At 41.7% G+C, this 227,372-nt stretch overlaps 4 protein-coding genes and 2 non-coding genes across 12 annotated transcripts; 5 read left to right on the forward strand and 1 right to left on the reverse strand.

Annotated features, from left to right (window-relative positions):
• Positions 1–10,209: 10,209 nt before the first annotated feature.
• Positions 10,210–10,282, forward strand: TRNAG-UCC. The gene has a single exon. It is a non-coding gene; the product is annotated as a tRNA-Gly (tRNA).
• A 24,372-nt stretch (positions 10,283–34,654) lies between these two features.
• On the forward strand, positions 34,655–49,072 carry PLIN2 (perilipin 2). 5 transcript variants are annotated; one of them, XM_044939805.1, is made up of 10 exons: positions 34,659–34,777; positions 35,739–35,793; positions 35,886–36,081; positions 37,718–37,789; positions 37,902–37,984; positions 38,788–39,073; positions 40,028–40,209; positions 41,350–41,484; positions 42,727–43,017; positions 48,675–49,072. In XM_044939805.1, exons 2-10 carry the CDS (start codon positions 35,764–35,766, stop codon positions 48,813–48,815), a joined length of 1,416 nt encoding a protein of 471 aa, XP_044795740.1. In that variant the 5' UTR covers positions 34,659–34,777; positions 35,739–35,763; the 3' UTR covers positions 48,816–49,072. The 5 variants fall into 5 exon arrangements, with proteins under 5 accessions (XP_044795742.1, XP_044795740.1, XP_044795739.1 ...); XM_044939804.1 differs by lacking the exon at positions 48,675–49,072 and having other exon boundaries at positions 34,661–34,777; positions 42,727–43,576; XM_044939806.1 differs by lacking the exon at positions 37,718–37,789 and having other exon boundaries at positions 34,663–34,777.
• Positions 49,073–55,826: 6,754 nt separating this feature from the next.
• Positions 55,827–95,116, forward strand: HAUS6 (HAUS augmin like complex subunit 6). 3 transcript variants are annotated; one of them, XM_044939808.1, is made up of 17 exons: positions 55,835–56,320; positions 60,392–60,487; positions 63,318–63,396; positions 63,906–64,038; positions 66,916–67,063; positions 68,069–68,134; positions 68,440–68,488; positions 71,506–71,676; positions 73,466–73,659; positions 74,454–74,580; positions 75,047–75,149; positions 81,784–81,865; positions 88,322–88,388; positions 88,699–88,884; positions 90,767–90,902; positions 92,473–93,516; positions 94,971–95,116. In XM_044939808.1, the coding sequence occupies exons 1-17, from the start codon at positions 56,193–56,195 to the stop codon at positions 95,030–95,032; spliced, it is 2,871 nt and encodes a 956-aa protein (XP_044795743.1). In that variant the 5' UTR covers positions 55,835–56,192; the 3' UTR covers positions 95,033–95,116. The 3 variants fall into 3 exon arrangements, with proteins under 3 accessions (XP_044795745.1, XP_044795743.1, XP_044795744.1); XM_044939809.1 differs by lacking the exon at positions 55,835–56,320 and adding an exon at positions 59,036–59,455; XM_044939810.2 differs by lacking the exon at positions 94,971–95,116 and having other exon boundaries at positions 55,827–56,320; positions 92,988–93,244.
• LOC112584120 lies at positions 88,107–88,240 on the forward strand. The gene has a single exon (XR_003108466.1). It is a non-coding gene; the product is annotated as a small Cajal body-specific RNA 8 (non-coding RNA).
• Positions 95,117–101,610: 6,494 nt separating the features above from the next.
• RRAGA (Ras related GTP binding A) lies at positions 101,611–103,286 on the reverse strand. The gene has a single exon (XM_025281473.2). The coding sequence runs from the start codon at positions 102,976–102,978 to the stop codon at positions 102,037–102,039; it is 942 nt and encodes a 313-aa protein (XP_025137258.1). The 5' UTR covers positions 102,979–103,286; the 3' UTR covers positions 101,611–102,036.
• An 11,071-nt stretch (positions 103,287–114,357) lies between these two features.
• SAXO1 (stabilizer of axonemal microtubules 1) lies at positions 114,358–224,917 on the forward strand. The gene is made up of 4 exons (XM_025279017.3): positions 114,358–114,743; positions 196,092–196,271; positions 210,834–211,036; positions 223,524–224,917. The coding sequence occupies exons 1-4, from the start codon at positions 114,373–114,375 to the stop codon at positions 224,525–224,527; spliced, it is 1,758 nt and encodes a 585-aa protein (XP_025134802.3). The 5' UTR covers positions 114,358–114,372; the 3' UTR covers positions 224,528–224,917.
• Positions 224,918–227,372: the final 2,455 nt, after the last annotated feature.

Raw genomic sequence — 227,372 nt, forward strand, 5'->3', positions numbered from 1 at the left:
TATTGTTATGAATTTCTCCATCTTTAAGCTGCCTTTTACTTAACTCAGATCAACAGATTGGAGAAGTGAGTTTGCTGTGACTTGTTCTTTGCTCTACAGAGTGTTGTGTTCCTCAGAATCTCTATGATGGTGGCCCCACACAAGGGGTCAATAAATGTTTAGAGATTGACTGATTGTATGTTGTGGATTGATCCTCATTTCCTCACTCAACTTTGCCTGTCTTCATGCTATTTGTTTGTTTGTTTTTCCTTTTTGGCCACACCCCGCAGCATGGGGGGATCCTAGATCCCTAGCCAGGGATTGAACCTGCACCCCCTACATTGGAAGCATGGAATTCTAACCACTGGACCCCTAGGAGAGTCCCTAGAGGTCAAATTTTTACTTGGATTTTTTGAAATATAGTCTGGCATCCATAGGAACTTGCCTATTTTTGATCTAAAAAAAATGGTCTGAAAAATCAAATACCTCATTCTAATGACCAATAACTGACTACTTCATTATCTCAAATGTTACAGATAGCACTAAATCCCACACATGCCCACACTATGGATTAGTAGGTGTTAGTGTAATGAAAAGTGTTTGTCTTTTTCATCTTATGCTTTGCAAATGGATTGGTAGATATTCACTATTATTCACTTTGTTGTACCCAAATCATAACTATATTAGAGCACCAATAACTCACTAGCTGCATAGCTTTGGGCAAATAATTTCTTTCTGGAAGTAAATTTCCTCATTGATAAAATGGAAGCCTTGAATTCAGGTCTAAGATGTCTTCTAATTCTAATGTCTTTCCCTCCACACCCAGTATCATTTGGTGCCATATCAAACAGCACAATATCAAACAAATTAATTTTTGTTCATCTTCCCCCTCTGTTCAAAGGGAGAAATAAGACTTTGTCTTTCCATAAATCTGGAAGTAAAGTGTTTTGTTTGTTTTTTCGTTATGCTCATGTTACTAAAAAGGATTTTTTCTTGAAAATAAAATACCGAAAATAGACTTTTTTCTATTTGGCCATTAGGTGTCGCTCAACATGCAGGAAGTATAAGAAACCAGCTGTGAGTTATAAAGCTCCCGTTTGGAACTCCAGGGCCTGCCACGTCTGACTGACTGATTCTGTGGTTTGCTTAGTCATGTACTGGTATTTGTGCGCCAGTTCTCTTGCCGTATGTCGTCAGAAATCTCAGCTATCCAAAACATGTATTCTGCAAATGTCCTAATTTTGCCAATTAAGTCAACATGCAGTAGTTGAGCCTTTTGTTTCTGATGTACCAGGATCAAAGCACTCAGATGGCAGAATTCCCATTCATCCTTCAAGGCCTCCTTCAAATGCCACTCCTCTGTGGAGCTTTATCTGACCCTCTTCCTTAACCCGGAGCATTGTAGGCAAATCTCTGTCACGATACTTTTGCATCTTGTTGTTAACAAGTGTTTCCCCAGATTCTAGAAAAGATTCAGAATCTTCTTAATAAAAGTAATGCACACTAAAGCTACAAAGAAAGCTATTTTTGTGTAGGAGATTAGCAGATATCCACAAATTTGATAATAGGCTCAGGGTAGTAGGCATTCTTATACATTCTTATTGGAAGTGTACACTTGATTATACTTCCTGGAAAGACAGTTTGGCAATCTGTCAAATTTTAAACACAGCAGTTATTCTCCTAGACATTTTTCCTGAAGATGTATAATACTTGCAGCTTTCATATTAGTTGCTCAGTCATGTCCAACTCTTTGCAACCCCATGGACTGTAGCCTACCAGGCTCCTCTGTCCATGGAATTCTCCAGGCAAGAATACTGGAGTGGGTTGCCATGCCTCCTCATCCTCCAGGAGATCTTCCCAACCTAGGGATCGAACCCAGGTCTCCCACATTGCAGGCGGTTCTTTACTGTCTGAGCCATCAGGGAAGCCCAAGAATACTGGAGTGGGTAGCCTATCCCTTCTCCAGGGGATCTTCCTGACCCAGGGATTGAACCTGGGTCTCCTGCATAGCAGGCAGATTCTTTACTGTCTAGAATACTGGAGGGAATTGCCATTGGGATATACATATAGGTGCCATATTTCTTAAAGGTAGGGTGTGTATAGGCACCACATGGGTTTCATAACAGCCTGGCAGCAGTGGCTGCCTCTGGCAGGAGAATTGAGGGCCAGTGGTTCAAAGCGTGAAGGTGTTACCAAAAGAGTTTGTGAGGTCCAGCTGCTCACTGCCCAAAGGCCAATAAACAGGCCAGGTTGGTGGAAAGGAAGGTTTGGTTTATTTCAGATGCTGGCAACTGGGGGAAGGGTGGACGTCTGTCCAAAGGCCGACTCCTGGCCCAGCAACCAGTGGGGCAAGAGCTTGTACAGACAGAAGGAGTGGGCTACAGGCAGAAACCACACAGTTCGCTCTGACAGCCATCTTCAAATTGATCATTGGTGGTCTGACCAGCATCATCTTGGTTATTTTAGGTATAGTTAATCTTTAGTTCTAGGATCCTTTTGTTCCCATTTCTTTGAAGCCAGTTCTTAGAATTGTGGCAGCTTATGCCTTGGGTACAGTCTGGTCATCATGGAGTTAACTTCTTCACCCTGGTATTTTAGTAACTATAAGACTGCTCACAGGATATGGCTCAGAATATTATCTATAGCCCTTGAGAAAGAACTAAAGGTCCTTGACCATGCTTAATGATTACATTATTATTATTTGGTCTCCTTTGACTGTTTTCCTTTGTTTTTTTTATATTCTCATTTATCTGATTAAACTTATTCTTTGACTAAAGTTTTCCACAGACAAAAGGCAGGTAGAGGACTCTGGAGGGGGGTGGGGAGGGGGCAAAGACCATAGGATCCTGCTCCATTTGAAAAGGGAGAGTTTTTTTTTTCCCATTCTACACAAGCGGTTCTCAGCCTTGGTTGAATATTAGAATCGCCTGGAGAACTCTTAAAAATACTGTTCCCTGTGCCCATTTTAACATCAAGTGGGTGAGAAACTGAGAGAAGGGCCCTGGCGCTGACATTGTTGTCAAAACTTCCCAGGTGATTCAAATGAGAAGTTGGCATTAAGAACCACTCTCAAAACCCTTTTTTAACAATAACAAGTGTTACTTTAAAAAGAATTTCACAAGGGAGCATTGTGTCTTCTGACACAGGTCTCAGGAGAACATAGTTTCCTAGTTGACACATTATTTTATTGTGTTAAAAATTCTTTCTCTAAATATATGAGACTGGTTAATTTAGCAAAAACAAAACATATAGTTTTAGGGAGTTCTCTGGTGGCCTAGTGGTTAGGATTCCAGGCTTTCACCGCTGTGGCCCAGGTTCAATCCCTGTTTGGGAAACTGAGATCCTACAAGCTGTGTGACATGACCAAAATAAAAGCCATATAGTTTTTACCAAAACCCATAATATGTACATGTATATTGACAAATTAGCTATGACCTGATATAATCTTTATGTGAGTTTATTTTCCGGTTGTTTAGTTGCTCAGTTGTGTCTGACTCTTTGTGACCCCGTGGACTGCAGCATGCCAGGCTTCCCTGCCCATCACCAACTTCCAGAGCTTGCTCAAACTCATGTCCATTGAGTCAGTGATGCCATCCAACCATCTCATCCTCTGTTGTCCCCTGCTTCTCCTCCTGCCTTCTGTCTTTGCCAGCATCGGGGTCTTATAATAATACAAAAAATGTCCTGGCCTCATATCACCTTAATACACTGTAGATTCGTCAGCTATATCTGTTTCTTGCTAAGAAAGTGGCCAACAAAATTATTTAAATATATTTTATTTTTATGTTCCTGACATTTTCATTCCTCCCTCCTTCATCATATCTCTTCTTCACATCTCTGTGATGTCATAGTACAAAGAGCTGATAACTCTGAGAAGTTAGCAGTTCATACACAAGGCACTTTCAGAAATGATTTACATTCATCACTAACAATTCTGTGTTATTGATATACAACAGCTAAAGACGGGCTTTCCAGAAAACTCCACCGAAAGCTTTACTAGGGGTGGCATAGGAAACACACCCAAATACCCAAGGGAAGAAAAGTTCTTGTCCGATCAATGATTAATAGGTCATAAGTTAACAAACTGTTAAGATTTTGAAGGAGGAGGAGTAACAGTGGCATGGTGCATTTTTGGCTGACTTGAATAGGGGGAAGGGAAACACTGGCCTGAGAGGATGGGCAGTGCTAAGTACGACAGCGGGCAGGTGGGTGATCAAAGGCCCACTTACATGCCTGAGACCCGCGGGTGGTTCCCCCCATCCCCACAGCAGGTGAGCAGGTGACTTCTTAAGCATTATATTGGCATCCTCTGTCACATTTGTTTCTCCCCTTGGGAAAAAAAAAGTCCTGGCATTCACCACCCCCAGTTCCTATCTTTCTTGAGAAATGCTTTAGTTTTTTTTTTGGCTCCGCCATGAAGCTTGTCAGGTTCTTATTTCCCCACCAGGGATTGAATCCAGTCCTGGCAGCGAAAGCACCAAGTCCTAACCACTGGACAACCAGGGAATTCCCAAGAACTGCTTTGAAATCACTTTTCATTGGTTGTGTATTTCACAACCAGCACAGGGGAACTGAGGCACAGTCCGAGCCTTAACTATGAAATAAGCGTTCTGGCCTAATGCCACAATTCAACACAGAACCTTGTGTATAATCCTGGTTTCACAGTGAACTTTGGTTTCATCAGATGAAGAATGAATTTCCACACTGCAATTTTTGTTTAACCACTATGGATTACTTAACCCTCTTAATATTTGTTCTCATTTTTGCACATTAAAAAAGTCCTTCAGTAAAAGGCTCTCATTTGCCTCTCATATGATCATTGCCAGAAAATGAGAAACTCAATCACATCCTGAAATTCCTTGCTGCTAGACCTAGAACAATAGACCTAGAACAGTAGTGGGCTAAAATAAAATAGAATTATGAAAAAAATGCAATGTGAATTTAGCTCAAAATACCTGCAACAGATTTTTTTTTATATGTCATCAGAGTAGCTGGATATTTATTTAAGAAACAGTTACTGGGGCGGGGGTGGGGAGGGGGGGGAAGAAGGAAACGTTGAATATCTGGCCTTTAGTTTCCCTTTTCTCTTTTGGCCACCCTGGGCAGCTTGCAGGATTTTATTTCCTGACCACCAGAGATTGAACCTGTGCCCCTTCCCGTGGTAGCAGAGACATCCAGGGAATTCTCTCATTTAATTTTCCTCTTGCTTTCTAGTTAATAAATATATTTGGATACTATGCGCCCTTTGTGCCAGGCACTATTGTAGGCAGTCTATATCACCTCATTAAGCTTTCATTTCAAGTGGCTTCCCATTCTTCCTGCCTTTTTCCTTCCTGCAGCCCACATTTTGCCTGACCCCACTCCTTCTCTCTAGTATTTATTCTGCTGCTATTATTTTTCTCCCTGTTATCACACTCTATCCTTGGAAGACCTGCTATTTTTTCCTGTGGCTCCCCCATCATCATTTTCCTTTCTACTGGTCTTTTGTACATGTTGATCAATGTGAAGAACATTCAGAGGAAACACACAAATAGGTTTCCTTAAATACTTTAAAGTTCTGATTACCACCAACTGATGCCAAAATCTTGGCTCTCTGTGCACTGATGCAGGACAGAAATACAGAGGCAGAGTTATGGAGGAGAAAGAAAGAATAGCTTCATTTCTTTGCCAGGCAAGGAGGGAACAGGTTCAATCTCTGGTGGTCAGGAAATAAAATCCTGCAAGCTGCCCAGGGTGGCCAAAAGAGAAAAGGCCAGATATTCAACGTTTCCTTCTGATGACAGATTCTAGAAAAAGGGAATAATAAACTCAGAGCACTTGAAACATTTTTCCTTTCCTTGTTGGTTTAAGCTAAACATACTTGGGGAAGTAGCCCAGAGAGTAAAAGTATCTAGGGCAAATGGAAAATCTTTTCTAAAGTGAGAGGATGATCTGACTCTTGCCAAGACTGCACACAAGTATCTTGAGCAGTATATCATCATATCCTGTGTGACACTCAACATGCAGCATTTTTGCCTGGCACCTTTCATTATTCATGGGATGAACTTTGTTCTAGATTTGAGTCATCTTCTGTTCAACTTTATGTCCACTTTGTGGTGCTAAAAGTTTTACTGGTAGTGTGATAAGATGAATCAAAAGCTTTGCAACTGTAGCTCTGAACTTTGGTCTAGTTTGTGTTGCAACAAAACATATTCCTCTGTGAACTTTCACCTAGACACCTGATGCCCTGAAATCATTACTAGTATTGCAGTGAGCCTAATAATTCTTTTTAATGTATTGATATTTGAGATCTCTAAATACATCAAAATAGTAACACATACATTTAAAGTTAAAGCCATTCTTCCATCTCAGCCTTAGAAAATGGCCCTTTGCCTATTTTTTTCATCCTGTGGTAATAATGATAATACTAATCGAACCCTTACTACATGCTAGGTATTATTATCAGCCCTTTGATGGTTTAGTTGCTAAGTCATATCCGACTCTTGCAACTCTCTGGAATGTAGCCTTCCAGGCTCCTCTGTTCACGTGGGATTTCCCAGGCAAGAATAGTGGAGTGGGTTGCCATTTCCTTTTCCACTGATGATCAAAGCATCCATGCTGGGGTGTTGACTCCTACCCCAGGTTCAGATCATATCCCTTGATGCTGCTGCTGCTGCTACTGCTAAGTCACTTCAGTCGTGTCTGACTGTGCGACCCCATGGACTGCAGCCCACCAGGCTCCCCCGTCCCTGGGATTCTCCAGGCAGGAACACTGGAGTGGGTTGCCATTTCCTTCTCCAATGCATGAAAGTGAAAAGAGAAAGTGAAGTCGCTCAGTCGTGTCCGACTCTTTGCGACCCCATGGACTGCAGCCTACCAGGCTCCTCCGTCCATGGGATTTTCCAAGCAACAGTACTGGAGTAAGGTGCCATTGCCTTCTCTGCCCTTGATGCTAAGCCTCCTTTATATTCACCTAGTCATTCATGTTGAGGAACAATTACTCAGATTTCATGAACAGACTCAGAGGTATGTCAATGGAGAAATACTTTATAAGCTACACATTTTATCACTTATACCCAATTATCACACAAGCATTGCACATGTGTTTTTAACAGCAGACTTAAAGCAAGCAGAGTCTCACTTCATGAGTATACTCTGTGGCAATTTCTCTAGATCCAAACACAGCCAAATCAAGACTCATTTGTTTGCAAAACAGGTCTGTCAGTTGACTGTATAGGTTCCTCCAAACTGGCTAAGGGGGAACTCTGCAGAATGAGTCCAGAATGATCTCCCAACAGGTTCCTCGGGGCCAGGAAAGTTGTGCCCAAGGCCTGCTATCAGGCTTTGCCTGAGTGGATTTCTTAGTCCCTCAGATACCGAGATCCTGGCCCATGCCAGAAGAGAGTCTTTCCCATTCATCTGAAAGTCTGCTCAACCTAAGAGACCTCAATTTCTGGAAGGACCAGGCAGTAAGAAAAGAAAAATGTTTTAATTCTACAGATGTAGTTTATCAAATTGTTGTAAATCAATACCAACTTAAAAAAAATAAATAAATCATAACCAACTTAAGGAGAAGGGCTTCCCTCTATCTGGAGAATAGAGATAAAAATCAGTAATATTCCAGACAAAACCCATGCCAATTATAACTATATTCACCAGTTCACTCAGTAGCCAATCCTTCTGTTACCTTTTTATGAAACCATCAGGTTATCTTTTTATGAAACCATCAGGTTTTCTGTTTAGTTCAGTTCAGTTCAGTTGCTCAGTTGTGTCCAACTCTTTGTGGCCCCATGGACTGCAGCACGCCAGGCTTCCCTGTCCATCAACAACTCCTGGAGCTTGCTCAAACTTATGTCCATTGAGTCAGTGATGCCATCCAACCATATCATCTTCTGTCGTCCCCTTCTCCTCCTGCCTTCAATCTTTCTCAGCATCAAGGTCTTTTCCAATGAGTCAGTTCTTTGCATCAGGTGGCCAAAGTATTGGAGTTTCAGCTTCAGCATCAGTCCTTCCAATGAATATTCAGGACTGATTTCCTTTAGGATTGACTAGTTTGATCTCCTCGCAGTCCAAGGGACTCTCAAGAGTCTTCTCCAACACCACAATTCAAAAGCATCAATTCTCTGTCACTCAGCTTTCTTTATAGTCCAACTCTCACATCCATACATGACTACTGGAAAAACCATAGCTGTGACTAGATGGACCTTTATTGGCAAAGTAATGTCTCTGCTTTCTAACAGGCTGTCTAAGTTGGTCATAGCTTTTCTTCCAAGAAGCAAACATCTTTTAATTTCATGGCTGCCGTCACCATCTGCAGTGATTTTGGAGCTCCAAAAAATAAAGTCTCTCACTGTTTCCATTGTTTCCCCATCCCTATCCCCAACGGTTTTCCATTGCTGCTGCTGCTGCTAAGTCACTTCAGTCGTGTCCGACTCTTAGCAACCCCATGGACTGCAGCCCACCAGGCTCCTCCGTCCACGGGATTCTCCAGGCAAGAGTGCTGGAGTGGGGTGCCATTGCCTTCTCCAACGGTTTTCTATTAGGATTCCTTTATTTTTTACCCTGTTCAGCAGTATAATCTGAAATTTATCAGGGACCTGTCACTGTCCAAAGGTTATTCCTGCTAATCTTCTTGAAGATGAAGCACTTTTGCAAAAGCATCAGAGTACAACAAAAATTGCCTATAAATGACAAAAGACTTAAAAAGTCATGGTTAAGCACCTGATTACAATGTAGTCAATAAAGAAACTTGGTTACAATAACTAGAGTTATGACTGATTATAACTTTAAACCTTAAAAACCTTAATCTCTGGTAAAAACTAAGAAGCAAGTAATTGTGCATTTGCTGATTGGAAACTTATGCTTTAGCCTTCCTCTCCTAAGAAGGCAAGGGTAGGTTAACTTACATCCATCCAGCAATTAAAGTTCCAGTATTTTATCCTATTTGAAATCACCCAGATAGTCAATGAATTCTCTTCATTTGACTTCATTTAATTTCAGTTACCAAAAACTGGAGAAACTAACTTATTTCTGTAAGAAAGAGTTTACCTAAAAGTTCTTTTTTCTCAATTTGTTGTTGCTCAGTTGCTCAGTTGTGTCTGACTCTTTGTGACCCCAAGGACTGCAGCACACTAGGCTTCCCTGTCCATCACCATTTCCTGAAGTTTGCTCAAACTCATTTCAATTGAGTCTGTGATGCCATGCAGCCATTTCATCCTCTGTTGCCCCCTTCTCCTCCTGCCTTCAGTCTTTCTCAGCATCAGGGTCTTTTCCAGTGAGTTGGCTCTTCCAATCAGGTTGCCAAATTATTGTGCTGGAGAAGACTCTTGAGAGTTCCTTGGACAGCATGGAGCTCAAACCAGTCAGTCTTAATGGAAATCAACCCTGAATATTCATTGGAAGGACTGATGCTGAAGCTGAGGCTCCAATACTCTGGTGAAGAGCTGACTCATTGGAAAAGACCCCGATGTTGGGAAAGATTGAGAGCAGGAGGAGAAGGGGAGGCAGCGGGTGAGATGGTTGGATGGCATCACCAACTCAATGGACTTGAGTTTGAGTGAACTCCAGGAGATAGTGATATATTTATATATGTATATATTTGTTAAAAAAGCTATTCTTGTGAGACATTAGAATAACACTGATAATAACATCATCTTGAAGACTATTTGTTAATGCTTTACCTTTGGAATGTTTAACATTTGGGCAGTGATTCAGTGATAGAGAAAGAAGCAAGAAGCATTTAGTAAAACATGTTAGAAAATTGCTTTGAGGAAGAACTTAGGAATCAGAATGCGTATCTTAAAGCAACAATTGTTAAAAGTAGATCTTCCTAGGCCTTTTCCAAAATATATAGAGTCAAAAACAAATGAAGATATACAAAATAAAATACATATTTATTTTTAATCTTAGAAAATTGGTCCCACCAAAAGACCAGCTCTTATTTCAGTTCATCATCTTGACTCTTCAAAAAAAAAAATCTCTCAATCAAGAGGTAAAATGAGTCCAAAAAGCAATTCCAGAGGTGCACTCGGACAAAATGATTTCTTATAAACCAGTAACACAGGCAACTCTGGATTTCCAGTTCGCTCTGAGCTCTTTCTGTCTGTCATGCACAGACCCTGAAGGAAAAAAGAAAGAGATTGTCTGCAGATAGGCATATAAAAACTGGGATTGTAAAAGTGTGGTCATTCCTTGAGTTGGATGGAAGATTTCCTGTCATGTATGTCAAGTAAAAAAGTAGGATACGGAGACTTCCTGGTGGTCCAGTGGTTAGGACTCTGCGCTTCCACTGCTGGGGGCCCAGGTTCAATTCCTGGTTGGGAAACTGGGATCCTGCAACCCTGTAAAACATGCAGCCTGCCTACCCTCCCCCCTCAAAAAAGTAAGATATGCCTTTTAATGAGAGAAGGAATTGACCATATGCTTCCAGACACCTGATAAACACATCATATACATTTCTTCTAAGAGAGGAGTCTGCATTTTAAGAATAAATAGTAATGGCCTCAAACACTGCTTGCAAAAAGGCAAAGAGGGATTTCTATAGGGACACTGTGTACAGTGAGAAGCAAGACAATATATATCCTGGATTGCTAAGATGTGAACTTTTTAAGGTATTTGAAGGAGAGTAGAATACTTCAGGGGCTTCCCTGGTGGCTCAGATGGTAAAGAATCCACCTGCAATGCTGGAGACCTGGGTTTGATCCCTGGGTTGGGAAGATGCCCCTGGAGGGGAGGCATGGCAACCCACTTCATTTTTCTTGCCTGGAGAATCCCCATGGACAGAGGAGCCTGGTGGGCTATTGTCCATGGGGTCACAAAGAGTCGGACACGACTGAGCGACTAAGCTGTGCTGAGTGACAGCACAGCACAGAATATTTCAGGCTTTTCATCAGTGATTTCTCTTGACTTGGCCTGCTCCCTGAATCTTGGTATTCCTTAAAAGTTTTCTCAGATCCTCCTTTCTTTTCCTTATGGTCTTTCTCCCTTAGACCCCAGCCATATCACACAAACTCCGATTATTCCCTCCACAGGAATGACTTCTGAGTCAGCCTTCCCCACCCGAGCTCCCTGCATATGTGGGACAGTGTGTGCAGGCCTACGCAGCTGGTCTAAGGAACATAGATGAGGTATCAAGGCTCTAGATGAGGAGTCGGCAAACCTTTTCTGTGCCATGCCAGATAGTCTCTGTCCCAGTTACTCAACTCTGTCACTGCAGCATGGAAGCAGCCATGGACAACACGTAACCCAACAGGCATGGCTGTGTTCCAGCAGGGCTTTATTTTCAAAAACAAGAGGCAGGCAGGATTTGGTTATTGGTTCTGATCCTTGTTAATCACAGATTTTTAAGCAAGAAGCCCCTTCACAGTCCACTTGGAGAGAAAGAAGGGGATGAGAGGGAGGGAGAAACTGAGTGCCCTCCTCCCAGTCGCTCCAGTCAGAAGAGCTTTAACTTTCATCCATTTTGTTTACATTGTTGAGTGAGATCTCATTTGCACAAAGGGTTTCATGGTCAGAATGTTTGAAGGCCAGTTATCTACATGTGGGGCTTCCCTTGTGGCTTAGCTGGTAAAGAATCCACCTGCAGTGTGGGAGACCGGGGTTGGGAAGATCCCCTGGAGGAAGGCATAGCAACCTACTCCAGTATTCTTGCCTGGAGAATCCCATGGAAAGAGGAGCCAGGCAGGCTACAGTCCTTAGGGTTGCAAAGAGTCAGGTATGACTGAAGTGACTTAGCACGCACACGTCTCCATGTTCTCTGAGGTTCATTCTCAGTATCAATCTGTCACCTCGCTCACCCTAGTCACTGTCTCCTCTGATCCATCTTCTTTGCAAAACAGTAATACAAGTGCCCACTTCAGACATAATCACTTCTCAGAATTCAGTGATTCCTGTTCCCAACCTGCCTCCTTAATCTCTCCACTACCGGCTTCAAATATACCTTCTAGATTAGCCACACAGGACTCTATGTATGACATTCCCCAAAGATGCTTTTCCTTCTGTCCTTCTGCATTTTCTCCCCTTGCCTGGATGCCCTCTCCCTCTCACCCTCCCACTGGGTTATCTGCAAATGCTACTTGCTCTGACGAATCACCTGTAACTTCATCACCCAGAAGCAGTCTTGTCTATGTCCCGATGTATGTTGTTCATGGGGCTTTTGTGTTCTGGCCCCAGCTCCCCTGCTGGAATGTTCCTTAAGGGCAGGAAGTCACATTTTAGGGATCTTTCTAGCCCACACAGGCACAGCCATCCGTAGGAACCTTTTGATCTCTTTATTTGGATTAAAATAGGGCATGCCCTGGCAGAGTGCACCCTACCTGCCCAAACGCTTCTTCACTGGCCTCCCGTCCTCTCCCTTCTCCCTCCCCCATTGCCTGCGGAAGACCACAGTTAACCACGCACAGGTGACTCCCATCATTCTTAGATGATAAGAGGACCTGACTGCTACTTGGGAGCTGAGAGAACAAGATCCAGAAAAACAATCAGTGAAAGGACATAAGGATGAGATTGAGAGGAGGAAACAAGTCCAGAAGCCCGGGTGACAGGCAAACCTAAGACCTCTGGCCCAGGTGGGCAAGGTCTGGGCTGAGGCATCTGCTGGGGTTTTGAGAGACAGTGTCATGAAGTGGGAAGAGGGCAGCGGGCCTTGGAAAGGAATGCATTTATGTTTCAAATGTACAACCATTTAACTTTGGGTAAATTTCTAACCTTCTAAGCCTCATATATATGTTAAGAATAAAAATATTTTTTGAAGTTTAGAAATAATGTCTCTGGCACAGAATAAGGGCTCAGCAAGTGGTATAGGTTATGAAGAAGGGGGAGTGAAGAGGCAAAAAAAAACCCCAAAAAACAAAAAACCAAGAGGGGAACTTCACTGGCAGTCTAGTGGTTAAGATTCCATGCTCCCAGTGCAAGGGGGACCTGTTTGCATCCCTGCTCTGGGAACTAGATCCCACACACCACAACGGAGATTCCACATGCCGCAACTAAGACCTGGCTCGGCCAAATAAATTTAGAAACAAACAAACAAAAACCCAGGAAAATGTAGTTCTTAGGATAAATGTCTTTTAATTGCTATTTTTTTTCCACCTGGAATTTATCCTGCACTTCACATCGGCCTTGCTTTTAACAATATTGGCCTGTGCATAGGAATCACCTGGGGACCCAGTAAAATGCAAGCTTTCATTCGCTGGGTCTGGGCAGGCCTGAGATGGGACATTTATGATGTCATGCTGCCGGTCTGTGAGGGTGGTACTGATGTTCCTGGTCCCTGAACCATGCTGTGAGTAGCAAGGTGGTTATCCAAGGCTATTTTGATAAAGAAGGATGAATGGGTCTGCTAGGCTGCCTGCTCAGCTTCCCTCACATGTCTAAAAAGTCCTGAACTTTTGAGAAGAATGAGGTCAGCTAAGAGAGGTTAAAGTCTGTTAGGGAAAGCAGCACCACATTGGATGAGAGGGCCAAAGGGGGTAGGGAGATTACAAGTGACAAAGAGGACGTCTATTCTCTGTGGCTTTTCTGCAGATCATATTCAGACACAAGAAATTGGATTTAAATTTTTTTTCAGGGAACTTGAATCTCTTTCAATCTTGCTTGAAATGCTGGAATAGAATAGAAGTGAATGAAGGGCAAGACAGCACATGGGGCCTTTGCAACAAACTATTAATACCTTTATCCCCTAGTGATGTAGTGCAGGTGGCTTCGACGGGCGCGCCAAGCGCAGCTCAGAGGAGCCACCCCACGTCCGAGGTCAGGGGCAGAAGCCGGGAGGACCCCATGCCCGAAGGGCGGTGGCCAAGAGGAGTTACCCCACGTCCGAGGTCAGGGGGCACGGCCCAGAGGAGATACCCTGCGTCCGAGGTCAGGGGTGGCGACCAGAGGAGTTACCCTGCATCCGGGGTCAGGGGCGGTGGCCGGGAGGACCAACCCCATGTCCAAGGAGCCGTGGCTGCCTGGGCGCAGGAGGGCCTAGAGGAGCTATCCCACATTGAAGGTCAGAAAGGGTGTTGGTGAGGAGATACCCCTTGTCCAAGGTAAGGAGCAATGGCTGCGCTTTGCTGGAGCGGCCCCCAGGCCCAAGATAAGAGAAACCCAAGTAAGACGGTAAGTGTTGCAAGAGGGCATCAGAGGGCAAGCACACTGAAACCATACTCACAGAAAATTAGTCAATCTAATCACACTAGGACCACAGCCTTGTCTAACTCAATGAAACTAAGCCATGCCCATGGGGCAACCCAAGATGGGCGGGTCATGGTGGAGAGATTTGACAGAATGTGGTCCACTGGAGAAGGGAATGGCAAACCACTTCAGTATTCTTGCCTTGAGAACCCCATGAACAGTATGAAAAGGCAAAATGATAGGATACTGAAAGAGAAACTCCCCAGGTCAGTAGGTGCCCAATATGCAACTGGAGATCAGTGGAGAAATAACTCCAGAAAGAATGAAGGGATGGAGCCAAAGCAAAAACAATACCCAGCTGTGGATATGACTGGTGATAGAAGCAAAGTCTGATGTGGTAAAGAGCAATATTGCATAGGGACCTGGAATGTCAGGTCCATGAATCAAGGCAAATTGGAAGTGATCAAACAGGAGATGGCAAGAGTGAATGTCAACATTCTAGGAATCAGCAAACTGAAATAGACTGAAATGGGTGAATTTAAGTCAGATGACCATTATATCTACTACTGCGGGCAGGAATCCCTCAGAAGAAATGGAGTGGCCATCGTGGTCAACAAAAGAGTCCTAAATGCAGTACTTGGATGCAATCTCAAAAACGACAGAATGATCTCTGTTCGTTTCCAAGGCAAACCATTCAATATCACAGTAATCCAAGTCTATGCCCCAACCAGTAATGCTGAAGAAGCTGAAGTTGAACAGTTCTATGAAGACCTACAAGACCTTTTAGAACTAACACCCAAAAAAGATGTCCTTTTCATTATAGGGGACTGGACTGCAAAAGTAGGAAGTCAAGAAACACCTGGAGTAACAGGCAAATTTGGCCTTGGAATACAGAATGAAGCAGGGCAAAGACTAATAGAGTTTTGCCAAGAAAATGCACTGGTCATAACAAACCCCCTCTTCCAACAACACAAGAGAAGACTCTACATATGGACATCACCAGATGGTCAACACCGAAATCAGATTGATTATATTCTTTGCAGCCAAAGATGGAGAAGCTCTATACAGTCAGCAAAAACAAGACCAGGAGCTGACTGTGGCTCAGACCATGAACTCCTTATTGCCAAATTCAGACTTAAATGGAAGAAAGTAGGGAAAACCACTAGACCATTCAGGTATGACCTAAATCAAATCCCTTATGATTATACAGTGGAAGTGAGAAATAGATTTAAGGGCCTAGATCTGATAGATAGAGTGCCTGATGAACTATGGAATGAGGCTCGTGACATTGTACAGGAGACAGGGATCAAGACCATTCCCATAGAAAAGAAATGCAAAAAAGCAAAATGGCTGTCTGGGGAGGCCTTACAAATACCTGTGAAAAGAGAGAAGCGAAAAGCAAAGGAGAAAAGGAAAGATATAAACATCTGAATGTAGAGTTCCAAAGAATAGCAAGAAGAGATAAGAAAGCCTTCTTCAGCGATCAATGCAAAGAAATAGAGGAAAACAACAGAATGGGAAAGACTAGGGATCTCTTCAAGAAAATCAGAGATACCAAAGGAACATTTCATGCAAAGATGAGCTCGATAAAGGACAGAAATGGTATGGACCTAACAGAAGCAGAAGATATTAAGAAGAGATGGCAAGGATACACAGAAGAACTGTACAAAAAAGATCTTCACGACCCAGATAATCACGATGGTGTGATCACTGACCTAGAGCCAGACATCCTGGAATGTGAAGTCAAGTGGGCCTTAGGAAGCATCACTACAAACAAAGCTAGTGGAGGCGATGGAATTCCAGTGGAGCTATTCCAAATCCTGAAAGATGATGCTGTGAAAGTGCTGCACTCAATATGCCAGCAAATTTGGAAAACTCAGCAGTGGCCACAGGCCTGGAAAAGGTCAGTTTTCATTCCAATCCCAAAGAAAGGCAATGCCAAAGAATGCTCAAACTACCACACAATTGCACTCATCTCACACGTTAGTAAAGTAATGCTCAAAATTCTCCAAGCCAGGCTTCAGCAATATGTGAACCATGAACTTCCTGATGTTCAAGCTGGTTTTAGAAAAGGCAGAGGAACCAGAGATCAAATTGTCAACATCCGCTGGATCATGGAAAAAGCAAGAGAGTTCCAGAAAAACATCTATTTCTGCTTTATTGTCTATGCCAAAGCCTTTGACTGTGTGGATCACAATAAACTGTGGAAAATTCTGAAAGAGATGGGAATACCAGACCACCTGATCTGCCTCTTGAGAAATGTGTATGCAGGTCAGGAAGCAACAGTTAGAACTGGACATGGAACAACAGACTGGTTCCAAATAGGAAAAGGAGTTCGTTAAGGCTGTATATTGTCACCCTGCTTATTTAACTTATATGCAGAGTACATCATGAGAAACGCTGGACTGGAAGAAACGCAAGCTGGAATCAAGATTGCTGGGAGAAATATCAATAACCTCAGATATGCAGATGACACCACCCTTATGGCAGAAAGTGAAGAGGAACTAAAAAGCCTCTTGATGAAAGTGAAAGTGGAGAGTGAAAAAGTTGGCTTAAAGCTCAACATTCAGAAAACGAAGGTCATGGCATCCGGTCCCACCACTTCATGGGAAATAGATGGGGAAACAGTGGAAACAGTGTCAGACTTTATTTTTCTGGGCTCCAAACTCACTACAGATGGTGACTGCAGCCATGAAATTAAAAGACGCTTAGTCCTTGGAAGGAGAGTTATGACCAACCTAGATAGCATATTGAAAAGCAGAGACATTACTTTGCCAACAAAGGTTCGTCTAGTCAAGGCTATGGTTTTTCCTGTGGTCATGTATGGATGTGAGAGTTGGGCTGTGAAGAAGGCTGAGCACCAAAGAATTGATGCTTTTGAACTGTGGAGTTGGAGAAGACTCTTGAGAGTCCCTTGGACTGCAAGGAGATCCCACCAGTCCATTCTGAAGGAGATCAGCCCTGGGATTTCTTTGGAAGGAATGATGCTAAAGCTGAAACTCCAGTACTTTGGCCACCTCATGTGAAGAGTTGACTCATTGGAAAAGACTCTGATGCTGGGAGGGATTGTGGGCAGGAGGAGAAGGGGACGACAGAGGATGAGATGGCTGGATGGCATCACTGACTCGATGGACGTGAGTCTGAGTGAACTCCGGGAATTGGTGATGGACAGGGAGGCCTGGAGTGCTGCGTTTCATGGGGTCGCAAAGAGTCGGACACAACTGAGCGACTGATCTGATCTGATCTGATGTAGTGTGATGAGTTGGAAAAAGCACCAATACACAGTGTCACCTGAGTGACTAAAGTACCTATACCATCTGACACAGTTTCCTGGCAATATAATGGGAATAATAACTACAGCAAATATAGCAAATTATTCATGGTAGAATTTAGGTGGTGGGTATTCACTGAACAACTCTTTCAACTTCCTGATCTGTTTGAAAATCTTCCTAATAAAATGTTGAAAATGTTGGTGGGCCACTGGTTAGGATTCTAGGCTTTCCCTGTATGGCCCAGATTCATCCCTAGTCAGAGAACTGAGATTCCACAAGCCACTATGACACAGCCAAAAAAAAAAAGTTGAAAAGCCCTTTGCTTCCTACCTCTCAGAGTTTCCAAAATGTAGAAATGGGACAATTAGAATACAGTAGATATAGCTAAATAACATTAGCCTAGTCTGAACCATCCCTCTCTGAGAGAGTTTCTCTTAACAGAGTTGGAAATTATTTTATAAGCATAACTATTCATAAAATATCTCTGGAAGCATACACCAGGAAATAATAGCATTTCCTCCAAAGAGGGGAAACTTTGTGGCTAGAGGACAAGAAGAATAGAAGGGAGACTTTCTTAAATTCTCTTTTTTAAGTTTTGAATATCAGATTGAATGTATGTAATACCTATACTTTGGCCACCTGATGCAAAGAGCTGACTCATTGGAAAAGACTCCGATGCTGGGAAAGATTGAGGGCAGGAGAAGAGGATGGATGACAGAGGATAAGATGGTTAGATGGCATCACTGACTCAATGGACATGAGTTTGAGCAAGCTCTGGGAGATGGTGAAGGACAGGGAAGCCTGGCATGCTGCAGTCCATGGGGTCACGGACACAACTGAGAGACTGAACAACGAAAACAATACCTATTCAAAGATAAATTAAAAATATAAAGCTCTCAGAGTCTAATAGTTTGCCTTTTTTCAAAGTAATAGAATAAATGTAAAATAAACACAACTTGCTGTGTATGGCTCTTGGTTAGCAAATCAATGTCCAGCTTCATGAAGTGGGCTAGACCAGTCCAACAGCAACCAGAGGGCTCTGTCTGAGGACATTTTTAGCTTTGAGTCAAAGGACTGCCTTTTCCATTCCTCCTTCCCAGATGGGTCTGAGCTGAGGAAGTAACTTGGTTAGGTAGCTCAGAAGAAGGAGGGATTCAGAGGCAGACTGGAGGGTCGGTGGACCCCACTGCTGCAGGAGTGAAGAATTACAACTGATGACGGGGCATAGTCCTGTGTAAATAACTGTTTGCATATTCCATACTTTACAAAGTGTTCATGAACATCACTTCCTCTGAGCTACACAACTCCCCTACAGGATGAGTAGGCATGGATTTTAGCCTATTTTAACTGAAGAGGAAACTAAGTACAGCGGCCATAAGATTCACCTCTCAGGTATCTTTCCAACTGCAAGAAGTAACAGACCAAGGGCCCCCTCTTGGGTTCTGAAATTTATCCGCATGTTTGAGTTGAACCCATGCTTTCCATGGGCTGCTCCCAGCCAGTAGTAAGTGCAGCAGTGATATCAAGGCAGGCTCATTCTTTGGGACTCTGATGGCTTGAGTGGACCCAGCAGCCTTACCGAACTTTCCTTTTAGGACATGGCAATCGAACATGTTTTGGGGCAGCCTTTCTTCCCCCTCTTCTTCACTCCTGGGCAGGCCTGCATGGCTGGCAGGCCTGAGGCCTGGCAGGCTCATGGCTCTCCCAGCGTCTCCTAGCTCCCTCCCATTTTCTCTTAGAGGCATTTCCTGAAAGTTTAGTGCTGTTTTGGCATCAAACATGGATCTGGGTGATTCCAGGCTGTGCCTCTAATCAGTGCACTACGTTGTCTTTCTTTTCATGAAATTTATTTCAATTTGAGTCACTAAATGGGCACATCCTTCTTCCTATCAATTTGCTGTCATATTTCATACTTTTATTATTAAAATATTTATATATGTATGATTATCTGGCATATTACATAGGCTGTAAATGAACAAAACTTTCTGATTGGTTTATATGCAGATTTTGAGGTTTCTTTGGGGTTCCCCAGCGGCTCAGCAGTGAAGAATCTGCTTGCTCTGCAGGAGATGCAGGAGTCTCAGATTTGATCCCTAGGTGGGGAAGGTCCCCTAAAGGAGGGCACAGCAACCCACTTCAGTATTCTTGTCTGGAGAATCCCATGGACAGAATAGGATGGTGGGCTATGGTCCATAGGGTCACAAAGGGTCAGACACAACTGAAGTGACATCACACATGCACGCATGAGGTTTCTTTAGTTGTTGTTCTTTTTGAAATGATTTGTCTTCTACCATTCTCTATCTCCACTTCTTGTTGCCCTTTATTAACACTCTGAGGTTTGTTTATGATGGCCAGCTTAGAAATTCTCAGAATTTCTGCAGGCCTGAAGAACTACCTACAATTTGTTGGCTGCCCTTATGGCTTGGCAGGGAATATAATAAACACATAGATGCTAGTCTAAGGAGGAAGCTGTTTAAGTCTCTTGAAATGGTGTCACCAGGAGAATGGGGACATTGTAAGGTGTGGGCGGGAGGTCATTTAACATGGAAGGGGAAGGAATGAGGAGGCAGAGGAACTGGCAGACTCTTTCTTGGTTCTTCCTGGAATTGACTGGCAGGAGTCTGGCTAGCTGTTTGCACAAGTTTCCAGGACTTCATCAAGAGTTTATTCTGAATGCACAGAATCTTTTGTTAGAATAATTAGGGCCTCCTTTTGTGTGTGCTTGACTAGGAAAGAAAGAAGGAACACCTCAGGGGCCAATATTCTTGGAGTGGTTGACCCTGGCATGATGCACAGAAGGGCTACAGAGTAAGGATGGTGGAGAGGATTCTGAAGAAGCTGGGAAAAACTGAGTTTGATGGAAGCAACCCCAGGAGGCAGAAGACTGGAGCATTGTTAATGCTCACCTCCTGCTCACGTGCCCCTGTGGAGACAGGAAGTGTGGCTGGAGAGGAGGAGGATGCCAAACTCAGAAAGGCAAAAAGAGAGAGTTTGAGCATCAGTACTTGATTTGGTGAAGAAATGAAGAATGTTGTTAAGGAACTGTGTGTGTTTGTAAGCAGACTGGTGGCCAACAGGAATCGGTACCCTATGTGTACGAGTGCTCAGAGGGAGAGAGAATGAAAGAAACAGAAGGAATGACATTACCTTGCCCCTTTCCAACAGTCAGAATCCTCAGACATGAACTATTTAGGTTTCTTCAAGAACAGGAGGCATGAATTTTCCCTCTGTTATGTCTGTTGCATGGCAGGACCTCCTTGAATACAGTGTATTGTACTTTGGGCATCATGGGAAATGGATTCTTGGCTTCCTGGCAGTGTGCACGGGGCTAAATGATTTGCATATCTAAAAGCACAAAAGTTCCTCACCTCACTTCCGGCATTCTTCATCCACACATTTTGAGAGGGCCAGGAAGATCCCCTGGAAAAGGAAACGGCAACCCACTCCAGTATTTTTGCCTGAGAAATCCCATAGACAGAGGAGCCTGGTGGGCTATAGTCCATGTGGTTGCAAAGAGTCAGACATGACTGAGCATGAACACACTATACCACTTATACTTAAAATATTGACTGTATTTCCTGTGTTGTACAATAATATATCCTTGTGGTTTATTTTATACATAATAGTTTGTAGCTTTTAATCCCCTATCCCAATATTACATCTCCCCGCTTCACTGTGGTAACCACCAATTTGTTCTCTGTATCTTTGAGTCTGTTTCATTTTTCTAACATTCACTAGTTTCTTGTATTTTTTAGGTTTCACATGTATGTGATATCATACAGAATTTATCTTTCCCTGACAGATTGTGTCTTAATACACAATGTCTCTGACCATCACCCCCGCTCCCCCCACCAAATTGCACCCACTATAAACTGAGATTCCTGGGGTATATGTAACCAGACTGTGTATGTTTGTATGTGAAAGAGAGAGACAGCCAACCAGAATAAATGTGATGAAATCGGCCCTGCTCCATTTCTGGGAAATGCTCTTTAGTTATTGATTTTTATCTTTCATAGGAAACTGTGTTATGAATTAGGACTTTCCAGGTGGCACTTGTGAAGAACCCACCTGGACAGGGACAGGGACAGGGGAACCTGGCATGCTGCAGGCCATGGTGTTGAAAACTTAGCAACTGAACAACAATCATTTATTTAACATGAATACGTTAAAATTTAGTTCAGTCACAGAATGCTTCAATCAGAATTATCTCCAAAATATGAAGGAATGAATGGAATAGTTATGAGCTATGATAAGTGCTTACCTGTTGGAGAGCTATCAAGAACATGGTGGCTTAGATGTGATTTTTACCCAAGGACACCTGAAGTTCTTAGGAGCACATAAAGGAAGGGGCTGTATCCTAGATGCTTAGCAAATACATCCTGGAATGATGGCTTGAGAAGAAGTCCTTTTGTAAATGATTGTTTAGGAACCTGCAGTTTTAACTTGGATGCCTTCATGGACATGAAAGCATGGACCTTTAGGAATGCACCATCCACCAAGAAGTTCCAGAAACTGATGCTGGGTAACTGGGGATACATGTTGCTTGGAAAAGGTAGGTTTAAAGGCCTAAGGCTCCTCTAGGAAGGGGTCCTGTGATCCTGTGGCTGTGTTCCCACATCCACACCTGTGCTTTTCCAGAACATTTCAGAGAATATGTTGTAATTTTGAAACTCCTTAACTGGCCATCTCCAAGGAGCTGTGGGAGTTTCTGACTCATCTATGAGTATAAAAGCTCACAGCTGGATTTTCTGGAACAAGTAAGTTGTACTCAATTATTAGGTTTCTGTAATCCAGTTGCTAGGTAAAATTTAGCCATCATTAATGACTCTTCTGGCTAATTGTTTTGTTTTTGATCATTAAGTATAGCCTGATGAAAAACTTAATACAAAAAGCTTTTTCTGCCACAAGTAATATTCATTTGAGAGAATACAGAGCAATACAAGAAAAGATGAGCTATAATCCTCCTATAAATGATACACATAATTAACATTTTGGCGTGTGTTTGTGTGCCCAGGTTGCTCAGTAGTGTCTGACTCTTTCCAACCCCATGGACTGTAGCCTGCCAGTCTCCTCTGTCCATGGGATTTCCCAGGCAAGAATACTGGAGCAGGTTGCCATTTCCTTTTCCAGGGCATCTTCCCCACCCAGGGATCAAACCCAAGTCTCCTGCAAAGCCTGCATTGGCAGGCAGGCATATTTTCCTCTTAAATCCTCTTACTTTAATAAACTTTCATTACATACATATCATATAGTTGTATGAGAAAGGTTTCCTTTCTCCTTTTATTTCAACTTAGCGCTAGCTATGATGTTTTTCTTTTTTCTTCACAGAAATACTCTATCATCTGTGTTTTTCAAAAACATTTGACCATGAATTATTTTTATTCAGTCTTGTTGGCAAGCTTGAGGGTTTTAGATATCTGTAGTCCTTATCTTCTGTATAAATAGACATAGAGCTATGAGGTTTCTTTATGAAAATATATTCTGTTAACTACAGATTGAGGAGATAATAAATTAGTTTGCTTTGCTTATTTAAATGCACATTCTGTCAAATGGTATTCTTTTTTACTTACATTTTTTGAGGTAATTTGAGTGGGAAGAGGAATAAAAAAAGCCAACATGTCTTATATGTATGACATTCAGTTTATTTAAAAAAATAGCTCTGTATTACCTATGTACATATATTTCCAAGATTATATATTATGACCTGTAAAGCAAGCCTGAAGCTCCTTAACCTAGGGAGTTGGGACAGTTTTTGAGTCCATATTCCATTACCTTCCTTTTAAAGCTAATCAAAATCTAAGAGATCAGTGTAAGAGTTTAGGGTGGGTGGTGGTAGCTAGCTGATCTGTATTTCAGTTTCAGAAAAATGGCCTTCCGTTTCTTCTCTTGGTCTTCCCTGGTGGCTCAGCTGGTGAAGAATCTGCCTGCAATGTGGGAGACCTGGGTTTGATCCCTAGGTTTGGAAGATCCCCTGGAGAAGGGAATGGCTACCCACTCAAGTATTCTGGCCTGGAGAATTCCACAGACTATTCTATGGGATTGAAAAGAGTTGGACACGACTGAGCAACTTTCACTTTGACTTCTCCTTGGACTAGAGTGATTTCAGTTTGCTAAAAGCCAGAAATGAAAATTGCTAGAGTATTGGAAAAGTGATGTTGCTACCACAGATGCGATTCTCATCAGCATAACTTTGGGTTACATGTCTATTTTCCTTTTCTTTTTTTTTAATTTCAGTATTCTAACATATAAAGACCATCAAAGACAGATTGCTTTATTATTTTGTTTTTACAAATCTGTTAAAATAATATCAGGACTATTCCTATCAGTGTGGTTTTAAATTTTCGAAGATCATTTCTGAATCCTTGATGGACTTTGTAACATTTATAGTAATGTAGCTGTGCATGTCGTCTGAACTGTGGATCATGATATATCCTGTCTTTACTCAGTGAAGTTTTTTGAGTTTTTCTGTAAAGAAATATTAAATGAAATGCAGAACTTTGATTAATTGGCTCAGCTAAAAGAAATGACTCGTACTTGGCTGACAAAATGGATCCTGATCTTACGGGTTTCATTCTGCAGCTCAGAGAGTGTCAGGATTCTGGAAATGGCAGTGGCCCTGGCTGGTAAAGCCATGTTTCCCACAATTTCTTCAGTTGTTTGTTGAGTCATTAAGGACTGCTCATGTTGGCTCTGTCAAAAGCCAACCTAGGAAAAACATCTTTGCCAAATCTAATTCTAGAACTGGAATTTGGAGGTTGACCCTAAATATAATAGCTGTCGCTCCCAAACTTTTGGCTCAGTCATCTTTCCAAAATTAGCATATGTAAACAAAACACAAAACCACTCCTTTCCTGCCCTTACTTCCCTCCTTGCTCTCAACCAATAGAGAACTCAAAGAAATGGAAGGATCAGGCATCTTTACAAAGATGAATCCAGGCCCAAAGCACCACTTTCAAGGGGAACTGGCCCCATACCTTTTGCCTCCAACAAAACTGATGAAGGAGCCACCCCAGGGGAAGGTGCTTGGTTGAAGACCTGTACCCCAAGCTATTACACATAGACCCACTGGATTAGATAATCAGTAGAATCTCTTCCTACACTAAAGTTCTAGGGTTGGGACTTCCCTGGTGGTCCAGTGGTTAAGACTCTGGGCTTCCACTGCAGGGAGTGCAGGTTCAGTCCCTGGTTAGGGAACTAAGATCCTACCTCTAGTGCAGTGAAGCCAAACAATATAAATGAATAAATAAAAAACATTCTAAAGTTATTTTAAAAATTAAAAAAAATAAAATTCTAGGTTTATCATCTGGACTTGATGATCCAAAGTTAAAATGGCCTATGACTCTTAATTCCTGAGAAAGAGCAAAAGAGAAATAAACATTTTATCCACAGGCTTGATGTTCTTTGGGAACTGCTCAAGCCTGAGGACTGACACATAGATAGTATATGGAAGTGTGTGTATGTGTATTGGGGGCAGACTTTCATAATTTCACATAGCCTGCTCCCCCATTTACCAAGAGCAATTCCTTTCTAGTCCCTTAAAGAAATGCCCCTGATCTCTCTTTCATTTTTCTTTTCCTTCTTTCTTTCTTACTATCTCATTCCCTCTTGTTCTTTATTTTAATATTCATTCAACAAACACTGGAGACCTTTACACATTTAACCTTCAGAGATAGCATGATATAGCCACAAGGTTGTAGACAGGATCTATGACTTAATTCTATTGCTTACAAACTGAGTAACCTTGGACAAGTGACTCTGAGTCAGAGCACAGAATAGGAACAGCATGACCTTCCTACTTTACATGAGAACAAATTTTGTAAATTGTTTAAAAAATAGATTTTTACTAACTTGTAAATGCCCCTAGGAGAGGGCACTAAATAAGTTAGTCTTTAGCATTTAGATTTGAATACATTTACAAAATGCATTTGAGGGAACTTCCCTGGTGGTCCAGTGGCTAAGACTCCACACTCCCAATGCAGTGGGCCTGGGTTTGATCCCGGGTCAGAACTAGATCTCATGTGCTGCAATTAAGATTTCATGTGCTGCAACTAAAGATCCTGCATGCTGCAATGAAGATCAAAGATCCCTTGGGTTGCAATGAAGACCCCAAGCAGCCAAATAAATAAATAATAAATAAATACAAACTTAAAAAAAAAATAAAATGTATTTGAATTTTAGTTGAGAGCATAGGCTTGTTAGGATTGGAGTGTATGTTGGGGAGGATACTACAGAAGGGTGACTCCAAGCACCCAAGGAAAGGAGGATTTTTTAAGGAAGAGAAAAGGGTTTCAAAGAGTAGGCAGGGGGGCCCACAGAAAATAATTTGTCTGCTTTTATTTTCCTGTGGTCAAGCTCTGACTATTCCTAACCTGAATACACTGCAGATCATGGCCTCCAAGCAGAGCTACTTAGGTTAACAAGGACAGAGGGCACTCATCCTGTAAAGCAAACTGCCATGCTTTTGAAACTCCCAAATTGTATGTTCTTGGGGTTATTAGGCCTTGAGCTTGGGAACTGATTTTCTTTGACTGAGAAAGTTGAGTGACTTTCTCAGTGACTTAGCATGTATACATATATATATATATTTGTTGTTGTTTAGCTGCTCAATCATGTCTGACTCTTTGTGACCCCTGGACTGTAGCCTGCCAGGCTTCTCTGTCCATCACCAATTCCCAGAGGTTACTCAAACTCATGTCCATTGAATCAGTGATGCCATCCAACCATCTCATCCTCTGTCATCCCCTTCTCCTCCCACCTTCAATCCTTCCCAGCATCAGGGTCTTTTCAGATGAGTCAGTTCTTTGCATCATGTGGCCAAAGTATTGGAGTTTCAGCTTCAGCATCAGTCCTACCAATGAATATTCAGGACTGATTTCCTTTAGGATTGACTAGTTTGATCTCCTCGCAGTCCAAGGGACTCTCAAGAGTCTTCTCCAACACCACAGTTCAAAAGCATCAATTCTTTAGTGCTCAGCTTTCCTTATAGGCAGCTAAGGGAGAAGTAAAACAAGAGTGAGTCTTCTGAGTATTCTGATTCTTAAAAATAATCAGGCCCCCCCCTCCAAAAAAAATCAGCCTAAATCAGTCCTCATGCCAAATAAACACGTTTTGGTGTGGCAAATTTTGCTCTCCTACTATAGATTTTTTAAGTTCTTAGGACTTCCTGGTGGTCCAGTGGTTAAGATTCTGCACTTCTGCAGAGTGCAGGGGTTCCATCACTGGTCTGATCAGGCAACTCAGATCCCACATGCTGTGAGGTGAAACAAACAAAAAAAATTCTCAATGCAGAAATTCTAACTGCATGAGGTGAGGGATATATTAACTAACCTTACTGTGGTAATTCTTTTTCAGTATATACATATATAAAATTGCTACATTGTATACTTTAAGCTTAAACAATGTTATACGTTTATAGTATCTCAGTAAAGCTGAAAACAAAAAAGTTGGGATTCTGAATTCAATGTTTTTTCCCCAGGGTATCATGCTGTATACAAAAGAGCTTATTGTAACTGAGAAGCTCCAATCAGATCAGATCAGTTGCTCAGTCGTGTCCGACTCATTGCAACCCCATGAATCGCAGCCCGTCGGGCCTCCCTGTCCATCACCAACTCCCAGAGTTCACTCAGACTCACGTCCATTGAGTCAGTGATGCCATCCAGCCATCTCATCCTCTGTCGTCCCCTTCTCCTCTTGCCTCCAATCCCTCCCAGCATCAGAGTCTTTTCCAATGAGTCAACTCTTCGCATGAGGTGGCCAAAGTACTGGAGTTTCAGCTTTAGCATCATTCCTTCCAAAGAAATCCCAGGGCTGATCTCCTTCAGAATGGACTGGTTGGATCTCCTTGCAGTCCAAGGGACTCTCAAGAGTCTTCTCCAACTCCACAGTTCAAAAGCATCAATTCTTCGGCGCTCAGCCTTCTTCACAGTCCAACTCTCACATCCATACATGACCACAGGAAAAACCATAGCCTTGACTAGACGAACCTTTGTTGGCAAAGTAATGTCTCTGCTTTTGAATATGCTATCTAGGTTGGTCATAACTTTCCTTCCAAGGAGTAAGCGCCTTTTAATTTCATGGCTGCTGTCACCATCTGCGGTGATTTTGGAACCCAGAAAAATAAAGTCTGACAGTTTCCACTGTTTCCCCATCTATTTCCCATGAAGTGGTGGGACTGTATGCCATGATCTTTGTTTTCTGAATGTTGAGCTTTAAGCAAACTTTTTCACTCTCCTCTTTCACTTTCATCAAGAGGCTTTTTAGTTCCTCTTCACTTTCTGCCATAAGGGTGGTGTCATCTGCATATCTGAGGTTATTGATATTTCTCCTGGCAATCTTGATTCCAGCTTGTGTTTCTTCCAGTACAGTGTTTCTCATGATGTACTCTGCATATAAGTTAAATGAACAGGGTGACAATATACAGCCTTGACATACTCCTTTTCCTATTTGAAACCAGTCTGTTGTTCCATGTCCAGTTCTAACTGTTGCTTCCTGACCTGCATACAAATTTCTCAAGAGGCAGATCAGGTGGTCTGGTATTCCCATCTCTTTCAGAATTTTCCACAGTTTATTGTGATCCACACAAAGGCTTTGGCATAGTCAATAAAGCAGAAATAGATGTTTTTCTGGAACTCTCTTGCTTTTTCCATGATCCAGCGGATGTTGGCAATTTGATCTCTGGTTCCTCTGCCTTTTCTAAAACTAGCTTGAACATCAGGAAGTTCACGGTTCACATATTGCTGAAGCCTGGCTTGGAGAATTTTGAGCATTACTTCACTAGCGTGTGAGATGAGTACAATTGTGCGGTAGTTTGAGCATTCTTTGGGATTGGAATGAAAACTGACCTTAAAGTCCTGTGGCCACTGCTGAGTTTTCCAAATTTGCTGGCATATCGAGGTCAGCACTTTCACAGCATCATCTTTCAGGATTTGGAATAGCTCAACTGGAATTCTATCACCTCCATAGCTTTGTTCGTAGTGATACTTTCTAAGGCCCACTTGACTTCACATTCCAGGATGTCTGGCTCTAGGTCAGTGATCACACCATTGTGATTATCTGGGTCGTGAAGATCTTTTTTGTACAGTTCTTCTGTGTATTCTTGCCATCTCTTCTTAATATCTTCTGCTTCTGTTAGGTCCATACCATTTCTGGCACCTTATCCCCATACAACAGATTACTGTCTTAGAAACCATTTCTTCATTTGTGGGGAATCACTGAGTTTGTCCTAATATAAGCATTAATTACCTGATATAATGATAAAATAAAAGCAAGAAGCTTCATCGTAATTTATTTGCATTATTTTTTTTTACTTATTTAAAATGTATTCTTTCTGTATTTTATGCAATTTGTAAGGCAATTTATGTCCTTTGTGTGTGGTGGGGAGTAAACTGCATATAAATACAAAACAGAAAGTAAGCTATATTCTAAATTAACTTAATTAATTATATTCACTTAAAGAGAATAAGAATGCATGAAATTGTGACATCCCAGGATAATTTTCATTTATAAAATCTCAAACCTATAAGAAGATACAAGATGGAGGGGGAAATAAATAAGTTAGATGAGAAATAGACTTGAAATTTGATCAACCTTCTTGCTTCTTCTTGAGTTACCTATTTAAGAGAGAAAAGGGAAGGGACCCTGGCAGGCTAAAAGATGTGAAGTTCACTTGGGCAGGAGGAGGAGGGTAGTCTGTTTGGAAACCAACTGAAGATGAAGTCCATGTGAAAAAGGAATTGCGTTTTCCACCCAAAGGTACTTGGAGGAGAATAAAAGATGGTGGAGTATCAAGTTCAGGGGTGAGTAAGAAGGTAGATTAATTGGGTCATCCAAGTAACTCTTCCTGCTGGTGACCCGATTGCATGGAGTTTGAACTGTTCAAAATAGAAATCATCTGGCTTCATGACTCATTACTTGTGACCCACTATCTTTGTCTCTGGGCTATGAGAAAGGTTTGCTTAGTCGCTGAGTCATGTCTGACTCTTTGGGACCCCATGGACTGTAGCCTGCCAGGCTCCTCTGTTCATGGGGATTCTCCAGGCAATAATACTGGAGTGGGTTTCCATTCCTTTCTCCAGGGGATTGTCCCAACCCAGGGATCTAACCCAGGTCTCCTGCATTGTAAGTGGCTGTCTGAGCCACCAGGGAAGCCACAATGAGAACGGTAGTTTTATCTAATTTCAAGCTCAAGTATAAAGAAGAAATGAACAGAGTAATATTTCCCTTGTGTTTGGATGAGGCTGCCTTGTGACAAGGGAATAGGAAAGAGCACCTGTCTGGGTTGAGATGTTTATTGAAGGACATTATAAAGCTATAAACGAGGTAAGGGATTGTTAGTTTTTGGACAGCTGAAAGGAACCCTAGATGTCATCTAAGTCCTACATGTTACAGGCATTAAGGGTCAAGTGTATTTACTGCCTAAGCACACACATCAAGTAATGATAAAGTGTCAGTTCTACAGTCAGACATACCTGGTTTGAGACCCGTTCTACTGCTCACTAGTTAATAATCTTGGGGCTGAGGAGGGCCTCACAGTTGTAAAGAGCTGAGTGGTACAGAGAAGTAGAGCTTGCCAGACGGGCAACCACTCCAGGCAGAGGGAACAAGGGTTTGTCCAGAGAAAGAGGGGTGAGGGAGAGAGTGCAGCATGGAGTGGAGGATACAGGTGGCTGCAAGAGCATACAGCGCCTTTGAGGGAGGGAAGAAAAACCATAAGCGTGGGGAAGGAGGCAGTTGCCCCACTTCTGGAAAAGGAAACTTCAAGGCAGATTTCTTTTTTCTTCTTCTTCTTTTTTTTTTTTTTTTTTTACTATTATTTTGTATCATTGATACACCCAGGTTGAGTTGCTACAAACTCTAAGAAATGTGTCTCCTTCAGCGAAGTCTCTCCTAGTCTAGGGAAAAAAAAAAAGATTAGGTGGGACCTGGGATATTGCTGGTTTCCTAGAGCCCCTTCAGCCTCCTCTGTGAGCAAAGCTTTGTTGGGCAGAGAGGCTTTGGGTGGGTTAGAAAACAGTAATAACAACTGCCATTTCCATGTACCTGGCATTATTCTGTTGAATGCATCAATTCATGTAATACTCACAAAAATCTTATGAAGTAAGCACCACTACTTTTTTCTTTTCTCAACTTTTCAAAACTTTAAAAAATAGAAGTATAGCATTTTAAAAATAAAATATACAGTAAATGAATTTTCACAAGAAGAGCAGACACAAGTAACTAGTACCCAGAACAAGAAAATTACCTGCACATCAAAGGCCCCCCAAAGCCCCATCCAGTCACTAGCCCTCCCAACTCCCCAAAGCAACTACCAGCCTTACTGCTGACAACTTAATTTGTTTTGTATAGTATTATTTGTATGCAGCTTCTGTCACTCACATGGCATGTAGTTACAGGCCTGTTTATTTTCTTAAATTGCTGGATAATATTTATTTTATAAATGAAGGAACTAAGGCAAAGAGCAATTAGGTAACTAGCTCAGATTACGTCCCTGGGATCTAGTCTTACTTACCTTGCTACGTAGTCATGACTGTGGGCAAAATCAGGTAACTTTTCCGAGACTCTTCCTCATTATTAAAATGGAAGTAATTATCCCCATTGCACTGAGTTGCTGGATTGTTGTGAGGCTCAAGCAATAAGGAACATATGAAAGCACTTTGTGAAGTATAAAGTGGTGTTACTAAAAAAAAGTATTTTTAAAAATATAGACTCCTGGGCCTCCCCACTGTAGCTCCTAATTCAACAGGCCTTGTGTAGGTGATAGAACGTTTAACAAGCACCCTAGGTGATTCTGATGCACTAGTCTGAGACCAACTATGAAAACCACTTCTGTAAAACAAAGGTTCTCAAACTTCCAGAGACTATCAGAATTACCTGGAGGACCTGGGTGTTATTGCCCATAGCTCCATGTTCTCCCAGACTCATGAAGATGAAAGAGTAGCAGGTGCAGAATTTGGTGTGCTTTATCCTCTGGGAACTTGAAGAGTCTTGCCCCCAGGATTAGTCTCTCGAGCCCTCTCCGTCTCAGGTACAGAAAAGCAGAGGGAAGCCTGCTTATCCTTAAAGAGGGCAAGTGACTCCCAGGTTTAAAACAGACAGACAGGGTGGGAAGTGGGAGGGAGGGGACATATGTATACCTATAGCTCATTCATGTTGATGTATGGCAGAAACCAACACAATATTGTAAAGCAATTATCCTTCAATTAAAAATAAAAAAAAGATGGAGGCAATGTAGGTGAAAGGGCGAAAGTCTTCTGTTGCAAAATAACAGCTCAGACTAGTAAGAAGTTAAAAAACAAACAGAAAAAAACACCTCACCATCATCACACAGATTTCTGCTGTTTTTACATTAGGATGGGGATAGATTAACAAGAGGAACACTAAACATCTGCTTAGCGCACCAACAAAAAAGGAACAGCAGAAAGAAAAGAAAAAGATAAGTTGAGTGCTTAGAGCAGTGACAGAGGAAAGTGAAAAAGTTGGCTTAAAACTCAATATTCAGAAAACTAAGATCATGGCATCCGGTCCCATCACTTCATAGCAAATAGATGGGGAAACAGTGGGAACAGTGAGAGACTTGATTTTTGGGGGCTCCAAAATCACTGCAGATGGTGATTGCAGCCATGAAATTGAAAGACGCTTGCTCCTTGGAAGAAAAGTTATGACCAACCTAGACAGCATATTAAAAAGCAGAGACATTACTTTGCCAACAAAGGCCCATCAAGTCAAGGCTATGGTTTTTCCAGTGGTCATGTATGGATGTGACAGTTGGACTATAAAGAAAGTAGAGCACCAAAGAATTGATGCTGTGGTGTTGGAGAAGACTCTTGAGAGTCCCTTGGACTGCAAGGAGATCCAACCAGTGCATCCTAAAGGAAATCAGTCCTGAATATTCATTGGAAGGACTGATGCTAAAGCTGAAACTCCAATCCTTTGGCCACCTGATTCGAAGAACTGACTCACTGGAAAAGACCCTGATGCTGGGAAAGATTGAAGGCAGGAGGAGAAGGGGACAACAGAGGACGAGATGGTTGGATGGCATCACCGACTCAATGGACATGAGTTTAAGTAAACTCCAGGAGTTGGTGATGGACAGGGAGGCCTGGCGTGCTGCAGTCCATGAGGTCGCAAAGAGTCGGACAAGACTGAGTGACTGAACTGAACTGAACTGAACTGACTGAAGCATTGAAAATGTCAGTGGAGGGAGGCGGGGAGGAGGGGGACATAAAAATTTTGGACTTCCTAACAGTTATTTTATGGTAGTACTGTATTTTGTTTTGAATGATCTGGTGTGTGTAGGAGGGGAAAGAAGACAATATTCAGTTTTTCTAGCTGGGGGCCTCTAGATGTCTTCAGTCCTGTATGAGGGATACATTTTTTCCACGGGTCGGTTTGGAACTTTAAACATGCACAGTATCTCTGTACCTGCGACCTCAGTTAAGTAATTAAGGTAAATGCCTTTGAGTGTTTCCCACAGTTGAAACTCTGGAGCTTGACAAACACAGCCTGCCTCCAGGCTCCTGAGTACTCACCAGCTGCCTCCTCTTGCTCTAGATTCCAGAAGCCGAGGCCTGGCCCCAGCCCTCCCTCGAACCTCCCACCTCTCCTTTCTCCTTTATCTTCCCTGGGAAAGAGCTGGGAGGCTGAGGCCTCCGCGATGTCATCAGATAACCAGCCCACCCACTCCGGGAAAGGTCCAGAGAACCCCCTACCGGGCTTGGGGCAGTTGCGCACTCACATCATGATTCAAGTCCTTCCCTTTTACACAAGAAAACACCAGGACTCAGACGCTGAAGATTTGTTTCTTAAAAAAAAAGGCAAAGTACTCCCCCAAACAAAAACAACAACAAAAACAAAAAAGAGCCCCTATCTCTCAACTTAAAAAAAAAGCCATTTCGGGGAGTGAGGTTCAAGAGGGAGAGGGCTTGTGTGTACCTATGGCTGATTCTGTGAGAGTTGGACTGTGAAGAAAGCTGAGTGCCGAAGAATTGATGCTTTTGAACTGTGGTGTTGGAGAAGACTCTTGAGAGTCCCTTGGACTGCAAGGAGATCCAACCAGTCCATTCTAAAGGAGATCACTCCTGGGTGTTCTTTGGAAGGAGTGATGCTAAAGCTGAAACTCCAGTACTTTGGCCACCTCATGCAAAGAGTTGACTCATTGGAAAAGACTCTGATGCTGGGAGTGATTGGGGGCAGGAGGAGAAGGGGACGACAGAGAGTGAGATGGCTGGATGGCATCACCGACTAGATGGACATGAGTTTGAATAAACTCCAGGAGTTGGTGATGGACAGGGAGGCCTGGTGTGCTGCGATTCATGTGATCGCAAAGAGTTGGACACGACTGAGCGACTGAACTGAACTGAACTAATGGCCGATTCATGTTGATGTAGGGCAGAAACCAGCCCAATATTGTAAAGCAATTATCCTTTAATTAAAAACAAACAAAAAGCTATTTTGCATAGTAAACTTAGGCAGCTATCAGACCGCAGTGATTTGGGTTTTAGTCTTGCTGGAAGAGTATATTCTCAAGGCCTTTTTTGGAAATTCCAATTAAACTTTAAATTAGACAGATGTTGAAGAAACTGACTTTAAAGTAAAAAGAGCAACACAATAGCCCTCCCAACAGGTCCTTCATCCTTTAGAATTTCACAAAACTTTGGAAGTTATTTGTTTGCTATAAATAGCAGTCCAAACGCCATTGTTTCCATTTTTAAAGACAATTCTATTCCAAGAACTGGTGGAAATTAACAGGTTAGTTACGGCAACTCCTCCGCTGCCTTTTGGTGGCTGAGTCGTTCAGTTGTGTCAGACTCTTTGTGACACCATAGACTGTAGCCCGCCAGGTTTCTCTGTCCATGGGATTCTCCAGGCAAGAACACTGGAGTGGGTTGCCATTTCCTTCTCCAGGGCATCTTCCCGACCCAGGGATTGAACCCTCATCTTCTGAATTAGAGGCAGATTCTTTTTTTTTTAATTTTTATTTTATTTTTAAACTTTACATAACTGTATTAGTTTTGCCAAATATCAAAATGAATCCGCCACAGGTATACATGTGTCCCCCATCCTGAACCCTCCTCCCTCCTCCCTCCCCATTCCATCCTTCTGGGTCGTCCCAGTGCACCAGCCCCAAGCATCCAGTATCGTGCATCGAACCTGGACTGGCAACTCGTTTCATACATGATATCTGAGCCACCGGGGCCCCACTTCCTTTTGAGAAACTACAAAGCCAGCGTGGGCACCCGCCGCATTTTTGCACTGGGATCCCCAGCACTCTTGATCCACGCAGAGCCGCTCCCTACGCCCGGGCAGAGGGCCGGGGGTCACGTGGCACGGGGGCGGGCGGGGGCGGGGCGGGTATATATTCCGGCGCGCCGGTCGGTGAGCTGTGAACGCCGCACAGACTCACTGAACCTTCGCGCTTGGGCGTCTGCTGGCTGGTGGGTGCGCGCCCCTTTGCGGTCCCTGTGGCTCGGCCAACGCGGGTTTCGGGCCGGACGCTCGCGGCCTCGCGGCGGTTTCGGGGCCCCGGCTGGGAAGGGGCGGTGTCTGGGGCCTGCGTTTCCACCCTCGCTTTTGTTCCTTGATCGAGGCTTGCTTTTCTGCTCGCTGCCTTGCTGCGTTTGTAGCTTCTTGTTGGGTTGGGGCTAGCAGTTTCCAATCGACCCCAGAGGACATTAGTTAAAATAAAACGCGTGAGAAAATCGTCTTAAAACTGAATTTTGTGGGGTACGCGGACGGGCTATTGATAACTGGCGCCTGATTTCCGCCTTCGGCGTGGTTCTCATTTCTTGTAAAATTGGGACCCTCGGCCGCAGAGTGGCTCCGAAGGGGTTGGTTCTTGCCTTCCCAGCCCTGCTGCTTCCCAGTGAGGCTGTTTTGTGTAGGTGTGGGCCGTTGGGGGCACTAAAGTGACATTTTAAAACTCCCTGAAAAGTTTCTCGATCCTCGGAGCACCTCCTTACCCCCTGTGCTTAATGTCCCTTGAACTAGTTTCGGTTCTTTGACAAGAAAAGTTTGACTCCCCCTGCCCCCACCCCAAAGTGCTCCATCTTGATCGGCCTGACTGCCCAAGATATCTTCTTGAAATATCTCTAGTTTTTACATGGATGTTACCTGGTTAGCATTTTTGTGGATAGATCTTTTTCTTCAAAAGATGTCTCTAATGTCCCGGTGGGGAAAGCATTGAATTGAACACTTCAAGTTGGTGTATTGTACCCGTGAGCTCTGAAGCCTTCTTTCAGGACCTGTTTGCCCAGGGGAGACCTCTGAGAGTCAGAGGGTGGGAGCAGTGCAGACTCCACTGACTGTATCTTGAATTTTGCTCACTTGAAACCTGGGGTTGGAGAATTAATCTGCGAATCTTGTCCCAGTGTTCTGAAATAAGCTTCTCTTCTGCAGATTTCTTCTTTCTCCAGCAAGAAGGATGGCATCTGTTACAGTTGAACCACAACTGGTATGATTTATAAATAGACGGATGATTCTTGATTCCTTTCCCCACCAGCCCTGTTTTGTAGACGTTAACTCCTCCCTCCCTCTTGGTTGCAGAGTGTGGTGACCAGGGTGGCCAACCTCCCCTTGGTGAGCTCCACGTATGATCTGGTCTCCTCGGCTTACATCAGTACAAAGGATCAGTATCCTTACTTGAAGTCTCTGTGTGAGATGGCAGAGAAGGGCATGAAGACCATCACTTCTGTGGCTGTGACCAGTGCGCTGCCAATCATCCAAAAGTTAGAGCCACAAAGTGAGTTTCCATTTTGGCCTCAAAATTTAGTCCCATATAGTCATTGAGAGTGAGCCCAAAGCTGGTTTGAATAATGAAGGCTAGCCTTACGCCCTGAGCTTTCATCAGTCAGGGAATCCTCAGCCTTTCCTGAGACACATACTGCCTTTTCTGAGAACTGCCAGGTGATGCTCATTGTTATAGAAGGCCTGCTTCAGAGCAATGGCAAATATGATATTAAAAAAAAGAAGAAATTCCCCAGACATGTTTCTGTGTTGGCAAGTGAGATCAAACGGGGAATCAGTGAGTAAACTGAAATAACTGACTTCCTTAGGACTACACAGTGTACATGAACTGCTTTAAAAAGAAATCAATATACAAATTGCCCACTTAAAGTGTACCATTCAGTGGCTTTTAGTATATTCACAGTGTTGTTCAGGCATCACCGTGATCAATTTTAGAACACTGTCATCTCTCCAGAAAGAAACCTCATACCACTTTCTGTTTGGGATGAGGAAGAAGTCCTGGAAATGAGAGCGGTAATGGTTGCACAATATTATGAATGAACAATATTGTGAGTCCCAGTGAATTGTACACCTAAAAATAGTTAAAATGGTGAAGTTTGTTTTGTATATTTTACCATATTTTTATAAAAAAGAAACCTTATACTCATTCTCAATCACTCCACCCTCCCACCCCCACCTCCCCAACCTTAGGCAACTACTAATCTATTTTCTCTATAGATTTGCATATCCTGGACATGTAATATAAATGGAATCATAAAACATGTGGTCTTTTGTGACTGGCTAGTTTTCACTTAGCATAATGTTTCCAAATTTCATTCAAATTGAGGTATCATCCCAGTATTTCATTTCTTTTTAATATGGAATAATTTAATATTCTGTTGTGTGGATATATCATTTTCATGTATCAGTTGATGTTCGGGTTGCTTCTAACTTTTGCCTATCATGAGCAATGAATGCTAATGCGAACACTTGAATCCAGGTTTTTGTGTGGACATATGTTCTTTCATATATATACTTAGGAGTGGAATTTTCAGTTTCTCCACATTTATTATCTGCTTTGGAATAAGGGATTAAATCATTCTGTCAAATTTTTACATCATGGACTTTTAGGATTATGGGAAGCCTTTTAGAAATAAGCTTTCCAACTCTGCTACTCCCCAAATGTTGGGAGTTGGTGGGGGAGCTTGGACTAAAATCTGGGTCTTGTTAGGGAGATCCAGGGTGCTGTTAGCACACTGTTTCCTGGTGATAACCCCAAATATACTGCCACCTACTGAATCAAGTGTAGGTAGAGACTAGACTCTGGCAACCCACTCCAGCGTTCTTGCCTGGAGAATCCCAGGGACTGGGGAGCCTGGTGGGCTGCCATCTATGGGGTCGCACAGAGTTGGACATGACTGAAGTGACTTAGCAGCAGCAGCAATTAGACTAGCATGGAAATGCTAATTTTGAGGGTTTTCAGATACCTCATTCCCTGAATGAGGATTTGGGTGAAGCCTGGCTTCTCTTAACCTTAGGGGACAACTGATGAGGAAGAGGCTTCCTGGCCACCTTCCTTCTTGGCTTGTCACTGCCTCAGCTTGCTGCTCCCCCACCCCCACCACACACACACATCCTTATTTCCCTGTCAGTGGAAGGAAGCTGCTGGAAACCTGGCAAGGATCTCCTTTCTGAACTAGAGAAACCAGACAAAGCATTATGTGGTAAATTAAAATAAATATTTTTTGCTGTTTTTCCATAGTAAGAATAAAGTTTCAAGTTATGTGTTCACTCTTACCAGACTATTAACATTTTCACCATTTGTGATTCTTCTAGTTGCTGTTGCCAATACCTATGCCTGTAAGGGGCTAGACAGGATTGAGGAGAAGCTGCCTATTCTGAATCAGCCAACAAACCAGGTGAGCTTGGGACAAGAGTGCTGAGGCTTGCCACCTCACATTTTTTAAGTTTTATTTGTTTAATACAGACTGTTGCAGGGCACAAACAGGCAGTACTTATTTGTTCCAACCTTGAATATATTTTTGAAAGAGTAATGACCACTCTTTTACTTCCTGAACTGTTGTTAGGTTGTCTTAAGAAGCAGAGACGAGCTATCCACCTTTGGGCCAGACTTTAGTCTGATCTCTGTTAAATTTGTGGCTTCATCTCTGCAGGTGAAATTGCTTCCTTAAATCACTGAGTCCTGTGTGGTATTGGATAAATGCAGAGGTGGTGAATAGAACCTTTTCTTACTTGGTATCTGAGAGCACAGCCAGTAGAATGGAGAACTGGTACATCTGCCTGTGTGTCGGCCTGGGGTAGTGTGCCTGGTACCTGTGTCTCTGCTTACAGGCATGTATGAGGGGCTCAGTAGAAGCATGTCAATGGAAAATGCCATTTTTCTCTAGAGTCCCACTTGTGCCTCACTACAGGTTCATCTAGTTTAAAACAAAGAAAGAAAAAACCTCGACAAGTTTTTTAACCATTTCCCTCTTTTGGTCTTCCGACAACCTTTGAGTGGTGGCAGGTAGGGCATTTATACCTGTTAAGGAAATTGAGGCTCATCCACTCTCAGTTACTTGTCCAAGACCCACAACTAGAAAGTAAAAGGGCCAGATTCATCCTTTAACTCTTCAGCTGTGCTGCCTTAGTGAAGACCTTTCTATAGGTATCTGTGCCCATGTTTCTCACCAGCCAGATGGCCTGCTTTTTTTCCCCATAGGTTGTGGCCAATGCCAAAGGGGCTATGACTGGGGCAAAAGATGCTGTGACGACTACTGTGACCGGGGCCAAGGATTCTGTGGCCAGCACAATCACTGGGGTGGTGGACAGGACCAAGGGAGCTGTGACTGGTAGTGTGGAGAAGACTAAGTCCATGGTCAGTGGCAGCATTAACACAGTCCTAGGAAGTCGGGTGATGCAGCTGATGAGCAGTGGAGTAGAAAATGCACTCACCAAATCAGAGCTGCTGGTAGACCAGTACCTCCCTCTTACCAAGGATGAACTAGGTAATTGGATTTTTGCCTTGAAATAATGTTTTGTTTCTTTCCTTTGCCATGCCATGTAGCTTATGGGATTTCAGTTCCCTGACCAAGAATTGAACCCGGGCCATGGCAGTGTAAGTCCAGAACCCTGACTACTAGGCCACCAAGGAACTTCTTCCAGTGTTTTATATCTTAAAGCAATTTTTCTAAACAGCTTCACTGAGATATACGTTTATATACCAAAAAAATTCACCTGTTTTCCTCCTACATGTTTGGTTGCATGAGCCTCACCACAATCCAGTTGTAGAATATTTTTATCACCCCCAAAGATAAAAGTTCTGTCACCCCCAAAGAGTAAAGCTCATGATCTTTCACGCCTGTTGACAGTCAGTCTCCATTCACCCATCCCACCCCTGCTGTCCGCATGTGTGGGTTCTCAGTTACTCAGTTGTGTCCAATGCTTTGTGACCCCATGGGCTGTAGCCCATTAGGCTCCTCTGTTGATGGGATTCTCCAGGCAAGAATACTGGAATGGGTTGCCCTTCCCTTCTCCAGGGGATCTTCCCAACCCAGGGATCAAACCCGGGTCTCTTGCATTGCAGGCGGATTCTTTTGTACATAGTAACTTTTGAAACTTCCAGAGAAATTAACCTAAAGAAATACTTTATACAAATGAATTGCCCTTTGTGGGCTACTATATGGGATTATTAAATATTCAGTGCTTACTGTGTGCCAGGGAAGACACTCTGGTGGGAAGAGACCTGTGTCGATGACGTGTCACAGTGATGTATTCTGGGTTGCCAAGCCCAACAGCAGATAGGAGCCATCTTGGGCAAAGGGGTGCATAATTACCAGATGGGTGGGTGGAATCAACAAAGACAAGATCCAAGTTAAGAGTTTAGGCCTTGTCACTTAGAGCACTTAGAGCTGTGATCCCTAAGGCTTCCTTTTTTTTTTCCCCCTTCTTTATAACTTCAGAAAAAGAAGCCAAAAAAGTGGAAGGATTCGATATGGTTCAGAAGCCGAGTTACTATGTTAGACTGGGATCTCTGTCCACCAAGCTGCGCTCACGGGCCTACCAGCAGGCCCTTTGCAGGGTTGAAGAAGCTAAGCAAAAAGGCCAGGAGACCATTTCTCAGCTCCATTCCGCCGTCAACCTGGTGAGTACAACTTCATTTAAAGGTAGTGGAAGTGAGTTCATTTATCTCCAGGATTAGGATAAATGTAATCGTAAAATCCAAGAATTTTAATCTTACCTTATGAACAATCCAGTAGAAAAATGGGCCAAGAGCACATAGAAAACTCATAGAAAAGGAAGTATATAATTAGCTGAATACATGAAGCGGTGTTAATCTTACTCTGAGTGGTCAGATTACTGATTTCCTTTCCTGTCTGGTGGCGTTTGCAAAGCTAGATTCTGTGGGCGGTGGTGTAGAGGAGAGGTATACTTGTGTTTTTGCACTTCTGGAGGATTCAAGGGAAAGAGGAAAGTTAGAGACACACCTGTGCGTGGAGCAGCTTTTCTTCTAGAAATGTATATTCATTCAGAGTTGCAAAAGAGTATAAACAATGCATATTAACTAATAGACTGATTACATTGACACATCACAAAAGACTACTGAGTAGCCTTGAAGGATTGCCAAGTTACAGAACAGTATGCATTGTTCAGCCATTAGAAACCAGTTTACTCTTGGAAGGGGAAGTAGGTGGCTGGCAACAGGGAAGAGGAAGTTTAAGTTCCTTTCTCTTTCATAATTGTATATTATACACACGTTAAATTTCAGTTGCTGTACCTGTGTTAAACTGGAGGGAAATTGGAGATAGTGGTTTAATAAATAAGAGGCAGTCAAGTCCTATGGCTGCTTGGCTGACTTATACATATTGATAACAAGTAACAATGCTCTTGGGCTTCTCTGGTGGCTCAGATGGAAAAGAATCTGTTTGCAATGCAGGAAACCCAGGTTCAATCCCTGGGTTGGGAATATCCCCCGGAGTAGGGAATGGCAACCCACTCTAGTATTCTTGCCTGGAGAATCCCATGGACAGAGGAACCTAGTAGGCTACAGTCCACTGGGTCCAAATAATCCAACATGATTGAGCAACTTACACAGGGCAGAACAGAACAGTGCTATCTCTGATACGCTATCAGAGATAGCCACAATGCTATCAGAGATATCTCCTTAAATACCAAGAACTTCTGTAAGTATTGATGATGGCTGGTTTACATCATAGACCTGAGAACAGGCTAATATGAATATCTATTAATAGTTGGTTCTTTGTCTTCTTCCAACATGTTCTAGATTGAACTTGCCAGGAAGAATGTGCATAATGCCAACCAGAAAATTCAGGATGCTCAGGATAAGCTCTATCTGTCCTGGCTGGAGTGGAAGAGAAGCATTGGCTATGATGATACAGATGAATCCCACTGTGCTGAGGTGAGACATCTGGGACAGGGTCATCCACTACAGAGTGTGTCGAAATTCTTACCAGGCATCTCAGCGTTCTTATTATTCCTCTTAGAATATTCTTCTCTACCAAAAGTTGAACAATACAGGATACATACATTGCTTGTTATGTGATAGAAGCAAAAATGTGCAGTAACTAACAACTTACAGATAGGTATATGGCCCCAATCAGGACACAACTACCTGAGAAACAGGCATTTCCCTCATAAAAGGTACAAGCTAAGTGAATACAGGTATCTTTACTGCCATAGTGTGTTGTTTTTTTGTTTTTTTTTGAGAATGCTTTGTAGGAAGGGTACTGACTCAACCTTGGAGTGAGAATGGGTGAATCAGATGGTTTGCTGGAAGAGATGAGTGGCCAGTTGAGACCTAAGGGGTGAATAAACTAGGTGAAAGGGCATTAAAGGGGTGAATGTTCCAGACAGAAGAAATATCATATTGTATAGTCCTAGAAAGTGGTTCTTTATCTTCCAAAAGCTAATATACACTTGCCCTTGAAAGTAACATTAATCATTTGTTTATATCATATCTCACCGGAAGAAAGAACATTCCAGGTGCCCTACTAATGTGGAGGGTATTTTCCTTCTGTCTGGTCTCCCCTGTTACGTTTCTTCTGCTTAAGACCATGAACTTCGAAGACTCAGGCAGTAGTTCAAATCCCAACTCAGCCATTTCCCAGCTGTTATCTGGGGCATAGCTTTGTTCTACCTGTGCTGTATCTAGTCACTCAGTCGTGTCCAACTCTGCGACCCCATGGACTGTAGCCCACCAGGCTCCTCTGTCCATGGGCATTCTCCAGGCAAGAATACTGGAGTTGCCATGCCCTCCTCCAGGGGATCTTTCCAACTCAGGGATCGAACCCAGGTCTCCCGCATTGCCGGCGGATTCTTTACCGACTGAACCACAAGGGAAGCCCAAGAATACTAGAGTGGGTAGCCTATCCCTTCTCCAGGGGATCTTCCCCACCCAGGAATTGAACCAGAGTCTCCTGCATTGCAGGCAGATTCTTTACCAGCTGAGCTACCTGGGAAGCTCTATGTTCTGCCTATGAAATGTGAAATAATACTGCCACGCTCAGGGATGTTGTGAGAATTTTAAAAAGCTAAAGAATCCACATGTGTGGTGGACATATCCCAGCTGAATGTACGTGAACTAAGTCACACATACCACTGTTGAATCCACTGCTCATTCTTAAACTTGTCTTACTTTCAGCACATTGAGTCACGTACTCTTGCTATTGCCCGGAACCTGACTCAGCAGCTCCAGACCACGTGCCACACCCTCCTGTCCAGCATCCAGGGGTTACCACAGAACATTCAAGATCGGGCCAACCACTTGGGGGTGATGGCTGGTGACATCTACTCAGTGTTTCGCAATGCTGCCTCCTTTAAAGAAGTGTCTGATGGCCTCCTCGCTTCCAGCAAGGGGCAGCTGCAGAAAATGAAGGAGTCTTTAGATGATGTGATGGATTATCTTGTTAACAACACACCCCTCAACTGGCTGGTAGGTCCCTTTTATCCCCAGGTGACCGAGTCTGAGAGTGCTCAGGCCCCAGGTACAGCCAGGAGGCCTGGCAGGTGGAGTAGAAAACACCCTAAACCCGTCCCTGTCAGCAATGCAGAGGGCAGCCAGCCAGATGACAGGTCCTCTTGAGCTGACCACCTGCTAGACAGGTCTGAAGTAGGCAGGCAGCTAGTGAGGCAAAAAGGTCTCCACTTCAGTCATTTCCAACTGGCATAAGAGCTATAAGGTTTCTGCATTAGTGCATAAGTTCTGTTACTTACCTGGCTAGAAAGAAAAGAATAATAGAATGGTCAGAGCCTGTCCAGAACTCGCACATGTTTCAGGGCGTTTATGGCCTCATTCTTTTGCTACTTACTATTGCTGTCTGTTTGTACTGAATAAAAACACCTTCATGTACGCTGTTGTATGAATTGGGGTCTGCTCTGAGCAGGCCTCAACTCTGGTTTGTCTCACAATGCATGCTTGTGTACCCTGGGTTTTTTATCTTTTCATAAAGAAGTGCCTCCTTTGAATTCAATAAAATTCACTGCAGAATAGATCTGTTTTATGCTATGTGTTACATGTGCTTTTTGTGTGGCTTTCTTGGAACTGCTTCGCCTCCTTGACAGGGTTTTTAATACATATGAATTCAAATGGCCTGAGGGCAGGGGGCAGTTGATATAAACATTGGAATACTGATGTTAAAAATGGAATGTTTGATAACAAAAGCTAATGTTCCTTTAAGAATGGTATTAGGGGGTGGTGGTGGTTCCTTTCATTTAATGACTGTTTACTGGACCCCTGAAAGCATGTTTTTAAACCAGTAGAAGGAGGTACATTAGTACGTAAGTACCTGACTGCTTTGCTGAAAAGAAATCAGCCGAGAGGAAGCACATGAGTGACTGTTTGCATCAGTCTCATGTAAAAGTAGCATCATTTCTTGCTAAGGGGCCATCTCACATGTATGGAATGAGATTGTTCAGTGTCCAGTCCTAGCTGGACTTAATGTACCATGTTGTCACTTTGGTAGAAAGGCACTAACCTCAGTGGTGGGTGAGGTACCTTTAGAAGACTACATGAAGATAATTAGAAAAAGGAAGACTTTGAACCCCCTGTAGAAAGGAGTTCCTATTACCTCCTGCCTAGGGTGTTCAGGCTCTGACCCTTAGTGTGGGTTGATTATGTAGGAAATATAGACCTCCTCATAACAAAGCTGCAGTATGCCAAACCTTTTCAAAAAAAGCCAATCTTAGAACTTGTGAAATAGAGCTAAATACTGAAGGCCTGACCTGCCCTTCAGCAGAACCGAAGTCTAAGTCAAAATTTGTCTTTTTTTACCCTGCTTCACCCTTGTCTCCCCATGAAGACAAGGAAGCAGCATACAGCTTTACGTGCACTTACATGAATGAGCTATCAAACCTTACTAAGTTAGAGAACTAATTTTTTTCCCCTGAGGTAACTCCAGGAGTCAGTAGACATGAGCTCAGTTGGAAGGACTCCCTGAGATACTTGAAGTGAAGGAGCTTCTGGTTTCTGAAAAAGTGGACTGTCATGATTGATGGGCTTCCAGGGTGGAGCCTATCCATGCTCTCGCCTGCCTGTCCCTAGTGAGTGGCTTTTCTAGAGACTCTTCCTCTTAAAATTTTTTTTCTTTTTTAGTACAAATTGTACAGGACCCTGCTATCATTTGCCTGGAACTTCAAGGGTGGTATTTTATGGCTGATTGTGATTGGTCGGAAAGTTCATATATTGGAAAGTTCATATACTACAGCTGTACACAGGCTTCCTTATACGGAACGTAAACTTTCTGGTTCCCCTTCGTAAGAGTAATAGTACCTACTGAATTGCATGTGAAAAGGAGACAGATCTCAAAGCTGTTCTAAGTGAGCAAGACAGAATATAAAGCAGACTTCTCGTAGCTCCTGGAAGAACACCACTGACTTTGCTTTTACCACAAGTACACTGTCATGGTTTTGTCTGTCTGACTTTGTGTCTCAAGTTTGTGCCTACATGCATGTCATTTTGTTGTCTACATGTCTCAAAATGCATGGTGTCCTTGCTTTATTGTTGGATAAACTAACAGTTTTAGTTTAACAGACTTTTCCCCAAGGAGGACAATTATTTTGAGGGGAAAAAAACTGTCTAAGCCTAGATGGTAAAGAAAAACCCGAATGAACGTTTTGGCCAACACAGTATCTTCTCCCATTCAACAGGTTGCTTTTTAATTTTGTTGAAAGTTTCCTTCACTGTGCAAAAGCTTTTTAGTTTGATTTGGTCCCATTTGTTTACTTTTGCTTTTGTTGTCATTGCCTAAAGAGACAGATCAAAGAAAGTAATACTAAAACTGATGTCAAGGAAACACAGGCATGTGTGTGAGTCACGCAGTCGTGTCTGACTCCTTGTGACCCACGGAGGCTCCTCCATCCATGGAATTCTCCAGACAAGAATACTGGAGTGGGTTGCCATTTTCTTCTTCAGGGGACCTTCCCTACCCAGGGGTCGAACCTGGGTCTCCTGCATTGCAAGCAGACTCTTTACATCTGAGCCACAATTATTTTCTATTTTAAAATCAGTCTGTTTTCCTGACTCTGTGTCATGTTTATGAGCATTGCATGTACATACACATTTCCTGGCAAGTAAAATTCCCCCAGATGCTGTTTTTATTTCTGTAGTAGCCCCACCTACAGTGCCACCTTCTGGAAAATTATCTTAGTAAATATAGAAATCAAGGAGGTTTATGAGTGAGTGGTGCCTTCTTATGGTTGTATGGTGAACAACCTGCAAAAATGATATAAGTCCCAGGAACCCTGGCACAGGCACTTGGTTTTCTTGAATGTCTTTGCAGGGAGGGACTGTTATTATCTCATTTGTTTTATAGTAAGCATATTATTCTGAGTTTGGCCTCTGAATGCCAGATGGGCAAGAGTGTCCTCATACTCCTTCCAAACTATAGTTTTTTATGTCAGTGAAAAGCAATTTATTTTATAAATCTGCAAAGTAATTTCTCTTGTGCCACATTTCTGAAAACCCTATGAAGATGGTCAAGCACAATCACTACATTCTTTTTTTTCTTAATTAAAAAAAAAATTTTTGCGCGCTCCATGTGTCATGTGGGAACTTAGTTCCCTGACTAGGAATCAAACCTGAGCCCCCTGCATTGGAAGCAGTGTCTTAGCCACTGGACCACCAGGGCAGTCCCAACCACCACATTTTCAATTAAACTCACCAAATAAACTTGATAGACTATGGCTACCTCTTTACTGCCCCACCCTTTTCTTTCCCAAGCCCACCAAATAGGTTTTGGTGATGGTCAAAAATAATGAAAATTAGATTCTCTGACTCATTCTAGATATATGGAAGGTGAATTATTCATATGGTTCTCCCAAAACATCTCACGGACTACAGCCCCTGTTTTTGGTGGTGGTGGAGGCTTTTTTTCTAACCCAGAAGTGTGGAATCTCCAATCTTCTGCAAAGAACTCTACCTTAGGCCAGTAGTTCCTGATCTGTAGGTGACTTTGGAGGTTTATGTGTGTGACAGGGTGGTATTTAAGAAACTAAAGAGAATTAAAGCTACTCTTTATTGAGTATCTTTTACAAGCTAGGCCCATACAATCTTTACTTACTCCTCACTTGGCAACACAATCAATTAGGAATTTTCCTCACTTGACTGGTGAGAAAACTGAGGTTGAAAAGAGACAAGTGGCAGAGTAGGGATTTAGTCCAATGTGTTACTGATGTCAAAGTGCTTGTTTTTTCAATTCTAGCAGTCTAGCCTCTGATAGGAGAAAACTCCTGCTTGCTTAAGGACTCAAAAAATCCCTCTCTATTTTCTTGTGTTGTAGCTTCCTGTTCTATTCTACATTTATTAAAACTACTGATAGTGGGTATTAAAATATACATTTAATAGATTGGAAGAGAGAGCTGAGCAAGGTCCATCTTTTAACCTGAAAAGAATAAAATTGCAATTGCCGGCTTGCCTGGCTGATGCCCTGCATCAATTTATCAGTGTTGTCATTAGTGTATCAGTGTTGTTGGCTTTTGTGGGTGTCAGGCTGGGTATAATCTTTGCGAAGTGAAAATTCATGAAGATCTGGAGTGTAGTTTGATCTCCCCAAACAGCCTCAGGAATAAATAGTGGAAGTGTTTATACCTCAGTCTGGACTGTCCTCTGAGCACCTGGGTTTTTTGGGAAAAGTGCAGTAAGGGCCACAGACAGGCAGGTAAGAGACCCAATAAAAAGAAAGATTCTCTCTTCATGTATTTTTAAAAACTATTTTAAAAAATATTGTGGCAAAATATACAAAACATAGGCCTTCCCAGGTGGTGCTAGTGGTAAAGAACCTGCCCGCCAACACACAAGACATAAGAGACTTGAGTTCAATTGATGGGTCAGGAAGATCCCCTGGAAGAGGGCACGACAACCCACTCCAGTATTCTTGCCTGCAGAATTCCATGGACAGAGGACCCTGGTGGGCTAAAGGGTCTATTGGGTTGCAGAGTCAGATACAACCGAAGTGACTTAGCACACATGCATACATACCATCAAGTTGACCATCTTAGCTATTCTAAAGTGTACAGTTCATTGGTATTGAGTACATTTGCAGTGTTCTGCAGCCATCACCACTGTGCATTTCTGGAGCTATATCATTATCCCAAGCATAAAGGTTGTGCCTATTAGGTGCTAACTCCTCATTCTCCCTTCCATCTGTTTTTTGATGGGTTTTTGTTGTTAGTTATTTTGTCTCCATTAGGTAATCAGCTAGTTTTTTTCCCTCTGCTATCAAGATTTAGCCTTTAGTAACTTATTATACACCCACTCCAGTGTTCTTGCCTGGAGAATCCCAGGGACAGGGGAGCCTGGTGGGCTGCCGTCTATGGGGTCGCACAGAGTCGGACACGACTGAAGCGACTTAGCAGCAGCAGCAGCAGCAGCAGCAACTTATTATACCTTTTCTGCTTCTAGTCATCTGTTAGTTAAGAAATACTACTTTGCTTATCATAATTGTATGTAAAGTAAGAGTTAATCAAACTTCTTATCCCTAAAAGCCTTCTCTATGCAGACAAGAGCTAGGGCTTTGTGATGGCTATTTCAACTATTCAAAACCTTTTGCTTCTTCAGTTGCTAGACATTTTCCAAACTGTTTATAGTATTGGAAATCAGAACATGGAAAAGTGGAGTATTATTGTTTTTAAGAGAAAAATAGATGAATAACCAGAAATGCTTCATAGCTTGTAATTTCAAAAGCTTTCATTTCATATGTTCTACCATATGTTGGTTTCCTTTTAAAGAGACGTTTCTTAGTTATCAGATCAGATCAGATCAGTCGCTCAGTCGTGTCCGACTCTTGGCGACCCCATGAATCGCAGCACGCCAGGCCTCCTTGTCCATCACCAACTCCTGGAGTTCACTGAGACTCACGTCCATCGAGTCAGTGATGCCATCCAGCCATCTCATCCTCTGTCATCCCCTTCTCCTCCTGCCCCCAATCCCTCCCAGCATGAATTGTGGGGATAAGACTATAAACATCTTCAAGAAAGCATAGTTACCGAGAAAGTGAAGTTCATGTATTAATTTGTGTTTCTAAGAGCTCAGCTGGAATTGACCACTCATTTCTTTAGTGTTTGGTTTAATATCCAAGATTTTTTTTTTTACAGGCACTTGATTTCAGTATCATAGACTTCACATCTGAGACTGATGAAATTCCAGATATTATAGCTTTGGAAGAGGAGGATGGACCAAATCATTCTCATGCTAATGGCCCTGAGCCTTCTCAGGGCAAAATGTTGAATAACTAACAAGAAAAATCTCCATTTGCTGAATACACAGTTTGTGTCACATTAAACTTCATGTTTGCTTGTGTTCATTCCTGTGGCTTTAGGGATTAATTGTTAGGGGTTAATTTCTTTTTTTGACTACTTGGTCTTAATTGTAATGAAACCCTGATTGATCCAATCTTTTGTAACAGATTCTAGTTCTGCATTATATATTATTTTATATAATTCTTCAAAGTTTAATCATCAAAATGCCTATAATAAAAAATGGGCTCTTGAAACAGTGTTTTTTTTTTCAAACTGATATATTGAACTGTTTTCTTTTCCTTCTTGGATTCATTCCTGTTTCATCTGGTAACAGCACCTTTGTGTCTTTTGGTAGGGGGAGAAGGGGTTATCTCAGTGGGTCTGTTAGTCAAGGATTTTTTTGTTTTCCCCTGGCCTGGGGGTAGGCATATGACTAAAAACAGGTCAAATGATAGGAAGCATATCATGATGGGTAAAGGCTCAGACTCTGGGTTCTAATCTTGGCCCTGTCACTTATTAGCTATATGACCTTAAACTTAGTTTTTCTGTACCTCAAGTTCCTCATCTATAAGGATAATAGTAAGGATAATTGTAGGTTTATTATGAAGCATAAACATTTGGAAAATCTTAGAGCAATGTCTGGCACAGAACAGCATTACATAAGTATTATTTAAGAAAATTGTACAAACAATGGTTAGCCCATTGAGGAACATCCCTACTATCTAGATTGTAATTCTGAAATACCTTTTCCCATTAAGAGAAAGCAGTGTGTCTTGGAGAAATGGCTGATTCCAGGTCTGGGGCAGGAAATGTACAAAATGAGCCTTGAACTTCTTGCTATTTCAGGTAGAAAAGAAGCTGATTTGAAGAAGTTCCCATTGACTAAAGATGGAACAATCTGAACTTCAATAAGAATAATTGCAGTAGATTAAATATTTGATGGTGTTCACATTTGATGGGATTCAAAGATATCATTATATACACACACACACAACCTAATAACCTAATTGGTCACTTTCGGGGGATGATAGCAAACCAACTCATTATCTTTAAAACTGGTAAATAAAATGAAAGAATCAAGAATTTATCCTTCTTTATGTCTTCGCTCCTAGGTAAACAAATAGTAAATGAGGGAAAAATCTCTCATAAAAGTATTCCTATTCCCAGCAACCAAAGATGGAGAAGCTCTATACAGTCAGCAAAAACAAGACCAGGAGCTGACTATGGCTCAGACCATGAACTCCTTATTGCCAAATTCAGACTTAAATTGAAGGAAATAGGGAAAACCACTAGACCAGTCAGATATGACCTAAATCAAATCCCTTATGATTATACAGTGGAAGTGAGAAATAGATTTAAGGGACTAGATCTGATAGATAGAGTGCATGATGAACTATGGAATGAGGTTCGTGACATTGTACAGGAGACAGGGATCAAGAGCATTCCCATGGAAAAGAAATGCAAAAAAGCAAAATGGCTGTCTGGAGAGGCCTTACAAATAGCTGTGAAAAGAAGAGAAGCGAAAAGCAAAGGAGAAAAGGAAAGATACAAGCATCTGAATGCAGAGTTCCAAAGAATAGCAAGAAGAGATAAGAAAGCCTTCTTCAGCGATGAATGCAAAGAAATAGAGGAAAACAACAGAATGGGAAAGACTAGGGATCTCTTCAAGAAAATCAGAGATACCAAAGGAACATTTCATGCAAAGATGGGCTTGATAAAGGACAGAAATGGTATGGACCTAACAGAAGCAGAAGATATTAAGAAGAGATGGCAAGAATACACAGAAGAACTGTACAAAAAAGATCTTTATGACCCAGATAATCACAATGATGTGATCACTGACCTAGACCCAGACATCCTGGAATGTGAAGTCAAGTGGGCCTTAGAAAGCATCACTACGAACAAAGCTAGTGGAGGTGATGGAAATCCAGTTGAGCTATTCCAAATGCTGAAAGATGATGCTGTTAAAGTGCTGACCTCAATACGCCAGCAAATTTGGAAAACTCAGCAGTGGCCACAGGCCTGGAAAAGGTCAGTTTTCATTCCAATCCCAAAGAAAGGCAATGCCAAAGAATGCTCAAACTACTGCACAATTGCACTCATCTCACACGCTAGTAGAGTAATGCTCAAAATTCTCCAAGCCAGGCTTCAACAGCATGTGAACCATGAACTTCCAGATGTCCAAGCTGGATTTAGAAAAGGCAGAGGAACCAGAGATCAAATTGCCAACATCCACTGGATCATGGAAAAAGCAAGAGAGTTCCAGAAAAGCATCTATTTCTGCTTTATTGACTATGCCAAAGCCTTTGACTGTGTGGGTCACAATAAACTGTGGAAAATTCTGAAAGAGATGGGCATACCAGACCACCTGACCTGCCTGTTGAGAAATTTGTATGCAGGTCAGGAAGCAACAGTTAGAACTGGACATGGAACAACAGACTGGTTCCAAATAGGAAAAGGAGTACATCAAGGCTGTATATTGTCACCCTGTTTATTTAACTTATATGCAGAGTACATCATGAGAAACGCTGTACTGGAAGAAACACAAGCTGGAATCAAGATTGCCGGGAGAAATATCAATAACCTCAGATATGCAGATGACACCACCCTTATGGCAGAAAGTGAAGAGGAACTAAAAAGCCTCTTGATGAAAGTGAAAGTGGAGAGTGAAAAAGTTGGCTTAAAGCTCAACATTCAGAAAATGAAGATCATGGCATCCGGTCCCATCATTTCATGGGAAATAGATGGGGAAACAGTGGAAACAGTGTCAGACTTTATTTTTCTGGGCTCCAAAATCACTACAGATGGTGACTGCAGCCATGAAATTAAAAGACACTTACTCCTTGGAAGGAAAGTTACGACCAACCTAGATAGCATATTGAAAAGCAGAGACATTACTTTGCCAACAAAGGTTCATCTAGTCAAGGCTATGGTTTTTCCAGTGGTCATGTATGGATGTGAGAGTTGGACCGTGAAGAAGGCTGAGCGCCGAAGAATTGATGCTTTTGAATTGTGGAGTTGGAGAAAACTCTTGAGAGTCCCTTGGACTGCAAGGAGATCCAACCAGTCCATTCTGAAGGAGATCAGCCCTGGGATTTCTTTGGAAGGAATGATGCTGAAGCTGAAACTCCAGTACTTTGGCCACCTCATGCGAAGAGTTGACTCATTGGAAAAGACTCCGATGCTGGGAGGGATTGGGAGCAAGAGGAGAAATGGACGACAGAGGATGAGATGGCTGGATGGCATCACTGACTCAATGGACGTGAGTCTGAGTGAACTCTGGGAGTTGGTGATGGACAGGGAGGCCTGGCATGCTGCGATTCATGGGGTCGCAAAGAGTCAGACACCACTGAGCGACTGATCTGATCTGATCTGATTCCCTCTGACAAATGAAAAAGAAATTGGTATCTTAGTTGGGAGTGTTATTACAAATAACCTTAGACTGAGTGGTTGAAACAACAAACATTTTATTTCCCACAGTTCTGGAGCCTGGAAGTCTGAGATCAGGGTGCAGCAGAGTCAGGTTTTGGTGAAGGCCCTTCTGGGTTGCAGAAAGTTGGCTTCTTGGTGTATCATCATGTAGTGGGAAGAGCAGAGACAGGAAGCAAACCCTCTTGTAGTTCCATTCATGAGGGCTTTACCCTTAAAACTGCATCTAATCCTAATTACATCCCAAAGACCCAACCTTCTAATACTATCACATTGAGCAACAGGGTTTCAACATACAAATTTTTGGCAGGGGGACACAAACATTCAGCCCATAACGGTAAATTAGAATTTCAACATTTTGCAATCATCTGTGAATTATGGATCTAGGCACTTAGCATTAATGCCTGTCAATGGTATAAACAGATATTGCATACTTCCTGATGAAGACGCCTACTCCAACCATCATCTAGTCTTACCAAAGGCATCATATATGAGTCTGGTCAATCCTCTGGAGCCAGGTGTCAATTTGAAGGAAATACAGAGGACAGGGACAGTGGGACATGCTGAACTGTATCATGAGGATGCAATCAGTGAAATCCAGACCAGGAAAAGTTATTCAGGTCAAGTAGCCCTGGTTCTTCAACAGATTACTTGTAAGAAAAAGGGGAGGGGAAATAAAAAACCCTGCAATTATATTATTAAAAACAGGGATTTTCCTGGATGTTCAGTGGCTAGGACTCCATGCTTCCCAATGCAGGGAGCCTGGGTTCTATTCCTGGTCAGGGAACTAGATCTCACATGCTGCAACTGAGACCAGGTGCAGCCAAAGAATTAAAAATAAAAGGACTTGCAAAATTAAAAAAAATTGTATTATTAAAAACAAACCAAAAGATACATGCATCCCAACTTTCAGTAGCCAGAACATGGAGGCAACCTAAAAGTCCATTTACAGGGGAATGGATAAAGAAGATGTAGTACATATATACAATGGAATATTACTCAGCCATAAAAAAGAACAATATAATGCCATTTGCAGCAACATGGATGGACCTAGAGATTGTCATATTAAGTAAGTCAGATGCAGACAAATACCATATGATATCACTTATATATGGAATCTAAAAAAAAGAGTACAAGAGTACAAATGACCTTATTTACAGAAGTAGACTCACAGATGTAGAAAACAAACATAGTTACCAGGGGATAAGGGAGCAGAGGAATAAACTGGGAGATTGGGATTGAAATATAGACACTATTATATACAAAATTAAGTGAACAGTGACAGTGAAAGTTTGTCACTAAGTCGTGTCTGACTCTTTGTGACCTCATAGTCTGTAGCCCACTAGGCTCCTCTGTCCATGGGATTTCCTAGGCAAGAAAATGAGTGGGTTGCCATTTCCTTCTCCAGGGGATCTTCTGGACCCATGGATCAAACCTGCATCTCCTGCTTGAGCCACAGGGAAGCCCTTATATATAAAATAGGTATCTAATAAAAACCTGTTGTATAGCAGAGGGAACTCTATTCAATACTCTGTAATAGCCTATGAGAAAAGAATCTAAGAAAAACAATGGATATATGTATATGTATAATTGAATCACTTAGCTGAATATCTGAAACTAACACAACAATGTAAATCAACTATAATCCAATAAAAATTTAAAACAAACAAATCCCGGAAAAAAGGCAAGACAAATTTAAAAAAGGAAGACTAAATTATAGTGTCTAGGGAAGGATGCACGGTCAAACTATAAGAAAATGCTGCTGCTGCTGCTAAGTCGCATCAGTCTTGTCCAATTCTCTGCGACCCCGTAGACGGCAGCCCACCAGGCTCCACCGTCCCTGGGATTCTCCAGGCAAGAACACTGGAGTGGGTTGCCATTGCCTTCTCCATAAGAAATTGCTAGGAAGTTATTATTTAAAAAATGAGGATAGTGGTTACTTTTTAGGAAAGGAGAAGTTTCTGGAATAGATGGAAAACTTTTATTTCTCATTTGATTTATGAGGAAGTTCACCTATAAAAACACATTAAACTATTTTTAAAAAGTAAATTGGACTGCCTGGGATATAAATCTTGAGTGAAGTGGCACATGGGCCTGCCATTTTCTGAGCCTTATTAATATTTGGCCTTTCCATTCTTTATATATGCTATTCAATATCCCCCCAATAAAATCCCTTCAGAGTCATTTTTGCTGCCTGCAACAAAAGAACAAGCATAATTGATTCAAGTGGCTTTGTCAAGTTACCACTAGTAGTGAGGTGCATATAGGTAACTTTCTGGAGAAATTTCACTGATAAGAAATGGACTGGCAGCTTGAAAGCCACTGAGGTCAAAGGAATTTTTTTTTTTTAATGATGGAAGATATTAACAGCATGTTTATATACTGAGGGGAGAACTGATGATGCAGGAGAGAGTAGAGGACAAATACTGGAGCAAATTCCTTGAGTGTGAGAAAAGGAATACAGTATATCAAATGAGTGAGAGGCTTGGTCTTAGGTAGCTACACCGTGAATCACCCAGATTAACGAGACAAGGAAGACTATATGGGCATAGATATAGGCTGACTGGTAAACTGTTGATGGAGGTTCTTTTTGGGAAACACGTATCAACTAAGAACAAAGTTTATCACTGAGAGTGAGGAGGAAGAAGGTACTGGAAGATTAAGAGAGGGAAGAATATATGTATAATTGTACGGAGAGTGAGATTTGGGGAAAATAGTAGGGTGGAGAGGGCAGGCCTAAGGGTCTACTTTAGTTGTCATGAATTTTGGATGACACCAGGCATCATGATTGCATTTAACTGCTAAACTTCAGGTATGGAGTAGGCAGAGAACTGATTCAATAGCGATTTGTTTTCTGCCAGATAAATCTGGCAAAGAGAAGGGGGCTAGGGTGCTGAGAAGAGGTCAAGAAACTGAGAGGCCAGGGCATTGGAAAGGTCACCTACATGGACACTGCAATCATCAAAAATTATTACAGGAGTAACGTTGGAGAGACAGAGAATTAAATGCAAAATTTCAGAACGAGGTCCAGCAACCTGGAGATCTTATACTTGACCTCCACAAGGAAGAGCTGTGGGTGACAGCATACATTTCAAATATGCTGGTGGCTTTAGTGAGGCAATAATGCCTAAACGGGTGATGAGATATGTTAGGATACCCACCCCATTTCCAGGTCTGGTTGTATTGATATACGGCATGTAGAGGCGAAAGCAATCATCAATTGACAGGGGTGCAGGGGAAAGGTATATGCGTAGATTTCTTAGAGCAAGGAGCTGAAAGGAACATTCAGCACTTTAGGGCATAGACGATTTTATTAATAATAGACCCGACACTCAGAAATGAGGCGACATGTTCAGGGTTACACATACACTGAGAATAGCTGAGAATGCCTTTTGTGGTACACTGAATAACGGCCTGTGGTTTTTATCTGACGTAGTAGGCATATACGAGCTAAAGGAAACACAGATCAGACAAAAAGAGTCAGAAAGCGCGAAGCAAAAGAATGCTGTGCTAAAGCCTGCAAGCGCGAAAAAGTTCCTCAGCCGCGCAAAGCCTTGTGGGTCTTGTTGTTCCCCGCCGGTCTTGCGCGGAAAAGACCGAGGGGAGGGCGCATTGCATGGCGGGAGATATAATCCTCCCAGGAAGGCCGTCTTCCCTCGGCACCTAGGCGGCGTCTACCGGAAGCGCGGGACGCTCGGTTTGTGGTGTCTTCGCTCTGGCCGTTGTGCGGTACTACAGTTAGAGGTTCTATTTTCCTGAAACTTTAGAATTTCAGGACACTTGAGGCCATTTGAGGCGAAATGGCTCCGAACGAGAGAGGATCAAGAGGTGGCAGTTGAGGGGCCGCCGCCACCTTAGGCTGCCCTTAGGGAAGAAGTCTGAGGGGCCCTCTCAGTCCTTGGAGCCTGTGCTTTCTTCATTTGCCGGGCCCTGCCTACCGCGAAGATGAGCTCGGCCTGGGTCACTTCTTTCGAAAAGGCGCGTCTGTGGATGTACCTGCAGGCGCTCGGCTTCGAGCCTTGTCTGGCGACCATAGCCTGTGGAAATACCATGTCACACACGCAGTTCGGAGTGTAAGGAGGATTGGGCTGGCGGCGGGGGTGTCTGAGACTGGTTACGTTGGTGCAGCCCGCCCTGGTGCGGACCGGCGGGTTGATAAGTAGTCGGTTACTGTGGTCCGGCGCTGGCTACAAAGCCTTGGCTCCTAGCGGCAGCTGACCTGGTGGCAGACACTGTCCGTTATGGAACCTAGCCGGGAGCGCTTTGTAGGGAGTAGAGTCTGCAGCTGGGGCGAAACTGGAGGGGGGGTTTAGTCCTGGTTTGGTCGTGAAGCTGGTTGGTCTGTGAAGTCGAGGGAGGTGGCGATTTGATAACGGAGAGCCACCGCCTTCCATTGTATAGAATCGCCGTTAGGACTCAAGGAGGCCTTTTAAAGTAGTTGCTAATCTTTAGTTTATACTTTTTACTTCTTGGATTAGACTGAAGCATGCCACAGAATGATGCTAAAGCTGAAATTCCAGTACTTTGGCCACCTCATGCGAAGAGTTGACTCACTGGAAAAGACTCTGATGCTGGGAGGGATTGGGGGCGGGAGGAGAAGGGGACAACGGAGGGTGAGATGGCTGGATGGCATCACCGACTCGATGGACCTGAGTTCGAGTGAACTCTGGGAGTTGGTGATGGACAGGGAGGCCTGGTGTGCTGCGATTCATGGGGTCGCAAAGAGTCGGACACGACTGAGCGACTGAACTGAACTGAACTGATGCCACAGTTAGCAAAAAACCAGTGGAGAGTGGTTCTAAGATGAAAAGTAAAAGCTCCTTCCTACTCTCCTACAAATGTTACAGTCTCATTATAAAAATAAACTTTGTTTATATTTCTGTGTCTTAGCAGCTTTACACAGTATTATCTTTCCCACTGAAGGCCAAGGAAAATTTGGGATACTAGTCTATTTCCTGTTCTCAATCTTCTTGACTTTTGTAATTACGTTATTTCCATCCTTCTTGTGACAGTATTTAAATAATGTGCTTAGTCTTCTGTGTCTTGATGTATTAATTTTAAAAGTATCTCTTGATTTCCTGCTAAGTAATTTCACAATGAAGGTAGCTTTTTCTTTATATGAAAATTAGTTCACCTACACTTACCTACCCTCTTTTGCCTTCTCCCTTTTCTTGACTTTTTCAGCTGTATTAAAATTGTTTTACTGTCAAGGTTTAGAGACTAACGCAATGGCACCCCACTCCAGTACTCTTGCCTGGAAAATCCCATGGACGGAGGAGCCAGGAAGGCTGCAGTCCATGGGGTCGCTGAGTTGGACACAACTGAGTGACTTCACTTTCACTTTTCACTTTCATGCATTGAAGAGGGAAATGGCAACCCATTCTAGTGTTCTTGCCTAGAGAATCCCAGGGACAGGGGAGCCTGGGGGGCTGCCGTCTATGGGGTCACACAGAGTTGGACACGACTGAAGTGACTTAGTGGCAGCAGCAGTAACCTCTCTGTGCCTTAGTTTCCTCATCAGTAAAATGGGTGTAGGGCTTCCCTGGTGGCTCAGTGGTAAAGAATCTGCCTGCCAATGTAAGAGACACTGGTTGGAACCCTGGGTGGGAAAGATCCCCTGGAGAAGGAAATGGCAACCTACTCCAGCCTTCTTGCCTGGAGAATCCCATGGATAGAGGAGCCTCGCAGGGCTCCAGTTGGTGGGACACAAGTGAGCACCTGCTGTCAAGGGTTAGAGCTGTAATTATAAGTTTTGCTTAGGAACTATTTGTTTAGCAGTTACTACTATTTATATATAGAAATGCTTTGTCTAGCCTAAAAATTGACAACCAATGGGTAGCATTTATCAAGTTATAATTCTGTATTAATAAATGTTCCATTTATCTCACATGATTTGATGCCCCGAAGTATGGCAGAGAAGTTTACATCTTGAGGCCTCCACTGAGAATGATTCCCATTGTCAGTATATCCTCTCTGTTGTTTTGGCAATCTTAGTTTTTTCTCTGCTCTGGTTTATGCAATTGCAGTCTGCTTTCTGCCTTTGAAAATTAACTAAAATCAGTCAAGTTTTGGTTCAGTGATCTTTTTTTTTTTTTTTTTTTTTACAACATTGTCGTAGATTTCCACCCCCCCACCTCCCCCACCATGTCTTTAGAGTCATCTCAGTTGGTTAGTGGAAGGGATCTACTCTTTTGAAACAGACATCTCCTTTAAAATTCTTTAAGCATGAATATGGCATCAAATTTGCTTTAAAATTAAAAAAAAATTGATTCACTTATTTGTTTCTCACACACACACGCACACATCGGTTCAGTCTAGTCACTCAGTCGTGTTCAACTCTTTGTGACCCCATGGACTGTAGCATGCCAGGCTCTCCCTATCTGTCACCAACTCCTGGAGCTTGCTCAAACTCATGTCCATTGAGTCGGTGAGGCCATCCAGCCATCTCATCCTCTGTTGTTCCCTTCTCGTCCTGCCTTCAATCTTTCCCAGCGTCAGGGTCAGGGTCAGATCTTCGCATCAGGTGGCCAGAGTATTGGAGTTTCAGCTTTAGCATCAGTCCTTTCAATGAATATTCAGGACTGATTTCCTTTAGGATTGACTGGTTTGATCTCCATGCCATCCAAGGGACTCTCAAGAGTCTTCTCCAACACCACAGTTCAAAAGCATCAATTCTTTGCTGCTTAGCTTTCTTTATAGTCCAACTCTCACATTCATACATGACTACTGGAAAAACCTGTAGCTTTGACTAGACAGAACTTTGTTGGCAAAATAATGTATTTGCTTTTTAATATGCATGTGTGCACATATACACACATATATATAGAGGCTGTGCTGTGTGTATCATGCAGCATGCAGGGATCTTAGTTTCCTGGCCAGGGATTGAACTCAAACCCTGTGCAGTGGGGTGTAGAGTCATAACCACTGGACCATCAGGGAAGTCCCAGATTCACTTATATATGTTGGTGCAAAATTTTATTATGTTTCTAGTTTCTGTGAGCATGTAATTGCATAGTTACTTTGCTTGTAAAGTTAAATGTACACTTAACATATCATCAAGTAATTCCATTCCTAGATATTTGCCCCAGAGATTTGCATTTTGGAAAAATCATGCTGGTTGCATTACAGAGAATGGATTAGAGGGAGAATCAAGGCTTTGCAGTTAGGTGGACCTAAACTACAGAAGGCAGTGGGAATGGAAAGAAAAGGTGATTCATTCACTTGTTTACTCAACAGATATTAATTGAACACAGTGTTGGACCTGGGTATACAGTGGTGAACAGAGCAAACATAAACTTTTCCCTTATAAAATTTTAGTCTAGTGGGTGAACAAACCTTTCTTTAAAAGTTATCTTTTTAAAAATGAGAAGTGTTGAAGAGAACAGGGTACTATGTGAAAAAAAAACAAACAAACCAACCAGATTTGAGAGATGATAAGGCGGTAGGAACTTTATTTGTATTTTTTTTTGAGGAATAGAAACATTCCAAGGATAAGAGTTGTTTGACAAAAAGTTAAGCGTGCGAATTTTAATGTTAGTGTTTTTGCAACTGAAAAAGTTTATTTCAGGAAAACAGCTTTATGTGTTCACAGAGGTACTTAGATCTATTTGTCATGTCATCTGTATTATGAGGAAAATCAAACTAGTTTCTAATGTTGAGATTAAATAAAATACTTCATGTTAAAGTTGCAACTTTACTAACTTCATATGACTGGTGGAGATCAGCTGAGTTACTGCTTGTAAAGCTAAGTTAAAATAATACCTGACTAATAAAGTCAATAAATTTTAAGTCTTTTATTGTCAGAAAATGTTGGTTGGTATCACATTTTCACTTATCTTAGTTTTCACTTATCTTGGTTTTCTCTTTGCCTAATTAGACTTTCCTTTTCTTTTTGTAGAATGTGTTCATTGAAATAAAGTTCTACCAGTTTTCTTCTATTTGGTCTATATTTTCAGAACCAAAATATAAAAACTTGCATGTGTTTCTTAATTGGTTATAAATGTATACATGAAATAGAAAATTTGTTTCGACCTCTTGAACAGAGTGAAAACTACTAATTTGTGTCAAACTCTTACACAGCTTTTTGTGATACTGTTTTATTAACCTTTTCTTTTTTCCTGTCTTTATTTCCTTTTAAACCATAGGAACATGTTTGACAAGCTGAACCGTGATGCCTTTCACATAGTTTCTTATTTTTTGTTTCAAACACTTGACAAGTCTCTCACCAAAGAAGTTTTCAAGTGAGTAAAAGTTATTTAATTTTTGTAAGGGACTTAAAAAAGGGATTATGACTTGATATAGTGAGAATTTCAACTTTGGCTTTCAACTATTATTTTGAATGTATGTTATAAAAATTAGGTTTGGGTCTTACAGATTTAGTACTTAACCTTTATTAATCTGAGTCCTTTTTTTCAGTACTTGAATTCATGGTAGAGTTCATAAGTAATATGGATTTTATTTTATACATATGTAATTCCTAACTTCTTCATAGTCTTATTTATTAGAATAATTAATTGATACTAATCTAGCCATGCACTTAATTTTGTTGTGATTTTTGTTGTTAATTTCCCCTTTACTCCTTTTTCTTACAGGCAATATTGTTTGTTTTGTCTGTTTTTATTTCCTAAAATTTCTGTAAATCATTATTTTTGTCATAATATATAGAAGTGTCAAGTGCTATAGACAAAGATCATTCCTGTTAAGTTTAGCCTATTGTCCTATACTGTTGTATATTAAATAGTATAAGAAGAGATAAAAATGTGAATAATCACTAACCTTGATTCCAAGTTATTTTGTAGGTTATTTGGGTTTCATCTGTCATAAAAAAAATGTTCAAATTTGTTTTAATATTTATGTTGTGTCATCATTCTCTTAAATAGTAAGTCCATTGTTTTTATTTATGATAATTTAATAGTCTTGCCTTCAGTTAAAGTTTTGAGTGACCAAGAGAACAAGTATATTTGAAGCATATTTTGGAAATCCCTATCACTATATTATGGGGTTCCCTGGTGGTTCAACAGTAAATAATCTGACTGTAATACAGGAGACGGGGATTCAATCCCTGGGTTGAGAAGATCCCCTGGAAGAGGGCATGGCAGCCCACTCCCGTATTCTTGCCTGGAGAATCCATGGACAGAGGAGCCTGGCAGGCTATAGTCCAGAGGGTTGTAAAGAGTCAGACACAACTGAAGCAACTTAGCAGGCATTCAGACATCACTAAGTTATAGGGCTTCCCTTGCTCAGATAAAAATAGATTTTTGGATTTTTTTCCTCATTATAAACAAAATAGAGTTTATTTAAAGCACTTCAGCAAATACAGAAAAAGCTAAAGAAGTAAAAATCATTCTTAAACCCAACTAGAGAATATCACTGTTGTTATTCCAGCCTTTTAAACTTTTTTTATGCATACTTAATTTTTTTTCTGTGAATACACAAGGTATGTTATGCTATAGAAATATGAAAAATAACGGGCCCTCAGTAAATAATTATGCATCAGAATAAAAATTTAGATAAAACTGATTATCAGTGGGAAGCAATAGGCAAATTTTAAAATCCTTTATTTACTAAAACTGAATTTTTAATAATTTTATATCTTGTTTGTCCACAGAACAGTAGCACCTACTGACTGTGATATGGATTATCCCTAGGGGTCATGATCTCTTAGGCCATTCTTCTTGTGCTTTTCATGTGTAACCATTTATGTTTCTCTCTTTTGCCCCAGGCTTAACATACTAATTTATTTACACCATCTTTTTGTGTTAGCTTAGTAAATTCATTGAGCATGTTGTCTTCTTTAACCGATTTTCAGTAATTTTAATAGTGATTCATTCCTATATTCATCACTATGTATTCATTGATTACTCACACTAAACAGAGTTTAACCCTATAGATGTTTATAAAGAAAAAGACCTAATTTCTTACAGGTTGGTCTCTCTTTAGTTGAAATTTATGAATGTTAGCCTTCAGTTCAATTCAGTCACGCAATCGTGTCTGACTCTTTATGACCCCATGGACTACAGCATGCCAGGCTACCCTGTCCATCACCAACTCCCGGAGCCTGCTCAAACTCATGTCCATTGAGTCAGTAATGCCATCCAACCATCTTGTCCTCTGTCGTCCCCTTCTCCTCTTGGCTTCAATCTTTCTCAGCATCAGGGTCTTTTCCAATGAGTCAGTTCTTTGCATCAGGTGGCCAAAGTATAGGAGTTTCAGCTTCAGCATCAGTCCTCCCGATGAATATTCAGGACTGATTTCCTTTAGGATTGACTGGTTTGATCTCCTTGCAGTCCAAGGGACGGACTCTCAAGAGTCTTCTCCAGCACCACAGTTCAAAAGCATCAATTCTTTGGTACTCAACTTTCTTTATAGTCCAACTCTCACATCATACATGACTACTGGAAAAACCATAGCTTTGACTGGATGGCTGTTTGTTGGCAAAGTAATGTCTCTGCTTTTTAATATGCTGTCTAGGTTGGTCATAGCTTTTCTTTCAAGGAGCAGTATCTTTTAATTTCACGGCTGTAGTAACTATCTGCAGTGATTTTGGAGCCCAAGAAAATAAAGTCTGTCACTGTTTCCATTGTTTACCCATCTATTTGCTATGAAGTGAGGGGACCGGATGCCATGATCTTTGTTTTCTGAATGTTGAGTTTTTGCCAACAATGTTAGCCTTGATTTAGCAATAATGTTTCTAGTGAGTGAAAGTCACTCAGTCCTGTCTAACTCTTTGTAACCCATGGACTGTAGTCCATGGAGTTCTCCAGGCAAGAATACTGAAATGGGTAGCCATTCCCTTCTCCAGGGGATCTTCCCAATCCAAGGATCAAACCCAGGTCTCCCACTTTGCAGGTGGATTCTTGACCAGCTGAGCCACCAAGGAAGCCCAAGAATACTGGAGTGGATAGCCTATCCCTTTTTCAGCAGATCTTCCTGAACCAGGAATCAAACCAGGGTCTCCTGCATTGCAGGCAGATTCCTTATCAGCTGAGCTAGGAGATAAATTTGATATTTTAAAGTTTTGCTGAGTTTGTTTTTTTGTTCATAATTCTAATTTTTATTTTTGTTTTAAAGACATTGTTGGCCTCCATTTGATCAAAAACGTGACGTTGAATTCCGAAAACTTTTCTGTGAATGGTTAAAAAAGATTTCTGTAAGTATTCTCTTTCTAAAAGATGCAAATTTTGAGCAGTTGAAAACTGCAATTTTTTTGTCTGGCTTTATTGAGGTACATTAATTTTTTTAAAGGTGAAATCTTCTTAATGCTTTTATGCTAACAGTATAAATAAGAAATATCAGAATAATACTTTCTGGTGGTTTTGATTGGGACTCTGTTTCTGGGAAACCAGTTTTTTTACTAAGTGCCTTGGAAATAGGTTTTTGAGTTCCTAGGAATTTATATAACAGTTTTTGTTTAAGGAAATAATTTTGACTATAGATTATTTTAGCTTTTGTCCCCAAATTGTATCAATAATTGTGACTTTAAATTTTAATTACTTTTTGTGACTGAGTCTACCAAGAGCTTAGAAAGATTCAAAATTTTAACGTGGTTCAGATGGAATAATTCTGATAAATCCTGTTGTGCTTTAAAAACAGTATGATGTAAATATAAAGGTTATCATTGATAATGTCTTCAAATTGTCTTATTTCTTTTTATCATAGGCCGAATGCGGAAGTAGCTTTCCTCAAGTTGTTGGTTCACTATTTCTATTTCCAGTTGGTCCTAAGTTTATTCATATAATGTATCACTTTGCAAGATTTGTTGCAGTAAAATATATAAAAACCCATTCTAAAAGTAAGTTAAGCTTATGGTAAGATTTTTTGTTTCCGCTTTGATTCTTGGTTTTTATTATTTCTTATAATTTGTAAATCATCAAGAGAGTTTAATAAAATAAGGTAAGATAAAGATATTACTTTATCTCAAAAGGCAAATAGTTAATATTTTATTGGAACTGCAGTTTGAAATCCTGTCATAATGAACATAAGTAGCAATGCAGGTTATTATGTTCTAATACAGGGTTGGGGAACATTTTCTATGTGAGGTCTGACAGTGAATATTTTACGCTTTGTGGACCACATAAGAGTCTTTGTCACATACACCTTTCTGTGAATTAAAAAAAAATCTTTTTGTAATACAACTCCTTAAAAATGTAAAAAGCAGGCCTAGTTTGCTGACCTCACAAAAATGGGCCAGGTTAGACCTACAGGTTCGGAGAAGGCAATGGCACCCCACTCCAGTACTCTTGCCTGGAAAATCCCATGGACAGAGGAGCCTGGAAGGCTGCAGTCCATGGGGTCTCAAAGAGTTGGACACGACTGAAGTGACTTAGCGGTGGCAGCAGCAGCAGCAGACCTACAGGTTATAGTTTGCCTATAATACATTGTATTAAATGTTGTATTGAATTTGTTAGAGATTTAGTTTGGCTACTGGCAATATGTTGGAATATTTTGGTGTGAAATTGTGTTTTAAAGGGATTTGATCTAATTGCTAAATCTTAGAAACAAAATAATGGGTTTTTACTCTAAGACTTAATGCCATTTGTAGCTTATTAAATATGCTGCTCTGTTTAATTGCGTTATGCTCATAAAACATGGGAGGAAAAAGATGAAAACGTTGGTGCAGTACAATCCCATCTTCCAGTTTCTAGAGATAACCACTGCTGACATTTTGATTTCTTTTAGGTGTTTTGTTGTTGTTGATTTTTGTTTTTTTAGTGTCATATTGTACATTTTAATTATTTTGAGTAATACATTCTTATGATTCAAAATTTAGAAAGTGAAAAGTGTCTTCCACTTCTGACTGTCTAGTGATATCTATAGAGGTGCTATCTATAATCTAGGTTACCTGGATTCCCTTTTCAGAAGCAGCCATTGGAATCAGTAATTCTGGCAAATATGTATATATTCTTTTTAAACCCTAAATGGTGACAATTTTCAGTCTTGTGTTTTTTATGTAACAGTGTATATTGGAGATCATTACATATCAGTTCATAGATCTTATTCTTTTTCTGTCTTTGGAACTGGGTATTTGAATGGGTGTGTCATAGTGTATTTAATCACACATTTGTTCTGACAGACATTTGGCTTTTTTTTTCCCCTAATATTTTGCTATAAAAACAATGGTACAATGACAAACTTTATACATATATCATTTTGTGTGTGTTCAAAGTATATATTGTGTTTGTGCGTATATGTATTTGTGTATATATATATGTACAGTACCTTTTTTCTAGTTTATCTTCTCTGCATGGTTTTTTAAAACATGTACATGTGATCTTATTTTATAAGTATTTGCATATTTTAAATTTAATGTGGCATGAGCACTTTACCAGTTTTTCTATTAGATGATCCATTTTAGTTACATGTAACCCAAACTGTTTTACATGAATCATGTGTATTTGGATTTGGCAAGAGTTTATTGTACATAAAGCTTTTAGGCATGGGTTATCCGATTTCTTATTTAAAGCAGTTTCATTTACCATATTCAGTTTATGGATGATTTCTATATCCAATAAACTCATCTCCTGTTAAATATTTAGAATTTTTGATTTATTTTTTTGTGGGTGATCTAGCACCTGGATTTGTCATGTTAAGTATAGTGTGAGGCCATTGTTTTCCAGCATATCTATCTTTATTGTATTAGCCATCTTAAAGTAGGATTTATTACATGTTATTGCATGTGAAAACCCGAACTCTAAAATCATTGGATGGATTTTTCTCAGGGTCTGCTTTGATCATTAGTAACATAGCCAAGAATTACTTGAGAAATGGAGATTGGTTTTATTTGGTTGTCTTACCCTGTTGGTCTTACTGGGAAGAGTAGGCTGATGGCAGCAATGAAGGTGATGTGATCTCACCTCATCCCTTTTAATTTTCTTCCTTTGTTGTTAAAAGGTGTGTTAAGAAGTTGCTTATGTGTAACAGCGTATTTGTTTATGGATGTTTTGTGCTGTGATAATAAGAATTATTTTGGGCAGATGGATTCTAAAAATTTTTAGTTATGTAAAATAACTCAACTTCAGATAATCCTTTTTTGTGTATGTTCAGGTGTTTAGTTATGTCACACTCTTTGCGACTCCATGGACCATAGTCTGCTAGGCTCTTTCTCTCCATGGAATTTTCCAGGCAAGAATACTGGAGTGGGTTGCCATTTCCTACACCAGGTGATCTTCCTGACCCAGGGATCGAATCCTTCTCTCTTTTATCTTGTGCATTGGCAGGCGGATTCTTTACCACTGTACCATCTGGGAAGTCCCCAATCCTTTTTTAGTTGCCTTCTTCAAAAAACAGGTCATCCTTGCTTTTATTGAAATGAGTTGTATATTTGTGTGTATTGTCATACCAGCTTTTAAGGAGTTGTTAGTTAAGTGAGGTTGTTAATTTCTCAACAGTCTCACATTTTTTATATTTATTAGCTTGTAAATCTAAGTTTGGGCTTTCCTTGTGGCTCAGACGGTGAAGAATCTGCCTGTAATGTTGGAGACCTGGGTTCGATCCCTGGGTTGGGAAGATCCCCTGGAGGAAGGCATGGCAACCCTCTTGAGTATTCTTGCATGGAAAATCCCCATGGACAGAGGAGCTACAGTCCATGGGTTACAGAGTCGGACATGACTGAGCAACTAAGCACAGCACAGCACAAGTCTAAGTTTTCTATATTTTATCTTCCATGTAGATTCTTCTATACGTTTTACAGAGACATTTAATGTTAAACCACAAGATTTGCAAATATGCCTTGCCAGATGCCATGTAGCACGTAATAGATTTTTACAAGTTTTGCAAAGAGAAGATTGTGTTACCCGAAAATATCAAGAAAATGCACAGTAAGTAATACTTTGATGGTTAGAAAATGAAAATTCCTTTCTTTATGAACAAATGTCATCAGTATCCCTTCGGTGGCAGTAATTCATGAATACCTCAAAACCCCTTGGCAATTATCTTTTATCTTTCCATTTTAAAGCCTGATCACTTCTGAATAAAGTACTTTAAAACTTTAGGCATGCTGTAAATAAAAGTTTAGAGAAAAGGAGGATATCATTTTTGTTAAAAAAATTCAGTTTCTTCAGGTGTTTTTACTTTTAAAGATAAAAATAAAATTTTAAGCTGTAATTATAGTGCTCATTCTATTTTGTATCCTTTTTTCTCTTGATATTTTATTCTATAAGTTTTTCCATATTGCTTTAATGTATTACTTTTAATGTCTACTTAGCATCTGTTGAGAAGGTATACTGGTTTCTTTAGCCATTTTATATTGCCTTATATTTATTTACGTTCATCTATTCAGTACATTTTTTTTTATTTGTACCTCTGTGTGCCAGATATTGGTTACACACTGGTCCTACAGCATTAAACAAAGAGGCAAGGTTCTTACTCCCAAGACATAGAATATGTCCAATTTTTAATAATTATAAACAACTATAGTAAGATAGCTTTTTTCATGCTGTCTTATCTATTATGAAAGCTACAAAATCCTTTGAAATCTCCTGAAAACTGCAATGTTGCCTGCCTCAGGTAACATTTGAATATATCCCCTAAGAATGTGAGGTAAGGATAAGAGAGCAGGGTAGTCTGACCTCCAGCATTTTTACCTGAAGTCAGAGTTTATGAACCAAGAAGTTCTGGTTTATCTCAATAGTCCTGCCTATATGTTACATCACTCTTGTAATTCTTAAAGGGAGTCTAGAGTCCCTTTAAGACTAGCTACTGGTATATTTGGAAGAGTAGCCCTTAGAGGCCTTGAGTAAAGATATGAAATGGGGGGAAATATCAAAGTGGCCTATACTGTTGTAGTAGAATTATAGCTGTCATTTTGTATGTTTTTGTTGCAGATTGTCAGTTAAACAGGTACGAAATTTGAGATCAGAATGTATGGGACTGCAAAACCAAATAAAAAAGTAAGTGACTTCTAGAGCTGAAAGTTGCCTGAAGTATTAGTTTAACTTCCTGCATGTTATAGGTTAAAAAACAAACAATGAGATTAGTTAAAATAACATTTCAATACCTAGTTGATAATATGACAAAAACATAGATTCCTAGTCCAGTTCTTCTAATAAATTATGATAGCTTTGAGGTTGAGTTTTTTTTTTGCTTTTAATAGGAATGGTTGTTAGTGGGTGGGTTTACAGATTAATTAGCTCTTTGGATGGTAAGTTATCATTTTTTTTTAATTGACTAATGAGATTATTTAATTTTTAACTAGAATGGAACCCTGTGATGACCAAAGTAATATACAAGAGAAAATTCAAAAGGTGAGACAACTTTTGAAGGGAAAAATTTAATCTTTGTTTTGTGATATGCAGTGTTTACTTACTTAACTGAACTCAGGTATGTCTCTTTTTGTAACAGTGTCATACATTTTTTTAACTCATAAGTTGTATGGACATAAAAGTATCAACAGGTGCCTTTCAGACAGTTGAATATAATGGAAAAAATTAGCTTATAATCAATCAGACTAAACATATACAACACAGTTTTAAATTTAGTTAATTTAAAATCTTTCACTCTAGCAAGAAAAGTTCAGTTTGATTGTAGCTTAATCAGTAATATTTATCTAAGCAAAAAAATACATGATTTGAAGGAGGATAGTGGTAAGTTTGGAAGAAAAATGAGAAGTCACATTGAGACTGGCATGAGGAATCTGGCAGTTATAGATGATCTGAGGCTTTCAGAGGTTGGCTTTAACAAATGTGGGGTAGGAGAGTTTTCTTAGGTCTTTGTATTTGGATGAAATCTCTCTCAGGCTCTGTATTCTTATTCTATGGTCACCAGGCTGCTTTGGAGTATTGATTTGACTTTTTAGGCAGTTTGTCATTGGAAAAGGTGAGTGCCGTCCTCAGGATCATGAATCTGGCCCCATCACTTCGTGGCAAATAGAAGGGGGGAAAGTGGAAGCAGTGTCAGATTTTATTTTCTTGGGCTCCAAAATCACTGCAGATGGTGACTGCAGCCATGAAATTAAAAGACACTTGCTCCTTGGAAGGAAAAGCTATGATAAACCTAGACAGTGTATTAAAAAGCAGAGACTTTGCCAACACAGGTGTGGATAGTCAAAGCTATGGTTTTTCCAGTAGTCATGTATGGATGTGAGAGTTGGAGTATAAAGAAGGCTGAGTGCTGAAGAATTGATGCTTTTGAACTGTGGTGTTGGAGAAGACAGTTGCGAGTCCCTTGGACTGCAAGGAGATCAAGTTAGTCAATCCTAAGGGAAATCAACTCTGAATATTCATTCAAAGGACTGAAGCTGAAGCTCCAGTAATTTGACCCCCTAATGCAAAGAGCCAACTCATTGGAAAAGACCCTGATGCTGGTAAAGATTGATGGCAAAAGGAGAATGGGGTGGCATCTCTGACTCAATGGACATGAATCCGAGGAAACTCCAGTCGATAGTGAAAGACAGGGAAGCCCGGCGTGCTGCCGTCCATGGAATTGCAGAGTCAGACACAACTTAGTGACTAAACAACAACAGGAAATAATTATTCATTAATTCAGTGACTATTTATTGATCATTTGCTAGACATTCTTCTAGATATTGTGGGCTAGAGCACTGAAGAAAACAAGCAGAGTCACTTCCTTTATGGAGCTTCTAGTTCAGCGAATATGAATATTCCTGTTGTTGAATATAGTATCTTTGATTGTAAGCTTAATACGTTAGGTTGGTATGAAATCCAATAAGAGTTTTCATAGCAAAAAAATTTATATATTTATTTGTCTTAGTTGTGGAATGTAAAATCTTTAGTTGTGGCTTATGATATCTAGCTCCCTGACCAGGGATCGAACCTGGGCCTCCTATGTTGAGAGTGCAGAGTCTTAGCCATGGGACCACAAGAAAAGTTCATAGCTATCTCTCTCGCTGCTGCTGCTAAGTCTGCTAAGTCGCTTCAGTCATGTCCGACTCTGTGTGACCCCATAGACGGCAGCCCACCAGGCTCCCCGTCCCTGGGATTCTCCGGGCAAGAACGCTGGAGTGGGTTGCCATTTCCTTCTCCAATGCACGAAAGTGAAGTGAAAGTGAAGTCGCTCAGTCGTGTCTGACTCTTTGTGACCCCATGGACTGCAGCCCACCAGGCTCCTCCATCCATGGGATTTTCCAGACAAGAGTACTGGAGTGGGGTGCCATTGCCTTCTCCGTATCTCTCTTAAGTTTAGGTAATATTTAGTTTCCCTGAGTCAACTTTGAGCCATTGACAAGATAAAATTTCTAGACTTGAAAAATCTGAGACCCAGATCCTGGATCTTTGTACATTCACCAAGGAGATGCCATCCTGTGAGATCTCTAGATGGCCAGTCAATGAGACTTCCTTTGTGGAACAACTTTTCTTTGTGCTGTGAGAAGACACAGACACTAATACAAATATAATTATTATATTTTCCCTCCTCCTCTCTACTTTTGTAAATTCTTTTGAGGCATAATAACATACGTGCGAAAACGTGCAAAAATCGTATGTAGCTTGACAAAATTTCACAAAGTGAACACATCCATGTAACCAGCATTTAACTTAAGGAATAGAATGTTACCATCACCCCAGGAGCATTGAAACCCCTTTCATTCACGGCTGTTTCCTTCCAAGAATAAACACTATCCTCACTTCTTACACTAAAGATTAGTTTTGCCTGTTTGACCCATAAATGGGCATGTATAACATATATTCTTTTGTATTCAGCTTCTTTCACTTAATGCTGTTTTATCCTTGCTGTTGTATGTGTTCATTCTCATTGCTGTCTAATATTCTATTTTATGAGTATAGCAAAATATACTCTTTTTACTCAAGGTAATTCTTTGGGTTCATTACAGTTTTTGACTATTACAAATGAGTGCTATGAACATTCTTATAATTAATTTAATAAACATAGATTAATACATAGTTTTTGACATTTTAACTCTTTGAAACTTGAATGACTCTTAAAAGTTGATATATGGTTTTTTCTTTTTTCTCCTGAAAAGCTTTTATTCTTCTTGAAAAATCTCCTTTAGATTGATGGCATATCAGAATATAGGAAATGCTAATTGCATCTTGATAATGTAAGGTTTCTTAGGTATGTTTTGCAAATCATAATGGTCTAGATTCTCCTGAGAAATTCTTTAAAGTGCTGTTGAAAGTAGTATCAGTGCTTTTAGACTGTTAAAATAGTTAATTTTGTTATCGAAGCCATTCCAGGAATATTTCATTTGTTCCTGGGAAAGAGCATATATTTGTGTTGTACATTTCTTTAATGTATATATAGACTGATTATATGTAGACTTTAATATTTGTTTGTGTTTTCAAAGGTTCGGTCTTTGTGGACTAACGTGAATGAAACACTTATGTTTTTGGAAAAAGAGAGAGAAGTTGTTAGTTCAGTCCTTAGTCTTGATAACAATTATACTTTAGATGGAACTGACATTGCTATCAATATTCCAAGCCTCTTACTTGATAAAATTGAGAAACAAATGTGTCAGGTAAGGAAGCTTTTGAGAAAACTCCTTTCATTTAATTATTTTATGTATTGTATATTGTTTTTCTTACAATCTTTTTCTACTGTCTTCAGAATTTACTTTTGTGCATGTATCTGGTGAATCTGTCATAACGAGGGGTACTGTTAAGGGTGTATATATTTATATCTATCAACTTTTATTAATTGTTCATACCTTTTATGGTGCTACATCATACAGTGTAGAGAGTAGGAGGTACTTAATAGGAAGATGATATGGTACCTAATTCTTTATAAATTCTCAAAGAGAACAATAATGATCTCTGATAGCTAAATTTCTTTTTAAAAACTCTCCATTTTGTTTTCCTTTGATCTTGATTCAATTAAAGTCTTTTCTTTTAGCTTTTGTGACCTCAGTGTCTTTGCCCTCCTGTGGCGTTTCCATTTTTCCGTTGGTTCCTTTTTCTCTGACTTTTAAGTGAATGTGTTCCCTATTATTCCTTTAATGCTCTCGTTTCTTCCTCATGTTATAAATTCATATGTAATTTCTTATCCAGTTCCATGGTCTCATCAGCCTCCTGTACAATAATATTACCAAATTTTTATTTCCAGTCTCTCCCCTTCAATGCAAACTGTATCAAATTTTTCCACTTGCTTATAGGACATTTACATCTGAATCACTACTTTTTTTTTTTTCTTAGTAAATTAAAATTTTTTAAGCATTGACTTTATTGTCATGTAGGGGATATAAAGGCTTCCCAGGTGACTCAGAGGTAAAGAACTCTCCTGCCAATGCAGAAGACTTGGGTTCGATCCCTGGATTGGGAAGATCCCCTGGAAAAGGAAATGGCAACCCACTCCAATATTCTTGCCTGGGAAATCCCCTCAACAGAGGAGCCTTGCAGGCTACAGTCCATGGGGTTGCAAAGAGTTGGGCATAACTTAGTGATTAAACAACAACAATAAGGGGATATAAAGATAAAATATTGTGACCCTGAAGAACTTTAATGGGTAACATGTCAGGCACTTCAAATTCAGAGTACATAAAAAATTAGGATCTGTAAACACAGATACCTATAGGAGCTAGGCAGGTAATATATAAATTAAGTATACTAATTGTGTGTAGCAATAGGGATAAAGTAAAAAATGTTGTTGTACAGTTGCTAAATCATGTCTGGCTCTTTTGCAACTCCATGGACTGTAGCCTACCAGGCAACTCTGTCCATGGGGGTTCTCCAGGCAATTGTACCAGAGTGGGTTGCCATTTCCTTCTCCAGGGGATCTTCCCAACCCAGGGATCAAACCCGTGTCTCTTGCATTGGCAAGCGGATTCTTAACCACTGAGCCACCAGGGAAGCACCAGGAAATGATGAAATTAAAAAAAAAAAAATATTGGTAACTAATTCAAATGATTTTAAAACTTTGGAACTGTACAGGCCAAATAAAAATGTCTAAGTTTGGAATCAGTCTTTAGGGGCCCTTCAGTTTGCAACTTTTGTTAAAACATGAACTCATGATCTTTATCTAAGCCTGATCTTTCTCCTCAATCTTTATTTTGCTTTCCATTTCTTTGCATTTCTTTTATTCTAGTTTTCAACTTTTTTTGCATGATACAAAAATGTAGCATGGTGTGTTAATTCTTCCACAGTAGTCTTCTTTGGATCAGAATTATTTACATAATTTTATTTTTGTGTAGCTTTTTTTTCCACTCTTGTAGCCTTTTTATATATTAGTGAAAGACATAAATATGTTCTTATAGCATTTTATTATCTTAAGAATCTATAGTTCACCACTTTTTTTCCTTTCTGAATCCTTAGTTGCACACAGGAAATATTTATGAGGCTGGAAAATTGAACATCTTAACAGTTTTTTGGTTATTAAATGAAGTTTTGAAAGTAATGAAATGTGAATGTTGTCAAACTGACCAAGCAAGACTGACAATAGACCTTCACTTCCTTGAAAAAGAGACCAGATTTCAGAAAGAAAGACTGTCAGATCTGAAGCATATGAGGTACACTATAAAGATCCTCTGTTATTTCATTTGGGGAAGAGTAGGGTGGGCTGCCGTCTATGGTATCCCACAGAGTCGGACACGACTGAAGTGACTTAGCAGCAGCAGCAGCAGCAGGGTGGTTTTGATAATTTCTCAGCACAACTCTAGTTAACACCTCTGTAGCTTTGGCAAACAAATGTGAAAATTTTACTGGTACTCAAAAACCATATGTCATCAACTTCTAGACAGACACATGAAATAGAAAGGAAAATTAATGTAGTTTTCTTTTGTCTGGTGTATATTACTTGCCCTGAGTGATAATTCTTAATGAAATAATTTAAGCTTTTCTCTAGCTTTCTTTTGTGGTGGTGGTGTGGTATTTAGTCACTAAGTTGTGTCCAACTCTTTTGCCATCCCATGGACTGTAGCCCGCCAGGCTCCTCTGTCCTTGGGATTTCCCAGACAAGATTAGTGGAGCAGGTTGCCATTTCTTACTCCCCGGGATCATCCCGACCCAGGGATCAAACCTGTGTCTCTTGTGCCTCTTGCATTATCAGGTGGATTCTTTATCACTGTGTCATCTGGAATGCCCCATTGTATTCTTTTTTATTTTTGTTCATTTTTTTCAGTTTTTTAAATTGGCTGTTAAATTTTTTAAATTGAGGTTTTTAAAGAAGAATTTAAGATTCACAGCAAAACTGAGAAGTTACAGAGGTTTCCCACATATACCACAAATTCTTATTTTGGTACTTTTTCTTAGTCCTTTTTATATATTCATGTTTTGAATGAAGTTATTTTTTATTCCATCATAGGTATAAAATAACAGAAGCTCTCAAAACTATAAGACATTCTATTGTTGAAAAACAAGAAGAATGGCATAAAAAGTGGAAAGAGTTTCTTGGCTTGTCTCCTTTCAGTATAATTAAGGGTTCTACTCCAGTAAGTAATATTGACTTGCCTTTTGGAGAATAGTTTAATCTCTTGTAATCTCTTGATTTATCATGTAACAAGTGACTTAGAAATGCTATATGTGTATATGCTTGTCATCTTTGCATCTGAGCCTACATTTCAAATATTTTGGTTTCTAAATACACATTAGAATGCTCATCAAGGTGTTATGATATGGTTAATATTTTTAGATTCAATGGATTGTGTTAAAAAGAAAATGAGACATTTCTCTTTATGTTAAGTTCTGTTACATTTGAGGCATAATTGGAGGACAAAGTAGTCTTCCTACTCCAAATATTGTATTCTTTAGTTTAAAACAGTTATATAATTTGTATGTTTGGCAATTCTATCTATATTATGGAAAAAAGAAATCATCCTTTCATAGGTTAATTTAGTATTGTTATTATGGTACTGAGTAAAGTATGTATATTTCAAAATAATAAATTCTTTGTTTGAGGCTGTGGATCTTTTACCGCCTATGTCTCCACTTTCGTTTGATCCTGCCTCAGAAGAAGCATATGCGAGGAGCATTCTTTTACAGTATCCTGCTTCACTTCCAGGTTGGTTTTTTACTTTTTTTTTCTTTTAAACTTGCCTCTCATTAATATTTCTCACTATAATAATAGTTCTTACATATTCTTTCATGTTTTTTTCCCAGTTATATTTTGTGGTGAAATGTATATACCATTTTGGTCACTGCAAAGTGTCCAACTCAGTGGCATTTAGTAAATTTGCAAAGGTGTGCAACCATTACCACTAGCTAATTCTGCGTATTTTTATTACCTTAAAAGAAAACTTGGTACCTATTGTGCAATTACTCCTCATTTCCCCTTCTCCCAGACCCTGACAAAGACTAATATACTTCCAGTCTCTGTGAATTTGCCTATTCTGGATATTTCATGTAAAGAACATCATATAATAGGCTTATTGTGTCTCCTTTCTTTACTTGCACAGTTTTTACTTTGCACAATCTTTGTATTGTTTCCACCATTTGGCTACTATGAGTAATGCTGCTATTAATATCCATTTATAAGTTTTTGTGTAGAAGCCCACAATTTTTTAACATGAAAGAAGGATACCTAACCATTGCCTGTTTCTGCAGTTGAGATTTTTGCTTTAAATGTGTAGTTTTCTTTGCTGAACCATTTGAAATGTTAACACTTTACTCTTAAGTGTTTCAGCATGCACTCCCATGAAAATAAGGACTTTTTCCTGTTTAATTGCCATTAATTTTATACTTAAAGTTAATAATAGTTCTATAATATCTCATCCAGTTTCCTCAAACATCATACCATTGTCACACCTCAAAGTTAATTTCTCTGCAGTATCTAATAGCCATTTCATACTTAGTCTCCCCAATTGTCTGCTGCTTGTGTACAAGAAATTGTTAACTGGGTTCAGTAAATGTAAGGTAGATAGGTAGAGGAATAAGTGAATAAAAAATATTGGAATATGTAGCCAGTGAGGAGTAGGTCACAGTGGAGTTCAGGCAGGTATTTGATCATGGCAGCAGTCAGCACAGGACTTAGGAAGAAAAGGTTAACCACAACTAGCATAGGTGATTTGTTTTGAGAGTCAGATGTATGTGAGGAGGACACTAACTGGGAAACATCATAGACCAGAGAGCACGGGTCAAGGATAAGAGCCAGCAGAAGTGTAGACAGAAAAGACTGCATAGTTTGATGAATGAAGACTTTCAGATTCAGAGCGTTATTTATGATGACAGAATTACTTTGATAGTTCTTGACATATTTGGTTGGCATTATGTTCTCACTTCAGCTTGGAAGGGGCCTTTTTACTCTTGGCATATTTAGTTTGAGTGAAAGTTGCACAGTCGTGTCCAACTTTTTGCGACCCCATGAACTATAGCATGCCAGGCTTCCCTGTCCATCACCAACTCCCAGAGCTTGCTCAGACTCATGTCCATTGAGTCTGTGATGCCATCCAACCATCTCATCCTCTGTCGTCCCTTTCCTGCCTTCAATCTTTCCCAGCATCAGGATCTTTTCCAGTCAGTCAGGTCTTTGCATCAGGTGGGCAAAGTTTTGGAGCTTCAGCTTCAGCATCAGTCCTTCCAGTGAATATTCAGGACACATTTCCTTTAGGATTGGTGGTTTAATCTCCTTGCAGTCCAAGGGACGCTCAAGAGTCTTCTCCAGCACCACAGTTCAAAATAATTAATTCTTAGGCACTTGGCTTTCTTTATGGTCCAGCTCTCACATCCATACTTGACTATTGGAAAAACCATAGCTTTGACTAGACAGACCTTTGTTGGCAAAGTAATGTCTCTGCTTTTTAATATGCTGTCTAGGAGCGTCATAGCTTTTCTTACAAGGAGCAAGCGTCTTTTCATTTCATGGCTGTAGTTACCATCTGCAGAGATTTTGGAACCCAAGAAAATAAAGTCTGTCACTGTTTCATTGTTACCCTACCTATTTGCCATGCAGTGATGGGACTGGATGCCATGATCTTTGTTTTTTGAATGTTGAATTTTAAGCCAGCTTTTTCACTCTCCTCTTTCACTTTCATCAAGAGGCTCTTTAGTTCTTCGCTTTCTGCCGTAAGGGTGGTATCATCTGCATATCTGAGGTTATTGATATTTCTCCTAGCAATCTTGATTCCAGCTTGTGTTTCATCCATACTGACTTTTCACATGATGTACTCTGCATATAAATTACATAAGCAGGGTGAAAATATACAGCCTTGACATACTTCTTTCGCAATTTTGAACCAGTCTGTTGTTTCATGTCCTGTTCTAACTTTTGCTTCTTGACCTGCATACAGATTTCTCAGGAGGCAGGTCAGGTGGTCTGATATTCCCATCTGTTTAAGAATTTTCTACAGTTTGTTGTGATCCACACAGTCAAAGCCTTTGGTGTAGTCAATAAAGCAGAAATAGATGTTTTTCTGGAACTCTCTTGCTTTTTCTGTGATTCAGCAGATGTTGGCAATTTGATCTCTGGTTCCCCTGCCTTTTCTAAGTCCAGCTTGAACATCTGGAAGTTCACGGTTAACATACTCTTGAGGCCTGGCTTGGAGAATTTTGAGCCTTACTTTGCTAGTGTGTGAGATGAAAGCAATTGTGCAGTAGTTTGAGCATTCTTTGGCATTGCCTTTCTTTGGGATTGGAAGGAAAACTGACCTTTTCCAGTCCTGTGGCCACTGCTGAGTTTACCAACTTTGCTGGCATATTGAATGCATCACTTTAACATCATCATCTTTCAGGATTTGAAATAGCTCAACTGGAATTCCATCACCTCCACAAGCTTTGTTCGTAGTGTTGCTTCCTAAGGCCCACTTGACTTCACATTCCAGGATGTCTGGCTGTAGGTGAGTGATCACACCATCGTGGTTATCTGGGTCATGAAGATCTTTTTTGTACAGTTCTTCTGTGTATTCTTGGCACCTCTTAATATCTTCTGCTTCTGTTAGGTCCATACCATTTTTGTCCTTTATTGAGCCCATCTTTGCATGAAATGTTCCCTTGGTATCTCTAATTTTCTTGACAAAATGTCTAGTCTTTCCCATTCTATTGTTTTCCTCTATTTCTTTGCATTGATCCCTGAGGAAGACTTTCTTATCTCTCCTTGCTATTCTTTGAAACTGTGCATTCAGATGGGTATATCTTTACTTTTCTCCTTTGCCTTTAGCTTTTCTTCTTTTCTCAGCTATTTGTAAGGCCTCCTCAGACAACCATTTTCCCTTATTGCATTTCTTTTTCTTGGGAATGGTCTTTATCACTGCCTCCTGTACAATGTCACAAACATCTATCCTTAGTTCTTCAGATACTCTATCAGATCTAATCCCTTGAATCTATTTGTCATTTCCACTGTATAATCGTAAGGGATTTGATTTAGGTCATAAGGAGCTCATGATATGAACTACAGTCAGCTCCCAGTCTTGTTTTTGCTGACTGTATAGAGTTTCTCCATCTTTGGCTGCAAAGAATATGATCAGTTTGATTTCGGTATTGACCATCTGGTGATGTCCATGTGTAGAGTTCTCTCTTGTGTTGTTGGAAGAGGGTGTTTGCTGTGACTAGTGTGTTCTCTTGGCAAATCTCTGTTAGCCTTTGCCCTGCTTCATTTTGTACTCTAAGGCCAAATTTGCCTGTTATTCCAGGTATCTCTTGACTTACTAATTTTGCATTCCAGTCCCTATAATGAAAAGAACATCTGTTTTGGGTGTTAGTTCTAGAAGGTCTTGTAGGTCTTCATAGAACTGTTCAATTTCAGCTTCTTCAGCATTACTGGTTGGGGCATAGACTTGGATTAATGTGACATTGAATGGTTTGCCTTGGAAATGAACAGAGATCATTCTGTGGTTTTTGAGAGTGCACCCAAGGACTGCATTTTGGACACTTTTATTGACTATGATGGCTACTCCATTTCTTCTAAGGGATTCTTGCCCACAGTAATAGATATAATGGTCATCTAAGTTAAATTCGCCCATTCCAGTCCATTTTAGTTCTCTGATTTCTAAAATGTTGATGTTTACTCTTGCCATCTTCTGTTTGACCATTTCCAATTTACCTTGATTCATGGACCTAACGTTCCAGGTTCCTATGCAATATTGTTTTTTACAGCATTGGACTTTTCTTCCATCACCAGTCACATCCACAACTGGGCGTTGTTTTTGCTTTGGCTCCGTCTCTTCATTGTTTCTGGTGTTATTCTCCACTCTTCTGTGGGCGCCTACTGATCTGGAGAGTTCATCCTTCAGTGTCGTATCTTTTTGCCTTTTCATACTATTCATGAGGTTCTCAAGGCAAGAGTACTGAAGTGATTTGCATTCTCTTCTCCAGTGGACCACGTTTTGTCAGAACTCTCCACCATGAGCCATCTGTCTTGGGTGGCCCTACACGGCATGGCTCATAGTTTCATTGAGTTAGACAAAATTTCCATTACTTTTTAGAAATCACATATAAGTGAACCATATAGTATTTGTCTGTCTCTGACTAATTTCACTAAACCTAATATTCTTTAGGTCCATCCATGTTGTGAAAATGGCAATGTTTTACTCTTTTATGGCTCAGAAATATTCATATAAATATCCATTATGTCTGCATGGGTGCTGTGTTGCTTCAGTTGTGCCCGACTCTTTGTGATGCTATGGATTGTAGCCTGCCAGGCTCCTCTGTCCATGGGATTCTCCAGGCAAGAATATTGGAGTGGGTTGCCACGCCCTCCTCCAGGGGATCTTCCCCACCCAGGGTGTGAACCTGAGTCTCCTGCAGCTCTTGCATTGCAGGTGGATTCTTTACTGCTGGGCCACTGGGGAAGCCCCAAATACCCTTTATATATATATGTGTATACACACACACACACACACAGACATATATATATACACACATATATATGCACATTTATACCACTTCTTCAGCCAGTAATCTGTTGATGGAGACTTGGTTTGCTTCCATGTCTTAACTATTATAAATAGTGCTGCTATGAACATTGAGGTGCATGTGTCTTTTCAAATTAGAGTTTTTGTTTTTTCTGCATATATATCCAGGAATGGAGTTGCTGGATCAAATGGTAGTTTTGCTTTTAGATTTGTAAGGAATCTCCATATGTTTTCTATAGTCGCTGCACCAGTTTACATTCCCCTGTGTAGGAGAGTTCCCTTGTGTCCACATCCTCTCCAGCATTTATTATTTGTAGATTTTTTTATGGTAGCCATTCTAACCAGTGTGAGGTTGATATTGTGGTGTTGATTTGCATTTCTCTAATAATTAGCAATGTTGAGCATCTTTTCGTGTGTCTATTGACTATCTGTATGTCTTCTTTGGAGAAATGTCTTCTTTACTTAATGAATGATAGATTGGTTATAGGATTCAAGATCAAGACTAAATTTTTCCTTGAGACTTTGATAATATGCCGTCATTACTTTCTGCCTTCTTTTTGAAACATTTGCTGTCAGTCTAATTGTCATTCCTTTGTAGGTAATTTTTGATCTCTGGTTGCTTTTAAGACTTCCATTTATTTATTTTTTAAAAGAGTTTTCTATCTATCTATTTATTTATTTATGGCTGCGTTTGGTCTTTGTTGCTGTGTTGGCTTTCTCCAGTTGGAGTGAACAGGGGCTACTCTGTTGCGTAGCACAGGCTGTAGGGCACGTGGGTTTCAGTGGCTGTAGCACATTGTCTCAGCAGTTGTGGCTTACGGGCTCTAGAGGGTGGGCTTAGTAGTTGTGGCACACAGGCTTAGTTACCTCACGACATGTGGGATCTTCCTGGACCAGGGATCAAACCAATGTCCCCTGCATTGGAAGGCAGATTGTTAACCGCTGAACCACCAGGGAAGCCCTGGAATGTTTTATAAATAACAGAAACTACATCATCATTAGTAGGTTATCGAAAATGTTAAAAGGTGGCATTATGATGAATTAAAAGAAAACTTTACAATACACATTGGTTTCTTATATAGTAACACTTTGGACATGTATAAATAATCTTTCAGAATCAAACATGTTGAAAGAAGAGGAGCTCCTGGAATATCCTCTGAAATGTAGCCATGACTTCCTTCAATTTTATTTCCTGTTATGCTTCTCCACTAGATATATGCTATGCCCTGGCACACCAAATGTGCATCTTATTCTCCTAGTACTTGGCTTCTTCATGTTCCCTACTCTGGACCAGGTGCCTTTCTGCCTTCTTGCATTCTGTGTGTACTTGTATTATAATACTGTAACAATATGTCATAATGCTTTTCTTATCAATAGTCTCTCCTATACTGATTTCTTGAAGGCAGGTCTCCATTTAAATTTTTTTTCCCCGTTGTTAGTACTGCAGTGACATAATTATTAAATGGTATGTTGAAGAATAAATACATAGCAGTTGATGTTGTAGATGCTGGGTTAAAATACGCTAAGTACTATAACTTTTTGGCTGGTTTATTTGGTAAGTGCATTGTGTATGTACTTAAACATGAAACATGGCTATATATAATACTAGGGAATTGTGGATTGTCCCTTTTGGGGAAACTTTATGTGAGCTGTCTTTTTAGAAGAGCCTATTATACAGATTCTCCATCACTGTCATGTGTATTACTTTATAGTTAATAATTGAATAATTATCTTTTCCTATTAGCATTTATATTATTTTTTTATTTTCTTCTGTTTAGAACTTAAAGAGAGCTCTAAATATTAGAATGTACAAGCATAATTAAAGAGTAATTAATTTTTCTATTCCTTTAGTTACACCTAAGCAACATATCCAGGAAAATAATTGCAGAAGAGCAAGTGATACACTGGAAACTAAATCTGATCCACCCAACAGGTAAAACAGATTTGATTTTTGTATTGATTATTTTTCCTCTTCATTAATTTTAGTTCCATCTTCAGTCAGTTTTCAAGCTTTTCTAGTATGGGATAGCTTATAACTTTTTCTCTTAATCAGATGGTGTTTTCCCACTATGGATCCCCTTTTTCTGGAAAGATTCAACATTTCTGATGCATGGGCATTTTTTCCTCTTCTATTCTTATCTAAATGTCAAGACTCAGGGGGATTACCTAATTTTTGAAGAGAAAGATGTATATGAGAATTATCTAATACAGGTTTGGGAATTTTTGCCTTTTTGTGTCTGTGAACTTTGAAATCACTTGTTGACTGTTGACTAAATAAACCCAAGTGTTTAGGGACTTCTGAAGTTACCTAGATGGTGGTTTTCAGTCTGTGTTCTGCAGCTCCCTCTGATGCTGTGGATGAGTCAGACTTAGTCTGTGGCTGTTCCGTCCTTTGCCATTTCAACCTGAGCAGCTTACTTTTATCTATATTGTATATTGGGGTTTTATATGCCATTTGATAAAAAGAGTTTTATGCTTAAAAATTTTTTTGGAGTGAAGACTTCTGATTCAATCTAATCCCCAAGTTTAGCATGATTAAGCTGAACCTAGTTAGTTTATTGTAACTAACTAGTAGTAGTCTTATTTTATTGCCTTTTTTTGTGTATTATTCTATTTTGGCCCTTAAATAAACTGACGTCAGATTATAAAAACAAAAATCTCTAAATGTGTATATGTTTCTCCTTTAATAAACATTATTAACTAGCAGTCAAACACAGACATGCTAGACAGATTCTTTTTTATTGTTTTTTTGATTACCATTTGATTTAAATAGGTGTCTTTTAGTTCACTTTCCCCATGTTAATGAGGCACAGGTACGGAAACAAAATACTTAGAATAATTCTAAAACTAAGACTCTAAATTTTAAGTGACTTCAGGCCTCCTGCATTTTGTATGCTCTTCAGTTCAGTTCAGTTCAGTTCAGTTCAGTCGCTCAGTCGTGTCTGACTCTTTGCGACCCCATGAATTGCAGCATGCCAGGCCTCCCTGTCCATCACCATCTCCTGGAGTTCACTCAAACTCATGTCCATCGAGTTGGTGATGCCATCCAGCCATCTCATCCTCTGTCGTCCCCTTTTCCTCCTGCCCCCAATCCCTCCCAGCATCAGAGTCTTTTCCAGTGAGTCAGCTCTTTGCATGAGGTGGCCAAGAGTTTCAGCTTTAGCATCATTCCTTCCAAAGAACACCCAGGGCTGATCTCCTTTAGAATGGACTGGTTGGATCTCCTTGCAGTTCAAGGGATTCTCAAGCATCTTCTCCAACACCACAGTTCAAAAGCATCAATTCTTCAGCACTCAGCTTTCTTCACAGTCCAACTCTCGCATCCATACATGACCACTGGAAAAACCATAGCCTTGACTAGACAGACTTTTGTTGGCAAAGTAATGGCTCTGCTTTTCAATATGCTATCTAGGTTGGTCATAACTTTTCACCAAGGAGTAAGCATCTTTTAATTTCATGGCTGCAGTCACCATCTGCAGTGATTTTGGAGCCCAAAAAATAAAGTCTGACACTGTTTCCACTGTTTCGCCATCTATTTCCCATGAAGTGGTGGGACCAGATGCCATGATCTTCATTTTCTGAATGTTGAGCTTTAAGCCAACTTTTTCACTCTCCTCTTTCACTTTCATCAAGAGGCCTTTTAGTTCCTCTTCACTTTCTGCCATAAGGGTGGTGTCATCTGCGTATCTAAGGTTGTTGATATTTCTCCCGGCAATCTTGATTCCAGCTTGTGCTTCTTCCAGCCCAGTGTTTCTCATGATGTATTCTGCATATAAGTTAAATAAGCAGGGTGACAATATACAGCCTTGATGTACTCCTTTTCCTATTTGGAACCAGTCTGTTGTTCCATGTCCAGTTCCATGTTGCTTCCTGACCTGCATATAGGTTTCTCAAGAGGCAGGTCAGGTGGTCTGGTATTTCCATCTCTTTGAGAATTTTCCACAGTTTATTGTGATGCACACAGTCAAAGGCTTTGGCATAGTCAATAAAGCAGAAATAGATGTTTTTCTGGAACTCTCTTGCTTTTTCCATGATCCAGTGGATGTTGGCAATTTGATATCTGGTTCCTCTGCCTTTTCTAAAACCAGCTTGAACATCTGGAAGTTCTTGGTTCACATATTGATAAAGCCTGGCTTGGAGAATTTTGAGCATTACTTTACTAGTGTGTGAGATGAGTGCAATTGTGCGGTAGTTTGAGCATTCTTTGGTATTGCCTTTCTTTGGGATTGGAATGAAAACTGACCTTTTCTAGTCCTGTGGCCACTGCTCTTAGTAAGTTACAATAAACTAAAACACCATTGAGTTCAGTTCAGTTGTGCAGTCGTGTCTGACTCTGTGACTCCATGGACTGCAGCACGCCAGGTTTCCCTGTCCATCACCAACTCCCGGAACTTGCTCAAACTCGTGTCCATCAAGTTGGTGATGCCATCCAGCCATCTCATCCTCTGTCGTCCCCTTCTCCTCCTGCCTTCAATCTTTCCAAGCATCAGGGTCTTTTCAGTTCTTTGCATCAGGTGGCCAAAGTACTGGAGTTTCAGCTTCCGCATCAGTCCTTCCAGTGAATATTCAGGACTGATTTCCTTTAGGACTGACTGGTTTGATCTCCTTGCCATGCAAGAGACTCTCAAGAGTCTTCTCCAACACCACAGATCAAAAAACACCATAACCAGAGTCAAAACTTAAATGTGAAATTATGCTATTGGCCGTTTGCTCTGCAGTAATTTTCTGTTCATAGACGGTCAGGACTACTTGTGAAAGAATTTTATTTATGTTTTTAGATATGGATGTGATGTTGATTTTCTAAGTACCTAAAGAAATATAATGAAATATTCAGTGAAGACCTGGTATTGAAGAAACTAAAGTTATTGGGCTTGCTAATTTTACCCTCTTATCACAATTGTTCTTAAAGCATGCCTCTTAGAGGGAAATAGTTGGTGCTCTCAGTCTCAGTTATTTTTTCATGTCTTTTCTTGAGAGAACAAATTAATTTTGATTAATGTCTCTTGCTGGACTAAAAATTAATGGAGTTAGTAGATTAATTCACAAATCTGATTTTATTTTTGAATAACATGAACCTTAAGATTCTTTCTTGAGGTAGAATTTTGTACTAAGATGTACTATCAGAATTCTACAGGAGCCAGACACTTAGCCCTTAAAAATTTAATTCAAATATAAATCTCTTAAAATTGGAAAAAGTTGTTTTAAATAATTTCAGTTCCTCATTTATCCTCTTTCAAGCTCCTGGAGCTTTTAACTGTCTTTTGATACTTAATTTTACTTATAGGTTGGGATATTAAAAGAAGGTAGAGGAAGGCTTTTGGTGATGAAGGATAAATGCTTAATGGGAAATGAAAATTTATTACTGCTTAATAGAAGAATAGAAGAGAGATGAAGAGTTGAATTACTGAGATGTAGAAGTAAAATTTCTTCTTAGAATTGTTTATTAAAAAAGTATTTTGTAATAAAATGTTTCATGTGTAATGTGGGTAGATTGCACTTAAAGAAATACCCCTTTTTGGCATATAAACAGCTGTTACACTAAATATTTATAGAGGCATCATCTTACATCAGTGTCACTGTAGTTAATTGGGAAATTCATATGTGAAAATGGTTAAGCTATTCAGTTAAAAAACATGAAATGAATGTAGTTTTTAGAGTAAGTGTGTTGTTTTACTTTTCACAAGTACTAAAATATAAGGAGTCTTCTCCATAAATCTCCTGGCTTGGTTTTGATCAGAATGATGGAGGCTTCACTATACCTACAATCAGAATTCAATTGGTGATGCCTTTGCTGCACACTGTGCATAGTACCTTTCTTTGCAATGGTTTCTGGAAAGGAGGGTTCAATGATATTTCTAGTGGTGGTGATGCAGTTCTTCTAGACCTTTACACTCTAGAGTTTCTCCTTTATTGCATTTCAAAGATAGGGCAGTGTGATATTGCATGCATTCCAAATAAACATCCTTAGACTTAGAAATTGAATTCTAATCTCATTTTATTATTTCCTTCTTCTTTAATTATTTCTGTGTTAGTTGTAGACATATTGTAATAACAACAACAAATGAAAAATTTAAAAAAATAGCTAAAATTTCTAACAAATCACTTTTCAGATTCTTTCCCAAGTACTTTTTAGACTTTACTTATAATTTTAGTTCTAATCAAAGCATGAATATAGTCTTGTATTCTAAAATACAAAATTTTCTCAACATTATCATAGCATAAATACATTTTATTAAGTTTGTGTATGTGTTTAACATTATATAACCACTTAAAATAGCTTTGTAATATTTTGTTTATTTTTAGACTTTAGGTTTTCCTTAAAATTTTACTATAGAAAGCATGTCTTTTTTCTTTTGGAAATGTTTTTAGGGTAAATTTCCACAATGGGATCAGTACCCTTTTTATCTGGATTTCTTGGGCCTCAGTTTTGGCATGGCAAGTGGGTAGAGAGTAAGGACTGAGCCAGGGCTCAATTCAGTTTAAAGTTGAATAGAGATATTAGCAAGACTAACAGCATGTTGCCACTTCCGAAATGAGAGAGAAGATGTATAGAATGTGGTTTCATTTTTCTCTCTTATGAGACTCTGCAAGAATGATTCAAATAGAAAAATTTGGTGGCATCTATAGAACCTCATCTTCAAGTGGCATTTATTCATTGATCAATCCATCCATTAATCAGTTACATATATGTGTGGTACTACCAAGTGCCAGGCACTGTTAGGACTTGGGAATAGCCTTTGGTAAGACATAGTCTTTGTCCTTAAGGAGCTCACTAGTCTTTTGGTGGCATCTTAGTGGTGTTTGTCCATACCTTGCTGGCCCTGCTTTAAAGGGCTTTCTGATCATTTTCATGTCAAGTTTGGTGAAGAATTTGGATGAAGTCACGCTAAATAGTAATTACTCATCTTTTGCTCTAAATATCTAGATCATATCCTGTCAAGACAAAGTTGAGGCTTGAGCAATTTCAGTGATTTTTGAATTATGTTTGGAAGGTAGATTTCAAGAAGGGCACATTTGAAAAAGTTTGAAAAGAATATTTGCTATTATGTAAAATATTTGCAAAGCTGTTTGTACTTTTCTATGAACAGAAAGGAAAAAATTGGTATGCTTGATGTTGAAGGTGGTAATCCTACCTTTCACTTTACCTGTGAAGCTTTTGGTCAGTGAGCAGACACAATCCGTAATTGAATTTGAAAGCACTTTCAAGATGAAGATAAATGATTAAAGTTATCATTACTTTGAAGGCTTAAAAAATATTTAATACCCTCTTTTGTAATTATAGTGAAAAGATGTGTAAGGTTTTCATGTTTACCAAAAGGGGCAAGAGAATCTAAGAGATTAAGGAATACTATGTGTAGAATACGTGCTTGGATGCTTAGTCACTTCAGTCGTGTCTGACTCTGCAACCCTATGAGCCATGACCTGTCAGGTTCCTCTGTCCATGGGATTCTCCAGGCAAGAATACAGGAGTGGGTTGCCATTTCCTTCTCCAAATCTGACCTGAGACAAGCCAAAACGTGTAGAATAGGACTTCCCAAGTGGCTCGGTGGTAAAGAACTCACCTGCCAATGCAGGAGACAAGAGATACTGGTTCGATCCCTGGGTTGGTAAGATCTCCTGGAGGAGGGCATGGCAACCCACTCCAGTATTCTTGCCTGGAGAATCCCGTGGACAGAGGAGCCTGGCGGGCTACAGTCCACGGGGTCACAGAGTTGGATCCAATTGAAGTAACTTAGCATGCGCGCAAGTGTAGAATGTCACAAATTAAAGTTTTATGACTTTACTATAATATATTGGCCATAAAAAATTCAGCATAAGAGAAATTGCTTTTGGACCTGAAATATCCAAAGAAGCTTACAGTTGCTGCTACAGTGCTTCTGTTATCTGAAGCCTGAAAGAAAGTGAAAGTGAAGTCGCTCAGTCGTGTCCGATTCTTTGCGACCCCATGGACTGTAGCCTATCAGGCTGCTCAGTCCATGGAATTTTCCAGGCAAGAGTATTGGAGTGGGTTGCCGTTTCCTTCTCCATGGAATCTTCTGGCAATAATGTGATTCTAGTTAACTGAATTTGTTTTTACCCTGTACTCAAGTTTCTGAGTGTTCATCAAGTCATCTAACCTGTGTAAAAAATGCTGTTGACTTAAAATACATAGTGGGTAAGGAAAATATTCAGTTTGGGAGGCTGATACACAAATTGGGCTGAAGTACTGCTCTAATTGTCACTATACCTCCCTAGAATAATACACTGCCTTTTGATGACCGGGACGAATTGAGAGAAATCGTAACGGACAGATACGGGGCAGACAGTTTCTTTACAATATTTAGATATATCAAGTGAATGGAATTCTTTCTTATTCATAACTTGGATTTAATAATATTTTTCCTTTTAGCCCTGCTTCTTTCCCGTTACAGCCAGTTCCACCATTAGGTGGAGACATTGTTACATTACTTGAAAAGGTACGTTTTAAAACAATTTAAAATTAATTCTGACCATAATTATTTATGATAAAATATTCTTTACTTTTGTTGATATCTCAAATTAAATTTGTTTTCACACTTCCCTGTTTGTGAACATTATGTACCACTCCTATTTATATATTTTTTACTACTTCTAAATGGGAATATTGGAATTTTTAAATTGTGTCAGTGAACATAGTTTTTATAGTAATGTTAACAACTTTTTATGGGTTCATGATAACTCTAGAACCTCTAATAAAGATCAGGTACCATTATTAAGTTTTTAACATTACACATCTATCTTTTTCAGGACACAAAGTTGATAACTCTTAGAGAGAAAAATGAAACAGTTCCTAAGAAAACACCAGAATTTAATGTAGAAGACTCTTCATCATCAAATAGTGCAAAGAATACAGATATTAGTACGTGTGGAGGGTCTCTGCCAGCTAAAAAAAGCAATCCATTCCAGAAGGAGCAAGATCGTCTGGTAGAAGAGGTTAGAAAAAGATTGTAATAAGTATACTGAAATATGTTATTTTCTTGATGGTGTTGGGGTTATAAGTGAAGTATAGTTCATTATTGATTAGGGGTATTTTTGGAAAGGAGGTCACAGATAATAAAAAAAGCAAAGTTTATCCTCCCCTAAAGTAGGAAAGATATAATGAAGTAAACTTACTTAAGATTACATCCATGGTTTAGAACCCATGTCCCATTCTATAACTATCCAAGAGTGTAAAAATAATATATGTATAATATTTTTTGAATTAATCATTATATAAATTGTTGAATAGATAACACCCAATTATTATACTTTATTAAAATACTCTGTTGTCTATTTCTTAGCTGAGCTTCCTCTGTTCTTGAATTTTAGAACAAAGGCTATATAATATATATTATCACTAAGCAAAAGTTTTGTCCTGCTTTTTAAATATTTCAGAAGTGAATAAATGCATGATTGTTTATGATCTTGGTTTTCTTAACCAGCTCTGTTCCTTAATACTTTTCTACTTTTCACTGGTAAGTGACCATATACTACTACTACTGCTGAGTATTAGAACTCAGTTTACATAAATTAAATGGCTAGGCTATTCTATAATGTTATTTTTATTACATATTTCCCATTGTTTGAATTTGGATAAATAGCCAGAAAGTATATCAGCTGTTTTACATTCCTGAGCAACTGAAAGAAAATTTTGGTTTAGTGCATATTGATTCATTCATTGTTTCATGGTCTCTAAGTATTTTTAAATCTCTAAAATTTTTTGTTTCTCTGTATTAGCTGATTGACTCTGTACTAAAGAAAAGATGGTTAGTCATTCTTTTTTTCTTTCCTGATATGGGAGGAAAGGCACATTTTTTGGCTAAAAGAATTGATAGTAGCAGTGGTATGAGAAGGGATGGAAGAGGAGAGTCCTAACATCTCATAAAGCTCTGAAAAGTGAAATTAATTCTAATAGTGTTTATGACAGGGCTTCCTTGGTGTCTCAGTGGTAAAGAATCTGCCTCCCGATGCAGGAGACGCGGGTTCAGTCTCTGGATTGGGAAGATCCTCTAAAGAAGAAAATGACAACCCACTCCAGTATTCTTGCTCGGGAAATCCCACGGATAGAAGAGCCTGGTGGGCTACAGTCCGTGGGGTTGCAAATGAATCGGACACAACTTAGTGACTAAACAACAACAATAGTGGTGTTTATGACAAGGAATATTTAGTGTTAGAATTCTAAGAAGCCATCTCTTTTCATGGAGGAGGGTGAAATGGAGTCAGTTTGATTATGGTTGTAGGCAGTTTCTTTTTTAGGAATCTCAGGGCACAGAGATTTTAATTTGCTTATTTTTGTTTCCTGGTTTTATTAAAATTTAGTATAGAGTGCTATTTTCATATTGTACACTTTTCTCTATTTTAAAAATATATTCCTATGTTTTGTTCACTAATTTATGTCTGATGGTGAGGTTACTGAGAAAGAAGTATGTTGTCACCATAATGTACTCTATTAATAGAGGTGCTACTGTTCAGTGGACTTTAAGAAGAACCTGTATGCTTTAGAACTGGTCATTTTAGCAGATATGGAATTGTGAAGCTCATAAGTGTGGCATATAGCTCAGATCACTGTAGTCAGAACTATCTATGTCTAAATCTTTCCAGGTATAAAGATTTATCTTTTTCTCTATGTAACAGGATATTCATTTAAGATAAGAAGGGAGGAAATGGGTTTGGGGTTTGATTTCACATTATAGGATTGTGCCTATATAGTCTGTATGAAGTGTCTGGGAGCTACATTGTTGAGCTTATTTTTGTGCATGTTGCTGTTATTATGGCTTTTGTTGTAGTCTACCAGTGGGTTTTATATTTTTGATTTACTTTTTCTTTTCTGTTTTAGGTCGCAAGGGCAGTTGTATCTAATTCACCACAGCTCTCTGAAGAAAAAGAAGTAAAATTAGAGGAACTAATTGACTCTCTAATTTCTAACCCATTCTTAACAAGGAGTCAAATTCCCCGAACTCCAGAAAACTTGAGTGAGTTAATAATGCTTTTGGTCACTTTTCTTTCTTAGACATACTACTGTTAGAACCATGGTCTGACAGATCTTCTGAAATTCATTTTAAAATTGTTTTCTGTATCTTTCAGTTTAGTGGCATTGGCTGTATTTGTTTTGATGTGGGGGACTTTTACTGAAATACTGTGAGCACTGTCACTCATATGGCAGTCCTTCAGCAGTATTATTTTGCCCTGATGACTATACAGTTTTGTGTTTGTTGTTTTACTTGGCTTTTTCCTGGAAAATATTTTAGTTGATTACTTAATAGAATCCTCTGCCTCCACATCTGATTTGTGATCAACATTTATAGAGTTTAGTTGCTAAGTGGTGTCTGACTCTTTTGTGTGACCCCATGGACTGTTGCCTGCTAGGCTCCTCTGTCTATGGGATCTCCCAGGCAAGGATACTGTAGTACGTTGCCATTTCCTTCTCCAGGGGATCTCCTTGACCTGGGCTCAAACCCATGTCTCCTGCTTTGGCAGGAAGATTCTTTACCACTGAGCCACCTGGGAAGCCCACTTATAGAGTATGGAGGCCATATTCTTCTAGTCAACAACCAGCAGCATCAGCCAAAAACTGTGTGTACAGAGATCTCATCTATTGCTCCCAAGCTTGTCAGACTCTCTAGTAGTTTCTCCTTACAACCTGTATCACATAGGCAAAGTTCTGATATTCTTGTCCTCATGTAGGCACATCATCCTGGGTGAGTGAGTAAGTGTAATTTCCATTATACTACTAGAAATGACATATTGAAAGTTAAATGGATTCAGTTCAGGTTGAACCTAGCCACTGTATAGGTTGGTGTTTGGCAAACTACATCTTGCAAACCACATCCGCCCACTGTATGTTTTTATAAATAAAGTTGTTTTGAACACAACCTTGTTCATTTGTAGGGCTTCCCTGTTGACTCAGAGGTTAACGCGTCTGCCTGCAATGCGGGAGACCTGAGTTCGATCCCTGGGTTGGGAAGATCCCTTGGAGAAGGAAATGGCAACCCACTCCAGTATTCTTGCCTGGAGAATCCCATGGACTACATGGGATTCTGTAGCCTCGTGGGCTACAGTCCATGTTGTTGCAAAGAGTCAGACATGACTGAACGGCTTCACTTTCTTTCTTTGTTCGTTTGTCAGCATATCTTTTATGGTTGCTTTCGCACAACAGTGACAGAACTGAACAGTTGCCACAGACAAGATGGTGTGTAAAACCTGATGTATTACTATTTGGCCCTTTATAGAAAAAGTTTGCTGAACCCTGGCCTAGATGGACAAGAAAATATCTTTTAAACACATGTAATTTGTATGTGCTGTGTGAAAGTATATGCATATTTCAGGAACAGCTTTTGTTTGTTGTGTGATCATTTGGAGATGTGGTTCTTTGATGTTGTTGGGCTTTGGTATATTGTGGAGCCTTGTCATTCAGCTGGCATACCTATGAACATATACTGAGTCAGCAGCTTTATCTTGAGCATGAGAAATGAAATGTTTAATTGCATGTTCTTTTTGGGAATTTATTAGCAACTTGTGTTATTTCCCTCTTCATTTAATTAGTAAGTGAAATTCAGAGCTCATGGAGAAAAGCTGTTGATACAGAAGATAACAGAAGTACAGAACCAATTCAAGTGGATACTGAACGTAGAGAAGAATTGCCAGAATCCTTACCTGTGGTGCATAATCAAAAAGAGTTTAGCATGGCCAGTTTCTTGTCAGCAGCCACTGTGTCCGATTCTAGTCATTCTCGTCTGCCTGAAGAGAAAGTTGTTTCAGATTGCCTCGAGTGTGTGCCTCAGAAACCCGTGGTGACCACTTGCATAGGTGAACCAACAACACAAAATCCATCAGATTTGTTAAATAAGGACATAATTTGTATGCAAGATTTGGACTGTACAACTTTACAGAACAAACTTTTAGAAACTAGCCAAATAGAGACATTTTCCCCTGCTGTAGGCAATAGAAGAAATGTGTTAGGTAGCAGTGAAGAAGATAATATTAAAATATCAGACCAATCAAAAGCTTCTTACGAAGACTTTTCCATGTATAACAGTATGTTATGGAACTGTTTTCAGGTATCAAGTGGAATTAGTTCCAGTTTTAAAGATGGTGATTTTGGCATATTACATGAAACTCTTCCAGAAGTTGGTCACGTAAGTCTTATTAGCCCCAGTAGTACAGAGGCCACTTTTAACCTGGAACCAAATAGTCCTATGCACAGTGGCATTTTCACAGAAGATGTTGTGGGAGAAAAACAGACTACTCCAGAATCAGACTTCAATTTACAGGCTACTTGCAGTGGATATGAGGCTCTGAAGAAATCTCCGTCCAAGCGAAGGGAAGAAATTTACCTCTGTAATCCTGAAATACTTGAAAGACACAAACCAGAATTGAGCCTTACTCCACAAAAGATGCAGACTGATGATATGCTTAATTTTTTGGGCATTCATGATTTGCACATTGACTATACAAAACCATCTTCACGCATGTCCCTTGGTGAAAGAAAACGGTCTCTTTCACCACTAATTAAGTTTTCTCCAGTGGAACAAAGATTAAAGACCACAATACCATGTAACCTTGGAGAACTTCTATCTAATTTAACAGGTAAGATTTAACTAGACGTGGGCATATTGACCTGTTGAAAGTTTTCTCTCAACTTCTCGTAAAAATAGTATTCAGTGACTGTTACACGATCTTGTTAATGAGACAGAATATATTCCTTATTCCTTCAGTCAGGATGAGAAAAGTGAACCCATCATTTTTATGGGTACTTTCAGAATCTCTTGTGATGAGATGATGTATATAACTTACAACTGGTATGGGACAGGGGTGGAAAACAAAACCAAAATCCTGGAACCTGTTGCTTTTGTAATACAAACTACTGAAAATAGATCTTGTCAAAATCTTCACTAATGGAAGATGGTTCTAAAAACGTTGAGAAATATCTCAAAACTTATAGCATCTATGATTTGCTTTGAAGTAATTTGATGGGGGTGTGGTGACAAGATGGGTCAGTGTACTACTTTCCTAGGGCTGCCATAGCAAAGTACCACAAACTTGGTGGCTTAAGACAACAGAAATTTTTTTGTTTCTGGAGGAAACAAGTTTTGGAGGGTAGTACTCAGGCTCACAGTGTTGGCATGACCATGTTCCCTCTGAAATCACAGAGGATGATCCTTGACTTTTCTAGCTTCTGATACTCCCAGGTGTTCTTTAGCTTGTGGCAGTGTAGTTCATCTCTGCTTCCACCTGCACATGGCATTCTCCCCTTGTGTTTTATGTACCTTCCTATAAGGATACTCGTCGTATAGACTGACAGCCCATTGTGCTCCCATCCTACTCTTAACTGAATATGTCTGCAGTGACCCTATTTCCAAATAAAGCCATATTCTGAGGTACAGGGGTTAGAACTTTAACATCAGGTGCAGAACATGTACTTTAACATGAGGTACAGAAGTTAGAACTTCTTTTGGAAGGGACACAGTTCAACTTGTAACAATTAGTATTAATAATTATTGAAGCTGGATGGCAGATAAGTTTTGCTCATCATAAAGAGTTAAAAACAATTGCTCTTGGAACTGTATTCAATATCTTATAATAACCTATAATGGAAAATAATGGAAAAATATGTAATATAGTATAAAATATGTATAATGTATATGTTAAAAAATATAAAATCAATATAATATAGGTAGTAAGAAATATATAAATCACTTTGTCCATCTGAATCTAATACAATATTGTAAATCACCTGTACTTCAACAAAACAAAAACTGCTCTTAAAGCATGCTAGAACAGATATAGATCTGGTAATACAGATTATAAATCATTCTGATTTGCCCATGATAATTAAACACTGGTGTGTTAAAAAGTATTCTAGGACAGATGTACCTCTGGCAAAGAGGTACCTCAGTGAGAATAATGGTAATTTTATCACAGTTACGTATTTGCCTGTGAACTTTTTCTGAAGACTGAAGTTTGCTATTACATGGTATTTGACATACTTTTTCTTTATAATGTTTATCCTTTTTTTTCTCTTTTTAAAATCAATTTTGCAGAAGAAGAAATCTTGAATAAGAGCCTTGATGCAGAAGTATCTCCATCTGACTCGACAAGATGAAGCAGTAGCCCAGTCAGTTTAACTATGATGCACTTAATTTGAAGCAATGTCATAAAATAAAAACTAATTTGCAGTTTAAATACACATGGGAAGTGTAACTGTTTTTCAAAGTCTAAAAAAGTCTTAAATAATGCCTGTTAGCCTTTTCTACTGTTTTTAGGTAAGGAGAATATGTTTGGATTTTCTTGCTTTGTATGGATAGGGGGTTGAACTGTGAAGTATTAGAAAGCAAATATCAAGTTATGTGAAGCCATTTTGGTTTCTTTCTTGAGATTCTATATCATTTGAGCTACCCAGGAAGCCAGAGTAATATTGTAAGCATGAAGTAAATGACAAGGTAGTAGGCTAATTTATTATGTCCTAATTCAGTTAATTAACATAAAGAGTAGTTTTTGATGTAATTTTATCAAGTGGTTTATTTAATAGCTATTAGATATATGATTTTTCTTTTTAGGGAAATAACTTCTATTAAGTGAGGAGAGTAATGTATAGTCAAAATGACAAAGTTTAAGTTTGAGAAAGCTCTAAAGAGGCTTAATGATTATTCAAGTAGGTTGGTCCTGAAAAATGATGTTTGATAGAATAAAGTGCCTGTGATGATAGTGAAGACTGGGGTAGAAAGAAAAAAGTGGAAGATGACTAGATATTTTTGAGGGACAATAACTATAAATCCATTCAGTGGATTGTATAGCAGTTTTATGTTTAGACTAATTTAGACTTTGAGAATTTAACTCTAGTGTTTTATTTGAACAGAAAAAAGTAAAAAATTAGTCTGTATTTTTTTTTGGAGGGGCACTATTTTTGGGGGAGCTAATTTGTATTGTTACTTTCCTCCTCTAAAACCATCAGTTCCCCAACTGCCTATAGAACAGCTTCAAATTAACTTGAAAAAACTGAATTTGGGGTTAAATAACTTGTTCAGTGTTACACAGCTATGTCAGTGATGAAGCTAGGGTTTAACCCAATTTTCCTTCCTTAATAAACCAACAAGACCTCTCAGAACTAAAAGGCCAAGGTGTAGGATATGGCTGCAGGAGTGGGCTTTCTGGACTCTAAATGGGAGTCAGATGTGAGGTCTCTTGTACAGTGTCCTGCCTGATTTAGTCAGGCCTCCCAGCCAAGAGAAAGGCTTGTCTTTAGCATTCAGGTGAATACATGCCATTACCCTCTGTGAACCAGGAGGTTAAGTACATGCTGGAAGGGTTATAGCACCTACAGCACCCCTGTGTCTAATGCCAGCTCTTAACCATCACAGCTTTGTCCATTTGCCAAGAAACTGGCCAGAAGAGGAGAAAAGTTGACGGAGAGAGTTCTGGAAGTAGATGGGCTTAATAGTTCATCTTTCATGACTCATTTGGCTTATTTTCTTTTGTGTTGCTTGTTTGATCCAAGTTTGAAGGCCAGGCATGTGTGTGTGGGTGTGTGTGAGAAAAGACATAAGAAAAACACATATAATTACTCTGTTAGCAGTGGAAAAGAAAGTGGAAGAGAAAAGCTTCTCCCCAGGTGGCATATTCTTTTATTAGTTAATAGAACAAATAGGGACTCTGCAGGTCTTCAAGGAAACTGTTCTCTAGTCTTAAGAAACCCAGTACTGGTAAGCTCAAAATTAATATGTTAAGGAGAAGGTGCAGCTCTCATACTAGCATCTACAAATTGCCAGGGCCATTCCTAGATACTTAATATGTGTGCATGTTAAGTTGCTTCAGTCATATCCGACTCCTGGTGACCCCATGGACTGTAGCCCACTAGGCTTCTCTGTCCATGGGATTCTCCAGGCAGGAATACTGGAGTGGATTGCCATTCCCTTCTCCAGGGGATCTTCCCCACCCAGGGATTGAACCCGAGTCTCTCACATCTCCTGGATTGGCAAATTCTTTACCACTAGCACCACCTGGGAAGCCCAGATACTTAATAATATGTATTAGATACTTAATAATACAAATTATATCATTTAATTCTTAAACCTCTGTAAGATAGTGATATTGTACCTATTTTATAGATAATGATACCAAAGCTAGGGACCTTCTTTAAATGACTTGTCTAAGATGGACTCAAGAAATTACCTGGGATACATCTTAAAAAATGTGGATTCTGTAGGTCTAAAAGGAGGATTAGAAATTTCCACTTTTAAATATGCTTCCCTGGTAATTGTTAGGCTTAATAAGAAGCTTGAGAGTCAGTGCCAGGGGATATAGATTCGCCTTTAGTCCTGGGGTATCTTAAAGAAGCTAGGTACACTATTCACACCATACTGCTTTATAGATCTTAGCTGTTTGATAAGGAAACTGTTTGGCAGAAAGTGAAGAACTAAAGAGCCTCTTGATAAAAGTGAAAGAGGAGAGTGAAAAAGTTGGCTTAAAACTCAACATTCAGAAAACTAAGATCATGGCATCTGGTCCCATCACTTCATGGCAAATAAATGGGGAAACAATGGAAACAGTGACTGACTATTTTTTTGGGCTCCAGAATCACTGCAGATGGTGACTGCAGCCATGAAATTAAAAGATGCTTGCTCCTTGGAAGAAAAGTTATGACCAACCTAGATAGCATATTAAAAAGCATATTACTTTGCCAACAAAGGTCTGTCTAGTCAAAGCTATGGCTTTTCCAGTGGTCATGGATGGATGTGAGAGTTGGACTGTGAAGAAAGCTGAGTGTTGAAGAATTGATGCTTTTGAACTGTGGTGTTGGAGAAGACTCTTGAGAGTCCCTTGGACTGCAAGGAGATCCAGTCAGTCCATCCTAAAAGATCAGTCCTGAATATTCATTGGAAGGACTGATGCTAAAGCTGAAACTCTAGTACTTTGGCCGCCTGATGTGAAGAGCTGACTCATTGGAACAGATCCTGATTCTGGGAGAGATTGAAGGTGGGAGGAAAAGGGGATGACAGAGGATGAGGTGGTTGGATGGCATCACCGACTCAATGAACATGAGTTTGAGTAGACTCCTGGAGCTGGTGATGGACAGGGAAGCCTGGCGTGCTGCATGCAGTCTTTGAGATTGCAAAGGGTCGGACACGACTGGGTGACTGAACTGAACTGAACTGAATGGAAGCTGAAGCTTACAGTAAGTGTAGGCCCTAAATTGCTGAGAATCTGAAGATCAAAATACCTAGATATTAATGGATTTACAAAAACCACATTGTTAAATGAGTCATACCTGGGATAGGCTGAGAGTTTTTGGCATTCTTCCCTGTCCTTTGTATGCTAGTTGTATAAACAAAAGTATATTAAATCTGTCACTTTCTTGTAAACCATTTTGATTATGACTTATTGCTTTTAGTCTCTTCCTTGTCCGTTATTGCCTGCATACATGCCTTTTGTCCTTAAGGGACTGCTTTGATCATACCATTTTGTTTAAAATGGAAAAACCATTAAAATGGTAATTCTAGAATTGAGTTAAAATTTAAAGGCATACAAGGTTCCCTCCATAGATTCATCTATTCCCCCTTCCACTATGGTCTCCCCTCTTTTTTTTTACTAAAGTGCTTTGGTCAGCATGTGTCTTTAAAAATCTTAATTCACAATTTTGAACCTGGAACATCCTAGTTTCATCTCCCAGCTTACCACAATTATATTTGTCCTTTAGAAAGCGAAAGTCTCTTAGTCTTGTCTGACTCTTTGCGACCCCATGGACTATATACAGTCCATGGAATTCTCCAGGCCAGTATACCGAAGTAGGTAGCTGTTTCCTTCTCCAGGGGATCTTCCCAACCCAGGGATTGGACCCAGGTCTCCCTCACTGGAGGTGGATTCTTTACCAGCTGAGCCACCAGGGAAGCCCTTTGTCCTTTAAGGTTCAGAACAAATCTCACATTCACCTTGAAGTCTCTTTCCTTATCCATTGTCCTGTCCCTTCTCTAAAATTCCTTATGCTGCTGCTAAGTTGCTTCAGTCGTGTCCGACTCTGTGCGACCCCATAGACGGCAGCCCACCAGGCTCCCCCATCCCTGGGATTCTCCAGGCAAGAACACTGGAGTGGGTTTCCATTTCCGTCTCCAGTGCATGAAAGTGAAAAGTGAAGTTGCTCAGTCGTGTCCAACTCTTAGCGATCCCATGGACTGCAGCCCACCAGGCTCCTCTGTCCATGGGATTTTCCAGGCAAGAGTCCTGGAGTGGGGTGCCATTGCCTTCTCCAAAATCCCCTATAGCTTATGCTAATTTTTGTTCACTTAGTATTTTTCATTTATTGCTTTTATCATGTTTTTTCATGGTTGTGATTTCTCCAGTTGTATTGATTAAATACACATATACCTATGTAGATGTGTGTGTGGGGTGTGACCATACATACTTCTTTCTTAGCTGATACATAAGTATTGGAATTGTTTCCTTTGCCTTCTGTATGATGGAATTAAAGTAATGGTAAAGAGGGAGGGCTACTTTATTGCTATAAGAGTACTTTTTCTCATTACAACAGAATGTACTTTTATTCACTATTCATAAGATGAAGGTGTATAAACTGACTTCTGTATTAGTATGAAACTTCAGATAATGCCTGCTGCTGCTAAGTCACTTCAGTCATGTTCAACTCTGTGCGACCCCATAGATGGCAGCCCACCAGGCTCCTCCGTCCCTGGGATTCTCCAGGCAAGAACACTGGAGTGGGTTGCCATTTCCTTCTCCAATGTACACATGCATGCTAAGTCACTTCAGTCGTGTCCAACTCTGTGCGACCCCATAGACAGCACCCCACCAGGCTCCTCCGTCCCTGGGATTCTCCAGGTAAAAATACTGGAGTGGGTTGCCATTTCCTTCTCCAGTGCACACATGCATGCTAAGTCATTTCAGTTGTGTCTGACTCTCTGCAACCCCATAGACAGCACCCCACCAGGCTCCTCCATTCACAGGATTCTCCAGGCAAGAATACTGCCTATATGTCCTAATTGTTTTAAATGCTTAAAGAGGACAAGCAAACAATATTGCTCAACATGAAAAATGTTATCAAGTGGAATAAAAACTATATCATGTTAAAGAAAATCAATTTGGGGGAATTTAATTGAAAACAAATTGGAATCAAAATACAAGTATTTTGAAACCATTCTTTACCATGTATTTTGTAACCATGATCTTTGGAGTAAATTTTAATCCTTGAGAACTATATAAAAGGAATCACTATTTTTTCCCCTAAGTATACTAAAATAAAGTTTAAGGACATTTTCCTTAATGTAAAAGTATTTGCTAAAGTAAAATTCTTTCACATTAAGTTGCCAATATATAGTTGATACACCTTTCTTCTTATGCACTGTCAATGTCAAAGCCACATCCTAAATTTAAAATATCTGTGAGTCCTCCATGGGACTATTTGTAAATGTTTTACATACTACAGTTTTGAATAAACATAGCACCTAGCTCTAGAGTATTAAATGTGGAATTTAAAATGACTTTTAAAAGTATATCTATACTATTAGTTTAATAATGTCTGAATAGCTTCTTGCCCTTCATAGGTAGGGACCTTGTTATCCACAGTTGCTGCTATAAAGGATTTAATAAATGTTAAATAACTTTATAAAGGTTTGGAAATTCCATATCACTTGTATTACATGTCTGTATATAGAGATAATGCCTCATTTGTAAAATGAGAGGTGAGGTGTTTTATCTCTAAGATATTTAGATTTCATTTAAAACAATATATGAGGCAGCTGAAACAGGGCATTTTAGGTCTTTTTTATTTCACTATATCACATTGCCAACTCAAAACAGGAATCTTAGAACTCTTCCCTGAAAGTATGTAATCAAAGAATCGGATTGAAAATTATTCAATTTCCAGATAAATACAGATGGGAAAGTGATCTTGCCCAAGGCGAAACACTATTCTTTAAGAGAAGTCACTTAACTTACTAGGCTTCAGTTTATACAATCTATGAAATTTGGGGAATTATATGAAGGAATAATGTATGGCTAAAATGCTAGGATTTTTATGATTAACGTTTTTGTCAATGGAGGAAGTAGTGGCATGTAAGGGGCGAGGATCTGCAATTTCACTGCCTAAGTTGCAGCTGTATGACCTTAATAAGGTCATGGCAGTTTTCTCATCTTTTAACAGAGATAAAAGTAATCTGCCTTACAAATTAGGTTAGATAAGAAAATGCACATTAAGTCTTTAAGAATACCTGGGATTTAGTAGGTAGCTCCTATTTTGCCAGGCTTCACAGCCAATAATTTGGCAGTGGGGGGAAGAATGGTTCAGTAGGTAGTATTGACAACTGACACATTAGTATGTGCCAGGCCCTATTCTAAATGCTTTCCATATTGTTTTAATCCAATGAAGCAGTGCTATTCTTATCCACATTTTACAAATGAGGGAACAAACAGTAAAATAAAGTACTTTGCTCAGTTCATGGAGATAGTAAGTGAAGGCACTAGAATACTAGTGCTAGAATACTAACTCAGCTCAGGTGATCTAGCTCCAGAGACCATTCTCTTAACCACACTGCTGCAGTTGCTAAGTAACATCCTTAAGGCGATGGGGGAGCCAAGATCACACAATCAAATTTACCAGTTAAGCAGTACCTGTGGGCAGTCAGAATCTACAGCTTTAATATTAACCACCTTCAAATTATTTCAAATAAGACCATATTTTAAACTGCTAACAGCAAATGTTTATTCGTGATTGAAGCCAGAAGAATTTATAAACGCATTTTAATACCTTGCTGATAAAATAACATTACATCTTTGCAACCTTGTAAGGAATACAGAAGATATTGTAAAGGCTTTGTGTGTATCTACTATAACCAGGTAATCAGAACACACATACACACATACACCACCACCCACTTTAGTGTTACCCCATACCAACTTTTCAGAAAGGCCATCTTTAAAGCTCTACTGGATAAGTGAGTAAATAGAGTCCAAAAGACTGGGGAGAAGGGAAGAAAGAGATGAAAATGATAAGCAGCACACATTTCAAAGCCCACTTATAAGCACACGACATTATGAATATTGAAAAAAAAGGGGTGGGGGGAAGGCAATTAAGCATTTTCAGAGAGCGTGTTTTGGCAATATTCAACGCATAAGGAGGCTGTGCTTGGGACCATCCACTCTCTCCAGCTTCTCAAAGTGTTTCCTGGCATTGCGAATGTTGATCAGAGTAGCCGCAGAAGGGATAGACGGATCCGACATAACCACCATCACGTACGTGTTTGATGTGAAGATGTCGATGAAAGCAGCGAAGTTAGAATTCCTAACTTCCATGCTCTGGAAAGAAGCGGCCAATTTACTGCAGCTCAGCTTGAACTGCTTAATTATGTTGCTGATCTTCTCGAATCGGTGGACATCACGCTGCTCTTTGCACTGGTAATGGGAGATGACCAAGAACGTGGCTCTCTCGAACAGCAGAACTTCATCGGCCTCAATAATCTGGGCAAAATTCCTGAGATTCATCTCCAGCTGCTGGACATTTGGAATCAGCTGATAGACAATACTGGACCAGGCTTTGTAGAGCGTTTCATCCCAGATGGATGTTCGAAAACAAGCACACTCCAGCGGGCGAGACAAACGCCTCAGGTCTTCCTCTCGCTCTTTAAAAATCAGGTCACGCTGATCTTCCTGAACCAGATCCATCTTGTGCACCAAGCAGAAGATTTTGGCATCAGGAGAGTTCTGGAGGATGGCCTCCAGACACGACTGGTAATAATGCATGTCCTTTTCCAGTTCGCGGCTCTCCACGTCGAACACATAAATCAGAACCTCGACATTACGGAAGATGTTGTCTCGCTGGCTGGTGAAGTAATTTTCCATGAAGGTGTCCTGACCGCCACAGTCCCACAGATTCAGCACTAGGTTACCCAGGAATCGGACGTGGGAGTGCTCCACATCAATGGTGGCACCCAGGCGCCGGGTGTCGCGAGCGATGTAATTGGCAAAGATAATAGACCTCATGCTGGTCTTCCCCGACCCGCTCTTCCCCATTAACAGCACCTTTTTCTTCATGGCTGTATTTGGCATCACCCGCCGGAGCCGCCGCGGACTGGGCCTCTGGGCGCGGCCTAACTGCAGCGCAGACGGAGGGAGGGAGGAGCCGGGGATTTCGGGGGCTCAGCCGGCTGGGCCGCGCGCCTCTGTACAGCTGGGGAAGCCGAAGGGGCGAGCTCGGCGCTGGGAAAGGCCGCGTCCGGTGAGCTCTTTCCCTGGGGAGAGCGCCACGGGGCGGACGGCTGCAGCAGCTCCGAAGAAACGAGCGCCGTCCGGGGAGAGAAGTCTCTGAGCCTCCGCAGCCACCCACTTCCGGCGGCGATCTCGCGAGAACCCGCGCTCTCCAGCGTCGCTGCCGGAAGAGCTTTGAAAAACCGCTCTATTAATTATTATAATAGATAATTAATTATCTATTAATTATTAAAACCACCCGAAGGAGAGATTGGGAGGGGAACACAGGACTCGAGTGTTCTGTTCTCCTATTTAAACTGAGCTTACGGTCGCAAAATTGTACGTGCGTGGGCAGTTGGGAGAATTGCTGCCACCTCGTGGCCGAAAAAACACAGCACACCACTATGGGCGGTGTACTTTTGGGTGGTTTTAACCTCCTGGCAACCCACTCCAGTACTCTTGCCTGGAAAATCCCATGGACAGAGGAGCCTGGTAGGCTATAGTCCATGGGGTCGCAAAGAGTCGGACACGACTGAGCAACTTTACTAACCTCCCCTGGAGTAGGAAATGGCAACCCACTCCAGTATTCTTGCCTGGAAAGTCCCATGGACAGAGGAGCCTGGAGGGCTACACGGTCCTTGGGGTCGCAGAAGAGTCGGACGCGACTAATCCACTAAACAAAAACAATGTGGTGAGAGCATCTTAAACCTACTCTCTTAGTAAATTTCCAGCATTCAATACAGTGCTGTTAGTCATCATGTTGTAGGTTAGATCTCTAGACTTATTCTTCGTGCGTAACTGCAACTTTGTATCCTTTGACTATTATCTCCCCATCACCCTCGTTTCCCCTACCTGGTAATAATTATTCTTTCTGCTGCTATGTGTTTGACTTTTTTAGATTCTAAAGATAAGTGAGATCATGCAAAGTTTTTTTCTTTTTTGTCTGGGTTATTTCACTCAAGGCTGATGCCCTCCAGTTTCATCCCTGGTGTTGCAAATGACAGGATCTCCGTTTTAAAGACTGAGTAGTATTCCCGTTGTATATATGTAAATCACCATTTCTTCTTTTTTTTTCCAACGTAAACATTTTTCTTTTGTTTTTATGTTTAAAACAACATATCTTCATTTTCTGAACCAACAGGAGTATTTTCTAACACCATATTCTACAAGTGGATATTGACATACATTTTAGTTAAAATATATCAACAAAAGAATTCCTGCTGGAAGTTGAACATTTTGGGGTTTTCAGTTCAGTCGCTCAGTCGTGTTGGACTCTTTGTGACTCCATAAACCGCGGCACGCCAGGCCTCCCTGTCCATCACCAACTTTTGGAGTTCACTTAAACCCATGTCCATTGAGTTGGTGATGCCATCCAACCATCTCATCCTCTGTTGTCCCCTTCTCCTCCTGCCCTCAATCTTTCCCAGCATCAGGGTCTTCTCAAATGAGTCAGCTCTTCACATCAGGTGGCCAAAGTATTGGAGATTCAGTCCCACCAATGAACACCCAGGACTGATCTCCCTTAGGATGGACTGGTTGGATCTCCTTGCAGTCCAGGGGACTCTCAAGAGTCTTCTCCAACACCACAGTTCAAAAGCATCAATTCTTCGGTGCTCAGTTTTCTTTATAGTCCAACTCTCACATCCATACATGACCACTGGAAAAACCATAGCCTTGACTAGATGGACCTTTGTTGACAAAGTAATGTCTCTGCTTTTCAATATGCTGTCTAGGTTGGTCATAACTTTCCTTCCAAGGAGTAAGCGTCTTTTAATTTCATGGCTGCAATCACCATCTGCAGTCATTTTGGAGCCCAGAAAAATAAAGTCAGTCACTTTTCCCATCTATTTGCCATGAAGTGATGGGACCGGATGTCATGATTTTAGTTTTCTGAATGTTGAGCTTAAAGCCAACTTTTTCACTCTCCTTTTTCACTTTTATCAAGAGGCTCTTTAGTTCTTCTTCACTTTCTGCCATAAGGGTGGTGCCATCTGCATATCTGAGGTTTTAGTATTCAGTTTATTTAAGTTCTTCCAGTACTTACACTGGATTATGGTGATTCCCCTCACCCCCTTTCCACAGTGTTATTGAGCTATGACATTGTATTGATATTCATTTTAGCTGTACAGCCTAATAATTTGATATATGTATATCTTACCAGCTGATTACCACAGTAAGTTTAGTTAACACCCATCCCCTCACATAGTTACAATTTTTTCTTGTGATAATAACTTTTAAGATCTATTCCTTTTAGCAAATTTCAAATATACAATACAATATTGTTAACTATAGTCACCATGATTGACTATAACTATTTAGTTAACAATGCATTACATGCCCAGACTTATTTATGTATAACTGGGAGTTTGTACTTTTAGACCACTTTCACCCATTTTTCCCACCTCCTAAAACCCCACTTCTGGCAACAACCAATATGTATCTATGAGTTTAGATTTTAGATTCCACATATAGATGAGATCATGTGTCTGACTTATTTAACTTAGTATAAGGCCTTTAAGGTCTATCCTTGTTATTGCAAAAGGCAGGATTTTCTTCATCTTTATGGCTGAATTTCCTCTCTCCTTGATATTTATTGATATATTAATATCAATCATATTTTCTTCATCCATTCATCCTTCAATGGACACTGGGTTGATTCCACCTCTTTTTTACTTTTTTGACAAGTTGTGTGGCATGAGGGATCTTAGTTCTCTGATCAGGGACTGAACCTATGTCCCTGCATTGGGAGTGCAGAGGCTTAACCACTGGACTGCCAGAAAGTCCCTGATTCTCACTTCTTGGCTATTGTAAATAATCTTGCAGTGGACATGAGGGTGCAGATACCTTTTTGAGATAGTGATTTTCTTTTCTTTTACTATGTACCTAGAAGCAGCATTTCTGAATCATATGACAATTCTATTTTCAATTTTTTGAAGAACCTCGATGCTGTTTTCCATGGTGGCTGCGCTGATTTACATTTCCATCAACAGTACAAGGGTTCCTTTTCTCTGTATCCTCACCAATGTTTGACATTTGTGGTTTTTCTAATGATAGCCATTGTAAGGTGATATCTCATTGTAGTTTTACTATGTATTTCTCTGATGATTAACGATGTTGAGCATCTTTTCGTATGCCTGTTGGCCATCTGTATGTCTTCTTTGGGAACATGTCTATTTAGGTCTTCTGCCCCATTTAAAAAAGTAGGTTGCTTGTTTTTTTGATGTTAAGTTGTATGAGCTCAACATAAGGGGTTAGTATTTTGGGTATTAACCCCTTATCAATCATATAATTTGCAAATGATTGTCTTTTTGTTTTATTGATAGTTTCCTTTGCTCAGCTGGTAAAGAATCTGCGTGCAATGCCGGAGACCTGGGTTTTATCCCTGGGTTGGAAAGATCTCCTGGAGAAGAGAAAGGCTACCCACTCCAGTATTCTGACCTGGAGAATTCCATGGACTGTACAGGCCATGGGTCCCAAAGAGTCAGACAAGCGACTAAGCAATTTTCACTTTCACTTTCTTGTACAAAAGCTTTTGAGTTTTTTTGTTTAGTTTTGCTTTTATTTCCTTTGCTTTTAGGAATTAGATCCAAAAAAATATTGCTACTATTTATGTCAAAGGGTGTTTGTTCTACTTCTATTTTCTTCTAGGAGTTTTATGGTTTCTAGTCAGTCTTACATTTAGGTCTTAATTCAGTCTGAGTTTATTTTTGTATATGGTGTTAGTTTCATATATAATGTTAATTTCATTCTTTTACAAATAGCTGTTCAGATTCTCCAGCACCCACTTATTGAGGAGGCTGATTTTTCTCCTTTTTTTATTCTTGCCTTTGTCTTAAGTGCATGGATTTATTTCTGGGCTCTCTTTTCTGTTCCGTTGATCTATGTGTCTGTGTTTGGAAGCACAACTGCTTTTTATGCATGAATTTTGAATCCTGCAACTTTACTGAATTTGTTTAATAGTCCTAAGATATATATGTGTGTGTGTGTGTGTGTTTAGGGTTTTCTATGTATAAGATCATGTCACTTTACAGTGAGAATTTTACTTCCTCCTTTCTGATTTGGATTCCTTTTATCCTTTTTTTTTTTTTTTTGTCTGATTGATATTTACAGTATTTTTAGTACTGTGTTAAATAGAAGTGGCAAGAGTGAGCATTCTTGCCTTGTATTGAATCTTAGAAAAAAAGTTTTCTGTTTTCTCCCCCTTGTTTATGATGTTGTCTGTGACTTTTCATAAATGGCCTTTATTATGTTGAGGAAATTTCCTTTTGCATCTACTTTTTTTAGAATTTTTGTTATGAATGGAAGTTGAATGTTGTCAAATGCTTCTTCTGCACCTGTTGAGATGAACATGTGATTTTGATGTTTCATTTTAATGTGGTGTATCACACTGATTAATTTACATATGTTAAAAGAGCCTTGCATCTCAGTGGGGCAACTAAGCTATCTGTCTTACTGCTAAGCATGATGTTAGTTGTAGCTTTTTTGCAGATGTTCTTTATTAGGTTGAGGAATTGCCCTTCTTTTAAAAAGAATTTAATTCACTTATTTTTGGCTGCTCTGGGTCTTCAGTGCTGTGCACGGGCTTTTCTCTAGTCGTGGTGAGCAGGGGCTACTTTCTAGTTGCGAGGTGTGGGTGTCTCATTTTGTTGGCTTCTCTTGTGTGGAGCACGGGCTCTAGGCATACCACCTTCAGTAGTTGTGGCTCGTGGGCTTGAGAGCATGGGCTCAGTAGTGGTACATGGGCTTAATTGCACGTTGGCATGTAGAATCTTCCTGGACCAGGGATTGAACCCGTGTCCCCTGCATTGGCAAGTGGATTCTTAACCACTGGACCACCAGGGAAGTCCTCCAAAGAAGCTCCCTTCTTTTCCTAATTTCCTGAGGAATTTGTAAAAAAACAAAACCAAGAATGGGCATTGGATTTTGTTAATGCCTTTCCTGAATCACTGAGAGATGAAGTATTTTTGTCTTTCATTCTGTTGATGTGGTATATTACATTAATTGATTTTTCCAGTATTAAAACAGCCTTGTGTTTCTGGGATAAACTCCTCTTGGTCATGGAATATAATCCTTTATATATATTGCTGGTTCAGTTTGCTGATATTTTAAAAAGAGATAGTGGTCTGTAGTTCTTGTGTGATACTTTTGCCTGGCTTTGGAATCAGAGTAATACTGGCCTTGTAGAATTAATTGGGAAGTGTTTCTTTATTTTCTTTTTTAAATTTTAAAGTAATTTATTTTAATTGGAAGCTAATTACTTTATAATATTGTGGTGGTTTTTGCTATACATCGACATGAATCAGCCACTGGTGTACATGTGTCCCACATCCTGAACCCCCACCCACATCCCTCCCCACCCCATCCCTCTGGGTTGTCCCAGAGCACTGTCTTTAAGTACCCTGCTTCATGCATCAAACTTGTACTGTTCATCTATTTTACATATTGTAATATACATGTTTCAATGCTATTCTTTCATATCGTCCCCCCTCACTTTCTCCCACATAGTCCAAAATCTGTTCTTTACATCTGTGTCTCTTTTGCTGCCCTGCATATAGGGTCATCATTACCATCTTTCCAAATTCCATATATATGTGTTAATATACTGTATTGGTGTTTCTCTTTCTGACTTAACTTCACTCTGTATAATAGGTTCCGGTTTCATTCACCTCATTAGAATTGACTCAAATGCATTCTTTTTTCCATTGTGTATATGCATCACAGCTTCCTTATCCATTCATCTGCCGATGGGCATCTAGGTTGCTTCCATGTCCTGGCTATTGTAAACAGTGCTGCAGTGAACATTGGGGTACATGTGTCTCTTTCAATTCTGGTTTCCTTGATGTATATTCCCAGCAGTGGGATTTCTGGGTAGTCCTTTCTGGCAGTCCTTTTTCCAGTTTTTTTTTTTAAGGAATCTCCATATTATTTCTTTATTTTCTAAAAGATTATGTGTAGGATTTGTATCATTTCTTTCTCAAATATTTGATAGGATTCACTAGGCCACCCTATTTATCCTTCTTGATACTTAACACAGTCCATAATGATACTCTTGGGTAATATTTTGGTCACCTGCTTCTCCTATGTTAAATTCCGTGAGGCCTCTGTCCCTTGTCTCTGTCATTCAATGGAGTGTCTGGTTCGTCATAAGAGATCAATAAGTGTTTGTGGAATGACTGAATGGTAGATGCCCGATTTACATGTCATAATGGGCTAGTCTTCTACTGGTGCCAATGAAGTTAAGCAATTCCAAATGGTGAGAGATGCTAAAAAAAGACAATCTTGGCTGAAGTACTTTGTACTCAGAGGAGTAACTGTAGATTTTTAACAATATTCCACAAAGGGTAGACTTTCAGATGGTATATATAACAGTACATTTGAATGGGTTATAAGGCTGGAAAAAAATTGTGTAGCTTCATTGAATGTCAATTTTACAAAAAGATTTTGGGGAAATATTAAAGATGGCCATATTGTTACTGAAAGAGTGTGTGTGGGTCTGACTGCTTGCTGCCTCAAAGCCAGTAAACAGGCCAGTTTGGTGGAAAGGAAAATTTGCTTTAATTCGGTTGCTGGAAACTGTGGGGGAAGGGTGGTGGACATCTGTCCAAAGGCTGACTCACTCCCCTCCCCCCTCCCCAACCCACCCGTCCCATCTTGCCAGCAACCAGTGGGCCAAGAGATTTTACAGGTAGAAGGAGGGGACTACATGCAGAAACAGTACATGGCTCTGACAGTCATCTTCAAATTGGTCATCTGGGTAGTTTTAGGTATAGTTAATCTTCACTTCCAAGGTCTGTTTGTGCCCATTTCCTTGAGGCCAATTCTGGGAACTGTGGCAGCTCGTGTCCTGGGTACAGCCTGGTCATTATGTAGTTAACGTCTCCACCTGGTGTTTTAGTATTTGTAAGACAGCTCACAGGATAGGGCTCAGAATATTATCTATAGTGCTGAGAAAGAACCAAAGGTCCTCAGTTATGTTTAGTGACTACATTATTATTATTTAGTCTCTTTTGACTGTTTTCCTTTGTTTCTGCATTTCTCACTTCTCTGATTAAACTTATTCTTTGACTAAAGGTTTCCACAGACAAAAGGCAGGCAGAGGATGTGGTGGGGGGGGGGGGAGCAGTGGGCAAGGACCATAGATTCCTCTCTGCTTCAATATTAAGAAGTGAATACAAAATTTTAAGACGAAATACCATTTGCAGTGGTCCTTAAGGTCTCCAGGTTACCCATTCATTCTTTTTCCTGGGTGGAAAAGTTTGAAAAGAATTCAAGGGCTTGCTCAACTCTAGTACTCAGTACCTGTGTTATCTTGGGTGAGTTTCCCGCTTAGCTTCAGTTTTCTTATTTGTGATATGGGTATGATAGATTTATGTCAGCTTTAAACACAGACAAGAGAACTTAAGGGAAAGAATACAAAGCTGAGAATGCATAGCAAATGACTGTAAATTCTTCATAGGAAGGGACATTTGGGACCCCAGTTAGAGAGGGGTTTACACAGGTTAGAGCCGCATCGGCTGGAACTGATGAAACATGAGCAGCAAGCGTCACAAGAAGGGGGAGGAAAGGTGGTCTGTCCAGCACCAGCTCTACAGAAGTACTGGTGCTGAGGCCATTTTTGAGGCCAAAAATGAGGCCATTTTTATCCTTACCATCTTCATCTTTCAAGATCTCCACCCTCTGTTGAGAGCAGGGATGGGGGACGTTGGGAGCGCCGTGGGTTAATTGACAAAGTTGCTACCTGTAAGGGTGGTCTGAATGGGGGCTGGAGGCATGAGCGTGCCATTCTTCTGGAAGAGTCATAGATAATCTTTAAGCACCAACGGAAGGCTGGTGTTCATCACTGTAGTTCCTCTGTAAGGCCCACGTGATGTTCTCTGTTAATGACAAGGGATGGCATGCAGGCTTTTCCTTGGCTTCCAATATCTCCCACACTTCCATCTTGTCCCCTCAGGTTTCACCCTCCCCTTTCAGGCCCTGGCCTCCTACTGAGAAGGCAAGGAGCAGCTTTAACTTCCCTGTTTTTAAGCATGATGGGTAAGCTTTGCTCCCCTCTGGATCTCCTGCTTTGACTTTTTAGAGCTGGGGTTGGCAAACTTTCTCTGTAAAAAGTCTTAACGGTAAATATTTTAGCTTTCATGGGCCAAGAGGCAAAATCAGGAATATTTCCACAAATTTTTGGACAAAATCCAAAACTTAATTTGTAGACGCAGAAACTCAGTTTTATAGTTTAGTGGGTCATGTTAGTTTCATGGGTCATGTAATATTTTTTCGATTTTTCTCAAACATTAAAAAATGGAGGGACTTCCCTGGTGATCCAGTGGCTAAGATTCTGCACTCCAATGCAGGGAACCTGGCTTCGACCCCTGGTCAGGGAATTAGATCCCACATGCCGCAAGTAAGAGTTGCTTGCCACATGCTGCAACTAAGACCCAGCACAGTGAAACGAGTATGAAAATATGTAACTATTTAAATATATATATATATATATATGTATAAACATTCCTTGTTTGCTGGCCATACAAAGACATGTAGCTGGCTGAATTTGGCCCGTTGGCAATAGTTTGCTGACCTCTATTCTGGAGCTTTACATGGAAGAAAAAAATCCAAACAAACTCTGAAGTCTTCTGCAGTCTAAAATGCCTCTGACTTACTAATGCAGTCTTTCACAAAAACTAATGAGGGTGACTTTCATGGTAGTCCAGTGGCTAAGACTCTGTACTCCCAATGCAGGGGGCCCAGGTTCGACCCCTGGTCAAAGTATTAGATCCCATATGCTGCAACTAAGTGTTTGTAGGCCACAATTAAAAAATTGCACATGCTGGAGTTGAAGATCCCACATGCTGAAATGAAGATCCCACATGCTGAAATGAAGATGGAAGATCCCATGTGCTGCAACTAACACCCAGTGAAGCCAAACAAGTAAATAAATACATAACTATTATAAAAAACGTAAAAAAGTTTCTTGGTTTGCTGGTTATACAAAGACAGGTGGCAGGCTGAATTCGGCCTGTTGGAAATAGTTTGCTGACCTCTATTCTGAGGTTTGGGGCTTCCCGGGTAGCGTTAGTGGTAAAGAACCAGCCTGCCAATGCAAGAGACAAAAGAGACATGGGTTCGATCCCTTGGTTGGGAAAATCCCCTGGAGGAAGGCATAGCAACCCACTCCAGTATTTTTGCCCAGAGAATCCCATGGACAGAGGAGCCCGGTGGGCTACAGTCCACAGGGTCGCAAAGTGTCGGACATGACTGAAGCAACTTAGCACACACATTCTAGAGACTTACACGAAAGAAAAAAAAAATCCCAAAACACTGAAGTCTTCTGCAGTCTAAAATGCCTCTGACTTACTGAAGCAGTCTTTCACAAAAACTAATGGTGGTGGTGGTGGGGCCTCCCTGGTGGTCCCGTGGCTAAGACTGTGCTCCTAGTGTAGGGGGCCTGAGTTCCACCCTTGGTCAGGGACTAGATCCAACATGCCACAGCTAAGAGTTCTCACCTACAACAGCGTCAAAGATGCCAAGTGCCCCCAACCGAGACCCAGTGCAGCCAAACAACCAAACCAAACCAATCCCAAACATCTAATGCAAGAGTTAGGAAGTGTGGGGAAGAAAGCATGGGATTGTCAATACTTGAAGCTCTCATGTCTCCTACTGGAAAAGCATGTTTCTTTCCACAGCAGCTGCTAGAGCAGTGCCTCTGCAGCTTGCTTCTGATCCAAATCACTAGGCTTCTTGTTGAAACTAGGGTCCCAGATTAAAAAGTTTGATGCCAGTGGCTTCTGGGCAGGATCTGTAGTGGTTCTCAGGGTGAGGATAGCTGAAGAAACACCTTACCAGGGGCTGACTAGTTATAGAGAGGGCAAAATAATCTCTCAAACTGTGCTTCTCAAAGTGTGGTCCCTGGCCTAGCAGCATCTGTGTGGCTCAGATCTTGTTAGGCCCACCCCAGACCTATTGCTAGGAGAAATATCAATAACCTCAGATATTCAGATGACACCACCCTTATGGCAGAAAGCGAAGAACAACTAAAGGGCCTCTTGGTGAAAGTGAAAGAGGAGAGTGAAAAAGTTGGCTTAAAACTCAACATTCAGAAAACTAAGATCATGGCATCTGGTCCCATCACTTCATGGAAAATAGATGGGGAAACAATTTTTTGGGCTCCAAAATCACTGCAAATCGTGCCTGCAGCCATGAAATTAAAAGACATTGGCTCCTGAAGAAAAGTTATGACCAACCTAGACAGCATATTAAAAAGCAGAGACATTACTTTGCCAACAAAGGTCCATCTAGTCAACGCTATGTAGTCATGTATGGATGTGGGAGTTGGACTATAAAGAAAGCTGAGTGCCAAAGAATTGATGCTTTTGAACTGTGGGGTTGGAGAAGACCCTTGAGAGTCCCTTGGACTGCAAGGAGATCCAATCAGTCTATCCAGAAAGGAAATCAGTCCTGAATATTCATTGGAAGGACTGATGCTGAAGCTGAAACTCCCATACTTTGGGCACCTAAAGCGAAGAACTGACTCATTTGAAAAAACCCTGATGCTGGGAAAGATTAAAGGTGGGAGGAGAAGGGGATGACAGAGGATGAGATGGTTAGATGGCATCACTGACTCAATGGACATGAGTTTGAGTAAACGCCGTGAGTTGGTGATGGACAGGGAGGCCTGGCGTGCTGTAGTCCATGAGGTTGCAAAGAGTCAGACACGACTGAGCAACTGAACTGAACTGAGATCTACTGAATCAGAAACTTGGGGGTGGCTTGGGCAATCTGGCTTTCATCAAGCCAGGTCATTCTGATGCAGGCTCAAACTTGAGGACCACGGCCCAGCATCACTACTGGCACCTGGGGGAGTGACTGAGCACCCAGTGAGCAGTTAAGCCCCAGGCGCCCTGTAACTGCTTTGTTCTCAGAGAGCAAGGTCTATGGGGGGAGCTGCGGGCATGATTTCCACAAGAAAGATCTGGAAATGGTGTTTTAGTCCAGCCTTCTGGAAATCAGTGGGTGCCTTTCTATACCCACGGGCACCATAGGTTCTAGAGATAAATGCCACCTAGTGTGATGACAGTGGGGTTTTCAGCCTTTTTTGTCCACGTGAGCAGGCTGCTTGAGGACTTGCACACCCAGGAACTTTCCAAAGTCCTCCCTGCGATTTCAACAAGGCCCAGTGGGGGACCTTGGTCCGATAAGCCGCGGGAAGCTTCCTGACCTCACAGGCGCAGGTGCTTGTGCCATCACTAACACCCACAGGTGTATCTCATGACCCGGGTGATGTCACAGAGGCCCCGCGGGCCGGGCTGCTCCGCTTGTGCGTGGGTGGGGCGGGCAGAGGCCGGGGCTGCGCGCGCAGGGGAGGTCGCCCGGCCCGCGCGGTCCACGCTCGGTGCTGCTCCCGTGCGAGGCCCGCTCAGGGAAGGAAACGCAAGACCGGACTTGGCAAAAGGGCCGCTTACGTTTTCTTTGGGGTCAGTATTCAGAATATTTGCCAAGGCCCTCGAAACTTGGCGCGCTCCCTGCGAGGCAGTCGGGGTCTCGGCGGCGGCGGCGGCGGCGGATGCTCGGCGAGGACTCCCAGGCCTCAGGATGGCCCCGACGAAGGGGAAATGCGTCTGTGAACTGTGCTCCTGCGGGTAAGGCTGCCGCGCGCCCAGGGCCCGCGAGCCTGGGTTTTCAGACTCCGAAAGTCAGTGAGACCTGACCCTGGGCTCCGGTAGCACCACGGTGGATGCATCCTCTTGGTGTCATTTGGACTGGCGTATTGCCAACTAGCAGTTACCGCGGCCGCGTTGAGTTAGTCCCAGCGACGGTGGCTGGGCCTTAGGGCGTCTCTCTGGTCTTTCCACGCAGAACTGCACGGAGGCTGAAAGTGGGCACAGATACGTAGTTTGTGCGCAGCCCACTGCAGCCCAGGGCGTGTTGGGCGAGGTCAGAAAACCTCTGGCCAGGTCGGGCCAAGTCTTGCATCTTTTGTTGGTTTGCTTTTGGAAGAGTCTGTGATGGGGAAGAGGAATCCTTTCATGTAACTGGAGTTTCTCACTCAGAGACATCGTCGCTACTTAGAAGTGTAAGGTATTTCTAAAATTCGTGTCCACAGTGGTGTAGAGTTGAACAAGAATAAGGAAAAGAAGCTATTTTTTCACTGTTCTCTCCTGGCCATTGCCTTTATTTATTTATTTTTTAAATTAAAACAAAGACTTTAATTGGAGGCTAATTACTTTACAATATTGTATTGGTTTTGCCATACAACAACATGAATGCACCACGGGTGTACACGTGTTCCCAATCCTGAATCCCCCTCCCTCCTCCCTCCCCTTACCATCCCTCTGGGTCATCCTAGTGCATCAGCCCCAAGCATCCTGTATCCTGCATCGAACCTGGACTGGCGATTCGTTTCTTATATAATATTATACATGTTTTAATGCCATTCTCCCAAATTATCCCCCCTCTCCCTCTCCCAGACTTCAAAAGACTGTTCTATACATCTGTGTCTCTTTTGCTGTCTTGCATACAGGGTTATTGTTACCATCTTTCTAAATTCCATATATATGCATTAGTATACTGTATTGGTGTTTTTCTTTCTGGCTACTTCACTCTGTATAATCGGCTCCAGTTTCATCCACCTCATTAGAACTGATTCAAATGTATTCTTTTTAATGGCTGAGTAATACTCCATTGTGTATATGTACCACAGCTTTCTTATCCATTCATCTGTTGATGGACATCTAGGTTGCTTCCATGTCCTGGCTATTATAAACAGTGCTGCGATGAACATTGGGGTACACGTGTCTCTTCATACTTGGGTGAAGCTTGTGGCCTTGGAGAGATTGTGAGTTTTAGTCAGAGTTGTTGATTTCTCTCCTATATCTCACAATGCCTAAGGTGGCTTCTTTCACCTGCTTCCCAAGGACATCTTAGAAATTGTTGGGCTTGAGAACAGCAGAGGAGCAACAGAAAAGAGGGGTGGCTCTGGGGTCAGCCCTCCTGGATGGTTGCTAACTGTGGGGTCTTGGGCAGGTAACCTGTCTTCTCCAGGATTCTCTAAGGTTTCAATGAGAAAGTGTGTATGAGACTTCTGTTAATGGATTGTGCTGGAAATGTGTTACATGTTGGCAGCTGCAAAAGGTGTTTGCCAGCTATGTTACATGAGTATTGAAAATGGCATCCGGAGTGGGGAGATTTAAAAGGGACTCTAGAAACTGGGTGAGCAGCCTTACACATCTCGGGTGTCGGTGGGTGGTTATCAACCTGGGCTGCTCACAAGAGTCACCTGGGGAGCTTAAAACAATAGTGGTTGCCCAGGCTGTTAAATCACCAGCAGTCTTTTGGCGATTTTCCCATTTGCCAGGATTGGGAACCACTGAGCTAGATCAAGTAGAAGCATGGGTCTTGTTTTTAAGCTTTGTTAGGCAGATCCAGAGCAGTGTTGTAATCTGGGGCTAATTTTCCGCACTAGTGAGGGAAAACCTCTACGACACCCTCTCCTGGGGCCCTTCACATACCCTCTCATCGTCTCTTAAGATACTGAGTTATTCAGGTAGGACTGGGGCTTAATTTGTTCTCTTGTGGCTGTTGGGATTGAAATATCTGATACAATCTCCATCTTTGCACAGTATCCATTCCCATTAGGAAGGCAGGACTGTTCATTTAAGAGGCGCAGAGGATATGGAGAGAAGTTTCTGTCCTAATTCTGTAGTAGGGGATATTCCTTCTCTATTTCTCTTCTGTCCCTGAATATAGCTTATTTCCCATTGGATGCAGAGTCTATCCATGGGTCTCTTCTTTCCCTCCGCCTCCTGTAACTACCCTCCCACTCGGATTTCAGTCAGGGGTCTCTGGTTTGACTCTCACATCCATCAACCTTTCTCTTCTTTTAGTCTCATTTCAGTTCTCAGAGTGCTTGTTGGTCCATCTCTTTATTTCATCAACCTCAGCTTTAACCAGTTGGCATGATCCCTCTCTCCTAGTATCTGCCCCATTAATGTTGCCTTAGATGGTCCATTTACACTGGTTTTTTTTTTTTTAATTTAATTTTTACTGCTGTATAGTTGATTTACAGTATTGTTTCTGTTGTACAGCAGAGTTAATCAGTTATACATATATCCACTCTCTTTAGATCCTTTTCCCATATAGTGCATTATAGAGTATTAAGTAGAGTTCCCTGTGATATATAGTAGATTCTTATTATCTACTTTATGTGTAGTAGTGTGTATATGTCAACCCCAATCTCCTCTTTCCTCCTTGGGAACCATAAGTTTGTTTTCTGTGTTTGTGACGCTGTTCCCATTTTGTAAATACATTCATTTGTACCACTTTTTAAAGATTCCACATATAAGCAATATCATGATATTTGTCTCTGCTTGGCTGACTTCACTCAGTATGACAGTCTCCAGGTCCATTCATGTTGCTGCAAATGTCCTTCCTTTATGGCTGAGTCACGTTCTGGTGTATCTGTGCGCCACATCTTCTTTATCCACTCCTCTGTTGATGCGCATTCAGGTTGCCTCCATGTCCTGGCTATTGTAAGCAGTACTGCAGTGAACACTGAGGTACACATATCTTTCTGAATTATGGTTTTCTTCAGACATTTGCCCAGGAGTGGGGGTTGCTGGATTACAAGGTAGCTCTATTTTTAGTTTTTTAAGGCACCTCCATACTGTTCTCCATAGCAACCACACCAATGTACATTCTCATCAATAGTGTAGGAGGTTTCCCTTTTCTCGGCACCCTCTCCCACATTTATTGTTTCTAGAATTTTTTGATGATGGCCATTCTGACTGGTGTGAGATGATTCCTCATTGTAGTTTTGATTCATACTTCCCTAATAATTAATGATGTTGAGCATCTTTTCATGTGCTTTTTGGCCACCTGTGTGTCTTCTTTAGAGAAATGTCTATTTAGATCTTCCTATTTTTTGATTGGATGTTTGTTTTTTTGATATTGAACTGCATAAGCTATTTGTAATTTTGGCGATTAATCCCTTGTTGGTCACTTCATTTGCAATTATTTTCTCGCCTTTTGTGGGTTGTCTTTTTCTGTATATGGTTTCCTTTGCTGTGCAAAAAGTTTTTGAGTTTAATTAAGTTCCACTTGTTTGTTTATTTATTTTAATTTTCTTTACTCTAAGAGGTGGATCAAAAAAGATCTTGCTGTGATTTTTGTCAGTGTTCTGCCTATGTTTTCTTCTAGGAGTCTTATGGTTTCTTGCATTTAGGTCTTTAATCCATGTTGAGTTGTGTGTGTGTATAGTGTTAGAGTGTTCTGATTTCATTCTTCTGCATGTAACTGTCCAGTTTTCCTAGCATCACTTATTGAAGAAACTCTCTTTTCTCCATTGTATGTTCTTGTCTCCTCCATCATAGATTGGGGACCATAGGTGCGTGGGTTTATCGCTGGACTTTCTATCCGATTCCATTGATCCATGGTTCTGTTTTTTTGTGCCGTACCATACTGTTTTGAGGCACCTTTATAGTATAGTCTGAAGTCAGGGAGCCTGATTCCTCCAGCTCCATTTTTCTTTCTTAAGTTTGCTTTGGCTATTTGGGGTCTTTTGTATTTTCATACATATTGTAAAAGTTTTTGTTCTAATTCTGCGGAAAATGCTATCGTTAATTTGATAGGGATTGCATTGCATCTGTGTATTACTTTGGGTGGTATTGTCATTTTGACAATATTGATTCTTTTAGTCGAAGAGCATGGTATCTCTCTCTGTGTCATCTTTGATTTCTTTCAGTTTATAGTTTTCTGAGTACAAGTCTTTTGCCTCCTTAGGTAGGTTTATCCCTAGATATTTTATTCTTTCTGGCGTCATGGTAAATGGGATTGTTTCCTTAATTCCTCTTTCTGATCTTTCGTTGTCAGTGTATAGGGATGCAAGAGATTTCTGTGTATTAATTTTGTATTCTGCAACATTACCAAATTCATTGATGAGCTCTAGCAATTTTCTGGTAACATCTTTAGTATTTTCTATGTCTAGTGTCATGTCATCTACAAATAGTGACAGTTCTACATCTCCAATTTGGATTTCTTTTATTTTTATTTGTCTCTGATTGCCATGACTAGGATTTTCAAAACTATGTTGACCAAAAGTGATAAGAGTGGACATTCTTGTCTTGTTATCTTGGGTTTAAAAACTTGAACCATCTCTTCCACCATCCCCAGCATCTAACCATCTTTAAAGTTTTGAGCCTTCCTCCTTTACAGGCTATATTGATCCCTTCCTTTTAAATCTCATTATTCTCCCCTTGGGTCTCTTAATGTTTAAGTTTGGAAATGGGTCCTTATGTACCTTTCCAGTTCTGTCTATGATCCCCTTCCATGAAACCGCTCCTTACGCTGGATTGGGCTTCCTGTCCTCCCCTAAGCAGACCCTGTGGCTTCCTGTCTCTGTTCCCTTGCCTTTGCTGCCCCCCTTTTTAAGTATCTGTGTCCCTTCTCTGCTCCACGACCTTTTAAGGCCCTGTGTCAGTTGCACGTCTTGTTAACCCAACCCTGTAGCTCCCCATCAGAGAGGGACCCCATTTTATGTTAATGGTTCTAGTTACCTGCCTGCATGCTTTCTCCCCCCTTTGTATATTCTTGGAAAGCAGAGCCCATGTTTTCTATTTGTGTGTGTGCTGTATAATATTAACACACTATTCTCTGTTGAGCAGTCAAAACGTATCTTTTTGAATAAATAGATGGATTTTGTTTGTCAAGGTGATACGCTGGAATGGATTAGGGAGGCCAGCTCTGCTGTCTCCTAGATTAGCTGCTAGTCACGTGTGGCAACTTCATCTAAAGTATTTAAAGTTAAATGAAAGTGTCAATTCTTCAGTCATGTACTCAGTTGTGTGTGTAGTGTCATTCGAAATACTCAGTAGCTACATGTGTGCAGTTCTATTGCACAGTACAACCAGGGAACATTTCCATCATTGCAGAGTTACGTTGGGCATCACTGACCTAGAGTCTTGTTTGGAAGTCTTCCTCCTCACCTCCAATTAAGTCTGCTCAGAAATGGGTAGGGAAGGGATGTGAGGAATGTCATAGGTGTTCTCTAAGCTATAGAAGTCAAACATTTTTTACTTTGCCAGCCTGAGGTTATGGGAAAAAGTGATGAGAAATCTAGCGGAAAAGCATGCGTGAAGACGAACCCTGTGGTCAGATGAGACAACCTTTCAGTGGGAGAGGGGGGCCTTGATTCTGAGTGAGTCTACCTGGTCTCCTATGGCTTCAGTTCCCCCATGTTTTTAAAATTAGGAGGCCTGTGGGCCTGCCAGCCAGGGAGGGAAGCCCCTATCTCTTTTTTCCTCTTCTTCCAAAGGCTTTGAGCAAATAGTTCTTTAATGTCCTTTCAACTTTGATTTTTGAACACTTTGTTGTTCTTGTTGGGGAGGCTCAGGATGTACATGGAGCCCTGGATGGGTAGACTTCCTCCCCTGGATAGGTAGGCTTCTTTTGTGGGAGCTGCTGCCGCAGGCTGGAGGAATAGAACTCTTGGAGACAGTTCTTCCTTTTGGCCACAAGATGGCAGCCTTCTCCTGACCAACTCACTGCCAGATCAGCCTAAAAGGAAAACAATACCTTGTTCTGAGTTTTTCTTTTCTTTTTTTAAAAATATATTTACCTTAAGTTTTCTAAAATGGGCGGTTACAGTTAGGACCCAGCAGAGCTCAGGAAGTGGTATACCTTGAGGGGTAGATCACAGATGACAAAGAGAAGGTGTTCAGTTCAGTTGCTCATTCATGTCCGACTCTTTGTGGCCCCATGGACTGCAGCACACCAGGCTTTCCTGTCCATCACCAACTCCCAGAGCCTGCTCAAACTCATGTCCATCGAGTCAGTGATGCCATCGAGTCAGTGATGCCATCCAACCATCTCATCCTCTGTCATTCCCTTCTCCTCCCATGTTCTATCTTTTCCAGCATCAGGATCTTTTCCAGTGAGTCAGTCCTTCGCATCGGGTGGCCAAAGTATTGGAGTTTCAGCTTCAGCATCAATCCTTCCAATGAATATTCAGGACTGATCTCCTTTAGAATGGACTGGTTGGATCTCCTTGCAGTCCAAGGGACTCTCACGAGTCTTCTCCAACACCACAGTTCAAAAGCATCAGTTCTTTGGCATTCAGCTTTCCTTATAGTCCAACTCTCACATCCCTACATGACTACTGAAAAAACCATCGCTTTGACTAAATGGACCTTTGTTGGCAAAGTAATGTCTCTGCTTTCTAATATGCTGCCTAGGCCAGTCATAACTTTCCTTCCAAGGAGCAAGCATCTTTTAATTTCATGGTTTCAGTCACCATCTGCAGTGATTTTGGAGCCCATAAAAATAGTCTCTCAGTGTTTCCATTGTTTCCCCGTCTATTTTCCATGAAGTGATGGGACCAGATGCCATGATCTTAGTTTTCTGAATGTTGAGTTTTAGCCAACTTTTTTATTCGCCTCTTTCACTTTCATCAAGAGGCCCTTTAGTTTTCTTCTCTTTTCTGCCATAAGGGTGGTGTCATCTGTGTATCTGAGATTATTGATATTTCTCCTGGCAATCTTGATTCCAGCTTGTGCTTCATCCAGTCCAGCATTTCTCATGATGTACTCTGCATATAAGTTAAATAGGGTGACAATATACACCCTTGTCTTATTCCTTTCCCGATTTGGAACCAGTCTGTTGTTCCATGTCCAGTTCTAACTGTTGCTTCTTGACCTGCATACAGATTTCTCAGGAGGTAGGTCAGATGGTCTGGTATTCTCATCTCTTGAAGAATTTTCCGTAGTTTGTTGTGATCCACACAGTCAAAGGCTGTGGCGTAGTCAATAAAGCAGAAGTAGATGTTTTTCGGGAACTCTCATGCTTTTTCGATGATCCAAGGGGGTGTTGCAGGTATTTAAATCTGGAGACTTCAACCCCTCATGAAACTTTTTAAAGAGCTTTGCTGGTTTTGAAAAACCAGACACATTTTCCTGAATTGAGCCCAAGGCTTTCTGTCCACAACAGTACCCCAAAATCTGGCAACCAAAAATCTGGCAATTGGTTTATTACCATAAAGTGTTATAATTTCATTTTCAATACAGTCAATGCCAGATAACCAAACATATTCATGAGATGTAGAAATACAGCAAGGTAAGCATTTAAAAATTGTTTCTAACCATCTCATCTCTTTTGTTGACACAACAGCTACTTTGAAGTGTCTGAGCGTTCGCGTGTAGAGACCCTGCTTTTGTACATACTGAGATTGTCTGAATGTCCAGCCCTTCCTGTTCCTGAAAAAAATGCCAAACTTTCATAGTCTTCAATATTGGACCACCATTTCTCTAGTGTTTTGAAAATTAAAAAATTTTAAAACCATTTTCTCATATATTATTACCTTTGTCTCACAACATGGGGAACGTTGCTTAGTTTGGAAATTCGATTCCTTGATCTTAGCCTTCATTTTCCCTGGGGGTGTTTTCTGTTTACAGAGCTATTCTTATCCCAGATGACTAAATTTGCAACTGGGGCAGGGGGGCTGGGGGGGAAGGGCTGAGGATAAAATAAATTGTTAATCAGCTTTTTAAAGCTAGAAGGGATCTTAATGGTTCCCAGCTTTTATTTTACAGACAAGGAATTTGAAGCATTAATTTTAATATCCGAGAACATATTTTATTAAGATTAAGGGACAATTAGGTCAACAATTAAATTTTATTCATCTTTTACTGTGTATCAGACTGCTAGATGTTACAATTCAGTCTGCTGTCTGCCTTCAAGTCATACTGGGTCATTTTTGACTGTAGATGATAATGGGAGGGCTCCTGTCCAGTTGAGAAATATTACCTAATGTTAAAAAATAAAGTATAATTCTAAAAGCCTTTTAGTAAAGTAATATAAATAGCAAATCTCTCTCCTGAGATTAAGTTGTAGTAACACTATTTTTTCTGAAATTCTTGTTAAAAAAAATTGTGGTTAATCAAGGGATTGATCCAGCTTACTTTTATATCTGATTATTTTATGACTTGCAGCGCACTGTTTTAAAGACTTCATGCAATCTTGCAGGAAATTCCAGGCCTGGGTAATGTATCATGAAATATTTATGTAGCATTGGTAGTATGCGCAGCATTTCATAAAAAAGGTAGTCCCATAGAGGACTTGCAAATTGCTGAAAAGGATGTGGATTTGGCCCTTGCACGGGGCTGGGGAGGAAGGTGATCTCAGGGGCAGCCATGTATCTGCAACTTAAATCAGTTATGTTAACCAGGGAGGAACTTGTTATTTTAATTTTGGAAAATATTTTCTTCACATCGGTGGAAATTTCCTTAACCTTAGATTTTATTTTCTTAGAGTCTCTGTTACAAATTAAGAGGAAGGGGGAAAAAAAATCGAGGAGTTGGTTTGATATTACATGTTTCAAGAAGAATTCTTGTTTTTAATTTAAATAAAATTGACTTCATAAATTCTTATTAAGAAAAAAAGACAAAGAGCAGCTTTTAATAGATGCTTGCTGGTGGCTTTTTATCTTTAACAGAATCCAGATAGAGAAGCCAAGTGGGGGGGTGGGGAACCTTTCACTTTAACATTGAATTATTTTTGTTGTAAACTTATGCACTCAAATGTTATATCCTGTTTAAAAATAATGGTATTTTTGTGATATGGGAATTAGTGTTTGTTCGTAAATACCTTTAATCTTATAAAAAGAGTATAAGTCAATATGTATTATTAGTCAAATTTTAGATATTAGGAAATTGCAGAGTACAACTTTGTGGTAATTCAAATTACAGTAGTTAAAATGATCTACTTAGTCTTAGAGTTTCTAAGTGGATGAGTTTAGAGAAAGTGTGCTCCAATTCCATCCTGCCCTGGATAGTTTTAAACAGTGTTCCCTCCATCGATAACAAATATTTCAGACTGGCCTTCAGATGGGAAGGTTCATTTGAGGAAATGAAGTGTCTCGTGGGGGGAGGGGTGGGAGTAGCTAAGCTACAAATGCACAGGATGAATGAAATGAGTGACGCAGGGCTGCAGAGGTGGCACGGACCACTGGGAGGGCGTGCTCTAGGAGGGGAATTGCTTTCCTGGGGTGGTCAGGAGAGTCGGTGCCAGAGTCAGAGCGCCTGGTTGTGAACCCTGACTCTGCTGCTTTGTAGCTGTGGAAGCTTGTGCAAGTGGAATGTGCTCAGTCGTGTCCGACTCTTTGCGACCCTGTGGACTGTAGCCCACCAGGCTCCTCTGTCCATGGGATTCTCCAGGCAAGAATACTGGAGTGGGTTGCCATTTCCTCCTCCAGGGGATCTTCCCAACCCAGAGATCGAACCGGAGCCTCCTGTGTCTCCGGCGTTGCAGGCAGATTCTTTACCACTGAGCTATCAGGGAAGCCTGTGCAAGTGGAAGACAGGGGTGAAAACTGTGCTGAACAGGCCTGGCGTGGTATGACGAGCTCTGAAGGAAAATGTTATGGTGGTGGGGGGATGTCTACACCAGGAGCCCAGACAAAGATGTGGAGACATCACACCCACACTGAGCACTCGGGGGCCTGTCAGGGCCTCAGAACGTGAGCTCTCAGGGCAGAGAGAGCCGTTGATGGATTGGAACAGGCAAATAACAGATAAAACACTCTTCTCCCCCAAAGAAGTACTTAAAGGAGCAGCATTTTCCTCTTTTTTCTGTTAAAATAAATATCCAGTATCTGAATCAGGCCTAACTTAAACCTGTTATTCAGTTAGATCTGAATGGATTTATAGTTCTTAATATATATTTTTAAAGTATATAGTCTCCGTTTCATTCTTGGCATTTTTTGAAATTCAACAGATAACTTACTGATGATTTACTATGAGAGCCAGCTGGGTGCAGGACTTGGAAGAGATTGTGAAGCCAGACCCCGTGGGTTCAATTCCCAGCCTTTCTGCTCACCCGCGGCGTCTTGTCGAGCCATTTGACAGCATAGTCTCCTCCTGTGTGCTACAGTGTCCGCATCTGCAAAATGCAGGTGACGATAGGGTAAGACTCTGCTCTCCCAATGCAGGGGACCTGGGTTACATCCCTGGTCAGGGAACTAAGATCCCACATGCTGCATGGTTTGGCCAGAAAAAAAATGCAGATGACAACAGAGCCTACCTCAGAGGGTTTTTGTGAGGATTGTGCCTTTATTCAGCAAATAGAACAAGGCCTGGCATATATTGCAAAGAGCGCAGATAAGTGTTATTCTATACATATAAAGAAGATGCAGGTCTGTGTGCTAGGTTGTGAGGCTCTGAGGTGTGTGAACAAGATCTCCTCTCTCATGGAGAGCCTGCACTCTAGGAGAGAGTGTTAATTTTGTTTATTAACTGGCTGTTGTTTAGTTGCTCAGTCGTGTCTGACTCTTTGCGACTCCATGGACTGTAGCCCACTAGGCTCCTCGGTCCATGGGATTTGTCAGGCAAGAATACTGGAGCGGGTTGCTATTTCCTTCTCCAGGGGATCTTCTCGACCTGGGGATTGAACCTATGTCTCCTGCATTTGCAAGCGGGTTCTTTACTACTGAGCCACCTGGGAAGCCCTTATTAACTGGTAGGTAGTTAAATACTCTGCAGAGAATGAAAGCAGAGTGATGTGCTGAAGTGCTTGGGGAACTCCATTAAATGTGGAGGATAGGGGATCGTCTGCAAAGATCGAAACTACCCTTGACATAGCTGGGAGGCTCTCAGCCCTTGCAAGACTGTCTATCTACACTGAGTCCAGCAATGACTGTATTTCTCAAGTTCCCACTGACAGTAACAAACTTTAAGTTTCTGTTCGGTTTAGGGCTTTCCAAGCCTTAAGTTCAATGACCCGGGCATTAAAGGCATCCTTATCATATAACATTCTCTTCCGTTCTATTCTGGAATTTTCTTTATGGGCTGGTTCAGAATAACTTTAAAGCATCTGTGATTGTGTCTCTAAAAGGAAATGACAGTGTTTCTAAATGGCTGTCAAGTTAACCACGTAGCCAAATCTATCCACGTAGTTTAGACATCCAGGTATCCAGAAGTCCCGCATTCTTTTCTTTATTTCCTGGCTGTGCTGGGCCCGATGCCATGCGCCAGCTTTCTCCAGTTGCGGTGAGGGGGCCGCTCCTCCTCGTGGAGCACAGGCAGGGCCTTCGGCCTCTGGCAGAAGCCGCTGCAGTGGTGGTCTTCTTGCAGAGCACGGGCCCTAGGCACCTGGGCTCAGGACTTGCAGCCCAGGCTCAGTTGCTCCATGGCCCATGGGATATTCCCAGACCAGGGATCAAACCCGTGTCCCTAGGATTGGTGGATTCCCAACCACTGGATCACCAGGAAAGTTCCAAGTCCCTCATGCTTAATCAAATTAAGTTGTAAGATAAGGAATACCTTAAATTTCTGCTTGTACCGGTCAGTTAATTTAAAAAATGGTATCATTTTTAAAAAAACCAAAACTTTTCCCCTTCAATTGTCCATTTTCTCCTTCAAGTATACTTTAACTGTGTTTTCCAAATAAAGCCTATAATATCTGAGAACAAGAACTCAAAATGAAAAGCAAAGAACTGATTGAATCCCTGGTTTGTTTTGTCTCCTGCTTCAAATGGGAGGGCAGTGGATGGCGACAGGGAAAGAATTAGAGACAGTGAGGCAGTGTGTTTGGATTCTAGTCCTGGTTTTGATTAATGACGAGGTTTGTGAAGTTGTTCAGGTCCGTTAACATCTTGGGACTTCTCCAAGTCAGTGATCATCAGTTTTGTTTGTTGATAACAGTGTGAAGGGGGTATCTTGTTGTAGCTTTGAGCATTTCCCTGATGGTTTTGTAGCGGACATTTTTTCCATAAGCCTATGTCAGTTCAAGTCCTAGGCCTATTTTAAAATCAAATTTTTCTTTTTGCTATTGAGTTATATGAGTTCCTTAGATGTTTTGGAATTTAACATTGGACATATGTGATCCCATTCTGTAGGTTGCCTTTTCATGTTGGTGGTGGGCATGCAAGATGGTGCAGCCATCATGGAAAACAGTATGGTGGGCTCCCAAAAAAGCAAAAGTAGAGCTACTTGTATGATCCATCAACCCCAGTTCTAGGTTTTAATCCGAAAGAGTTGATATCAGGCTCTCGAAGAGCTCTCAGCACCCTCTTGTTTGTTGCAGCATTATTCACAATAGCCAAGGTGTGGAAGCAGCCTGAATGTCACTGATGGATGAATGGATAAAGAATATGTTGCATATACACACAGTAAAATATTCTTTAGTTTAAAAAAATGAGGAAATGCTATAATATGTGACAACACGGACGAACTTCAAGGATGTTATGCTAAGTAAAATAAGGTAGTCATAGAAAGACAAATGTGATTGTACTCATCCTTTTGTCTAAAATAGTTGGATTCATAGAATTAGGGTGGAATGATGGTTGCCAGGGGGTGAGGGAAGGGGAGGTGGGGAGTTTACTGTCAGCACACATAGCTCAGTTGTGTGAGATGATGAACTTGGCGAGGTTTGCTGGGCGGCATTGTCCCTGGAGTCACCAACACTGTATTGTGCACTGAAAATTAGAGGGGTAGTGCTCATGTTAAGTGTTACCACACTCACCACAATGAAACTGAAATAAAGTTAGCGATCATCAGACCATGAAGTAGCCCCTATTGTCCATAATAGCTTTTTTTCCTAGGCCCAGAGACTTTACGTCTTGGGGTTCTGAAGGTGTGTGCAGAGGTCTCCTGGTGCCTCTGTTGGTGATCTTGGAGAAGTGAGGGCAAGTGGAGATGTGCCACAGAGCTGAGGGAGGACGGCTGTCCTCTAGACTTCGCCAGCACTTCCTGAGGAGCCGCTTAGAATGAGCGAGTGTCCTTCTCAGGCCTCATGATGTTTGGTCTTGGCGGTATGTCTGATGCGTGCGTAGGTGCCTAGCCCTAACTTTGCATTGCTTACCATTTTTGTTAGCCAAAGAGGCTACCAAGAGTTCAGTGGAGTTCAGTCTCCACGTTTCAAGGGGAAGAGGGCCTGGTTGGATCAGCCTATGACCGGGTTCCTCTGGCATCCAGGGTCAGTTCAGTTTGGTCCTTGGTCCAGTAAGTTGAGTTGTGGGAGTTACATGATCTAAACTGAGCAGTTAGAGGAAGGGGCTATTTTGTGTAAGAGGGGAGGGGAAGGAAAAAAATGATTAGGACAAATGATTGGCCTCTTGTCAAGTTATCCTTGTAGATAAAGTTGGTGAAAGATGGATTAGATGATAGTATGATGAGGTGGATTCCTAGCTCATTGAACAAGCAGGCCCATTAGAGTGCTGACTGATGGCTTTTGGCTGCTTGGAACAGTATCACTAGCACCATGCCACAGGACTCTGTCATTAGCTCTGTCCAACATTTTTATCAAAACTTGGATGAAGACATAGAAGTCATCCTTATCAAATGTACTGAAAACACAAAATGAGAAGAAGAGAGCAAGGGATAGACGACAGAATCAAGATTCAAACTTATCTTGACAGGCTGGAATGCAGGGCCCAAAACCAAGCTGAGACTTAACAAGAGTAAACATGAAGGTCTACAGTTGGGATGAAAAATCAGTTCTATGTATTCATCCTGGGAGACATTTATCTTGGCCATAGTTTGTGAAAAGGTCTTGGGGGTTTTGCTTAACCACAATTTAATATATTTGTTTGGCTATGCTGGGTCTTAATTGCAGCACATGGGATCTTCGATCTTCATTGCGGCATTGGGGATCTCAGGTTGTGGCATGGGGACTCTTAGTTGTGACATGTGGGATCTAGTTCCCTGACGAGGGATGAAACCAGGGCCCCCTGCACTGGGAGCGCAGAGTCTTAGCCACTGGACCTCCAGGGAAGTTCCACATTTAGTATGATCTTAATGGTGTGATGTGACTGATAAGAAACATTAATTTTGTTTCAAATCGAATGGCAGTAGGGTGTGCAGGTCAGCAGATATAATTATGTCCTTGGACTTGGGCTTGATCAGACCTCAGTGGAAGGCTGCTTGTCCATTTGGGCACTGTATTTTTTAAATAATACCAATAAGTGATCACAAAGGTCAGGTTATGGGGAGTGTATTCTGGAAGAGAGAGAACTTGAACTGGACAAGATCAGTGGATGGATAGTCATTTAGGCTTGTTCTGGGTTGTTCGGAGGGCAGACTTAAGATCACTGAGTGGTCACTTCAGGAAAGCTGAACTGGGGTCAATACAAAGAAAGAAGAATTTTGCAGCAGTTAGAACCATAGGGACTTGAAGGGGGCAGTCTTTGGCCTCTGAGCTGGGTGTGTACCTGTTGGGGTCCTGTGGAAAGGATTCAGGAGCTTTGATGAAAGGATCTATAGGGTCCCCTTCACAGAAAACCCAGATTTCTAGAAGGGGAGAATAGCATTTATTCTGATACGATTAAACTTGAAAGACTACTGCAGAGGAAAGAACAATGGGTGCATGTGATATGAAGAATAAACTGAGATCCATATGTGCCTGGCAAACCAAGGAAGTTAAGACAGTTAAGATGTTTCTATTTAATGCTTAAAGCATCAGTGCAGCATGCTTGCGCCTCGTGTCCTCAGCCACTGCTCCTGCTGAACCTGCCTCTGTACTTGGTACCCCTGGTTTTCTGAGAGCCCTCTGATAACCTTTGGGTAATTTATAAAGAAGCTTCGTCTTCACTTCCATAACTTTCCCTGGTTATGTCCCCATATAGGAGTTCATGTATAGGAGGCTTATGTGGGCTAGTCTGGGACTCTAGCCACCATGTGAAGCAATATTTCTATGGGAAATGTATTCAAGTCTAACAGCCAGTATATGGAATTAAAAAAATTTTTTTTGACTGTGCTGGGTCTTTGTTGCTGTGTGCAGGCTTTTTCTGGTTGCAGCGGCTGGGGCTGCTCTCTAGTTATGGTGCGAGGTCTTTTCGTTACAGTGGCTTCCCTTGTTGAAGGCCACAGGCTCAGTAGTTGTGGCCCAGGTGCTTAGTTGCCCCATGGCGTATCTTCCTGAGCCAGGGATCGAACCTGAGTCCCCTGCATTGGCAAGTGGATTCTTAACCGCTGGACCACCAGGGAAGTCCCAGCAGATGGACTTTTGAGATGTGTTTCATTCCTGCGCTAGGGTGATCCATGCGTCTCTTGCCCTGTGACGTTCCACTGCACACCACCTCGAGGCCTTTTCTAAGCCGGGCTGTGGGCTTGGAAGCTCTCCTTGCTCTTTGCTGCCAATGATGGCAGTTCCTGAAATTCTGACACTTGCATGACTCAAGCCTTCCTGTTTCGCTTCCACTGCTCAGTCTAGAAATAGATTTTATTAAGGTGCTTTCTTCTCCAAAAGGAACGTGAGGAATCTTAAATAACCTCACATAATATAGTACCATAAAGCAAGCCTCGGTGACTAGGTCCAGGTCTTCCATCCCTGTGGTGCAGTTGGGTGCCTGCTCGGAGTCATCACCGTGTGCGGATTGAGGCTTTCTGTTCTGCTGCCCTTTGCTTCTGAAGCTTCTTGTCCCTGCCTGAGGTGTAGGAACTTGGTGTGGTTCCATCCTCTTTTAATGATGCTGCTGGTACCAACAAGAGCTTTTAGAATGGTTTTAGTATACAGAATTCCTCGCTGAAGCAATGGAAATGGGCACTGGCTGGTTTAAGCAGGTTTAAACAAATGAAAAGCTGTAGTGCAGTGAAACGGAATAACTGGGAAGAGTGAAGAGCCTCAGATGGCAGACGGGAGGGTAGGGAAAGAGGCCAGGGGGTCAGAGCCACAGCCCAAGTCCGTCTCCAGCAGCCACCTGGTGAGGATGCTGCTGGTGTAGCTACTGCCCGGGACACAGTCCTGCCCTGCCACCGGCCCTCCTTGGCAACAGGTTCTTCACTCTAACCCCGCTTGTTATTTATTTTTGCATCACTTGTTCTACATTAACATTTCCAGATTGAGGTTTATTTCTTTTAAAAAAATATCTATTTATTCATTTTGCTGTGTCTGGTCTTAGTTGTGGGATCTTTCGTGGTCAGGCGCAGACTCCCTGGTTGTGTCGTGTGGGCTCTGGAGCCAGTGGGCTCAGCAGTTGCAGCACCGTTGCCTCGTGTCACCTGGGATCTTAGCTCCCTGACCAGGGACTGAACCTGCATCCCCTGCATTGTGAGGTGGATTCTCAACTACTGGACCACCCGGCAAGTCCCCAGATGGGAGTTTCTGATGTGCTGTGCTGTGGTCACGTGCTCGGGCCTCTCTGTGGAGTTGGGGGCTGGGAAGGATGTTTTACTCTTTGGTTTCTGGAGGTGGGAAACACCTCTCATGAGGTAAACATCATTGGAAATCCCTCAAAGGAAGGGTTTCAGATGTTAGGCAGTTAAAAAAAAAAAGAATTCGCTGCATATTAGTTTGTTTATATTTCTGTACCAACATAGGAAAATAAAATTAGAGCAGGGATTCCCTGGTGGCTCAGACAGTTAAGAGTCTGCCTGCAATGCATGAGACGTGAGTTCGATCCCTGAGTTGGGAAGATCCCCTGGAGAAGGGAATGACTACCCACTCCAGTATTCTTGCCTGGAGAATCCCATGGACAGAGGAGCCTGGTGGGCTACAGTGTGTGGGATTGCAAAGAGTTGGACACGACCGAGCGACTAACACTTTCCCTTTTCTCAGCTGTGGCCCATTTTGGCATTTTTGATGTGGAGAAGACCTGTCCTGTGCATGGTTGGATGTTTAGCTGGAATCCTGGCCTCTAACCACTAGATACCAGTGGTACCAACCCACTGGGGACAATAAAAATTGTTTCCAGATATTTCTACATGTTCCCTGGGCGGGGTGAGTGGTAAAATTGCCCCGGTTGAGAATCACTTGGCTAGAGGCATTCTCAAACCACGGATTATGATTTGATAGTCTTGCAGTGATGGCTTCATTGCAGGAATGAATCTTATACTATTGTCCTTGGAGAGACACACAGCTTTCCCCACTGCATGCGAAGGTTTGAAATTTCAGTGTTCTCCAGCTTAAGTGTGCTTAAGAATCTGCTGGAAAGCTCTTTGAAAGACATGAATTCCTGGGCCCTGCCTCCATATAGTTTGACTCTGTGGGTCTGAGGTCCAGGAATCTGCAAGTTTTAACACTAACCCCTCACGATTCTGATGCAGGTGGGCTGCAGAGCGCACGTTAAGAAACACACAGCTCCTTCGTGGAGAATTGACCTCAAAAACAAAAGGCATGTGTTTCTTTAAGGAGAAGAAACATGGTTTTGAGCCTTTCAGATCTTTCCAGTCATTGATTAAAAAGAAGCAAGGTAAAGATGTGGTCTGTTCTTCCAGGAGTTTTTTGGCAAGGGTTGTTTGGACCCAGCCTTGACATGTGATGCCGGCACTCATCAGCCTTCATCACCGTCAGCAAGAAGTGTCTTCTGTTTGGAGCTCTGCCTTGCCTCTCAGTCCCCCTTGGGACAGGACCTCTCACTTCAGCCCCCCTTCCCTGCCTGCCTCCTGGCCCCCCTTAAGTGTGAGTCAAATCTTGCAGGGAGGTTTTAGTGCTTTCCAGGTCTGCCTGGCCGCCTCGTGGTCTTGTTCACGGAGGCCCTCACCTCCACAGGACCGCGGTCAGCACCACTGGCTTCACTTCCCCTGTGGGGCCTCCATGCTGGGGGGTCTCATGTTCTGATTGTGGGCAGAGGAGACATATGGTAATACCCAAGACAGAGCTGTGGCCGTCCTGATACTCTGTGCTCTTCTCTCAGGAAGCCTTAAATCTGAGCAAGACGATTCCACCCATGGATACAGCATCCTGCCGTGTCTGGGGTGGAGGTGGGGAGATGGTGCTTACTTGAGCTCCTGGTTCTGTCTTCATTTCTGCTGTAGCTAGGACTAGTCACAGTGCTATTTCCAACAGCAGTTTTTCTAAAAGTTGGGTCATGCCGTGGCTTTCGTTCAGACTTTGATAGCTGTCCATCAGTAAAGGACGAACTATCACTCAAGAGCCCACCCTGCCTTTCCAGCTATTCCCTACTTGCACCCTGAGTTCCAAGCTCCCCACGCTGTGCTGACACCGGTATACTAACTATCCTTGGTGTGCTAATGATTCTACCAGCCTGTATTCCAGGCTCACCAGACTATTCTACAAACGAGTGTGCAATACCCGGTTCACAAATGGGGAGCTTGCCAAATATTTCCCTCGAAAAAGGAATTGGTTGGGACTTCACTGGCAGCCCAGTGGTTAAGACTTCGCCTCACAATGCAGGGGTTGCGGATTTGATCCCTGGTTGGGGAGCTAAGATCTCACATGCCTTGGGACCAAAAAACCAAAACATAAAGGAGGAGCAATATTGTAGCAAATTCAAGAAAGACTTAAAAAATGATCCACATTATAAAAGAAATCTGAAAAGGAATTGATTGCTAGCATGTGATATTTCCTGATTTTTAAGAAGTCTGGACTTTGTTTCTGTAGAAAAATGAAAAGGTGTGACAGTTACCGTTGCCCACATTCGAGTGGTGACGGTCTGCTCTTGCCCCCAGCAGGGGCTTGTTCTTTCCGTGGTATCCCTGGATAAAGGAAACTTCATGAAACTTTACCTTCCCATTTCCCACAAGAGGGCAGTATAATCTCTCAAAAAGTGAGAGGGACTAAAGCTGCAAAAGCTACTAGCCTGGCCATTACTGTTGTACAGTTATTTGGGTGCCCACCTGCGTTTTGCATGCTGAATGGGCCGTGTGCACCTCACACTTTCACAGACACTGTCGTCTCCAGATCTTAGCTCATCTGAAAGCCAGTTTGAGCTAAACCGTGTGCAAGCAGGACCTACAGTTAGCTTCTGCAGCCACCTTTCAGTCTAGGTGGAGGGCGTTGGAAGTCTGATGCGGGCTGATGGAACAGGATTGTTTCTGGGAAAATGTCTGATTCATCGAGACAGCATTGCTTTCTGTGGCAGTGCTTCTCACTGGCGGAGGATCTTGCTTGTCAGCACCCCAAGAGTAGAGCCATCACCCCTGGGCGTGCCTTAGCACTAGCCAGGCCAAGGGAGACTGGTGTGCGAACCAAAACGCCTATTTCTCAGTTTAGAATGAGACACATCTGCTGAGGAGGCCTAGAAACTCGCTTTTGCTGGCCAGAGTGTACTTTCCTTATAGAAAAATTAAGAGTAGGAGCCAAAATATAGTTGCCAGGTTGCTTGTATGAGTTCTGAGCAAGGAGAGTGCAATAAATCGTGGGTTTGGAGGTCCCGTTGTGATGTTCGGATGCCCCTGCCTGCAGTGAGGGCTGGCTGGGTGGAGAAACTCTGCCCAGCTCCCTAATGGGAGCAATGTGGCGGGCGCCTTGCTGGCTTGCCTTTGACTCGGTCTGTGCCCTGCTCCCTGTTGTCCATGCCAGACTCACAAGTCAACGGATAATGCCATAAATCACTAGATTACATTCACATGTTCCATTTTTCACTTTAGGTCCTGTTTACATTTTATCTATTACAGATGATTTTAATAACTTTAGGCCTAAGTATTTAGGGGGGATGTTAGAGGAGAGGCCCCTTAGCACTTTTGAATGTGCCTGAAGACATCAAAAAGGTTTAAGAAAATAAAGCTGGCTCTTAACTGCACATGGTGACTAAGCACAGATAAGTGGAAACAAAGGTTCCGAATCTCTCTTTCTCTATTGGCTTTCTTCTCTTTGCTTGCCTTTGGTTAGAACAACAAGGTGGCTCGTCTTTGCCTCATTTTCCCTTCTCATTTCTTTTTTATCCATCCTTAATACTGGTAAGATTTGAAATTGTTTAATAAGAATGTGGAAATATGGAAAGTTGGGGGAAGAGAGCATACATGGAATAATTAGGTCTTGGATTTATGCAGGAGACCCGGGTTCAGTCCCTGGGTTGGGAAGATCCCCTGGAGAAGGAAATGGCAATCCACTCCAGTACTATTGCCTGGAAAATCCCATGGACAGAGGAGCCTGGTAGGCTATAGTCCATGGGGTCGCAAAGAGTCGGACATGACTGAGTGACTTCACTTCACTTATAATTGGATTGGTTGTTAAATTTGTAAATTTTTTTCTGTGTCAGTTTGGGTTGAATAAATAGTCACATGACATTAGATAAAGTTAGTACTGAATTAAAGATACATACACACTAGCCTATGAATCCTATTTTTGACTTTAGTTTCCACTAATTTATCTTCAGTCAGAAAGGATGTTGACCAAGCCTCAGGTCTTACAATCTAAGACTTAATTCTGTACATATGACAGACGTGAATGCTTTTCCGGAAACATTTTTGTTTTCATTCCTGTGCTCAGTTGAGGGGGCATCTGCACAGGCTCAAGGGTATGTCTTCTTCAGTTCATTTGTTGTTAGAATTACTCATGGTCCTTGGGTTCTGGTGCAAAGGGAGGAAGAGACACATGTGTGGTTGTACCCATCCCTGCCTCCCTTGTCAGAAAACGGTGGCCATGGGCTCAAATGCCTCCTTAAGAAATTCTATAGAATTTGATGAGATAGGGCTATTAAACAATGAATTATTTGGTACTGAAGTTCAGTCTGAAAGAGATGGGAATACCAGACCACCTGTCCTGCCTCTTGAGAAATCTGTATGTAGATCAGGAAGCAACAGTTAGAACTGGACATGGAACAACAGATGGGTTCCAAATAGGAAAAGGACTACGTCAAGGCTGTATATTGTCACCCTGCTTGTTTAACTTATATGCAGAGTACATCATGAGAAATGCTGGACTGGAAGAAACACAAGCTGGAATCAAGATTGCCGGGAGAAATATCAATACCTCAGATATGTAGATGACACCACCCTTATGGCAGAAAGTGAAGAGGAACTCAAAAGCCTCTTGATGAAAGTAAAAGAGGAGAGTGAAAAAGTTGGCATAAAGCTCAACATTCAGAAAACGAAGATCATGGCATCTGGTCCCATCACTTCATGGGAAATAGATGGGGAAACAGTGTCAGACTTTATTTGTGTCAGGCTCCAAAATCACTGCAGATGGTGACTGCAGCCATGAAATTAAAAGACGCTTACTCCTTGGAAGGAAAGTTATGACCAACCTAGATAGCATATTGAAAAGCAGAGACATTACTTTGCCAACAAAGATCCGTCTAGTCAAGGCTATGGTTTTTCCTGTGGTCATGTATGGATGTGTGAGTTGGACTGTGAAGAAGGCTGAGCGCAGAAGAATTGATGCTTTTGAACTGTGGTGTTGGAGAAGACTCTTGAGAGTCCCTTGGACTGCAAGGAGATCCAACCAGTCCATTCTGAAGGAGATCAGCCCTGGGATTTCTTTGGAAGGAATGATGCTGAAGCTGAAACTCCAGTGCTTTGGCCACCTCATGCGAAGAGTTGACTCATTGGAAAAGACTCTGATGCTGGGAGGGGTTGGAGGCAGGAGGAGAAGGGGACGACAGAGGATGAGATGGCTGGATGGCATCACTGACTTGATGGACGTGCGTCTGAGTGAACTCCGGGAGTTGGTGATAGACAGAGAGGCCTGGCGTGCTGCGATTCATGGGGTTGCAAAGAGTCGGACATGACTGAGCAACTGAACTGAAGTTCAGTCAGCATGTATTTAAATGCTTTTTAATGCTCTGACCTTTGCTTGAGTTTCATGGTACTGTGTAGATAAGTGGAAGACCTAATTCCTGTTTTGACAGTTTAAAATGGATGCAATTGAGCATGTACATAAAACAATGAGACAGCAATGCAGGACGATTGGGGTAGACAGACCTGCATTTATTTTTATCCTTTCTAAGCCTTAGTTCCTTGATATGGTAAAGATTATATGGAAAAAAAGATTATATGAGATTATGTAGAGTATTTAGCCTAGAGCCTGCATATGGTTAAATGTTCAGTATTTGGTAGATAATCATAGTAATTGGGTCTAATAAAATGTTCTTTTATATAATTTTATTGATAAAGGAAGGGTTTTCCATATTTCCATATTACTGCTCAGGTAAATTACTCTGAAAGAAAATTCCTTGAAGTACTATTATATACCGTTCTGATTTCTTTAATAAAAACTTTTTCTAGTAGAAATATGAATTCATTGATTTTTTTCTTAAAAAGTTTGTTGCTTGCAGTCAGTGTGTCTGCCTATAATGGCTTTTTTTTTTTTTTAATTATTTATTTGGCTGCATTGGGTCTTAGTTGTGGCACACCCACTTAGAAGCCCTGTGGCATGTAGGATCTTCCTAGACCAGGGATTTAACCCGAGTCCCCTGCATTGGAAGGCAGACTCTTAACCACTGGACCACCAGGGAAAGTCCCTTTAAAAAAAAAAAGTTTTTTTTTTTTTTAATTGCTTGTATTCTGGAGAATGAGCTCAGCAAACAATGTATACAAAGGAGTCAAGGAGAGGGCCTGCAGGGGGCCTCATAAGCCAACTCTGGGGCTTCTCCAGGGTTGGGGGTACTCCCTTTGTCTCCACCTTCTTGGCCATGCTCTTTAGGGTTTCCAAAAGTGTGGAATCTGGCCGCGTGGAGTGTTTGTTTAGTAGGACTAGGAATGCAAAGAAACAGTGAGTTGCTCCTGGATCATCCTTATTTCCCATGTGACGTGAGTGTGAAGGAAAACCTGATTCATATCAGGGAGTATAGGGCTTCCAGGCCTCATGCTGTCGGGGGCACCTCTGCAGGAATTCAGTTTCTGCTGCCCAAGGTGGTCTTAGAACTACCAAAGCACTCCAAACCCTGCTGGGAAGAGTAAGGTGCAGAGTGAGTGAAAAGCAACTTAGCAGGTCTCAACCTCATATAAGATTTTTTTGTTTAGGTTAATAATGTTTATTTATAAGGAAACACTGCCCCTCCAACCCCCCAACCTCAACCCCAACAAGCTTTAATGGACTTTGCTTCTTGAAAGAGTGAATTTTCTCTTTTGAAGGTGATAGAAATTGCACGAGTAAAGGAAAATCTGACCCACTTTGGTAATGAAAGAGTGTAAGAAAGTCTGGGTTTCTCACAGCTGCTTTAGTAGGCAGAGTGCTTGCATTTGGGGAATAACACTGCAAGAAATCTTGATTTTTCCCTGATATTTGTTCTATTTTATTCTGTGTACTCCTCTCCTCACAGATTTAAATACCAAACTGCTTCTCTGACTTCACAGTTTCCACCTGGAGTCTCAGGAGTTTGCACAGAGCCAAAATAGCATCTGCCGTTTCCCCTCTTTTGCCACATCTTAGAACTGGGGACTTCTTTGTGAGCTGTTTATGTCATCATTGAGTTTTTAGTTTCAACTGAAGCTGGAATCTCAGAAGTGGCGGGTCTCCCCCTGCTTAAAAACCAACATCATCTTGGAAAGTTTTCAACTGTGACTGGTTTGGGGTGACTTACTTATGCCTTTTGACCTTTCTGATCTCTGCTGGGTTTTTTTCCTTTTTAGTAAATTTGGAAGATGTTAAAAATATAAAGATTATTTTTCCCTCTGAAGATACAGAAAACAGCCTTAGTGTAGCCGTGTCAGCTTCAGTCTTTTATTCTCTAAAGACAGGAAAAGGACCGGCAGAGAAAATAGATTCAGTTCCCTATGCCAGAGCTGTGTGGTACTGATGAAAATGAAGCATTTTTGTTTATCTGAAGGTAAAATATGGATTTTTGTTTGAAGCTAAGTTTGCATTTATGAAATTTGGCCATTTTGACTACACTGATCTATCAATCAGCGGGTTGATGAATTGCTTTTGATTTTGGGATTAATGAATTTTTGGTCTTGCCATCAGTGTTCATCTGGCTGAGGGGCTAAGTTGCACATGTGCTCAAAAGTTCTTCCAGAGAGCTGGTCTGTACTTGAAAAAGTCTCTGCAGTGGCTGGGGTGCCATGTCCTGTCCCCAACACTCCCCCATCTTTTTCTAGCCTTATTGGAAAGATGCTTTTCTTTTTATAGTTTTTTTCCTCCCAACTTTATTGAAGTATAATTGACAAAACTGAGATATTTGAAGTATATATACATCATGACGGTTTGATAACACATTGTGAAAGGTTTCCTCCCATCTAATTAATTAATGTAGCAATCATCTCACATATTTATTTTTTTTGTTGTTAAACATTGCATTCCACTTTTAGCAAATTTCAATTTTACAATGCAGTGTTATCAACTATAGTCATAATGTTATACTTGAGCTCCTCAGACCTTATTCGTCCCATAGCTGGAGGTTTGGACCTTATTTTTTTTTTAACCTTTCCCTATTTTTCCCACCTCCCATCCCTGGCAACCACTTCTTTATTCTGTTTCTATGAGTTTGACGTTTGACTTTGTTGTTTCACATGTTATCAGTGTTATTTCTTATTCTCTACCTGGCTTACTTCCCTGAACATAACACCTTCAGGGTCCATCCACATTGTCTTGAATGGCAGGGTTTCCCTTTTTCTCATGGCTGAGTAATAGTCTACTGTGTGTTGGTACTACATTTTCTTTGTCCATTTATTTCTTGATGGACACGGGTTGTTTTGATGCCTTGGATATTGTGAATAATGCTGTAGTGAATCTTGCTGTGTGGATATCTTCGATATCCTGTTTTCATTTTCTTCGGATGTAGTGAAATCGCTGGCTCATATGGTAGGTCTTTTTTAACTTTTTGAGGAACCTCCATGCAGGATTCCATTTAAATCCCCCTCTCACCCCACATTTGTCCCATTCTTCACCCCGTGACACTACAGATGGGCTGACTGTCACTGGATTGACAGATTGACAGGAGGTGAGAGGTTGGACATGAGACCTGAGAACACTTCTTGAAGCCCCTGAGGTCCTTCCATCACATCTGCCTCCTAACTGTCTGCTTCCCTCCCCCTCAGGAGTTCAGGTTCAGCATCCTGTGGCTGTGCAGAGACCCGCCCTGAGACCCAGGCCTGCCTTCCCCTCTGTATTTGGTACTGCCATTACGTCTCCTTTCTTTCCTGACTTCGAAACTTCCTTCTATTATTTGCAACTTGTATTTTAATTGTTTGATGATTGATTTATTGTTATATATCCTAGGACAGTGGCACATAATAGCCTTTTAATAAGTATTTGCATGAATAAATGAATAATTATTTTAGTCTGTTGATGGAAAGCAATCTGACTAATCTGTTTTAAAATACAAATGACTGCCCCAAATCTTTTGTCATTATCATTTCAAGCATTTTAGGGAACTGAGGCTTGAGTTTGCAGCATTTGTGCTAGTAATGTTTTATTTTTCAAAAATTTAATATTTAAGAAAAAAAATTTAAAGGAAATACAAGTTCATGGTTAAAAAGTTTAAATAGTCCCCCCAGTTCCCTTTATTTAAGGCCCCACTGTTTTTGGTTTCTTATATATCTTTTCTGAGAGTTTCTATAAATATACAAGGATATGTATAGATTGAAGCTTACTTTATTTTTTTTTAATTTAATTTTATTTTTTAGCTTTACAATATTCTATTGGTTTTGCCATATATCCACATGAATCTGCCACAGGTATACACGTGTTCCCCATCCTGAACTCTCCTTCCTCCTCCCTCCCTGTACCATCCCTCGGGGTCGTCCCAGTGCACCAGCCCCAAGCATCCAGTATCATGCATTGAACCTGGACTGGCGACTCATTTCATATATGATATTATACATGTTTCAATGCCATTCTCTCAAATCATTCCACCCTCTCCCTCTCCCACAGAGTCCAAAAGACTCTTCTATACATCAGTGTCTCTTTTGACTTCAGGCTCTACTACAAAGCCACAGTCATCAAGACAGTATGGTACTGGTACAAAGACAGAAATATAGATCAATGGAACAAAATAGAAAGCCCAGAGATAAATCCACGCACCTATAGACACCTTATCTTTGACAAAGGAGGCAAGAATATACAATGGATTAAAGACAATCTCTTTAACAAGTGGTGCTGGGAAGACTGGTCAACCACTTGTAAAAGACTGAAACTAGAACACTTTCTAACACTATACACAAAAATAAACTCAAAGTGGATTAAAGATCTAAACGTAAGACCAGAAACTATAAAACTCCTAGAGTCTCGAGAACATAGGCAAAACACTCTCCAACATACATCACAGCAGGATCCTCTATGACCCACCTCCCAGAATATTGGAAATAAAAGCAAAAATAAACAAATGGGACCTAATTAACCTTAAAAGCTTCTGCACATCAAAGGAAACTATTAGCAAGGTGAAAGGCAGCCTTCAGAATGGGAGAAAATAATAGCAAATGAAGCAACTGACAAACAACTAATCTCAAAAATACAGAAGCAACTCCTGCAGCTCAATTCCAGAAAAATAAATGACCCAATCAAAAAATGGGCCAAAGAACTAAATAGACATTTCTCCAAAGAAGACATACAGATGGCTAACAAACACATGAAAAGATGATCAACATCACTCATTATCAGATCAGATCAGTCGCTCAGTCGTGTCCGACTTTTTGTAACCCCATGAATCACAGCACTCCAGGCCTCCCGGTCCATCACCAACTCCCGGAATTCACTCAGACTCATGTCCATTGAGTCAGTGACGCCATCCAGCCATCTCATTCTCTGTCGTCCCCTTCTCCTCTTGCTCCCAATCCCTCCCAGCATCAGAGTCTTTTCCAATGAGTCAACTCTTCGCATGAGGTGGCCAAAGTACTGGAGTTTCAGCTTCAGCATCATTCCTTCCAAAGAAATCCCAGGGCTGATCTCCTTCAGAATGGACTGGTTGTATCTCCTTGCAGTCCAAGGGACTCTCAAGAGTCTTCTCCAACACCACAGTTCAAAAGCATCAACTCTTCGGCACTCAGCTTTCTTCACAGTCCAACTCTCACATCCATACATGACCACAGGAAAAACCATAGCCTTGACTAGACGGATCTTTGTTGGCAAAGTAATGTCTCTGCTTTTCAATATGCTATCTAGGTTGGTCATAACTTTCCTTCCAAGGAGTAAGCGTCTTTTAATTTCATGGCTGCAGTCACCATCTGCAGTGATTTTGGAGCCCATAAAAATAAAGTCTGACACTGTTTCCACTGTTTCCCCATCTATTTCCCATGAAGTGATGGGACCAGATGCCATGATCTTCGTTTTCTGAATGTTGAGCTTTAAGCCAACTTAAAGCTCACTTATTATCAGGGAAATGCAAATCAAAACCACTATGAGGTACCATTTCACACCAGTCAGAATGGATGCGATCCAAAAGTCTACAAGCTATAAATAGTGGAGAGGGTGTGGAGAAAAGGGAACCCTCCTACACTGTTGGTGGGAATGCAAACTAGTACAGCCACTATGGAGAACAGTGTGGAGATTCCTTAAAAATCTGGAAATAGAACTGCCTTATGATCCAGCAATCCCACTGCTGGGCATACACACTGAGGAAACCAGAATTGAAAGAGACACGTGTACCCCAATGTTCATCACAGCACTGTTTATAATAGCCAGGACATGGAAGCAACCTAGATGTCCATCAGCAGATGAATGGATAAGAAAGCTATGGTACATATACACAGTGGAGTATTACTCAGCCATTATAAAGAACACGTTTGGATCAGTTCTAATGAGGTGGATGAAACTGGAGCCTATTATACAGAGTGAAGTAAGCCAGAAAGAAAAACACCAATACAGTATAAATATGGAATTTAGAAAGATGGTAACAATAACCCTGTATACAAGACAGCAAAAGAGACACTGATGTATAGAACAGTCTTTTGAAGCCTACTTTAAAATAAATTATTTTAATTGGAGGATAATTACTTTACAATATCATGGTGGCAAACCATACATCAATATGAATCAGCTGTGTATGCACCTGTGTCCCTGCATCCTGAACCTCCTTCCACCTCCCTCCCCACCCCATCCCTCTGGGTTGTCCCAGAGCACTGGCTTTGAGTGCCCTGATTCATGCATTAAACTTGCATTGGTCATCTATTTTACATATGGTAATATACATGTTTCAATGGTATTCTCTCAAATCATCCCACCCTTGCCTTCTCCCAGAGTCCAAAAGTCTGCTCTTTACATTTGTATCTCTTTTGTGCAGCCTACTTTTTTAAAATGCTATGACAGATAATATGGCTATTTTTTTATCTTCTGTTAATGTAAAGTGAAAGTGTTAGTCACTCCGTCATGTCCGATTCTTGTGATCCCATGGACTGTAGCCCGCCAGGCTCCTCTGTCCATGGAATTTTCCAGGCAAGAATACTGAAGTGAAGTGAAGTGAAAGTTGCTTAGTTGTGTCCAACTCTGCAACCCCATCGACTATACAGTCCATGGAATTCTCCAGGCCAGAATACTGGAGTGTGTAGCCTTTTCCTTCTCCAGGGGATCTTCCCAACCCAGGGATTGAACCCAGGTCTCCCACATTGCAGGCAGATTCTTTACCAGCTGAGCCACAGAGGAGCTGGGTCACCCTTTCCTTCTCCAGGGGATCTTCTTGACCCAGGGATGAAACCCAGGTCTCCTGCATTGCAGGCAGATTCTGTATCATCTGAACCACTAGGGAAGCCCATAGGCCACCTGACTACTCCCTCTTAGCCATCCCCTAATATATGTGTCCTTAAAATTTATCTCATTCAGAATTGTGCTCTAGGGTTAACTTTACCATTATTTCTTTTATACCACTGTGGTATTTAGGATAAAGTTTGACTACATGTGTTAGAAAATGTGTTTCTCCTAAGAGAAGTCCAGAGGTGGTAGAGCAGCTCACAATGTCAGGGACCCAGGTACTTTCTGGCTTGATGACTAACCCTTTCGTGCTTTGCCTGATAATCCGGTATGGCTGCTTAACCTCCAGCCATTGCATCCATATTCTAGGAAGCAATAAAGAGTAGTCTCTCCTAACCCCCAAATCATGTACACCTCACAGAAGTGTCACTCAAGAGTGGTGTGGCTAAAAATGGGGGTTGTGTTACCACAGAAGAAGGGAAATATAGGTAGCAAGGTAGGTAGCTAGCATTTTCTGCCACATTCAACTCTTGAAATATAGTGACCCTCTCCCCGCACCAGTATCTTCTTCACCATAGTTTTCAAAATAACTTCTGCGCTTCTTTCAGAAATCTTCGATTTGTGAAAGTAAAGGTCAGATCTATTAAAAAAAAATGACCAAGTGCTGTATTATTAGCTCAGTGGAAAATTCAGTGTGGTTAGATGTAGCCATTTGGCCTTTTTTGAATTGATCATTTAGATCAGGTATTGGCAAGGTTTTCCTGTAAAGGACCAGATGGTAAATATTTGGGGCTTCGCCGGACATATCTTCTGTGTTGTAACTATTCAACTCTGCCTTTGTAGTATGAAAGCAGCTGTGGACAGTACACAGAAGAATGAGCTTGGCTGTGTTCCATCGAAACTTTATTATCACACTGAAATTTAAATAATATATTTTTCATGTGTTGTGAAATATTTGTCTTAATTTTCTCAACTATTTTAAAATGTAAAAATCATTTTTAGCTCACATGCTGTACAGAAACAGGTGGTGAGCCCAATTTGACTTCAAGGCTGTAGTGTGCTGATTCCTAATTTAGATGATGATTGTTATAAATAAGCTCTAAGAAAAGAAAGCAATGTTTTGCTGTTTGAGATAGAAGTTGGTCAACTATGGTGAGATTTAAGAATGGGGTAGGGGGATGGGGAATCTAAAAATACTTAGAAAAATTGACGAAGTTTTGAGGCCATATATTTTAAAATGCTTAAAAATAGATTGCTAGATTAGGAAAATAACCATATTTTAAAGACATGCATTGTTTTTTAGTATGATAAAATGTAACAGAAAGTTTATCATTTTAGCCAATTTTTAAGTGCTCAATTCAGTGACATAAAGCACATTCAAACATTATCACTGTCCATGTCTACAAAATTTTCATCATCCCAAACAGAAACTCTGAACCTTTTAAATTATAACTCCCCACTATCCCAATTCCTTAGTGCCTCATAACTTCTATTTTCTGTCTCTGAGAATTTGCCTATTTTCGGTCTCACACAAGTGGAATCATACAATATTTGTCCTTTTTCATCTGGCTTATTTCACTTAGCGTAATATCCTCAGGATTTATCTATGTTGTAGCATGCCTCAGAATTTCATTCCTTTTTAAGGTTCTCTCTCGTCCATCTGTTGATGGATATTGGGTTGTTTCCACTTTTTGGCTATTGTGAATAATGCTGCTTTGAACATTGACGTGCAAGTATTATTTGATTTCCTGCTTCAGTTCTTTAGTGCATATGCCTGAAAGTACAATTGCTAGATTGAATGGTAATTCTATGTTTAGCTTTTTAAGGAACCTCCATACTATTTTCCACAGAGGCTGTAGTTATTTTTACAATCCCATTCAGTTCAGTTCAGTTCAGTCTCTCAATCATGTCTGACTCTCTGCAACCCCATGGACTGGAGTACTCCAGCCTTCCCTGTCCATCACCAGCTCCCAGAGCTCGCTCAAACTCATGTTCATTGAGTCGGTGATGCCATCCAACCATCTTATCCTCTGTTGTCCCCTTTTCCTCCCATCTTCAATCTTTCCCAGCATCAGGATCTTTTCCAACTGAGTCAGTTCTTCACGTCAGGTGGCCAAAGTATTGGAGTTTCAGCTTCAGCATCAGTCCTTCCAATGACTATTCAGGACTGATTTCCTTTAGGATTGACTGGTTGGATCTCCTTGCAGTCCAAGAGACTCCTCCAACACCATAGTTCAAAAGCATCAACTCTTCAGTGCTCAGCTTTCTTGATAGTCCAACTCTTACATCCATACCTGACTATTGGGAAAACCATAGCTTTGTCTAGATGGACCTTAGTTGACAAAGTAATGTCTCTGCTTTTTAAATATGCTGCCTAGGTTTGTCATAGCTTTTCTTCCAAGGAGCAAATGTCTTTTGATTTCATGGCTGCTGTCACCATCTGCAGTGACATTCCCATTAGTGATACACAAAGTTTCCAGTTTGTCCACATCTTCACCAATATTTGTCATTAAAATATTTTTTTATATAATAACCATCTTATTGGGCGTGAAGTAGTATCTTACTGTAGTTTAAATTTGCATTTTCTAATGACTAGTGATATTGAGCATCTTTTCATTTGCTTATTGATCATTTTATATAAATCCTTTGCAAGATACCTATTTAAGTCCTATGCCAATTTTATAATTGTGTTTTTCTTTGTTGTTGTAGTTGAGTTGTAGAAGTTCTTTTATATATTTTGGATTTTAATTCCTTATCAGATTTTTGATTTTCAAATGTTTTGCCTCATTTTGTGAGCTCTCTCTTCACCTTATTGACAGTGTATTTTGATGACAAAAGTTTCTAATTTTGATAAAGTCTAATTTAACTCAGATGACCATTATATCTACTACTGTGAGCAGGAATCCCTTAGAAGAAATGGAGTAGCCATCATAGTCAACAAAAGAGTCCAAAATGCAGTACTTGATGTAATCTCAAAGATGACAGAATGATCTCTGTTCATTTCCAAGGCAAACCATTCAATATCACAGTAATCCAAGTCTATGCTCCAACCAGTAATGCTGAGGAAGCTGAAGTTGAACAGTTCTATGAAGACCTGCAAGACCTTCTAGAACTAACACCCCCAAAAGATGTCTTTTTCATTATAGGGGACTGGAATGCAAAAGTAGGAAGTCAAGAAACACTTGGAGTAACAGGCAAATTTGGCATTGGAGTACAGAATGAAGCAGGGCAAAGGATAACAGAGTTCTGCCAAGAGAATGCACTGGTGATAGCAAACACCCTCTTCCAACAACACAAGAGAAGGCTCTAAACAAGGACATCACCAGATGGTCAACACCAAAATCAGATTGATTATATTCTTTGCAGCCAAAGATGGAGAAGCTCTATACAGTAGCAAAAACAAGACCCCGGGAGCTGACTGTGGCTCAGATCATGAACTCCTTATTGCCAAATTCAGACTTAAATTGAAGAAAGTGGGGAAAACCACTAGACCATTCATGTATGACCTAAATCAAATCCCTTATGACTATACAGTGGAAGTGAGAAATAGATTTAAGGGACTAGATCTTAGAGACTGCCTGATAAACTATGGACAGAGGTTCGTGACATTGTACAGAAGACAGGAATAAGACCATCCCCAAGAAAAAGAAATGCAAAAAAGCAAAATGGCTGTCTGATGAGGACTTACAAATAGCTGTGAAAAGAAGAGAAATGAAAAGCAAAGGAGAAAAAGAAAGATATACCCATTTCAATGAAGAGTTCCAAAGAATAGCAAGGAGAGATAAAAAAGCCTTCCTCAGTGATCAGTGCAAAGAAATAGAGGAAAACAATAGAATGGGAAAGACTAGAGATCTCTTCAAGAAAATTAGAGACACCAAGGGAACATTTCATGCAAAGATGGGCTCAATAAAGGACACAAATTGTATGGACCTAACAGAAGCAGAAGATATTAAGAAGAAATGGCAAGAATACACAGAATAACTGTACAAAAAAGATATTCATGACTCAGATAATCACGATGGTGTGATCACTCACACTCACCTAGAGCCAGACATCCTGGAATGTGAAGTCAAGTGGGCCTTAGGAAGCATCACTACGAACAAAGCTAGTGGAGGTGATGGAATTCCAGTTGAGCAATTTCAAATCTTAAAAGATGCTGCTGTGAAAGTGCTGCACTCAGTATGTCAGCAAATTTGGAAAACTCAGCAGTGGCCACAGGACTGGAAAAGGTCAGTTTTCATTCCAATCCCAAAGAAAGGCAATACCAAAGAATGCTCAAACTGCTGCACAATTGCAGTCATCTCACATGCTAGTAAAGTAATGCTCAAAACTCTCCAAGCCAGGCTTCAGCAATACATGAACCATAAACTTCCAGATGTTCAAGCTGGTTTTAGAAAAGGCAGAGGAACCAGAAATCAAATTTCTGACATCTACTGGATCATGGAAAAAGCAAGAGAGTTCCAGAAAAACATCTATTTCTACTTTATTGACTATGCCAAAGCCTTTGACTGTGTGGATCACAATAAACTGTGGAAACTTCTGAAAGAGATGGGAATACCAGACCACCTGACCTGCCTCTTGAGAAACCTGTATGCATGTCAGGAAGCAACAGTTAGAACTAGACATGGAACAACAGACTGGTTCCAAATAGGAAAAGGAGTACGTCAAGGCTGTATATTGTCACCCTGCTTATTTAACTTATATGCAGAGTACATCATGGGAAATGTTGGACTGGATGAAGCACAAGCTGGAATCAAGATTGCCGGGAGAAATATCAATAACCTCAGATATGCAGATGATACCACCCTATGGTAGAAAGTGAAGAAGAACTAAAGAACCTCTTGATGAAAGTGAAAGTGAAAGTGGAGAGTGAAAAAGTTGGCTTAAAGCTCAACATTCAGAAAACTAAGATCATGGCATCCGGTCCCATTACTTCATGGCAAATAGACGGGAAACAGTGGAAACAGTGGCTGACTTTATTTTTTGGGGATCCAAAATCACTGCAGATGGTGATTGCAGCAATGAAATTAAAGATGCTTACTCCTTGGAAGGAAAGTAATGACCAACCTAGACAGCATATTAAAAAGTAGAGACATTACTTTGTCCACAAAGGTCCATCTAGTCAAGGCTATGGTTTTCCCAGTAGTCATGTGAGCACCGAATAATTGATGCTTTTGAACTGTGGTGTTGGAGAAGACTTGAGAGTCCCTTGGACTGCAAGAAGGTCCAACCAGTCCATCCTAAATGAAATCAGTCTTGAGTATTCATTGGAAGTACTGATGCTGAAGCTGAAACTCCAATACTTTGGCCATCTGATATGAAGAGCTGACTCATTTGCAAAGACCCTGATGCTGGGAGAGATTGAAGGCAGGAGAAGAAGCGGACAACAGAGGATGAGATGGCTGGATGGCATCACTGACTCAGTGGACATGAGTTTGGGTAAGCTCTGGGAGTTGGTGATGGACAGGGAGGCCTGGCATGCTGCCGTCCATGGGGTTGCAAAGAGTTGGACATGACTGAGCGACTGAACTGAACTAAGTTTTATATATGATGTAATTGTTTAGTTTATTTCTTTTGCATAAGGATGTCCAGTTTGCCTAATGACATTTTTTTTTTTGAAGACTATCAATAACCCTGATACCCTTTGAATATAATTTGGTTGTGTATATGATGGTCTATTTCTGAGTGCTCTATTCTATTCCACTGGTTTATATATGTGTTCTTGTTGCCGGTACCACACTCTTTTGATTACTGTTGTATAAAGTTTAAAAATTGGGAAATGTGAATATTTCAATTTTATTCTTGTTTATTGAGATTATTTTGGCTGTTTAGAGTCCCTGGAGATTACATACTAATTTCAGGAGGAATTTTTCTATTTCTGTAAAAAATGCCGGTGATTTTGATAGGGATTGCCTTGAATTTGTGGATGGCTTTGTATGCTATTTATATCTTTGTAATGTTAGAATCTTTCAATTAATGAATGTGGAAATGGAAGTATGTTTCCATTTATTTGTGTTGTCTTTAATTTCTTTCCATGCAGTTTAGTTTTTAGTGTACAAGTCTTTTGCTACCTTTGTTAATTTATTCCTAAATATTTTTCTCATTTTGATGATATTCTAAATGGGATCGTTTTCCCATTTAAGGTGAAAGTGAAAGTCGCTCAGTCGTGTCTGACTCTGTGACCCCATGGATATACAGTCCATGGAATTCTCTAGGCCAGAATACTGGAGTGGGTAGCCTTTCCCTTCTACAGGAGATCTTCCCAACCCAGGAATCAAACCAGGGTCTCCTGCATTGCAGGCGGATTCTTTACCAATTTGCATTTCCTTTTTTGGATTGTTTATTGTTAGTGTATAGAAATTCAGTTGACTTTTGTTTTTATCTTTTTACCCTGCAATTTTGCTGAGTTTATTAGATCTAACAGAGAATACAATTGTTTTTTAGTGGTTTCACATATGAGATCATATCTGTGAACAGAAGTAATTTTACTTCTTTTAGATTTGGGTACATTTCTTTTTCTTGACTAATTCTCTGGGTAGGATTTCTAATACTATATTGAATAAAAGTGGTGAAAGTAGACATCGTTGTCTTTTCCCTAATCTTAGGGCAAAAGCCTTTAGTCTTTCATTGTTGAGTATCATGTTAGCTATGAGTTTTTCATTTATGGCCTTTTTCATGTTGTAGAAGTTTCCTTCTGTTCTTAGTTTTGTTTTTTTTTTTTTTAAATCAAGAAGGGATGTTGAATTTTATGAGAAACCTTTTTTGGAGGCATGCTTACTGAAGTATACAAGAGTAATGTCTGACATTTACTTTAAAATACTTAAAGAAACGAGATTTGAGGTGTGGCAAAATCTGGATAGTTGTGGAGAATGGATGATGTTTTGCAAATTTATTAAATGATTATTTCTACTTTGGAGTAGACACTTGCTCCTTGGAAGAAAAGCTATGGCCAACCTAGACAGCATATTAAAGAGCAGAGACATTACTTTATTGACAAAGGTCCGTCTAGTCAGTGCTATGGTTTTTCCAGTAGTAATGTATGGATGTGAGAGTTGGACCATGAAGAAAGCTGAGCACTGAAGAATTGATGCTTTTGGACTGTGGTTCTGGAGAAGACTCTTGAGTCCCTTGGACAGCAAGAAGATCCAACTAGTCAATCTTAAAGGACTGTTTTAAATTACTTAATTTTACATTATTTAATGCCCTCATTTACTAAAATTTCTACTTAAAGTCATTATTGTTTTGATTACTTTCACTTTCCCCTTGTTTTTAGGGTATACTCTGTGTTTTTGTAACATCTAGCTATATTATGCTTTTGCCTTTTCCCAAGATAGAAGAAGAATCTGTTAACATTTTTTCTGTTTGTAAGAATCTCACTCTTGCCTAAAGTGCTCTTCTTTCCTCTAGAAGTCAGTAAAGGTGATTCTTTTTTTTTAATTTATTTTAATTGGAGGCTTATTATTTTACATACTGAGGTTTTTGCCATTCATTCACATGAATCAGCCATGGGTGTACATGTGTTCCCCATCCTGAACTTCCCTCCCACCTCCTTCTCCATCCCATCTCAGGGTCATCCCCATGCACCAGCCCTGAGCACTCTGTCTCATGCATCGAACCTGGACTAGCGATCTAGTTCACATATGATAATACACATGTTTCAGTGCTGTTCTTTCAAATCATCCCCCCCTCGCCTTCTTCCACAGAGTCCAAAAGTCTGTTCTTTACATGTGTCTCTTTTGCTGTCTCGCATATAGGATCATCATTACCATCTTTCAAAATTCCATATATATGCATTAATATACTGTATTGGTGTTTTTCTTTCTGACTTCCTTCTCTCTGTATAATAGGCTCCAGTTTCATCCACCTCATTAGAACTGATTCAAATGCATTCTTTTTAATAGCTGAGTAATATTCCACGATTCTTGTGAACTCTTGGGACTTAGTCCCCAGAAATGATTTCTGTGGAGCCAGGTTTGGGAATCATTAAATGTGAGCAAGACTTCAGAATGGGCATGGGAGCCCTCCAGCCTAGAGGATATCTTGCTTTAATAGGAAGACAACAGGGCTTAGAATTAGAAGTTCCAGTTCAGTTCTTAGCTGTAGATGACTTTGGTTGAACTTCACTCTTGGAAAAAAATAGGAAGACTGAACTATACCAGTGATGAGCTCCCTGAATGAGTTATTCCATGATGAAACTTTGGCTGATGTGAGCTTCAGCCTGAGTGAGAGATAGTGACCACTTAAAGTGAGGGGATTAATTCCTTATACTGAAGAAGATATTTGTGTATTTGGTTGATTAAATTTTAGACAAATAGCTCAAAAGAAAAAAAAAGCTACAAGTTACCAAAGAATTGTTTTTTTGGGTGGGGTGGGGGCTTGGGGAGAGATGCTTGCTTTATTCATTTATCTTTATATTTACTAATTCACTATAAGTGGGAGAAACAGTTACTTCCTATATTAAAAAGAAAAACTCGATCTCTTCTTGGTCTAGTGGAACCACATCTTGACATATTTAATATGTCCCAATTAAGCATTAAACAAAGAGCTTTTCTTTTGAGGCCTTGAAGAATGTTCAGATATGCCTTGTTAGCTTACTCAAGCCAAAGTGGGAGGTCAGAAGGATGGAGGGGGAAGCCTGTTGGATCCTGAGGCCCAGGCACTGAGATTAGCCCCAGATCACACTCCAGGGTTAGCAAGCAACTGCTCACAGGTTCATCTTCTTAAAATCCAGGGTTCAGAGGGGAAGGGAACTGAGAGACTTCTGGTACAGCCCTTCCTTTTGTTTCTCTTTTATTTATTTTTACGTGTTGTTCTTCATTTTATTTAAAAACATTTTTTAAATTTTGTATTGGGATTAACAGTGTTGTGGTAGTTTCAGGCAAACAGCGAAGCAGCCCTTCGTTTTACAGATGACAGAACTGAGGCCTCTAAAGGGCTGGCTTAGCCCAAGCCCTCTCGTGCTGAGCCCGGCGTTCTCCATTGACTCAGTCTCTGTTAGCATGGCAGCACCTTCAAAACACAGAACCTACTTCCCTGCCGGAAGCCACATCTTTCAGCGGTGACACCCAGAGGTGGCCCCTGTGGTCTCTTGCTTGTTTTGGAGAGACACAGCGTGACTGCCTTTGTTGTTACAGCACTGGGTGGTCTGCTAGTGAGCACGTAGTATAAATAACAACTAATAAATAATTTTACAGCAGAGGTCCTAAATCTTTCCAGATAGTGCACCAGTGCGTGGCTGTCAAACTCCAGACAGATCCTAAGAAAACAGTAACTTTAACCCATCCATCTTTCACGTACGCAGCACATTGTTGTCATAAAATTTTCCAAAGTTCTAATGGCTTAAAGGGAAAAATGTACACATAAAAACACACATACACAAACACACCCACCTAAGCATGTAGCGGCCCTAGCTGGCTATATGATCACTTCTGTTATTAGAAATCACCAGTTTTATAACTTTCTGAATTTTTTTTCTACCTTTGCTACAGGAAATAATCTTGTTTTATACTGTAGTGAATTTGAGCATACTTGGTGTTCTTGAAATAGAATCCCTCTGATTTTTGCATGCTGAACCGTACTTTTGCTTTTGTTTTGGTATCAGAAAGATGATGATGAATTGGCTTTACTCATTTTAAGAAATAATTTATTTCGGCTGTGCTGGGTCTTGGTTGCTGCCCAGGGCTTTCTCCAGCTGCGGCTAAGTGGGGGATACTCGAGCTGTGGTGAGTGGGCTTATAACTGCAGCGGCTGCCCTTTGCTCGGAGCACGGGCTCCAGGGCATGCAGTTGTAGCCTGTGGGCTCAGCAGTGGTGGTGCGTGGGCTTAGTTGCTCCGAAGCATGTGGGATCTTCCGGGACCAGAGAATGAACCCATGTCTCCTTACTGGTTGACCACTGAGCCGCCAGGGAAGGCTCGCTTTACTCATTCTTTAGGGTTATAGCTCTTAAGAGCCAGCTGAGTCCTGTGCTAAGATCTTTGGGTTTCCAGATACGTTGGAGGTTAGGATCCTGGTCTTATTCCCCTCTCTGAAATCTGCAGGCTTCCGCTTCTTCACCTGTAAACTGGGGAGAATACCCGTTGCCTAGGCTATTGTAAAGATTGAGGGTGCCAGCTTCCCCCAGCAGAGGCCTTCCATCTAAACTCTCAGCAGGTGTTGGCTCTGTTTGCCTTCTATGTGTCTTCTTATCTTCTTGTTGAAACTAGCCCATAGCAAAGCCTGTCCTCTCATGGAGCCATCCCCAGTTGGAATGAAGTCTCGCTGCTCTGTTTCCATAATGCACTGTCCCTTCCACCCCTCCCACGTGGTCTTGGGCGTGATGTCTCAGTGCGGTGATTACAGGGGAGCTGTCTGTGTATGTCCCCGCTTCCACCCTTCCGGCTGAGTCACTGGATGGAGACTGTCTGAGGACAGAGGCTGAGACCTCACCGAGCCCTGCATTTCCTACAAGACATTACCGCACACTGCACACACAGCAGGTGGGATCTTGGATAAGCTTTCAGCAGATGTGTAGGGAGTTCCAGAGTGGTCCCTGTCTTCCTCATCCTTGCTGCTTCCTGCCACCCATCTCTCTCTGTAACCCTCTTACTTGGAAGGCTCTGCTCTGTCACCTGAGCGGACTTGGCTCCTCAAGAAGGAGTTACAGATGAGTGGTTAAAGGGAGCCAGCCTCACTGCCTAATAGCTGTGTGTTATGAGTGGGATTGTGTCCCCCCGCCCCAAAGATGTCAGAGTCCTAACCCCTGGTACTCAGAATGTGCCCTTATTTGAAATAGGGTCTTTACAGAGGAAATCGAGGTCACATGAAGTTATTAGGGTGGGCCCTAATCCAGCACGACTGGTGTCTTTATTAAAATGGGAGATTTGGACAGAGGCAGGAACATGCAGAGGGAAGATGGTGTGACGGCAGAGAGAGAACATCTAGAGCAAAGGAATGCTTGAGGCTGCCCGCAACCAGGAGAGGGGCCTGCAGCAAACAGGTTCTGCTTCACAGCCGTGAGAAGGAACCTACCCTGCCACCGCCTTGATGTCGGACCTCTGAACTGTGAGACACTTTCTGTTGCTTAAGCCACCCAGTGTGTGGTACTTGGTTGTGGAGAAAACAAATATGTTATGTGAAGCAGTCAAGTTTGCTAAACTGTTCAGCCTTACTTCCTTATCGGTAGAACAGGATGCTGTGGTAAGTCACACCTACCTTATAGGATTCTTCTGAGGGTTAAATAGCATCTGTGTGCTGCAAGCTAAGTTGCTTCAGTTGTGTCTGTCTCTCTGCTTCCCCGTGGACTGCAGCCCACCAGTCTTCTCTGTCCGTGGGATTCTGCAGGCACGAATACTGGCATGGGCTGCCATACCCTCCTTCAGGTGATCTTCCTGAGCCCCTGGCAATCTGAAAAGATCTTTATTGATGGTATCCCTTTGCTGTTCTTCATCGATTCCCAGACTTCCTCAGCCTTGGGCCACTTTTAAATTTGCATTTTTTTCAGAAACTGTTGAGCTGGGTTCTAGTTTTTGTGGACAGAATATCTAGAAACCTTAATGTTAAGCAAATCATTTTTTTTTCCCTGTGGGAATCTAGTTTAATTAGGGGTTTTATTTCCTGACAGTATATATGCTCAGCTACAAACATAATCTGCAAAACTATCCCATCCTAATAGGTTAGTATGTGTTAGCAGTCTGCAGCCCTTCCCCGGTAACCATTTTATCTGAGAGTCTTTGTTATATTATATGATAACCTTTTAGTCTCTTCAGTCGTGTCCAACTCTTTGTGAGCCTGTGGACTGCAGCACACCAGGCTTCCTTGTCCATCATCTCCCGGAACTTGTTCAAACTCATGTCCATTGAGTCGATGATGCCATCCAACCATCTCATCCTCTGTTGTCCCCTTCTCCTCCTGCTTTCAGTCTTTCCCAGCATCAGGGTCTTTTCCAATGAGTCAGTTCTTCACATCAGGTGGCCAAAGTATTGGAGCTTCAGCATCAGTCCTTCCAAAGAATATTCAGGAATGATTTCCTTTAGAACCTATAACCTTTATGTACCTATTGATTGTCTTACTTTTGAATCCTGGTCTTTATAGGGCTTCCCTGGTGGCACAGAGGTAGAGAATCCACCTACCAATACAGAAAATGCAGGAGATGTGGGTTCAATCCCTGGGTCAGAAAGATCCCCTGGAGAAGGAAATGGTAACCTACTCCAGTATTCTTGCCTGGGAATCCCATGGACAGAGAAGACTGGCGGGCTACTGTCCATGGGGTCACAAAAGAGTCAGGCACGGCTTAGCCACAAAACAACATTGTAGGTTGTAGGAAGTAAGGCCTGGATTGTATGGTGATATTTAGAAGAAAAACATTAAAATCTGTGAATTAAAATCCTTCTCAGTGTGTGGTTGGCTGGCATCTGAAATCAGATGTGGGCTTCAGTCTGATGCTTGTACCTGTGTGTGGCCTTGGGCCAGTTAATCTTTCTGGGCATCCGCTGATGCTACCTGCCAGGTGGCTGTTTTAAGGTTCAAGGAAGATAATGTAGGTAAAGAAACGCCTCTTCTATGTGGTACATACTACTCCCAAAGTTCCTTTCTTTGCCTAAGCATTCCTCAGCTGTCAATGGCTCGCCTGTCAGTGGCTCCAGGCATGATGTGGAGGTTGCTTTGGGATAGAACTCACTGTGTTTCTTCAGTTATATTCTGCAGAAAGCTACCCACCACCTCCATGCTGAGAAACTTGGAGTGACATATTTCAGATATAAAACTTTATTTCAGCATGGTACAAAGTGAATTTGATATTCTTATGGTTCTTTTGGTGACATAACTTTTGAGTTGCTTATATTTTAAAAAAGTCAGAAAGTACTAAACATTTGAGGAATGAGGTGGCATGAGACAGGGGTGTGTGTGTGTGCGTGATGGCTAAAAAAGTACATTTTCCTATAGCCAATATTCTTTAATTATGAATTGGTTGTCTCTAGAAATTAAATGTTTATTTTTGAAGTCCTCTAAGATAAATCTGCATTATTAACTATGGCTATTTGAGCACTTAGGGTTCAGATAACATCAATAACCTAAAAAGCTTTTTATAAACATCAATGCAGACTGTATTAATATCCATATAAAACAGAACTTCAGTTTAAGCTTAATTGAATTAGTCCTCTGGTATCAGATGAAGAGTCTACTCTCTAGTTTCACTTAAAAAGCAATGGGGTAGGGAAAGAGAGAGGCATAGAGGTTAGGTTTTGGAATCGCTTTATTTGTTTTATTAATTTTCTAGTCTCAAGGCCATTCGCAGATGATTTCATTATAAAGATGTGGGTTCTTTGCCATTTTCCAGCAAAGTAATGATAGATGATGGGAGAGAGATTATTTATATTCTACTGTAATCAATATAACTTCATGCTGTAACTACTTTTTGTACATCTGAAATCAAATGATCTTACCTCCTTTTAAAAAATAAAAATACTAACAAATTCCACAGGGGAAAATACAAAACACAGAGGAAATTTCCAGAGGTTTTAATACCCTCTTTTGCTAATTATTTTCACAAACTATGTTCAGGTAGGACCTTGGTTTGAGTAGTTATATGATCTGGAAATCAATGTAAAATGAATCATCATAAAGCAATTCATGTTTTCCCACAGGAGTCTAGTTTTAATTAGGGGTTTTATTCCTCACAAAGTGCTCAGCATGGTATAAATCATACATATTACCACTAATATGTTGTAAAAGTTAAGATACAACAATATACATTGTGTAATAGTTTAAATAATATTATACTCCTAGTTACATACAACAGGCATGCGTATAGTATATACACTGATTATCCAAAGGCCCAAGTGCTTTATAAAACATGCATTCGGCATATAAAATGCACAGCTCTGCCATGATTTCATGTATATGAAAGAACTTAATAAACTATAGAGTGCTATACAGATGTAAGCTGAAATTTTATTAGCCTTGTGCATATAGCCTAAAATCATACATGTGCAATAAGACATTCCTAAATGTCTAGTTAGGAATATTTTTGTTCTCCTTAGAATTTGGAAGGACATTTGGGGGTTTAAGTGACTCGTGAGCTAGGTTATAGGGAAGTTTGAACGCATGCTTTTTCCCTCTTATTTCTTGTGCTTGTATGCTTGTTTCAAGTGTTCTTTTTACATGTGTTTGGTGTCCTCATTTTCACCTTTTAAGAGAGGATTCCATTAGCTCCATTTTGAAGAAGTGATGATCAGGGATCAGTGGTACTTTCAGAGTCAGTGTTGCTAGGAAATTGTAAAACCCACACTAAAATCCGTTCTTCCGAATTCCTCCTTCTGTGCTCTTTCAAATACATCACAAGGCCCTGACACTTTTCCTTGGGATAAGCAGATGGTATCAAGATTATTTCAGGGATCCCAGAGCAATGTTTAAATTTGGGTTCACTCTCAAAGGGAACTGTTAGTGTCTGAAAGCATGGAGGCTTCAGAGGAGATTTCAGCTGTGAGGGTTCGGAGAGGAAGAGACTCTTCAGTCTTGGCTGTCCTTGCTCCCTCCCCCTCTCCCATAGCATTACTGAACACAGGTGTTCACAGCAGGCTGGGCAGGGGGACCGCCTGAGGGAAGCATGTGGAAATGGGAAGCAGGGTCCCATGTCTTTGCCTTAGTGTATTAGTCAAGTAATACAGCCAGTCCTGCAGGAACAAACTCTGCGATCTCATCAGTTATGACAAAGGTTTATCAAAGTCGGAGGCTCTTTTTTGTGTAGTGACTAGAGGATCAGGACTGCTGCCATGCTGTAGCTCTGCCATCTTGGAGTTCCTTGTTTCCAGGTTTGAGGAAGAGGAAGAGGAAACGTGGCTGCTCCTGGGTTAAGATGTGGAGGGGAAAAAAAAAAAAAGAGGTGTGGAGAGCAATATCAAGCTCACCATAGGAAGAGCAATTCTCTGTGCTGAAATGACAGCTTCTACAGCAGCTGAATCATGACACTGTCTTTGTGTTAACATCCTGGTCAATCACCCGAGCTGAGCATACCTGACAATCATGCTGATGGCTTATTTAGTAAACATTTATGGAGTGCTGTGTGCAAGGCACTAGGTTGGAAAGTTGACTCAAAGCAGCAGTTCAGTCCAAAGAATCACTTGAATGGTGTCATCTACAAATCATAACTTCACCACCAGAGCCACGGTTATCCATATGAAGCCTTTGTGCAAATTACAAACAGGCATGGCTTCCTCAGTGTGTTTTACTTGCACTTGTCAGAATATTGTCATGCTGGGTTTCAGAGCAATACCCTCCATTACTATCTCCTGAAAAACTTCCGGCAGTGTCTTTGAAGTGACAGTGCCCTTAGATGTCCCCCTTGTACAGTACACAAACTGTGTAACTGTGTATAGCTGTCTTTGTTCCCCTTGCCTCTTACTAATGACTCTTATTGAAATCCCACAGATACTTCTAGGTAAGAAGCTTTAAAATCTTTGTAAACCTGGTAGGATATTCTTTTTTGGAAGATGATGATGTCAGTTCTGTTAGGCCACAGGGGAAAAAAAAGCTGTCACTTCTTTGTTTTGCTTAAGGTTCTTTTTTAAAATTTTCTTTTGAACTTTTAATTTTGTATTGGGGTATAGCCAGTGAGCAATATTTGTGCTAGTTTCAGGCGAACAGCGAAGGGACACAGTCATACATACACATGTATCCGTTCTCCCTTAAGCCCCCTCCCACATCCAGGCTGCCACATAGCATTGAGTGGAGTTCCATGTGCTACACAGGAGGTCCCCGTTGGTTATTCATTTTAAATATAGCAGTGTGTACATGTTCATCCCAAACTCCCTAACTATCCCTTCTCTCCTGGCAACTATAATTTCGTTTCCTAAGTCTATGAGTCTAAAAGTGTCACTTCTATTCGTGAGGCCAAGTCTCTATGCCATTTTCTGAGACATATATCAACTGTTTTTAGTCTGATTTGTTTAAAAACTATATTTACTTTCCTCCATGGATGGTTTCTTTGTTCTTTTACCACTTGCCGCATTTTGAAAATACGGAGTCACTCTGGTACAATAGTCTCTTTTATTCAAATAATTTAGGATTTTAATGAAATATCCTCAGAGTGATAAAATTCCTACCCAGGGGCTAAAAATTATAGCCATTATTAGGAAAATATATTTTCTGTTTTCCAGGATTTGAAATAGTCCAACCCAACAGGCAATGCTGCTATTTGTTAAATGAACAAATTAATGGATACATTGTGGAGGACATTTAGTCTTAACTGTAAACCAATTGCTTTTGTAAAAAATAACAACAGAAAACTAGTTTTATGACTGCATATTATCACAGAAGGACCCAAACCTAGAAAAGCCCATTTCTCTGAGTTAAGTACCCTTGCTACAAATGCAGGAGCAACCATGTGTGAAGAAAGGATGGTATGTTTAAAAAAAATTCCAGGACTGGTCTAATTGTGCTTTGATTACTCTCTCTAGAGAGTAATTTTTAGAGCTCGGTAGGAAACCACGAGCAAGTCTGACCATTTGGTTTTGTGAAAATAAACTTCGTTTAATTTATTGACACATTACACGTACCTGCCAAATTTTCTCTTGCTTTTCCCCCTGACATGTGTCTTGCCTGATGGAGTCACTGTAAGGCAGTCGATATGTTTTGAAAGAAATTAGGTTTTGCTAAGGAATGTATCAGAGCTGTTAAACCGAGCTGCACCTTGTTCTCATTAGTCTTTGGAAGGCAGCTGCCGGAACAGAAGGGGCAGGGGAGGCAGAGATGGAGCGGTGGCCACGAATACTCTCAGCGCTCCTGGCAGGAGACCTCAAGACTCCATTCTGAGCTGCAGGAGCCCGGCTCCCTGGGCAGCTGTGCCAGAAGGTGTGGTCAGGGAGCTCTGCTCTGTGTTGCTGACAAATCAAATAACAAAATGAATCTCGCCTCCCTGCAGTCCAGCTACTGTCGTCACACTGTGTGTAATTAAACACCCAGCATTGGGGTTTCTACTGGAAATACTCGCTAGGCCGAGGCCCGCCTGGGTTCATTAACAGCCGGAGCACTGAAGAGTGTCCCCACATTCCAAGTCCTGGCAATTTTACTTGCTAACGTTTCTGTTCTGTGCTGGCGAGACCCCTGCCTGCCTCAGCATCCCATGAATCCTGCTTGAAAGCTGTGCAGGACCTTCTGGGTAGGCCTCCCTGGGCTTCCAGTGTGCCCTAACTGGAGGGATCTTTTAAAGACCTGTGAGCTTCTCTTCCCTGCTCAGGGCTCATTTGGGGTCTCCGTCACCTCCAGCATATAATGATAACTCCTCTCCATGTTGTTGAAGGCCCTTTGAGGCGTGGCCTCTGTCTCCTTGTCCAGCTTGATCTCCCAACCTTTCTCACCTGTCATTTTATGCTCCAGGAATGTAGGACTGATGATGATTTTGGAAATATACCTTTTTTTTTTTTTGAGCATATTTTATTTTTTTTAACTTTTAACTTTATATTGGGGGTAGAGCTGATTAACAATAGTTTCAAGTGAACAATGAAGGGACTCAGCCATATACAGACAAGTATCCATTCTTCCCCAAACTCCCCTCCCATCTAGGCTGCCACATAACATTGAGCAGAGTTCCATGTGCTGTACAGTAGGTCCTTGTTGGTTATCCATTTTAAATATAACACTGGGTACATGTCCATCCCAAACTCCCTAACAATCCCTTCCCCTCATGCTTCCCTTTGTCCACCATTAACTCATTCTCTAAGTCTGTGGGGTTCTTCGGTAGCTGAGATGGCAAAGAATCTGCCTGCTATTTAGGAGACCCAGGTTTAACTCCTGGGTCAGGAAGATCCCCTGGAGAAGGGAATGGCAGCCCACTCCAGTATTCTTGCCTGGAGAATTCCATGGACAGAGGAGCCTGGTGGGTTCCAGTCCTTGCGGTCACACAGAGTTGGACATGACTGAGCGACTTTCACTTTTTCTAAGTCTGTGAGTCTGTTTCTGTTTTGTAAGTTCCTTTGTATCATTTATTTTTAGATTCCACAAACAAGGGATGTCATGGGCTTCCCCCCAGTGGCTCAGTGGTAAAGAATCTGCCTGCAATGCGGGAGACATGGTTCAGGAAGATCATGTGGGTTGGGAAGATCCCCTGGAAAAGGGAATGACTACCCACTCCATAATTCTTTTCTGGAGAATCCCATGGACAGAGGAGCCTGGCAGGCTACAGTCCATGGGGTTGCAAAGAATCAGACATGACTGAAGTGACTGAGCCTGCACACATAAGGGATGTCATATGATATTTATCCTTCTCTGTCTGACTTACTTCACTCTGTATGACACTCTCTAGGTGCATCCATGTTTTTGCAAATGGCATTATTTCATTCATTTTAATGGCTGAGTAATAGTCCATTGTATATATGTAGCACATCTTCTTTATCCATTCCTCTGTTGATGGACGTTTAGGTTGCATCCATGTCTTGGCTATTGTAATCAGTGCTGCTGTGAACATTGGGGTGCATGTGTCCCTTTGGATCATGTTTTTCTCTGGATTTATGCCTCAGAGTGGGAATGCAGGGTCATATGGTAGCTCTATTTTTAGTTTTTTAAGGAACTTCTATACTGTTCTCCATAGCGGCTGTACCAATTTACATTCCCACCAACAGCGTAGGACGGTTCCCTTCTCTACACTCCTTCTCCAGCATTTACTGTTTGTGGATTTTTGATGGCAGCCATTCTGACTGGTGGGAGGTGATAATCTCGTTATAGTTTTGATTTGTATTTCTCTAATAATTACTGATGTTGAACATCTTTTCATGTGCCATCTGTGTGTCTTCTTTGGAGAAATGTCTAGGCCTTCTGCCCTTTTTTTTGAGTGGGTTCTTTGTTTTGATGATGTTAAGCATCATGAGCTGTTTGTAAAGTTTGGAGACTAATCGCTAATCGGTCACCCCATTTGCAAATATGTTCTCCCAATCTCCCACCTCCAGCATATAATGCAAACTCCTTTGCCTGTTGTTGAAGGCCCTTCAAGGTGTGGCCTCCGCTGCCTTGTCCAGCCTGATCTCCCAACCTTTCTCACCTGTCATCTTTTGCTCTAGGAATATAGGACTGATTTTAATTTTGGAAAGACCTTTTTTGCCTTTTCAATGCCAAAAAAAAAAAATTACTTTAATATTTGGTGGCTTTCTTCTTGGGCTTTTATTATTCTCCACTTTCTTACATGTGTAATTGGATTATATATAAATATTTTTATATTTTGTTTTTGTTTATAATAAGCATTTGCTATTGTAAACATTTTAATGGTTGCATTATTATCTGTCTTATGGATAAATGATACTTTATGCAACTATTTCTGAACTGACAAAACAACAAAAGCAGAATCAGCAGAAGTAAAATTAGTGTGCTGTATACATGTTGTTTAGTCACTAAGTTGTGTCCAGCTCTTTTGCGACCCCATAGACTGTAGCCCACCAGGCTCCTCTGTCCATGGGATTCCCAGGCAAGAATGCTGTGGGTTGCCATGGAAAATACCTTTTAAAAGTATGTATTTATTTTTGGCTACATCAGGTCTTAGTTGTGGTGTGTGGACTAAGTTGCTCTGAGGCAGTATTGCCCACTAGGATCAGTGGGATCCTAGTTCCCTGACCAGGGATCAATCCCACTTCTCCTGCTTTGGAAGCTGGATTCTTAACCACTGGACCATCAGGGAAGTCCCTGGAAATATACCTTGCTCTCTCACTCTCCTCATACCTTTGCTCTTTCTTCCTTGGATGTCCTCCCTGTGAACGGTTGGTCTGGCTGACTCTCCTTAGCCCCATGCCACCTCATTTTGGAAGCCCTCCCTGATTTCCTCTCCTGATTCAGGTGCTCAGCATTCTGTCTCCCTTTGAGCTTTATGTAAATACAGCCATCAAAGCAGTTGCCTCAAAGCATAAATACTTATTGGACTTGACTGGACTTGGAGCTGCATGAGGTTGAGGACCACAGCTTTTAATTCGTATCTCCCTAAACTGTCACAAGCTGGGTAGATAGAAGCTCTGTGAATGAAGGAAGGAAAGATTACCCAGGTCGGTCTCCAATGGTGTTCTTTTCAAAGGCAAACATCTCTAAATCCAGCAAGAGTGGAATGGCTTTGGTAACAAAGTTCAGATCTCTTGGTGAAGAATCAGCCAAACTGCCTTTTTACCTCTGTGCTTGTTGCTTTCTCTCCTGTGTTGTGTTGTTTAGAAAGTCACCTGGAGGAAGGCTCGATCAGGGTGACCCCCACCTCAGTGGTGGTGCTTCTGATGCCCACTGATGACTTGGGGTGATGCTCAACATCTCAGTTCATCAAGCTGCATTTTGCAGTGAAATGTTTTCTTGGCATCTCCCACTGCACTTCTTAGCTTTTCTCCAAATTCAGGGAGAGCTGTATCTTCACTGCTTGGGCATCTTAGTATTATGGCCTGTGGCCAGTTTTGGCTGAGCGAGGTGGCAAGGGCTCTGTGTCTCCATCTGGCAGGCCTCCCTTGGGAATGAGGGTCTTCAGTCCTCAGAAGGAAGCCCTGTCTGGCCACAGTGGGGACATGGGGTGATGCCTGAGAGGGGGCTGTCCCGGTGCTGGCCCCATTGAGATCTGGGGGGCCTGTGGACCAGGGAACCCCTGTTGGGATGGGGTTTTCCTCTTCCCCTGGTGACCTGGTCCAGCTCACCCAGCCTCTGGGAGCCGAATGCCTCAAAATTTCCAGAGTGTGGCAAAATGCAGAGCTGTGCAGAGCTGCACTGAGAATCCTGTTTCTGGAACTTACTCCAGGACTTTGGATAAGTTGCCCTCGTGTTGGGTTTTTAATACTTATAAAATAGGGCTCAGGCTCCTTGTGGGTTCTTGTGAGAGGAAATGTGATACCTGTCAGGAGCTCACAGATTATTACTCCTGATTGTGAGTATCTGCTCTTGCAGTACATTTGAGAAGTCCGTCGTGGTGAAGAAAGGGAGAGTGGCTGGGTTCTGCACACTGGAGTAGTGAGCTGACTGCAGTGACTAGTAACACCCTGGCTCGGGGAGGGCTCCTGGCTGCATGAGGAGCTTCCCTCTGCTCCCTGCTCCAGAGGATCTGCCCAGGGGCCCCTCTGGAAAGGGTGGAGGGGGCACATTGCCTGAGTTCTGTTCAGGCTTTGCCCTTAACCACCTGTATGACCTCTGGTGAGCCACTTGCCCTCCATTTGCCTCAATTTCCAGACTCTTTTGGAAACTGGTGAGGACCAGCCTTGCTCACCTCCCACGATGTTTGTAGACAGATGTGCAAGTTTCGTTACAAGAACACCACGGGGTATCTTACAACTGAGAATGAGAGTGAGGGGGGCCGGTCTTGTCCGCTCTTTCTCCCTTCCTTCCATTAGCAAGCTGTTTAATTATTACAGCCACAAAGAAATAACCTAGAAGCATGGGGGAGAAGCATTTCTGTTAAACCAGTTGTCTGTCGATGTCGTCATATCTGTTTGCAGAGGTTCTTAGGAGAGACTTTGAACTTGGTTTAGCACTTGACCCCTGCTCTGCTGTCAGGTGCTGGACTGGGTGCTGGTCAGATGTGAATTTCCCAAGTCCGTGAATCAGTTTATTTCTCAGCTCTTAGATGATGCTCTGCAGGGGAAACACATTTTGTAAGGTGAAAATCTCTTTGCTGTGTTAAAAATGCAGGTGGAACACACTGGAAGGTAATGTATCAAAATGTTGACTGATGGCTCATAGTAGAGTTCTCAGTGAGTCCCCCCCCACCCCCCCCGACCTTGTTTCTATCCTTCTGTACTTGGCAACCGTTCAAGAATGAGTTTTGTTTTGGGAATCCAAAAAATATATGCATCTCCTCACACAAATGGAATATAGTGCTATTTAAGATTAGAAACATAGGGATTTGGAAAGTTAGTGAGTCACCATTATATGTCAGCTTCCCTCATGGCTCAGATGGAAAAGAATCTGCTTGCAGTGTAGGAGACCTGGGTTCAATCCCTGGGTTGGGAAGCTCTTCTGGAGAAGGGAATGGCAACCCATTCCAGTATTCTTGCCTGGAGGATCCCATGGATGGAGGAGTCTGTTTGGCCACAGTCCATGGGGTCACAAAGAGCTGGACAGAACTGAGCGACTTACAAGCACACACACTAATGTGACGGAAGAGGACCAGAGGACCCCCAGAGGCAAGCTGGGCCCAGCCAGTTGGAGACTTCCCTCAAGACCCAGCACAGGGCTCCTTCCATCATCAGCAGCTGCTCTGAACCTGGGCAGAGGCCACCAGGCTCCTCCCCAGGCCAGACCGTCCTTACGAGAGCAGGGTGTTTGGTGAGCCTCACATACCAGTTTCAGTGGGTCTGGAGGATTAACGAGCTGCTAAAATTCTCCGTCTTCCTCTCCTGAAGCCTCCTTTCAAATGACAGATCCCAAATCCGACCTACCACAGCCATATGTGCCACCTCCCACTGGACTTTAAATTCGTTTGCTTAAACACACACTCCCAAGCAGCACCTCTGTTCCTACTGTTGGTTTAGAGAATTTGAGCCCAAAGGTGCCAGAAAACAGCTCTATGAAAGAGCTCAGCAACCTCAGAGCATGAAAGTGACCCAAGAATAACCCTGTTTTCAGGCCTCTGCACAAATTAAACTTTGAAATTATTCTAAATGCTTAATCCTAAAGTGCAAATACTTGAAACAATCAGAATCAGGCTGTTAAAAACCAGAAATTCTTCCTTTCTCAGGCAAGACTTCCTTTCTAAGCACCCCATCTCAGACCGTTTCTCTGGTGGGGCATTTCCTTGCATTCCTTCAGCAGAGCTTCCTCTCTTCCACATCCTAGTTTAGGCCTCATCATCTCATCACCAGATGGCTGTAGTTGGTCTCCCTGCTTCTAATCTCTTTTCACTCTGTACACTTCGGCCAGATCAGTCTTTTATGGAAAATAGAGCCGATTGGATCACTCCCAATCCAGAACCTTCATTGAGCTCCATTGCCATCTCTGAATGTAGCAGGTTGGTGAGACCTTCCCAGTGCAGTTCCCAGCCTCCTGGCCACCTCCAGGCCAGGCACTTCCGGCAGAGGGTGGCTGTGGATAGTCCTGTCAAGGGCCTTGTGCTTTCTGCCTGAGTCTTTGTTCACACACCCCCCTCTTCACATTAGTCCACTCATCCCTCACATGCCAAAGCCTGCTTCTTCTCAGCTTGGATGCTGTCTCTTTGTGAATTCTGTACTTATCCCATACCTTCCTTTCCTCAACCCACCCCCAGGACAACAAATGCATCCTTATTTCCTTCTGTTAAGGTCTATTAGCTTGCCAGGAAATTGTTGTTCTCTTGCTTTAGTAATATATTAAACAATATGGGGAGTAGTCTGCTCACTTGATTGGAAGATCCACGGAGGGGCCAAGACTCCCTTACTCTTTGGGGTTTCTTCACACTCTTTAGCTGGGTGCGTTGAACCTCCTCTGTTTGTTGAATGTATTATAGTTGAATCATTGGATAACTGAATAACGAGATTCAAAGATGACTTTTAATGAGGCATCTACAATAGACTTAAGAAATATGCTAAATATACTTCTACTCATGAAGTGTGGGAAACATTCTATGCTAACCCATTTTAGTATGGTGCTGTGAAATGATAGTTCTGTAGCTGCTGGAGATATTGAGGCCTGGATGTCTATGCTACTTCCCAACTTGAGTGAACTTTATTTAAAAAAAAAAAAAGTAATATTGGTTCTATGAGAAGACAGGACCATGAAGGGATAGGGGTGTGTAAGGGTTTTGGCGTTGGCTCAACATGGGGTCAGATCTTGGCTCTTGAGAAGTTATTGAACCTTTCCGATAGAACTTCAGGTTCTCCATCTGCAAAATGTTGATACTGTCTACCTAAGCTATTGTGAAGATGGCAGGATGATGGATGGAAGCATCTAGAAGAGAGCCTGGCACACAGGCATGCTCAAAGTGCAGTGATGGGTCATCATTTTCCTGGCCGTTACACACAGTTCAGTTGTAAATTGGGACATCTGTTAAGTGCAGCTGCAGACTGCAAACCAACTTTACATATTTCAAGAGCTCACCATGCACAGTGGCTTTTATTAAAATGTGAGATTGTTTATAAAGCAGAGGATTACTTGACAGCTGACCCTGAAAATGAGGCTGGCGCTCACACAGAAGGGCCAGGTGTGCTGCTCTGCAGAGCTGGGCATCTCCTCCTCTGCAGGTGTGCCCCCCAGGCCGGAGCAAGCAGATGTCTGGATTTCTGGGATGAGAAGGCAGAATGGGGGTGCTGTGTGCTCTGGAAGAGCACGAGGCTGTGAAGGGCAATAGTGTGACAGCCTGGGCCCTGGAACTGTGCTAATGGAGCTCTCACATGTGCGTGGCTTAAAAACAGAACTGTAAAAACAAAACAAAAATCATCACTCTGATTCCATCTCCGTGGGGGGAAAGACCAAGAAAGGACCAGAGAAGAGAACGGGGTCAATTGGATAACCTGTCATGCACTAGGCACTGTTTTTGGGTGCTGAGGGCAGTGAGAGGAATGATGGTCAGAATATGAAGATGGTAAGATGTAGTTCCACCTGAGTCCGGGCTGTTTAAAAAAATATTTTTAGAGCCCTGGACTCTTGGAAATATGGTAAAAGTTTTGAACTTTCTCAGAGGAAAATGCATGCCTACACATACTATTTTACATACAGTTCCAGGGGGCTGGCTCATGGGTCCCTTGAAGTTCATTTAAGGAACTTAAGTTAAGAACCCTTTATTTAGTAATTACAGTTTTGTGAAAAACATTAGCACGGACAACTGGGTCCAGAAACACCTGGTTTGAGTTTGGTTCCACCCCTTTGCCAGCTATGTGTCTCACTGAAGAATGATCTTGAATAGCTCAACCTTTCTAAGCCTCAGACGTCTCACATAGATGAAAATAACAGCAGCATCTCATGGGGTTGCAGTGAAGATGAAATAATAAACAAAACGATCAATACAATGCCTAGCATGTGGCAAATGCTCTATAAATGTTAACACATAATTATTACTAGTGAGCCTGTTATTGATAGAAGGGAGTCATGAAAATACAGCAGGAGATTAATTCGTGTAGCGTCTGTGAGGAAAATATGAACCGTAGTTTTCAGTTGAGGTCTTTGTATATAAAAGAATGTGAAAAACATCATGGTGGGCTTTGTCTTCTGTATAAACAACACGTTTATGGTAACTGTCTTCTGTCCATTAGTAAAAGAAGGCAACCACAGCAGCATTCCACAGGGGTGTTTCTGTGGCTATATACTCCATGAAGATGACCTCATTGTAGGGAATAAATCTCTCAATGACTGCTAAATACTTAGTGTTATAATCCATCAGCAATAATGAAGGAAAAGAAGGATACATGATAACAGTTAGGAGCTGTAGAGGGGTTACCATGTACCTCACATTTGTGTGGGTTGTGGTGTCTTTCTGATAAAGTTTGATCACTTAGAAGAGCAGAAGTCAAAGATAAAGCACTTCCACTGGGTGTAGCTGGAGGTCAGCAGGCTGTGTGTGTGCATGCACGTGGGCACATGTGTGTGCAGGCTATCAAAAACAGAGCTTCTTTTTATCAGCCTTCACTCATTTGATTGCTTTCTAAGCCACGAGTTTGAACATTTTGGAATGTGCCTGTTGAAAATGAAGATTTATCATACAGAGTGTAAGATTACAACCACAAGATTCAGAAAGGGGTTTCTGAGCTTGGGGGAGAGTTACAATTAACCTCGTAAAGAGCACAGATGAAAGCCTTTCCCACAGTTACAATCAAAGACACTTTAGGCCACTCTTTCCCCAGAGGAATAGTTGCCTTTTATGGCGTGTTTTAAAGTTTTATTTCAAAAACAGTCAGCATCTTAAAGCAGCATGTAGTGTGCTCCCCAGGCTTTCACTTGCAACGTGTTTCCAGTTTTCTCAGTCATATTACTGGGTTTCTGGATGTGGTATGGGTTGCCACCTTCACCAGATTTGCGCTCAGGAGGATTTAGCCCGACATGCTTGTGCTTGTCTCAAGAAGACTCTCCCAAACTTCCTTGCTCTTCTCATTCTGAGAGGAGAGTTCAGAGTCAGCATTATTATGTGTGAAGAGATTATACTTCTATCCTCTGCTTTGTCAGTCAGGGAAACCGAGGTCCTAAGAGGAGATGAAACCCAGGTCTACCCAGTGCTCCACTGCGTCTCAGACTCAAGAAACCAGATTCTCACCACATCCTGCGTTGAAATGCTTCCTCGTTGTATTCTAGGTCTCTGTGCACACCGGGCTTTATCTGTGTATGTGTGTGTTTTAAGTGCTTAAGTATCATGTTTTTTCCCCTCAAGATACAGAAAGTGTGATTGTCTTTCAATAGACATGAATTTGAGCGAACTCTAGGAGATAGTGAAGGACAAGGGAGCCTGGTGTGCTGCAGTCCCTGGGGTTGCAGAGTTGGACACGACTTAGCGACAACAAGCATCCTTTCATTGAGCACCTCAGTGTTGCAGGGAATAACTAGTAGTCCAGTAGTACCGATATCAGAGTCCATGGGGTCGCTAGGAGTCAGACACGACTGAGGGACTTCACTTTCACTTTTCACTTTCATGCGTTGGAGAAGGAAATGGCAACCCACTCCAGTGTTCTTGCCTGGAGAATCCCAGGGACGGGGGAGCCTGGTGGGCTGCCGTCTATGGGGTCACACAGAGTCGGACACGACTGAAGTGACTTAGCAGCAGTAGCAAACACTATCAGATAGGTGTTGCATACTGCTGTGGCCGCTTTGCAACCATTACGTGGAATGTCAAGGGTAGTGAAACTTTCATCTCTCTCGGTCTGCCTGCTTCCAATCCTACTGTAGTCTGTTTCCTGAGTCTCACTGTCTCCTGAGCACAACTTCAAACTTGCCCTGGATTTTGACGAGCACTTTGCATGCTTCCTCCACCATAATATGCTTGCCTGGATGAAAGCCTGGAGTGTGACCCAGTCCTGACTTCGCTTGGATGTGCACCTTTCCTTTGTACATCGCACAGGACTGTGGTAGCAGCCTTCTCACGGGTCATGAGGTCTGCAGTCTGGTTCTTGACCAGTCCTCACTGCTGTGCTGGTTGTACTCTGTTAACAACAGAGCCAATCTTATCAGCTACCTGTTAAAACTCTTGTACGCCTGCCCATTGCCTACAGCAGGAGGGTGCCAATTCCAGTTTGGTAGTGGCTGGCTGAAGTGCAGGCTGTCCGAAGTGTCATAAAGTGCTGTGATTTGTAATGTCTCGCAAGTGTGGGGAGAGGCATCGGGAGCAGATGTGCCACGTCCTCTCTAGCCAGGAGAACAACGTGTCAGCTTCCTTCGTAAAAATTAATTTATTATTTTTGGCTGCACTGGGCCGTCATTGCTGCATGTGGGCTTTCTCTAGCGGTGGTATGCAGGTTTCTGCCTGTGGTGGCTTCTCTTGTGGCAGAGCACAGGCTCTAGGGCACACGGGCTTCAGTATTGCTGCACAGGGGCCCAGTAGTCACGGCTCCTGGGCTCTAGCGCACGGGCTCAGTAGCTGTGGCACATGAGTTTAGTTACTCTGCAGCATGTGGCATCTTCATCTTCCTGGACCAGGATTGAACTGGTATCCTCTGCATTGGCGGGTGGATTCTTATCCAGTGGACAGCCAGGGAAGTCCTATGTCAACTTCTAAACAGGACACGTCAGACTTTTCCTGATCTGCTTTCTGCCCACCTATCACTGACCCCTCCCCAAGCTGCCTCCTCCCTCCACATGCTGCTTCCCCAGCACCCCTGCTCACACACCAGCATGGCTTTGCATCTGCCGAACTTCTGCCTGAGATCCCTTACCTCTTGTTTCTCCATTGCCTCCTCATTCTTTAGCACTCAGTTCAACTATTACTGCTTTAGAAGCCTCCTCTCCTTTTTGCCTCATAGCCACATTGCACAAGATCACTTTGTTCATTCTTTAGTTATTCACTGCATTCAGCATTAACACTTTATAGTATAATCATTTACTCATCTATCTGCTCTTCTACTAGGTGGTTGGTGGGGAAATGAATGTTGAAGGAGCTCCTTCAGTGTCCTAAAGACACTGGGAAGAAGAGCTGCCTGTCTGAAAAACCCAGTGGAGCAGAATGAGGGTGGGCTTTTGAAGCTGGTTTCCTGGCTTGAGCCCTCCTTTTTTACATGCCATTTCTCTGAGTCTTAGGTTATTCATGTTGTAGACTGGGAATCATAATACTATGCCAGGTTGTTGAGTGGTTTAGAAATAGTATTTCTAAAATGTGAGCATACAGTAGTAAGTCAGTCCTCAGTAAATGGTGACTATAATTGGTTATCTACTTTAATTTTAATTTTGTGAGGCACAGTAGGAATTAATTTTACATGCTGTAACCGAATTTCAAATTATTTCCTTAGAGTCATAGATCAAATATATTACTGAGTTACAATTTAAACTCAGATCCTAGTGGTATCAGGACCAGTGTCCACTGTCTTATATCATCTGATTTTATAAGAAAATTGACAGTGGACCCAAACATACAAAAAATGTAAAAACAGTACAACAGATTCCATATCCCCTCCATCTCACCTAGATTTTAATCTTTCACCTCAATTTTTGGTCACACTCTCTTGGTTTCTGCACAGGCACATGGCCACATGGCATGCATCTTTTTTTCTCACATGCTGATCACCACTAATGTTTCCCTAAACAAGGACCTTTCCTCCTGCCTTCTCCTGTACAAGCATCCCAATCAGTAGATTAGCATCAATACCACAATATACACTATACAGTCTTAATGACCCAGATAACCACAATGGTGTGGTCACTCATCTAGAGCCAGACATCCTGGAATGTGATGTCAAGTGGGTCTTACAAGCATTACTATGAGCAAAGATAGTGGAGGTGATGGAACTCTAGCTGAGCTATTTCAAATTCTGAAAGATTATGCTGTTTAAGTGCTGCATTCAGTATGCCAGCAAATTTGGAAAACTCACCAGTGGCCACAGGACTGGAAAAGGTCAGTTTTCATTCCAATCCCAAAGAAGGGCAATGCCAAAGAATGTTAAAACTACTGCACAGTTGCACTCATTTCACATATGAACAAAGTCATGCTCAAAATCCTTCAAGCTAGGCTTCAATAGTACATGAACCGAGAACTTTCAGATGTTCAAGCTGGATTTAGAAAAGGCAGAGGACAGTCCAGGTTCAATGCACGATACTGGATGGTTGGGGCTGGTGCACTGGGACGACCCAGAGGGATGGTATGGGGAGGGAGGAGGGAGGAGGGTTCAGGATGGGGAACAAATGTATACCTGTGGCGGATTCATTTTGATATTTGGCAAAACTAATACAATTTTATAAAGTTTAAAAATTAAATAAAACTTAAAAAAAAGTTAAAAAAAAAGAAAAGGCAGAGGAATCAGAGATCAAATTGTCAACATCTGTTGGATCACAGAAAAAGCAAGGGAATTCCAGAAGAAGCATCTACTTCTGCTTCATTGATTATACTAAAGCCTTTGTGTGGATCACAACAAAGTGTGGAAAATTCTTAAAAGAGATGGGAATACCAGACCACCTTACTTGCCTCCTGAGAAACCTGTATGCAGGTTAAGAAGCAACAGTTAGAACCAGACGTGGAACAGTGGACTGGTTCAAAATTGGGAAAGAAGTGCATCAAGGCTGTATGTTGTCACCCTGCTTATTTAACTTATATGCAGAGTACATCATGTGAAATGCCAGGCTGGATGAAGCACAAGCTGGTATCAAGATTGCCAGGAAAATAACGATAACCTGAGGTAATGCAGATGACCCCACTCTAATGGCAGAAAGCAAAGAGGAACTAAAGAGCCTCTTGATGAAGGTGAAAGAGGAGAGTGAGAAAGCTGGCTTAAAACTCAACATTCAAAAAACTAAGATTATGGCATCCGGTCCCACCACTTTTATTTTCTTGGGCTCCAAAATCACTGAAGATGGTGACTGCAGCCATGAAATTAAAAGATGCCTGCTGCTTGGAAGAAAAGCTATGATCAAGCATATTAAAAAGCAGAGATATTACTTTGCTGACAAAGGTCTGTCTAGTCAAAGCTTTGGTTTTTCTAGTAGTCATGTATGGATGTGAGAGTTGGACCATAAAGAAGGCTGAGTGCCAAAGAATTGATGCTTTTGAACTGTGCTGTTGGAGACAACTCTTCAGAGTTCCTTGGACAGCAAGAAGATCCAACCAGTCAGTCCTAAAGGAAATCAGTCCTGAATATTCATTGGAAGGACTAAAGCCAAAGCTCCAATCCTTTGGCCCTGATGCAAAGATCACTGGAAAAGACCCTGATGCTGGGAAAGACTGAAGGCAGGAGGAGAAGGGGACAACAGAGGATGAGATGGTTGGATGACATCACTGACTCGATGGACATGAGTTTGAGCAAACTCCGGGATATGGTGAAGGACAGGGAAGCCTGGCATGCTGCAGTCCATGGGGTTGCAAGGAGTCGGACATGGCTTAGTGACAGAATAGCAACAACAACATGGTCCACAGACTCCAATCAGACTTATCCAAGCATTCTAAAAATGTCCTTTCTCTTTTCTAGTCCAGGATCCTATCTAGGAACATGCATTCTATTTAGTTATCTTACGCATCAGGATCCTTTACCCTGGAAACATTTCTCAGTCTTTTCCTGTGACTCATGCACTTGATAGGCCTTCCATTCTATAGGACAGCCTTTCACTTGGATCTGTCCAGTGCTTCCTCCATGATTAGACTCAGGCCATGATCTGAGCTCTTCTGGGTGCATCCCGTCAAGAGACACATGATGATGACCCATCTTATCCCTGGTGATGTTTACCTTGATCACGATGGGGTCGGCCAGGTGTCTCTACTGTAAAGTTGTCATATCCCTTTGTATTTGATCACTGTGGTATGTAGTGTTATACTAATATCCTGTTCCTCAAAATATCACCCATGAACCTTAGCTTTATGGTTGAGTCACACCTGCATTCACCCTTACCATGGATGCTGAGTAGCAGTGATCTGTTTCCACCATTTCTACGTTTATTACTTGGCTTTCTCCTGTAAGAGGGTTCCCTTCTCCTCTGTTTATATATGTAAAGTATGGACTTATGGTTTTGTTTTAACCAATGGGTTATAATCTGTTAACTAGAATTTTAATCCTCAAATTGTTCGTGATTATTTTCAAGGTGCTTCTATGTCCTCTTCACAGATGCCCATCATCTGTTAAGCGTTTCCCTATGTTCTGACACAAGATGTTCCAGAATCATCTTGTGTTTTCTCTTCTCCAGCCCTGAAATAAACTTTTCTTTAAAGTGTTCTGATTCATTTTAGTGGAGGATGGTATTTGCAAACCAAATTTTGATTATTCACTGTGCTCATAGCTTCTGTATGTACACACACAGCCATACATATAAATATGACACACTCACAAATACAGAGAAAATAAGTATTTTATCCAATTCTTATTTAAAAACCCATCTAGGAGTCGGACACTACTGAGCGACTTCCCTTTCACTCTTCATTTTCATGCATTGGAGAAGGAAATGGCAACCCACTCCAGTGTTCTTGCCTAGAGAATCCCAGGGACGGGGGAGCCCGGTGGGCTGCCATCTATGGGGTCGCACAGAGTTGGACACGACTGAAGTGACTTAGCAAAAACCCATCACTTCATACCAATACTCCTAATTCCAGTCCAATATCTCAGAGGTCTTTCCAGCCTTCTTTCCATATTGAGAAATCTCACCTCTTTTATTTTCAGTCTATTTACTTATTTGTTCAGTGTCACTAGCCTTCCTGGCTACTCTGGCTGCCTCTTTTGTCTGCCACCTCTGTCTCCAACCTCTTACTGCCTGCTTCCTTGACCCTTGGAAGAACGTTGCCACCAATGTCCTCATAAGGCATAAAGGTTTCTTTTGTCTCCCCACATTTTCGAATCTGAGCACCAATGTCAAGAAGTGGAGATAAGTAATGGATATGTGCTTTTAGGTGGGAGATATGTGCCTTCTCTTTTCACCATCCAATATGGTACATGACATAATAGATTTATGAATGCTGTATGAAGGAATAGATAAATGAGCCAATGAACAGATGAGAGAGTAAACAGTTTTCCTCTGCAATCGTTCATTGTTTAACTTGTGAATGTTGTGTTGGGATTATCAGGATGAGAATAGGATAGGTAAGACCAAAGCATCTTCTCTAACTAGGAACATTTTTGTCTCTTCACCTTTGCAAGCAGCTTTGGAAGGCTAAGGCAGGGGTGAGGGAGGGGGAAAGGGGCAGATTTGGGAATACCTGCTCAAGGAGACAGAGAAGCTGAATGAACTCTGGATCAGTTGACAGATGAGGCCACCAGCTTATCTTTGTATACAGCACAGCTCCAGGGGCCCCTTTAACCAGGAGATATAGTTATGGGAACAAACACAAGAAACGGTCTAAACTTCGGCTGCTTCATTTTATTTGAGATTCGTGTGTGTATGTGTGATTGTGTGTTGGAGCTAATACAAGGCAGCACCTAGAGTAAATAGTTCCTGTTCATTTATGTGTTTTCTGAAATTCTATTGAGCTTGCAGTGTTATATGTCATTTTTGTCCAACTCTATTGGGATGTGCAGGCTTCCCAGGTAGCTCAGCTGTAAAGAATATACCTGCCAAGGTAGGAGACATGGGTTTGATCCCTGGATTGGGAAGGTCCCCTGGAGGAGGAAATGGCAACCCACTCCACTATTCTTGTTTAGAGAATCCCATGGACAGAGGAGCCTTGCAGGCTATAATCCATGGAGGGTAGTAAAGAGACATGACTGAGTATGCATTGGGACATTTGCTAGCCAATTGCTGGTGTAAAGGTGCTAATACTTTAGAATCCTCTCTAATAGTCTGCAACTGTAAATAAACGTGCATAATACTAGTTTTGTGAATACTTAAAACTCATTACCATTCTATTAGTTTTCAGTAGTCCTTACATGGTACCTGCATGTACCACGGAGAAGGCAATGGCACCCCACTCCAGTACTCTTGCCTGGAAAGTCCCATGGACAGAGGAGCATGGTAGGCTGCAGTCCATGGGGTCGCTAAGGGTTGGACACGACTGAGCGACTTCACTTTCACTTTTCACTTTCATGCATTGGAGAAGGAAATGGCAACCCACTCCAGTGTTCTTGCCTGGAGAATCCCAGGGACGGGGGAGCCTGGTGGGCTGCCGTCTATGGGGTCGCACAGAGTCGGACATGACTGAAGTGACTTAGCAGCAGCAGCATGTACCACGTGACAATTTGTGAAAATGCCTTATTTTGTTAGAAGCACTTTGACAACAGATTCTGTTGGGTGACCACTCGAAGTTATCCCTCTCTCTCTCGTTTGCTGCCCACTGCAGCAGTGGTGATTAAAGAAGCCTGACCCTTGACTTGGCGGTCCCCTTGCCACTGGGTATGGTTTATGACCTGATTCCAGTCAGTGCAAGTTTTATAGGAAGTGTCTTTCACTTGTCCTTTATCTGGTTAGAGAGGGCTGGATTCCTAAGTACCTAGGGCTGCTGACACTGTGATTTCTCAATGGTCTTTGCCTGCCAGAGGGTCCTCTGGGTTGGGAATGGTCTCTGGCTTTGAGCCTGAAGGATTCAAGGTTTAGAGTACTGTGTGGGCACCAAGAGGGGAAGAGCATAGGGGAGAGAATGAGGAAAGGGATGGAATCTCATGGAAACTGGAGGAGGCCTGCTCTTAGCACCTAGGCTTCTTGGAGTTTCAGAGATGGACACTCAGGTCCACTTCCTCGTTCATGCCTTTGTGTGCTTTTTGTGTTGAGCTGGTCCCTTTTGCAGCCCAGGGCTCTCAGTCTAAGTATCTGAGTCTTCTGTAAGCCTTTCCATCTAAGGACTAATGTGAAGTTTGAGATAATACAGATAAAGAGTTAAGAGCTGTGCCTTGTTACATAGTCAGTGTTCCCTCAATTGAGTATTCATATCATTACCTTTGAGGGTGTACAAATCTACCGATGGACTGATTTTCTACCTTCATGAAAAGCTGAGGGCCCCATGGAGAAGAGATTTCATCTGGGTAATGGAAACGTATGGTGTTTATTTCTTCAGTGATTTGAGAAGAGAAAGAGATGGTCACTTTGCAGAGATGAGAGCCAAGAATTTTATTTTTGTGAATCTCTCTCTCTCTCTTTTTTGGTGAAGGACTGTGTTCTACCAGAAATCAAGAATGGAATTAACACCCATTGCGTGTGTATATCTGCCTGTTCTCTCCTAACACCTCCTCATTCCCTAGGACCTTGCCAGCATCTGGGAGGTCCAGTAAGAAATGCTCTTTAAATCCTCTGCATTCTTCCAGAAGCCCAAGGGGTTTAACAAGTTCTGATTTTAGCTAAAACATATAAACCAAAAAAGAAAAAAAAAATACGATTTCTGTAACTCGGTTCTTTATGCCAGAAATCTTTTGTGTGTTTGTCAAGTAAAAGTATAATAAAACCTGGATCTTTTGTTATTGGCTATTGGGCAGTTGATATAAAGCAGGATATTTGTTCAGAGATAAGAGTGGGTCGCCTTTAACATTTATAAGGTCATATATTTTTTTTAAGGGGTGGGTTTCACACCATCAGTATAAAGTTAATATCAGTAAACTTGAATTTCCAGAGAGACAAGTATATTGAAAAAGTACAGTTGGAAAGAGGTAATTTAAAAAACTTTCCTTCAAGCTAAACATCTGAGTAGAAATAGAGAAAAATCATTAATGAAGTCAGAGACCACTTGGACATGATGAATTATGAACACACACAACAGTGAAGTAATTTCATTCCAGCTGCTCAGCTGTGGTCATAATTAAACTAGAAATTCAGCCTTCTGCTTTTTTGGGGTAGGGGGGCTGTCTTGTAACAGTGACTTCAGCCCCTAAGAATCAAATGCTTGTTTAAAAATATTTATGGTACTCAAAGGAATAAATATAATGCAATAAGGCTATTTTTCTAAAATTATTCCACTCATTGCTTAAATTATTTTTCTTTCACTTTAATGACATTATAGGAGATCTGGCTCAAATTTTGAAAAGCTCCTTAGAGGCAGAGGGAAAAAAGCATAGATTAGCATTGGTAAATCTTTTTTGATGGAGGATATAACAGTTGTTGAAATTTCAGTATCAGTTGAAATTCCAAAGGTTTCCAGCACTGAAGCAAGCAGCAGTGGGGTTTGGGAAATGCTCAGTTTATGAGGGTAAAGTCAGTAGCTTATGAATAAGCAGTGGAGAAAATTCTCACTGTTGAAATCAGGCATTGGCTACTAGATTCAGATCTGCTCTGTCTGCATGTGCTTGGCCACTTGCTGCTGTGAAGGACAAAAGTGCTCTTTTCTGTGGCTGCTCAGGTGGGAAATAATATTGAGGAGGTGGGCAGTGGGTGCTCAGTTGTTCAGTTGTGCCAGACTCTGTGACCCCCTGGACTATAGCCTGCCATGCACTTCTGTCCATGGGATTTCCCAAGCAAGAATACTGGAGTAGGGAGCAATTTCCTCCTCCAGGGGATCTTCCCAACCCAAAGATCAAAATCCTATCTCCTGCAGCTCCTGCGTTGTCAGGCATATTCTTTTTACCACTGAGCCACCTGGGAAGCCCCAACTGGGGAGGAGGGCTGGTGCTGGCAAGAGGTGGTGGAAGCCATTTCCTCTTCATTACCTACAACATGAGACAGGTTCGCATTTAGAGAAGGGAAGGTTTCCAGTAATTTTGACCCAGCAAGACCTTGACATTGAAAGTCACGTGGAGGCTGATTCTTCAGCACCACGTTTTGGAGCCCAAGGCAATGGGACATTGATAAATACAGTGAAGTGCCTGGTAATTCCACAGTAATTCACAAGGGCCTTGACAGTTCCCAGGCCTGTTGGTAACTCTGTTTAGTTCAATTCAGTTGCTCAGTTGTGTCCGACTCTCTGAGACCCCATGGACTGCAGCATGTCAGGCTTCCCTGTCCATCACCGACTCCCAGAGCCTATTCAACTCATGTCCATCACTTTGGTGATGCCATCCAACCATCTCATCCTTTGTTGTCCCCTTCTTCTCCCATCTTCAATCTTTCTCAGCATCAGGGTCTTTTCCAATGAGTTTGTTCTTCTCATCAGGTGGAGTTTCAGTCAGTCAGTTCAGTTCAGTTGCTCAGTCGTGTCCGACTCTTTTCGACCCCATGCACTGCAGCAGGCCAGGCCTCCCTGTCCATCACCAACTCCTGGAGTCCACCCAAACCCATGTCCATTGAGCCATCCAACCATCTCATCCTCTGTGGTCCCCTTCTCTTCCTGCCCTCAATCTTTCCAAGCATCAGGGTCTTTTCAAATGAGTCAGCTCTTCACATCAGGTGGCCAAAGTATTGGAGTTTCAGCTTCAACATCAGTCCTTTCAATGAACACCCAGGACTGATCTCCTTTAGGATGGACTGGTTGGCTCTCCTTGCAGTCCAAGGGACTCTCAAGAGCCTTCTCCAACACCACACTTCAAAAGCATCAATTCTTTGGCACTCAGCTTTCTTTATAGTCCAACTCTCACATCTGTACATGACTACTGGAAAAACCATAGCCTTGACTAGATGGACCTTAGGGCAAAGTAATGTCTCTGCTTTTTAATATGCTGTCTAGGTTGGTCATAAATTTTCTTTCAAGGATTAAGCGTTTTTTAATTTCATTGCTGCAATCACCATCTGCAGTGATTTTGGAGCCCCGAAAAATAAAGTCAACTACTGTTTCCACTGTTTCCTCATCTATTTGTCATGAAGTGATGGGACCGGATGCCATGATCTTAGTTTTCTGAATGTTGAGCTTTAAGCCAACTTTTTCACTGTCCTCTTTCACTTTCATCAAGAGGCTCTTTAGTTCTTCACTTTCTGCCATAAGGGTGGTGTCATCTGCATGTCTGAGGTTATTGATATTTCTCCTGGAAATCTTGATTCCAACTTGTGCTTCTTCCAGCCCAGTGTTTCTCATGATGTACTCTGTATATAAGTTAAATAATCAGGGTGACAATATACAGCCTTGGCGTACTCCTTTTCCTTCAACATCAATCCTTCCAGTGAATATTCAGGACTGATTTCCTTTAGGATGGGCTGGTTTGATCTCCTTGCAGTCCAAGGGACTCTCAAGAGTCTTCTCCAACACCACAGTTCAAAAGCATCAATTCTTCAGTGTTCAGCTTTCTTTAGAGTCCAACTCTCACATCCATACATGACTACTGGAAAGACCATAGCTTTGACTAGACGGACTTTTGTTGGTAAAGTAATGTGTCTGCTTTTTAATATGCTGTCTAGGTTGGCCATAACTTTTCTTCCAAGGAGCAAGTGTCTTTTGGTTTCATGGCTGTAGGCTTTAATTTCATGCCTGATGAATTTAATTTCATCATCTGCAGTGATTTTGGAGCCCCCCAAAATAAAGCCTTTCACTGTTTCCATTGTTTCCTCATCTATTTGCCATGAAGTGATGGGACCAGATCCCATGATCTTAGTTTTTTGTATGTTGAGCTTTAAGTCAGCTTTTTCACTCTCCTCTTTCACTTTCATCAAGAAGCTCTTTAGTTCCTCTTCACTTTCTGCCATAAGGGTGGTGTCATCTGCATATCTGAGGTTATTGATATTTCTCCCGACAATCTTGATTCCAGCTTGTGCTTCATCCAGCCCGGCATTTCTCATGATGTACTCTGCATATAAGTTAAATAGATAGGGTGACAATATACAGCCTTGACGTACTCTTTTCCCGATTTGTAACCAGTCTGTTGTTCCATACGGTAACTCCGTATAGGGCATAAAGAGCATGCTTGTGTCCTGGTGACGGGATGTTGGGCTGCTTTTCTGAAGGAGAGGGAGCGAGGCTGTGCCTGGAGACCTGCCCTTTGGCCCTTTGGCCCTTTGGCCCTGTGGCCCTGTGGTCCTGTGCAAGTTGTTGCCAGTTCACCTGCTGAAACTCAAAGCAGAAATCCTGGGCTGCAGTGGATGTGTGCACAGATGGGTTTGCGAAGGGCGTGCTGAGGCGGATGGCCAGCTTTATTTATAGACCCACCAGAACTTCCAGTTCTTTCCCTCAACTTGAAGTTGAGAGAGGAGGACAAGTCTTGAACGAACTAACAATGCTTGGGGGTAGTTTGATCTCAAAGGTGACAGCTCAGGGTAATCTTAGCCAGCTCCTGATCTTTCCAGAGGGGCTGTGAAAACAGTACTTCATTGTTATTTATGCAAAATGAGGGAAGGGGCATGTTTGGTGGGAGAAATTATGCAACAAATTAATGCATGTTGAGCAGTTGATGTCATCTGGCTGGTGGAAATTAACATGGTGGATAGCGTCACTGTTGTCCTTTTATCTTAATTAATTATATGAGACATTTAACGTGTTGAAACATCAAGCCAAACGTCTGGATTTTTATGGGTAGTGGCGTTTATCCAGCTATTTATTCTGCCTGCTTTCTGAGGAAGAGCCATGCTCATTGGGTCCTGTCTACACGATCCCTAACTCTGAGCTCTTTGATGGTGGGTAGAGAAGTGTCTGGTCTTCTGAGTGATCCACTTGCTTTTTTCTCAGAAAGGAATCTGATACGATGGAGACAGCATCTTGGGCAGTTAGCGGAACCAGCCCTGGTCCTGCTTTTACCGCTGGTTGTTCTGTGAGATTGAAGCATATCTTGAGCACTCTCCTGGCTTTGCTCCTTTATCTGGGAGGATATTTCGAGAGAGGGATCATTTCTGCTCTCCTTAGCTTTTAGGTTTGCAGGAGGAAGGAGATCAGATGGAGAGGCTCTGTAAACTCTGTGTGCTTTACAACTGCTCACCCAGCTGCCCAAAACTGTTTTAGGAAGCATGTAGGTGTTCCGGGCATAGCTTAGCTGGTTATATAATAGTGAACAAGATACCCTCCCTGTCCCCACGCCAAGAAGCCTAGTCTGGGCAAAAACAAGCATTTAAAAAAATATCATTGATTAAATGCTGTGATAAGAATAATTACGCAGTGCTCTGACAGCAATGCAATCTTGGGTTAGGGGTGAGATGGTGGGTCAGAGACAGTTACTGTTTTAAAATAGGATTAAAGAGCCTCCCCCTCCACCCCCTTTTTTTTTGCAATGCCTGGATGAGTGCCTTGGGAAGATTTGTTGAGCACAGCTGTCAGATCTCATCTGAAATCCACGGGATGCTCACTTGATTTCTTGAGAAGAGAATGAAACTCTGGTTAGGTATGTGCTCACTGCTTTTTGGCTGGAGGACACTAAAAGGCTGTGTGGGAACAAGCCCGGTGCAGCTGACACAAACTTCAGAGTGTGAAAAGACCATGTGGGAACAAGCCTGGTGCAGCTGACACAAACTTCAGAGTGTGAGAAGGGAAGCTGCCTTTGGTTGCTGGCTCTGCAGTTATCATCAGCCTAAATCAAGATCCTGTTTTGTCCCAGGTGGTTGGACTAAAGCCGTGTTGGCCTCGGGGGAAGTCTTGCTGAAGCAGATACATGCTTGTTTCACGCAGGCCCTGCCTCTTAGGGATGTGTTCTAATATTTCTTTAATTAGAAAAAAAATTATAACTGCAAAAAAGAGAACAGTGATGAGCCCCTCTCTGTCAATAATTATCTCCTGGCATCAATAGTTGTCAAGGTTTTGTCATGTTTGGTTCATCCATCAACTCCAGGCGTCTGGTCATTTTACCCCTGTGTACTTCACTATGCTTCTCTAACTTTGTGGACACTTTTTTTATGTTACCATAATGCTGTAATTGCATCTGAAAGCAGAGGATTTTTAGGAACTTTTTCTTGCTCTTTCATTTTCCAACATTTTTTGATGAAACATTTTGAGCATATGACAAAGTTGAGAATTTAATATGCACATCTATATATCTGATGCCTAGGTGCTCTCATCCACATTGACACATCTCCATCTGGTCTTCCTGTTATCCCTCTGACCATCTGTCCATCTGACTTTTTTATGTATTTCAAAGTAACTCACAGACATCAGTAAACCTCTCCCCTAAATAGTTAACGATTCATGTCACTAAGAGTTCAATATCGATTAACTTTTTCTTTTGAGGTAAATTTATAATAAATTTATAATTGAGATGTTGGCTTAATTTTGGCAAATTTGTGTGTGTAACTCCAGGGCTTCCCTGGTGTGGCTCAGATGGTAAAGAATCTGCCTGCAATGCAAGAGACCTGGGTTCGATCCCTGGGTCAGAAAGATCCCCTGGAGAAGGGAATGGACAACCCACTCCAGTATTCCTGCCTGGAGAATTCCGTGGACACAGGAGCCTGATGGGTTCAATCATTAATCCTCTGGGATCCCCTCCATGGCTCCGAATGTATTCTCTGTCACTGTCTCCAGGCTCTTGATTTCCCCATGGACCACTGGTTTTCACATACTGCCTTCCTGCCCACTCAGCCTGGTGGCTGCACATCCCAGCAGAGCTCCTCTCGTTGGTGCCTGTCACCCCACAAACCCTCTGCCTTACACTCTGCTGAAGCGGAGTATCTTCCCCCAGAACTTCTGAGCCTTGCTACACCATGTCCTGGTTGGGCCCGTCTCCCTCGGCATCGCTAGTCCTTGGAATCAAGTCTGCCTTCTTTCTGGTTGCTACTTCAGCACTCTCCCTAGGCTGCCCAATGGATGCTTTGAGCCTTCCGCTGCCTCTGTTTGCTTTGTCTCGATGCCTTTGTCCCTTGCCTTAAGGCCTCCAGACTGGTGCCGCTCAGATTCACATCTCTCCTTTCAAAATGTCCCTTGCCTTGAACCCCACCCACCTCCCTGCTGGGTACCCCCTAACCTTAATCATATCTGCCGTAATCATCTCTCTCCCTGCCATGCCGCCCCACCCCCAACTTAATCATATCTCCTTAATTATATCCAGGCTCTGGCTCCTTCAATTGTTTTTGCTCATCAAAGAATCCCTGACTGATACTCTGCTCCTCTACCTACAGAGAAGACCTGCTTTGACTTCTGTTACCCAGTACCCCATGATGATAATCACAGCTTACAATTCTTGTGCCTGTCTTGAGTAATTTCTAGAGCTCCTAATGGACTTTTTTGTTGGTTTTGTCACCAGATTTTTCAATATGGCCTCCCTGCCCTACTCCACTTTGTCAGCAGCATCCATTCCTGGGTTCCTGCCCAGCTGCTCGACTAAAGCTGCTTTCTAGTCACCATACGAGATTTTTCTGTGGTATTTAACTGCTAAACATTTAAAATCCTTTATTTGACCTGTCCCTGAATTGTCTTCTTTTTGTCAGTTTTTTTCCTCCTGAACTTTATTTTGCATCCTAAATTTGGTGTTCTTCAAAATGTTGGCCTTGTTTTTAGTCCTCTTTTTTTGTCTTGGCAGCTTCTTTCATATTTGTATGGCTTTGTTGTTTCTAGATGTCTTCCAAAGTTTGATTCCTATATGTCACCATTTTCAACAGTTGGTGGACATTTCCACCAGAATTCTTTCGCTCTCTTTCCTTCCTTTTCGTTGATAGGTTCATTCATACATTTATCCCCTACCCCCACTTCCCTAACCCAGCAACCTTGACAGACATGGCTGTCTGTCAAGATGGTCATTCTCACTCAGTTGGTTGAGATGTATAGTTTTTTAATGTGGCTCCCAGGTAGCCACTGCCAGTTGATGCATCAGTTGTATCTATTCATCGTATTTCTACCAGATGGCCCTGCTTTCTCTTACCAAGAATCTGGTCCCCTGAAGGATGCAGTTCAGTCGCTCAGTCTTGTTTGGCTCTTTGCGACCCCATGGACTGCAGCATGCCAGGCCTCCCTGTCCATCACCAACTCCCAGAGTTTACTCAAACTCTTGTCTATTGAGTCAGTGATGTCCTCCAACCATCTCATCCTCTGTCATCCCCTTCTCCTCCTGCCTTTAATCTTTCCCAGCATCAGACTCTTCAAATGAGTCAGTTCTTCACATCAGGTGGCCAAAGTATTGGAGTTTCAGTTTCAACATCAGTCCTTCTAATGAACATTCAGGACTTATTTCCTTTTGCATGGACTGGTTGGATCTCCTTGCAGTCCAAGGGACTCTCAAGAGGCTTCTCCAAAACCACAGTTCAAAAGTGTCAATTCTTCAGCACTCAGCTTTCTTTATAGTCCAACTCTCACATCCATACATGACTACTGGAAAAACCATAGCATTTACCAGATGGACCTTTGTTAGCAAAGTAATGTGTCTGCTTTTTAATATGCTGTCTAGGTTGGTCATAACTTTTCTTCCAAGGAGTAAGCGTCTTCTAATTTCATGGCTGCAGTCACCATCTGCAGTGATTTTGGAGCTGCCAAAAATTAAGTCTACTACTGTTTCCATTGTTTCCCCATCTATTTGCCATGAAATGATGGAATCAGATGCTGTGATCTTAGTTTTCTGAATGTTGAGCTTTAAGCTAGCTTTTTCACTCTTGTCTTTCACTTTCATCAAGAGGCTTTTTAGTTCCTTTTCACTTTCTGCCATAAGGGTGGTGTCATCTGCATATCTGAGGTTATTCATATTTCTCCTGGCAATCTTGATTCCAGCTTGTGCTTCATCCAGCCCAGTGTTTCTCATGATGTACTCTGCATATAAGTTAAATAAGCAGGGTGAAAATATACAGCCTTGACGTACTCCTTTTCCTATTTGGAACCAGTCCGTTGTTCCATGTCCAGTTCTAACTGTTGCTTCCTGACGTGCACACAGGTTTCTCAAGAGGCAGGTCAGGTGGTCTGGTATTCTCATCTCTTTCAGAATTTTCCACAGTTTCTGGTGATCTACAGTCAGTGGCTTTGGCATAGTCAATAAAGCAGAAATAGATGTTTCTCTTGCTTTTTTTTGATAATCCAGCAGATGTTGGCAATTTGATCTCTGATTCCTCTGCCTTTTCTAAAACCAGCTTGAACATCTGGAAGTTCACAGGTCATGTACTGCTGAAGCCTGGCTTGGAGAATTTTGAGCTTTACTTTACTAGCATGTGAGATGAGTGCAGTTGTGCGGTAGTTTGAGCATTCTTTGGCATTGCCTTTCTTTGGGATTGGAATGAAAACTAACCTTTTCCAGTCCTGTGGCCACTGCTGAGTTTTCCAAATTCACTGGCATATTGAGTGCAGCACTTTCACAGCATCATCTTTTAGAATTTGAAATAGCGCAACTGGAATTCCATCACCTCCACTAGCTTTGTTCATAGTGATGCTTCCTAAGGCCCACTTGACTTCAGATTCCAGGATGTCTGGCTCTAGGTGAGTGATCACACCATCGTGATTATCTGGATTGTGAAGATCTTTTTTGTATAGTTCTTCTTTGTATTCTTTCCACCTCTTCTTAATATCTTCTGCTTCTGTTAGGTCCATACCATTTCTGTCCTTTATCGAGCCCATCTTTGCATGAAATTTTCCCTTGGTATTAGTCATTACGAAAGGTTTAGTTTATAATCACTGTTCAATTCCCTAACACCATCAGTTCAGTTCAGTCATTCAGTCATGTCCGACTTTTTGTGACCCCATGAATCGCAGCACACCAGGCTTCCCTGTCCATCACCAACTCCTGGAGTTCACTCAGACTTACGTCCATTGAGTCAGTGATGCCATCCAGCATCTCATCCTCTGTCGTCCCCTTCTCCTCCTGCCCCCAATCCCTCCCAGCATCAGAGTCTTTTCCAATGAGTCAACTCTTCGCATGAGGTGGCCAAAATACTGGAGTTTCAGCTTTAGCATCAGTCCTTCCAAAGAAATCCCAGGGCTGATCTCCTTCAGAATGGACTGGTTGGATCTCCTGCAGTCCAAGGGACTCTCAAGAGTCTTCTCCAACACCACAGTTCAAAAGCATCAATTCTTTGGCGCTCGCTCACATCCATACATGACCGCAGGAAAAACCATAGCCTTGACTAGACGGACCTTTGTTGGCAAAGTAATGTCTCTGCTTTTGAATATGCTGTCTAGGTTGGTCATAACTTTCCTTCCAAGGAGTAAACGTATTTTAATTTCATGGCTGCAGTCACCATCTGCAGTGATTTTGGAGCCCTAACACCATAGGCAGGATAAAAGCTCGAGTAATTTAGATTTCTCCCACCGCTATGTTTCTTTAAAGATCTGTGTAGATGAGGAAATGTGAGTCATCTTAAGATTGGTATGAAATATATGTATCTTCAACAGTGGTTTATTTTTCAGTTTATAAAAGCATTTTCATTTCTCCCTTTGCCTCTGGGTATTTTATAGATATGAGAGAACAAATTTTAGAAAATATTTTAAAAGTTTATAAACCACGGCAAGTAGATACAGATGCACTTTGGTAGAAGCACTGGCTTTGTCCATGCTTGGAGGCTAATTGGGTTGGCTTTGTGAACTGTCCAGGAGAAGATCAAAGATGTAGGTCCTACTCTGAGAGGACCCTGCCTCTAGGGTCTCAGATACCTAGATATCTTGTTGTTGTTCAGCCGCTAAGTCATGTCTGACTCTCTGTCACCCCATGGACTGCAGCACGCCAGGCTTCCCTGTCCTTCACCATCTCCTGGAGTTTGCTCTACCTTGCAATCATTCTAAACCATCGGTATAGAATGAGGACTTTTAGACTTGAGATTTGGTGATGGTTGGCACCTTCCCCTCTCCTAAAACAAGAATGCATCTTCTGCTTGAAGCATTTCCTCCCTCGCACAGCAGCTGTGACAAGTCACAGGCTCCCAACTACTGGGCAAAGGGGAAAATATGCTGCAAATCCTCTAAGAGCCTGCACTTTGAGTTTTAAATCGGGTTGTAAATGGAAGTCAGTGATGTGGCAGTTGATATGTGACCTGGGGTGAATATTGCTGCTGACCAGCTGTGTGACCTTGGGCAGAAGCTTGGTGTGTCCTGGTCTCAGTGGCCACATCTGACTGATGAAGCCAAAGGCGTTGGCTGATCTCAAGCGTCCTTCTAGACCCAGTGTTCTGTGTTCTTTGTTTTCCTGGTTGTTACTATTACTTTATGTAATGAGACTGTTTTTTTAGACAGTAAAAAAAGAAAAAAGTTCTGTGGAGAGATCAGAGTCTTAAAAAGCACTTGGAATTGCATCTATTTTTGGTTTGTATTTGAAAGGTTTTGGGATCCTCAGGAAAGGGGAGTGCATTCTTTCTTGGAAGGCTGAGTGTCGCTAAGACAACAGGGAAGGGCAGAGCAGCCAGGAAACAGAGGTGTTTGGTACAGGCTGGCATCCCATTAAGCCACACAGTAGATATGGCTGTGGTTAAGAGTACAGGCTTTGGAACCAGGCAGGAGGCTTGAGGTTCTAGTCCTGACTTTGTTACCTTCTGGCTATGTGACCTTGAGTGAGATAAACCTCAATTCATGTTTGTAAAATGGGGAACATAAGAGAGCTTCCATTATGGCACTGCTGTGAGGATTAGACAGGATGATATGTAGAACTCTTAGCCCAGGTGATGTGTAATAATTGCTCAATTAACATAGCCTATTAATCACAGAGTGCTTGCCTTAGGCTGGGCTAGACATTTTCCTTCCAGGTATCTGCTTTAATCCACACAATCACACTAAGTAGAAGTTGTTATTCTCACACCATAGGGGAGGAAATCAAGGTTCAGAAGAGTTAAGTAATTTTCTCAACATTATAGAGGCAGTCAGTGACAGAGCTAGGGCTGGAAAACAATCTTCCTTCTTCCAAAGTCCCTTTCTGCCACTCTGTCTGCACCTTGGAATAGAGAGTCCTCCTCACTGCCCACAGGGTTTAGCGAGAGATTCTAAAAGACCACGGTAGAGGCCAGATGAGTCACTGGTACCCACCAAATGCTGTCCTGCTTACAAACAGATTGGGTTCTAAAGAACTATTAGAAGTTCATTTGTTTGAAAAGTCTAAAGTTATAGCAGCTACTATTCATGCTGCCTCTTTTTCTTTTTTCAAACTTGAAACTTTTTATTTTGTATCGAGGTATAGCGGATTAACAAAGTTGTGATAGTTTCAAGTGGACAACGAAGGGACTCAGCCATGCATATCCATGTATCCATTCTCCCCCCAACCCCCCTCCCATCCAGGCTGTGACATAACATTGAGTAGAGTCCCCTGTGCCATACAGTAGGTTCTTGCTGGTTATCCACTTTGAATATCATGCTGCCTCTTGGTGGCAAGAAGAATTACCATACTTTCTCCCTGATGAACAGCTTTGTTTGCAACCATGAAAATTCTTAATGTCAAAATTTTTAAGTAGAGAAACATGGAAGGCAGAGCAGACAGTAATGGGGTCCTCAAAGAGGTAGGGACACAACACCAGGCACAGAGATAGGAAGTGACGGCCAGCAACAGAGTGCAGTGGGATCTTCAGTAGCTCCCTGTGGTGGTGGCGGTGGTGGTGGTGATGGTGGTAGAAGTAGCATTCATGACTGGCCTTGAAGGAAGGGGAACATTTTGAAAAAGTGGAGGTGGCAGGAAAGAGGTTAGCTTAGGGTGCCTAAAACTGAAGATAGCTTTGTGGAGTGAGGAGATAATGAAAAAATCTGCCTATTAATTTTTCATGTCTTTTAATACATGCCTTGGATTGTGTTACATGAAGGCAACAAAAGTATTTGTGTGTCAACAAAATTTATTTGTCAACAAAAGTATTTCTAAGCATTTGTCAGGAGAGCTTCCAGCACCCACGTGCTTGCAGTTCTTTTGTCTGTACCTTCAGATTCTAGACCTGCTCTTCTCAGCAGGGAAGCCACCACACATGTGGCTTGAGCCCTGGAAATGTGGTGGTCCTGATATGTGCTGTCAATGTGAGACACACATTAGATTTTGAGAATGTAGTAAGAAAGTTCAGTTCAGTCACTCAGTCATGTCCAACTCTTTGTGACCCCATGGGCTGCAGCACGCCAGGCCTCCCTGTTCATCACCAACTCCCGGAGCTTGCTCAAACTCATGTCCATCGAGTCAGTGATGCCATGCAATCATCTCATCCTCTGTTGTCTGCTTCTCCTCCTACCTTCAATTTTTCCCAGCATCAGGGTCTTTTCTAGTGAGTTTGCATCAGGTGGCCAAAGTATTGGAGTTTCAGCTTCAACATCAGTCCTTCCAATGAATATTCAAAGGACTGATTTCCTTTTGGATGGATTGGTTGGCTCTCCTTGCAGTCCAAGGGACTCTCAAGAGTCTTCTCCAACACCACAGTTCAAAAGCATCAATTCTTTGGCACTCAGCTTTCTTTATAGTCCAACTCTCACATCCATATATGACCACAGGAAAAAACATAGCTTTAACTAGATGGACCTTTGTTGGCAAAGTAATATCTCTGCTTTTTAATATGTTGTCTAGGTTTGGTCTGTGGCTAGGTTACATACATGGTTCTCTGAGCTTCAGATTTTTCATCTGTATAGCGGGGATATTGGATCAGAGGTTTTCCCTTTAAAAATTCTGTAATTCTAATTTGGAATCAACTGTTGTTAACAACTTTTTTCTGGGTTCTGCTGAAAGGTCTCTATTGTCCCTTTACCAATGCAGAAAATGTTAGGATTATTTCCTTTTATTGCTGGTCCTTTAGTAATTCTTGGAGTGGAAAAACTTCAGGGTTCTGATAGATTAAGGAGACCTTAATCTCTCTCTCTTTTCTTGGTCTGCTGGCCCATCTAGGCTTGTTTGAATGTGCTCCTGAGCTGGGCAACTGAGGTAACTGGTACAGGTATCAGAGAGCTAGAACGAAGAGTTGTGTTTCTTTGGTTCATGACTGTTAAGACCACTTTCAAATACACCAGGCATAGTGATCCCACACTCTGTATTTAGACACTAGGTCCATCAAAACAGAATCTGCTCTGCCTTTTCCCTTTTGGCTCTACTAATATTAGCACAAATCAGTCATGTCTTTGTCCATATCTTTCTCCAGTAGTTTATCCTCCTATGCATTGTCCATCCAGCTATTAAAATATATGAAATATCAGGCTAGCTAGTTTCCAGAACACACATGTGTAAGACTTGGTTTTTATCCCTGAGGAACTCCTGATAAAGACCTATGAGGTGAAGACACAGTACTTGGGGTCTTGAGAGGGACTTTCAGTTTGGGGTGGGTACAGATGAGGAAAGAAGGTCGCTCCATGAGCACACTCAGGTGATGAAATGTTGAGTTTCTGAGAGTCTTTGATATTTCAAAGTGAAACAAGGTCTTAGTTAACTAAAGAAAGAGAAAGTGAAAGTTAAAGTGAAGTCATGTCTGACTCTTTGTGACCCCATGGACTGTGGCCTACCATGCTCCTCTGTCCATGGGATTTTCCAGGCAAGAGTACTGGAGTGCGTTGCCATTTCCTTTTCTTTTTTTTTTTTTTTTTTTTGATATCATAACACTTTTATTTGGAATATATGGCACAAGAGAGTGAGTGAAGTGAAGTCACTCAGTGGTGTCTAACTGTTTGGGATCTCATGGACTGTATTCTATCAGGCTCCTCCGTCCATGGAATTTTCCAGGCAAGAGTACTGGAGTGGGTTGCCATTTCCTTCTCCAGCCATTTCCTTTTCTAAAGGATCTTCCTGACCCAGGGATTGAACCCTGGTCTCCTGCATTGTAGGCAGACGCTTTATCATCTAAGCCACCAGGGAAATCCTAGTTGACTAGCAACATCTCAAATAAACAAAATCCTCCCTGTAAATATATATATAAAGTCCATTTAATGGAACATCAGTGCCTGGAGGCAAGTGTATTGCTGTACTGAAATCCTCTTTCATGATGCCAGTTATGTATTTTTTGCCATTACATTTATTTTTCTGTAGTAATGAACCTTTACAACATGTTACAATTTGAAAAAGTAACAATATGGAAAGGAGGTTATATAAAAGCAAAGTTTTACTGGTTTAAAAAGCAAGAGCACTAGAGAGGGAAAATCCTTTTAAGTCTGGAGTTAACTTAGATTCAGGCACTTGCAATAAAGTAACCCTTAATAAAATCTTGATTTTTCTCTCCAAAGTGTGGGTGAATAAAATATATCTGCAGAGATATTTTTGGGTAGCCAACACTTCTTGGCTTATGATTTGAGGTTTGTAGGAATCCCAAAATGATAGGGTACTAATTGACTCAAATTGAAATTTCAGATAATTGGACTGATTCTGAGCCTAGCAATGCTAACAATATCTAACATATACTGTGGGAAATGTGTTTCATAGTAATCAAAACAAAATAGAGCACTCATTTCTGTGCCTATACTTAGGAGATACTTGCAGATTCTTTACCATCTGAGCTATCAGGAAGCCCTATTACATATATATAAAATACAAATATGCATCTTCATACATTAAATACCAGTAATGCACATTTTTAAAAAAGGAAACTTTTGGGACTTCCCAGGTGGTGCAGTGGGTAAGAATCTGCCTGCCAATGCAATAGACCCAAGTTCGAACCCTGATTTCGGGAAGATTCCACATGCTGCAGAGCAACTAAGCCCATGTGCCACAACTACTGAGTCTGTGAGTTGCAGCTACTGATGCCTGCATGCCTCAAGCTTCTGCTCCACAAGAAGAGTGGCCACAGCAATGAGAAGCCCTCGAATTACGATGAAGAATAGCCCTGCTCTCCGCAACTAGAAAAAGCCAGTACGAAGCAACAAGGACCCAGTGCACCCAAATAATTAATTAAAAAAGAGAAACTTTTGAATGTATTTAACGCTGAAATTCAGATATTCATACTATCAGTTTAGTTCAGTCACTCAGTCATGTCTGACTCTTTGTGACCCCGTGGACTGCAGCATGCCAGGTTTTCCTGTTCATCACCAGCTCTCAGAGCTTACTCAAACTCCTGTCCATTGAGTCAGTGATGCCATCCACCAAACCATCTCATCCTCTGTCATCGCCTTCTCCTGCCTTCAATCTTTCCCAACATCAGGGTCTCTTCCAATGAGTCAGTTTTTCACATCAGGTGGCCAAAGTATTGGAGTTTCAGCTTCAGCATCAGTCCTTCCAATGAATATTCAGGACTAATTTTCTTTAGGATGGACTGGTTTGATCTCCTTGCAGTTCAAGGAACTCTCAAGAGTCTTCTCCAACACTGCAGTTCAAAAGCATCAATTCTTCAGCACTCAGCTTTCTTTATAGTCCAACTCTCATATCCATACATGACTACTGGAAAAGCCATAGCTTTGACTATACAGACCTTTGTCAGCAAAGGAATGTTTCTGCTTTTTAATATGCTGTCTAGGTTGGTCATAGTTTTTCTTCCAAGGAACAAACATCTTTTAGAACCAGTAGTACTTTTATAACAGAAGTGAAAAGTAAATATGGTAAGTTTGTACCCTCTCAAGTTACCCTTAGTAATATCTTGATTTTTTTCCCCCCTCAGAGTGTGGGTAAATAAAATATATCTGCAGAAGTATTTTTGAGTAACCAGCACTTCTTGGCTTTTGATTTCAGGTTTGAGGGAATCCTAGACAAATCTACATATGAAATGAAAATAGGGATATTTCTAGGGACACTTGTCCATCTGCGGTTCTAGCCACATAAACAATACAGGTGTTGATCATTTTCCCGGGGGCTGGAAGTTAAAGAGAGGCACACAGTGGCTGTAGTGTTGGCAGCAAAGTCTATGCAGAGGGTTGAACTTATTAACAACAGGAGCAGCATGCTAACCGTTGCCTGGAAACCAGCTTTTGGTTAGAGTAGTGATGAGTTCTCTGGATGTCTGTTTCTTTTTTCTCTGATGTGATGCCTCAGAGCACTGTGCATTTTCAGTTCAGTTCAGTTCAGTCGCTCAGTCGTGTCCGACTCTTTGCCACCCCATGGACTGCAGCATGCCAGGCTTCCCTGTCCATCACCAGTTCCCGGAGTTTACTTAACTCATGTCCATTGAGTCAGTGATGCCATCCAACCATCTCATCCTCTGTCGTCATCTCCTCCTCCTGCCCTCAATCTTTCCCAGCATCAGGGTCTTTTCAAATGAGTCAGCTCTTTGCATCAGGTGGCCAAATTATTGGAGTTTCAGCTTCAACATCAATCCTTCCAAAGAATATTCAGGACTGATTTCCTTTAGGATGGACTGGTTGGATCTCCTTGCAGTCCAAGGGACTCTCAAGAGTCTTCTTCAACACCACAGTTCAAAAGCATCAATTCTTCAGTGCTCAGCTTTCTTTATAGTCCAACTCTCACATCCATACATGACCACTGGAAAAACCATAGCATTGACTAGACAGACCTTTGTTGGCAAAGTAATGTCTCTTATTTTTAATATGCTGTCTAGGTTGGTCGTAACTTTTCTTCCAAGAACTAAGCGTCTTTTAATTTCATGGCTGCAGTCACCATCTGCAGTGATTTTGGAGCCCCCCAAAATAGTCTGTCACTGTTTGCACTGTTTCCCCATCTATTTGCTATGAAGTGATGGGACCAGATACCATGATCTTAGAATTGGTTTAGTATAAAAAAAGTTACTAAAAAAAATTCGATGTCATTTCTGGATATACATTCTGGATGTCATTTCTGATCTCTAAGTTGGAGATCACTAATACAGAGCTTTGTTGATGTGCTGGTGTCCGATGATAGAGATACCCAGATGGTTTGTAAGGATTGTGTGCGGGTGTACAAATAATTGGTATACTACTTAGCTCTGACAGCTCAAATAGCTGCCCTTTATTCACCTGTAAGTAGAATAATAAGGTTATTACCGTGCTTATGGTAATAGAATAACTCGCTATAAACTATAAATGGAAATAATAATAAATGGAACAACTCACTATACACTATAAATTCAAGTTATTATCTATTAGTCATCAACCTGGATGATGAGGCATAACATTTATTTAATAATTCATTCATATGTTCAATATTTGTGTTTACATTTTATTTATTTATTATTTTTGACTGTGCTGGGTCTTCATTGCTGTGTGGGCTTTTCTCTAGCTGGGGAGAGCAAGGGCTACTCTCTGGTTGTGGCGCATGGGCTTTTCATTGCAGTGGTTTCTCCTGTTGCAGCTCCTGGGCTCTAGAGCATAGGCCCAATTGTTGTGGTGCATGGGCTTAGCTGCTCCACAGCATGTATCTTCCCGGACCAGGGGTTGAACCCCTGTCTCCTGCATTGGCAGGTGATTCTTTACCACTGAGCACCATGGAAGCCCCAGTATTTGCTTAATAATTGTTTTTCTGAGTGCCTGCTATATGGCAGGCAGGATATGAGAGGTACTGGAGATGTAGCAGTGAACAAGACAGAAAATGGTGCTGAGCTTGATAGATAATAAACTCATCAACAAAAGTGCAAGTTACAGATAATAGTAAGTGATGGGAAAGTCATGCATGTGATGAGAGAAACTCTGTGAGTGATGGGAGGGGCTGGTGGGGTGTCTTTTAGGTTAAGATGATCAGCGGACGTCTAAGGGGGCAACACTTGAAATGAGACCTGAAAGAATAAAGGAGCCAGACTTTCAATGCAAAAATGAGTTCACCTAGTCAGTGGTGTATACTCAGAACTGAGGTGGTTCTGCTCTCTGTGATGCCACTTGTGTGCGAGGGTGATATTCTCAGTTGATCCAGGAACCCATGAAGAAAGATAGTAACCTGGCCCTTGAGCATAGCCTTGGAGCCCCCTGTTAGGTCAGATATTAAGCCCTTATTGCTGGGCGACTGGGAGGTGCAGTGGGGTCTTGGGAGGAACTGGGTTGGTACTCAGATGCCTCGGGGGCCACAACCATTTCCCTACAGTTTGGGAGTGTTTCAGTATTTAAATGAGAAGCATGATGCATGTGAGGGCTGGTCATCAGCTATGCTTTTGTAACTTTATGATCCAAGGAATTTTGACAATTACCAATTGCAGTTACAGATCATTTAAAAAATTCTGGCCACTCCATATAGTTCAGTAGAGAAAAAGAAGGGTTAAACTCCTGCTTTCAATGTTGGCTGTCATGATTCTATACTCTGGGTCACATTTTGAGTAGGTAGCAGCCTGAATGTATTCTTCGCAAGAAGGTAACCAACCTCATGTTCCATTTTTCTTTTTTAACTAGGCGGCATCATTGTCCACACCTCCCTACCAAGATTTATGATAAAACAGAGAAACCATGTCTTCTCTCCGAATATACCGAGAACTACCCTGTCTATCACTCTTACCTGCCCAGAGAGTCCTTCAAGCCCAAGATGGATTACCAGAGAGCATGCACACCGATGGAAGGCCTGACCACATCGAGGTGAGGGCATGGTGTGAATGTATAAGTGTACAACTGATGGAGTGACGTACATTAACCTAATGTTCAATATTGCATTACTGTGCACTATCAATACATGCTATTAATGCCTTAATGTTAACTTACTCAGAGAATCTCTGAAAGAAAACCCTGCATTTATTAGCCAGTTTAGTTTTTCCCAGCCCTCTTTTAGCGAGCAAGGATTCTTGCTTGGGGCTGGGGCAGGGGTGGGGCCATGGGGCAGAAATTGCAACTTGATCTACATGGAAAGGCTTAAAGTATTAAAGGGAAATAATACCTTGAAAGGGGTGAGGGCTGCTGCAGAAAAAGGAGTTTTGGGCTTGTGCACATAAGCTCCAGTTCAGCTTGGGTGGTGGTAGTGATGTTGGTAGTGGTGAAAGAGAACTTTAGTGTTTTTGAAATTATGCTATAGATTTTGAATTGAGGTCCCCTTGAACATACATCAAGAATATAAACAAAGAATATTTCCTTTTAAATTACTCTTGACTTAGAAACTCTGATTCTTGAGGTCCAGCTCTGTACAGAGCCTGAGCCCTGTGGCTCAACGTATCAGGGCCGCAGGGTCACCTGTATTGGGGGGTGGGGACACATGGTCAATCTCAGGATTGTTCTACACGTTGCGTTGCAAGGCTCTCACAGAATCGGGCTGTGGACAGCTCATTGAGTGACCTCTGAACTGTGACTGATGACCCAGAGGAGTACCAACACCTTGGAGTTACTTGAGTGGTGTTTCAGGTTATATAGCTGAGTCCCCAGATAAGACCTGAGAGCTGGATGCCTTCTCTGCCTCTGATGATCCTCATCCCTAAGGGGCAGCATTGCTGTGCAGTGGAGATGAAATAGGCCTAGTATGATGCCCACACATTATAGGTTTTCAAGATCTGGTAAATTTTCTTCCTATTGCATGCTGCCCCCACCTTTGCCTTGCAATTTTGTGCTTTTCTGATAAAGGTCCCAGATGGCCCAGACTAAGCAGAACACCATTCCTTCTGCCTCCGGATTTCCTCCAGGATAGCCTGGAAACATCCTCTGTTGAAAACATGGGTTGGAGGCATGTACTAAATGCTGCTTATCTTGTATATCCAAAGGAAGAAGTCCATGTCTGGGTGATGGGATAGAAAAGACCCACAAGGCAAGGTCAAAGCCAAGTGATCCCTGGACTTAGTGGGAACTGGTGGACAGAGGCAGTTTGAGAATGGGAGGGAGTCAAGGGTCCTATCTGATTCTTGAATCAGGCCACCTTTATGCTGAGTAGTTATATTAAATGATTTCATTTAAGCACAGGGTTTCTGGATCCTGATTCATGGAAAAAAATGTAATCTGTGCAACCTGCTTTTCATCCTATGACTTACTAAACAACATAAACCTTAAGGTTTGGGCTTCATTTTACCAAGAAAACAGCCTCCTTTGTTTCTAAGAATCTAAAGACCTCAACACCCTCTTCCAACAACACAAGAGAAGACTCTACACATGGACATCACCAGATGGTCAACACCGAAATCAGATTGATTATATTCTTTGCAGCCAAAGATGGAGAAGCTCTATACAATCAGCAAAATCAAGACTAGGAGCTGACTGTGGCTTAGATCATGAACTCCTTATTGCCAAATTCAGACATAAATTGAAGAAAGTAGGGAAAACCACTTGACCATTCAGGTATGATCTAAATCAAATCCCTTATGATTATACAGTGGAAGTGAGAAATAGACTTAAGGGACTAGATCTGATAGATAGAGTGCCTGATGAACTATGGACTGAGGTTCGTGACATTGTACAGGAGACAGGGATCAAGACCATCCCCATGGAAAAGAAATGCAAAAAAGCAAAATGGCTGTCTGAGGAGGCCTTACACATAGCTGTGAAAAGAAGAGAAGCGAAAAGCAAAGGAGAAAAGGAAACATATAAACATCTGAATGCAGAGTTCCAAAGAATACCAAGAAGAGATAAGAAAGCCTTCCTCAGCAATCAATGCAAAGAAATAGAGGAAAACAACAGAATGGAAAAGACTAGAGATCTCTTCAAGAAAATTAGAGATACCACAGGAATATTTCATGCAAAGATGGGCTCGATAAAGGACAGAAATGGTATGGACCTAACAGAAGCATAAGATTTAAGAAGAGGTGGCAAGAATACACAGAAGAACTGTACAAAAAAGATCTTCACGACCAAGATAATCTCGATGGTGTGATCACTCACCTAGAGCCAGACATCCTGGAATGTGAAGTCAAGTGGGCCTTAGAAAGCATCACTACGAACAAAGCTAGTGGAGGTGATGGAATTCCAGTTGAGCTATTCCAAATCCTGAAAGACGATGCTGTGAAAGTGCTGCATGCAATATGCCAGCAAATTTGGAAAACTCAGCAGTGGCCACAGGACTGGAAAAGGTCAGTTTTCCTTCCAATCCCAAAGAAAGGCAATGCCAAAAGAATGCTCAAACTACTGCACAATTGCAGTCATCTCACATGCTAGTAAAGTAATGCTCAAAATTCTCCAAGCCAGGCTTCAGCAATACGTGAACCGTGAACTTCCAGATGTTCAAGCTGGTTTTAGAAAAAGAAGAGGAACCAGAGATCAAATTGCCAACATCCACTGGATCATGGAGAAAGCAAGAGAGTTCCAGAAAAACATCTATTTCTGCTTTATTGACTATGCCAAAGCCTTTGACTGTGTGGATCACAATAAACTGTGGAAAATTCTGAAAGAGATGGGAATACCAGACCACCTGACCTGCCTCTTGAGAAACCTGTATGCAGGTCAGGAAGCAACAGTTAGAATTGGACATGGAACAACAGACTGGTTTCAAATAGGAAAAGGAGTACATCAAGGCTGTATATTGTCACCCTGCTTATTTAACTTCTATGCAGAGTACATCATGAGAAACGCTGGGCTGGAAGAAGCGCAAGCTGGAATCAAGATTGCCAGGAGAAATGTCAGTAACCTCAGATATGCAGATGACACCACCCTTATGGCAGAAAGTGAAGAGGAACTAAAAAGCCTCTTGATGAAAGTGAAAGAGGAGAGTGAAAAAGTTGGCTTAAAGCTCAACATTCAAATAATGAAGATCATGGCCTCTGGTCCCATCACTTCATGGGAAATAGATGGGGAAACAGTGGAAACAGTGTCAGACTTTATTTTTTTGGTCTCCAAAATCACTGCAGATGGTGATTGCAGCCATGAAGTTAAAAGACGCTTACTCCTTGGAAGGAAAGTTATGACCAACCTAGATAGTATATTGAAAGCAGAGACATTACTTTGCCAACAAAGGTCTGTCTAGTCAAGGCTATGGTTTTTCCTATGGTCATGTATGGATGTGAGAGTTGGACTGTGAAGAAAGCTGAGCACCGAAGAATTGATGCTTTTGAACTGTGGTGTTGGAGAAGACTCTTGAGAGTCCCTTGGACTGCAAGGAGATCCAACCAGTCCATTCTGAAGGAGATCAGTCCTGGGTGTTCTTTGGAAGGACTGATGCTAAAGCTGAAACTCCAGTACTTTGGCCACCTCATGCAAAGAGTTGACTCATTGAAAAAGACTCTGCTGTTGGGAGGGATTGGGGGCAGGAGGAGAAGGGGACGACAGAGGATGAGATGGCTGGATGGCATCACTGACTCGATGGATGTGAGTATGAGTGAACTCCAGGAGTTTGTGATGGACAGGGAGGCCTGGTGTGCTGCGATTCATGGGGTCACAAAGAGTTGGATATAACTGAGCGACTGAACTGACTGAACTGAAAGACCTCAACAAGAGAGAGAAGTGGAACATTCTCGAATATTGCTTTTCATTTGAAGAATCTATGGTCGATACTCATGAAAAGAACTAGGCTTGTATATAACAGACATGTAGTTGGTAGGAAAGGATAAGAGCAGTATGGAGAAATGGCTTGTGAATATTACATTTGGTTTTAAGATGCTAGTCTTCACTTCTCTTTATACCAAGTATAAAGAGTGCCTCATGGAATATAGAGTACGGAGAGGCTTCATATATTGTCCTGGAAATATTTGAATCCTTGGAGGGCTGGATGTTGAAGGATGCTTTTTGTTTGTTACCCTCAAGCTCAGGAGAATGAGGACAAGCCTTTTCTCTGGAGCAGTAGTCCTGCCCCATCCCTGCACTATGAGCCCCCAATGGAGCCCCACATTCCCTCTCTCCTCCCCATCATGCCCCTCCCCCATATTCTCTCCTTTGAAAAACAAAAACTAGCCCTTTGACCTGTTCTAAATTATCCTTGCCTTGTGTCACTTACAACAATAAACATATCACCCAGAAATCCTCTCTGTCCCTGCCAAGGCCAGAATAATAAAATCATTCATGTTAATATGTGGCCAAAGTGGAGGAATGCAGATAGTAAAAGAATTTCCAAAGCAACTTATAATGATCATAAAGACCTTAAAAACAAGAAGTGGCAGGATCATGGTTACCCATGGGAAGGAAAAAGAACAGAAATACCTCTCTCCTCTCCTTTATTTTCTTCCCCAGAAAGAGGACTAAGGGGGAGATGAGCAGAAGGCATCTCTTCTCTCCCCCATCCCTCAGTTTCATCATTTCTCAGTCCCATGCCTGCCCTGCTGGGCACATTTTTGTAGAATGAAAAAAACAAAACAACCATGCCACTATCAGGATGTCTTTTTTTTTTTTTTAGCTTTGGTGGGATTTTACTGACATAAATCAACAAAAATCAAGATTTTACTAACCATCTTTTCTTAACCTTGCAAACTCAGCAGAGACTCTGGTCCATATCTCTGAGTACATAAAACCATTCCCCACAGGGTAGTGTGGAGATGTTGTCATCTAGATGCTCCACCAGAGGTCGGTGCGGAAGGGGTGGGTCGGCCTTGTGTCTGACACCTCTTTGTCTGCAGGTTTTCCTCCTTCTGCCCTTGGGATATGGTGGTCAGAATGTCCGACCCACTTTGCTACGTAAAGGCAGACCTGGCTTAGTTTCTGAGGTTGGACGTGGGACTGCTTGACATGCCACCTGCTGCATGACAAAGTCACATGGCCCGAGGCTTGGCTGGGTCTGGTGATGAAGCCCAGACACAAAAAACAACTGGTTTCTAGAACAGTTATCATCCCAGCATGAGGCACGATTGCAGCTGCACACCACTCTTACTGACTGTAAATCTTGGGGATTTACAGCAGGTGCCATGAGGCGAATATTCGTTTTTGCTTTTCATCCCTTCTTGATATTGAGTCATTTCTTGCAGCCCTTTGGTAATTCTCTCACAGAGGATCTGCCTTTAGTCTGGATAGACCTGAGATCAATTTATGAACAAAAGGTTTGTACTTCAAGCCTTGTTTCCTCTTAGGCAAATCACCACATTAGACACTTGGGCCGCATTATTGGACATTGTTTTGTTAGCTAAGGGAGATCCCTGAAGATGAGCAAAGTGGATAACCTCAGAAGAAAGAGGTGGGTCTTCGAGATGGTATTAGACCTTTAATCTAAAGGGAGTGGGGCTGTGGGTAGGGGGAGATAGAGGTGCAGGGGAGGGGTGGGTGAAATTGGGTTCATACGATGAATTTGGCTGCAGGGAAAAGGGAAAAAAAGGGAAAAGTGGCACGGATTCCTTTGTCTACTGACAAGATTCCTTAGTAAGTGGAAGAGTAAAGAGGAAGAGCTAAAAGGGAAAGATCTTACGTTTACTCATTTTTGATAGCACTGGGTCTTTGTTGCTGTGTGAGGCTTTCTCTAGTTGCAGAGACCGGGGGCTACTCTCTAGCTGCAGTGCGTGGGTTCTCATTGTGGTGGCTTCTCTTGCTGTGGAGCACAGGCTCTAGGCACATAGGCTCAGTGGTTGTGGCACCTGGGCCTAGTTGTTCCGTGGCATGTGGAATCTTCTGGGCCAGGGATCTAACCCATGTCCCCTGCACTAGCAGGTAGACTCTTATCCACTGTGCCACCAGGGGAGTATGGCGAAGGGCTTTTGGAATCTGTTCCAAAAAGCCAGGAGAGAAGCAATAAAGTTGGTTGTAGGCTTGTGTCTTTTCCTACCTATTGAATATTATGTACTTCCTGTTCAAATATGTATTTCTTTACTCAGAGTTATCCCAATGGGCACACACTTTCTCACCTCTGTAGACAAAAGATATACCCATTTGAATGCAAAGTTCCAAAGAATAGCAAGGAGAGATAAGACAGCCTTTCTCAGTGATCAGCTCAAAGAAATAGAAGAAAATAATAGAATGGGAAAGACTAGAGATCTCTTCAAGAAAATTAGAGATACCAGGGGAACATTTTATGAAAGATGGGCACAAACAAGGACAGAAATGGTATGGACCTAACAGAAGCAGAAGATATTAAGAAGAGGTGGCAAGAATACACAGAAGAACTATGCAAAAAAGATCTTTATGACCCAGATAACCACGATGGTGTGATCACTCACCTAGAGCCAGGCATCCTGGAATCTGAAGTCAAGCGGGTCTTAGGAAGCACCACTATGAACAAAGCTAGGGGAGGTGATGGAATTCCAGTTGCACTATTTCAAATCCTGAAAAATGATGCTGTTAAAGTGCTGCTCTCAGTATGTCAGCAAATTTGGAAAACTCAGCAGTGGCCACAGGACTGGAAAAGGTCAGTTTTCATTCCAATCCCAAAGAAGGGCAATGCCAAAGAATGCTCAAACTACTGCACAATTGCACTCATGTCACACGCTAGTAAAGTAATGCTCAAAATTCTCCAAGCTAGGCTGCAGCAATACGTGAACTGTGAACGTCCAGATGTTCAAGCTGGTTTTAGAAAAGGCAGAGGAACCAGAGATCAAATTGCCAACATCCGCTGGATCATCAAAAAAGCAAGAGAGTTCCAGAAATGCATCTATTTCTGCTTTATTGACTATGCCAAAGCCTTTGACTATGTGGGTCACAATAAACTGTGGAAAATTCTGAAAGAGATGGGCATACCAGACCACCTGACCTGCCTCTTGAGAAACCTGTATGCAGGTCAGGAAGCAACAGTTAGAACTGGACATGGAACAACAGACTGGTTCCAAATAGGAAAAGGAGTACGTCAAGGCTGTATATTGTCACCCTGCTTATTTAACTTATATGCAGAGTACATCATGAGAAATGCTGCGCTGGAGGAAGCACAAGCTGGAATCAAGATTGCTGAGAGAAATATCAATAACCTCAGATATGCAGATGACACCTCCCTTATGGCAGAAAGTGAAGAGGAACTAAAAAGCCTCTTGATGAAAGTGAAAGAGGACAGTGAAAAAGTTGGCTTAAAGCTCAACATTCAGCAAACGAAGATCATGGCCTCTGGTCCCATCACTTCATGGGAAATAGATGGGGACACAGTGGAAACAGTGTCAGACTTTATTTTTCTGGGCTCCAGAATCACTGCAGATGTTGATTGCAGCCATGAAATTAAAAGACGCTTACTCCTTGAAAGAAAAATTATGACCGACCTAGACAGCATATTAAAAAGCAGAGACATTACTTTGCCAACAAAGGTCCATCTAGTCAAGGCTATGGTTTTTCCAGTGGTCATGTGTGGATGTGAGAGTTGGACTGTGAAGAAAGCTGAGTGCTGAAGAATTGATGCTTTTGAACTGTGGTGTTGAAGAAGACTCTTGAGAGTCCCTTGGACTGCAAGGAGATCCAACCAGTCCATTCTGAAGGAGATCAGCCCTGGGATTTCTTTGGAAGGATGGATGCTGAAGCTGAAACTCTAGTACTTTGGCCACCTCATGCAAAGAGTTGACTGGTTGGAAAAGACTCTGATGCTGGGAGGGATTGGGGGCAGGAGGAGAAGGGGACGACAGAGGATGAGATGGCTGGATGGCATCACTGACTCGATGGATATGAGTCTGAGTGAACCCCGGGAGTTTGTGATGGACAGGGAGGCCTGGCGTGCTGCGATTCATGGGGTCACAAAAAGTCGGACACGACAGAGCAACTGAACTGAGCTGAACTGATGGTCTTCCCAGTAGTCACACATGGTTGTGTGAGGCAATAAAGAATCTGCCTGGTAATGCAGGAGACATGGATTTGATCCCTGATTGGAGCAAACCTCACATGCCTCAGAACATAACCTGCAGTTATGTTGTGGTTAGTGATAGGTTTCAGTAAATGTTCTGAACATAAAAACATAATGAGGAAACATATAATTTTAATTCAATTCACTCTAAAGCCACAGTAAATATTTTTGGTTGGAGGATAAATGAATTAAACTTTAAGCTTCTTTCCTCTCTTCAAAGGTAGATCACTGCCCCCCTCCCCAAGATCACTTGTCTTGGTTATAACTAATCAGTAAATTCAATCCATAGATATTCTTTCACAAACTAACTTGAATTTTGCGTTGGGGTTGCTAAAAATTGGACAGGATTTAGCAACTAACCAACAATGATAACTTTCTAGAGGAGAGACGTGGAGTGGACTGCAGTGAGGATTGTTTATTGTTTTTCTTTGAAAATGGGGAAGACTGAAGCATGTTTAAATACTGACAGAAAGCAGCCAGTAAGAGGAAAAGGTGGAACCACTGATCCTTGAGAAAGAGGGAGGAGATTAGGGCGGGGTGAAAGGATTGCCTTTGGGCCAAGAGGAGGAGCTTTGTTTTTTCCCCTGAATTGAAGTGTAGTTGATGTATGCTATTATATAGGTTAGAAGTGTACAATGTAGTGATTCACAACTTTAAAAAAAAAATTCTCTGTTTGTTTGGCTGCAGTGTCTTCATTGGTGGCATGGGCTTTTCCCTAGTTGTGAGCGGGGTCTGCTCTCTGGTGTGGTGTGCGGCCTTCTTGTTGCAGTGGCTTCTCTGGTTGCAGAGCTCAGGCTCGAGAGTGCGGGCCCAGCAGCCGTGGCACACGGGCTCAGCTGCTCTGAGGCATGTGAGGTCCTCCAGGACCAGGGACAGAACCTGTGTCCCCTGCATCGCAAGGCAGATTCTTAGCCACTGGACCACCAGGGAAGCGTGATCCACAACTTTTAAAGCTTATAGTTCATTATAGCTATTGTAAAATATTAGCTTTACTGTAGTGTACAGTATATCCTTGTAGATTTCTATGCATAATAGTTTATGCCTCTTAATCCCCTACTTTTTATTTATAATGTCATCCTCTACTTTTTATTTATATTGCCCCTCCCTCTTTCTCACCACTGGTAACCATTGGTTTGAGTCTGCTTCTCTTTTGTTATGTTCACTAGTTTGTTGTATTTTTTAGATTCGACATGTAAGTGATATCACACAGTATTTCTCTTTTTCTGTTTTCTTTTAGAATAATAGCCTCCAAGTCTGTCCATGTTATTGCAAATGGCAAAACTTTATTCTTTTTTATGTCTGAGTAGTATTCCATTGTGTGTGTGTGTGTGTGTGTGTGTGTATGTATCAGAAGAGGTGTGGTGTACACCCACCACACAGTTCCTGTTCATTAGTTAGTGAACACTTCGGTTGCTTCCGTATCTTGCCAGTTGTTTAAGTAGTGCTGCAATGACCCTAGAAGAGCATGTATCAGTTTGAATTAGGGTTTTTGTTTCTTTCAGATATATACCCTGGAGTGGAATTTCTGGGTCATATGGTCGTTCTGTTTTTAGCTTTTTGAGAAGCCTACATACTGTTTTCCACAATGGCTGCACCAATTTACATTCCTACCAACAGTGTACGAGAGCTCGCTTTATTCTACTTCCTCTCCGACATTTGTTATTTGTGTTCATTTTGATAATAGTCATTCTGGCAGGTCTGACGTGATATCTCATTGTGGTTTTTATTTGTGTTTTCCTGATCATTAGCAATGTTGAGCATATTTCTCTGTGCCTGTTGGCCATCTGCATGTCTTCTTTGGAAAACTGTTGACTGTTCAGCTCTTCTGTTTTATAATCAATTTTTTGTTCTGTTGTATGAGCTGTTTATATATGTTGGATATTAACCCCTTACTGCTCATATCATTTGCAAATATTTTCCCCCATATTGTAGGTTGTCTTTTCATTTCATTGAACTGTATAAAAGCTTTCAACTTTAATTAGGTCCCATTTGTTTATTTCTGTTTTTATTTCCTTTGCTTTAGGAGAGATTGAAAACAGATTGAAAAAAAACTATTGGTATGATTTATGTCAGAGTACTGTTTTCTTCTAGGATGTTACGGTTTCTGGTCTTACATTTAGGTCTTTAATCCACTTTGAGTTTATTTTTGTATGTATTGTTGGAGAATGTTCTAACTTCATTCTTTTACATGTGTGTGTCCAGTTTTCCCAGTACCACTTACTGAAGAGACTGTCTTTTCTTCATTGTATATATCCTGGGTTCCTTTGTTGTAGATTAATTGATCATAAGTGCATGGGTTAATTCTGGGCAGGAGCTCTTAAAATTATTTCTGCTTATTAATATGATCAACTGTTTGGGTATATTAACAAATTCTGAAGTTTTCACGGCTAAACATTAAAAATAGGGACTTCCTGGTGGTCCAGTGGTTAAGACTCCACTTTTCCAATGTAGGGGCTACAGGTTTGATCCCTGGTTGGGATCCCACATGAAAATTGGGATGGCCAGATTAAAAAAAAAATTCTCTAGCATGCCAGGGTTATACAAATATTAAGCATTTTTTAAAAATTAAAAAGAGATTGAACAAAGTATTGTGTAGCCCCTTTATCATAATGAAAATATCCTTTTCCCTCTTCCAGGCTCATGACCCTGGTTAGCTGTTACGTTATAGTTTCTTCCTCTTGCCAGACTCGTGTCAAATGCCTTCCTTTAACTTTGCCTAATGATGGGAAGTCAAATCGTTTTGGCTTCCCAGCAGGTTCTCTTTAACCTTTACTTAACTCAGAGTTTAACTCAGGGCTTTCCATACTAGATAACTTTTATGACTGTGCAGCTAAAAGAAACTTAACATCTTTGACCATTTTTTTTCTTGGTTCAGAGTCAAAATGGGCACAGGAGCTAGGAAATGTACCCCAGGAAGAGAAGGGAGTATTATTTAAAAAAAAAAACACAACCTACTAAATTTGAGCAATTTCTGGGAAGGATAAAATATTTTTCTTTTACGTAAACTTAAAGGCTGTAAGATTATGAGAGGTTGGGGACCTGCAGTTATGTTGCGGTTAACGATAGATTTCAGTAAATGTTCTGAACATAAAAACATAATGAGGAAACATATAAATTCTGATTCAATTCATTCTTAAGCCATGATAAATAATTTTGGGTGGAGGATAAATGAATTAAAGTTTAAACTACTTTCCTCTCTTCAGAGGTAGATCACTGCTCCCCTCCCCAAAATCATTTGTCGTGGTTATAACTGATCAGTAAATTCAATCCATTGATAATGTTTCATAAACTGTCTTGAATTTTGTGTTGGAGAGGAAGATTCAGTTAACAATTTCGTTCCTCGAACATGGTAAATGAGGATTTTGCCACATCACCTTTTGCTATTGAGAAACCAACTTCAGGAAAAGTCCATGAATTGGTGAGGTTAGCTGTAGGCAGTCAGCTGTGCTTTTCTGTTTAAAAATTTATTTTTGGCTGTGTTGGGTCTTCATTGCCATGCACAGGGCTTTCTCTTGTTGCAGAGCACGGGCTCTAGCAAGCAAGGCTTCAGTTAGTCGTGGTGCATGGGCTTAGCTGCTGAGGCGTGTGGAATCTTCCTGGACCAGGGATTGAACTGTACTCTCTGTGTTGTCAGGTGGATTCTTATCCACTGCGCCACCAGGGAAGTCCTGTTTGTTTGTTTTTTTTTCCCTTGTAGCAGCAGGAAATGGGGGCATTAAGTACATTTTAGTTATCATAGAGCCTGGCAGCCCTTGTAGGAAGGTTTTCACAGCAGAAGTAACAGCAGAAGAGAATGTCTCGTGTTTGGTGTGCAGGTTCCAGGGTGCGACAGGCCCATGTCAGGAAGGCACCCCTGGCTGCTCTGGGCTTGGGAGGGCTCTGCGGGGCAGCGTGGGCGTTCAGCTTTGTTCCTCATCACCTGCCGCCTGGTATCTTCTGGTACACGTTCTTGGAAGCGAACAGGGCTGAACTCTTGGGTAGCCATCAGTGAACACAGGTTTGTATGGAGCTGTAAGGTCTCAGGCTGCCTCCAACCCCACTCCAGCCCTCTGGGGAGTGAGGAGAGCCACCTCCCCTTGGGAGCCCTCCTCGAGAACACAAACTTTCTGATGAAAGCCACTTTATAGTTAACTGCTTATCAGCCAGTGTTTTCTGGGCCTTCCCATTTCTCTTGGCAGCCTAGGGGCCTGACTGTCCTAGTTCCCTGCTGCAGCTGGTTTAGCTTTGAACAGATATCAGTGTGAGGCACTTGCACGCTTAGAAGAGTAGGAGCGGGGAGCTGATCCCTGGGTTCTTATTCAGCCCATTCCCTCCATAAACCCTGACTTACACTGTCAGCTGTCAGCTGCCTCAGGTCTTTGGGCTTCCTCTTGCTATTTGCCAACACAGGGCCCCTGGGGACAGAGCCCAGGCTGCAGGCCCGGTAACTGCTGCTGAGATGTATTTTTAAACCTACCCAGAGGGTGTTACAGGGAGTTCAACTGAAGCATCTCCTGTTTCCCCTTTGGAGCCCTAGGGAAACTAATTCTCCGGCTTCCTAACTCCTTCCTCCCCTCCCACCAAGCACTTTCAGTCCCTGGTTTGGGTTTATTGACAACCATATATATAATTCATGCAAGACAGGTTACAGTGGAGCGTGTTGCCTCTGCTAGTCAAGCATGGCTCAGTAACACTGCTCCAGATTTCGGCGGGGAAGTAGGTTTTTACTGGTGTTTGGGCCCAATGTCTTCCTGTCCGGAAGCCTTCCCCTTCCCTTGGTGAAGTCGTTTTGGAAGTGCCATTAGGGAAAAGCCACCTTCCCCCTGTCCAGTTGGATAAATGAGTTTCAGGCAAGAACAGCCTGTTGTGTGAAGCAGAAGTTCTCGGAGGAAGAGGGGAATGTATGCTGAAGCGTTTGCCCTGGGCAGCTGGTGGGCAGTGGGCGCCCAGGCTGAGCCAGGGTACTTCGTGCTGGTGGTGCTGCTGCGGTGTCTTGGTCTTTGCAGAACTGTGAGGTGCTTTGGGAAGAGAGTGTACAGTAGAGTGTCATGCTTTTTCTTTTCTCTTTTTTAAGTTGGGAGTATAAATTGCTTTACAGTGTTGTATTTAGTTTCTGCTGTACAACAGAGTGAATCAACTATATGTGTACATTTATCGCCTCCTTCTCGAGCTTCTGTTCCCACCCCTCTACATCATCACAGAGCATCGAGCTGAGCTCATTGCGGTTACACACCCAGCTTCTCACTAGCTATCTGTTTTACACGTGGGCTCCCCTGGTGGCTCAAAAGATAAAGAATCTGCCTGCAATGTAGGAGACCCAGGTTCAATCCCTGGGTTGGGAAGATCCCCTGGAGAAGGGAATGGCACCCACTTTAGTATTCTTGCCTGGGAAATTCCATAGACAGAGGAGCCTGGCAGGCTATAGTTCACAGGATCACAAAGAGTCGAACATGACTGAGAGACTTACACACACACACACACACACACACACACAATATATAGGTCAGTGGCACTCTCCCAGTTCTTGCCCCCCTCCGCTTCCCTCTGAGAGACTTACACACACACACACACACACACACACACACACAATATAGGTCAGTGGCACTCTCCCAGTTCTTGCCCCCCTCCGCTTCCCTCTCTGCCCTGTGTCTGTTTTCTAAGTTGGCGACTTTATTCCTGCCCTGCAAATAGGTTCATCTGTACCATTTTTCTAGATTCCATATATATACATTTGTATGTGATACTTGTTTTTCATAGAATGTCTTGATTTTTCTATTCCATTGTTTCCATATACCCTGAAATAATGGGAGTGCTGATGCTAGAGAGCTGAGAAGTGAAAGGTTCATTGTCTGCATTTATTGGTCTTTTCTTCTTGGTTTTCTATGAGGTTAAGTAGAGGAAGAAGATAAATATTAGCATGAGCTATTGGGAGCATAGAGAAGGAGGTGGTGGGACCTGAAAAATAGAAGTCAGCTCCACAATGAACAGGTTGGGGGAGGAAGGTGGAGACAGCAGGCGCAGGAGAGACCTTCTCAGTGGTCCTGGGTGGCTGCAGTGGGATGGGGGTGGGGAATGAGGGGGAAAGGGACGGGGGTGCAGCCAGGGAGGAAGGCCAAGGCAGGTCCAGGAAGGTTTGCATCCAGTGCTAGAAAGTTGGGCTTTATCTGGAAGATTTTTAAGCCCGGGAGTGAAAGGGTAAGATTTTGGGTTTATACAAGTTGATTTTGGCTCTCTAGGATAGAAGAGTGGCAGGTGGTGGGAATAATGCAGGAAGCCCAGGTTATAGGTAATAACATGACCCACCTGGGAAATGGTCAGGGTCTGAACTGAGGAGAAAAGAGGAACCGATGAGCTGCAGGGTGGAGGTAAGGAGCACGCACTTGGTGAATGGCTGGCCCTTGATGGTGTATAACCTGAGTGAGAAGCGAATGGCAATGTCTTTGTCAAAAGTGGGAAACAGGGGGCAGAGCAGTGAAGGCAGAGAGGAGAGGATGGCTTCTCAGCAAGCGCCTGTAGAATTGGGTTGAATGGAAACCATGAGCCTTATTCCGAGGCAAGGGCTCCCAAGGCGTGTGCTTATTTTCCTACAGGAGAGACTTTGGGCCTCACAAAGTGTTACCAGTGAAGATCCACCAGCCCAACCCATTCGTCCCAAGTGAAGAGAACATGGATCTGCAGACCACGTATAAACAAGATTACAACCCTTACCCCCTCTGCCGAGTGGATCCCTTCAAACCTCGGGACAGTAAATACCCTTGTGGGGACAAGATGGAGAGTCTGCCTACTTACAAAGGTGGGAGAGGGCTGGAGGGGTGGGGTTGGGGAGGATGGGCTGAGCCTCGGTGCTGACTGGGAAATGGGTTTTATGCACACACGCCCTCAGTGCACGGGCTGGGCAGTCTTTTCTGTGGCCAAATCTGGCCTTCAGCCTGTTTCTGTGCAGCTGGAGAGGTAAGGATGGTTTTTAAAGTTTTGAATGATTAAAAAAAAAATGAGAAAGCCTATTACTTTAGGACATGTGAATATTAAATGAAATTCAGAGTTCAGCATCATAAGTATGTTTTGTTGGAACACAGCCACTCCCATTGGGTTTCTATATTATCTATGGCTAAGTCTGTGTTCGGCAGCAGAGTTGAATAGCTGTGGTAGAAATCATATGGCATGCAAGGCCTAAGACATTTAATATCTGGCCTCCTACAGAAAATATGTGCCAGTGCCTGCCTCAGCTTGCCATTCCCATCCCGTATTGGGCAAGCAGTTCAAGTTTAAGCCAAGTTGGGTTTCACCACTGATTGATTGATTCACTTGTTAAAAAATTATGGAAATGTAACATACAGAAAAATGTGCAAATATATGATAGAGACTAGTGAATTTGTAAAATTGTATTATTTTTTAATGGGCTGAGTACCTCCCCCTGAATAATACATCAATCCTTTTAATCTTTAAAAAAATTTTTATTTTATATTGGAGTACAGTTGATTAACAATGTTGTATTAGTTTCAGGTGTACAGAAAAGTGATTCAGTTATATGTATACTTATATCTATTCTTTTTCCATTTTTTTCCCATTTAGGCATTATAAAATATTGAGTAGAGTTCCTTGTGCTGTATTTGCTATAGGTAAAATAGATAGCCAGCAAGGACCTGTTCATCTTTAATTCCTATTGGACTGCAAAAGTTTTAGGAAAGTTCTAGAGGAAAGTGAGAATCCCTTGGTGAATTGCCAGATAGCTGACAGTACAAAGGCAAATTAGACCAATGAATTTTGAGTGAATACACATGGGAACAGGATGCAGATTGAAATGTACAGCATCGATACTCCCTTCTAGTTAGCATCCCCACCCAGAAGAGGACCACTGTGCTGACTCTGAACTTCGTAAATTAGTTTTGCTAGTTTCCTCCTTTATTGGGCATTTTCTGCATTCCAGGCATGGTATTAGGACCCATGAGGGAAGCATAATGACCTGCCCTTGACTTTGTAGTCTGGTAGGAGAGACAGGATATCGAGTGGTGTGTGTAGCAGATAGCAGTCATTCACCCTATGGAGCACGAGCCACAGGACTGACGCCATGGGGATGGATGGAGGCCAGGTTTGTGATCAGTAACTGTGCTGCTTATGATGTACATGGTCGCCCTAAGAATACGCACAAAACTGTCCCTGTCACATGTCTGTGATGTCTGCATGCCTGTGGTGATAGTGGCATTTTAAAAATCTGGCTGCATCATGCAGCACATGGGATCTTAGTTCCCTGTGAAAGTTGCTCCGTCGTGTCTGACTCTGCAACTCCATGGACTGTACAGTCCATGGAATTCTCCAGGCCAGAATACTGGAGTTGGGTAGACTTTCCCTTCTCCAGGGGATCGTCCCTGGAGATTGAACCCTGGTCTCCCACATTGCAGGCAGGTTATCTACCAGCTGATCCACAAGGCAAGCCTAAGAAAACTGGAGTGGGTAGCCTATCCCTTCTCCAGTGAATCTTCCCAACCCAGGAATCAAACTGGGGTCTCCTGCATTGTAGGTGGATTCTTTACCAACTGTGCTATCAGGGAAGCCCCTTAGTTCCCTAACCAGTGATCTAACCCGCAGCTCTGCATTGGAAGCATGGAGTCTTAACCATTGGACCACCAGGGAAGTCCCTAGTAGTGGCTTAGTCAAGCTTAACACTTGGCCATGGGGAGGTGGAGAGGCTGGAGGGGATGTAAGAATCTTCCTGAAGCCCTTCCAGGAGCTGTTAATCTATCATTCTGGAAGATTCTAAATGTGGCTGAGTATCTCTGCTTTTGCTTTTATTTTGTCCTTTTACTTTCTTTAGTGTCACCTATTATCTTTTACTCTTCCATAGCCACTTCCTGCCAAGCCACATTCTGGACATTGTCAAATCCCCAAACAGCTCCACCTTCGTGCCCTCCACCATCCAGTCCTTTTGGCTCTTGTATTTACCCCCCCTGTTGACAGTCCTTGGCCTCATTGGGACCTCCAGCCCACTGATGCCTCAACCTTCCTTATCATCATCAGCCCCTCCTGTGTCTGTTCCCATGCAGCTTATTCCACGTTGTATCACTGCAGCCCCTCTCTTCTTCTGTCCTTCTGTTGCATCCTCCTGGTAACAACCAAACCCTGCCTTCTCCATGTGTACTGCTGGACGCCTAGCTGCGCGTCTCTCCAACCTTATCATCTCATCTCTGTTGGCCACAGAAAGCAAGCAGAGAGATCTTTTGAATATAGAAATCTCACCTGACCTCTTCTCTACCTAAAACTCTTCAAATAATCACTCCAGTTCTTAGGATAAACTCCCACACCTTTGCCCACTCCTCTGCTGCCTTGAAGATTTGCTCCTCCTCCCTGAGCCCCTCTGCTCTGGCCACAGGAGCTGCTTTCAGTTGCTTTGCTCCACTTCTTTTCTGTCTCAGGGCATGTTGCACTGCCCTTCCCTCTTTAGAGAGCCACCCTCCCATCCCCTCTCCAGTGCTCATCCTTCTGCAAAGGGCAGAAGCATCACACCTTCCGAAGGTGCCCCAGACCTTCCCCCATGCCAGACCAGACACATCCTGTAAGGTGCTTGAAGGCTGACTTGTCCTACCTTGTTTCGTAATTCATTTTGTAATCTAGTTTAACGTTTGTCTCTTTGGCTAGATTGCAGGCTCTAAGAGAGCAGGGGTCTGCCTTTTTCTTTGTCTGTTACCCTCAACAAGGCAGGCACCATAGCAGATGTTGTATTAAGGAGTCAGCCCAATGAGGCACGTTGTGGGGTGGCACTTTGGCCTCTGCAGGGCTTCTCTGTTTCCCTTTTCATCCCAGTGTTTATAGCAGGGCAAAAAATGGACACTGAGCAGGCAGGAAAAAAACAGAGCCCAAGTGAGCTCTTCCCTTTGATGGGTGAGGAGGCAGGGCTTCTGGTAGGGCTCATCTGACTGCATCCTCTCCTCTCTACATCCTCCCTGTGGGCTTCCTGGATTTTCAAGTCTTGACAGAGTCAGAGGCTCCTCAGAGCAGCTGTCTGCTCAGCTCAGCTTCCCCTCTCCACCTTGCCCTGGGTGCAAGGAGAGATCTAGGGCTGAGAAATACTCCCTGCTTTCCTTAGTGGTTGACAAGGATGGAGTATCCCAGTGGTATTATTTAAAAGGACATCTCCCTCCACTCCTCCCACAAAATAATCCCCCCTCAAAATCAACACACAGAAAGAAATATCTAATCTTCCATATTCTTCCCCTTCTCCAAACATTTACATCTCAAATTACCCTCTGCAAACCAGAGAATAGTATTCTAGTGCTAAAACTGAGTCATGGCTGACTTTGCCTTACTGAGAAAGTTAGTATTGAGAAAACCCTATTTTATTTTTTTTTTAAAGCAGTTAATAGGTACCAGAAATTTGTCTGCTGACACAGACTTAAATTTATTTTTAAAATTGAAGTACGGTTGATTTACACTGTTGTATTAGTTTCTTCTGTACAGCAAAGTGAATCAGTTATATATCGACTCCACTCTTTTTTAGATTCTTTTCCCATATAAGCCATTACAGAGTATTGAGTAGAGTTCCCTGTGCTATAAAGTAGGTCCTTCTTTGTTATCTATTTTATATATAATAGTGTGTATATGTCAATCCCAATATTCCAGTTTATTCCTTCCCTCTGTCCCCCTGGTAACAGTTTATTTTCTCCATTTGTAATTCTATTTCTATTTTATAGATAAGTTTATTTGTATGCTTTTATTTAGATTCCACATATAAGTGATATCATATTGTCTTTGTCTGAGTTTCTTCACTTAGTGTGATAATCTCTAGGTCCATCCATGTTGCTGCAATTGGCAGGATTTTGTTCTTTTTTATGGCTGAGTAATGCTCCATTGTATACATGTACCACATCTTCTTTATCCACTCCTCTGTTGATGGATGTTTAGGTTGCTTCCATGACCTGGTTGTTGTAAATTGTGTTGCAATGAACATTGAGGGTGCATGTATCTTTTCAAATTGTTTTTTTTTTTTTTTTCCAGATATATGCCCAGTAGTGGGATTGCTGGATCAAATGGCAACTCTTGTTTTTCATTTTTTTCCCCCAAAAGATATGTTCTCATTCTTTTTTAAAAAATAATTTTATTTATTTATTTAGGACTGTTCTGGGTCTTCTTTGCTGTGCAGGCTTTTGTCTAGTTCCAGCAAGTAGGGGCTGCTCTCCAGTTGAGTGTGAGGGCTTCTAATTGCAGTGGCTTGTCTTGCTGTGGAACATGGGCTCTGGGGCACGTGGGCTTCAGGGGTTGCAGCTCTCAGGCTCGAGAGCACAGGCTCAGTAATTTTGGCACACAGTCTCAATTGCTCAGAGGCATGTGGGATCGTCCCAGATCAGGGATCGAACCCATGTCTCTTGCATTGGCCGGTGGCTTCTTTACCACTGAGCCTCCAGGGAAGCCCTGTTTTTAGTTTTTTAAGGAACCTCCATACTGTTCTTCATAGTGGCTGCACCAACTTACATTCCTACCAAAAGTGTACTTACACAGACTGAAGGAAGTGGCAACAGGACTGTTCTGAACCAGGCATGCTTAGACCTTCTGGGTTTATTCTGGCTACATATGTACCTGAGGGTAGGTTTCATGGTTCTCCTCTGAAATTCAGGTTTAAAATCAATTCAGTTTGTAGTCAAAGAAAACATCTGTCATTCGGTGTCAGTTGTAACCTATGTGTAACCTAGTTTTTTGAATAATACTTACCATATCATATAATTTCAGTGGTTAATTTTTTCCATTACTCCTCTAGGATATAGTGGCTTCCAAAACTTGGCCTTAAATGCCAAACATTTATTTTCCGCTTTTAGCACAGGGGATGCTGCGGTGAAGATGTGTTTAGTGAGGTAATAAATGAACGAATAGTTCTAGGTCTCTATTTACAAGGGCTCCTGGTGACATAGTTGGCATTACAGTCGCACATATCCCCACCAGGTCTGTTACTCGGTGGGGCCGGCCGAGGGCAGGAGTGAAGCTTGGGGAAGGCCCAGGACGTTTGCTCTTCGCCTCCTGCACAACCTCATGCATGTTTGAGGGGCCACATCCTTGCCTTATCTGTTGGCTTATCGCTCATGTGATGACTTGTTTCTCTTATGGAAATAGTGTTGCTTTAATAAGTCTTCTGTAGCAGTCTTTATGGTTTTGTGTATATACATTGATTCTCCTTCCAAAGGGAAGGTGGGGTAGAAACCAAAGATCAAGGTCATTAAATAGATGTATTTCAGTGGGTGCATCTATATTATGTCTATATGCTCTGCTTGCTATTGTTGCATAGGAAAAATATGCAAACTTTTCTCTAACTACTCTTATGGCCAGTGCCTTTACTGGCCTCCAGAAAACCACTAGTAAAATTTGCTCCAGCAGCATTTGGTTGTAATTTTGACATTTTCAAAACACTGTGCAATTGGAAAGATTGAGAGTGTAATTACTTGATGCTCAGCTTTAGGTTTAGCTTTTTTTTTTTTTTTTAGACACATTATTGAATGGAATCCCTTTTAAAGAGGTTCTTGCCAATTACACACATGACACCCTGGCCCTGAAGGGCTTTTACTGATGGCTTTTCAGGCATGTGAATGGTTTGTCATGTGGAATTCTGAGGTTTTTTTGTAATATACGCTGGGTGGAGGAAGTTGGGAGGTTGGATAATAATGTGGTTTCCACTGTATTGTTGGGTATCAGAAATCATATGAGGCAACTCTCAGTTTAGGAACCTGTTTTCTTAACACTTCATCCATCATGGGAGAGGGCCAGAAAACCCTGTCCTACCCACCCCCATGTACCTGGAGGCAGTGTGTAGGCGTCCACAGGTAGATACCCTCATTTCAGTGAGGCTTGAAGTCTGAGGGGGAAACATGTGGTTTATATTCAGCAAGATGGTTCCCTCTAAGGCCCCCTAATGCTTTCAAGATGCTGATAGAGCCATTAATAGCTCTTGGAGAAAGATTAGATTTTCAATTAAAATGAAGCCAATTTAAAATAAATAGTTGGTAGTATTATTAGCCTGAAATAAGCTTAAGAGTGTGCCTGGGGGTGGGGATGTCAGGACTTACAGCGTGGCAGAGTGAGGAACTTGACAAATTCTCTCTCCCAAAAAGCAACAATAAAACTGCACAAAACAGTAAAAACCAACCATTTTAGGACTCTGGAACTCAACCAAAGGGGTACAATAAGTTGAGAACCATTTATTCAAGGAAAACTACTAAACCATGTTATGAACAGTGGGAGTGTGTGGTGTTTTATCCTGGGGCTGCTTCCATCACCCCTCCTCAAGTTCCATCTGTGTGGTAGTTCTGCTTGGGCAGGCTAGGCTGCGAAAACCAGCAACTTTGCTGCCAGTGAGGGCTGATTGGAGAAAAGTGCATACTCAGGCAATTCAGTAAAAACAATAGTGACATTAATGGCAAAAAAATTAGGTAAGACAGCTTCTGCGGTTAGTTTGAGGTTGCAGTACTACTTGAAACAAGCAACAGACCAGTAGATCAGTCAGAAATTTACCAAAGAGACTCAGAGACTGAGACAGACTCAGAGGTGGGCCTTGATAAGCTCATACATATTCCTGATGGTCTGGAAGACTGTGCATATGGGCAAGGCAGTGTGCAGGCTCAAGAGATCAGAGGAAGGGTCTAGTTATTTACTCATCTTTCGTGGCTGAATATGATGCCTGGTGCATATGCAGAGGAAATATGAGACCGCGTGGCAGAAAACAAAAGCTGGGAAAAAATTGCAAACTGTACAATCTTTGACCATATTCTCCAACTCACACACAGATTCATTAGCAAATGGTGAAAACCTTAGTGGCTTAAGGTGCCTAAGTATGTGTGCTTAGTCGTTCGTGTCCAAGTCTGTGATCTCATGGACTGTAGCCCACCAGGATCCTCTGTCCATGGGAATTCTCTAGGCAAGAATACCAGAGTGGGTTGCCATGCCCTCCTCCAGGGGATCTTTCCAACCTAGGGATTGAACTCAGGTCTCCCACATTGGAGGTGGATTCTTTACTGTCTGAGCCAGTAGGAAGAGGGTGCTTACGTATAACTTCTGGTTAATCAGAGGCTGATTACAAAACTATGCTGTGATAGAGGGTAGCTCTTAGGAATCTAGGCCTAAAAGTAAGATCAATTAAAAAGAAAAAACTGCCAGTACCATACTATAGTGATTACTGTAGCTTTGCAGTATAGTCTGCAGGCTTCCTAGGTGGCTCTACTGGTAAAGAACCCTCCTGCCAATGCAGGAGACATAAGAGACATGAGTTTGATCCCTGGGTTGGGAAGATGCCCTGGAGGAGGGCATGGCAACCCACTCTAGTATTCTTGCCTGGAAAATCCCATGGACAGAAAAGCCTACAGTCCATGGCATCACGAAGATTTGGATATGACTTAGAAACTAAGCAATGACCACAGTCTGAAGTCAGGGAGCCTGATTCCTCCAGCTCCATTTTTCCTTCTCAAGATTACTTTGGCTGTTTGGGGTCTTGTGTGTTTCCATACAAATTATAAAATTTTTTGTTCCAGCTCTGTGAAAAATACCACTGGTAATTTTGATAGGGATTGCATTGAATCTGTAAATTGCTTTGGGTAGTATAGTCACTTTTACAGGATTGATTTTTCCAGTCTAAGAACATGGTATATCATCTCTCCACCGTTTGTGTCATCTTTGGTTTCTCTCATCAGTGTCTTATAGTTTTCTGTATACAGCTCTTTTGTCTTAGGTAGGTTTATTCCTAGGTATTTGACTCTTTTTGTTGCAATGGTAAATGGGATTGTTTCCTTAACTTCTCTTTCTGATTTTTTTGTTGTTAGTGTATAAGTATGCAAGAGATTTCTGTGTATTAATTTTGTGTTTTGTGACTTTACTAAATTCTTTATTGAAATAGATCTAGTAGTTTTCTGGTGGCATCCTTAGGATTTTCTATGTATAGTATCATGTCATCTGCAAACAGAGTTTTACCTCTTCTTTTCCAGTTTGGATTCCCTTTATTTCTTTTTCTTTGATTGTTGTGGATAGAATTTTCAAAACTATGTTGAATAATAGTGGGCACCCTCATCTTGTTCCTGATGTTAAAGAAATGCTTTCAGTTTTTCAAAAATTGAAAATAATGTTTGCTGTAGGTTTGTTGTATCTGGCCTTTATTATATTGAGAATAGGTTCCCCCATGCCTACTCTCTGGAAAGTTTTTTTTTTAATCATAAACTGGTTTAATTTTGTTGAATTTTTTTTCTACATCGATTGAGATTATCATATGGTTTTTATCCTTTAGTTGTTAATGTGGTGTATCACATTGATTGGTTTTCATATACTGAAGTATCAGTATATGCATTGCATCCCTGGGATAAACCTCACTTGATCATGGTATATGATCCTTTTAATGTGTTATTGGATTCTGTTTGCTAGTATTTTGTTGAGGATTTTAGCATCTATGTTTATCAGTGATATTGGCCTGTAATTTCCTTTTTTGGTAATAACTTTGTCTGGTTTTGGTTATCTGGTTATCAGGGTGATGGTAGCCTTGTAGAATGAGAAATAATGTCAAAATAGGTAGTGAGAATCCATGTTTGTAGATTGAAGATTCAATGCAGTTTAAGGTGCAGTTCACCCAAATTTATTTATAGATTCAGTGCTATTCCTATCAAAATTTCAGCAGGTTTTTTGTTGTTGAAGAAGTTGGCATGGTATGACTCTAAATTTTATTTATGAAAATCAAACCAAAGTAGCTGAAAATTTGTCTTTTTCACAAATGGTGCTGAGATAATTTGATATCCACTTGTAGAAACATGAACTTAGACCTTACTTCACACCATACTAAAAATTTAACTCAAAAAGGATCAGAGATCTAAATGTAAGAGCTAAAAATTTAAATCTTTTAGACTAAGACATAGGGGAAAAAAGTAAATTCTATAAAAATTCAAAACCTCTGTGTGTTTTAAAAGATACTAGCGAGAACTAGGACTGGAAAAGGTCAGTTTTCATTCCAATCCCAAAGAAAGGCAATGCCAAAGAATGCTCAAACTACCGCACAATTGCATTCATCTCACATGCTAGTAAAGTAATGCTCAAAATTCTCCAAGCCAGGCTGCAGCAATACGTGAACCGTGAACTTCCTGATGTTCAAGCTGGTTTTAGAAAAGGCAAAGGAACCAGAGATCAAATTGCCAACATTCGCTGGATCATGGAAAAAGCAAGAGAGTTCCAGAAAAACATCTATTTCTGCTTTATTGACTATGCCAAAGCCTTTGACTGTGTGGATCACAATAAACTGTGGAAAATTCTGAAAGAGATGGGAATACCAGACCACCTGATCTGCCTCTTGAGAAACCTGTGTGCACGTCAGGAAGCAACAGTTAGAACTGGACATGGAACAACAGACTGGTTCCAAATAGGAAAAGGCCTACGTCAAGGCTGAATATTATCACCCTGTTTATTTAACTTATATGCAGAGTACATCATGAGAAACGCTGGACTGGAAGAAACACAAGCTGGAATCAAGATTGCCAGGAGAAATATCAATAACCTCAGATATGCAGATGATACCTCCCTTATGGCAGAAAGTGAAGAGGAACTAAAAAGTGTCTTGATAAAAGTGAAAGAGGAGAGTGAAAAAGTTGGCTTAAAGCTCAACATTCAGAAAACGAAGATCATGATATCCGGTCCCATCATTTCATGGGAAATAGATGGGGAAACGGTGGAAACAGTGCCTGACTTTATTTTTTTGGGCTCCAAAATCACTGCAGATGGTGACTGCAGCCATGAAATTAAAAGACGCTTACTCCTTGGAAGGAAAGTTATGACCAACCTAGATAGCATATTGAAAAGCAGAGAGATTACTTTGCCAACAAAGGTCCGTCTAGTCAAGGCTATGGTTTTTCCTGTGGTCATGTATGAATGTGAGAGTTGGACTGTGAAGAAGGCTGAGCGCCAAAGAATTGATGCTTTTGAACTGTGGTGTTGGAGAAGACTTGAGAGTCCCTTGGACTACAAGGAGATCCAACCAGTCCATTTTGAAGGAGATCAGCCCTGGGATTTCTTTGGAAGGAATGGTGCTGAAGCTGAAACTCCAGTACTTTGGCCACCTCATGCAAAGAGCTGACTCATTGGAAAAGACTCTGATGCTGGGAGGGATTGGGGGCAGGAGAAGAAGGGGATGACAGAGGATGAGATGGCTGGATGGCATCACTGACTCGATGGACGTGAATCTGAGTGAACTCCGGGAGTTTGTGATGGACAGGGAGGCCTGGTGTGCTGCGATTCATGGGGTCGCAAAGAGTCGGACACGACTGAGCGACTGAACTGAACTGAACTGAGTGAGAAAATGAAAAGGTAAGTGACAGACTGGGAAAAAATATTTATAAATCGCATATCTGGCATTGGACTTGTAGTCTAGAATACAAAAATAACTCACAACTCAAAAATAAAACAAACAACTGTGTGAAAAAATGGGCAAAAGATTTAGGTAGATATTTTACCAAAAAGCAAATGAATGGCTAACAAGCACATACACAGATACTCAAAAATTTTAATCATTAGGGCAATGTAAATTAAAATACAATGAGATACCACTAAACACCCACTATAGAATGCCTATAATTAAAAAACAAATCGTAATAACAAGTGTTGAAGATGTGGAGAAATGAGAACTTTCATACATTGCTTGGTAGGAATGTGAAGTGGCACACCCACTTTGGAAAAGTTGGCCGTATGTTGAAAAGTTAAACATAAATTAAACATATAGCCTAGCAATTTCGCTTCTTGGTATCGACCTAGGGAAAATGAAAAGATATATCCTCACAAACACTTGTCTATAAATGTTCCTAGCAGAAATTTTCATAATAATGAAATGATGAAAACAATCCAAATGCCCATCAAATGATGAATGGATAAACAAAATTTATTCTAGTACTATTCAACAATAGAAGGGAGTCAGCTGATGCATGCTGTTACAGGGATGAACCTCCTTTACATTATGCTTCATGGATGAAGCCAATACAAAACACAATATATTGTGCAATTCCATTTATAGAAAATGTCCAGAAAAGGCACATTCATAGTGACCAAGAGATGATTAATTATTGCCCAGGGATGAGAATGAAGATTGCAAATTGGCTTGATTAGATTTTTAGGGTGGTGATGGAAATGTTCTATAACTAGATTAAAAAAAATTTTTTTTTATTGAAGTATAGTTGATTTACAATGTTTTGTTAATTTATGTGGTACAGCAAGGGATTCAGCATAACTAGATTATGATTATAAGTTGTTGCACAACTGTGTAGAAATTATTAAATTATGTGTGTAAGATGGTGCATTTTATATTTATATTTATATATGTATAAATGGTGCATTTATATTTATACAAATTATACCTCAAGAAAGCTGTTTAAAAAAAGTGTGCCTGTGGACTCCACTGCTATTAGCTATATACCTCAAAGACTGCTTTTGTTCTCTTTGTAAAGTTGTAGGCAAGAGAATTCCCTGTGGATTCAGAGTTGGTTAGCCAACATAGTCCCCTTATTCCCCTGGAGTGCCGTATTTGATGTATGCAGAGTGTATGTGTGATGATAGGAACATAATGGTGATTGCCCCATGGATGACCAGGAGGCCTAGTAGGTCTGGCTGGTGGCCCAGCAGGGCTGGGTTGTGAATCCTTGGTATCACTGCTCTGCATGTACCTTCCCAGTCACTCTTTGCTGATTCACAGAGGGCACCTTCCCTTAGAGGAATGGAACTGTTCTTGGATGAGGGAAAACCAGTAGTTGGACTCCTCTGTTGGAATCCATTCCATGGGTCCACTCATGGCCGTGGACCCTCTACAGTCCCCACATGCAGCATTGTGGGTGTGATGAGACTCCTATAAAGTAGTCTCTTCTGCATGTGTGTGCGTGCTAAGTCACTTCAGTCATATCTGACTCTCTGTGATCCCATGGACTGTAGCCCACCAGGCTCCTCTGTCCGTGGGGATTCTCCAGGCATGAATACTGGAGTGGGCTGCCATGCCCTCCTCCAGGAGATCTTCCTGACCCATGGATCGAACCTGCATCTCTTACATCTTCTGCATTGGCAGGTGGGTTCTTTACCACTAGCACCACCTGGGAAGCCTTCTGCTGCACGATAATCTGCAAATACCACAAAGTTGAAACATCAAGCCCTTGGTTGAGGCGGTGGCAGGGATCTAGTCTGGTTTTCCTCTGTTTCCTGTAACATCTCCCTGAAGACTGGCTTGTGGCTTTGGGGCTTCTGGGAATACATGCAGGTTGAGTGATTGGATTTATGAATAATCACCACTTCTGCTTTATTTTCAGCCGACTATTTACCCTGGAACCAGCCAAGACGAGAGCTGCTTCGTCCACCTCACCACTACCGGCCAGCATCAACCAAGTTTGATAGTCGCACCACACAGCAGGACGACTATTCCATGAAGGGCCTGGTGAACACCAGGAGCTGTAAGCCTCCAGCTGTGCCCAAGCTCTGTAACATCCCCCTGGAGGATCTGACAAACTACAAGATGAGCTACGTGGCCCACCCCTTGGAGAAGCGCTTTGTGCATGAGTCAGAGAAGTTCAGACCCTGTGAAATCCCCTTTGAAAGCCTCACCACCCACAAAGAGTCATACCGGGGTCTGATGGGGGAGCCAGCCAAGAGCTTGAAACCTCCTGCCAGGCCTTATGGGCTCGACACGCCCTTCTCCAACACCACTGAATTTCGAGATAAGTACCAAGCCTGGCCAACGCCCCAGGTGTTCTCCAAACCTCCCGCCATGTATGTCCCTCCTGAAGAGAAGATGGACCTTTTGACAACAGTGCAGACCCACTACACGTACCCTAAGGGTGCCCCAGCTGAGTCCTGCCGGCCTGCGCTCTCGGTCAAGAAGTGTGGCCGCTTTGAAGGCTCCACCACGACCAAAGAGGACTACAAGCAGTGGGCCAGCACACGGACAGAGCCAGCCAAGCCCATCCCCCAGCTGAACCTTCCCACTGAGCCCTTGGACTGCCTGACCACCACACGAGCCCACTATGTGCCCCACCTGCCCACGATGACCAAAAGCTGCAAGCCCGTCTGGTCTGGGCCCCGAGGAAATATCCCTGTGGAGGGCCAGACCACATACACCATCAGCTTTACTCCTAAGGAAATGAGCAGGTGCCTGGCTTCATACCCTGAGCCTCCTGGCTACATCTTTGAGGAAATAGATGCTTTGGGGCACAGAATATACAGGCCCGTTTCTCAGACAGGCTCTCGGCGGAGCAGCCGTTTTTCTGTAGGTGATTCAGAAAATCCCAACCAGCAGGAGTTGACAGTGTCAGCCTGATTTTTAAAGGTTGTAATTTAGAAATTGCACAATACTTATAAAATCATATGGTTGAGCTATTCATTGGACCAAAAAAGAAAAAAAAAAAAGAATTCCCCAAAAATGAAAAAAATTCATCGTCGTTTCCTGGACAGTTGAAATAAAATGAGAACCACTTGACTCAAGGAAAATGACATTTAATCACTGGCTAATTAGTCCCCTAACCCTCCCTCTGCTGTCTCCCCGTCTTGGGCCTGTTACCTTGTGCTCATGGAATCAAAGCTGGTCTCTGAGGTTTCCTTCCCATCCAGATGTATTTTACTAGTTTAATCATTGTATAAATTGACATTATGATTGTCCCTTGCCAAGTATGAAGTGCCAAAGAATAAACTTCATTTTTGGGGGATTGAATCTGCAGGTCTGTGTGTTCATGCCACGTGCTGTCTACGCAGAGAGCAGGCCATGTTTCTTGCGACCTCTGGGGATATTTCAGCCTAACTCTCTTGTTGCCTCCTCATCCTGGTAGGGGTGCCTCAGGCCTGATCTGGAGTCTTGTTTTGGGGCCTCTCTGCCCAGGGCTGCTTCACAGGGCATCTTTCTACCTCTTTACATCACGACATACCAGTAACAACAGTGTTGTCTGATGGGGTATGAGTCTTGTCATGAGTCTTGCCCATGAACCAGGCACTGAACTGAAGTTTCCTCTCCCCACCATGCTGTTCCCCAGTTCTCTGATACCATGGAGTATATTTTAGGGTTCTACAGACTCAAAAGAGAGACAAATGGAAGGAAAGGACAAGGTTCTATGGCAGTCCTAGGAAAGCATGGATTGCCAGACCTCTCTCATTCCCAAACTAGTGCAGGCTCTGAATCCAGGGAGGGGGCAGGGGTGGGGAGAAAGGGAGCCCTTGCAACCAGGCAGTTGGCAGCTGGCCCTTAAGTTATGAGCTCTTCTAAATGCTCTGAACCTGGAAAAAATGGCGCACGTTGGGCTGATTCCTGGGAAGCCTGGAGCCGCTTGTCCTAAAATGACAGCTATGGTCAGGCCTCTCACAAAGCGTGACATAGCGATAATGGAGAAAGGGTGGAAGTTCCTCTTTGGGGCCTAAGGTTTGATCCTAAGGTTAAGTAATTTGGAGAATTTTTTTTTTTTTTAATTAGGAAGAGTCAAGGAGGCACTTTGTTCAAGATGGCCCAGGCAGGGATCAGATGGGTTCAAGGTCTGTGTGAGCCTCATCCAGGGGGATGCAGATTGATGCTTGGGTTATCTGCCTCTCTTTTGAGTCTGTAGAACCCTAAAGTATACTCCATGGTGTCAGAGAACTGGGGAACAGCATGGAGGGGAGAGGAAATTTCAGTTCAGTGCCTGGTTCATGGGCAAGAAGCCTGTATGTCTTATTCAAGTCTATCTTTCCATGGATCTCACCTCCCTGGCCCAGACTTTCAGGTCCCCACTCATTGTCTTCTTACTGTGAGGTTAGTTTGTGTCACTGGATTGGGATTTATGGCATTTAATCCTCTTGGTTGTATCAGGTGTGGATGACTGCCCTTATGGGATAAAGAAGCTTGGAGAGATGATGCACCTTGCCTAAGGCCACAGAGCTTGGAGCACCAAGGCCAAGACTGGAACCCAGGTCTTCTGTTTCAAGATCCAGGGCTCTTGACTCAACACCAGGCACCTCCCAACTGCAGTGACTCAGATCTCATGGCTCCACCAACCATATCAAATTGTACTGTCTTTGTTTGAACTCCTTTCTGGAGGCCATTAAGCTAAAGGAGGCCACTTAGGAGGGTAGGTTTTATTATTTTTGTTTCATCATTTTTCACAGATCAAAGGAATATTGGCACTTGATTTAAAAAACGAAATGGTATTAAAATGCTTATAAAACGGCAGCAGTCTCTTAAGCAGCCACTCCTTAGTCTCTATTATAACTTCCCCAGAGAACAATTGTAAATAATTGGATCTGTTTCTACTAATATTTTCCCTCAAATTCCTTAATAATGTTGTTTTAGTTGCTAAGTTGTGTCCGACTCTCTTGTGACCCCATGGGCTATATAGCCCACCAGGCTTTTCTGTCTGTGGGATTTTCCAGACAAAAATACTGGAGTGAATTTCCATTTCGTCCTCTAGAGGATCTTCCCAACCCAGGAATTGAACTTGCATCTCCTTCTTGGCAGACATATTCTTTACCATTGAGCCACCAGGGAAGTCCATAGTATATATACTAATATATTAGTATGAAAGTGAAAATCGCTCAGTCATGTCTCTTTGAGACCCCGTGGACTATAGCCTGCCAGACTCCTCTGTCCATGGAATTCTCCAGGAAAGAATACTGGAGAGGGTAGCCATTCCCTTTTCCAGGGAATCGTCCCAACCCAGGGATCAAATCCGTGTCTCCTGCATAGCAGGCAGATTCTTCACCTTCTGAGGCACCAGGAAAGCCCCCCTATAATAGTATGTGTGTGTGTGTGTGTTATATATATATATATATATATATACACACACACACACACACTGGTGTCTGTTGACTCATTGATTTTAGACCTAGTCTGTTTTGGTAGATTAGGTATTTTAGTTCTTTTACACCCCTTCCTTCTCTCCCCCTTCTTAATATAGTTATATAAGAGTGTGTGGTAATGTCAAAACTAATAAGCTGCTCTGGTGAGTAGGAAGGGAAGAAACTGGAGAAAGATCGATAGATCTGACTGTTTTAGGAGCACTGAGTCTCCTTGGGGTCTTTGTGACATTTAGGATCATCTCCATGGTGACTCCAGGCTAGATGACCCACCCAGGGTATCTCTGCCTTATCTGTCTCTCTAGGACTTGAGGAATTGGCTCTCTCCTACTCTCAGTCCTTCTTATGAC

This window comes from Bubalus bubalis, chromosome 3 (genome assembly GCF_019923935.1).
Source record: "Bubalus bubalis isolate 160015118507 breed Murrah chromosome 3, NDDB_SH_1, whole genome shotgun sequence".
NCBI classification, from domain to species: domain Eukaryota; kingdom Metazoa; phylum Chordata; class Mammalia; order Artiodactyla; family Bovidae; genus Bubalus; species Bubalus bubalis.

What these genes read in the sequence shown, in the direction of transcription:
- RRAGA (XM_025281473.2), bottom strand. Translation starts at nt 102,978, where the DNA reads ATGCCAAATACAGCCATGAAGAAAAAGGTGCTGTTAATGGGGAAGAGC.
- PLIN2 (XM_044939804.1), top strand. Translation starts at nt 35,764, where the DNA reads ATGGCATCTGTTACAGTTGAACCACAACTG. An exon ending in CCAAAAGTTAGAGCCACAAA is followed by an intron (nt 36,082 to 37,717) that starts GTGAGTTTCCAT and finishes TTTCCCTGTCAG; the next exon opens with TGGAAGGAAGCTGCTGGAAA. An exon ending in TCTTACCAAGGATGAACTAG is followed by an intron (nt 39,074 to 40,027) that starts GTAATTGGATTT and finishes TTATAACTTCAG; the next exon opens with AAAAAGAAGCCAAAAAAGTG.
- HAUS6 (XM_044939808.1), top strand. Translation starts at nt 56,193, where the DNA reads ATGAGCTCGGCCTGGGTCACTTCTTTCGAAAAGGCGCGTCTGTGGATG. An exon ending in TCACACACGCAGTTCGGAGT is followed by an intron (nt 56,321 to 60,391) that starts GTAAGGAGGATT and finishes TTTAAACCATAG; the next exon opens with GAACATGTTTGACAAGCTGA. An exon ending in TCAGATCTGAAGCATATGAG is followed by an intron (nt 73,660 to 74,453) that starts GTACACTATAAA and finishes ATTCCATCATAG; the next exon opens with GTATAAAATAACAGAAGCTC.
- SAXO1 (XM_025279017.3), top strand. Translation starts at nt 114,373, where the DNA reads ATGACCCGGGTGATGTCACAGAGGCCCCGCGGGCCGGGCTGCTCCGCT. An exon ending in GAAGGCCTGACCACATCGAG is followed by an intron (nt 196,272 to 210,833) that starts GTGAGGGCATGG and finishes ATTTTCCTACAG; the next exon opens with GAGAGACTTTGGGCCTCACA. An exon ending in GAGTCTGCCTACTTACAAAG is followed by an intron (nt 211,037 to 223,523) that starts GTGGGAGAGGGC and finishes CTTTATTTTCAG; the next exon opens with CCGACTATTTACCCTGGAAC.